This window comes from Cryptomeria japonica, chromosome 2, assembly GCF_030272615.1.
Source record: "Cryptomeria japonica chromosome 2, Sugi_1.0, whole genome shotgun sequence".
Classification (NCBI taxonomy): Eukaryota; Viridiplantae; Streptophyta; class Pinopsida; order Cupressales; family Cupressaceae; genus Cryptomeria; species Cryptomeria japonica.
In genome coordinates this window covers 543745059-544033416 of record NC_081406.1, presented here as the reverse complement: position 1 = coordinate 544033416, position 288358 = coordinate 543745059, and the positions used below count along the sequence as shown (strand labels likewise).

The following is a 288358-nucleotide window of genomic DNA, read 5'->3' as shown; positions in this document are numbered from 1 at the left end:
GATAATTATCTCATATGACTCTTTCCTAAGAGTCTTAGTGGTCCATCTCTAGAGTAGTTTTCCAAGTTACCAATTGGTGTCATCACCACATTTGCAGACTTATCAGAGAGATTTGTGGAACATTATCATTACAATGCAGAAAAAGGATATTTCCATGCTTGATCTTTGTCAAGCCAAAAAAAAAGGAGGTGAGAGTCTTTTAGACTATATTCAAAGATGGAGGGCCCTCACTGGTCGTCTCCATTGTACAATACCTAACACTCAATTGGTGCCAGTATTAATTTGTAACTTACAACCAAATCTTTCATATCACATTCGCTTAAATTGTGCAGCCACATTCATAGATATCATGTCCAAGGGACCATTAGTAGAATAGGCCTTGATTGATGAAGGAATTATCAAGATTTACAAAGAATTTTCTGACAAACCAAGCAGTGATAGACAAAGATATTGGAACAAAAACAAGAATGTTGTAGAAGATGGTGTTACTGATTCTAAGACAGTTCAAATGGTCTAGTGGCTTCCAAACCACCACATGTACAATCATTTTCTAATTAACAATCATATGTCAATCCATCATCAACAATACATGTCAATCAACTACCTCAGACTTATCATAATCCTCAAATGCTGACATCAAATATGCAAGCTAACCATACCAATGCCATCACCGTTTCTCAAGCTCCCCCTCATCAAACAAATTATAACAATCCAAGACGTCAGTTTACACCTATGGGAGAACCCTTGGATATCACCTTCAAGCATATGGAGCAACGTAATATGGTCGTGTATCCACAAACAATACCATTTGATGAGTCTAAACCCAAGCCTAATTGGTATAAATAGAATAAATATTGTGCTTATCATCATGTCAAGGGACATGCGATACATGAAGCTTAAGCATCTATTCCAAGATCTTATTAACCTAGGAAAAATTGATGTTGACCCTACTACAAGAAATTCACCTAATGCAAACCTACGTATGTATAAGGATGCACTTCCTAAACATCAAGTAGAGTCTAGTATGTCAAATACAAGTCAATCTCGTACAACAAATAACATTAATTATAAAAAGGTCTCGTTTAACTATGGTCATACGATAGGTTGTATTACCCAAGTAGAAGAGCAGGTCAATATGATTCATGTCAAAGGAGTCAATACTCAATGTGCAGCAACTGCTAGAAGAGCCTGCATGATATTTATTGGATCTCTACCTCCTACCCCACCTCAAGTGCCCGTGTCAACACAATACAACATTCTTGAGCATTTAGGGAAGACCCCTGCACAGATCTCAATTTTAGATTTGTTAAAAGATTCACCTACTCACTAGGAAATTATTAATCGTGCATTGCAACAAACTCATGTACCTAGCAACATAGATCCAATGCAATTTCAAGCTTTAGTAGTGCATTTATCTACTACATAGCGTCTTAGTTTCACCCAATCTAATGTCATGGTTCCTGATCCCAATCATATCCGTCCACTGAACATTGAAGCTATTATCAAGAATTATAAAGTAAAGCAAGTTCTAATCGATAATGGTTATGCCCTAAATATTTGTACTTTGAAATTTGTTACACAAGTAGGGTATACTATCATGGATTTGCATAATCAGTGCATCACTATTAAAGCATATGATAATACAGAGAGAATATCAGTGGGGATGATCAATCTTCCAATTTAAGTGGGACCAGTAACATAGGATACTCTTTACCACGTAGTTGACCTTGATCTTTCATTCAACATCCTTCTTGGTCACCTATGGATTCATGTCCTGCAAGCTGTGTCATCCACTTACCACCAATGTTTAAAACTTCCATATTAAGGTTGTGAAATTACTATTCGTGATGACACTCAACTATTTGAGTATTGTTGTGCTCTTGAAGCATCTTCCCCATATTCCCATCATTTCCTAGGCATTAATGTTGGAATCTTGCAAACTACTCCATCATCCTCGTATGTTGGCCCTAAATCCATACTCACCGGTGCAAAAGAAAAAGCTTCCATTTCATCTGCATTTTCCCAGGTCAAGATCAATGACACTGGCTATGGTGAATATGCTTTACAAGGAGCCCTTGCAGTAGGTACATTACCTCTAGATCCTCATACTCATGGGAAACCTACCAAAGAGTACAAGAAGAAAGAACCGATGGTCAAACTATGTGGTACTACTATATTCCAATCTCATGGAGAACTTAATCATGCAGTCATAGAAGGAGATATCAATCACTAGCTTTTAAAAGATGTTGTTGTAGACAATAATACCCACCTTAATCATTTCAAAGAAAATACCCCGTACCACACAAATTGGCTACCAAGAAATGGGATTAACAAGGTGGAGGATTGGGACAAGAAGAGCATGGAATCAGGAGACCTGTTGATCCAGTTCCAAATATTTTTCATCAAGGGATTGGTTTTGGAAATTCTACTCATGAAGCCTCAACTTTAGCAAGCACTTCTAGAAATAATTAAAAAAAATTGGTTGATGTCGAAGATATACTAATGCAAGAGCACCGGAGTAGTTCATTCAACTGATGCAGAAGCACCGAAGTGGTTCAATTGGTTGGAACATTTAATAGTGGAGTTGCTTGGAGATCGTTGCATTTCTTCATGTTTTTGGATTCTAAGCCATGGATTTGAATTTATCACCTTGAGATTATTATCTTAAATATATTCGATATTCATGGCATTTGGATTTTATTCCGGTGAGATATCAATTCCAGTATTGGTGTGTTCTTACCAGTTGGTCTTGTAGTGAGTAAAGTGAAGCTGAATTGGGTTGCAGATGGTTTCTGTAACTTGCGGATCATTGGGAGATTTTGTTTTGGGCTTGACCGATGTTCTTGCAAATTTCTAAGCATTATTGGAGGTGTTCTTGATGATTTGGCCCGACATACTATTGTTTGCACGTTTTATCATGAACCGGTTGATCTTTGGCCGACTTGATTTAGTTGTTGTTCCTTGCGGATAGTATAAAGAGGAAGTTTGGAGATACATTTTGTAGGACAGAGGTCGAACGAAGAATAGATTCAGAATAGATGTAATTTATGGAGAGATCCTAGTCCAAGAGGATTGAAGTCCAGAGAAATTGAGGTCTGAATCACTGCAGATTGTTATTGAAAGTTGAATTATTGAGTAAATGATCTACAGATCATAGATTTGAGTTGTAAGAATTCATTTGTAATCCTGGGTTGCGGTCCAACATGTGTAAAGCATGCGGGTATATGTAATTCATTAACATTTAGAAGGATTTCTCTTTCTATTTTTCTAGTTATATCTTGTGTTGTGTGAACCAATTACCAGTATCTTTCATGCTAATTGTGTTATAGGTTGCAAGGTGGGGTTGTCCTTCATTGGATCTCCCTACCTTGTCTGCATCAAGTGGTATCAGAGCTGGTTATGAACCTGTTGATGGAGGAAGAGTTGGTTATGAACCATTTGGTTGAAAATAATTTGAGGCAATTTGAAGACATGTTTAGATCGTCGAGCATTAAGGAAGCACAAGGCTTGCAAGCAGATCACCAAACCTAGGAGCTTAATCTTGAGGCAGTTGGTAGGTAGAAACTTGAACAGATCGTTGAACTGAGGTAGGCTACACAATGGTCTAATAGATTCATCGAGGAGAGGCAATCAGAACCTTTAGTCAAACCACCGAACCCCTGAGGTAGTTGCAAGTACCTACTGACAGAACCAAATCAAGTGATCGGACTCACTTTTCAATTAACCCTAAGAGTCTGATGCAGGAGCACCGGAGTAGTTCATTCGATGGATGCAGGAGCACTAGAGAGGTTCAACCAGTTGGAGCAGTTAACAGTGGAGTTACTTGGAGATCGTTGCATTTCTTCATGTTTTTGGATTCTGAGTCATGGATTTGGATTTATCACCTTGAGATAATTGTCTTAAACATATTAGAGATTCATGGCATTTGGATTTCATTCCGGTGAGATATCGATTTTGGTATTGTTTTGGTATTGGTGTGTTCTTACCGATTGGTCTTGTAGTGAGTAAAGCAAAGCTGAACTGGGTTGCAAATGGTTTCCATAACTTGCGGATCGTTGGGAGATGTTGTTTTGGGCTTGACCAATGTTCTTGTGAAGTTCTAAGAATTATTGGAGGTGTTCTTGGTGATTTGGGCCGGCATATAGTTTTCTTATTTCATCATGAACCGGTTGATCTTTGGCCGACTTGATTTAGTTGTTGTTTCTTGTGGATGGTATAAAGAAGTTTGGATATTCATTTTGTAGGACAAAGGTCTGAGGAAGAATAAATTTTTACAGATGTAGTTTCCAGAGAGAACCTAGTCTGTGAGGACTAAAGTCCAAAGGGACTGAGGTCCGGATCAGTGCAGAATAGTGCAGATTGTTACTAGAAGCCGAATTGTTGAGAAGATGATCTGTGGATCATAGATTTGAGTTGTAAGAATTGATTTTTAATCTTGGGCTACAGTCTAGCGTGTGTAAATCTTGTCGGCATATGTAATTCATTAACTGTTATAAGAATTTCTCTTTTTGTTTTTCTACTTTTATCTTGTTTTGTGTGAATAGGTTACCAGTATCTTTCATGTTGATTGTGTTATAGGCTGCAAGGCATGGTTGTCCTTCATTGGATCTCCCTACGTTGTCTGCATCAAGTGGTATCAGAGATGGTTATGAACCTATTGATGGAGGAAGATCTGGTTATGAACCAGTTGGTTGAAAAGAACTTGAGGCAGCTTGAAGACTTATTCAGAACGTCAAGCATTGAGGTAGCACAAGTCTTGCAAGAATATCATAGAACCTAGGACCTTGAGCTTGAGGCAGTTGGTAAGTAGAGACTTGAATAGATCGCCGAACTGAGGCAGGCTATAGGGTGGTCCGGTAGATTCGCCAAGGAGAGGCAGTTGGAACCTGTAATCAGACCGCCAAACCCCTGAGGAAGTTGAAAGTACCTACTGATAGATCGTCGAACCAGCTCAAGTGACGAGACTCACTTTTCAATTAACCTCAAGAGTCTGATGCAGGAGCACTGAAGTAGTTCATCTGGTTGATGCAGGAGCACCAGAGAGGTTCAACCGATTGGAGTAGTTAACAGTGGATTTGCTTGGAGATCATTGCATTTCTTCACGTTTTTGGATTCTAAGTCATGGATTTGGATTTATCACCTTGAGATCATTATCTTAAACATATTCAAGATTAATGGCATTTGGATTTGATTATGATGAGACATTGATTCTGGTATTGTTTTGGTATTGGTGTGTTCTTACCGGTTGGTTTTGCAGTGAGTAAAGTGAAGTTGAATTGGGTTATGGATGGTTTTTGTAACTTGCAGATCATTGGGAGATGTTGTTTTGGGCCAACATACTATTGTTTACACATTTTATCATGAACCGGTTGACCTTTGGACGACTTGATTTAGTTGTTGTTGCTTGCAAATGGTATAAAGAGGAAGTTTGGAGATTCATTTTGTAGGACAAAGGTCAAAGGAAGAAGAGATTTAGAATAGATGTAGTTTCCGAAGAGATCCTGGTTCGGGAGGAGTGAAGTTCGGAAGCACTGAGGTCTAGATCAGTGCAAAACAGTGCAAACTATTACCGAAAGCTGAATTGTTGAGCAGATGATCTGTGGATCATAGATTTGAGTTGTGAGAATTGATTTGTAATCTTGGGTTGCGGTCTAGCGTGTGTAAATCTTGCGGGCATATGTAATTCATTAACTGTTATAAGGATTTCTCTTTTTGTTTTACCGGCTATATATCTTGTGTTGTGTGAACTGGTTACAAGTATCTTTCATGTTGATTGGGTTATAGGATGCAAGGTAGGGATGTCCTTCATTGGATCTCCCTACCTTGTCTACATCAAGTGGTATCAAAGTTGATTATGAACCTGTTGATGGAGGAAGAACTGGTTATGAACCGGTTGGTTGAAAAGAACTTGAGGAAGCTTGAAGACTTGTTCAATCACTGAGCATTGAGGCAGAACAAGGCTTGCAATAAGATCGCCGAACCTAAGATCTTGAGCTTGAGGAAGTTGGTAGGTAGAGACTTGAACAGATCACCAAATCGAGGCAAGTTGTAGGGTGGTCCGGTAGATTCTCCGAGGAGAGGCAATCGGAACCTGTGGTCAGACTGTCAAACCCCTGAGGCAGTTGCAAGTACCTACTGACAGATCACCAAACCAGATCAAGTGATGGGACTCTCTTTTCAATTAACCCCGAGAGTCTGATGCAGGAGCACTGAAGTAGTTCATCTAGTTGATGCAAGAGCACCGGAGTGGTTCAACTGGTTGGAGCAGTTAACAGTAGAGTTGCTTGGAGATCATTGCATTTCTTCATGTTTTTGGATTATGAGTTATGGATTTGGATTTATCACCTTGAGATTGTTTTTCTAAAAATATTCAAGATTCATGGCATTTGGATTTGATTCCGGTGAGATATCAATTTCGGTATTGGTGTGCTCTTACCAGTTGGTCCTGTTGTGAGTAAAGTGGAGTTGAATTGGGTTGTGAATGGTTTCCATAACTTGAGAATCATTGGGAGATGTTGTTTTCGGCTTGACTGATGTTCTTGCAAAGTTCTAAACATTATTAGAGGTGTTCTTGGTGATTTGAGCCGACATACTATTGTTTGCATGTTTCATCATGAACCGGTTGATCTTTGGCCGACTTGATTTAGTTGTTGTTTCTTATGGATGGTATAAAGAGTAAGTTTGGAGATTCATTTTGTAGGATAGAGGTTAGAGGAAGAAGAGATTCAAAATAGATGTAGTTTCCAAAGAGATCCTAGTTTGGGAGGACTGAATTTCGGAGGGACTAAGGTCTGGATCAGTGCAGAACAGTGCAGACTATTATCGGAAGCCAAATTGTTGAGCAGATGATCTGCGGATCATAGATTTGAGTTGTAAGAATTGATTTATAATCCTCGGATGTGGTCAGTGTGTGTAAAGCCTATGGGCATATGTAATTTATTAATTTTAATAAGGATTTCTCTTTTTGTTCTTCCGATTATATCTTGTGTTGTGTGAACCGGTTACCGATATCTTTCATGTTGATTGTGTTATAGGCTGCAAGGTGGGGTTTTCCTTCATTGGATCTCCCTACCTTGTATGCATCACATGCCTAAGGAGGTTGTCAAACAAGTTTACAACAATATAGATAGCTCTTCATCCTTTGGCACATCTACCCTCTATGTTACATCCATTCTTTTAATTAGCCTTTCCCTTTGTCATCTTGAACTTATTGATTGGGGTCAAACTATTGCACACCTTGATACATTCCAGAGTGATGATATGGTCTTAGAATTATTGGGATCAATTAAGTGTGCACCATGTTATCATCTAGCTTTGAATACAGTGTACAAGTTGGATCCTCAAGGCTACTTTGGGGAAGAGGAGATCCTTAACCGTAAAAGTGAAAAATAATTGAAAAATCAATTGTCTATAGGTGCGAACCTTGCTGAGGCACCTATATATTATTTAAAAAGTAAAAAACAAAGGGTGTATCTTCTAGTGAAAACCTTTCTAAGGCACTAGAAGATGAGCATTTCCCTTTTCCTTTCATTGACATACAAGTTCCTAATAAATCCCCAATCCTCATTAATGAGACAAGAGAAGTTAATATGGGAACTAAAGAGAATGGGAACTAAAGAGAATCCCAAAGTTACTTATGTCGCAACATCTTTATCTGATGAAGAGTTTAAATTTTTCCTTCAAATCCTCCACAAATGGCCTATTAGTTTCACATGGTCTTATGAAGACATTCTTGGACTTGATCCTAAAATTGTTTTACATCACCTAGTTGTTGATCCAAATATTAAACCTATTAAGAAAAAGATTTGCAAGATGCATCCACAGATTGCATTACTAGTCAAAGCAGAATTGAAAAAAATGTTAGAGGTCAAATTCATCCAACCAATTGATTATTCGGAATGAATTTCCAACATGGTACCTATTTCTAAACCTAATGGAGTTATCCAAGTTTGTAAAGATTTCAGAGACCTCAACTAAGCATGTCCTAAAGATGATTTTCCACTTCCTAACATTAATATCCTAGTTGATTTAACAATGAGATATGAAATGCTTTCTCTCTTGGATGGCTTTTCAAAATACAAATAGATAAAAATTGCAGAGGATGATCAACATAAAACAACATTTACTACTTCTTAGGGTACTTTTTGTTATCAAGTCATGTCTTTTGGTCTCAAAAATGTAGGTACCACATAATAGCTTGATATGACAATAATATTCCATGATCCCATGCACAAAATACTAGAGGATTATGTAGATGACATCCTAGGGAAATAAAAAACTAGAGAAAACATCTAGTTATCCTTGAATATATTTTTGAACAACTAGCTAAGTAAGAGTTGCACCTCAATCCTAAAAAGAGTGTATTTGAATTTACATCAAGTAAACTTCTAGGCTTCATAGTTTTCAAGCATTGTATAGAAGTTGATCCTAAGAAAGTCAATGCGATACTAGAAATGTATCCTCCTAAAACATTGAAGAATTTGTGTAGTCTCCAAGGAAAGCTACAATCTATTAGACACTGTATTGCTCAACTTATGGATAAAGGTCAACCATTCACGGATCTTCTTAAAAAGGGTACAAAATTTAAGTGGGATGCTCAATGTCAGCAAGCATTTGATAGAATAAAAGAGTATCTAGCTCATTCTCCAGTGTTGATGCCACCAATTCAAGGAAGAATTTTCCTTTTGTATATCTCGGTTACTCTAGTTGTAGTAGGGGCACTCCTTTCCCAACATGATGATCACATAAAAGAATGTGCCATTTACTACATTAGCTAAAACCTGGTAGGGTATGAGATTAATTACTCACCTATGGAAAAATCATGTTTACTTGTTGTCTTTTGTTCACAAAAACTTTGACATTACATGCTAAGTCATATTGTTAAGCTCATCTATAAGATTGATACTTTAAAGTACCTATTATCGAAGACAACCCTTACTGGTCATATGGATAAATGGGTCATGTTGCTCAGTGAATTTGATATGCAATATGTAGATAGAAAGGCCATTAAAGAACAGGTAATTACAAATCAATTAGCAAAAAACCCCTGATAGATACTCATCCTTTAATTGCAGAACTTCCAGATGAGTATGTTTGCACAATTATAACACAGATTCCCTAGAAACTTTATTTTGATGGTTCGCATACACATAATGGATTAGGGGCAGGGTTCTTATTTGTGATGCCACAGGGGGATCTCATTCCTAAATCATTCAAACTATCTTTCCCATGCACTAATAACATTGTTGAGTATGAAGGTATTATCTCTAGTCTCAAAATGTCTATACAATGGAATATTGCAGATATCCTTGCTTATGGGGATTCAAAATTGGTTGTCAAACAGGTAAATGATGAATACCAAAATAAGGATGATAAGTTGTTACCATATAAAAGAATGGTTAATGACCTCAAGAAGATCTTTCAAAACATTACTTTTTTTCAAATCCCAAGAGCACAAAACAAGGAAGCTAATGCAATGGCCACTATTGGTTCATCAATTGCAATAGAGTCAGATAATCCAAGATACAAGTTTCTAAACGAATAGCTTCTACAACCAGTTTTTGAGACATCACATACATATATGGTGTGTAAAAATAACACCCTTCCATTCAACATATCTTGAAATGATCATCATAATCTCATTCCATGGTGTGCCCAGTTTACAATTATAGGAGATAAATCTATATTGTTGGGTCTATCATGACATCTTTTCTAGATGTTTAGATTCAAACGAAGCTAATCTTGTGATGAAAGAAGTGCATGCCATAACTTGTAGCGCTCATATGAGTGGGTATGTTCTTGCTAAACAACTTTTGAGAGTGGGATATTATTAGCCCATAATGGAGCATTTTTATAATTTTGTCAAGAAATGTTTACCCTGTCAGCAGCATAGTAACTTCAATCATGTTCTAGCACAGGATCTGCAACCTATCACAACACCATGGCCTTTTTCTACATGGGGCCTTGATTTGGTTGGTAAAATTCACCTCCTTCAGATAGACATAAGTTTATCATTGTATCTATTAAGTATTTTACCAAGTGGTTTGAAGCCATCCCCCTCACACTTATTGTTGGTGTTCAAGTGTCCAAATTTATACTATATCATATCCTTTGCCACTATGGAGTTCCCTCTACCATCATTATCGATAATGGAGCCCCATTTAAAAACCAACACATGTGTGATCTTTGTTCCACATTTCATATCCAGCACCATTGGTCTACCCCATATTACCCACAAGGTAATGGTCAGGCTAAGGCAACCAATAAAACCTTGTTATGTATCCATAAAAAGGTTCTCAATGAAACTAGTCGAAATTGGCATCTTCATTTAAATCCTACCCTTTGGCCATATCTCATGAATACCAAAATCCCACTAGAGCCACTCCATACTCCCTTGTATATGGTGCAAAAGTAATTTTTCCAATTGAAGTTGAGTTCCCATCCTTACACATATCCCTAAAAAAATTTGTGTTTAATGATGATTATAGGGTGGCAAGACTAGCTCAATTGGATCTCCTTGATGAATATACTTAGAAAGCATATGATCATTTACAAGTATATCAAACTAGACTCAATAAACAATATCAGAAGAAAGTTCATCCTCATGAATTTGAGGTTTGTGATCTAGTGCTTAGAGAAAAACCATGAAATCAACAAGACAAAGAAAAGAAAGGAAAATTTGCAGTCAATTGGTTAGGCTCGTATATAATTACAACAAAATATCATTCAAGAGCCTATCAGCTATCCACTCCAAAAGGGGACTCTCTCAATGACCCCCTAAATATCCTACATTTGAATAAATTTTATGCATAATCCATGACAGTGTACCATTGAAAAAGAAAAAAATCCAAAAAAATTGAAATAGCAAAAAATCCAAAAAAATTGTAAAAACAAAAAAACCAAAAAAGAAAAGAAAAAATCATCCTATTGTGAAAAATACCTTGGGAATGTATATATGGTAAAAACCTGGAAGCAAGCGATGTATGTAAGGGCAGTTTCATTATCCTTTTGTTGCTCCTTTTGGTCCTATCCTAGTACGATATCCTTCATTACTTACGTCGATAAATTGCATCTATACATATCTCCTCACCTATCTCTTTCCAAGCTTCTATGTTGTGGAACCCTTATTATAGTTGCTTGCACATAGGAGTTGTGTATATTTTTGTACATAGTGTTAGTTTTATCTTCTATAGGTTTCTAGTCTATCATGTATAAGTGTGCCTTGTATATAGGCTTGTTTTGTTGTTCATATGTGTGTGTCAGTTGCATTTCCAAGATCATGCCTCATTCGCTAGTTCTTCAACAAATATCAATGAGCATATTTATTATCATGATCATGTTAGGTTCCCTTTTGTCAAATCTATTTCACCAGTCCTTTATCCAATCACCAATCTGCGCAAGATGTATCCTTCCTCTAGTCAGACATTATCAAATCTTTATCCATTAGTCATTTCCTATCAAAAGATATCTGAGACACTTGTGTTAGCTTTGATTCTTTTTTAACTTTATTTTATCTTTTAAGAACCTATGTTTTGTGTCTTCTTAGTCACCATGATCTTTCAGATGATGGTGTGCTAGGAATAACAAATCTAGGCTGTTTTTCATTTTTTTGGCATGTTTTTGATGTGTCTCGTGTTGTTCCCTCATGACATCTTGGTTGTCTCATGTTACACTCAAGCATATCTCTTTGTTTGTGGCTTTTCTAGTATTGTTTCCCGCAAAAATTCTTCGTAATTCTGTGTGGTGCTAGGTTAACCTCTTGTGTCTTTTTATTTGAGTCAATCCATGCATCATTTGTGAAATACATCTTGGTTCTTTATACCTTCATGTGTCACATATGGTGCTAAAGCAAAATAAGTTCTTGCTAAAATGGCAATTTGTGTCAAAGGTGCTCGTGCTCCATGATTCATTCACAATTGCATTTTCATTGCATTCACGTGGTTCTTTTTTTTGTGATTTCACTTGGGAATGTTTGTACATCTGTAGTGCCTCTCCTTAAGCCATCCAGCTCTTTTGAATAACAATAGATCTCTCTGATATAACGTAGTCTACTTAGTGATAATTTGATGATATTTTATGATGTACTGCCCTATTTCATGATGTGAGATTAATTATTATTTTGATTGGTTGTTTGTGAGTGTCTTCTACTATCTTTGTGATGGGGGCAATGTCACATCACTCATTGCGAGTGGGATGTGTCATTGTGATTCTCTATCGCTTTCCTGTGTTATATATTGTATATGTTGTATCGTGGCTTTGTGGATGTAGGATTTGCAGGTACCAGACATCGACTCCACCTGGCTTCACAAGTCTGAGCATGTCTTATCCCAATAGCAAGTTGATCATATATGACATAGAATCTCATTCTACACTCTAGGTTTAAGATTGATTACCCTTGTCAGTCTTTGTGTGACTTGTTGTTCAGTGTCAAGTGATCTCTTGAGTTGTCCTTTGTTATCCTGTGTTGTGTATTATATTTCTTATTTGGTTTAATTATTATTAATTAATTAATTGAGTTATATAGTTTAACAATTTTAAATTAAATTAATAGACTTAGAAAGTTTATATAATAAAATAAATGTATATGGTTGGTAATAATATTTAATATTATTGAGAGAGTAATATTGGATTATATTGGATAAATGATTTTATATCATTAGATAATTATTATCCATTATTTAATTAATTGGTTTGAAATTATTATCATTAATTTGTAATTTTTATTTTTTTTGGTCGGTAAAAATAATGGATTTTATTAATATAAAATAAAATAAGAATTTACATTGAGTAGAAATATGGGCTTCATACACCTCTCCAATCTCCAAAACAATCCAATAGAAGTAACAAAAACAAACAACCACCTTCAAAGAGAAACCTCTAATACCCTAGCAGACCAAAATCTTTGTTATGCATTCTAGAGAAAACCACCCTGACATATAGAGAAACTACATACAACCATCCATCTACAAATAAACCGTCTGAATACTAAATCTATAAACCATCCAAAAAATCAGACCTAAGTTCATATCCTAATAACTTTGAACATATTAAAAAACAGAGTCTATTACATATGACAAAAAAGTAGACCATTGCTAGACAAAACATTTCACCCTGCATCGTCTTCAATTTGTTATAAATGAATCCGCTTCTTGGCTTCCTTCACCTCATGGACTCTACAAACATTTTTATTACATCCCCATCATCTGCCCCTACTTTTTCGTTTGACCTCTTCTATGAATCTGTCACGGTCATGCTTGGGTCAAGTTGTTCTCCTCTCTCTCATGACGCCTTATTACTTCCTTAAGCCTCTCCTAGGCCTGTGCAATTTCCAGCTCATATGCTTCTTTATCTACCTTGCCTAACCACCTAACAAAGGAAATGATTACAAACTCACTGCATCCTTAACCTCTTCAAACCTCTCAAAAAAGTCCATCCCTACCCCTGAAAAAGACCACTCCAAAATGGACTCCAAACCTTCCAACATCTCTTCTTCAAAGAATGATGCAGAAACCCACTTGACAACCTCAGTGTCTTCCCCCAATTCTAAGCCCCAAGCAATAATCATGGATATAACATCCAGATTGACTCTCCAACGCATCCTATTCTCCATGAATAAATTCCCCACGACCCCTAACGTTGTATTTACCACCTCCTCTTCCTTGAAGTGAAGAAGTCCCTCCATTCTCTCTTTACTAACAATCCCCTTGAAACCTTTCTATTGTTTCTTAGTGCTGACTATAAAGTTCGCTTTCATGGTTTCCAAACCACTCTATTCTATCTGCTCTTCTTCGCTAAAACTAGAGAAAGCAGCTATGTTCATTGCCAATGAAAACTTCAGCTTACATTTAAATGAAAGTAGGGGCTCAATTGACATCAAAGAAATGATTATGAATCTGTCCATCTAACCTTGTCTATCTATCAACTTAATTAAGATTGTCCTTGTTGACTTAAGACATGCATTGCTAAAACCCCTCACATGTTCAAAAATCACTGCATTACTATATTATGAGATTGAAGTGATGTGACCCAAAACTCCCCGTACACCCAACAAAGAAGTAAATGCAATTATGTCACCATCTCAAGATCAACTACACATTTGCAATAGATTGTCCTTTCCAAATAAATTACAATACGCCATTCAAACTTCATGCTCTCACATTTTAAACACGGCAAGCCACTTCGGGGGAGAAACACATTAAGAGCACAAAAAAGTCCATTCATTCAAACATATAAGTTAACTCTTGAATATAACATCTCCTCTAAATAAAGAGCGCCCTGGAAATCTTCCAGCCTTGAATCACCTTCTGGGTCAAAAGATAAAGCCCATTTAGATAATTTGTCTGCAATGTGGTTACCTTCTCTTCTAATGTAGCTCACCTTAAAACTGTTAAAAGACTTCAAATATTCAATAATCAATGAAATATAACCCTGCATATGTCACACTTTGATTTCCCCATTCATAATAGCCTAAATTATAATTAGAGAATCACATTCCATATGCAGATTCCCAATCCCTAAACTCTGAGCCAATCTGATAACTAAAAGTCCAGCATGAGCTTCAGCCTCATTATTAGTGCTCCTCCTTAACCTCTGAGCTCCACACTTGACTAAATCACCTTTCTCATCCCTTATTAAAAAACCTTCCCCTGACAAGCCTCGACTGGCTTGAGCTGTCCCATCAAAATTTACCTTGAACCAACCTTTCATTTGGGGGCTTCTAAGGTATACATGAATTCACCTTTTTACTAGCATTATTTCTAGACCATGCCCCATCTCTTATTTTAATGCCAAGCCACGAACTTTGAATTCTTCTATCCTCTAGAGTAAAGGAGGTGGTCATTGAAAAAGATTGAGATGTTGTTGATCCTACAACCTCTTCAATCACATGATCAATTATACCATGCAATCTTCTTTCCTCTCCCCCTTTATCCAAAAAAATTCTACGATTGCGCTCTTTCCAAATTTCCTATATGACTAAAGATGGGCTTATAAACCAAATACTCGAAAGAGCGTATTTCTTAGGTTGTCTTGGCCAGCTTTCAAAAACCTCTTTGAGTGTATGTTGCAAAGGTCCATGCCAATTTAACTTCTCTAACAAATTCAACTAGCACCTTGAAGCCATATCGCATTGAAGTAGTAAATGATCCACAATTTATTCATATTTTCCACACATAACACATTTAGAAGGGCCCATAAACCCAAGCCATTACCTTCTCTCCCCAATAAGAATTATGCCTTTCATTGCTAGCCATGCAAAAGCACCAGCTTTTGGTAGACAATATTTTCTCCAGAACAAATCATACACCCTTGAGGGATCATCCTCCCTGCCCTCTAAAAGCTTATATCCCAATATGACTGAGTAATTCTCATCCCAAGAACCACACCAAACTACTCTATCCTCTCTCCCTATAAAGATAATTTCCCTTCAATCTAACACCTCCTTGAGCTGAAGTTGTAGCTACTCTGAGAGGCCATTTGTAGATAGATCTTTCCAAACCCATTTTGTCCTAAAAGCACCATCAATGGCCACCATATAGTCTCTAACTCGATCACCCCAAAGGGGCACCGTATGATCTTTAATAGCTGAAAAATATGCAATATCATTGATGGCTGGCAACCCTACCCAAGAGTCTTCCCAAAACTTATCTTTAGAGCCATTACCAACCTGCCATGTTAGGTGATCAGTAATAAAACTTATGCATCTTACTATAAAGTTCCATATAGCCAATCCTTTGGGTGGATTTCTAATTGTAAAAATTATATGATTTTCCAAGGAGTCCAAATACTTAGCTCTCATAACCTTAACCCATAGTTGATTCGAATTAACTTTTGTTAATCCCTCAAGCTTACTCCACCCTTGAACTTAGATTGACAAACTTTATCCCAGGCCAAAAGAGGTATTTTATCTTGTTCATTTTCCCCATTTCAAAAAAAAATCGTCATCCTTTATTTAATCACACTAATCACCTCACTCAGGATCTTAAGACACATCATAGAGAATATGGGAATAGCTGAAATAACAGACCTTAACATCAAAATCCTTTCGGTCGAGGTTAACAACTTACTTTTCCATCTATCCAATTTTCTTAGACAGCTATCAACCAAGTTCCATAAAATAGATTTATTTGCTCCACCAAAAAATGGAATGTCTAAATATTTACTTGGAAGGTTCCCAAACCTCATACCCAGAATTATATAAAGCTCCCTTTGTTTAGTTGGCTCTGTGTTAAAAAAGAAAATTTCTGATTTAAACCAGTTTACTCGGTAAATTAGATTACTCGCTACCCAGAAGCTTGTTCATAATCATCTAAAGTCCTCTTTATAACCTGAGCTTCTCTAGAAAGTGCATCTCCCACAAGGAAAGTGTCATCATTAAATTGTAAGTGAGAAAGTGGATTCACACCAACAGCAATTTCAATGCCCTTCCATAAACCCTCACTACACTTTTTAGAAATCAACCTACCGAGCACCTCTACCACCTCTACCATGATAATGAAAAGGAAGGGGGATAGAGGATCCCCTTCTCTGATCCCTTTCTTAGATTCAAAAAAACCTTGGGGGCTACCATTAACAATGACAGAAAAATGTGCAGAGCTAATGCAACTATTGACCCATGCAATCCACTCAGCATTGAAACCAAATTTTGACAAAACTTGCACAAGATATTTCCTATTAACCTCATCATAAGCTTTCCTTATGTCCACCTTGACCATCATTTTTTTAGTTTTTTCCAAATCGATAGAGTGGACAACCTCATGAGCAAGGATAATGCCCTCATAAATATATCTACCTAGAGAAAAACCACTCTGTTCAGTCGAAATTACAAACTCCAAAACCAATTTTAGTCTATTAGCAATGACCTTTGAAATCACCTTGTATATGGTATTACATAAGGAAATCGAACATAAATCATCAAAGGATGAGAAAGCCACCTTTTTCGAAATCAATGCAATGAAAGTATTATTGAAATCCTTTAGCACAAAGCCCCCTTTCCTCGATTCTTAAACCAAATCCAGAATATCTGCTGCAAGAATCTCCCAAAACTTTTGGTAAAAAAGAGAAGGAAACCCAGCCGGCCTTGGAGATTTGTCTGATCCTAAATCAAACATAGCTTTCCTAACCTTCTCCATGATAATATGATGAAACTATAAGGATCCGGTCAACTACTGAGAGGGGGGGTGAATCAGTAGTTATAAAATAAACTAAACTTTCACCAAACTTAATTCCAACTCAGAAACAACTTGATAAAGTAACCGGTTTAGACACTATATCAAAAATTGCAACTGTAGTGTCAAACTTTACCGGTTGACCAAAACATCAATGATACAATGCAACAGATTTGAAAATCAAATACCATTTAACCAAAACATTAAACCACTTCACTAATATCAGTAATAGCTCATTTCAGATCATTTCCAATCATATAAACATATCTAAGAGGATTTACTAGTCATTCATATCAACCATATCAAAACACATCCATAAAATCATTCACCACTTGACATAATGATTTTTCACGTGGAAACCCAAATGGGAAAAACCATGTGGGGATGAATACCCACAAGTATTTTTGAACTCTTCTGAAGTTCGCCCTATTAGGGGCCAAGCCTTGTTAGAAGCTTATACAATAATGTCATGTTAAGAACAGATCTGGTTTGGGACCACCTGGTTAAGGGATTGACTACAATACCCTGTTAAAGGTAATACCCTATTAGAGGTAACCTTGGTGGAGGATTTCAAATCCAAGCTAATAGATCACCTTTTTAGAGGATTTCAAAAATACCAAGCCTGTTAAAGCTTACCTAGTTAGGGGATTTAACTGTTGTAATGGTCAGAGAACAACAAGTTCTTTGTTGATCTGGTAATAGCACTTCCTTGCTTAATTAGATCCTTTTCTGCTCCTATCTGCCTTCACAACATTCTGTAGACACATCTTCTAGTTCGGCAACAATCACTACCACACTTAACCAAATTTGCCAACACAATATTGAAAACAAATCATCGACCTTATAAGCAAATACAATAGGTTGGTAACACAACACAAAACTTGCAAATCTCATAGAGATTACAAACACATCAGTTCAATTATAATCATTGCATTACATATAAATCAACTACACATTGTTCTAGACAATCTTCAAACGTTCCTGGATCACCGCACATTAGATCCTATAGCTCATCACGTGTTTTTCACTTCATGCTATGCATTTGATCATTCCCAAGATAAACGGTTATCTTCATATGCCAAATCTACTTTGAACCTCATCACGTGCATCATTCTTACATCGCATCTTCATCTTCGATCACCATTTGGTCATAGATCATCACAACCGATTCTCCAAGCTCCATCGGTTCAGGTTTTTCTTATCAACTAGCTAGGGTTATCGGTTATTCTCTCTGCTTCAATAATAATAACAATACCAGTTGCCTTCATTGCTTTACTACCGATTGCTTTACTGCATCATTACCAGTTACAATACAACTTCATTACCAGTTACTATTGACATCAATGACAATACTATACTTCATCAATGCTTCATGCAATGCCAACAATCTCCCCCTTTGGCATTGATGGCAATACAAATATCAATACCCTTTGATTGTGATGATTGAGAGTAAAGCATATACACAGGTATAGGAATCCTAGTTTAAATTTTTCCCATATACTCTCCTTCAACTGTATCTTCATGTCTTCAGTTGGTAACTGGCTATCAATCATATACAGTTCTTCTCCCCCTTTGACAACAATGCCAAAGTGAACCATTCCATGCTTCACCGATCTGCAACTAGTTGCTCCCCCTGTGGAGTAGGTCGCCTCTTCACCAATCCTGCTTCAATATTTTCAATAGGCTCTAGGATTGATGGCTTCCCCACCTTCTTAATTAACTTCATGTAGGGGTACAACCCCTAACTCACCTCTAAGATACTCAAATGTAGCCTTAGGTAGAGGTTTAGTAAATATATCTTCTAGTTGTCCTTTAGTAGATACATTCTCCAGTGACACATCTTTACTTTGCACTTTCTCTCTCAGGAATGATACTTCAGCTCTATATAATTTGTCCTAGCATGCAACACCATGTTCTTATAAATGTTTATATCACTTGTGTTATCACAGAAAATCCTTACCGGTTATGATATCTTCAGCTTGAAACCTTCCAAAATGTGTTTCAGCCAAATTACCAAGGTACAATTCATATAAGCTGCAACATATTCAACTTATGCAGTTGATTGAGAGATAAAAACTATGTTTCTTGTTGCTCCAAGACACTAGTCTACCTCCAAGAAAAAATGCTCCTCCAGTTGTACTCTTCCTGTCATCAATATTGCCTACCCAGTTTGCATATGTATAGACTGTTAAATCAAAGTCTCTTGCATATGGATACCATAAATCATAATCAATTGTGCCTTTCAGATACCTAAAAATTCTTTTGGTTGCAACCATATGTGTCTCCTTCAGACTTTTTTTTAATCTGGCAACCAATCCTACTGTATGAGAAAATGTTCGGTCTGTTGTGGACAAAATAATGTAGTTTATCTATCATGGACCTGTACTCATTTTCATCAATTGATACAGAATCATCTTTCTTAGACAATTTACAACCTGTAACCATTGGTGTTCCAACTAGTTTACAGTCTCCCATTCCAAAAGTCTTCAAAACTTCTTTCACATATTTGGATTGTGATGAAAATACCTTCCTTCATCTATTGGATTTGCCAACCTATGAAATTTTTTATCTCATCTACAGTGACATCTCAAACTCATACTTCATCTCATTAGAAAAATCATTACACATATCATCATTTCCTCCAAAAATGATATCATCCACAAATACCTCACTTACCAGTATCTTATCTCCTTATGTCTTGAGATATATGTTATTGTCTTCACTGGTTGTTTGAAATGTTGAACACATAGTACCACAGAGAGGGGGGTGAATCAGTGGTTCCTAAAATTTTTTACCTTTCAAAGAAGCTTTAGAATACTTGTTAATAATTTAAGCACTAAACAATCAAACTAGTAAAGTAGGAAGGAAAGCCAAAGGGATCAATCATACAAATACAACTCACAACACCAGATGTACAAGGAAAACCCAATATGGGAAAAACCTTGGTGAGAAAATTTGTTGGAGACTACTGCTCCAATCCAACCTCACAGGTAAAACACTGGATTAAAAAGATTTAGGGTACCAACCCAAGGAGCACCAACCCCTACACCAAGCTCCAACTTGGTGATGTATATTGAAATAAAATTTAGATACAGTTAAGGCTTCTTATTGCAAATAAATTTTGCAACTCTTGATCAAATATATTACTGTCAATTGTCAGGCTTTTCTCCTCCACTAAATCTCACACTATCAGTTGTGAGATTACTCTTTGATCCTTAGCCTCTATTGTCTCTATTTCTCATAGTCTCACACCACACTATGTCACACTTGGATGTTGCCTTTCTCTACTACACCTTGTCAGTTTTTCTCAACTATTGAACTACAGTTATACAGGTACCCAATCACTGCCGGTTAAACCCTCTCACCGATTTGCTTGCTCACTTACTCTGCAACTTTCTTAGAATAAATTCTAAGGCCAAAGTTTGTCTCTGCACTTAATCTCTCTTTTCTCTTTTTCTTCTCTACAGCTTCAACTTTCTTTGTCTCAAGCCCATATATTTATCGCAATGGTTTCCCGCCAAGAAGCAATTCAAATTCAGAGTGGTTAGGGTTTCCTTTTCCCAACACAATATGCATGAGCTCTGATCCAGTCTGTCTTGGTTCGACCACCTGTACTCCAATGATGCATCTATACACGTTCTCTAGTACCCAATGTATACTTGCTAAAGATAGTAATCACGTACAAGATTTCCTACCTTGAAATCTATCAACTCATAAAACGCTCAGCTGTTTCATTTTTGAGGTCTTCTTGCAATCAGATTTCCTTTACATTGATCCAAGCACCAACTTCTCCTTGATCTTCCTCTGTTATCCTTTCTTACTCAAGCGGCATCAGTCAGTTACAATCCCGTGATTTGTGGTTGTTTCATTTAATGTTGACTACTTGTTTCAACAACCACGTCGATGGAGGCTTCACCGACCTCTACATGTTTTCCACCTCAGCACCACATGGCATCACAACAATCAATCACTTAGCTCATTGACACATAGTCATTTCATACTTGATCATTCAACAAAATCATACTGGTATATCCCTTTACTGGTGAGACCTTCTTCTTCTGATAACCGACAGTGCACACTTCACCGGTAACACATCTAACTTTAACATTCTGCCTCTTCATCAAAAACAGGTAGCCAACCTCCAGACCAGTGTATTGCTCTACCGGTTGTTACTCACCATGTTAGTATACACACAGTCTATATCCCAGTTTATGCCTTACCGGTAAGCCTTCATTTTGTCTGCTCACTCTCATGTGAATTGTCATCATACCGGTCACTCGTTTCTTCTCGGTTCACATCAATGACAACTTAATGCCAAAATGCCAACAATCTCCCCCTTTGGCATTGATGTCAACTTATAGCAAGACACTATATACTGGTACATTTCTCCCCCTTTGACACAATGAAAAAGGGTATTGTACAGTCCCCCTTTGATCCATACCAAGCTCCCCCTTTGACCACTATAAACTCCCTTTAAGCCACATAAATCATTCATAGGAAGATGACACAACTCCCAACTTGTGTTGGAGGTACTCAAAGGTTCTTACTGGTAATGGTTTGGTGAAAATGTCTGCTACTTGTTTGCCAACAGGGACATAATCCATCCTCACCTCTTGTTCTTCAACCTTCTCTCTAAGAAAATGATACTTGATAGCAATGTGCTTTGTTCTGGAATGCATCACCGGATTCTTTGCTATGTTGATTGCACTTGAATTATCAAACCAGATGAGAATAGGATCAGTGATGTCCACCTATATGTCCTTGAGGGTTTGCTTCATCCAAAGCACCTAAGAGCAGCATGTAGCAGAAACAATGTATTAAACTTTAGTAGTAGATAGAGAGACTGAGTCTTGCTTCTTGCTATGCCATGAGACCAACTGGTCACCTAGAAATAATGTACCACCACTAGTGCTCTTTTGATCATCAATGCAACCTTCCCAATCAGCATCAGTATATGCTTCCAAGATAAAGTCTCCTCATTTAGGATACCATAATCCATAACTGAGTGTCCCTTGTAGGCACCTAGAGATTCTTCTTATAACATTCATATATGACTGCTTAGGTGCAACTTGGAATTTGGCCACCATGCATACTGCCTAAACTATATCCGGTCTTGAAGTAGTTAGATACAATAGACTGCCTATCATGCATCTATACAAAGTTTGATCCACTAGCAGTGATTCATCATTCTTGCTCAATTTACTGCCGATCACCATGGGAGTACTTACCGATTTACAATCTTCTAGTTGGAATTTCTTCAACATCTCCTTTCCATACTTGATTTGTGAGATAAACATTTGATTTATCTTGTTGTAATATTTGCAAACCAAGGAAGTATGTCAATTCACCAAGCATTGAAATCTCAAATTTTGACTGCATCTGATCAGCAAATTCTTTGCAGAGGGTGTCCTTGTTGCCTCCAAAGATAATATCATCTACATACACAACCAAAATGATCATGTGGTTCCCATCTTTCTTTATATACAAATTTCTATCAACACCTCCCTTTTTGAATCCCTGCTCCTTCAGGTACTGATCTAATCTTGAATACCATGCTCTAGGAGCTTTCTTTAGACCATACAAGGCCTTCTTCAACCGGCACACAAATGTCTCATCATCATGCAGTAGAAACCCTTCTGATTGCTCCATGTACACTTCTTCTTCCAAATTTTCATTTAGGAAGGGAGATTTTACATCCATTTGGTATACTTTATAACCCTTGTAGGCAGAGAAGGCTAGAAACATTCTAGTTGCTTCTAATCTAGCTACCGGTGAAAATGTTTCTTCAAAGTCAATCCCCTCTACCTGAGAATATCCTTTGCACACAAGTATAGCTTTATGCCTAGAACAATCTTAACTTCTTCATTCATCTTATTCTGGTAGACCCATTTTGTGCCAATGATGTTCTTGTCTTCCGGTCTAGGGACTAATTCCCAAGTCTTTTTCTTCTCAATCTGTTGTAGTTATTCTTCCATGGCATCCATCCACTCTTGTCTTTTGTTGGCCTCATTGAATGTTTTGGGTTCATCTTTAGTCATGAAGCAGAGGTTGACTTGTTCATCAATCTAGGAAAGTCTTCTTCTAGTCTGCACACCATCACTCTTATTTCCTAGAATTTTCTCTTCCGGGTGATTCAATTGTACATACTGGTTGAGAGATTTCTTGGATGCTTCCTCTAGTTCAATGTATGACTGAGATTCATCATCTTCATCACCTGAATTATCATACCAGTTAACCTGTGTTTGACATCCTTTGTGCATATCCTCATCAACTTTTACATGGACACTCTCAATGACTCTTCTTAGTCTTTTGTTGTAGCATTTGTAGGCCTTGTTGTTAGATGAGTAACCAAGGAAGATTCCTTCATCACTCCTAGAGTCAAAACTTCATAGTCCATCCATACCTTTCTTGATGAAGCACTTGCTTCCAAATACTTTGGAGTATTTGACTGATGGCTTCTAGTCATACCACAACTCATAAGGTGTCATTATGGTGTTTGTTCTTAATTGAACCCGGTTCAAAGTATATGTAGCAGTATGAACAACTTCCTTCTGATATGTGTCCAGCAGACTGACCTCATTTAACATGGTTCTATCCATCTCCTTGATTGTCCAGTTCTTCCTTTCTACCACACCATTTTGTTGTGGTGTCCTAGGAGCTAAGTATTGCCTTCTAATTCCATGTTTTTCACATTAATCTTCAAACTCATTTGATGTAAACTCTCCACCCCGGTCTAATCTTAGGCATTTTAACTTGCACCCACTTTATTTCTCCACCATCTTCATAAAGATCTTGAATCTTTCAAATGCTTGTGAATTATCTTGCAAGAAGGTGACCCATTTCATTCTTAAGTAGTCATCAATAAAGAGCATAAAGTATCTTTCTCCTACAAGTGCTCTTGTCCTAGTTGGACCACACATATCTGTATGCATAATTTCAAGTGGTCTTGAGGTGTTGTGCTCTTTTTTCGTGAAGCTCACCTTAGTTTTCTTATCTTTCACACATTCATCACAAAATGTGCTTACCGGTTTGATGATGGGTGGAATATTCCTCACACACCCCTTTCTGCTTACTGCAACTAGGTTATGTGGCCTAATCTTCGGTGTAACGGCCAACTTTTGTCTACTTGTCCTAACATACATTGGGACTCATAGCATTCCTTCAGATTATAAACATTGCCATCTTTTCTCTTTCCTTCTGCCACAACTTGACCGGTATTGTCTTTCTTTATCTGGCAATCGGTTGAGTCAAAGGTGAAATTGTAACCTTTGTCACACATCTGACTCACACTCAACAGATTGTGCTTAAGGCATTCCATATAATATACATCATGTGCCTTCAATTTTCCATCAATACTTAGGGTGTCTTTTCCCTTTATTTTGATGAATGAGTTGTCTCCAAACCTTACTGAACCACCTTTCTAGTCTTCAAGTTTGACGAATTTCCTTTTGTCACCAGTCATGTGGTTGGAGCAACCACTATCTACAACCCATGACTTTTTCCTTTCAGCATGTAAGGTAGTATGCACTATGAGACTTGATTCTACCTTTTCCTTTTCTTTCTCAACCCATGCCGGTTTGGTTTCCTTCTTATCAACTACTATATTGTGCTCAGGTTTAGTTACTGGTTCTTGATCAAGATTTGTCTTCTTCTACTTGATCTTCCGGTTTTAACACAAATTTTCTATGTACCCAAACTCTTGACAGTTGTAGAATTTTACATCTTCATATAAGGGAACATCCTTTAAATTATTGTGGGGTATCAATTTATTCTTCATATATTCAAAACTCTTATGACCATATCCATTGCACTGATAGCAGACAACATTCATATCACAGAGTGTATTAAATGGATTTCTACTTTCATAACTCATATAGGGCTTATTTATTAATCTACAGTTAGCCATTTTATGCCCAAATTTGTTACATTGGTAATAGTAACCATGAAAGTTTCAAACATACCGGTTAGGTTGCCTTGGCCTTGAATGGGACTGCCTCATCGAGGGTCTTCCCTTCATGTTGTTGAATTTGGTGAAACCTTCATGATCAACCCTTGCATTTCTCCTTGTATTTGCATTTTGATACAAGAAGTGTGGCCTTCGGTTCATTATTATATACCGATTTGAGTGGTGATTTCCAACAGCATCTGCGTATGTCTTTTTGTCAGTATCATTGCCTACAGTGAATGTCTTCTTTTCTTCCCCTTAAAAAGAAGAGGTGAACTTAATTTCTTTGTCGGATGTATCTTTGTGGGTTGAACTTTGACCTACTTCAAAGCCTAAACCACCAGTGTCTTTAGATTGCTTATGTTTGCTCAACATCTTGTCTAAGGCCTCGATGTTGCCTTCATATTTTCTCCCTATTTTTATTTCTTCCTTACTTTCTTCAAGCTCCTTTTAGAGCTTCACTATCTTTGCTTCCAACTCTTGATGCTCATTTTCCTTCTTTGTCAGATAAGAGGATCTAGCTACACATATCCTCTTAGTTTCTTCCAGCTGCAATTTCAAGTCAGAAATAACTTGACTAGACTCATCCAAGGATTGCTTCAAGAGATCTTGTTCATCTACTACAGCAAGCTTGACCTTTTTGAATTATCTTCTTGTTTTTCTCAATTCCTCAAGAGCACTAATAAGTTCACCTTCCAAGTCCACTTCAACTTCAATATCCTCCTCTTCCTCATCTTCATTAACTGTTTCACCATGTGCCATGAAGAGATTGACTTTTCTGTCATTCTCATGGTAATCATCTTCTGATGCATTTTCTTCATCTGTTGTACCATCCTCAATAGCATATAGACTGTTCTAATTCCAGTAGCCTCTCCTTCCTTGTCAGTAGTCATTTCTTTCTCTATCTTTGCTAGAAGATTTTCTGAACTCTCTTGACTCATCTCCACCGGTTTCTTTGTGAGGACAATTTAAAGAAAAGTGTCCGACCTTCCCACAGTTGAAACATTTAAGTGGTAGCTTTCCTTTAACCGGTCTGATCCTCTTTTGATCTTCCTAACAAAGTTTGTTATTTCTGCATTAGAATCTTCACTGGATTCTTTATGAGTAGTTGCTTCTTTCCCCTTTTTAGTGATGTTGAATGTTGCTTCTTTCTTTAAGGAAGTGCCACCGGTCGTTCTCATCTACGGGCTATCAGTGAGCCAAATAACTCATCCATTGTAAAAGTCTTTAGATCCTTGGCTTCTTCTATGGCAGATAGCTTAGTATCATACTTGGATGTGAGAGATCTAAGTACCTTCTTGACAAGAATCTCATTTGCAATCTCTTCTCCAAGTCCTCTGATGGTGTTCACAATCTCATCAAATCTGTGAAGATAGTCTGCAATATTTTCATCATCTTTCATCTTGATGGTTTCAAGTTGGCCCCTTAGTGCTTGCATCTTGGCCTCTTTGACTTTTGAATCTCCTTCAAACAACCTCTGCAATTTATCCCAAGTCTCCTTTGCTAAAACACAGTGCATGACTTTGACAAACTCATTATCAGACAACCCACTCAAGATAACATGTTTGGCCTTTGAATTGTTCTCATACTCCTTTTTGGCATTCGGATCAGTGGGAGGAACACTAGGAACAACATACACATTCTTCACATGCATCCACACATCAAAACCCAGGGAGGAAATATAGATCTCCATTCTTTTGCTCTAGACGGCATAGTTGGATCCATCAAACAAGGGGGCTTTTGAGGAAGTGGACTCATTTCTTGCCATTATGTTCAAAGTCCAGAATCTACCCAAGGTTTAAAGATAACCGGGAATCTACACTCTGATACCAATTGTTGAACACAAAGTACAACTAAGAGGAGGGTGAATTAGTGGTTCCTAAAATTTTTGACCTTTCAAAGCAGCTTTAGAATACTTGTAAATAATTTAAGCACTAAACAATCAAACCGGTACAGCAGGAAGGAAAGCCAAAGGATCAATCATACAAATGCAACTCACAACACTAGATGTACGAGGAAAACCCATTATGGGAAAAACCCCGGTGAGAAAAGTTACTGGAGACTACTGCTCCAATCTAGCCTCACAAGTAAAACACTAGATTACAAAGATTTAGGGCACCAACCCAAGGAGCACCAACCCCTCCACCAAGCTCCAACTTGGTGATGTATATTGAAACACAATTTAGATACAGTTAAGGCTTCTTGTTGCAAATGAATTCTACAACTCTTGATCAAATATCTTACTGTCGGTTGTCAGTCTTTTCTCCTCCACTGAATCTCACACTATCGGTTGTGAGATTATGTTGGCATTCTACACTCTTATGAGAATAGTTTATGTTTTCATTGATGGCAACCAACTGGCAATCATCTAGCAACCCAATGGTAGTTACCGACACCAACAATAGACTTCTACATACATCGGCAGGCACTTCACCGACAGTGGCAACAATGCATAACGGCACTCAAGCCGACATGGAATAAAGTTTTGTTTATTGTTTTATAATGTAATTATCTCTTGTGAAATCCGACATGGCATATTGTAAAAGACTCATATATGTATGAGATCTTATAGGTCATTTGATATAAAAGAGAGAGAGGAATATAGTTGACAGAAAAGGTTTTGGTTATAGACTAAGCTTAAACTGGTACTGAACCTAGCATAGTTGATGCTGATATGAAGCAGTACATTGTATTGGATTTTGATAATCCATTTTGTAAGTCAGTGAGACTTCTATTTTGTAGTTGAGCAATGAGGTCTAGGCTGCTAGCCTTCCTATATGTGCAGGCCCCTCATTGTAAGTAATATGTATTCATTGGCCAGTGAGTGAATATTGTGGGTCACAAATCCCACCAAGGTTTTTCCCACACTGGGTTTTCTCATTAAATGTCTTGTGTTATGGTGTGTTCTCTATGTTGTCTCTGTTATTCTTAATTGTTGCATTAATTCTTATTTACCTGTACACTATTTTGGGATACAAAATTCTTAATAAGTTTAAATATTCTGCTAACTGGTTAGACACTGATTCACCCCCCCCCCCCTCTCAGTGTCTTTGGGACTGTCATTGATTTTAACAATTGGTATTAGAGCACGGTCCTCTATTTTCAAAAGCCTAACAACATGATGAAGATTCTGACACTGGTACAGATGGAGAACTTAAGAAAACAATTGGAAGGATTTCTTGTAGATTATGATGCAGATAAATTGAAGAATATCAAACTTGAAGATGATCTAAGGACTGCACAGGAATTCATTAAAGGACTTAAGGAGAACTTTGCTATAGCACAAAATAAAATAAAAGAACTTCATGAGAAGATGCAGAAAGATGATGATGAAAAAGAAACTCTTAGAGAACTTGCAAATAAGTTAAGACAGGAAAACAATAATATGAAGAATGAAATGCAAGATATGACTATGAGGTTATGTAAAGACATTGAACACAGGAAGAAGAATGAAGAAGACTTGACTAGGAGACTTAATGATGCTGGAAATGAAAATCTAAAAAATGATATGCTCACATGCAACATGATAAAACTGAGCTTATGAGACAAATGGGAATTCTGGAAAATGAGTTGGCTACTGCAAACAAACACAAAGACAAATTCAAGAAAAGTTCAAAGGAGCTTGATGGCATGTTGAAAAGTCAGAAACCTAATGGAGATACTAATGGACATGGATTTGAAGTTGGAGAAAGTTTTGGTACTGCAAACAATCTAGATTAGAACAAACCGGTAAGACAACCTAATGCTTATAAGTTTAATGGCAAATGTTTCAATTGCAACAAATATGGTCATAGAGAAAATCAGTGTAAATTTAGAAATAATTAGAATATTAATGCACCCACCTGTCAATGTTCCAAATGCAACAAAGTTGGTCGTAATTCAGAAAATTGTAGAATGAATGTGAAATGCTATGTTTGTGGAAGATATGGACATTTATCTAATCAATGCAAAACACAAACTGACATAGGATATGGAAAGGCTATTTAGGAGAATAATGTGACTTGTTATGCTTATAACAAAATTGGACATATTGCAAAATTTTGTAGAAGCAAGACTTCACCGGCAAACAATAAAGGATCCAATTTGAAAGGCAAAGAAAAGGTAGATGAGGTAAAGCAAGAAATTTCAAAACAATGGATTAAGAAGAGAGATCAGAAAGCTGATGAAATTATCTCTATACCGGTAGAACAGAGTAATTCTCCACTGGTAGGAGTTTCTTCATCCAACTAAGAAGTAACCTTTTGGGGGTATTGCAGCAAGTTGAAAATCATGTAGATTACCCTTAGTTGATGGTGAGAAGATAGATTTCTTCTTTACTGGTAGATGTGTTAATTTTTCACTTAACCGACGAGAATTTAATGTGGTTGGTGGAATAAATATCATTATAAATCAGTTGATTTCCCTCATTTTTGACTCACTGAACATTCAAATTATCAGAGAGCACGAAAACCGAGCAAAGGCATTCAAGGCGAAGGTGTGAAGTGATTTCTTCAGACATTCATAATATTTTCAGGTAGTAAAAGGTATTTTTCAATGGCCTCTTCTTCTGCTTCCGAATTTATTTTGAACCCTGCCATAGAAGAAAATGTGAAACGCCCTAGGCCCGTGTTTAAGATAATTCCCGAAATTGCGAAGCAAGATGACCCTGTAGGGGTATTCTCAAAAATTCCTAGAGGTGTAGCATTTGTAGAAGACCCTAGGATTTATATACATTGCAATGTAGAAGAACTAGGTTATGAGGAATTGATGAAAATGTTTACTAAGGGTCATTTGTGATGAACATGGTGTTGTTAAACCCGAACATAAAATTGTGGAAACTCTAGGTTTTGTGGAGATACTGAATATCCCTCAATTTCCAGAGGAAGTAGCAAGGATTGTATTGAGTAGAGAACATGGAGAATTTTTATGGTTGGATTTTGTTTGTAAAATAACTCAACAAGCAATTAGGGCAGTGAGTGGTTTACCCTCAACCCGCAGCAGACCTGATAAGACAAGAAGATTCCCAACAACAAAGTGATAAGCCTAACCAGAGCAACATCTGACAATAGATCACTGAGAGTAAATGATATTAAGCACATCAATGTGAGATTTGTAAGTATGGTGCTAGGTTACAAGACCACAAATGCTAATAGGCTAAACTCTGTTTCTAGTCTCTGTACACATAGTGCTTATGATATGGTAAACATCAATCCAGTGATAGATGTGTGTGAATGGCTAAAAGATGAGCTTATTGACAGTTTGAAAAAGATTAAGGGTGACAAGAAAGGCACATTCTGCTTTGGAAACCTTTTGGTATGCTTGATGTTGTACTTTGCTAAATAGGTAGGAAAACAACTACAGGAAGCTTTTACCGGCATGGGAACTGCTAGAGACAACAACATAACAAACTACTTTAAAACTTTCCAAGATAAGGTGAGAGCTAGAGAAAGGTTACCACAGAGTGTAGTAGATAAATATGACAGAGATTTTTTTTGTTATCAAAAGAGATGAGACATGGATGGAGGCAGTACTCCCTAGGACTATTTGGGTGACCAAGATGGGATATGAAGTAGATCTTACTATTCTGGAGACATATGGCAAAGCTTTAATAGAAGCACTGAGAGAACCATCAGAAAAGGTCTTTGGTAGTGCTAAGACTATTGAGAGATGTAAATCTATTGAAGAAAAGAAAGAAAAGAGATAAATTCATTAGAGATGCTTCTAAGAAAGTAAAGGAAATCAAAGAAAATTTCATGAACATCAGTGGCATATTGGCTAGTGAGCTTGAAGGACTTCAATCGGAGGTACATATTTCACTGGTTGACACTTCTTCTGAAACTGACAATGAGAAGGCAACGGAATTCAAAAGAGTTGAAAGAAGGAAGAGAAAACCTTCATCAATACCCTCTCCTTTACCTAAGAGAATAATGACCTTGAGAAAGAAACAGCAGGCAGTAAGGGGACCGCCCAAGAAACTAACACCCAAGAAGAAACAACAACCGATTATCCCTTCCTTGAATGATTTGTTGGATGAGATAACTGATGACGGCAATTTGGCTAATGTACACAAACTATATAATACATTTAATGATTTTGATAGGGAAAGCATTGAGAATAGTATTATTTTACACTTAGAAATATATAAGAAGGTTCTAATTGAAGTTGTGGATGATTTACCTAATGATATTTATAGAAGATTGGAAGCAAAAAGGATAGCAGTGATGGAATTAGACAAGAAACTGAAAGTTGAAAAAAATTTAGTTGTACATCCTGTTAATTCAAAAGAAGAAATTGATGAATTGATTTCTGAGGCTGACTATTCTATTTTTGCTAGTGGGCATCAACAAGAAGCTTAATGGTAGGAAGAGTGAAAGAGATTGCAGATGAGACTACAAATAATTGGGATATATTTTTGTGGAGAAGGAAAAACAAAAGGAAATGAACCGACCTAAAAAGACATTTAAAGTGTATCAAAAGCACAAGGACAAGGGCAAAGGAAAAATTGGTGGAGCTCCAAACATCAAGATTACTAACAATCTACCACCACCACCTTTGTATAATGCACCGGTACAATCAGAAGATCCATCGGTTATTGACACTGAAGGTATTACACATGTGATGACACAAATCCTGAATCTGAGATACTCTTTACCATGAATGTGGATACTCGGGAAGTAAATATTGTTGTGGATAAGGATAGTTCAGAGGTTAAGGCAGATAATGTTAATAGTGGCAACATGGCAGAGAATCCGGTAGAAACTGTTGAAGTTGAGATCCCAACTCAACCAAAGAAATCGTCAAAAACTGAAAAACCTACTGAAGCTATAGATGCTGGCACAGGGCCACCAGAGACAGAGATACCGACAGTTGAACTTTCATAAAAACAAACAGAGGCAGAGGTACACACTAAGTCAAAGAAACCGATGATCACTGAGACACTAAAATAGTCTGAGAACCTTCACAGGTTGAGATGCAAACCCAAACTGATCCACCGGAGGAAAATGCAAGCAAAGTGGTTATAACTGATGGAAGTATAGAGGTAATAAAGGTAATTGGTCAGACATCCGACACATCTACAAGTGAATTCAGACCTACCAATGTTACAGAGGTACTTTTGGATTCAATCAAGAAGATAATAGATTGCAATGCATTGGCCTACAAGGCAATTGATAACACTATACATATTCTTAAATTGATTGCACCAAATTGTATCATAGATCATATTAAGGATTCTTTAGGTAAATTGGACACATTGTCCAAATTTATTGATGACAATGTAATAACCATTGACAAGGTGAATGAGGACACAATTAAGGAGAGAGTTGAAAAAGAGAAACAAATTCTTTGAAGACACCATAAAGAAGTGTACAGACCACTTGAATACATTATTATCGGTACTTAACTCTACAATTTTGGAGTACAAAGGGCTATATAAGGAAACATGCAAACCTCACCTTTTGACAACGGACATAGATAAGGAGATCAATTAAACACAGAAAGAAATAGATGACATAGCTGATAACATAATTCGTTCATCCCGACATATGTCAGTTTTTGAGAAGGAAATGGCAAGTTTTGAGGAGAAATTAGAAAAACTTGAAAAAGAAAAGGAAAAGATAAAGTCAAATGCCCGGGAACTTAAAAATAAACTTGGTCCTAAGTTGGACAGTCTTATCTCTCAGAGAATTGAAATATCTAAGGCATTACTTCAAGGAGAGCGATCACCGGAAGAACACATGCACTATCTCACCGGCACGATCCAACAGACTGAGGCAACCTTGAATGACAATAAAAGGTTTATGCAGAGTCTAAATCTAGTTTTGGCAGATATTTTTCAGATTGTAACCAACTGATTACAAACTTTGAGGTGAAATTTTTGCACTCATTTGACCTTTTTGACAACCTTTTTTATTGATTCCAAAGGGGGAGTAGTGGAGATAAAATGCTTATTCGAAGGAGATCATTTGCTCAGGGGGAGCACATCTTTTTGGAAACTTTTTTGGACTTCAATTTTTAAAAATAGTTTTTGGATTTTTCTCATGAGTGTTGCCATCAATGCCAAAGGGCGAGATTGTTGGAATTCTACACTCTTATGAGAATAGTTGATGTTTTCATTGATGGAAACCAATTGGAAATCATCTAAAAACCCACCGGCAATTACCAGCACCGGCAATAGACTTCTACATACATCGGCGGACACTTCACCAACAACGGCAACAATGCATATCGGCACTCAAGCCGACATGGAATAAACTTTTGTTTATTGTTTTATAATGTAATTATCTCTTGTGATAGCCAACATGGAATATTATAAAAGACTCATATATGTATGAGATCTTATAGGTCATTTTGATATAAGAGAGAGAGAGAGTAATATAGTTGACAGCGAAGGTTTTGGTTATAGACTGAGCTTAAACCTGTACTGAACCTGGCATAGTTGATGCTGATCTGAAGCAGTACATTATATTGGATTTTGATAATCCATTTTGTAAGTCAGTGAGACTTCTATTTTGTAGTTGAGCAGTGAGCTCTGGGCTACTAGCCCTCCTACATGTGTAGGCCCCTCATTGTAAGTAATATTTATTCATTGACCAGTGAGTGAATAATGTGGGTCACAAATCCCACCGAGGTTTTCCCACACCGGGTTTCCTCATTAAATATCTTGTGTTATGGTGTGTTCTCTATGTTGTCTCTGTTATTCTTAATTGCTTCATTAATTCTTATTTACCGGTACACTGTTTTGGGATACAAAGTTCTTAAAAAGTTTAAATATTATGCTAACCAGTTAGACATTGATTCACCCCCCTGCTCTCAGTGTCTTTGGGACTGTCATTGATTCTGACAAATTACTCTCTGATCCTTGGCCTCTATTGTCTCTCTTTCTCACAGTCTCATACCACACATGTGTCACACTTGGGTGTTGTCTTTATGTACTACACCTTGCCAGTTTTTCTCAGTTGTTGAACTACAATTATACATGTACCCAATCACTGTCGGTTAAACCCTCTCACCGGATTACTTACTCACTTACTTTTCAAATTTCTTAGAAAAAATTCTAAGGCCAAATTTCTTCTCTGCACTTAATCTCTCTTTTCTCTTTTTCTCCTCTACAACATTAACTTGCTCTATCTTGAGCCCATATATTTATCACAACGGTTTCCCACCAAGAAGCAGTTCAATTTTGGAGCAGTTAGGGTTTCCTTGTCCCAACACAATCTTCATGAGATTCGGTCCAATCTGTCTTGGAATGATTAATCCAAGGATGCATATGTACACATTCTCCATTACCCAATCCATACTTGCTAAAATAGAAATCACATACAAGAATTCCTACCTTGAAATCTGTTGTCATAAAACGCTCAGTTGCTTCCTTTTTGAGGTCTTCTTGCAATCGGATTTCCTTTGCATTGATCCAAGTGCCAACTGCTCCCTGATCTTCCTCTGTTATCCTTTCTTCCTTGAGCCACATCAGTCAATTACAATCCCATGATTTGTGGTTGTTTCATTTAATGTTGACAAGTTGTTTCAACAACCATGTCGATGGAGGCTTCACCGACCTCTGCATGTTTGCCAGCTCAGCACCACATGCAATCACAACAGTCAATCACTTAGCTCACCAACACACAATTGATTCATACTTGATCATTCAACAAACTCATACCGGTACATCCCTTTACTGGTGAGACCTTCTTCTTCTGCTAACCGGCAGTGCACACTTCACCATTAACACATCTAACTTTAGCATTCTGCCTCTTCATCAAAAACAGGTTGCCAACCTCCAGACCAGTGTATTTCTCTACCAGTTGTTACTTACCAAGCTAGTATACACACAATCTATATCATGGTTTATGCCTTACTGGTAAGCCTTCATTATGTCTACTCACTCTCATGTGAATTATCATCATACAGGTCCCTCCTTCTTTCTTTCCGGTTGACATCAATGACAACTTAATGCCAAAATGCCAACATGAAAACCTATCTTCACCAAGTGAGAGTGAAATCTTTCATACCATGCTCTTGGTGCTTGCTTCAATCCATATAATACCTTATGTAATTTGCACACCATGTCCTTTTCTACAGTTAAAGCATAACCATCTGGTTGTTCAATGTAGACTTCCTCTTCCAATATTCCATTTAGGAATGTTGACTTAACATCCATCTGATATACTTTGAATCCTCTGTATGTTGCGAATACAATTAGAGTCCTTACTCCTTCCAATCTTGCCACTGGTGAAAATGTCTCACTATAATCTTCACCTTGTTCTTGTGCATATCCTTTGCATACCAGTCTAGCTTTGTTTCTGACCACTATTCCATCTTCACTCAATTTATTTATGAATACCCATTTTGTACCTATTACATTCGTGTTCTCCGGTCTGGGTACCAATGACCATGTATTTTTTTTCTCTATCTGGTCAAGTTCTTCTTCCATTTCCTTGATCTAGTGTTCATCTCCAAAGACTTATTTTGTAGTTCTAGGCTCAATTGTGGAAATTATACAAGAGTTCTCTCTAAGCCTTGTTCTTGTTAGCACACCTGCATTCTTGTCTACAATAATCTGATTAGGGATATGATTGAGTCTAACATACCTTGGAATAACATGATCTTGTTTTTTCAGGTTCTTCTTCTTCAGTTTCTTTATCTTTTGATGGACCTCCCTGTTTTGATTGAACTAGGGCTTCTCTGTTCAGTTCATCAACTTCTGGCTTCACCAGTTCCGATTCCAAAAATAATGTGTCAGGTTCTTCTTCTTCCTTCTCCTTGTTGGTTTCACCTAAACTTTCAGGAAATTCATAAACTCGGACATTTATGCTTTCAATGATCTTCTTAATTCGGTTGTTGTAACACTTGTAAGCTTTTCTCTTAGTGGAGTAACCAAGAAATATGCCTTCATCACTCTTGGCATCAAACTTACGAATATAATCACTTCTCTTGATAAAACATCTGCTACAAAAAATTTTGAAGTAGCTGACATCAGGTGATCTACCATACCAGTAATCACAAGGAGTTTTGTCCTTACCTTTTTTAACCAGTATATGGTTCATTGTGTAAACAGTTGTGCTGACAACTTCTCTCCAGAATGTCTTAGCTACACCTCCTTGAATTATCATAGTCCTAGCAACTTCAATTACTGACTGGTTGTTCCTTTCTACAATACCATTATGTTGTGGTGTCGTAGGTGTAGAAAGTTGCCTCTTAATTCCATTGTCTTCACAGTATCTAGTGAGTTCCTCTAAAGTAAATTCACCGCCTTCATCAGTTCTTAAGCACTTTATCTTCTTTCCACTTTCATTTTCAACTAAGGCTCTGAATGCCTTAAACTTGCTAGATGCTTCTATCTTGTCTTTCAAGAATGTGACGCACATCATCCTTGAGCAATCATCGGTAAATATCATGAAGTACCGATCATCTTGAATACTCCTAGTCCTCAATGGTCCACAAAGGTCGGTATGAACCAAATCTAGCAAATGTTCAGCTGAGAATGATTTTCTCTTGAAGGTTGAGCATGTCATTTTCCCTAACTAACATTCCTTGCACAAAGCATTCACTGGTTTGTCCAATTGTGGAAAACCTCTTACTTATTTGGACTTACCAACTCTTATAATGTTATCAAAATTTACATGACAGAATCTCTGATGCCAAAGCCAACTATCTTCTACTTTTGGAATTAAACATCTATTGACTTTAGAGTTTAAATGAAACAAGTTACCTCTGGTCTCTTTGTTGGTTGCAATCAGTTCACCTTTGCTTCCATAAATCTCACAGACTCCATTCTTGAATTCCAATGGGTAACCTTTGTCATTGAGTTGAGTACACTCAAAAGATTGTGTTTCAGTCCTTCAACCCAATAGACATCATCTGCACTACTTTTACCATTTAGAGAAATGGATCCCTTTCCTTTCACCATGCAGGGTGAGTCATTCTCAAATCTCACAACACCTCCATCAAACTCCCTCAAAGTAAGAAAATTACTCCGGTCACCAGTCATGTGGTGTGAATAGCCACTATCTATTATCCAGTCATCTGAACTATCCATGTGAGAGACCAATGCCTTCTGATTTTATGTCTCTTCTTTAATAGCAACAAAGACAATGTCCTCATTTGCATCTTCCTTAGATTATTCATCTCTAATTCCTCCATCCACTTCAATGAGACAATATCTTTTACCTTTGCCTTTATACTTCCTATACTTCTCACATTTTTACTCATTATCTCCATTTGGATAGTTAGCAACAATATGTCCAATATGGTTACATACAAAACACTTCAATGGTAATTTACCTTTGTACTTACTTGTACCTCTGGGTAACGGCTTGGCCAACAATTCTTCAAGCTCAATCAAACTATCTTCATCATCTACCTCTCTTGTGGATCAAGACTTGTGATTGTAGCTCACTTCTCTTCTCTTCCTTACCGGTGGGGTTGAGACTGAGGCTCTAAATGCAGATTCCAATCTTTGAACACTTCCATCAAAGCCATTTATTTCAAATGTAGTTAAATTACCAATGATAGAGTCAAGAGTTACCTTTCTCTTATCAATAGATTTGAGTTCCTGAATGGCTGCAACTCGGATAGCATAGATCGGCAAAAGGGTTCTCAACACCTTGCTAACCACTAGGGTATCTTCCACTATACCTCCAGCACTTTTTATTTCTCCAACTATCTCCTTGATCCTCTAACCATACTGTTGAATGTTTTTTCCTTCAACCATCTGCATATCATCAAATTTACCTCTAAGACTCTCTTCCTTCGCAATCTTAACATGCTCATCACCGCTATAAATATCTTCCAGTTTCTTCCATACTTCATATGCAGTCTCCAATCCATGAAAATCAACATATTTTAAATCAAACAAGGATCTGATGATCGCCTCCAATGCTTGATTGTTCTCTTGTTACTCATTTTGATCATCTAACAGAATCCCACTAGGAAAGTTATATTTAGTAACAATATGTTCCCAATATTGACTTCCTAAGCTCTTGATATAGATCTTCATCCTATCACTCCAGATTCTATAGTCTTCCCTATTGAACTCCAGACCTTATTTCTCCATCATGTTCTCCTAGACCTTTTCCTCAAGCTATTAGGGTTAAACACAAGAGGACCTGAAATGCTATGATACCAATTGATAATATGATGAGACTATAAGGATCCAGTCAACTACTAAGAGGGGGGGTGAATTAGTAGTTAGAAAATAAACTAAACTTTCACCAAACTTAATTCCAACTTAGAAACAACTTGCTAAACTAACCGGTTTAGACACGGTATCAAAAATTGCAACTGCACTGTCAAACTTTACCGGTTGACCAAAACATCAATGATACATTGGAATAGATCTGAAACTCAAATACCATTTAACCAAAATATTAAACCACTTCACTAATATCAGTAATAGCTCATTTCAAATCATTTCCAGTCATCTAAACATATCTAAGTGGATTTACCAGTCATTCATATCAACCATATCAAAACACATCCATAAAATCATTCACCACTTGGCACAATGATTTTTCATGTGGAAACCCAAATGGGAAAGACCACAGTGGGGATGAATACCCACAAGTATTTTGAACTCTTCTGAATTTCACCTTGTTAGGAGCCAAGCCTTGTTATAAGCTTATACAATAATGTCTTGTTAAGAACAGATCCGGTTAAGGACCACCCGATTAAGGGATTGACTAGAATACCCTGTTAGAGGTAACCTCGATGGATTATTTCAAATCCAAGCTAATGGATCACCTTGTTAGAAGATTTCAACAACACCAAGCCTATTAAAGCTTACCCAATTAGGGGATTTAACTGTTGTAATGGTTAGAGAACAACAGATTCTTTGTTGATCTGGTAATAGCACTTCCTTTCTTAATCAGATCCTTTTCTGCTCCTATCTACCTTCACAACATTTTGTAGACACACCTTATGGTTCAACAACAATCACTACCACACTTAACCATTTTTTTCAACACAATATTGAAAACAAATCATCGACCTTATAAGAAAATACAATAGGTCGATAACACAACACAAAACCTACAAATCTCATAAAGATTACAAAAATATCGATTCAATCATATAACTTGTGGATTACATAGCAATCAACTACACATTGTTCTAGACGATCTTCAACTGCTCCTAGATCACTGCACATTAGATCCTATAGCTCATCACACATTTTTTACTTCATGTTATGCATTTGATCATTCCCAAGATAAACGGTTATCTTCACGCACCAAATCTACTTCGAAACTCATCATGTGCATCATGATTACGTGGCGTCTTCATCTTCGATCACCATTTGGTCATAGATCATCACAACCGATTCTCCAAGCTCCATCGGTTAGGGTTATGCTTATCAACTGGTTAGGGTTATCGGTTGCCTTCACTGCTTTACTACTGGTTTCTTTACTGCATCATTACCAGTTGCAATACAACTTCATTACCGGTTACTATTGACATCAATGACAACACTATACTTCATCAATGCAATCTTCATGCAATTCCAACACTTAGATTGTGTTGAGGTCTATCTAGAGGCTGAGTATGTTCGTGAGTGCTCTTGGAAGTCCAGAGTAATGTTTGGATGCATTATTTGATCATTTGTATTATTGCAAGATGAGTAATTCCTTGCAATGTTAATGGTTCTTTTCTCTATGATGTTGTGTGATCTATGTGACTTATGTGATATATGTTGTTGGCTCATTGTTCATTGATGAGACTTTATCTTGGTTATCTGGATTGTGTTTTGTGAGCTTTCTTATTTGTTTTCATGTGTTGGTGAGGCCTAGGTACATGATTAGGAGGAGCGAGCTTCCATGAGTCTATTGAGATCATGAGGAATAGACTGCTAGGATTCTTGAGTAATAGAGTCAGGGTCTAGACCATTTGGATAGCTCATTGGAATTTTTCCATTATAATTTATAACTGATAACATAATAATTAATATTAGGTGGGTTGGTAGAGTAAATCATCTAAGCAAGATAAGAATTAAGTTTTGTAATACGCATCTCATGGATCGGAGACTAGAGTGAGGTGGTAGATACGGTAACTGGGTAAACCGTACTACCGTGATTTCCTCAATGGTTGAGATGGTTATGCATGTGTATCTTATGTGGTAGTATATGATGACACTCTTTCCCTACATGTTGGTCCTAGTCCCTTATGTCTTGTTATTGAGTCACCTAAGGAAGTTTCTTGGTTGTTTGGTATGTTTTCCTTGGTTTGTGATAGAGTTGTTTCCTCTTTGGTTGTTAGGTGTCATCTTAGATCTAGAGTGTGTGTGCGATTTTGTGTCATCTCCTGGCACGGGAGGTGGTTCCTTTGTTTCCACATGGTCAGGTGGTTTGATGCCTTCTTCCATTGGGATGTTCTTCTTTGGATGCTCTTATGCGTGGATGTGGATTCTATTGTTGCAACTCGTGGATGGATGTTTGTAGCGGATTATTGTAATATGATTCATTTGGCATGACTATGTAGTTGTATTTGAGAACAGTGATCATTGTTGTAAAAGGCATTGCATTCATGTATATAGTAGATGATATTAGGGGAAACAAAGATGTATCATATGTACTTGAGAATGATTAATAATGAGAATAATGGATATTGAATCTATTGATGTGTACTTAGTGCTATGCTTGTAATGATGTAATTAGTTCATATTGCTATGGTTTAATAATGTGGTAATTGGTATTGAAATGGTTATTTGACGTTAAAAGAAATGAATGGTTGGGATTAGCAACATTTGGGATTGGTGCTTTAAAATGAACCTCATGGGACGGTTTGACTATTCATAGATGGATGTAATCATTCTAGGTTAAAGTAACGAACCATATGTGATTGTCTGAAAGGAATTAATGATAGTAAGTTAGACTGCATTTAGATTATGGAAGTAAATATGTTATCATGTTTAGGAATTTTTAAGTGTTTAGTTTAAGTAATGGCGTTGAGATACCCTAGGGAAAATAGATGTTAATGTAACTATGTTTATGTCCGCTTGCGTATAATGTTAATGATCATGTTTATGTTCCATTAGTTTATGTGATGTTTTAAAAAAAAAAATTGTTCTCTCTTTTTGCATGTTAGTTAAGTGTATTCCTCTAGGGTATTTTGGCGGGCATTACAACATCCCTTATTTTTCTGGCCTTCATTTCAATCCTTGTTGAATATCCCTTGATCATTTTGTAGCTTTTATCATGATAGAATTCTATTCATATATTTTACATTAAACATAGGTTAATATATAGTTCATACATAATGTGCATTCATCCATTATGTCATGCATAACATATAGTGTAAAAATCAAACATAAGTATCACATACATGCATTCCATCATGCATAAACATGGAAATATTGTTTCATACATTCCATATTCATATTTAATTATTAGGACATACATAGTCATATCATACATTTATATATACATGCCAAACATACATCATATAGTTTATCACATCATACTATCATCACATCCTGCATTATGAGTGGGTTAGTACATAATCCATCCATAACATCATCCTGCCCGCATAACATCCATGTCATAAAAGTAAACATATATCATATACATTTTCATATCAATGCATCATCCTGCATCACCAAGTTTGTCAGCACATGTCATATTATAATCATATCATATGGCATTATGCATATACATGACATCCTGCATCATAAACTTGTTAGGACATCATGCATCATTTCATAGTTAAACATCCATAAATTATCATAAATCACTCATACATGCATCAAAACATAAAAGTACCATGCATAGGAGGCCAAATCAATAAACATTATATATATCAGAATGTCAAAATGTATGTCAAAATAATATATATGTACAACTATATCAATATATACATCATATCGTACATCATGAATAAAGAATAAGTACATCTCTGAGTGGTAATAAATGAAAGAATGGTGATCACCTTGCATGCTCAAAAATCTGCATGGGGTGCAAAGAATTAAATATGAATATATCATGTGTATGTTACATAAAAATAAGCAGTTCCATCTGCATCAAGCTATGACAAAATGCTTCAGGGAGGCTAGAGTGGACCTTGTCCTATAAGTCCATGTCTCTAATCTTATTCCTGGGATCCTTGTGCGGATATTGATGCTGATCATGTTTTGTGCCCACTACCTTGAGTGTGAGTCCTCTTGCTTGATCTACCAATACTCCGACTAGATCTCCTTGATCCTCTACTAGAACCCCCACTATGTCAAGAGCTGGATCTCCTCGCCCTTGGTGGAGCTGTATAAACCTCTTACTAGTCTAGAGGGATCCCTCTCTCATACTAAGCTATGTACCATCCATCTTGATGGGAAAGAGCCTGAATCTCCGCTCCCTATCTCTCAACAATCACTGCCAAAACTACCTCTCCCCCTCCTCGTCTGTCGGTCCAACATCGTGCCTCATCTCTCTATCATCGCTATCTCTCTACCATCTCCTTTATCCACCATCTGGCATTCACAATGGTGTCCCTTGCAGTTATAGTTGTGTCCCTCTCCTATAATAATATATCCCTCTCAACCTGGAGCTGAAACCTGGCCTACTCAGTTGTGTCTCTCTCCTGGCATAGGCTATCCCTCTCCGTAGTAACTATCTATAATCATTGCTTTGCCTTGAAAACTGCCTCCTTGAGGGCACGGATCTATCCTTCTTGATCTGGTGGTGCTATCAAGCCCTCTCTCCCCTCATCTCTCTTGTGCTACCGAGGTTGTATTGATCACGGGGAGGTCCTACCCCATCTCTAACCATGTCCTTCTGTAGAAGTTGGTGTGGATGTTGGGGCATCAACGTCCATTTTCTGAGTCTTTATTGTCCCTATATCCTCTCCTCCTACATCCTCTCGCCTCCTCTCACTCTCCTCTATCTCCTAGTTGACATAGTTGGTGTCTCTAGTATCCCCCAAGCCTGTCTCAAAACTATAGTGGTTGTTGCCTCTACTTTTCCCCAGACTGGCTGATAGGCATCTAATCTGACACCTCTCACTCGTGCCTCTCTCCTCCATCTCCCTAGTGGAGCTAATCATGCTCTCCCAACCATAGTGGGCTTGTGTTGAGTCCACCATGTTGCGTAAGCATCAGTGACCCCTAGATCTACAACCACTACCCTAGGATCCCATGTTGTGGGAACTAATCGTGTCCACTCATCAATAAGAGCCTATCTGTCACCCAAAAGTGCCCCCCACTCTGCAGCCCGCTCCCTCGTGATTTGCCTGAACCTATGGGGTGCCTCATGAACATCATGTACAAAACCAAACTGACGACGGATCCGATCAAGTATATATCTCTCTATCACATGCTCTCCCCTACCAATAATGTACACATGAGTAATAACGTAAGAAATATGATGAGGATCCTCTGTCCAATTGAATAATGCCATATATGGTCTCCATGTAAAGTGAGAAGCATCTAATCTGTCAAAAATGAATCTCTAGTAATCAACATCCTCGGTCTCCTCATAGTGTAATCCATCTCTATAACTATATACAAAAACAAAATTTGTTGCCCTATTTGCACGTCCTAGTCGAGTCACTGCAAAATGCTCCCATACCCATACCTAGAGCAAAGTCATGTAGCCAGAACTAAGACCTCTACGATAACATATTTGATGGAGCTCTTTGTATAACAGTTAAAATGAGAGTCCCCCAAGCCATCGGTCAACAACCATCTATAGCATCAATGCACACATGTATCATGCCAAGTACAACTCATCATCTGCTTCTATCCAACAAAATGAAGTTGCTAACTAATGAAGTTACAAAAAAGTAAATATGTCAATCAAGTGGTGCATGTTGTGAAGTTTGATCCAATGATAGATTCTCATGATGTAGTTGCACCCCTATCCCAACCAATCTCTGTATAGAATCATCTGGGGGTGCCTGATTTACAATCACTCAAACTCCCCTAATCGGCAATCTCAAAATGCAATACACATCCTCACCAGTAACAGTAATCTCCCCAATTGGTAGGTGAAAAGTGGTAGTGTCGTTGCTTCACTTCTTTGCTAATGTGGTTAGCATAGCCATATGAGATCGAATATGAGGAATACATGCAACATAATCCAATCCAATCACATCAATGTGAGCCCACTCTATAGGTCTGAACCCATCAAATACTCTCAAAATTGTTGAGCACCTCTCTCAACTCACTAAGATATCTACGCTCCACTATATCCAAACAAATCAGCATGTCAGAATCATTTCTTCTATCTATCCTATCTTTTTTTGGCCTTTCTAGTATTTCTTTTGTCCTCTTTTTCCCTTCAATCTCGCCATTTGTGGTAGTTTTTTGCTTTTAGGTAGCAACAGTGCAATCCTGCCAGTCCTTGAGTAGCGATATCACAATCCCACTATTTCTTCCCTTGATCTCGCCATAGCGAGAATGTAATTTTCCACTGAAATCTAGATCTAATTTCTTCTTGCACCCTTCCCTACTAGTGGGATTGCAATCCCGCTAGCCTAAAAGTAGCGGAATTGCATTCTTTCTATAATCATTAGCAAACCTGCCTTTGCGGGATCATGATCCTGATTCTACCAATTCCTAGCCCTAATCTACCCAATCTCGCTCTTGTTTGTGAGCAATAGAAACGTAATCCTACCGCTTTAGCAAGTGATCCTGCAGTTCATGAACCAATAGGATCGTTGTTTTGGTGGCATTAAATGCTAAAAAATGCATAAAAAGTTAATCAAAGCTCAAGTTTTTTGAGACATACCTCACAATCGGGTTGCTTGCTCCATCTGACACTCACCACCACATCCGCACGATGCCTCAAGATCTCCCTAGTAGCCATCTCGTCTAATGCTTCAAAGCTCTCAACTGTGCAAGGAAAATCTAAAAGGGCTATAATTTTCTCTAAATCCTCTCTCGTGCGCAGTAAAAATGAATAGTAAATTTGCTAATATAAGGCTTCCCAAAGCTGTATTTTTATCGTCCCGGTCCCTTTTGGATCATTCCTTCTTTCCTTTTCTTCCTACAATCCTCTTTTTGAGTGTCATTCTCGCTAACTCAACCTATTTATTGTCCTTCGTTCATCTACCTAGGACATTTTTCGTGCTCCTCATTCTTCTAGCCATTGGTGTCTTTTAGTGTTCACACTAATGCTATTTTAATGCCACCGAGAAGAGGGGTAAAATGTAGACACCTAAAATTCATTAATTTAATTAATTGAATTTAGTTATCCCGAGTGCCTTTAAATAAATAATTGCAAATTATTTAATTAATTGGTAATCATTCCTTCTAACTAATTAATTTTAATAATTATGCTATAGTCCTCTTTTGATTAATTAATTGGTAATTATAATCAATTAACTAATTAAATTTGACTCTTCTTCTATTAAATATGTCAAATTTTGTAATTTGATTATTTAATTCATATTGACCTTTTCATCTTAAATTTTCTCATTAGATTAATTAATTAATTCAATTCCCCTACATCTCCTAACTTTGACCCACCAACCCTTCCTCTAGCTTAACCCACCTAGCTAACCATAGGTTTTAGTCAACCTTATCCTTTGGCCTTCACCATATGTGTGCACATTCCCAAAATATCTCAAATTTCCTAAAATTTGGGAAAATATCCCAAATATCCTACAACATAGGAATATCATTATTTTGTAATCTCTTTTGGAATATAACCTTCCAACTTGGGTGTCTTACTCCCAAATGGACATGTGTCCTCAAAGACACGTGTCATTCCTTCCAATGACACGTGTCCTTCTTAAGGACACATGTCATTCTCATCCATGACACTTGCCCTTCTCAAGGACATGTGTCTCATTCTCATGCCCTTCCATCTCTCATTCAACCCTATTTAAAACCCTGATTTTCCTTCCCGAATCATCCACTTTCATTTTCATACCCTCATAATGTAGAATTGTTTATTCACCTTTCGCATAATCACATCCATTTAGCATAGTATTATGTATTCCATCTTAACTTAGTTTTCACCTTGCATTCACTATCATGCAGCATAATCGAGTATCTATCATGTAGCAAGCACACATCAAATCAAAGGACAATAAAATCAAAGGAGGAAGATAGAATTTGCACTTTAATTAGCTTTATTTTGTTTATCTAATTTTATTTCTTCTTAGCGTCCTAATCTTGAGTGTGGTTGAAATATGTGTTTGTTGATTGCTTAGTTTATTCTTTCAGTCTCTAGTTTACATTCACAATTTTCTGCATACAATTAGATCATGGACAACTCCAAGAATAATAGAGGAGATTCTAAGGACACTAATGAACCCATGGCCATGATGGGGCAACTTTTGGAGACCTTGAATAAAACCCAGTGCAGATTAGATGACCTTGTAAGGAAGTTCGAGAGTCATAGAGAATCTAAGGATGATGAATCTGAAACCCAATCTAAGGTTAATGCTAATAGACAAGAGCAATCTAGGACAACTCGACAACATGAGGAAGGTTAGTCAGAGACCTTAGATTTCAACACCAAAAAGAATCAATTAGCGGTTGATCTTTTCAATGACATGAAGAAGATCAAACCCCCAAAGTTTGAAGGATTTGCATCAAGGGACGCCATTGAGGCTTTGCTTACAAAGATGGAAAATTATTTCGAGATTTGAAATTGAAGGAACACAAATAGACCACTGAGAGGGGGGGTAAATTAATGGATGTTTAAACTAGATTTTTTAAACCATAAAAGCAATAAAGTCAATAAGTAGGAATATCAATGAATGAAATGTTAAACACACATTCACGTCATAAGAATACACATAAAAACCTCAGTGAGAACATATGCTAGAATGTATTCTTCTAATCTAGCCTCACAATAAAAATATCTTATTACATATTTATGGGCACCAACCCAAAAGATGACCAACCCCTAAATTGAGCACCCACTCAAATGATTTACAGTAAAGATAAGTTTCGATTATAATTAAGCTCCTTGTTACAAATGAGGTTTTGTAACACTGTTTTTTATGCACTGTTAGTATCTGCTTCTATCTCACCTTAAGCTATGCTCTTTGTCTATGACTCTTTCTTCTTCTTCTTCAACAAGAATGTATCTTTGATATTCCTTTTAGTCATTTGTTCTCGATTTCTTTGCTTAGACTCTCAGTTATCTCTTTTCTGCACCCACTCTCTTTGCACTGAGTCTTCACATTCTTTGTGTACCTTTTCCTCTATCTTATCAGTGTTGTCAATCAATCTCTTTTAGATGATAGTCTTCTTCTTCCTCAATAAATCTTCTTACATCCACCTGAAATATATCCTCAAGCTGCAAAAAGATTCAATCTTCCATCTGCCTTGTAGACTGCTTGTTGTCAGCATTAAATGCACCCCTACCATCTTTAGGTTCAAATATCTACAATCAAATTACTACTTTTAGTAGCTTCACCTGCTCATTTAAGAATTTCCCACCGATTCAAGATTTCAAATCTTCTCGAGCCACTAACACAGTTGATCTTGTGTCTGTTCTCCAGTTTGGTAGTCGTTGACATTAAATGCACACGTTTGATCCTTGTGTTCCTGCTCTCTAAGATTAGATTTAATCTAGTATCCAACCACCATCTTTTTAATTTTTTGCAATGGATCTCTATTCCATAGATGGCCGAATAGACAAAAAGAATTTCTCTTTAATAACCAATGTCTCTTCGACAAGTATACACTTCATCTGCCACGTCGTCACTCAGGCACTCGGTGAGAAGCATTTTATTGTCTTGGCGAGTGGCGAGTTCTTTTCTAGCATTCTCTCTTTTACCGCAATACCGTAAATGTCTTGGCTGAGGGATGTTTCCAACTCGCTGGGTGGCAGTAACCATTTTCCTGAAGTCCTCCATGATTCTCAACGGTGTCGGTTTCCCAGCTTGTGGGGTTGCAGTAATTACATAAGGCAAGCGATGCACATGTGGAGCCCATCATCTAATCATGTCGCTTGATTAGTCCACGTGTACAGTAGCATCCTCAGTGGGGCCCTCGAGCGGGGTTGCGGAGTTAGCCCGAACGAGTTGTTCGACCTAATTGTGCAACTGTGTGAGAATCTCAATTGTTGATCACACCAGTTAGATAAAGACTTGAATCCATGGGTGACAGACTAGCTAATGCGCGGGGCCGGTCAATTCAATGAACAAATAGGCTCAATTCATAACTAAAGTGATCGAAAATGAGCTGCAGTAGGTTAACACCAAAATATAACAAAAAGGGACATGCCAACACAAGGGTTTAGGGTTTTGAACCCAATGCCACCATACAGCCAATGCGATAACATAAGGTGTTCAACCATACTACTAACATGATGGAGACTAACACGACGTGTTTAGCTCTACCTAACTACACCTCTTTTTTGTTCGAACCTGCTTGTCCAATGCCATCTCAACTCTGCGACACTCAATTTCTTCAACATTGACATCAGTGACAATCCAATGCCAACAGAAATTACTCTAGCAATTCCAAAGTGGCCTAGGGTACTTATCAACTGTAAGGAGATGCCACCACCTGGTGGGAAAGTAAGAAAGCGAAGATGGGCCTTAAGATAACGAAAATTTCATGGGAGCAATTTGTGGGAGTTTTCAGACAAAGACAGATTCCACAAATGTTCTATGATCAAAAGCTGCAATATTTTCAAGACCTCAAGCAAGAGGATATGTTAGTCAACTAATACTACGAAAATTTTACTAGGTTAATCAAGTATATGCCTCTTGTGCATCAAGAGGAGAACTATCGTGTTAGGAAGTTTGTGATAGGGCTCAGCCACAAGATAGGAAGAGGAATAGATGTGCTAACACCCAGAACAATGGACGAGGCATATGAAAAGGCGGTTAGGCAGAAGCAAAAGGTAAAAAGGGATGACACCTATTGAGATAAGATCTATAAAAAGTTCCACTGGAATCAACCCTCAACGAACTTTAAGAAGAAGAGTTTTAAAGGGAACATGACTAATACCTATATCGTAAAGTAGCCAACCAAACAAGAGCTCGAGTAGAACAATTTCTATTCGAAGCTAGGGTTGAACTACCAGGGTTCGAAATCGAAGTAAAACTTTATGTGGCTCCCTCAGGGTCTTATGGCGTAATTTTAGGAATGAATTGCTTGAGGGAACATAATGTAATAGTTCACTACTTTGCCAAGAAAGTAGAATGCAATGATGATCTGGGAAACTGGGTATGCTACCAAGGAATCCAGCATAGCAATAGAGTAGGACAAATTTTCGCCATGCAAATGAAACAATGTAGAAGGAAAGGTTTTCAGATGTTTGATGTTAACACGGAGGAGGTTTAGGAGCTTGGGGAGAATTTTTGTCTTAGGGTTTTGATCCACAGGGTCCAAAATCCACAAGCGGGAAAATAAAACCAAGCATATGTAAATGAGCTTCCAAATCCACTTTTATATTTTCCCAAAGAACATTCCTAACAGCCTTTCCAAATTCCCACTTAAAATATTTCATTAAAGATCAATAAATAATAAAATAAATTTTTAATATTTATTTTAATTTCTTCCTAAGCCACATTGTTAAATTAATTAAAGCACTTTGTAAAGTATTATTTTATTAGATAACTTTAAATATTTAATTGAATTTAATTTAATCCCTTAAATTTTGACATTAACATATGAGAATAAAATACGCTAAATGGGTCATCTCTAGCTACTCCTCAGAAGGGGACATTATGAGAACTACCCTCATTATAATTTGCAATTCGTACCCTCAATGCCTATTGTCTTGTCATGTTTGAAACTTTTACTTGTACCTATTGACTCATTCTCTAGTTTAGCCCTTTGTGTCATATAATATCTTTGACTTATTATCATACAACTAACATGCAACTCAACCTTCTTGAAGGCCTTACTTTTCAACAAACTCCAACTTTAAACATTTGTTTTCTCTATGATTTTTCATCAAACCTTAGCATGTCAAAAATTTCATTTTTTATTTTCAATTAATGTGCCATTATCTTTTAGTTTTATCTTTTTTTCCTTCTTTTTCTTCTTTTTTTTCTTCTTGTTTTTCTTCTTTTCTATCTTCTATATCCACTAATTTTCTTGTTACTCTTAAGAATTTTTATTCCTTTATTTTCAAGTCAAAGTGAGTATTGAATTTATAGGTGTCAATTTGTCAATGATTATCTAAAACTACCTAAGATGGAGACATTGTTTGCATTTATTACTCAAAAAAAAAACGTGTTGCTTGAGAGTAAATTGCCCTTAAAAACATGCGACAATTTGTTTGATGAAATGCTAGAATATCTTCTCTTTGTCAATAGCAAATATTAGAGTAACAATTATTAGGTTCATTTGTCTTTCACAACATTGTTCCATCACAGTTGCTTCATCTTTTAACTGCATTGTCCCTTTTACAACTTTGACAAATTGCAATAATTGTTCCTCTAAATATTTTTCATGGATCCATATAATCCTACTCATTTGCATTATTTTTCACTCTCTGGCGCATTTTCATCTAATTCGAACTTTATTTCAATTAATAAAATGTGTAACATTCTTATAAGCATTTTGTAACAACCAAAAATTCTAGAACAGGAAAATATATTAACTTTTACTAATTCTAAGAAAAGAAATACATTTTACTCATGTTCAGCTAGATTTGAAACTATTAATAACTAACTTAATTTTAACTAACCATTTCAACAGAAAGGAAACATTAACTAACATCTAACAACTCCATAACTTAAAGTAAAGAGAGAGAAGAGTTTAAGCATTTACAGGTTTTTGAACTTTCCGATGAACACTTGCTTTTCACATTACAATAGGGAGAGGGAGAGTTGTCAAGGGCTTTTTTGCCCAACCACAGAAATAAGTTCCTCGTGACACTTCCTACTTGAAGGGCCCAACGCTTCACAAGGCAAGTTGATAGAAGATAGAATAAATGTCAATGAACCTCTAAGCCTAGTGTTTAGAATCTACACTGATTAACTGGCCATACACTATAGGTACCCCCTAACTTTGCATGACACTCTGGTTAGTAGTATATCTAACTCTTATGAACTAACAGGCACGTGCTAACTGTTGTGCCACCTTGGCCAAGGTTTCATAAATAACACATAGAGTGTAGTCCATGTTCACCACCCTTACTTACCTTATTAAAAGAAGAGTAAAGTTGCACTTGTAGGGAGAGTAAAGTTTTTAACAACATATTTATGGATTGATGTGTTGAGAGATATATTCATATCAACACACGTACACTGATAACATACATGTATGGATATGAATATATCCATTTATGTTGTGTTTGTAAGTAAGTATGTGATGTATCGCATTATTGTTTAGCACCTTATTTTGAAGACCACTGACAATAAGTAGAGGTGGCCACCATCTTGGTGGCGGAGGCCTTCTTGTATAACTATTGGAACATTATGTCCTGGCATCGATGCCTAATCACCAAGCTCGTTGGATATTAGCATGGCATTGCTATTTATATTGCAATTTAACCAAAGTTTGGGGTTGTCTTGGTGGTATGAGACATCTTTGTTGAGGCTCTGCAAATTTTTTAACTTTTTTGTTTTCATGCATGTTGGAAAAAAGAGGTTTGGGGAGACCATTTTGAGTCACTGTTGTCTGTGGGTGATAGTTTGAAAGCTCTGTTGCATTGAAAGATAACCAAGTCGATTGATACGAGCACGACAAAAGTCTTGGGATTCTCTATCGAAATCTCAAGCAAGAGAAATGTTTTTCTAATCTCCGTTTTTCTCTCGATTATCTAAAGCTAGCTCTTAAGTTATTATGTGAATGCATCATGGTTGTATGATAATGAATGCATGATTGGGTGGAGTTGTAAATGAGCTTGAGTTTGCTAGTTGTAATTGAATTGCATGTTATTGATATGAAGCGCCAATTGGCTAAATTATAATCACAAGGATTACAAACAACATACCAAATAATGCTATTGTTTTTTATTAAGGAAAAACAAGTTTTTAAGGGACCAGAAACCCTTTACAAGACAGGTTTTAGAAGGACCTGTAACCCCAACGGAAAGATAATCTTGAAAGTTCTCTCAAAGAAACAGTACACAATAAAGACTCGTCATAACCAAACAAAAGAAGGGGAACAACAATACCCCCACCAAAACCCAACAGGCTGCAAAAAATCAGCAGCCCTCACCTAACCAGGAAGGATCAAGAATTTGTCCTACCCTTGTGGGATCTAAGGGTCATATCAAAAGAAGACTGGGTTGTCAAGAGATCTACATGCTCATTATCTGAGTCACAAAGTATATGAAGATGTTATTTTTCTTGTTGAAATTAGATTGAGGCCATATTCCTTGTTAATACTATTATGTTACATCATGACTGTTGTTAGACTAAGGAGGTCATATTTCTTGTTGATACAATTTTGTTACATCATGACTATTATTAGATTAAGGAAGTCATTTCCGTGTCAGTATTGTTCCATTATGTCATTGTAGATGTAGATTAAGGCAAATCTTGTCCTCTGGCTAGCTCTATTCTACTATTTTGTGTTGTTTGTGATTGGATGACAAACTCAATTTTGGAACAAGTAATCATGAGCAGCATGAAATATTATGTCAAAACCAGATCATAGTATGACAATTTTGCACCATAAGCTAATTAAGAACCTTATGTGCGTCTCTCTAAGGTTTGGTTAAACCTTTACCTTTTTAAATTGTTACCAATTATCAATTGGACCCTTGAGTAAGTTGCAAGCACACAACTCTTCTTTTAACAAGTCAAGTAATGGTGGTGAACATTGACTGCACTACGCACTATTTATGAAACCTTGGCCAAGGTGGCACAGAAATCAACATGTGTCTGTCAATTCATAAAAGTCAAATACACTACTAGCCAAAGTGTCATACAAAGTTAGGGAGTACCTATAATGTATGATCACTTAGTCAATGTAGAATCTAAACACCAGGGTCAGAGGCTCATTAACATTTATTCTATCTTCTATTTGCATCCCTTGTGAAAGGTCAGGCCCTTCTAGTAGGATGTGGCATAGGGGACTCATGTTTGTGGTTCGGTGAAAAATCCATTGATGATGCTCTCCCTCTCCCTATCATAATGTGAAAACCATATGTTCGTTGGAAAATTCAAAACTCTAAAAACTCTTATACTCTTCTCTCTTTACTTTAAGTTATGAAGTTGTTAGATGTTAGTTAATGTTTCCTTTCTGCTGAAATAGTTAGTCAGTTGAAGTTAAGTTAGTTATTAATGGTTTCAAATTCAGCTGAACATGAATAAAATAAATTTATTTTCTTAGAATTAGTAAAAGTTAATATTATTTTCTATTCTAGAATTTTTTGTTGTAAAACTTTCCCGTTCCATTTAACTTGAATTCAATGACCATTTGGTTTCTTTCGGTCATCTAGCTTGTTGATTCTTTACTTTTGGGCATGATCTTTTACACCCTTGAATTCATCTATGTGATACTTTGGTGCCTTAAGCTGTATTTGGTGTGTATAAAAAAAATTTGTTTCCCAACTCAATTAAGCTATGTTTGTCATTTCAGTGCCTCTTTTTCAGTCAATTTTAACTTGTTTAGTTAATTGTTTGGGTTGCCGCCGTATAGGGTCTCTTTGCTTTCATTAGCTCTACAAATTATATTTTATCAGGGTTGCAAGGAAACATACCCTACACCCTTGGAGACCTGCACCGGATACTGGTTCGCGTATCCTGTGTGGGAGTCGCCAATGGATGCATTTCCACTTTCAGGAGACATGGGCAGGAGTCGGCAAGGCGTCTCTCGACGTATCCAAACCAAAAAAAAAAAAAAAATTAAAAAACGCGTGAAAAAAGTAAAAAAAACCTAAAAAACACAACGTCACAACTACATACGGTGGCCAAACAGTCAACGAAACCCTAAAACGAACCCATTTGCATCGCGCGAACACTAGTTGCAGTCGCGCGAACACGTTGCAGCCGCGCGAAGTCCAGAATAGCGCCGAAATACTGGTTTTAGGATTCAGATTTGCAGGCGAGTTAAACACGATTTGCAGCCAACAACAGGTTTTATTTATTTTGCATTCAACTTCGACCATTAAATTTTAGTTTTGTCTATGTTTTTGCTGGGTTCCAATACATCGATTTTTCATTTTTCACAGTAAAAGAACTGTGAATGTTCGATGGTTAACCATCGAACATTCACAGTTCATATACTATGAAATGTGAATGTTTCAGTGTGAATGCAATTTTAATTTTTTTAATGTAATAATAATATTTTTTTATTTTCAAGTATATGAGAACTTCATAGTTCATATACTTAAAAATTAAAAAATATTATTATTACATTTAAAAAATTAAAATTGCATTTTAATAATTTTTTTAATATTTTTATTTATTAATAATTTCAATTTTTAATATTTCTATTAATGATTTTACCAGAATATTAGCCATGTGTAATATTTTTAATTTTTTATTAATGATTTTATTGAAATTATTTAATATTTTTATTTATTATTAATGATTTCAGATTTTACCAAAATATTAGCCATGTTTAATATTACCAGATTGAGCAGTAAGAATAAAAATTATAATCATTTTATTCTTTTGTTTTAATTTTAAACTTTAATTTTTTATTCAAATTGAGCATTCAAAATGTCGAGCGGAGGAAGACAAGGGTTGTACCCACTATGGAAGTATGTTGATCATGGTCCGAGGCCGAAAAGATCAAGTGGAATAGCCACTATCAAATGCAAACTTTGTAATTTGGGATGGAAAGGTACCTACACGAGGGTGAAGGCTCATTTCCTCCACTTGCCATGTAATGGTGTTGAAGGTTGTCCAAATGAGTGTGAAAGATATGATGCTATGAGAGAACAGGAAAGGGCTGATGGGAAAGTTGTTATGCAAAGCTCTTATGCTTCAACAACAAGGGCAGCTACTACAACTTACAGTCATGATAGAGAGTCAAAGGTGGATGTGACTTTTAGAGGTTTAGCAACTGAACCGGCTCCCAAAAGACCACACATTGGCAGCGCAAACCCCATTGGAAGATTGTTTGATGTGCAAGGACGAAAAGCAGTTGATGCAGCCATTGGACGATTCTTTTATGCAAATGGAATATCATTCAATGTTGCTCGCTCTTCATTCTATGAAGAGATGGTTCGTGCTATCAACAATGCACCAACGGGCTATAAGCCACCTGGGTATGAGAAGCTTCGCACTACTCTTGTTGATAAAGAAAAAAGTCGATTAGAGGAACTAACTGCACCATTGAAAAGAGTGTGGGCTCAAGAAGGATGTAGTATTGTGATGGATGGGTGGACAGATGCTAGGAATCGTCCACTACTTAATATCATGGTAACATGTAGCAAAGGGCCTTATTTTTTGAAGGCAATAGATTGTTCAAGGCAAGAAAAAAATGCAGAATTTCTTCATAGCCAGCTATGTGATAGCATTGAGGAGGTGGGGGCATCACATGTAGTCCAAGTTGTTACTGATGCTGCCCCTGTTTGTAAAGCAGCAGGCATGTTGGTGCAAAAGAGGTACAGGCAGATATTTTGGACACTATGTTGTGTGCATTCATTAAATAATGCTCTCAAGGATATTGGCAAGTTCCAATGGATTTCAGATCTCATAGAGAAGGGAAGAAAGATACAAATGTTCATATGTAACCATCACCATACACAAGCCATTTATCATAAGTTTGCCAAGGTGGAACTTCTCAAACCTGCTGACACCCGTTTTGCTTCTTACTTCATTCTTCTTGACCGCCTTTGTGAAGTCAAAGGAGCTTTGTGTTCCACGGTTGTTAGTGATGCATGGGCAGCTTGGAAACAATCTACATCAGATATTGCAATTGAAGTGAGAGCTATGGTCCTTGATGAACATTTTTGGGCTGATGTTAAGTTTGTTGTGGACTTTATTAAACCCATATGTGAAGTGATCAAATTTGCAGATTCAGATAAGGCATGTTTGGGAGAGGTTTATGAAGCAATAGATTCCATGTGTGAAAGAGTAAAGAAGATAACTGATACAAAAGATATTTCTCTATATCCTTTGATAGAAGAAAAGTTACATGGAAGGTGGAACAAACTTAACACACCTCTTCATTGTGCTACCTATGCCCTTAATCCTAAATGGTATGATATAGAAGTGACCAAAAAGAGAGCTCCACATCAAGATAGAGAGGTAATGAAAGGCTTTTGGGCTGTGGTTAAAAAGATTTATGGTCGAGGTGAGGAAGCTTCGGTTATGAGGACTCAATGGAATAAGTTTACACATGGGCAAGGTGATTTTGCTTCCGTGGAAGCTATATATGATATGAAAGTAAAGAAAGACCCTATAGAGTGGTGGTGGAATCATGGAAGTGAAACCCCTGAATTGCAATCATTTGCAATACAATTACTCTCACAAGTGGCTAGCTCTTCATCTTGTGAGAGAAATTGGAGCACTTATGGGTTCATTCATTCACTGAAGAAGAACCGATTAGGATCAAAGAAAGCAGAGAACCTGGTGTACATTCATAGCTCACTTCGTCTTCTCTCTCATGTAGATCCTGGATACAATGAGGGTCCTTTGGCAAAATGGGATCAAATTTCACCTGATGGAGATTTTGCAGCCATTGTAGATGAAGTGGTTGAAGCAGATGGAGTAGCTGATTTACCCCCTGTTATTCTACCATCAGAGGAACCCGAATTTGATAGTGATGACTATTTGGAGAGCCTCATAGCTGATGACCTTGATATGGATGATAATGGGGAAGAAGAGTAGATTATAAATATAAAATTTCTAATCACTAATCAGTTTGAAACTATGACACAATGATTGTATGGCATTTTGATCCTAAACTTCATAGTTAATAGTTAATACTTAATGTTATTTCTTGTTTTGAAAGTCCAATGTCATCAGATTTTCAGATTTTCTATAAATTATTAAATTATATTAAAAAAAAAAATTTGGCATCTCCAAGTACCCACGTCTCCTATTTTGAAAAAATAGCCGTACCAGTACCAATACCAGTACCCGACGTCTCCAAGAACCCCCGTACCCATGCAACCTTGTATTTTATCAAAGATTGAACTTTGGTTATTGAGATTTTTTTGAAAGCTTTTAAGTATTTTAGATTAGCTCGATATACTTTAAGTTCATCTTACAAAAAATGAACAAAAACATAGTCCTTACATTATCCCAGCAGAAATCATCCATCTTCTCCTGCAACTAGGCCTTGCAGCCTCAAATAAAAATGGTGTTGACCAACTATTCAATCAACTTGTTCTTCAATCTATTTTGTTTGCTCCCACCGTTAAATTCAATTCCAAATCCTCGATGTTCATTACAAGTTTACTGAGACCTTTTGGAAACAAACAGCCTGTTATCAAAGACAGTTGCTCCAACAAAAGCCTCAACAACATTCCAAATGGACTAATCATCCCTGTACACAAACCCTTGAGCCCTATTTTATTGGCTTTTGTTTGCCTCATTCTATCATTGGAAAGTCAAGCATGAGGACGTGCATGTAATTTTTCTCACGTGGGATCTTGCAATCCATTCTTTTAGTCACAATGTGTTTGAATCTTGGGTTACAATGGTATAACCACGAAAAACAACTTCAATTTGATATAGATATATTAATATTTTATTGAACATTGCAACGATAATGCAACTGTTGTTCAGTGCAGTACCAGTGAAAAATTGGATGTATCACAAAAGAGAATGCACTAACAACTCATAAACTAAGCAAAGGCTTTGGCATAGATAACTGTGGAACGTATGGAATCAAAAATCAAAAGCATTATATGGTCTTACGGATTACTTAAATGTGTTATCTTGCAGAAAGCATCCTAAATTAGAACCAATAGAACTAATGTACATGATAGTTAATCACTTACAACCAAATTAGTTTCAACGTCTCCTTGGTTTATTCCATTGAGTTATACAGGCTTTATAGACTGAAAAGAACACATTGCCTTGAATTTCTGTCTAGTGAAGGAAAAAATCAACATTACATATTCTCGTAACTGAAAGATGCCTAAAAACATCAAAAATAAAACAAGCAAAATTTATTTTATCATATTATGAAAGTAGAGAAAAGAATTGCACATATTAAGGGAACATAAACATCAAGAGTGATTTTATTGCTCGATTCAACATATGGATTATGGGAGGCTCGCTACAAAAATGAGCATGGTACAACGCACCATCCATAGATTAATTTACAATTTCTCTACATGGCTTGTTATCAAAGTTGGGCATGAATTCGATTGCAAAAGCTCTATGCGATTTGCTGATGGCACAAACTGAAGAACATAATCTTGATCTGAAACAAAACCAAATGCAACATATTAGAGATAAATATCTACCCAAACTAATATTGAAAATTAAAATGATCAACAAACCGGGCAAACAAAACAAACTACAAATTTATCACTTAAACTCGATAGACTCAAGAATACCAATGGGACATCTAAAACAATGGTGACATAAAATAAACTCATCTTACAAATAAGGGGTCAACCAAACAGCAAAAGAAAAGATTGGTAGAATGCAACAATATGCTACTAAGTACAGATAAACTTACCATAGGATACATATTAGTAAATGCACACCGCAAGCTTTTAAACATTTTGATAGAGATGTATGAGATTTGCTCAAATGCAACAAGAGTGGTGCATCAATTTTCAATCCAGTGGGCAATGTCATATAAAACCAAGTCAGGGAAGTTGCAGTTCTATTAAATAGAACCAAAATAAATGTTTAATTGCTGAGAAATTATAACCCCAAAAAAGAATGAACTCTAGTGATATCAGAAGTTACCGCCACTAAGTTGAAGTTCAAAATCTGCCTTTTTGTTTTATGAAGAGTAATTGTGGAGAAAATCAGGTATAATAGGTATTAAGAAGAACAAATGCTGAGGAAAGGAGGAAACATAGCAAACCCCTTAACTGCTAAGGGAGAGGATTGAGCATAATGAACCCATCACTATTATTCCTCTCAATTCAAGAATGGATAATACCCATCTCCTGAGTCACAATCGTGTACCAAGGACATGAGACAATTACTAGTATCAAAGAGTGTAAAAGGGGATGTCGTGCAGGGGACAAGCATGGCATTCTGCCATCGATCTTCTGTTGAGTACTACTCTTCATATTTCCAATCACAGTTTGACATCCACGAGCTCAAATTTGCAAGCATTAGAGCAAGCTAATGCAGATAGATGTATAATATGGATGATATGGTTGCTTGTGCAGTGTCTTTCATATATGAATCATCATTAAATGAGTTCAAGGAAACTTGCCATATAATGTGTTGGGATATTGCTGAATCTCAAGCATACCAAATGAGAATGATTATGAAGCTAATGATTCAGTTTTCAATCAATTGAATTCATACAAATGTCAGTTAAATTTAAGTATTCATTATAGTGTGATGAATGTCAAGACTCGAACCATAAATACCAAGTTCCAAAGAAACAAATTGTCATTCCTTCTTGTGTAAAATAGCTAATTAGTCTGAAGCATTTGTATTGTAAAGTATTTACTCAATCTAATAGTTGATAATGGAAATGGAGAAGACAGCCACCACTCGCAAGAAAGACGATTGTGTTTTTTTATTTATTTATTTTATTAAAATAAAAACAGATTTCAAAGTTTGATTGGACACCTGAGATATCCTGGAATCAAATGAAGATGCTATATTTTAATCCAGACCCATAAAAATGAACAGGTGAAAATGTAAAGACAAATGGGGATAAAATTGCTAAATAATAAAGAGAACAAGGCAAGTACATATCTAAAAATGTATTTAGATTCAGAGTATGACAACGAAGAGGATTAATAGGAAACAAATTGTTAGCAAAACATACAGCTAACCAATAGACATGAGTGAAACAGACTTAAAACAGTGTCTCAATGGCACAGCATACATCTATGACAAACATAGATGAAAAAAGAAAAATTCAAATCATCCAAGATAAGGAAGCCATAACAAAAATACTTTTTAAATGAATTTTATGATAACAAATGAACTAATAATAAAATACAAATAAAAATTCAACGATTGTGTACGAAAATTAACCACTTTATGAGAAATGCTTAAATTCAATTGCATTTTACATTAGATGTAAGACAAATCTATGGTGCAATTGTTAAATAAAGGCATAAAAACTTGGAATACACTATGGGACTGAAGGAATATTAATCACTGCACAAACAAGGATTTATTGCAAGTATTCTTTACAATCTTCATCCTTGTGCAAATTCAAGAAAATTCCAAGGAAACACATAAAAACTAAAAAGATGCATTTTTTTTGCAGCATTCCTCTTCAAGCCTTTTGTTACTACCACCGCCTTGGCATTTACAAATCCAGAACTTATAATAAGTAAATACATAAATAATTGTAGTTTGCAGGATTCATCAACCTTTAAACATGGACAGCTTCCTTGAAAGTATTTAAGTTACCACAAGGTTTAGCCAAAATTAAGTGGTGCGGAAAGAAATTGACACCATACCCTACAAAAATTTGTTACTTATCATCAGTGTTCTTCTGATCTTCAGGGACAGGGACAGCGACACGGTTTTCAGGGAAAGCAAAAAAAATTTCTAGATTTTGGGAATGGCAGGAACAAGATAATAAAATAATATTCAAAATTAATATTTAAAATTTAAAATTTAAAATAGCTTAAAGTAATGAATTAACTGATCCAAAAATCATATTCCTCCTCCCTCTTCTCAGTTTTCCTTCCTCTTCTTGCTTGCAAAATAAGCAAATAATGAAAACATAAAATGAATGTGGGCTTGGGTTTTTGAGTGTTAAACAGAAGAGGATGTCCCCCATAAAGGCTCTAGGGTTTTTGTTTGTTGTTTTAAGTTTCCTTACTAATTTATGGTTTGTGGCAGGTGGGGGATGTCATGTTAGGGGCATCCAAGACAGAAGATTGTTCCCAATTAACAATCACTAAAGGACATCCTCAGAAATACCACCAAAGATGGGAAGAGTCGAGAAATCTGTTACACTATATGTTATGTTAGTATCATATTATTATAATGGTCATTTAGTAGTTTATCGTGGATACTTCTTATAATAAAGCCTCTTTGGTAATGTAATAATATAACGTAAGGTTTTCTAAGTTATTTTGGGTTCACTTTTAGGTTTACGAGTTTGTATTACTATAAAGAGATGTTTGCTCTCTTTTTTTGATTATCAATCAAGTATTTCTCTTTCTAAGTTTTCTCTTCCGCATTCTTGGTTTCCTTGTGTGTTCAGTTTCTCTAATTAGATCCCAGGGACATCCACAAAAAACAAAAACTGGAAGGGGATGTTCTGTCCCCAACCCCAAGAGATCCCCAAATGAGGAGGATGTCATAATAGCCTCAAATATGCATCCACAGGGTACAGCGGTTATTATTAACTTTAAAAAATAAATGTAAAGAATGTCTCAAGGGTTTGAAGAGACTAAGATGTGCATGTGCAATTTGAATTTGAAAACTCACCAGAATTTCACTCTGGAGACCATTATTTTTTCCTTGATTCAAATTACAAATTGTGCCCCTCTTTTGTTCAGATCTTTTTGTTGTCTCAATTTTTGAATTTTTAAAAAATAGACAACCCCTACAAATTTTTACTCAAAATTCGTAGTTTTCTTCTCTAAGGCACGTTTTACGAGGATCAAAACTTGTTTTTTGTTAATGTCAAATCGTTAGAGGGTGTGTTTGTCATCTTTGTCCAAATTTTTTCGGCCTTAGTTTACGATTTCTTAGCTTTTTGTTCAAAATTGGGTTTTGAGTTCCTCTCTGCAAGTAGGGAGTTTTTATTCAAATTACAAGTCATTTGTCTTTACTTGCAATCAGGTCTTAGAAACCCAATTACAAGTTGTCTTTACTTGCAATCGGGTCTTCGAAACCAGATTTCAAGTTGTCTTTACTTGCTCGGGTCTTAGAAACCCAATTACAAATTGTCTATGAAGCAGAGAACAGTGACCAAGTCAAGTCCTATCTAGAATCAGGGATGAGAGTCCTAGTCTCACCATTGGGAATATTTTCTTTCCTTTACTAAATGTGGAGATCAATGCCACAATAAGAGAGGACTTAACAAGTGAAGGAGTAATGCAATAGAGGAATGCATTATTAGAATGCATTATGGCAGTGATAAATGTCGAAGTGAAAGACACTGACAAAAGCAATGCTATGCAATAAAAAGCAATGACTTTCACTATCACAGTGGCCAATAAAGAATGTTTATTATCTTCAAGTTCAGTGGTTGATCTTTATAAGGTCACTGCCATTACCATTCATGGTCAAATGATGCAAGTTGATGTTCTTGGACAAATACCTTCACCAATCTTGAACACTTCAAATGTCAGCAGCATGAAGACCTCTTAGACAAAGGATGATGTAAATAAAGTCGTGTCTCACACTTAGATTAGTTTCAATTATACATTTGTAATTTGTCAAAAATATCGAAACTTGTAATTGCAAGTAGTCACATTACTTGTATTCTTGTAACTTGTAATTACATGTAAACAAATTACAAGTTGAAAGACAGTAAGACTATAATTTGGAATAAGTCATAGTTAGTTGTGGAATAAGTCTTTCTTAGTTGGATTTCTCCCACTTTTTGCTCTTATCTCCTCTCCTATATATTGGAGGGTGCTCTATGTAATATGAATCTTTTTGGGCAAGCAAGAAAACCTCTACAGAAATTTACAGTGATAAAAAACTTTGTGTTTCATACTTGTAAATTTGACTCTCAAGCAATATAAGGAGAACATTTGAGTTTACAAACTTTGTGTTGATACTTTGTTCATATTTTCATTGTATTCCTATGTTACAGTGATATATTTTTTCTGCATATACTTGAGATTCTAGTAAGGTTGTTGAAAAGAGCTTTAATATGATTTCTTACAGACTTTGTGCTGCAAATATTGAAGGTTAAATTAGCATAGTTAAGTTGTAATGTCCCCATTTTGCGAGCATCAGAGTTTGTAAGAATTAGCCTATCATTTGACCCTCGTAGGCTAAGAATTATTGATAGAGGGCCTCGTGTGGCAATTACTTGGTGATTAGAGACATTACTCTTCAGCTGGATTCAGGTTTTGGCCTTTGCACAGGTTTTTTGACTCAGATTGGCACACTTACTATTTATAGTAAGTTACTATTTTGGGAGAGTCAGGGTTCCTATTAATAGAAAGACACCTGAGCAGAGCTTATTGGCAGTGTCAACCTTGATTGGGCCTTTGCAGCTATTTCTAGACTCAGTTCCACATACTTACTATTTATAGTAAGTCACTATTCAAGGTTTCTATTTTTAGACAGGCATCCAATCACATGGAGAACAGGGAGAGTCGACTCCTGGCTCAGACGGTTTAGCAATCAGACAAGTACATCAAGAGATATTAAAGTTTAAGTGACTTAAGTGATTTATTTAATATTTTAATATTATTATAAAGTTCTAAAGTAACTTTATAATAATAAAGTCACTTTAATATAATAAAGTGCGTTAAGTGAATAATTTAATGTGGGAATAAATCTTTTATCCCACATTGGCCAGGAAGGTGTTTGAGCTCTCTTAAGGAAAGAATAAAAGGAAAGGCAAGAGTTCATTCTCAGCATCCAGTTGATGAATAGTATTTTGATTGATTTTTATTGTGGAGCCTAGGGCTTTCGCAATTTTCTTCTTTGATCATAGGAAACGAAAACTTCCTATTGATAGCAATTTTGAAGGTGTGAAATAACACCTGAATTATTGCAGTTGTGGGAAAGAAACTTCAGTTCTTTCATTTGTGCAAATTCGTGAAGTTTTCTACAAGGGTTTGAGTTTATTGTTGGAGAACATTTATAATTGGTTGTGAATCATCCTTCTTTGGCACATGGAGTTATATCATTCTTGTTGGGAGAGATTATCAACAAATTATTCAAGGTTTTAAGAGCAGATTGCAAGTTTGTTCTTGCTGCTACAGTGCGCATGAACAGTGCGCATGAACAGTGCCGTGAACAGTGCGCTACAGTAGTTGGAGTTCTATAGAAGGGGATTTAGAAAGGTTGAATAGCTATATATATTTGACAAGGGATTTGCATATGAGGAGAATCAAACCAATATATTAAGGCAGCCATTGAAATACTAGGTTTTCTATCTATGATCATTGTATTAGAAAATCATTACTTCATTGCATCATTTTCTATTATGATTATATCATGAAATATTTGGAGGTTGCATATGTTTAATGGAAATATAATTTGCATATTCCACATTCATGGTAACATTCTACGTTGATCAGCCATTTAGCTTTCATGCCAATTGTTTGCTTAAATGCCTAATGGCTGTAGGTGTACTTTCGGATGCATGACAAGTGTTTGTCTTAATGTCAACTAGCTGTACTAGTTAATTTCAGTCATTACATATGTGTGGAAAGGTCTAAAACAGCTAGTATATCATTTCTATAACAACTTTGCATTGTTAGAAGCTTTCCATAACTTCATTTGCAGCCTACAAACCCAAAGAAGACAAATAAAGAATTCACTATAGCGGCTTCAAACATTGTATGCCAAATGTTTGACAATATTCCTTGGTGTTCATATAAGCAAAACAGGGTCAGATTAGCCAAGGGATATTACATAAGTGTTCATGATAAGAAGAAGCTACAAGACTTAGTGCTTTTAATTGTTCTTGTTCGTAGCACTTTAGGAGTGCATTATATTGACAGCCTTGAGCTGTTGTATGTTGTACGTTGTTACCATAATAATCATTTTAGAAGGTTGATAGGACAATAGAAGTGTTGAAGACTTTGGGCTTCTGTTTCTATTTTCCCAAGGCAGAAGTTGGGTCGGATGACCGAGTTGATGGCCTGGCTTGCGCAGGAAGGTGGAAGTTGGGTCAAATGAACGAGTTGATGGCCTGGCTTGCGCAGGAAGGCGGAAGTTGGGTCGGATGACCGAGTTGATGGCCTGGCTTGTGCAGGAAGGCAGAAGTTGGGTCGGATGACCGAATTGATGACCTGCGGTGCGCAGGAAGGCAGAAGTTGGGTCGGATGACCGAGTTGATGGCCTGGCTTGTGCAGGAAGGCGAAAGTTGGGTCAGATGACCGAATTGATGACCTGCAATGCGCAAGAAGGCGGAAGTTGGGTCGGATGACCTTACATACGCATGGAGTCCGACTCAGGGGCCGATGTTCGATTCGATGACTTGCATTGTGGGCAAAGTCGGAAGTTGTGGTCTTTGTCCCGATTAGATGACTAGACTTTGGCTGTTTGAGAATCGGACAAATAACTTATATAGGGGAGGTGTTGTTCTCAAGCATCCTCCCCCCGTGCCCCTTTATGTTGATTGATGCTGGTGCTCGACTGGTTGGAGCGCTCGAATGCAAAAATCTTGCACCAGCATTTATCGATTGTGATGGACACGACAAGTCTCCTAATTGCTATGCAGGAGCTCTTCGAGAATCTCTATGTGGCCTCGGTATGGACTCAACCTGCAGAATGGTTCGGCAATGGTAGTCGCTCCAACACGTCCTTGCAGTGGCCACCGAGGTAATTCAACTAGAGCTCCAGTCTAGCTTTTGGGTTGCTTGGTGGATTGGTATAGCCGCAATCGAGTTCCGGCCATGAACGTTTTAGATAGCTCTTGGGCTCTCTAGGACGAAAGTCAGAAGTTTGGGTTGTCCGATTTGATGACCAATCTTCAGATGTGTGAGAATCGGACAAATAACTTATATAGGGGACTGTGTTGTCTCACGCAACTCCCCCCGTGCCCCTCTATCTCGACCAATGTTGGTGCTCGAAAGGGTTGGATCACTCGGATTTATAAACGTGCACCACCATTTGTCAAGTGTGAGGGACGCGGCAGGTCTCCTGAATGCTATGCAGGTGCTCTCTAAGAATCTCTATCCGGCCTCGACACAGATTCATCTTGCTGAATGGTTTGGCACCGGTAGTCGATCCAACACGTCCTTGTTGTGGCCGCCTAGGCGATTCGATTCGAGCCCCCGTATACCTTTTGGGTTGCTTGGCGGATTTTGCCCTATCCGCAAGTGAGCTCGGTCCTTGAACGTTCGAGAAACCCGATTGCTATGCGCCAGCTCCCTCTCTTGCGAGCCTCCATCTAGCTTTTGGGTCTCTACGGAATGGAAGTCGAAATCTGGGACCGTTGTTCGATTTGATGAGGCAAACTACGGTTGCTTGAGCTGCTGTATGTTGTATGTTGTACGTTGTTACCATAATAATCATTTTAGAAGGTTGATAGGACAATAGAAGTGTTGAAGACTTTGGGCTTCTGTTTCTATTTTCCCATCTCGGGGAAGTGATGGAGACTTTGGGCTTCTGTTTCTATTTTCCCATCTTGAGGAAGTGATCGAAGACTTCGTGCTTTTATGAAAACTTCACTTCCTATTGTAAAAGTATTTTTGTAATTGTTGAAATTTCCTAGAAGTTTCTAAATTTGTTACTCTAAGTTGTAGTTTCTTTTTTGAAAAAAAAGAGAAGAGAATATCATCTTTCTAAAAAAAGAGAAAAGGATGTTGTCCCACCCAAGTTAAATTAGTATTTATAGGTTATAGTTAATTTGTAATAGTTAGAAGAAGTAGGAAAGGGGGAGCCTTCCCTTAGAATTAGGAGAGTTTTTAACTCACACGTAGTTGAAACCATAATTTTGCACGCCTTCCCAGGTGTCCAAAATTTTCAACCAACACTTTTGACTTCACATTTCAGTTTTTTTTATTTTCATGTTTTCCATATCTTGTGAAAAACTCCTTTTTAGTCCTTTCGTTAAAGTGCATATTTTTTTGCATACTTTGCCCTAGTGCACTATATTTGTTCTTGTTGTATGTGAACTATATTTCCAACATCTTGCCCACTTTTGGTCCCTCTTAAACTCTAGAAATCTGATTTTTTGCATTGTAACATGCACTAATCATAAAGTGTCAAACATTGTAATTGTCAAGGAGGGTTATTTAAGCAACTAATAACAAGGGGTTTTTGTGTACCTTTTGAGTTCTGTATTATCACATTTCTTTTTCTGCACTATGAACTAATTGTCAATTTACACCATTAGATCATTACAAAGTTGCATGGACACGGATACGGATACGGATACGGATATGGATAAAGTCGAAGTCACAAGGTTCGAATTCAACAACCATGAAATTCAGATGAAATTCGACAAGGGAAAAATTCGAAAAAAAAATTCGGATAAAATTCGCCTTCTATAATTTTGTTTATTTTTAAATATATGTATACTTCTAATAAATTATCAGAATAGCGACCCTTGTTGGAGAAAATCCGAGGGTGACCCAATAGTTGCAGACACCCATGACCCAATAGATACAAAGCATATACAAAGAATACCCACAACCAGCTGAGTTGTGTTTAGAGGCACGTAGCAGTGCTTTATAGAGGAAATTCGATTAAATTCGATTTTTTTTATAGAAGTTTGAAATTCGATTAAATTCGAACCTCATCCATGAAAATCGTCGTATCCTATGACTTAGGATAAAGTATCAGATATGAATACGGCCATTTTTTAAGACCCCTAATGAGGATACGACTGGATACGAAATTCATAAAAAAACATACACATTTAACGTGATTTTCTAGGTTATTAGAGGAGATTTCCATTACTTCAAAAGCAATATAGACACATAATAGCTACATAAATGATTATAAGTTGATTTAACAATTTATAATATGCAAAAATAGTAGAGTTGCTTTGGAGCATAACCCAAAAAAATGGGTTGCTGAAATAGAAAAACATTTCATTTGTCTTTCTCATTTGGTGTAAATTTTGTTTATACCAATTTTTTTTTTTTTCTAAAATGCATGGAAGAAGTTTCTTTCAATTAAATTTAAGAAGATTTACATCAAATTTTAGAAAAATTCTAAGTAGTTGGTTCAGGTTCGAGAACCCAGTTTGCCGGTTCAACAAAAATTTGAAAAGGGGTTTGGGTTAGTTAGTACAAAAACAATGTAAAAATATATATTATTTTACTACCCTACAAAAGACTTGAAGGTCATTTGGCCATGAATGCCTAGAAGGTTGCCCCCTTCTCCTCTGAATGCTCTACGACATGAGTCTGTTGGTGAGACCCTCCCTAGTTGGATTTTTTATCAGCCAACCGCTTTCTGTAGAACTTCATATGACGAAGTTTACCACAATTTGTTTACCATTTAGTGCTTTCCAACATGATATTGGGTAATGAAGCCATCCCTCTGCACAACACAGATTTACTACTGAGAGGTTGGGGGGCCGCAGAGCGGAGTGGGTGAATCAGTAAGTAGTAAATAAAACTAAATCCTTATCCAATTAAATTTAACCTTAATTCTGAAATGAAATCACCAAACTGAAATATGAAACAATGCCACACAATGAAACCAATGCACGAGAAAATACGTAGAAACCCAAGATGGGAAAACCACGGTGAGAAATGCTGCTAGGATCTACTGTCCTAATCCAGCCTCATAGTAAAATTGATTTACAAACTTTTAGGGCACCAACCCAAGGAATCACCAAATCCCTTTTGAGAGCACCAACTCCCTATAACATCTCAACATACTAAACTGAGCACCAACTCAATATACTCAAAATATCAACTCTAGAAACATTACAATCAACTGTAACAACTTGTTTATGAATTCTGCAATTTCTTTTCACAACACGAATAGATAAGTATGTATCTTGAACGGAGATCTAATGTATGAACTGCAACAATCTCTATGCAAACTGTAAGTCTGATTCATATAAATCTGAACAACATTTCTCTGTGATATCAGCAAATTCTGAAACAAGCCTTGTCAGCGTTGCACATTGTACTGTTTCAATGTCAGTTGAGTATTCACAGGACTTTTATTTCAAATAGAACTTTCTGTTTTAACAACACAAATATTATATACTTTCATAGAACTTTTACATTCCTTTAAACCTGAACAAAAATGTTCTATATATATCATACCTCTGCTCAACGACACCCCTCACACGTAATAAAATCTTTCAAAATACTCGATGCAGACTAAGATGTGTTTCTTGCTGTTCAACATCACTCCACTCATAACTCACATGATACACACAGCATGATAGGTCTTCATCGTACTCCGCAACAGTAAACATTCACATCCTTCTAAACATATCTTTTACTTGTCAACAAAGCCTCCTTCACTCTGAATCGAAATTCTTCTATCAATGATACTCTTTCATTGCATACCAATCTTTTTTCATCGAACTTAAGAAGCGAATATAATATTTTCTCTCTCTATCAGCAACATGATGAGGAAGTTTTTAACCAGCTAAGCAGTTACAATTGGTTTGGGAAGTTTCAACTGCTCCATACAACTTCCAACCATATATTTGAACCAAAAGCACTATCTTCTTTTACATGCCAGGACTTGCATCTTTTCGATATTGACTTCTTTTATTTAAACACCATCTATACAAAGCCCAACGCTAAGAAACTTCATATCTTTCGATATAGATGATAGTTAAACATACTCAGAACTTCCCGTCTGATAATCAGATTGTAGAATCATGGCACGATTGGTAACAAATAGTTACAAGAAGAACTAGATCATGAGAACAGTTTAATCAACCAGAATACGTGGCAATATCATCTTCAGAAATCGAACTGAAATTCTTTCAACATTATCACTACTGCAGATTTCATACTTTATGCAGAGAACAATAAATACTGTTAAGAATAAATTAACCTTATTTCCTTGTTTTAATGCTGTCTTCTTGTTTGCTTATAATGACCCTTAACTGAATCATAATGACCCAAAAGGACATTATTTTTGTTGCCTGATCTGATCTTGTCTTAATGTGCAGATGTATGCGTGAAGCCATTGACATCAATGACAAATATGCCAACACCCTCCCGCTATCCAGAGACACAAAAACCGAAATCAGTTTCTCAAAAAACTTCACAATTCTGAAAAACCATGATCTTGCCAAAAATCGTCGAAAGCAACAACACCCACAATTTATAAAAAAATCGTCAAAAAACTTTTGCAGAGGAACACTGTTCACCCTAAAAAACCTAGGTGCAACCCAAAACAAGCTGCAAGAAACCACGATTTTGTGGAAAAATCGTCAAACCCTAGATGCAATGCTGAAATCACACAATTTAGCGAAAAAATTGGTAAAACCATTCATTTTGTGGAAATGGGTAAAAACCCACCAATCATAGGAAAAGAGAAACATGAGAAAGTAGAAACCACGATTTCCACCATGATTGTTTTTGGAAAAAATCAGAAAACCCACCATGACTTTTTTTGAAAATATTCAGAAAACCTAGAAACAGAAAAACAGATCCATGATTTTTAAGGAAAATCACGCAAAATCTCAGAAACCCTGTCGTTCCAAAACCGTAGCTGCGGCAAAAATTGCAGACCCGCCACCATCAGGCAAAAAAATGCCCCAATCACACGAAGAAACCATGATCGTGCAAAACCAGATGCACAAGAAAAATAAGGGCCCTAGACACATTTAGATATCTTTGCAGACCCGCCACGGAAAATGCAAAAAACGCCAAGATTTTCTACTAAAAATTTGTGCAAAAGCATAGAAAATAGGCTATGAAATCATCCAAAAACACCCGTGGGAAATTAAAAAACCAGGTCGCGCAGAAAACACAGTTAAAAAACCATCCAAATCGCACTGGAAAACCCAAACGTGGCGCAAAATAAAACCAACATGTGATTTGCAGCTCGTGAAAACCTTTGCTCGCAATCTGTAGAAACCCACGATTTCTAACGACACTAATCGCAAGGAAACATCCAGCAAAAGAAACAGAAAAAAACTTGTGATTTTGAAACACAACCCCGTGATCTTCAGTAAAAAAAAACCCTTTTCACACACCTCCACGATTTCAAAGAAACCTTTCGATTTTTTTATTTAAAAAAAAAAAGAAAAAACTTCTGAAAATAATTCAGGCAACGACACCATAATTTTTCATAAGAAATCATACAAAAACTTCTAGAAATAAATTCCAAGTAATGAAGCTATTAATTTTATTTAAAAAATTCGACAAAAAATCTTTCCCTGCTCTGATACCATGAAATAATAATTGAATGTTCTTACTAAACAAAGGAGAGGAATACTCTTTATATAGAAAATTACAAGAGGATCTTTCCATAATGGAAACGATCGAAAACAGAAACAAGAAAGGAAACATTCTAAAAATAAACTAAATGACTAAGATGACGATTATAGCAAATATTACAATATTACTTTAATAGATCCCTAACCTCTTGCTCCCTTGCTATTTGCGGAACTGTGGGCTTTCACTTCCCCATGCACTCGATATCACCAACCCATAATCCCCACTCTATCCAACCATTGCATCCTTCTAGTGAGAGTTTCCTCAAACCCTTGCCTTCTAGCATGCTCTTTCACAAAACCCCACCATTCAAACAACAGAATTTTTCAATCATCAAACCCAACCAAGGATGCTATTACTAATCCCAAATTTGAATGTAAAATGACAAGGCTTTCATATGATTCTCAACATGAGTGGGCTCATGCTACGCCTCCAACCTCTATATAAGGCAGCCAATTTCACCGAATTTAATCATCTTAAAATATCATATCAACAAACCCTGAATTGCAAAGACAAGCACTTATTTTTGCCCGTTGGATCTAAGGACGAAAACCCCTAGGTTCTAAAGATCAAAGGACAAAACCCCATTGGTTTTTTGGACATCAAAATGTGGAACCCCTTGAGGGCAATACCACTCAATTGTTGTATCTGCACTTCAAGTTTAGTCGATTTCTATGTTTGGGAATTCAACATTGAATACTTTTTAATATATTTGTGATCATTGTAATCTTTGTTATCAACAAACAATTGAAGCAACAAATCTTTATAATCAATGAATGAAATTCTCTATATTAATGTGCAATCTATATGATTCTATAATGTGGGTCTTTTAGAATTAGTAATTTTGTTTTGAAATTCAATACAATATTTCAAATCTAAGTGCTTTTACATAAATATTTATCTAAGGGTCATTATAGTTTCTACCTTCTATGCCATAGAGGGTGTCCTAGGAGCTCAATTCATTATGCCATCTCTAAGTGATTTTTCCACAACTACCACCAAGGAGCAAGATAAGCCCGTCCAAATAGGTACTCTAAAATACTCTAAGTCACATGCCTTAGTTGCCAACCAAGACACCCCAAAAACAAGCAACAGATCAAGCAATAAGGATAAGAAATATAAAAAACATGGATTAAAAAGAGACAAAAATCAAAAACCTATTGCTTCCAAAGCGGTTTCAACAACCTCATCTTCTAAAGACAACAAACCTAAGAAAGAGAAGGGCAAATGCCCCAATTACAAAAGGTCTGGTCATCATGATCATAACTGATTGATCACTTGACACATATTTTAGAAAAGAATAACAATAATATTCTCAAGTCGATAAAATAGAGTTCTTCAAATGAGTAATCTTCTAAGACAAAAGATAATAGCAAGGGGAAAGCAAAGGGAAAGAACCTTGTACGAACTACATATCCACCATCCACTTGGATACTTGATTTAGGGGCTTTGCACCACATGGCTTCATTCCAAGATGACTCCACATCTTTGGAGCCTTGCAATATACTGATTATTTTCACGGGTGATGACACTCCTATCTTAATGTGTAGGAAAAGGCCTCTTGACATAGGTGATGGGACATTTCAGGGTGTTCTTTGTGTTCCTTCATTGTCACCTTCTCTCCTACTAGTTTATCAGATCACTGACACTAGTTCAAGCAAGCAAATTGATTTCAATACTGATTCAATGATTATTATTTATTAGTAAGGTGCATAATGGTTCTATTGTTGCAGTGGGAAAGCAAATCATAGATCACAATTACATCTCTTTTCTCACTTTTATTTCAATCCTCCTTTGACTGTTCTACTCATTCTATCTGATAAAGTTACTTGTGGCATGAGTGGTGTGATCATCTTCATTACCACTACTTGCAATAGCTCAACCAATAGGGTATGGTTACAAGGTTGCCTTATCTTTGCTTTTTTAACTATATCTTGTCAGTGTTGCATTCTTGTTAAGCATCAGACGACAAATTTGACAAAGGCAAGACATGGAGAGCTTCCCAAATTCTAAAGTTAGCTCACAATAATTTGTTTAGTCCATTTCCACATCTATCCTTCTGCAAGGAGTGGAATAGATATGTTTTGACTACTTGGCTGTACTTTCTCCCATAGAAGTCCAAAGTCTTTAAGTTTCTCAAGACTTCAAAACTTTTGTAGAGAAACAATAAGAGAAAGCCATCAAGGTTTTGTGCACAAACAACAATAGTGAGTATGTTAGCCACTGTTTTGAGCAAATTTGCATCCTAGAAGCCTAGAAGGAATTGATTTACAACATGTAGATCCTTATAGTGCTTAGCAGAACAATGTGGCAGAATACAAAAATATGTCTTTGAAGGGAATGGCTATCTATATGATACACTCCACATCTCCTACACCTCAGTATTGGGCAAAGGCCATTGACTATGCTCGTTATCTTCAAAACCATGTTCCTTGTCAATCTTTTATGGTAACCACTTCTGTCAAGGCTTGGAGTGATCGAAAACCCATAGCTAAGCACTTTAGAGTTTTCGGTTCTCCTCCTTGGGCCCACATTCTTATAAAGAAACGTAAGGCCATGGATCCACAAAGAAAACCTTGTATTTTTGTAACGTATCTACATGGTGTTAAGGGTTATTGACTCCTCCACCCTACCACACATGTTGGAAATGTTGTCATTGATGTCAAAGGTGCAAAGAGAAAGTTGTCATTGATGTCAATGGTCTATAGATGATTGGAAGTTAACATTCATGTCAAAGGTGAGAGGACATCATTACGGATGACAAACGAGATCTATGTCAAGAAAATCGTAAAAGGCCATAGGCCACGAATCAATAGACGGATTGGTAGCATACAAGACCAAGCAAAAAAAGATTACAAGTATAAATTGATGAAGTTAATGATATAAGTGTAATATGCATGATCATTAGAGTAGGAATAAAGATGATGAGTTAGCACCAAAGATGGTGAGATGTTTTGTCATTAGGAATGAAGACAACTTCATGGTATATTATGGTAGACCTTACTTAAGGTATGGCAGCATTGAAATTGGAATAACTTCATAGTGGCTGACCCTCATAAAGCTGGTCAACTCATATGCTGTCTGACCCCTATGTTTGGTGCCAAAACAAAGAGGAAGGGATTATATCTATAGGCAGTGATTTATATACATGAAGCAGCGATTAAATAAGGTTGATAATGAGCATTGAGCAGTAATGATCACTTAAATGACAGCGATTAATGTTAAGGAGTAGCAATATATCATAAGCAGCAATTCTATTATTTAAGAAGGCCACTAATATCAACAGCAGCGATAATTAGTATAAAGACAAAAGACAAAAAGGGAATAAATCATTTTAGAAAGGCTTCAACCATATAAGACAAAATGGGAACAAGACAAAAATGAATAAGACATAAATAAAAGTGTTTAAAGGTAGAGATCGTTAAAAAGGACAACCGAATGCTTTTTGAAGATAGCATATAAGAAGAAAGGAGCACATAAAAAGGCACAAAAGGCAAAAGGCAAGAAAGAAGGCAGTGCTTCTTAAAGAAGGTATTACAAATAGTTATGGGCAGCGCTTCCTAAAGAGGCTGTGATCCATATTAAAGGCAAGAACTAATATGATAGGTATATATTGTTAAGACAGCGATCAAGGTTAAAGGATTTTGTGTTAGCAAAAGAAATCATTATGAGAGATTGTATTCCCTCCATAGGAAGTGATATTAAGAAGTTTGTGAAGTGCATATGATGAGTGCGTAAATAAAAATCAAATATCATACAAATCAAGAGAATATTTATAAGCAAACTTAAGGCATTTTATGAAGTAGAATTTATGAAGAATAACCTCCCTTGATGAAGAGGCATATGAGATGATATTTGAAAAAGGTGAGATGGGAGTTGGATGGTAAAATTTCTCAATGTAATATCAGATGGATAAAAGCAGAATTTTTACAGACATTGGGCAGAAATATATGAAGAAAATGTGAGTGAGTGAAAGATATATCAAATATAAACTAGCAGATTTATGCATGAAGAAGATATAGATTATATGAAAGAGAAGATTATGCATGGAACAATGAAATGAATAGAACATATTTATAGAGAACAATCAGAGAGTTCAAGAGTGCAGATATATGACGTTAGAACAGAACTTAAGGCAGAAATTATGTGAAGATATTACCATATTTGTGATCAGTTTTGTGAAAGAATATTGTAAATGAATTAAAATCGGATTTATAAGCAGAGATATGTAGAAAACTATAAGAATACATGCAGAAATGAAGCAGAAAATAATTGAATAAAATTTATAAGCAGACTCTTGGAGAACATATGAGCAGTTTTAGTAAAGAAGTTTATGCACAAACTAAAGACAGATTTATGACAGATCTATACAGAAGAGTACAGGTAGATTTGAAGAGATGATAAAATCATTGAGAGGCAGCTTTGCATGTAAAGAATTGAGAGGAAGATTGAATTGTCCATCGTCCATTGTTGAAGCAACATTCAAAGTGGAAACTTGAGTTGGGGATTGGTGCCTTCTAGAGACAGAGATTGTAATCTCTTACTGAGTTGGTACTCAAGTGCAGGGATTAGTGTCTCCAATAGGTTGGTGCCTACAAACTCTTAGATTGGGGATTAGCATCTCCAATAGGTTGGTGCCTACAAAGAGTGACAGGGATTGGTGTCACCTGTGTGTTGGCACCTACAAACTTATTGTAAGAGATAATTATATATAAGCAACTAATTTTCTGTGGTTTTCTGACATAAGGGTTTCCAGACAAATATCATGTGTTATTGTGTTCTTCTCATGTGCATATAAAGTTTAAAATTGGTAAAAGTTGCATTAAACTAATTCACCCCCCGCAAAGTATAATCCTATGCTCATCAATGTGAGCTTTTCATCAAGAAAAGTGTTCACTTTGAGAAGGGCTCTTTGAATTCCACTATTGAGAAATCTCATCCTTCTACATTCACATTGGAATCGCATGGCCCTGATTAGAATACTTCTAAGGATTCACATCTACGAAGGAAAATTCCTGATGATCAATACTCTTCTTCCTCCCCTTCCAATGACAAGTGATGATGAAGCTTTAGCTCCTTCCTCTCCTAGTCAATATTCAAAGGTTGAGGAATCTCCCTTCAAATTATTCAATTGAAGGTCCACTTTGGGCTCGACAAACCCTACAAGCTGCAGATGATTGGATTGGGTATCCACCAAACACCAAACAAACACATTCACTATTCCAAGGACTTCCACATATTTTATTGATTCTACTTCCAATCCAGTCTTTTTGGGAGGCATCTAGCATTCTTGAGTGGGATGCAAGCATGCAAGAGAAATATAGTTCCTTGGTTAGGAACCATACTTGGAACCTTATCCACCCTCCTACGGGAAAGAAATTTGTTCGATATAAGTCAATCTAATGGACAAAGTTTGTAGCAATGGATCGATGGATAATTTTAAAGCATACTTGGTAGCAAAGGAGTTTTCCCAAGTTCTTGGCATTGATTACTATAATACCTTTGCATCAATTGCAAAGTTAAACTATGTCTAACTCACATTTGCTAAAGTTGTAGGACATCACTAGCAAGTTCAACAAATGGACGTGAAAAGTGTTTTTATTCACGAAAACCTTCAACAAGAGATATACATAGAGCAGCCATAAGGTTTTCTACAAAACTCTTCCTTGCTATGCAAATAAGAAATCTATGGTCTAAAACAAGCCCATCGACCATGGTGTACCAACATGGATTCCTTCTTTCTCATTGTTGGGTTTTCTCATTGCCATTCCAATCCAAACATATGCATTCTATAACAAGGTAATTCTCTCCTCATTGTAGTTTAATATGTTGATGACCTATTTGATCACAAGGAATTCTTCATCCATTGCAATAGAGAATACTATCCTTCATGATAGGTTTTTGATGACCACCTTCGGCTCATTGGATTAGTTTCTAGGTATTGAGATAACTCAAACAACTTTCACAAATCCAAGCATACTTTGATTTGATCTCGCAATTTTACATGGCTAACAGCAAACCTACACTAGCTCCTCTCTCTTTCTATAGTCAAACTTGAAAATCAGTGCTCTTCACCTTTGGTTGATGGTATCTTGTATTTTGATAGCTAGTTGGGAGCTTCATTTATCAAACACAAGGATCAATATTTCATATGTTATGTGTGTGGTCTCTCAGTTTATGTAGGAGCCTCATAAGCTGCATTGTAATGCAGACAAGCAAATTCTCCATTACATTCAAATTACTCATTGTTACGGGATTCACTATGCAACAGGTATTGGCATCGACTTGGTAAGGAATACAAATTCAGATTGGGCAAGCCATTCTCATGATCACAAATCCACTTCAACTTATAGCTTCTCAATTGGTTTAGCTCATCTTTCTTGATTGAGCAAGAAGCAGTCTATTATTGCTCTGTCTTCCACTAAGGCAAAGTATTAAGGGCTATTAATCTCACCACCAAGGCATTGTAGTCAGCATAGAATGCCTTTACTATGTTTTATAAATATAGTTATATTTGACTATGTAATAGTTTTTTAACTATGTATTAATTGTTTGTCAACTTTCAAGTAGTTGTAGTTATAAGAGTCAATTGATAGACAGTTGTGTTTTGCAAAGCAACCATCAAGTTCCTTAAATAGACTTTACATGGTCATGGAAAGGAGTCCAATCCTTGGTTCATGATCTTTGGTCTACTTCTATAATAACTTCTTGTGTGAATAAAGATATATTTTGCTACTCTATATGCTCATTATTAAGTATTAGTGTTATCAAAAGGAGAAGTAAACATTTAGCATCGTTGCCTTAAAAGAAATCAGGTCCAATATAATACATTCATACCCTTGGACCCTAATAAAGGCTGAAAGAGAAAACAAATTGGTCAAGGCCAAGACATCAAGCAATCTTTAAGATTGATAAATCAAAGAGAACAAAGAAAAAGTAGCCAAAGAGGCTTGAATAGCGCAAAGTAGCCAAAGAGGCTTGAATAGCGCAAATCCAAAGTCAAATCCTGTCCCAAAGTATAAGTCAAACTTGGAGTGTGAGCTGAAGTCATAGTCAAGAAAATAAATATAAATGTATTCCCACTAGATAGAGGCATGTGAAGGCAAAGTCGGAGCAGATATCAAGACAGCCACCACTACCAAGCGGACCATGAGTTGATCTGTCAAACCAAGTTGAAAGTCAAGACAGCTCTATTTAGATGAGGGAAGTTCAGAGATTGAGTCTAAATACTCCATAGACAAAAAAAGAAAAATGTATGAGAACAACATTTTGACGCATCAAAAGGTTGTCAATCAAAGGAGAAGAAACTAAGCCAAAAAATATAGGGCTAAAGATTGGAGTACGCAGAAGAGTACCTTTAGGTGACACAAGGGTGCAGAGTGCTCAAATCATAGGAAGAGTAGAACATTCCCACTTAGTCGAGAGTGCCAAAGGAGCCAAAGAACATTGGAGTCAAAACTCCCTAACAAGCAAGTTTCAAGCACTAGCTTTGCATAGAATAAAACCATGGTGACTTCACCATCAAGCCCCAGTGTAGAAAGGCAAAAGCTGCCTACATTTACAAGTAATGGACCAAAGGATCCAATTAGGCAGTGCAAGACTTGTGAAACGATTTGAGTAGAAAATGACCAAGATGATAAAGCATAATGGTTATATTCTCTTCTAACCACTTTAAGAAATATGGCCATTGACTGTTATACGAAAATTGAACCAACCTCCTAAATTATTAGGGCAAATTAAAGAAATCCTTTGAAGAAGAGTTCAAGTTGTTGCAAAATGACAAGAAATCATATCAAAAATCTATAACATAAAACAAGATAAAAACAAGAAGAGCTTACAGTCGTAGGTTCAAAGAATTATTGGTAAAAGTAGAAAAGGAACCTATTGGGGGTTTGAAGAAAAGATGGTTCCTTGAAGGCCTTATTCTTTCATTAAGAAAAAATAAATACAAGTTGTACCACCATCATCATATGTTGAAGCATATAATTGAGCAATGGATACACAAAGTGAGGACAAAACGGCATCATGATCTACTATACAAATACATGAAGATGATGGCTTTGACAGAAACAATGATAGTTAAGGACAGACATATATTTGAATGATGAAAGAATCGAAGGAAAAGAAAGAAATTGACAAAGAGCCGAAAGAACAATACTGTATCGATTGTAATCAAAAGGGTCGCATCATAACTAATTGTCCCAAGAAAGCATTTTGTGATATTCGTAAGGTTATGAGTCATTCAATAAAAAAGTGTATGCACAATCTAAAAAGAAGAAGCACACAACTGTTTTTGACACAAGGAGAGCAGTTTACTGCACCAAGCACTCCACAAAAGCCACATAATAATATGAGTAGATCTCCAAGCAGCTATCGAAATCAAAGAGGAAGTAGAATACACTATGACTTCAAAGGTCATCCCATTATACAATGTCAGAAATGTGATGAATGTGAACATTTCACAAAATACTACCATAGAAACCAAAACAAAACAAGATTATTGTGCAAATGACATGGACCTAGAGAACATGAAGACCTCGTATGTCTGAAACAAAAGGCCAACATCAACATAAACAATGTATAAAGGCATAACAAAGTATTGGTTGTTCCTCAAGCCCAAACAAAAAAAGTTGTGTATCTAGGCCCATGTATAAAAAAAGAAAAACTTTGTTAAGCAAAAGTCAAGGTGGAGTATGCTATGGATAATGCATGCTACAATGCAGATACAGCTACAATAACAGATTAATTGCAATATGAAAAATTATTGCAAGGCAAGTGCTCCAAGCTACTATAACAATTGAAGTAGTGGATTTATTACAAAGTATTCTTGAACCCTAAAATGTTACGACTAATATTGCATCTTGAAAGAACGAGACAGTGTATACTATAGCCCATTTAGAGTCCAAAGATAAGAAATACCCCATAACCAAATTGTCATTGTCAAGGGACCAAGTCATTGATCCAATGTAACTAACACTTAACATATCAAAGAAACCAGTGGTGGTGGACACTGAGATCCTACTTTCAGAAGATACTTAGAGAAATTTAGACACACCAACCTCCTAACCCTTGAATTTCCAACTAGTGGGTGCAAACCAACAAGGAATCAAGGTGCTAGGAGTTTAATGGCAAAAAAAACTACTCATTACAACTTAAACATTTTTATTAAATTTTGTAGTCATCTCACTATGAAAGAAAATGTATGATGCACTATTGGGTAAAGGTTGTTTAACAGCAACCAAAGCTGACCACAATTAGAAAACTCTCCATTAAAAACAAGGGCAAGAAGTACATAATCAATTTGAAGAAGCAAGCAATAAGTAAGGAAGCGGTTTCCTCAAGTTTTTCATATTTCTTTGATTAAAACTCTAAAGAAGAATGGATAGAGAAGCATGATAAGGGTCCCATGAAGCCCAAAGCCATAGGAATCTTAGAATTCTAATTGTCATGAATGCTATCTTCTTTTTGGATTTTCAATTTTGGGATTTCAAAAGAAACTGAAAAAGGGGAAAGGTTTAGAAGTTCTATGCTACTCCTAAGAAATCCAAGAGACAATGTTGACTAAGGCAAAATAAACCATACTTTAGGTCGCCAAATTAAACAACTCAACAAAGTAGGTGCAATCTTCAAAGGTTTGTGCTTGTAATTTTCATATCCAAGGTAAATACCATCAATTTGAACAATATCTACTCAGATTGAAGTTAAGCATCCACAGAAACAAGCTCAAACTAACTTTGCACGATAAATAGAAATCATCTACTTAGATTGAAGTTAAGCATCCACAAAAACAAGCTCAAACAGAAATCATCTATTTATCAAAAAAATGATCAAATAAGTTTTACCTTTAACCAACACTTACCAAATCTTGTATCTCGTGATCATCTTACAACATTAATCAAATTCTACTCTACTTGTTGAAGAAAATGTAAACCATGCAAACCACTTAGACAATATATGTTCCAAACACCATAAGCACATAAGAAACTCTATTATCAAAGCAATTTATTGCAACAATTTAACAAAAACCTCACTCTCCAAATGAGAGGGGGAAGTCTTATATAGGCACCAGAAAAGAAATGAACCATGATCAAACAGTGACCAAGGGTCCAGTTAAAGTATCAAAACCCTAATTAGGGTTTCCAAAACCTAACAAGCTCGAGCAAATAGAAACAAGACAACTGTCACTCGATGCTACTTTCAAGGAGGATGCGCCCACTTTCCTTTTCAAAGGCGGCATATTCAATGAACTTGGACACAAGAGGACAGACCTCTTCCATGGTGACATGTGGCAAGTTGTTAATTTTGCAGTCAACCATATCCAGCTCATCAGTACATCTGGCCAAAGTGCCTTCCCAATCAGCAGCTTGCGCTAGAAAATTTTCATCAATGAACAAGAAGTTTGAAACCTTAGCCGAACTTTGCCTGAGAATCGGTCCTATGGAATCGAAGAAATTCTCCTGATTTTGACCTTCAAATTCTCTGCACGCATATCATTCTCTCGTACCACATCCTGCTTAAGAACCTCAGATGCCACGAGGAATATTTTATCTTGAATACCTCGGATGACCTTTTCTACTTCAGCACACTTGGCCTCCATCTTCTTCAGGGATTCAACTCTGGTGGTCAGGGCGAAATACCAAGTATTGAAATCATAAACATCACCAGCCTAAATTACTCCTCCATAAATCAAATCCTATTTGGGAAGCCCTCTCATCGCCCTCAAGCATGGAATTATTCTATTTTGGATGCTCTAAAGATCCTCCCAAGCCTCGGACATGTCCTGGATTCTACATAGAAAAGAAGATGTGGATTCGTACGCTGACATCAGGTTCTCAACAAGTATGGCAGCCTACTATGTTTTGTCTGAGGTCCATCCCTTAACCTCTCCGAAAGTATTTTTCATATCTTCAATCTTTTACAGACTCCTATGGAAGAGCTAAGGGTGCGGCAATTGCTACCTCCTCCTGAGCAATGGGATTCATCAGGTGCTGTACGTATCTCCTCCACTATTCATTTTCAGCTTTCAAGTTTTTCTTCTCAATCTCCTTATTCAATCCCTCCTTGATAGTTTTGACAGAATCGTCAAATTCATGAACTTCTTGTACTTTAGAAGTTCGGCCCAACTCAATGGTAATCACTTCATATTCTTCAGGAGTAATATCCTCCTGTGCCTTGTCAACTTTTGGAACCGCCACTTGAATGGATCTGAATCCTACATTATTTCTCTGAATCAAAGAAAACTCCTTAGCTGGTTTCTTTTCTATTGTCTTGTTCAATCCAGCCAAAAGTCTTGTTGAATCATCTTCTTGTTGTATTTCCATAGGTACCTTGGCCTTTATTCCATCCCTCAACCAATCAGGAATAGTTGATTGCTCCATACCATCATCATTAGGATCATCCTCAATTCCCTTGAGCACTGAAATCATGTCATCCAAAAACTCTCCTTCAAGCTCAATGTTCTCCAGTTCTACAACTACAGGACAAATGGGTTCCAAACTCTACTCTTCAAAGATAGGAGAAGGAATTCCTATCTCGTTCTCTAGTTCATGTTCATCCATCGAAGGCCTGTTTGGAGTTGTGGATGAGGCACTAATGGTAGACTGAGCCTAATTTGGCTTATGTCGTTTGTTTGCAATCTCCTCATCAGCAACCTTCTTCCCTCTTGCCTTGGCTAAACTCCCAACTATTTCTTTCCTTTTCCTTGAACCCACACTTTCAGGACCCTTAGAATTATTGGACATCTCACCGTGATTTGAAGAAAAAGATTCGTCAGCTCCCATCAAATCATACGTGAGGGACACATTCCTTGCTTTGAGTTCATTGGTTTTTTGGGCAGCCCACCATTTTGAATATTCAATCGCTGGCCTCATCAAATCGCCTAAGTTAGCCCTTTCAAATCTAACCAATCAACTAGAGGAAGAGGCTCATCCCTTAAATTTGCATAATGTAGCTGCTCGTCTTCATCATTCTCCTCAATTCAATCAGCCACCCGGAAAACCTCAGATGACCGAATCAAACTAAGAGGAATTTTGGACCATATCCTTTTTCTTACTTCAAAAGTGTCCGCAACATTGGCCCAATAGTCCTCAAGATCAGGCCTATGTTCATATTTTATTCCGTTTACTAATCCCATACGATGGAAGGGATCAAAGGAGGCCCTTGACTGAAATTGGATAAATGGGTACCACTGAATTTCTTTATCTGCATGTGTTGCAGCCTAAGCAGACGGGCAAGAATCTAACACTTTCCTGACACTAAGAGGAAAGGAACTCCTGTCTTCTGTTTAATGCTCTGAACACTCATAAAAGTCTCAAGTTGCCTTAGGACTTCTAGCAAAACCATCCTATTTGTAGGATACATAGGGAGTCTATAGGGACAACCAGCGAATCCCTGGATTCGTAAATATGTGAATCTAGGATATTGGATATACCAATATCCAAATCGACTAATCAGCTCCTTGGGTTCCTGAGATAATCTTTGGTGTGTGCCTCCTTATAGAGTCCTTGTGATGTACATGAGGAAGGCGTCATTAACCCTTTTGAAATGATACTTCTCTAAGTGTGTAATGTCCCCACTTCAAGATAGAATTTAATAATAAATGATAATAAAATTAAAACATTAAAAATTAAATTAAAATATAAAATAATATAATTAAATATGACTAATTAAAAATTAATTAAGTTAATGAAAAGTCAAAAGACATGAAAGGAAAAGTTGTGACTCCCTCAACAATGAGATATAAAAAAGATAAGAGAACCTCATTTGAGAGGGAGGATAAATTGGAAATGAGAAGTGCAGATCTGATTTAAATAATAAGTGCAGATCTGATTACGAAAGGTTGTGTCCCTTTCAAAGGGTAGAAATAATGAAGAGTTGCACTCTTTCAAAGGGTGCTAATGGTGAAAGGGTATGTCTCTTGCCAAAGGGCATACATGATGAAGAGGTGTGACCTCTCCCTCATATTGTGAGATATAAAGGTAAGGAATCAAAAACATCTAGTGAGATCACCATCGATTAGAAAGGATAGCTGCGTAGGCAGAGGCAAGAGAGGAGGGGGCACGGGAGGGCATTCGGGAGCAGACTTTCGTGACCAGCAGGTAAGAGGTAAGGTATAATATATTATAAACAACTAATATATTAATGTTGATTAAACTTATAGTGTTTATTGAACATAGATAAGGAATGTGTTAAGGCAGTAGTAATATGCATTAAAATTAACATTTACTAAGTATGATAATTAATATATTAATATTAATTAATGTATATTTCATTGAGCGTTGGTAAGAGTATATTAAGGCTAAAAATGTGTGCATTAATGAATACAATTAATTAATATACTAATCTACACATAGGGAATGATTAAGGAATATAGATGTTATCAAGGAAGGTGTAATGCATATGTTAACAATGATAGGGTACATTTGATATGTATATATGTTAAAGAATACATTAGGAATACATGTTAACATAAAATGTGGATTAGGAAATAAAATAGTACTAAATCATCAAAGTGTATTATAAATGCAAATGTAAACACATGTTGGAGGCTATAGAGAGGAAACTCCCTTAGTCTAAGGGAGGGATTATGAAAATCCCTAGGGCGGGATATATACTGATTATTGAGATGCATATGTAGGGCTTGGTTGATTAAGTTCAACCAAGAGGAGATGGATCTGGCCGGTCCACTCCGAGGACTTGGGTGATGGGATGCATCACCCAAGGCAAGGAATGACACATGGTCTTCCTTGGAGGGCTTGGGCGTAAGGGGTTACACCCAAGACAGGAATCGAAATAACCTTCGATTTCCTGGAGGGCTTGGATGTAAGAAATTACATTCAAGACAGGAGTCGAATTCACCTTCGACTTCTTGGAGGGCTTGGAACCAAGATGGGTTCCAAGAAGGCGAGCTTCACGGCCGCCTAAGGACATACTTTGTATGGCATTCGTATCCTTTTTTATTAGATTAAAATTATGATCATGTTGATTAAGTATTAGATAAGAATTGTGATTAGTGATAATAAAGTATTTTAAGGTTAAATTGCAAGTTAAATTAGTTATATATGTATATTTGTTGTATTTCTAACAATCTATTTTGCAAGACAGTGATCCCTAACTAGTAGGGACATTACAAAGTGTAATTGCAGGTAGCAATCATACACACTAAATTGGTTCTCTTTGTTTCCCACCATTCCTCTACAAACCAAGCCCTTGTATTTGTAGGTTCTTGCTAGTGAATAAATAAGGTAAGAGCTCATGTACAATGTCCTTGTCTTCTCCAAATTCCTAAGCTGATCATCAAGACAATCATTTATTATCTTGGCTCAATTTATCATTTTGACACCAGCGGTAATCTCATGGATGAAATAATACATCTAGGGCTCAAAAGGTGCACCTTGCTGACTGCCCATGACTCTATTCAATAACACAATGAGGTCTCCATAATCCTCTTTGAAATATGGCCTGAGGAGCCTCTTAGGCATCTTGCCAAAATGCTGCCTTGGTTTTTCCAGCCACAAGTGGTTGATATTTGCGTCATACTCCTCGGTATTGTCTTCATACATTTTAGTTGTCTCCTCTTTGGTTTTATAAACAGCTCCATGATATTCAGGGATACCAAAAGCCTCTCTTATGGCAACTTCTCCCAAGTTTGCGAGTACTCTCCCATCTGGAGCCACAATTTCTCTTAACAAGGAATTATAATGTTTGGAGCATTCGACGACTAGCTCATTGCACTAAACTGCTGGAAGAAATCCAGCTGCTTGCACTATTACATTCCTCATCATCCTACGAGCAATTGAGGTAGGTAGTTGTCCATTTTGTTCGTGCATCCTCTTTTTGAATTCTCTGAGGTTGATATGCCCAAGGTTGGTATCACCAACCTTCTTCCATTTTAAGTTCATTTTCAACTCAGGTGGAGAACCCTTGTCTACTTGGAATTTCATTTGCGTCATTTTTTACGATCTAACCTCCGTCGTCATCCACACCCTGCAAACTTTAAGAAAATAAGTTAGAATTCTTATTTTTGAGCGTGAAATTCGAAGTTTTGACGGCTAAGTGGACTCGGATTTTTCCAATTTCTCAACACTTTAAGCTTTAAACAAGCTGCAAACATTTAGAAATTTGGAGGAATTAGAAAAGCCCTGAGAAACTCAATCTCATTTGAAGATTTTGGGACTGAATTTTGTTCTTAGTTAATCTGAGAATGAGTAACTTAGTCCTAGAATTCATGAAATGAATGTCAAAATCAGACTTGGATATTGGAAAATGACTGAAAAATATGACTAAGTTGTGAAAACCAAATTCATTTTCCTTGAAAACTTCATCAAAAACTTGAAAACCAGATTGGAAAACTCAACAAAACTGCCTTCAATACCCCGGTCACCTTCAGAATTCAGACAAGAAATGGGTGGAAAGAATGCTTGATCTGAAAATCTTCACTTTGTTCACTTACAAATGCCTTATAAAATTCTTTGAACTGCCCTTGAAGCCTTGAAAAAAGCTTTAGAAAACCTGAAATATTCCTCTTCAAATATTTTGCTCTTCAAACTCGAACTGGAAAACCTGAAATATTTCTCTCTTCAAATATTTCGCTCTCCAAACTAAAACTGTTGAAATGAATGAATGATTCATTATTAGTATGAACTCCTAAAAGAGTTTGAATTCTGCAATTAGAAACTCAATCCATCCTTCCCAAATCGAACTTGGTTTGTTTCCATTCCTACCTTCATTCATCGAATTTATTCATTCAGTTATGATCTAATTTCCTTATCGATTTCAGTCCCTTAGTAAGTTTCCATTTTCAATTTCAAATGAGTTTTGTCCTTTGAGAAATTTCTAATTTCAATCTCAGTTCCAAATTTCCTTCAAACTCAAAACTTTCCTTTTCCAAATTTGAAAACTTTCTAGAATTGGTTTAATGGGATCCTTTGTTCAAACTTCAACAATTTCCATCTTTGTCCAAAATCGGACTTTGCAAAATCTTTTCCTCATTAACTAGCGGACTTGAGTAAACTTTTTCCGAAGTGTGGCGAACTTTATCAAAATTGTTCCTCACTGCCGGCAAACTTTAACCAAAACATTCCAAGTTTGGAGTGGACTTTGTCATTTCTTTTCCCAACGTGCAGATCAAATTTTTCCTACCTTAGCCAAGGCGGACTTGGAAGTTTTTATTCCTCATGATGGGCAGACTTGGCAGAAACCTTTCCTTACTAGCTAGCGGAGTTCATCATTTTCTTTCCCTTTGCTGGTGGACTTTAGAAGAGTCTTTCCTCTTCATGGGCGGACTTGGTGAAAAGTATTCCCAGCATAGGGCAGACTCTGAGAAATATTTTCCTCTTCCAAAATCAGAATTTATGAAAACCATTCTCCATTGATCAAAACTTCACCAGAATTTTGCTTCCCATGATTTTAAATTTGAAAATCATTTTCTCATATTGTGCTTTCGAATCCATTGAATCTCCAAAAAAATTAGGAAATTGATGCCCTTTTCAAATCACACTTGAATTTCGAATCAGATTTTCAACATTTTTTACAAAAATCTTGAGCCAACTAAACAAACCCTAGACCCCCTTTCCAAAAATAGAAAAAGAAAGATTCCCTAAAAAATAGGAAAAACTTTCTAAAAATAGCCACTCCAAGGATCGTGCTCAAAGTGCCAAAAATAAAACTTCCTAAAAATAGGAAAAGCAAAAAAAGCAAACTTTCCAAAAATAGAAAGTTATCCAAATTGGCTCAAATCAATTACACTTTTTGTCCTTCGAGCTCCTTAAGCACATTGATGGCGTCAAGACACTTGTTCTGACCATGATTTCCTTAATTGCCTTATGACCCCTCAAACTTAAACCGCTCAAGAATGACAAACTTGGTGCCATGAAATTGCAACGCTCTGACAAAACCCTAAAAGCAAAAGCAAGGAGGGTCCCCATTTGCAATGGGATGAAGTGTGAAAAGGTCACAACAAGCCTGCAAATACAATTGTGCTAACAAATGTTATATAGGACCCTACCCACATTCATCCTTTCACCACAACTTTGACGACATTGATGTTAGATTAGAGAAAGCATCACTGGAAAAGATCATCCAACTAGTCATACTAATAAATAATGAAGGGAAATTTGTCATACAGTGGTTCGATCAGACAAAAATATTGAAGCCAAAGAGAAAAATGTCATACAGTTGCCAAGGTCAAAAGAAATAATAAAAAAAAACTATTTCCATCATATGGCAGGATAAAGAAGGCTCCAACTCAAATCCTACTATCATATGACCAGCTGCAGACAATGTTGTATGACTATTTATTTCTATCATACATCTTGGGCATTCCATACAAACATTGGTTGTCTTTGTCGTATGACTTCCCTATCATGTTGTCGTCATATGACCTCCTTATCCTACTATTTCATATGATGCACTTCTCCTACTCCTATTGCTGTAATATTTTAAATTGTTTTCTTTCCACTATACAACCTAATTTGAATTCTATAGCCATAAGCTTTCCAATTGTAATTTCTATTGTCACCATAGAGTTTGTCAAACACAATTTCAATTATTCAAATTCTACCATACAAGATGAAAAAGATTCAAATATATGCCCCTGGTTGGGTGATCTTGCTAAGGTAATCAATGGATCTTCCACAATATTTGACCAACCTTTTATAATTGGCTCTTCCTCAAAGTTCAAACTATATAATAGGCATAAACAATGGATCAATTCGTGGATTGGTGAACTACGTGTAGTACTATTTAGGTTCAGTGATTGATTTGGTGTAACAATCTAAGATCAAAGTTCTCTCCATCAGTTCTCTTTTCTCCTTGCAACTCAATCTATCCCTACAAATCATTGTCTAATATCTTTCATTAGAAAATGTTCAATAGTTGTGAAACACTCCACTTATGATTAGACTGTTTTGGTTACTAGTAGGAAGCACTTTGTCACAAGTTTGGAAAACCTTACCTAATGTTACTTAATTACTCCTTTTCTTTTTCATCTAGAAGACAACTTTTCTTTGGGGGAGATGATTTAGTCAGCATACAATGCATTTACTATGTTTTATTAATATCATTGTATCCAGCTATATAATAGTTGTTTGATTGTATATTAATTGTGCTCTTTGTCGCCTAAAAGACAACTTTTCTTTGGGGGATTGATGTAGTCAAAATACTGTTGTGACCATTTCACACATCGCCCCATTAGAATGGGGACCCCCTCTTTTCCGCTTTTGTTTTGCCTGTTCTTCTCTCTGCTTTTAGGGTTTTGAATGAGTGAGTGGTCTGTCTGGGCTAAGACTAAGCCTTAGGGATTCCTTCTGACATTATTCAAGCTGAGTCCAATCAAATTTTGAAAGTTGTTAAGTGTCCTCCCTAGGATTGAGATTGTTCGAGTAAGGTGTGCCTGTCAGGAGAGTCAGATAGGTCTCAAGTTAGGTCTAATCAGGGTTTTTTCGGAAAAAATCCAAATTTTTGGCTAAGTGTTAGCATTTTGAATGTGTTCTTGCCTAGGTAAGTTTTGATCAAATTTTGGAGGTAAGATGGTGTCTGAAACACAAAATTCGCTCCTGACCCTCTCTGAAGGTCCAGGGCGAAATTCTTTCTAAGTGCAATTTCTTGTTTTGAGAAGGCTTACTAACTGGTTCCTGGCCTTGAAGATGACCTAACTCTGCCTTGTGAAATGATTGGAGACTTAAATTTTGGATGGATTAGCCAGAAAGGGTGAAATCGCTCCTGACCCTCTCTCAGGGTCCAAGGCGAAAATGTTATTTAAAGCATATTTGTCACTGACTTTTCTATTTTGCTTTATGCAGGGTCTCCAGGAGAGATGATCGGACGTGACTTGATACTTTTGAAGATTTTGAAGGCATGAAAATGGTGAATTTTGATGACAATAAGAAAAATCGCTCTTGTCCCTCTCCAAGGGCCCAGGGCGAAATCTTGATTTCCCTCATCTGGCAGTGAAAAGGGACCAAGTGTTGGATATGATTGGAAAACAAGTGACTTTCTCCACCCGCCTGAAGGAGTTTTAGCTCGAGATGATGAAGGATTTTGTTTGAATCATCAAAATCGCTCCTGTCCCTCACCAAGGATCCAAGGCGAAAAGACTTAGTGGAGTCATTCCTGACCTTGTTTGGTCAAATTGAGATATCAAAGGCATGGTGGAGGACGAAATGAATGTGATAGAGCATCCAGACTTGATTAAAGACAATGAAATGATGGAGTTTTGCCTAGAAGGGTAATTTCGCTCCTGTCCCTCTCCAAGGGTCCAGGGCGAAATTCTTTATATACACACTTTTAGACCTTCTTTGGACTGGAACTCTTATTCATGGCGTGTAACAAGGTGAAATCTTCCCTAGCAAAGACATTTTGTGATGAGAAATGAAGCATTTTGGCCTAGAAGGCAAAGTTCGCTCCTGTCCCTCACTGAAGGTCCAAAGCTTGATTTTCAAATTTGCACTGTTCTTGTAGGATCAAAGCGATTTTATGATTGGAAGAGATCAAGGAAAGCATGTTTTGTCCATTGAATATAATTTTAGTAGTCAGCAAAGGAGGAAATCAACCCAAATGACAAAAGGCGCTCCTGTCCCTTGCTGAAGGTCCAAAGCGATTTTCTAAAAAGTGCAATTTTCTTGCAAGGACAAGGCAAGTTTTGTGATTGAAATGAATGGAAGAAGGCATGTATTGCCCATTGAAGATAATTTGGAGGGCTAGCAAAGGACGGATAAACTTAAAAGTGCAAAATCGCTCTTGTCCCTCTCTGAGGGACCAGGGCGAAAAACCTAATATCTAGCTCTTCTCTCCAAGTTTGGACAAATCTAAGCCAAGGCACAAGTTTGAAATGATGTTTAAAATGCCTTGAGGTGGAATTGAGAGGCAAGGATTACAAGTTTTGATGACAATAGGGAAAATAGCTCCTATCCCTCACCAAGGGTCCAGGCCGAAATTTCCAAATGTGCCCATTTACCTTGCATTTCGAGATAACCTTTTGTTTCCAACACTCAAAGGGGAGTGGAGGATGATGTTCTACGCCTTGAGGGTAATTTGGAGTTGAAGTGATCAAGAATTTGTACCAAGGACTCAAAAGCGCTCCTATCCCTCACTGAAGGACCATGGCGATTTTTGCAAAATCAACAACTTCCCTCCAAGATTTCGCTAAGGCAAGGTTGTGCAAAGATGGGAAAGGTCTTCTAAAGCATGGTGAACAAAGACTTGACTTCTAAACTTGATGATCCTAGGTTAAAATACAAAAATCGCCCCTGTCCTTCACTGGAGGCCCAGGGCGAAAATCTTTGAAACGCCTATTTTGCCTTGATAAAAGCAAATTGAGCATGCATGGAACGAATGAAAGAGATCATTACTTACCCCACAACGAGAATCGACAAATAAAGGTGAAGGATTAGGAGCAAAAGTGAAAAGACGCTCTTGTCCCTCTCCAAGGGTCCAAGGCGAAAAAGGTCCTAATGCACTTCCCTCCTAGAGATCAAGTGAAATTGAACTCAAGACTCCAATTAAAAATGCCGTTTTAATGCCTAGATAGGGGTTTTGAGCGAGGAAAAATGAGGAATGCAAGGCCTAAATTGAAGGTTCGCTCCTATCCCTCTCCAAGGGTCTAGGGTGAAGTTGGTAGCATCTTCATTTTTTTTACCATATTTGAGAGTTAACATCCTCCAAATTGCATTAAATGCCAAAATTGCTAACTTCGAAATATTTGAAAAAATTGAATTAAATTGGCATTTAATAAAGGCGCATTGGTATTTAATAAATTAATTTTGAGCCTTAGAAAATCGATTTTTTATTATAAAGGCATTTAAAATTAATTTTTGTGAAATTAAAATTAAAAACGGAGCGCTTGAGGGCTTATTTTTATTTATTTTATCAAGTCGCCCTCTCCTTTTTGCAAATTTATTTTTTTTTAGGCCTATTTTGACAAGTCGGCCTAGGGGGAGCAAAATGGTGAGCGCCCTATATAATAGGGGTGTTTTGATCAAGTTTAATCAATCATTCACTCATTACTTCAAGTGCGAATTTGGAGAACAAGAAGGAAGTATGAAATCTGGTCTATTTGGAGCGAATTTATCTCAAGTGTTGGAGGCTAGAAGGTGGTGGAGTTGATTCTTGTGAAGACTAAGGGAGGCGCATTTTGCTCAAGGGAAGAACTTTGATCTACATTTTGCCTAGCGAATTCTCCTATTTTTGCATCATTTCTTAGAATTAGTACTCAAGTGGAGGTATGGCGAGATCATCCTAGTCCCAATGTTGAAGATTTGAATTTTGTGCTTCGTTTTGAAAATTCTAAGTTTGATGTAGTTAATTAGGAAATGATAACTCAAGATTTATCATGAAGTTTCCTAATTAATATCTTTTATCTTCCTTGCTACTCTTCAAGATATATTACTCATTATGAAATGTTGTGTAGGTGTCAAGATGGCGACTCCAAAGGCAGGAGCATCTACTAGTCGTCCAGCTCTCATGAAGGAAGATCAGAGGAACGAAGAATTGGAGACCAGGATCGTGTCCAAGTGGAGCAATATTGGAGATACCAACTTGGGAAACTTCAGTGTGAAGAAGTTTCGAGAGGTCCCCTACATTGGCAAGCCATCACCTGTCGTGAAGAGAATAATTGAAAGTGGCATCATCAAGGCGGCCGGTTTCCCTCCAGCAGTCCAGTGTCATGAGCTGATGATCGAGTGTGCCCGCCATTATGACTCACAATCAAGATCAATCGTATCCAAGGAAGGGAACACTTTGGCTTACCTTTCGGAGGAGGCTATAAGTGAAGCTCTCCATCTTCCAGAGCATAAAGATATGATTTACAAAAGCCTAGAAGGAGCCAGGTCAATGTATTAAGATGATCTCGACACTTGCTTGAGTATCATCAATAAGAATTGGTTACTCAAAAGTTGTCCTCACCTGAGCAAGATTCCCAACACACCACATAGGATCGACTTCCAGGAGGAGTACAGAGATTTGATAACTTTGCTCAATCGAGTTATAGGGGCTCCTCAAGCCTTCTACTTTGAGAAGTGGATGTTCTACTTCATACAAGTGATAGTTCAAGGGAAAGGAACGATTCATTGGGTTAGAATTATTAGCCATTGCCTGGATGTGCAGTTAAGAAGACTAAAGCCTACCAAGTCGTTCCACATGAGCTCATACGTCATATATGCCTTGATCAGAAGTTTCGAATATGCAGGGCTACCTCATAGAGGAGTGATCAGAAGAGGACCCGGAGAAGTGAGAGTTTGTGATTCCTATGTTCATTTGCATCATCCTCCTAGAGGCGACTACAAGTTAGTCAATGACACCTTCACGATGAACATCACTAGGATATTGCAAGGTGGGATTCACAATCGACTATCTCTGGATGCAAAAGAGCTTGTAAAGAGGTATGGTGCTTGGTTCATCCAGTTTCAAAAGTTTACATATATCAGAATTCATGGGTGTCCTTCACCCCCCTACATGTTGCCAAGGTATCCGACAGACAGGATAGTACTACTTGAGGTAACCAGACAGTTGGCAGCTTATGCCAAGACTTTCAGACACAGGCATGGAAATGGAATTCCCATGCCCATCATATTGGGGAATTCAATTGAGGTATGTCCTAATACTCAAGCCTTGGATGATGCAGAGAGGGAATTGGCCTTATATTCATTCACGTTCTTTGCCTCGAGGGAGAATTTCGATCCTCATGGTTATATGGAAGAGACAGTTGGTAGGAAGTACAAGCACGAATTTCAGGTAGAGGACTTTTGGATGAATCTCTCAAGTGATTTAGAAGTGAAAAGAAATATGCATTCCATATTACCTTTAGATTTCATCAAGAAATGCAAAGTTTACAGAGTGGCCGATCAAGCTCAGGACAGTGGCAGACATCTCCAATCATCCTATGACAAAGAAGACAAAGCAATGAAGATAGATTGGAACGAGCCTGAGATTTTGGACTTGAGAGCTTTGATGGCTCCAGTTTTGTCATGTACTCGCAAATGGGTGGATGTACAACATCAAAAGTTAAGAGAACAGAACATACCAATGACTTTTACTTTGGAGGAAAGACCAGAAGAAGAAGGAGCAAGCGCAAGTGAAGGCAATTCTCATCCTAGAGGCGCGAAGAGGAAAGAAAGACCTGAGAAAAGGTAACCCTCCAAGAAGAAGCAAGAGGCCAATCGAGATCGCTCATCAGGCACATCTTCTCGACATGAAAAAAGAACAAGTCAAGTTGAAGGACAAGAGAAGACGGTGCCTGAGGTTGATGAATCTATGGAGTTGATGGTACAGAATGATAAACCTGAAAAGGGGCAGGCAACTCAGCATTCATCAAGTCAATCTTCCCAAGTCGATGAGCTACATGGAGAAAAGAATGATGATGAAGTGACATCTCCTCTCCGAGAAGACGAACCATTGCCTAAGGAAATACAAGTTAGAGAGACGAGATCCGCCATTCTAGATTGGTTGAAGGAGAGACTGACAAGGGTGATTGTGATTGAAGATGAAGATGATGTAATTGACTTAGAGAGCCTTATAGGAAATTCTCAAGAGGCAACGGAGAAGAAGAAGGCCACCAAGATGTCCAAGATGATCACAGATGAGGCAGGATCTAGGAAGTTGCAGATAGCTACACCAGTAGTGGACAAGTATGAAGGTGAAATTCTTGCAGAAGAATATGATGTAGAAACATTTGATCTTGGTCCACTCACTGCTGAGCAGGCACTGGATAAGGCAACCGATTCATTTGGAGCACTTAAAGACAAGCTTAAGGAAGAAATGGAAAAGAATAGAAAGCTTGAGAGAGAGAGAGGTGCTTGGAGAGGCTACTTTAGTCATCTCAATCAGCCCTTGAGACGTCAGGATCCAGCAGTATCTCCTGTGCAAGCACTTCCCCTTGTATCAGTTGGCGAGGCAGAAAGAGTCAAGAGCTTGGTTCAGCTTATGAGCTCTTGGATAGACAAATCCCACACAATAGCCGTTGAATTTACAACAAGAATGATGCAGACAATCCACCGAGCTATCCAGGTCCTTGAGATCGTCCACAACCTAATGATAACAGTAGCTGCTTTCGCTCACACTAGAGATGTTATCATTCCTGTTTTGCAAGTAATCAGGCAAACACCAAGGAAGATCCTAGCACAAGAAAAGATAATGGATGGAGGAGCTCATAATTTACTTCAGTGGTCAACTCTACTCCAGATGAAAGAGGTTCTTTTCGAGGACATTAGCACCAAATGCAATCAAGTTGAGGGCGTCATCCATCCAATTCAGGATAAGGTGTTCGAAGTGTTATGTACCATTCTCGGCAGGAGGATCGAAGTTGAGACAGATGTGGACCTTCAAGAGTTGGAAGAAAGAGTCAAGATAATCTTTTGCAAGGATGAGAATGTCATCACAGATGGGCAACGGGATCTAATGTTCACTACTATGCTCCTGATTGAGAAGATCAAAGAACTCGAACCGGGATGGGAAGCTGCTTTTCTCAAGGCCTTTGATCAGGTTATCCACTTGGAGGAGCGAATGAGGAATCTTCCCGAGATTCCTATTGCTAAGATTGAAGGAATTGTGTCCAGATTCGTTGCATATGCTAAGAAAGAACATTGGAAGGGGAATAAGGTTCTAGAAGAGAGGTTGTTATAAAATGATGTGGCATCTTAATTATCATTGGTCTATGTTCCCTCGATTTTTGTGCCAATTAAATATTTGGCTATGCATTTAATAATGTTCAACTAAAAAGGGAACTTTTTGTAACAAACCCTAATTAGGGTTTAGGTGTCGAAATCTCAGCCGTTGATCTTCTTTTGATCTGGGCCGTTCATTGTAATTGAGGATGCTATATATACCCTCACTCATTTTCATTTTGTCATTAGAAATTAGAAATAGCAAATTAGAGATTAGATATTAAGGAGAGAGTTAGAGCTTTTGGAGAGAAGAAAGTTATTTTGTAGCAAAATTGAGTATTGAAGGAATTTCAAACAATTGTTGTCTATTTTGGCTTTGAGATCAATAAAATATTGAAGTAATGGTGTTTTATTGCAATTCTTGTGGCTATCTTCATGGTTGTTTACTTTCTTGAATCATTCTCAGTCGAAATAGTATTTAAGTTTAAAGGACTAAGTGTTGGGCTTGATCTTTGGTGAGATTCACGTTCCAAACCACTAGCTTCTTACTGATTGTAAGGACGCCTTGTGTGGTCAACTGGAGATATTTGGATTGCTTGAACCTTCAATCATTATTGAACTATTGATATGTATCTTTATGGTAGTATCTATAATTCTTGATGATTTGAAAAATCACTAATCACCTTAGAAGATCGCATCAATTCCAGTAGAGTTGTAATTCCTTGGCAATACTGAAATTGGTAGAATCTTACCAAGTCTAGCCTACATTGAGTCATTCTTAGGATTAGATTAGAATTCATCTCTTGCAAACCCTATCTTTTGATCTTTTTTTGAGAACCTGTTAGCTTTAGGAAAATTTTGTTCCTGCAGCTCGAAAACGTAAGGCCCCTTGAAGAAACAGCATTTACAACGAAAACTGGTGCTTATCCACACGTAGAGATCCTACAACAAAGAACCTTGAAGTCACCCTGATTGATCCTTTCTCGCGATATCTTTAGCATTCAGAGGCTTTACTCAAGAGAGGATAAGGTACCCTTGGGTATTTTATTCTGTGTTTGATAGTGTACAAAATACACGTCAACACATACATATGCCTTTATTATGTTTCATTAGGTTGTATCCAACTATGTAATAGTTGACCGATTGTGTATTAAATTATTAATTGTTTGTCGACTTTCAGTTAGTTTTAGTTATAGGAGTCGATTGATAAATGGTTGTGCACTACTTGGTAACCATCGAGCTCTTTAAGTGATCTTTGCATAGTGAAGGAAAGGAATGTTATTGTCACTTATCCTCGATTGACAATTTTTTGCCTATTTCTATAATAACTATATGTGTCAATAAAGATATATGTTATTGGTCTATCTATTCATCGTTTCAAGTATTAGTGTGTTATCAAAAGGAAAAGGAAACAAGCTATTTGGCTTTAGCATAATTTCACTCAATGTCGTCAATCATATTTGTGACAACCAGAGTGCCACACAAATTTAACAACACCCTATCAACCATCAAACGACTAACCACATAGAGGTTCACACGTACTATATATGGGAGCTTATGCATGGACAAGTCATTGATCTCCAATGCTCCCTGGTTTCCAAGTAGATTGATAACATTATCACCAAACCCTTTACAAAAAGCAAGTTGCCTTATTTACGAGCTTTGTTGGGCTTAAGGATGGCTACTGCTACAAAGGGACTGTTCAGTCATTTCTCTCTCTACTTTGAAAGGACATCCTTTCTCTCTCTATTTGCAAGAGTTGAGGTGGCTTCTATCTTTTTCTTTCTGGGGGGATCTATTTGTGCATGGGATCTCATTATTTTTCTTTTCCAAAAATGCATATTTTCACCCACCCAAGTTGTCTTAAAGGGCATGTTACTGTAGTTTTTTTAATTTGCCTTAGTTGAATATTATATATGTTCCTATACATTTAGTTTGGCTTGCTTAATTCTAGTGAATGTGTCATTATAAGGGTAGATGGCATCTTCCATGAGTATAACCCCCACCAATCTTTTGGTAGTTGGAGTTACTTATCTCATTGGCAGGTCATAACGTCACCAATTGGGCAACCTTATGAAACAAATGAAATCTCAAACAATGTGCAAGCTGAAATGATAAACAAATACCAATACCCAATTGCAGATGCCAAAATGTGACAAATTAATGTTGATCAGCAAAATATGATTAATTCAAACCCTTATAAACAAAACATACAATTACCAAACGATGAAACATTATCCTACAATCTTCATTTATATTTTTTGAGACCATCAAAACAGATGAAATCTCAAACAAGGTGCAAGCTGAAATGATAAACAAATACCAATGCCCAATTGTAGATGCCAAAATGTCACAAATTAATGTTGATCAGCAAAATATGATTAATCTGAACCCTTATAAACAAAACGTGCAATTCCCAAACGATGAAACATTATCCCACAATGTTCATTTATATTTTTCAAGACGATCGAGTGCAAATTAAACAAGTACACAACAAATTTAATCTATTATTAGTTGATACAAATATGCAAATCTTGTATGCAACCTCACAATTAATTATGAATAATATTGCATCAAGAAAAACTTTCAATGATTGACAAGGTACAGCGAAAATCAAAGGGTATAACAGCAGCAAGGGCTGTTTACAACCAACAACAACCTCCAGCTACTAAAACAACTTATGATCAGCTCAAATACCAACACTAAATGATGTAATTCCACTTACAAATGAGGTGATCCAACTCCATTCGACTATATGGCAACCAAATCGATGAATTTCAGCAAGGGTATTGTGTATAGTGGCCTGAATAATGTGAAATCAAACTGCAGTAAATCAAGATCTGAGAAAATAACTATTGTATGGTTAATGTTAGGATTGAACAATGGCTCCCAAATGGTGCAGCAGCTGTTAGAACAATGTTGGATGCTTGGGAACTCCTCCAGCAATGCTGAAAACTCTGAAACTCTCCAAAATACAACAAATCATATGACTGATTTGACTTACAACAGCAAGACTCCACTCTAAACCCTAGGCACAGCACCAAGGGTGGCTGACAACATTGACAATATGCTGGTGCAGCCACGTAGAGGGATTTAAATAATAACAATTGCTGAAAATCTCAAAGAGCAGCTGGTCCAAGGGCTAGAATATCCACAAACAACAAATATAAATAATTGTGACCCTCCAAAACCTAAAATCTTCAATATATCATATAGACATACTGTAGCAGCAACATGTAAACTTGAAAACTTGGCCAAAAATGCCAATTTTCTTGCAAATGTGAATCAAACAACCACAATAAATAAGCTCAAATGTGATCCTTGAGTAGAATTGCCTCAGTTTATATCAAGGCTTTCGTCCTCAAATCCCATGATGGAAAACCAAGAAGGTTTTCATCCTCGAACTCCAACACCAAGGTTTTTAACCCTTGAATGCTTCAATCTCCAAAATGGAAGAAAGAACGAACAAAATCAAATATGATAGAATAGGATGATTTGATGTGAACCTTGGCTTCCTTTTTATAGATGCCTATTTTGGGCCCTCTATTTTATTTTATTTTGATTTATTATGCTTTTACCGCCAAGTATTTGGAAATACTTTTAAATTACATCCAAAGGACCCTTTTGAATTGCTTTTTAAATAAAGTGTTAACAGCACTATTTTTTCAATATTATGTAGGACCTACAATAATATTTGAGTTGCCCTTTTGAACATAAAATGATTGAAGCCACTTAGAAAATCATTATTTTTATTTCCTTTGCTCTATCCTTTGAGACCACATAAACATTCCTTCATGGCACATATCATTTTTTATAATTTTATCACTTTTAACCTTGAATACTCTGTTCGTGCAGGGAAGGGCGGAATCACGTACGAGTGCGAGTCAAATTCCAGTTCAAGGCTGGTTCATCCCATGGTTTGTCCCAAGTCCAGACTAGGCACTCGAATCCGCTACGGGTCTAAGCAAAGATGCATTTGTTGGGCTACAAGCACTCTGAGACTCTTATTGGGTGTTTTGGGCTCCCATTAGACTGAAACCCCACTAGGAATGTCCACGAATGTTCACGAATGAGCTCACATCAGGCAGAGGAATCTAACCACATCTAGCTCTCATTCACAAATGTCCACAAATAAACAAAAATTAGAATTGAATTTAATATTTGCTTTTGTTTGTTATTCGATGTGTTAAAATCAAAGGAACGATACTCGAACTTGACTCGGTCATGGCAAGGTAGACTCGGACTCAAGACTCGGAGTCAGACTCGGCTTCAGACTCGGCTTCAGACTCGAATGGACTCGGGAAAGTGAAAAACTCAAGAAATTTAGAGATTTTTAAAGATTTTGGACCCCAGTCTATGTCTGGTCGAGTTTGGCTGAGTCTGACCGAGTCTGGCAAGTCTGGCCAAGTCCAGGCGAGTTTGGACCCCAGACTCGGTCGAGTCCGAGTCCGAATTTGCTGGACTCGTGGAGGGTGACTCATACTCGGACTCACCGAGCTTGGGCGATTTCTAGCGATTTTCGTTAAAATTTAATATTTATATGTATTTTATTATTTATATGTATTTTATTATTTATTATTTATATATATTTTATTATCACTATTAAGTACATTTTTTATTATTGTTATATATTCCTTTTATTATTTTAACATATTAATTTTATTTTATTACTAATTTTAAATGAATATATGTAAGTATGGACGTACCCGTACCCAAGGAAAACAATTGTTGTATTTGTGTACCCAAATCCATATCCGTACCCATACCCGTTCCCGTATCGGCAACGTAGCTTCTAACCAACCTTCAAGAATCATCCAAACACTTTAAAAAAGACTTGATTTTCAATGTTTCATTTGAATAGTTTAAATTTTTTCTTCTTTTATTTTCTTATTTTCACCAACTTGGCCTAGTCTTCGAAGGACTTGTTGGTCTAACGATCCCTAGGTCTTGTTTGGGTTTGTATACTTTAGAACTCACTAAGTCTAGGCAAGCCTTTTATCACTAGTATCCACTTCCCTAGCTTCTTATTTGTTCATGCTATGTGAGCTTTCCTGATGATATATTGCTTCTTGAGCATTTGCATACCTCTATGGGAACTAACTCTATCATGCTATTTTGGATTCAATATCAATTTCTAGAACAATTTCATTGCTTCTATTTCTTGCGCTAGGTTTTGGGTAGCTTCAATTTATTTCTAAATCTAACACATGGTGCTCAACTATTTACTAAATGCAGACACCTACCCTTTAGGCTGTTTGCATAACTTGCTCTCCTGTTTGCTACACTTGTAGTGATTGTGCCGGACTTAATTGTGATAAATAACGCATCAATAATTTGACCAATACTGTAAGCCATAGTCCCATGGACTAATGGCACAACTTGCCCCATGGAGTTATTTTCATGTTCACCAGAAACACAAACTACATTATGCAGCATACAATGGGTAGTTGTTTGCATCTAGTAAATAATTGAGCACCAAGTACCTTTGATGATAGCCTTACATTCATAGATAAATATATAATAGTATGTTATATTAATTTTAACATTTTTTTTGTTTATAGCTGTTTACAAATAATATGTCCATACAAGCATCACATGAGACCAATACAAGCTCTTGTCAGCACAACCATGAGACTAATATCAGCTCCTTTCGAGCAACCACACTAGAAGCCACCTATGGAATACTAATACTCACAACTTAGAAATACAATTATTTAGAAACCACCTCCACAATACAAGCTAACCATGGAAGACCAAGAGCTACATCTTAGAATTTCATATTAGACGTCCCATTGAGATTTGAACTTGGGTGTCCACATTGATAACTCAATGCGTTAACCAATGAAGCTCAATCCCTTGGACATTGATTTTAACTTTTATAACCAACATTACAATTATATATAACTGGAATTCATTACTGTCCTTGTAGTCTTTACAAATATACTTCTCACGTCTTTGACTAGTTTATTCAACTTCTTGGATTTCCCCCTTCTCTTTCACTTCGGTTTCTGTCTGCCTCAGCATCTCTTGGCACTATATTTCTAAATATTTTTATAATTCCTCTTATCATTTTCTTTCATCCTGATGGTGGATATGAAGTGTCATCCAAAATATCGATGTAAACAAAACTCACACAGTTTTTCAAGAAGCTCTGCATATTAATGGACTGAAAAAGCCATGTACATCACAGATAGAATATGTTAAGCAACTTAATCAACTTACTTGATTCTCACCCATATGTTATATCCACACTACCATCCTTGAAGCTTGCGACAAGGTTTCTAGGAATTCCTTTCTCTTGCATGAATTAACAGGTTTCCATTCAATTAGCAGAAGAATAGGAAAGCAAGAATGATAGCATAGATCCAAATAAATAAGTATTTCTCCCATTATACTGATCAGAATAAGACAATCAAAATAATCTTAGTCAACTCTCATTACAGCTTTCATGGATCCATTATTTCTTTACAAAATGCACTGATTCTTTGTCAAAGAAATTTTCCCATTCATATTGATCAACATAAGACTCTTAATATAAAACTTGGTTTCTCCTCATTCCAACTTGCATGCATCTTATATTTTCTTTTAAATGTGATAATTCTTTGTCAAATGAGCTCCCCTCAATTTGTCTATCCTCATTCCAACCTTTATGCATCGTCTATTTTCTTTACTAAATGCAAAAATACTGTCAAATGAAATCCCTTTAATTGTGTAACTTGCATTATGACAAATGTCTATTTCCCCATGAATCAGAAACTGGTAATCAGAAACCATGCAGTAAAGTATCAAAAGCCATAAAAACAAAATAAATATTAAAAACTAAGAATGTAAAAACAAAAATATATAAATAAACATTTTCGTGTTATCTTCTATTCATTTAGGCGTCTAGATAATTTAAATGTACATGTATTTTTATAGTTTCTGTATCCAATTGTATCTGTCTTGGGTTTTGAAAATTTTCCATATCAGTATCTTAATCTCCCATCCATCTCTGATAGCAAATCCATTTCCATGCAACTCTGGTCTACAAAGTTCAGATGCTGATGCTAAGTTGTCAAAGTATAGTGATTCATTTTGGTAAATAAAATCTTAGGCAGAGACCAAAAGCTGCCTAGCGGGAAGATGACTTTTCTGCTAAAATCAGATCCATGTTCCACCAGTTATCAAAGTCGTATACAGGCATGATGAACATTTCTTAAATGGTTGGCCTAAGAAAGGAGTGATTACCTGGAGGTTTGAATTTTTAGCAGTTGTTTTGCTGTTGCATAAGCTATGTTTCTAGAAGATGGCAAATTACCAAGTAGTACAATGTAGAAGACTACGATATCAAAAGCCATTAGCTTACTTTGAAACCTTTAGTCATGTCAGATTATCAAAGAAACAACTGTATTAGACTGCAGAGAACAACAATTCAAAAAATAGGATGCCGTTCACATTATGGGCAAAGAAAAAAAGTTAAGGTCCAAGTACCTACAGTACATGGGCATGACAATTAACTTTATATTATGACTTAAAGTTAACAAAACTCACTGAAAATTTTAATATGAAAACCACTAAGTGTGTATGTAAAAGTATAGAAATTATGGGAGGAATGAATCTTACTCTCCTTAACTGTACCATATAGCCAACACAAAACTTCATCGGCAAAAGACAGGCAAACACCACCCTGCACAACCCATGGCAATTGAGAAAGAAAATCAACAGCTATGCAACAGAACCATGTTAATAAAATCTAGGATTTGTAAAAGCATTCAAATGAAATGGCTCAATTTATTAGCAGATAAAATACTTACCACTGAAAAGTAAAACCATAAATCACTAAATTCCATTTTTGCATTCCACTAAATATGAGGGCAAGAAAGAAAACAGGTACAGAATATCTCTATATATTGTAGAATTTGTGAGCCCTCTACTTTACGTACACAACAAGAAATCATATGTAGCTGTTTAAACTTACTACAAAGACATTGCCACCATTTCCTAACTTTAATTCCCTTTCCAATCGAGATAAATTGTATCACACTAAAGCTGGCTGGCCTAAATTGTGAACATATATCAAATTTAAGAATTCTATTTCTTAACAAGATCTATTTAGCTCACAGTTCAGATTTATCAACATGGGTTATACAGCATTGTACTAGAGATTCTTCTTCTTGTGGTTGTTATAAGTTGATTGTTCCAATTGCTTAAGCTGCAGTAGATTTTATTTTGTTGTGGCTGGCTAAATTGATTAGTTGATGTCTGTATTTTTACTAATTTTAATTTACCAAAGAATTATATGATATATTTACATTTGCATTATAAATTTCAGATAAGTCATTGATGCACAAGCAGATTATTTCAACCCACAAATAAATTTCAGATAACACATTACACAGCTATAGGAAAATCAGCAGTGTGTGCTAACCCACTCTCAATAAACCTTTGAGCAATTGGTGTAATTTTATTGTTTTGTATCTTACCCCAGATATTATTGAAGTTTATGTTTATATGCCTTAGCACTGAATTGCCAACCTCTAGTCTGATTCAAGGATAGACATCTACTCATACCCTTGGTATTTGTATCTCATCCTCACTAGTTTGATAATTAGGAACGTTGCATGGGCTAATGATACCAGCTGTAATGTCCCCATTTTGAAATCGGATTTAATAATAAATACCAATAAAAACCTTAAAATATAACAGAATAAATATAAAAGAATAAAATTAAATTAATTAAAATTTAGTTAAGTTTAATGAATGGTCAAAAGGCATGAAATGAAAAATTATGACTCCCTCAAACATGAGATATAAGAGGGAGAAGAGAACTTCATTTGAATGGTGGGATATGGAGAAAGGAAGAAAGAAGGGAGCATATGAATCAAGGAAGGATTAAGGGAAGAAGAAAAGAAAGTAAATAAGGAAGTGACTTTTTCAAAAGGGCATTAATTATGAAGGGTTGTACTCTTTCAAAGGGTGCTAATTGTGAAAGGTTGTGACTCTTGCCAAAAGGCAGATATGATGAAGAGGTGTGACCTTTCCCTCACATTGGACAATGTAAAGGGGAAGAGGGATCAAATGGAATGGGGAGGAAAAAATTTTAGAAGGATCAAGGGATCAAGAAAGAGTTCTGATCAAAATCATAAGAAAGTTATAATCTGCAAATGGAGGAAGATTGATCAAGTAGAAAGAGGCTGAATGGCAGGTGTCATTCCATGCTCCCGGGCTTGGTGGACAGCCTTGAGGCGCCTTTAGGATCTCCCAAGGTGCCTCATAATGTGGATAGGTTATTGGGGGAAAGCTTAAAGGAATCCACATGCACATCATGCAAACTACAATGATGATCAAGATAATGTTCCTAACCCTAGTACGAAAGGTCAACTTTATATCTAATATGATTGAGGGGTCTCAATCAGGATCTAATTAGTAAATGATATCTCTATTTCATTTCTTAGTTTACTTAGGATTAAGATCTAGGGCAAAAACTAGGGCATTTACAAAAGCGGACATTACACCAGCTGGCTTTCGTGAATTGGGTTAGGGAAAAGATTGACCTTGAATTGCTAGTAATGGCTTTGCATATATTTCATTCAAAAGACTCAGCTTAGTTATGAGATTTATCAGTGAAAACAATATAGGACGAGAATTTCTGGAGATGCCCTCTAAAGTTTATAAGTAACCACCCAAAACATATATGAGGCAACATAGTTGGTTGTGGTCATGTGCAATTATCAGTTACCATTTATATATTATGTTCAATGAAAATGAATATTTATGAACAAAATTGATGCTAGGTAAGAAAACAAAGATGAGTTGTATATCTTGCTGCTAAATGTAGACCAAGCAAATGCGAGATGAAGTGGCTATAGTGGATGTAGGACACAGTCTTAGGCATAATTGAACTACTCGCCAAGGCCCAAAAAAAAAAACTCGGTGAAAACTCGGCAACTTAAAAATTTATTTAAATTTAATTAGAAATGCATTTATTTTTTGGAAAATTCAATGAGGAGATGCATCCAATGAGTCAATAAATGAGTATAGAAAAGAAACAAGCTGAGTCTAGATATATATGATTGATTTAAATGCAAATTGGGTACAAAATGGCATCCTCATGTGGAATGCTGATGGCTGATAGTCTGAAGCAAAATGAAATAGCAAATTGTTTTTGCAAAACTAAATGTAAATACTACAACAAAACATTTACATATTCCTCTTCCCAACTCTAGTGAAAACTAGGGGAGAGGTAGAACTAGAGGGTCTAGTCCTAGGAGTTCGATGTGGCTCCTCTACCTTGCCAAAATGAGGTTGAGGGTAGCACTCCTTGCGGGGGTCTGAAGCTGAGAGAGAGTGGGGTAGACAGATAGGTCTAGATCTTGGGGGAGAGAGGAGAGAGTGAGATAGAGAGTGGTAGAGAGAGTGGATAAAGGAAGAGTGATAGGGAGATAGATAGGTCTAGAATTTGGGGCAGATAAAGTGAGTGAGATAGAGAGAGCAAGAGAATGCTGATAGGAGCCTACTGATTACTGAAATTTGACAAAGTCTGAAAATTTAAAGATCTTCTACAACCTAGAATTTGCATTATAACTCCTAGAGATCTAAAGCCACTCTCATCAAACATGTTACCAATATATGCTGTTAGCGGCAATATTGTACACAGAAATAAAACTAGCTAATTAAGTTGTAATTGTGTTGGTTAGTTGGCAACCAAGGGGTGGCAGTGGCGGTGCGACGGTTGGCGCTCGCACCCCCTCGGTATCTTTATATACTTCTGAATGTAACTTGTGAGGGGAACAACAACTAGGAATGGAATAACATCTCTTATATTGCATCTGATATCTATGGCATTATTATTCTGCATTCCGTGTTTTATCTGTGTACTTTAAGTTATTCACCCGAGACGGTAAACATTTGGCGTCGTTGCCTAGATGTACTCGGGAATGGAAAACACGGATGGCGCACAGACACGATGGGCCTACCCGTTGGTGAGATTAACCCAGAGGCCAACGACGCGCAAACAGAACAATCGTCGTGAGAGGCAGAGCGTGATGGCAAGAGGCAAAGGGGAAATTGAACCCTGTAATAATCCCGGCACAATGTTGAGATAAATTGTGGCCGAAAGGAAAAATAATAAAAGTTTTTTTTGTGTACATGGCGTGTGCTTGCTATGTACGGAAGTGATTTATGATCAATATATTAAATAAAGATAGAAATAAAAAAGCACAAACGGACGAGTGGGAGGCCGTGCAGAGGGCCTTGATTTTGGAGCAACAAGTAGAACGTAGACGGAGGCTGAGGCAACTTGCCGAAGGACGACCTATCGAAGGGTGGCTCGAGGGGAACCAAGGAGGTGTCACAGAGGGTGCAAAAGCCAACGGAAATTTCTACGCGACGCCAGAACACCGTAGGGTGCTGAGCCACGAAGAGTTTCTGGAGGAAACAAGGTTAAGGAGAGATCTAGTCGAAGAGACCCGGGATCGGTTCAGAAACTTATCCCTTACACCACAAAGTGAGGATCACCAAAGGGAGCTAGGAGTGGGCGAGGGTGACAACGAAGGGGAGGATAACCGTACGGTGGGTGCCACACTCAACAGGCAAAACACCGTACCTCCAGTGACCCACGCAGGACACACCACCGGCACCGGAGGGACCGGCGCAGGGGCACAAACACAGCCACAGCCACCTCCAGGAAGACGACCCCCATCAATGGGGAGTAAACAGAAACTGCCGAAGTTCAATGGCGACGGGAAGGAAGATCCCATCCGCCATTGTCGAACGTGCGAAACCATATGGTCAACGAACGGTGTTACCGACCAAAACGAATGGGTAACACAGTTCCTAGCAACTTTAAGGGGAGTGGCCATAGACTGGTACTCAGACATGGATAAGGCCAAAGTCGACACATGGCCCGACCTGAAGGAGTTTGGGATAGAGTTCCGCCTCCTAAGAGATGACAACAAAATAGTCGCCGAGATCTATGGAACGAAGCAGAACAAGAACGAGACTGTCCGAGTCCATAGTCGGTGGCTGAAGGAACTATTGGGAAAAATGGAGAGTCAACCAGCAGATGGGTTGAAAAAGCGATGGTTCGTGGAGGGACTAAAGCATTCCCTCCGAAAGAAGATGAAAATCGTTCCACCTACATCGTACGAAGACGCATAAAATAGAGCGATGGATCTCGAGAGCGAGACCAAGACATCGAAGAAAAAGAAGAAGAAGGATAGCTCGTCCGAGGAGGATGACTCGTCACAAGAAAGCAACAGCGACAGCGAGGCTGGCAAACGGGTGCAAGCGCTCCAGAAAGACATGGAGTGAATGAGGACGGAATTCAAAACAATGAGAAGCACCGGTTAGACCAAAGGGGACATATGGTGCACTGAGTGCAAAGAGGAGGGGCACACAAAGGGTACTTGCCCGAAGAAGGCATTCTGCGAGATTTGCCAAGTGATGGGACACTCCACCAAGTAGTGCCCATACAACATGAAAAACTGGAATACGCAAATGAACCAGGTGTTGTTCACGAAGCGGGCCACAACGTTCGCACCAGCGGGTACGGGCCAACAAGCGAACAACAATGCAACCTCGAGAGGCTACCGAGATAACCGGTGCGGAGGACGAAACAACAATAACAACACAAGGAGCTGGATCCAATACGACTCCAAAGGTCGACCGATGGTACAATGCAAAGCGTGCAGCCAGTGGGGCCACTTTGCCCGAGACTGCCCTAAGGGAGAGGCCACACAATATTTGTGCAAATGGTGCAGACCGAGAGACCACGAAGATGCCACCTGCCCAAAGTCCGGCGTCAACTTGCTCAATGTCGAGGAAACCAAAGAAGAGGAAGTGTTGGCCGTAACCCGCGCCCAAGCCAGACACGCAATGTGCCTAGACCCGGAGATGGAGAAGCGAAGGGCACAGGAAGCACGGGAAGAAATTGAGAAAGAGATACGAGAAAGGGCGAAGGCGAAGGGTACGACGAGTACTTCCAGGCGACCGGAGGCAGAGGATGCTATACTAAATCAAATTTTAAAATTAAAACTAGAGGTGCCTGTGAAGGTACACGACCTCCTCCAGACGATGCCTCAATTATGAACGGCGTTGCTGAATAATCTCTCCCAACCACGCACCAATACCAACCACCGCACAGATGTTCCTGGGGGCTCTGCAATAGACCCCATGCTGCTAGCAGTTAACATTGGAAGGAACCCGGCCATTGTGGAGATGGGTATCCTTGGCACCATTGTAACCTATACCATCGTCGATGGTGGATCAGGAGTGAATGTTCTTCCAAAAGAAACCTGGCGGAAGCTAGGGAAGCCGATGATGTGGCCATCTACATTCAATCTTCTCGAAGCAGATCAGCATGGAATCAAACCCATCGGGACACTGATGGGCCAACAAGTTACCATCGGGACGCAACCCTTCATACTGGACTTCGTGGTAATCCCACTAAAGAAAAAAGGGTATGATGCGATCTTAGGGAGAGGGTGGCTAGTGGCAGCCAAGGCCACCCACAACTGGAAGGAGAACACTGTGTCTACGAAGAAGGGAGGAAGGAAGTTTATCATAGACTTCGGGACACAGTTAGTTAGTGAGGAACTAGCACCATCTTTGGAATCGGAGGGTGAAGGAGAAGGCAACCTGAGGAACGAAGGACGAGGCTGCAGGGAGCCCAACGACGAAGGGATTCTCAAACTAGGAGAGTGCTCTGAGGATGAGACAGGGTCATTGAACGGGCTCTTCCATTGGCAGATGGAGGATTATGAAATGTTCCAGAGCTACAAGCTCGATGTAGAGGAACCAAAGCAAGTAACAGAGGAGGTGTACCTACCAGAATACATAGAATATTGGAAGGGAGACGCCCCAAACCTCGGTGATGTAGATAATCCGAAGATCAATTGTGTCGGCGACGATTGGAACCCTGTGTGGAAGGCCGCAGCTTTCAAAATCTTTATTATTCTTCTTCTTATGTACGGGAAGGACACCGTGGTCCCTGTAGAATTTGTGGTTCCAGGTCTTCGGATGGCCATTGAAAATAGACTTGCCACCAACGGATCCAAATTGAAACCCTACCTCGCGAACTGTGCAGGGGACCTTAGAGGCCGAAAGGACACCTGAGAGGATGGAAGGGGACCCGAGAGGATGGAAGGGGACTCGAGAGGCTAGGCAGGCGACTTGAGAGGCACGGGACCAACGCGGGAGACTCTTGGGCTAGGAAAACCGAGAAGGATGAAGGACGGTCCCAAAGACAGGGGACCCAAGCCGACGACTCTCTAGACAACTAAATTGGGAAATTGGAAGAAAAAAATGTACGATTGTACGGGTCCGTACGGCTGGGGAAAAAATAGATATAAAAAACAAAAAAAAGGTACGTTCGTACGGGGCCGTACGGCAGTTGACCGTACGGCTGGGAAAAATATATATATATATAAAAAAAAAAACCTATGCGGTCCGTACGACAACCGTACGAGAAAAAAAAAAAAAGGAGGCGGCGCACGATGGTGCAGGCCACTGTACGGTGTACCACCGGTGGTGGAACCACCGAACAGTGGGAAGCTGCGCAAACTAAAAGGAAGAAATAAAAATCCCACACCACGCATGAAGAAAGACACGCAGCCCATGCCAAACAAAAAAACAGACGAAGAAAAAAAAAGGAGAGACGTGCACAGCAACGCAGCCATAAACGCAGCACCGCACAAACAAACACAGCCGTACAGTGGAGGGGTGTTGACCGCACGGGAAGGTGGTCGTACGATTGGAGGTGTCAGTGTTGTTGTTGACCGTACGAGGTTGTATGGCCGAGGTGCCATCGAGGACATTACAGAGGAAACTTATAATAAAAAAAAAACGACGACCAAATTTAAAATCATTCGATGGAGTCTAGAGCTAGGACACTAGAAATTTAGAGTGTAGAAGGGTTTTGACATCATAAAATATCACAAAAATGATGCGCGTCGTGGACTTTCGTGTGGTTCTGAGGGTTGTAAATTGGTGTTGGCTACAGTACACTTGTACACTTGTTGGAGTTGGGCTACAGTACACTTGTTGGAGTTGGGCAAAGGGCAGTAGAGATGTCACGGTAAGTGTTGTGGTTGTCCGTACTGTGAGAAAGAAGCCTGCAGCTAAGCATTGGCGGGGAAGCCATAAGCCATAGAGGGAGACAGATTTGGAGGTTGGGAACAAACCGAGTTTGAGGGAAGGCATTGCAGGTCTGCGGCAGTTGTATGACACCAGGGAGTTATTCAGTTCAGTTATTAGCCTTTGGGGAGTGTGACGGAGGATTTTAGGTGTTTGCTAGACTTTGTGCCAGCGAGTTGTGGCCACCTCCAGGCAGGAATGGTACGCTTTGAGGAACTTGGAGTATGTCTCGGCTGGACGTGAGGTTGCCTTGGTGGATGCAGAGAGGGCTCGAGAGGAGCTGACCACCATGTTGGAGGCAGTACTAGCGTGAGACATAGCTCAGCGCACCCAAGAGTTGGATGCCAAGAGGGCAGCGCGGGTGGCTATCGAGGACAAATTGGCTAGGGAAGACAGTATCATTTGAGTAGCAATTGGTGGAGGCTGAGACTGAAAAGCGTGTTTTGCAAACTAGTTTGGTTTCGGCACAGGAGGACTTTGATGTCAAAAGAAGCAATAATGGTGAAATCCGCACTTGAGCATCGGATGGTAGCAGAAAAGGGTTTTCAGGCGAGGACGCAGCAGGTGTATAAGTTTCGGGCTCGACTGGCATCAACAGTTCTATTTAATGTCATCTCTATTTTGTATTAAGTCATCCGGAGACGACTTCTTTTCTTTTGGGGGGGATGATGTTAGCGGCAATATTGTACACAGAAATAAAACTAGTTAATTAAGTTGTAATTGTGTTGGTTAGTTGGCAACCGAGGGGTGGCGGTTGCGGTGCGACAGTTGGCGCTCGCACCCCCTCGGTATCTTTATATACTTCCGAATGTAACTTGTGAGGGGAACAACGACTAGGAATGTGTTGACGTGTATTTTGTACACAATCATACACAGAATAAAATACCGACAGGCATCTTATCCTCTCTTGAGAAAATAGTCTCTAACTGCTGAAGATCTGCAAAAAGGATCAGTTAGATGGACTCCAAGGTTCTTTTAGTGGGGTCTCCACGTGTGGACAAGCTTTTTAGTGGTATGATGTGATTTGCTGTTTCCTCCAAGGCGTCTTACGGATTCAAAAGCTCGAAGATTTTACTAAACTAAAAGGAACTTTCAAAAAAAATAGAAAAAGGACAGGGTTTAAGTAAGTCTAATCTAGCCTAACCCTATGAACGACTTAGCATGAATGAGATTTGGCAAGACTCAACCAACTTTAATTTTGCCATAAGATAACAACTCAATTGAAATTAATGCGATCTTCTAAGGTAATAATGGTATTCAATGCATCAAAGACCAAGGACACTACTACGAAGGTACATATCCTAGATGCGAAAATGCTTGAAGGTTAAGGACTCAAAATGTTTTCCAGTCGACCACGCAAGGCGTTCCTACAATCAGCAAGAAGCTAGTGGTTTGGATAGCGAATCCTACCAAATATCAAATCTCACACTTAGTCTTTCAAATTAACAACTACTTCGATTGAGCGTGATTCAAGTACATCCAACAACCATGAAGATAACTTATGAAATTTGCAACAAAACACCATAACTTCAATATTTTATTGATTTCCAAGTCATCATATACAACAATTGCTTGAATTTCTCTCTTCAAGACTCAATCTTGCTACAAAATAAAATTGCTTCTAACTCTAATCTCTCTATTACATCAACTATTATCTCTCACACTTATTCACTATTTTCCTATTATCAAATGAAATGAAAAATGGGGGTATAAATAGCATCCCCAGTTACAATGAAAGGTCCAGATTGAAAGCAAATCAATGGACAAGATCATGACACCTAAACCCTAATTAGGGTTTGTTACAAATGACCTCCTTTTTACTGAACAATATTAAATACATAGCCAAATATTAAATTTGGCACAAAAATCTAGGAGGTATCAACCAATGAGAAATAAGATGTCATGTCATCTGTAACAACCTTTCATCTAGAATCTTATTCCCTTTCCAATTCTCTTTCTTAGCATATGCAATGAATTTTGTCACGATTCCTTCGATTTCTGTGCTTGGAATCTCGGGAAGATTCTTGATACTCTCTTCTAAGTGGATAACCTGATCAAATGCATCTAGAAGAGTTGTGTCCCAAGTAGGTTCAAGTTCCTTTGTTTTATCAATCAGGAGCATGGTGGCGTACATCTAATCATACTGCTCATCTGTAACATCTGCGTCCTTGCGAAAGATGATCTTGATTCTATCCACAAATTCTTGTAAATCCACATCTGTCTCGACCTCGATCCTTCTGCCAAGAATGGTACGAAGTACCTCAAATACTCTGTCCTGGATCGGATTGATCACCTCCTCAACTTGACCACATCTAACACTGATGTCCTCGAAGAGAACACTCTTTATATGGAGCAAGGTTGACCACTGAAACAAACTGTGAGAATCACCTTCTAAGATCCTCTCTTGTGCTAAAATTCTTCTGGATGTGTGTCTTATAACTTTCAAGACAGGGATGACAACGTCCTTGGTATGGGCAAATGCAGCTACTGTTGCCATCAATCTGTGAATAATCTCAAGAACTTGGATAGCCTGGTGGGTGATCTTCGACATCCTTGTAACAAACTCAATGGCCACCGTGTGAGATCTATCCATCCAACCACATGTACGCTGGACCAGGTTCCTGAATCTTTCTGCTTCATTGATTGATTGAAGGGGTAATGCCTGCAATGGTGATCTAACTGGATCCTGACGTCCCAAAGGTTCATTGATGTGACTGAAATATGTCCTCCATGCACCAACCTCTCTCTCAAGCTTTCTATTCTTTTCCACTTCTTCTCTAAGCTTGTCTTTCAATGCCTCAAATGTGTCGGTGGCATCATCTAAAGTCTGCTCTGCTGTGGAAGGTCCTAACTCAATAGTCTGTATATGATAGTCCTCTGCTAGGATCTCACCCTCATATTTGTCTGCTGCCGGTGTAGCTATCTGCAGTTTTCTAGATCCAGTCTCATCTCGAATGATCTTGGACATCTTTGTAGCCTTCTTCTTCTCTGTTGTCATATGTGAACGTCCCACGAGGCTCTCTAAATCAATTGCACTGTCCTCGTCCTCTATTACGATCACCTTAGTCAATCTTTCCTTCAACCAATCTGGGATATTCGATCTTGTCTCTTGAACTTGAATTTCTTTATGTACCATTTCTTCTTGTCTGGGAGGAGATGTCACTTCATTATCATTATCTAAATCATAGTCTTGGAGAGATCCATCGGATGAAACATGCTGTACCTGTCCTTCCTCCTGCCTATCATTCTGTACCATCGATTCCATGGACTCTTCCACTCGAACTGTTCTATCCTCTGGCCTGGAAGAAGTACCAGGTGCTTGATCTTTGTTGGCACCTTGCTTTTTCTTGGAAGACTCTTTCTTTTCTGATCTTTCCTTTCTCTTTGAACCTCTCGAATGGAGATTGCCCTCACTGGCACATCGAAGGTTACCTTCACCTGAATTCCTAGGATTAGGATTGCCTTCACTAACACTGGCTCCACCTTCGGCTGGCTTTTCTTCCAAAGTAAAAGACATGGCTATGCCTTGTTCTCTCAACTTCTGATGCTGAACGTCTACCCATCTGCGAGTACAAGACAAGACTGGTGCCATCAAATCATCTAAATCCACGGCCTCGGGCTCATTCCAATTCAAACTTATTGTCTTGCTTTCTCTATCATATGAAGATTGGATGTGCCTGCCGTTGTCCTGAGCTTGGTCGGCTACTCTGTAAATCTTACATTTCCTGATGAAATCCAAAGGCAATCTAGAATGTATTTTTCGTTTCACTTCGAGATCATCTAGGAGATTCATCATAAAATCCTCAATTTGGTATTCATGTCTAAATCTTCTACCGACCGTCTCCTCTAAATGTCCAAGTGGATCAAAACTATTCCTCCAAGCAAAAGATGAAAAAGGATACAAGGCTAACTCCTTCTCTGCATCATCCATGGCTAAGACATTAGGACATACCTCAACTGAATTGCCCAAAATAATAGGTACTTGAACTCCATTCTGATGTCTGTGTCTGAATGCCTTCACATATGCTGCCAACTGCCTTGTTACTTCAAGTAACACAATTCTATCTGTCGGGTATCTCGGCAACATGTATGGAGGTAAAGGACATCCATACACTCTGATGTAAGTGAACTTGGGAAACTGAATGAACCAAGCACCGTACCTCTTGATGAATTCCTGGGCATCCTGAGATAATCTGTTGTGAATCCCTCCTTGCAACGTCCTTGTGATGTTCATCGTGAAAGTATCATTGATTAACTTGTAATTCTTCCCTGGTGGATGATGCAAGTAGGTATAGGATTCACAAACTCTGACCTCGCCGGGTCCTCTTCCAATCACTCCTCTGTGAGGTAGTCCTGCGTACTCAACGCTCCTGATTAAGGCATAGATGACATATGAACTCATGTGGAAGGACTTAGTAGCCCTGAGTCTTCTCAATTGTACGTCCAAGCAATGGCTAATTATCCTAGCCCAATGTATTGTACCCTTTCCTTGAACAATCACCTGGATGAAGTAAAACATCCATTTCTCAAAATAGAAGGCATGAGGGGCTCCTGTGACTCTGTTGAGCATGGTGATCAAATCTCTGTACTCCTCTTGGAAATCAATCCTGTGTGGTGTGTTCGGTACTTTGCTCAGACGGGGACGACTCTTAAGTAGCCAGTTCTTGTTGATTATGCTTAGGCAAGCATCTGGATCATCATCATACACTGATCTGGCTCCTTCAATGCTCTTGTATATCATGTCCCTGTGCTCTGGAAGATGGAAGGCTTCACTTATGGCTTCCTCTGAAAGGTATGCCAAAGTGTTTCCCTCATTGGACACAATCGTCCTGGACTGTGGATTGTAATGACGGGCACACTCGATCATCAACTCGTGGCACTGAATGGCTGGAGGAAAACCGGCCGCCTTGATGATGCCACTCTCTATTATTCTCCGGGCGACAGGTGATGGCTTGCCGATGTAAGGGACCTCTCGGAACTTCTTCGTGCTAAAGTTCCCCAAGTTGGTATCTCCAATGTTGCTCCACTTAGACACGATCTTGGTCTCCACTTCTTCGGTCTTCTGATCTTCTTTCATGAGAGCTGAGCGACTGGTGGATGCTCCCGCCTTTGGGATCGCCATACCTAGACAACATTCCATTATAAGAAATAGATTTTGCAATAAATAACGTAAATAAGAGAGATAAATTTTAGGAAACCTCATGATAAGTCTCTAGAGTCATCATTTCCTAAAATACAACGATTAAGCCAAGAGAAATTCAAGAAAATCAAATTTTCAAAATTTGAAATATGACGATGAATGAATAAAGCAATAACAATTAAATCGCCATACCTTGATAGAGAGCTAACTCTAGAATGCAAAAACAAAATTCGCCTAGGCAAAATTTGAGGTATAAAGTAATCTTCAATATGATCTCCTCAAAATTGACTTCGCCACCTCCGGAGAGAATGTGATCTTCAATTATTGCCTTGGACATGGTCTCAAATGGATCTTCAAATTCGCACTTTGGCGTGGTCTCCAAGTCCTTAGCAAATTCGCCTTAATGTATCCTCAAGCTCGCACTTGGTGTGGTCTTCAAATTAGCACCACCTTTTGATTGCTTACGCCACCTTGGATGGAATTCGCACCTCTTCAAACACACTTCGCACTCCACACAAGATGATACTAGCGCCACCTTTGGTTTGAAATCGCACCACCTTTTGATAACTTAGCGCGCCACCCTTGGATGAATGAAACTTGCACTATATTCGCCTCTTCTCAATTCGCATGAAGGAAGGTAAAATAATGATGTAGAAAATGAAATCTTTCACCCCTTATATATAGCGCGTTCACCCTTCACCCCTTAGGCCGACTTGATAAAATATAACAATTTCAAACGATTTTTAAATGATTTTTAAATTAAATAACAAGGCCGACCTCCATATATGAGCGCTCCAATTCGATTTTTTATTAATTAATTAACTATTAATGCCTTGCGTTTTTTTTTTTAATTTGCAAATTTCGATTTTAATAAAGGCAAAATAATTAATAAATGTTTAACGCCATATTAAATGCCAATTTAAATAGGATTTTCAATTTTTAAATCGATTTAGCATTTAAGGATATTTGAATTGTTTAATTTGGCGCCAAAAATATGAAAATAAAGGGACGTACCTCATCGCTCTGGTCCCTTGGAGAGGGACAGGAGCGATCCATGATCTTGGTCTTGATTCTTGCGTTTTCAACGTTCAACTCCTTCATTTCCACGTTCCAAATCGATCATCTGGTGGTCCTTCGAATTTGAATTTCTTTCTTGTGCGAGCAAGTGCATCTTATGACCATTATCGCCCTGGTCCCTTGGAGAGGGACAGGAGCGATCCTAAGGTTTTTGCTCGAAATTCTCCATCTTGGTACGATCCTTTCCTTGTATCATCTTCCAAATGTCATTTAAAACTTTGTGCGTCCTTGTCTTAACGTGATTTTCAAAGAATATCGTGTGTTTTGCCTAACATCGCCCTTGTCCCTTGGAGAGGGACAGGAGCGATCTCCATGATCTTCACGTTCATCTTGTATCTTTGACCTTCGAATTTCCATTGTAGGGGGAACAACACCTATGCTCATTCCTTTCGCGCTTATTCCATTTGTCTTCATTATGTGCTTGGACGTATTAAAGGGACCATCGCCCTTGTCCCTTGGAGAGGGACAGGAGCGATCCACGTTTTTTCCTTGATCTTGGCGACTTTAAACTTCGATCTCCTTTGCAATGTCTTTCAAACGTCGTCCTTCGCACTTCCTAACCTCGCTTCGCCTTGATCTTTGAAGGAACGTGAGTGTTTTGATAGTATCGCCTTGGTCCTTGTCCAAAGGACAGGAGCGATATGGGGCTTTTACATTATTTGGCGATGTTTGGACGTTCAAGACTCTTGCAAATTATCTTCAAACGATGCCTTGGACCATATGCTATCTTAAGACGTCTTGACTTAGCTTGATCTTGAAGCAAAACAAGGAATCCAAAGCCAATCGCCCTGGTCCCTTGGAGAGGGACAGGAGCGATATGGTTCCTAGATCCATTTTGGTGATTATTTAATGTTTGAAATCTTCATGCATCACCTTTCTTCCTTTCCGTGGACCCTCTAAGACTTTGCGAAATCTTGTCCTTACGTAAATCTTGCTCAAAATGATCAATACATCTAACATCGCCCTGGTCCCTTCCTGAGGGACAGGAGCGAAGTTCATCATTGCGAGCTTGTTCTTGTTTTTACCAACTTGCAATTATCTTCATTGCGTGAGATGACGTCCTTTAAGTCCTCTTGGTAACTTAATATTTGCTTGTCCTTTGAAATCGATGCCTTAATGGAAATATCGCTCTGGTCCCTTGGAGAGGGACAGGAGCGATCTGGGTCTTAGAGTGCACATTCCTTCCATGTGATGACCTTTACAACCTTGCGCTTGATGGAAATGCCCTAAAATGTCTTCGCCACCCTTCGTCTTGACTTGGATCGGTTTAAACATGAACAAGAAGCAATACAACCATTGTATCGCCCTGGTCCCTTGGAGAGGGACAGGAGCGATCCTCCCCCTGTGGCCTTCATCTCACTTTGCCAGGTTCCAAGTTTATATTCAACGGACTCGTCCTTCTTCACTCTATTCATCCATGCCTTGACATCATTTGTAACTTTGCAAGAAAAGCAATTATATCAAAAATCGCTCTGGTCCCTTCCTGAGGGACAGGAGCGAACTAGGCATTTAACACTGGTATGGACGTCCCAAAAATCTTCAATTTATATTCAATGCGTTCATCTCATATTCTCCTTTGTTTTTGAACGTAAACTTGCCTTGACCCTTGTCTGGATTTTGCATAATGAAGGAAATCGCTCTGGTCCCTGGGAGAGGGACGAGAGCTACAAGGTACCTCGCCCTGGTCCCTTGGAGAGGGACAGGAGCGATTTGGTCAATATAGGTCATTCTCCTTCGTTTTTGCATATCAAATTATATTCATTTGGCAAAGTATCTTCCTTCGGACGTCCTCAAATCATTAAGTCGTCGAAATCTTGCAAGGACAAGGCGAAATTTGAATTGTAGCTCCGGTCCTTCACTGAGGGACAGGAGCGATTTTCCTCCTGGAGGCATTTCTGTGCTCATGAAAATCTTCAATTTATATTCAATGGAAAGATCTCGCCGTTCTCCATCACTTCAAACGTAAAATTTGTCTGGACTCTGCAAGGATGATGAGATATTTGAAATTGAGCTCCCGTCCTTCACTGAGGGACAGGAGCGATTTTGCTCCTACAGGCCAAAATAACAAGATTTTTCACATTTTAACACTTCACGAGGCGAAAACAAATCGATTCCAATGCCCAGGATCAAAATTCAAAAAAAGTCAAAATTTGGTCAAAATATTCAATCAGACAAAAATTCACATTGACGGTCAACACTTAGACAAATTTAAGCTCTGCATGAACATTCCAATTGAAAATTAGACCATTTTGGCGAAATCATTGCATTCAAAATTTGCATTCTAGAAAAGAAGCTCAAAAGCTCTCAAAAACGACTGGATTTTGGCTTGAAAAGGCAAAATTTAAAACCCTAAGGCTTGGCCCTAAATCCAGACAACCAACTGACTAACAAAATCCTAAAAACGAAAGCGAAAACGAGCGAAAAACAAGCAAAAAGAGGGGGTCCCCATTTGCGATGGGGCGATGTGTGAAATGGTCACAACAGAATGGAATAACATCTCTTATATTGCATCTGATATCTATGGCATTATTATTCTGCATTCTGTGTTTTATCTGTGTACTTTAAGTTATTCACCCGAGAGGGTAAACATATGCATGAAATATAACTTAAAAGTTTAAGAAAAGAAAAAGACATATTGAAATGTGACTTATACTTGCATGTATATATTCTGATGAAGAGAATGAGACGGACTTGAAAAAAAAATTAGATCATTTTTTGACATGTTTAAGCCTCTCTTTTTTATGCAGCTGAGTTTTTGCTAGAGACTCTCCAAGTTTTTGTGAAACTTGCCAAAACTCTGCAAGTTTTTGTGCAAGTTAATGGCGTAAATACTCGTCGAGCAGAAAAACTCACAAGTTTTTCAACACTCGCCAAGCAGTCTACGAGTTTTCCATCTATGGTCTTAGGTATGCTAGCACAAAATGTTCAAGTCACAAGGCTTGCATAAGAATACCAATCTACAATTATGAATATGATTGGGGCATAAATCTTTGCTTAAATCCTTTCCCAACCTCAGATATGCTTTAATGTTTACCCCAAGTTTCCAGGGCAGGGGGATGCATTTCCAAGTCCCCAACTTTTTGAGCCATTTTTGGGGATGGCTATATAAAATATAGGGAAATTTGTAGAATTGTTAAATATTAAAATATACATGTACATAATAGACTGATGTTGAAGTATGCTTCATGAGAGGCTGGGAAATGCAATATACATCTATATGCGTGTATATTTGTGGCTTTTCCCAGCCTTTCACGAAGCATACTTTAACATGTCTATTATGTATTTAGCTTACTTTAACATGTCTATTATGTTCATAAATACATAATAAATACAGACATCATAACAACTTCATTTCTTATATTCTTCTTGCTAGTAGCATTTTAAGCTTTGATATTAAAAAATCCTGCTTGTAAATCTGTGGGTGGTGGTGTCAGTGGACAAAAGCAGCTTACTTGTTGATACATCGGTACTCGTTTATTGTCAACCAAATTGATACTGGAGAGAATAAAGCAATCAGTTAGATTAGGTCTGCATTTCCAGAATTCAAAGGAGCACAAATATAATGTAGTTCTATTGAAGAACAGATGAAGTGCATTGCATTTGTGATTTCATCCAAATTTAAGGATTCCTGTGTTTCATGTTAATTCTGAATGACAGTGATACACATACACATAGATACACATGGATTTTATAAACACACACATACAGGTAGAAGAGTATCATACACATAGATTTTATACACTGACACATACAGGTAGAAGAGTATCCTGTCAAAAGCCTCACTGGCCCTAGTTTTCTTCTAAACTTATTTTTTTGTTACGTTTTGCATTTCTCTTTTCTGTCTATATAACTGTAAATGTCATCAGGCACACTTTTCTTTGTAGAGTATTGTGATGCAATTTTTAGGAATTTTTGTGTAGGTTCATTTTCCATTGCATGTAAATTTAGTAAACTTTATTAAATTTGCTTCTGGTAGCACATTCTGTCAGTTAACTATGTTAATAAAATTTGGAGTAAATTTGTCTTGGAATTACACATTTTCCTTTTTTCTAATGTAGCTTGCAATTATTTCAACTCTAAATGAAAATATTATTGTGGTTTACTATGGCACATCTGCAAACCAGATTTGTTGTTGTTACATATTTAAATCTCAAACTGAATGTATATGTTAAAAAATTGGTAAATGTATGGGAATGTTGGTTATTTTATTTTTTTTAAATTGGGCTTCGCACCAAGCACGGCAGGGGATGTCACAGATGTCCCCTAACCATCCTGGGGGCGACCAAACATCCTCAACGTGAAGCCTAGGCGTCCCGTGTGACTAGGGACATTTGTTGCAAATTTCCGCTGAAAGGGGATGGCTCGAGGACGTCCCCGAGGCCTCCCCACGTCCCTAGGACACCCCAAAAACAAGGACAAGTCAAATAGGCACAAGGCTGCATCCCTAGGTAACATAGATGATAAGTCAAAAATCTAACACTATGAACAACGGCTCCAAAAAAAACCACTTCCTTTCACAATTCCAATGGCGCCTCCATGATGAGTGACGTAATGTTCGGGAAGGGTAGTGCCACATAAGCTAAGTGGAGCAACAAACAGCCTTGAGAAAAGCAACACAACAACTATAAGTTTGCAATAGGACACTTAGCGTAGTACAGTGAGCTGTAATGTGAGTTAGACTTTGTATTTTGACTTGGAAGTGTATTGGACCCTACTAAACCCATGGTAGGAACCATAGAATGTTTGGTGCATGTATGATTACCTAGGATGAGATTGATCAGTACAAAATGCTTTGTGCCAATGCTTAAGTATCTGCAGCAATTGTTGGAGATGGACGGTTGGCCTTTTTATTACCATAGGTGTCTAGGAGGCGCTCCAATGTACCACAAACCATTGAGGTTTTATCATCCATGATAATGGTCCATGCATACCACTATTAGTGAATTGTCCTGGATCAAAAGGTGTGCACCACCTATTGGAAAAACAAAAACGTCTTGTAGAGACATCACTACAACCAATTAAGGATTCATGGGCTGAAACAGAAGTGTCCATCATTTCTAATGGGTTAAAAGATTGTAAAAATCCAACCTTTAATTAACATCATTGCGGTGTACCTTAGTCAAGCAATGTTTTCTAAGGCAATTGATTGTGAGACTAAGGGGCAAGTGCTGAATGCATACTTCACTGCCAAAATCATCATAGAGGTGATATAGATGGGTGTTGAGAACATTGTCCAAGTCACTACAAGCATTGCCAAAAACAAGGTGACAAGTTTATTAGTCGAGGCAACGTATGAGCACAATTTTTGCACACCATTTGTCATCCACTCCCTCAACTTGGTAATGCAACAAAATGGGCACAAAGATAGGGTGGGTAATACAAAAATATGCGAAAGGTGAAGAGATTCAAGACAAACCATCATATGCCACAAGCCATCTTTAGGTCATTCTCCGATTTGGCAATGTTGAAATAAGTTATGAAATTTTAATATGTTTTAAGTTACCCTAAATTTTGCAATAAAATTTTAATTATGAATTTATAACATATCTTACTTTATTTTAATTTTGATTTGTTATCTTTTAGACTATAGTAGGTTGTTGAGACTAGATCACATCACAGACAATCATCTCGAGACATCTTGTAAAGGTGCAAGGGGCATTGAACATCCTAGTGATTAGCAACTTTCGAAGTCTATGGAAACAAACAAATTCATCACAAAGGACCCAAAAGGTTAAATCATTGATCCTCAATGATAATTGGTGGGCTTGCATGTATTACATTTTCAATTTCACTAAGCCCATCATGAATATGATCAAGTTTGATACTATAGACCAGCCATAAGTTTGGGAGACATATGATGGCATAGAGTCTATGATTTAAAAAATAAAGCACATGATAGCAACCAAAGAGAATGATCCCATAAAAGCATTTTTACAGAAGAGTGGAAAGAATCATGGTTTATCATTGGAACAAGACCATACCTTTGCATCTCCTTGCATTTGCATTGCCTCCAAATATTACAGCACAAAAATATTTTCTTTGCCCAAGAGAGTGGTACCAAAAGCAGACGCACAAGTTGTTTATAGGTACAAGACTGCAAACCAAAGAGCCTTCCTAGATCCAAATGTGGAGGATACTATCATGTGTGAGTTTCGCAAATTCATATCCTCAAAGAAGCATAATCTTAGACCTCTTTGAGATAGGTATAAAAAGGATACTCATACATGGTAGTACCTCCACGGCCAAGGTTCTATGTACCTACAACCTCTTGCAATTAGAGTTCTATCACAAGTAAGCAATTTTTATTTTATAACATTCTTTCTATTCTTTCAATATTAATTGTCTTCAAATTCAACGAGTTGTGAGTTCTTGGGGTGAGTGTAACTAGAGTACATACTCATTTATCCACTTAGTTAAGCACAACCAATTGGCTACAAAAAAAGTATGAGTTGGTCTATGTGCATTCCAACTTGTGCCTCCTATCACATAATCAAGTTGACTGTGTGCATTCCAACTAAAGTGGTAATACAGTACATACTCCTTTATCCACTTACTTAAGCACAACCAATTGGCTGCAAAATATGTATGAGTTGGTCTATGTACATTCCAACTTGTGCCTACTGTCACATAATCAAGTTGACTACAAGCAAGGGGTAATGAAGAATTTGGATACTACCCTTGAGTGTGTCAACTTGCTGCATGGATTTCCATAGTCCCTTTAAATGATGGCGTCACTCCTATACAAGATGTAGCTAGTGTGAGTGGCACTATGGTTGCTATGATTCAAATTAACCAAGAGAAGGCTTTGATGCTCTCAATGAAAAGAATGATGAAGATAAATGATTGTATTTTGTATTGATTTGATATTTGACATTGAATTATCAATTATCTTTATCACTATCACTTGTATTTTCAATTTTGAATATGCTTTTGCAAATATGCACACATATATGTATCTATATATATGTGTGTATACTGTATACACACATACAAATATATATGCATGCATGCATATGTGTGTATACATACATATATGTAAGTGTACATGTATGTGTGTGTGTGTGTGTGTATCTACCTATATATATATATATATATATATATATATTACAGCCATACCTAGCCATACCAAAGCCATAGGAGAAATATGTCATACTAGCAAACCCAAACCGCAACCTTGTTCCCAAACTGACAACTAGGATATATCTTGAAGATATTTTTTTAGCAAGATAAAAGATTAATGCTAATTAAAAATTTTAACATCTCAATGATTCAGGCAATTGCATATCTAAAATTGAAATAAGAACAACACTGAATAGCAACCAAACAACTTCCATTAAATCAGGTGACAAGCACTAGATGAGGTTTGACTTAATAAATAAATCTTCAGGATATTTGATACAATCCAAAAATCACACAATTGCATGTTTCATATCAGAGTAATGACAGCCCTACCTGCCAATAATTTTTTCCCTTCACACTGTGTCTTATCTCTTCTGTTCCTAAAGCTTGAGTGCGCAGAAGCCTACCTTCATCATCCCTGCTTCACAAAATAAATTAGTTTCTAAAACCACACATACTTTTAAACAATAGTCCAATATCAAATAACTACAAATTGCATGTTCACACACAAATGCTCATAAATATCTGTTAAAGTACAAACTGAAAAGATGTGCTTCATATTTGACTTATGATATTTAACAAGCAAAGTTGACCTTATTTTGTCTCATGGAAAAAAGAGTCAATAAAATGACAATATAAATTTGAAGCCAGATAAGTTTTAGTTCAACAAAAGCTGCCTAAATCGCTCATAGTTATAGATTTTGTTTTAAAGACTTTGAAATTATTACTGTCCCTGCATAGGCTAGACATTACTGACACATGTATCATCTCCTAAGTTACAACAGTTCCCTTACAACCTAAGTTACCGGTTTGGGTACAGATTTGCGGATTCGGCAACAAAAAAAAAAAAAAAAACAACTTGGGTACGGGTACATCCGTACATATATATATATATATATGTTCAAACATCAAAATTATAAAATATAATTATATAATTTATAAACTATCACTACCATTATTGATTATTACAATGATACAATCCATACAAAAATGAAATATACAATGTGACTTTTCATACGTAAATGATAAATCCATAATTGCCAATGCCAATAAATATTCATATATCGCAAATGTAATCAGTAATAACTAAAGTCTAATATCATGTCAAAAAAATATTTAAAAAATGTTTTTTATTGTTTTTTGTGTTTTTATGACCCGTGGGCCCCGTTTTTGGGAACCCGCGGGCCTAGGATCTCCTGGGTCCGCCCGGGTTCTACCTGGGCAGGGCCCGGGTGTAACCCAGGGAGAACCAGAACCAGGCAAGAACCAGGACCCGGACCCAGCCTAAAATGCCCAGAACCGGCATCTTAGCTTACAACCTATATAGATAAGTTCCGACTTGAAGTATTATGACTTGCATTAAAACTCAATGCATATAAGCCTATTTCGTATCTGTTCATATGAATCTGTCAAGGACTCGAGATGCATTCAAAACAGCTCCTCACAAAATTTTAAGTTTGTATATTATTCTTTGGTATAGTGAGTCAAATAGTTTACGCACAGCAAGATGAAAAATACAAACATAGAGCATATATTTCCATTTCACTCATGTAACCCTTAGAAAACAATACTTTTAAGCCATAGCTAGTTGTGATTTTCTAGTGTTGTAATCTGCATACTGACATCATTACCAAATTTATTAACAATAAGGTTATGCTACAAGTAACCACATACAAACCCCTGCCTAACAGCCGCCAAGTAATTTACAATTGTATCCCACATCCGTACTCTTTTACCTATCATTTCCGTAATAGCACAATGGTTACATAGCAATGCCAAAATGTAAGGTATGTTTCACTCACTCAGATTTAAAATGGGAAGTTTTGTTAAAATAATATTTTTTTTCTAAGTTAACAGTTCAGGTTCGGGTATGCCAATATGGGGAAAATATTGAGATGGGTATGCTTTGGGTTTGTCTATACAAGAAACATTTAAAAATTATATTATATTATATGTATAGGGCCTAAAACTAAGAATTAAGTTCAGATTACACATAAAAAACATATAGTAGGCAAAAATAGTTAAAACTGAAAAAATAGTTACCTCGATATTAAAAGCTGTAACCTCCTTTCTGTGGAACCCACCAAGACTATTAAATCCCCTACTGGTTTTTGCCCAAAAAATTCACTTTTTCTCATCAGGGTAATTATGTCAAACAGCTTGCATGCTCTGATTTATGCGGGGTTTCATTTTGAAAATGGTGTTGATAGTGTTTATTGCAGATTACTTGTTCAGAAATGAGCTCAAACATATTTTGATTTAACAATAAAGATTTGTAATTGAAATTATCAATATAGAGACATCAATTTCTGACCTTTCATTTCATATTCCAATCTGAGAAAGTTATTGCAGTGAACAGGAATACATAGCAATCATCGTACATTATATATAAATCAGAAAGTGACATAACAGCATTCAGAAGTTACTCCCACGTCCAAGGATGATGCACATGCCACACACAGTCCACAACTTCCATTCAACCCTCAGGTCCTAGTGGTATTAACATGTCCAGCAAAGAGCAGCGCCAAAACTGTGATATTGTTCCAAAAATCCTTGCATCCAGCAAAGTAATGGCTCAACAATAAACTGAAAATGCTCCAAAGTGTATTAATCAACTGTAATATTGTACAGAACTGCAGCCACATCCATGAATATAGCATAGTAAATCATACGCCAAAGTACCTCAGGCTCGCACCATACAATGGAAGCTCATGTCAAATGAAAAGGAAACCTCATGCCAGGATAGTCAATGCTCATGCCAACATAATGAAGGCTGATGCCAAGAAAGAGAATGGGCGTGCCAACAACAGAAGAAGAGAAATGACTCACAATAATGAGATGACTATGATACCCAAGTTCTTATGCCAAAAATCTAAAATAATATTTGCTTCAAACTCCAAATGTGTCGCCTAGCAATGAGAACCAAACATGGCATCCCTAACCTCATTCCATAAGTGTTTACAAAATATCCAAAACCCTACAAATTTTTCTCTAAAAGAGACTTCACAAATTTGACAAACTTCATTGTAAATGCATTGTGAAATACTTGAATAATATCTCCAGCACTGGCTAGGGTATCTCAAATGAGACTCAGTGCTCTCTTATAACATTCTGGAGAAGCTTCTAGAACGAACTTCAATTTTCCCACACTTTTAATATTTAACTTTAGCTGAGGGAAACAAAGTGACTTTATTAAATTCTTTCATTAATAACCACTAAAGTCACTTTACACAACTTATTAAATTAATTAAATAATATTACCCTTCAAATTAGCTTTGATGGATAATATTAAATAATTAAATTAATGAATTCACTTTTTTCTGACTATAGCCTTTGGAAATTAAATAGGCTAATAAGTCCCACTAGATCACTTTGTGGAAAGGGAGATTTCATTTTCAAACATAACTCATTTGAGGTCAATTCTCCTCCTCTATCTGATCTAAGACATTTGATCTTCAAACCTAATTCATTCTCCACTAAGGCTTTGAATGCCTTAAACTTGTCAAGAGCTTCAGATTTTTCTTTCAAAAATGTGACCCGTCATTCTAGAGAGGTCATCAATTAATAACATAAAACACCTTTCTACTTACATCCTTCTTGCTTTGGTTGGACAACAAATATATGTATGCAGAAGCTCCAACAGTTTTGATATAGAGTGTTCCTTTGATATAAATAATAAAACTAACTCTAATCTGCTTCCCAAGTTGACATTTCTTACAAGTGATGTTTGCAAGCTTCGAAATCCTTGGCATGTATCTCACAGCTTCCTTACAGTTGATCTTGACAAGATTGTCAAAGTTTATGTGCCCCATTCTCCTGTGCCATTACCAGCACTCATTTTCTTGCCCCATAAAACGTTTTTGGCTTTTAAATGCATTGAGGATGTAGAGATTATTGATCTTTCTATATGCGTCTGCCATCAATTTCCCATCCTTCTTGATTTCACATCCTCCAAGATGAAACGTGAGAGTGTGCCATTGGTCATACAATTGACTCACACTTAGGAGATTCTACTTCAACTCCTTAACATATAGGACATTCTCAGTTTTTGTTTTTCCATTATCCAAACTAAGAGTCCCTTTTCCCTTTATATTTTCCTTAGTGTTGTCTCCCAATATCACTATCCCTTCATTCACTTGTTTGAGAGTAAGAAATTTACTCTTGTCACCTATCAAGTGTCTTGAACAGCTGCTATCAACATAACTTTATCTCCTTTGTTTCGTGCATGTAGAGCTATTTCAACAAACATGGATTCTTCCTTCTTTTCTTGCTCCTGCTTTTTTTCCTTCCAAATCTTAGTTGATTCATTAATTGTTTTGTCAAGAACATCCTCCTTGTTTTGTCTCAAAGGATGAACAAAAATAGTTCTGTGAAAACGTGTTATGTGCCCAAAGTTGTTGCATTTGTAGCGTATAATGTCATAATTCCTTAGGGGAGCAAATGAATTATAGTTTCTTTTGGTGAAATTAACATTATCCCTTGTTTGAATTCTACAATCTACTGATTTGTGACCAAAATAATTGCATGAAAAACAATAGCCATGAAAGGAATGATGGAGCCTAATTATACATGGTTGTCTTTGATGAAAGAGCTTCTTGAAGTTGTCCTTGTTTTCCTTTGGAGGTGGATTGTTCTTTTGTGGAACTTTAGTCTCCTCCTTTTTCTCCTCTTTCTTGTTGCCTTCCCTTTTGTTGGAACTGTTGATAATCTCAATGTAGCATTTTCGCTTTTCTTCACTTGCCATTTGTGGCATATCCATAGTATTGAAACTTGTGGCCTTGTTTGTCGTCTTTTGGTCTTCATCAAAACCAAAACCAGTTTTAATAAACGTTAAAATTTGTGAATTGATGATATAATCCAATATTTCAGTCCTTTTGTCAAACTTCAAGCTTTAATTTACTTGATCAATAGAATTTTCCAATTCCTTTTTTTAAAGAAACGATTTCAAGCTCCAGTTTTTACAATTGGATTCCTTTGCCTTAAGCTAATCTCTTATAACATCCTCAATCCATTTTGCCTCTTCTAATTGTACTTTCAGATCTACAATCATCTTATCTGATTTTTCAAAATTCTGTTTTAAGTTTTTCATGAGGTTTACCATCCTCTTCAATTCATACCTTTAGTTTTGAAATTATTTTCTTAAGCTTCTCTTTTTCTCTATAAGAATAACGTTCTTCCTCAAGATTTACTTCATCTTCATTGCAAACCTCTTTTTCTTCTTCCCTTCATCTTTATCATCCTTGACTTCCATCGCCATGAAGAGGATTTCTTCTCCATCATTGTTTGGACCTTCTATGCTTCTTACCTCCAATGAGCTACTATCTTTTCTTGCATAAAGATTCTTTTTGAATTTCCAAGATTCCTCCTCCTCCTTTTCATATTGACCTCACTTGTGACTCTTTTCTTGATGATGCTTTCTTCCTTTCTTTATATAGTGAGATCCTCTTCATCCTTGCTGCTTTGATTCTTATCCTGCGGACACTTTAAAAATGTCATATTCTAGCACAATCAAAGAATTTAATGGTAACTTACCTTCATATTTCCTAGATCTTTTCTTTAGCTTTCTCATGAAGTGAGCTTCTTCTTCATCTATATCTTTGCACAAACCATCACTTGCTTCACATACTTTATTCTTTCCCTTCGGCCTCCGTTTTTTATGGTTGTCTTCAATCCTCATTTCATAAGCGGTAAGAATTCCATATAACTTGTTCTTTGTCAATTTGTATAGATCTTTCATTTCTTCAATTGTCGAAAGAAAAACTTTGGAATCAAATCTTAAAGGCAAGGACCTTAGTACCTTAAGCACAATTATAGCTTCATCTTCCTCACTAAGACCTCTTATTGAATTTACATTCTCACCAACACAAAGCAAATAGGAGGCTATATTCTCTTTTCCGTTCATCTTGAAGCTTTCGAATTGTCTTTGATGGTTTGAAGCTTTGCCTTTTTTACTTTATCATCTCCATAGATATTCTTTGACTTATCCAACATGTCCTTAGCATAATTGCAATGCATAACCTTCATGAACTCAAATTCGGATAAACCACACGAAATCGCATGCTTGGATTTCACATTGTTCTCACTTTCTTTCTTCCCGACCTAATCAATTCAAGGAGTTGACAGGGTTATCTAGCCGTTTACAACCGATTGCCAAATATCATATCCTACGACATTCAAATAGGTTTCCATCCTTATACTCTAAAAGTCATAATTTATCCCATCAATGAATGGTGCCTCATTTGATGAGAATCTATATCCTTCTTGCCTGGCCATAAGTACTCTTATAGATCTACCTTCAAGCAATTAGGCTATATCTAAAGGAACCCACTCTAATACCAATTGAAGAGCACTTGTTTATACTTGGAGGGGTGGGGGCGAGGGTGGGCAACAAGGTGGGGGGGAGGGGGAACGAATCAGTATAACAATCTTTTACTTTTCAAAACTTAATGAATCACAATTGCAGTGCTTCAAAAATTAATCATCCACAACAATAACATAAATGTAAGATGCAATTAAGAACACAAGAAGAACACACAATTTATGTGGAAACCGTTGCAAGAGAAAACCATGGCAAACTATTGCTTTTGTATTAGAAACTCCTTACAATCTTAAAGGAGACACCAATCCCCTTTAGATGATTTGTAGGCACCAACTCATAGGAGACACCAATCCCTACAACTATGCATGAACTCAACAAGAGACACCAATCTCCTTGTATACGAGACACCAACCTTCAAAAAAATGATATGATAAGTGCTTCTTCTTCTTCTTAAATCAGACCTAACCCACCTTCACAAATTTGCTCAAAACGCTTTTTCAAATCTACTTAGTCTTCGATAATATCTACTCAAAGGTCTGCAATAATCTTCAATAATATCTGCTCATAAGTCTGCAACAATCTTCAATAATATCTGCTCATATGTCTACAATAATCTTTAATAATATCTTCTCACGTATGCTCCTTAGATCTGCTCTAAGGTCTGCTCAAAATCTACTTTAAATGGGAATAATATTAAATGAATTTCTTGTCTTTAAAATTCCAAAGGTCTTCTATTTATACCTTTCAGAAATGCACCCTTTCATCAAAAGTTACACCTCTGCAACAAGGTTGGCCAAGGCAGCAAGCATAGCATAATTTTTTATTGTTTTTATTGCCTTGCCCATGTGCACGCTAGCTCCAACTGGGTCGTCCCTCAAATAAATTAAATAAAAATCAATTTAATTCCCCTTAATAACAGGTGGCTCCTATGAGGGGATCATCCCAAAATAAAATATTATATTTCCATTTTTTAACTCTCCTTCAAGCATAGATGCCAATAATTAAAATGCCTCTCTCATTGTTCAATAATATCTTGACCATGGTGCCATAAATTTGGGACAGCTCAATCCTCAGACATCTTCGGACTTACCGTTTGACATCAATGGCAATAATCCAACAATATTGTCAAAAAAATGTAGGGGTTGTAACATATACCCTTTATTTATTTTTGTGTGTTTTCTGAATGTTGCGTATGAAGTTTGAAAGGTAACCCACAATATACACATGGCTAATGCAATAAACAATATATACAATAATGATATAAAGAGAATGTCATTCAAATTCACAATATTCAAATACCCATAACTTGAATGTCTCTCAGATTTGTCACAATTTTGAGGACAGCAATATAGGATGGTCAAATGGCTTCAGAAAAACAATACAAGCATACCCATAGGATCTGAATAGTTGCAAGTCTGATTTGTACTCAGCAACAGCAAACTGGAGCTTCCAAACTTGGATGCTACACGTCCAAATAGCTTCCTATTCCCACGAACTGGGTGTCATATTGATGGTAAACCCTAGGCATCCCAAAATGCAGCAAAAACCCTCCAATACTAGACATCTGGATATCTACAAAACCCCACACCTCACTCTAGCTTGTACGGTCAGCCAAGGCAAGGGGCAGCTAGCAGATAGGATAAGTATGAACTGATTATGACCTCCAAATCTGCCTCCCTAATCTCCACAAATCTGTTCTCTGATTTCCTCTATCGAAACAGCAGATCCAAACTGAAACCTTGATCAATGAAGCCCAAATGTAGTTTTGGATGAAACCATCCATCAAATCTACCAGGAAGGATTATCACCATCAAAGTAGATACACTCTGTGAAGGTTTTCGTCCTCACAAAGCCTTTGGTTGAACAAATTCAAACCAGCAGAGTCCTGTTACCAAATCTCCAAACATGAAAGCTGAAAAATGCACTCAAGAGGGCTATTTATTCACCTCCCAATCCAAGGTCCCCGTTAAGGATTATAAAATATTTTATTTAATTTAAAATCCCCCTTATGTCTCCCATTTAAGCGCCCACTCCTAGGAAGTCACTTTAAATAATATTTCAAAACAACACATTATAACCCCTACGTACCAATAAAAATTCACTTTATTAAATTAGATAATGTTAAGTTAAATGCAATGTTCCACATAAACGCTTCCCCCCCTCCCCTCAAGCCCGCGTTTCCAAGACAGGGACGTTTCCCAGACGAGGAAATGGGGAATTGGCATCTCCCGCCACCGCCACCGATACTTCATCAGAGACGCGGAAACGTCTCAGCGTCTTCAAGTTTCCTTGGGAGACGTCTTGACGTCTCCAAGTCTCCTTGGGAGACCCCCAGGCATCTCCAAGTCTCCTTGGGAAACTCCCAGGCATCTCCAAGTCTCCTTGGGAGACTCCCAAGCATCTCCAAGTCTCCTTGAGAAACTCCTAGGCATTTCCAAGTCTCCTTAGGAAACTCCCAAGCATCTCCAAGTCTCCTTGAGAAACTCCTAGACGTCTCCAAGTCTCCTTGGGAGACTCCCAGGTGTCTCTTGAGGGGCAAGGAAACTTGCAGGAATCTCCAATCCAACGTCTCCAAGACTCCTTGGGAGACTCCCAGGCGTCTCATGAGGTAAAAGGAGACTTGCAGGAGTCTCCTGTTCAAACACGTCAAACTCAAAAAGCAATTGAAATTTTTACTTTTAAAATTTTGAGCGATTTGAGCATTTTGCCATTTTGTCTTTTGTAATGCTATTGCTATTTGCTACTCATTGTAATGATGTATCATGTAATCATCATTATAAACTTTGTGATACCAGATATTCATATAATATTTTAATAATAGAAATCTCCAATTTGACAATTTCATTTGTCAAATTTCTTTAGCAATTAGCATTCAACAAATCTTTGTATTTAGATTTAATATTTCAAATTTTGCTATTTTGTAATTTTAATAATTTCCTATAGTTCATTTGTAATGTAATTCTTATACTGTTATACATCTTTTCACATTTAGTTTTTCAAGTACTATAAGTATATTGTTGACGTGGCTAAAGTTGGATTACAAACTCTCTCCAGTCAACGGAGAATAGAATGTTCTTGCTGAGTATCCTATCCTCTCTTGCGTAAGGAATCCCTAATGTTGTTTTAGTTGATCAAAGGGGGCAACCTCAAGGTTCCAAATGTCAGGTCATGATTGCGGGATAATTCAGCAATTTGATGTGTTTTGCTAGAAACAAAAGGGGGCCTTACGTTTACAACAAGTTGGTCTGCACTTGACGATGCTGCAATTCTCAAGCTGTGAAATAAAATCAAAAGGGACGGGGTTAGGAATCCTAAGTGCAATGATAGAAATGACTAGTGTTGTGGGTAGAAAGATTTCCATAACCAATTCTTGTTTCGCTAGAGACACCCTCACAACTCAACAAGAACAGTGCAATCTCCAAGGGGATGAAGGATTTTCAGACCGGAGATACTCATCTAGGCACCCAACTCTGGCACAACCTAAAACAAATACATACGATTGAACTAAGCACAGGTAGAATTCAACTTCAGACTAACCATGCACGGTGACCTACAATTAGCAAGTCCACAATGGTATGAACTTGAAATGCATCAAATACCCTCACACTTCACTATTAAAATCATTGAACTCTAACTAACCAACTGAAGGGAAACCATGCAAACAGAAGAAAACAAAGACAACAAACACCATATTTCAATGTTCATATATTTGCTTCAGCTGCCATTACAACAATTTATTCAACAGCTCTACTCTATTTCTAATCTGAAAACTGCATCTAACTTCTAACTCCTATAAATCTAACTAACTTAACCTCTAAGAGTCTAAAAATCTAACCTGTTCTAACCCTTTAGAATGAGAGGCATCTTGCCTTTTATAGATTTTACAAATTGAATCAAAGGCCAAGATTGACTGCATCCAAGGGCCCTGATCTGCCTTCTAGAACTTGGCAGCTTTAACCCATGCCTAGTTCTTCTTCAGTTATCCTCACAACCATATTCTCAACTACCTACAACTGTTTGGCATCAATTCAGGTCAATCCGGTAGTTGGAAATAACTGACCTGTGTCCCCCTTTACTTTAAATTCATTAGACGAGGCCCACATGTAGTCATGTACATTAAACAATTTCAGTTTTTACAAACTGTCTTTCTGGAATTAATTCCAGCTGTGTATTTCTGAGAATGCATGTTTGTAGCATTCTATGTGCTCTTTTGTCTTTAATCTTGCTGGTTCAGGTGGTGGCGCACTTCCCCATGCTTTGTTTTATGCTCTGTGATGAGCTCTGCATTAGCAGTGCTCTGGGATCGTCTTTTTGATCTTGCGCTTTGCATTTTCGCTTCTTGATGTCGATCGCGATCCTATCTTCTCGACGTCGTCGACCTACAAACAATCAATTTCGATATAAATCAATCACGTCGAAAAGATATAAATGATTTCACAAATATTAAATTTTTTCAAGGCCCCGAGGAAAAAAAAAATATTCACCTTTTAAATTAATCTTGAATACCCTCTCTTCTCTCTTGGCCGATTCAATGAAAGGGCAAAACTCGGCCTCTTAGGAAGAAATGCAAGCATTTCATAAACGTTTTAATGCCAAACTCAAGGCCTTTAGGCAAAATGACAATGCATCGAGCCCTTCCCCTCTTCTTCATTCCATCCTTTCACTTGGAATAAACTCGGCATTTTTAGATCTCAGCGATTTTACTTTCTTGCAAAGTTAAGAAAATGGCTGATTTCCCTTAGACGCCTTTGCTTAAAAGGACATTCAATCTTTTGGAGAATGGTGAGACTTTCCTTGTTCACCCCCTTGGTTAAGTGAATTCAGTGTTTTGAGTGAAACTGCGAGAAATTTTTTTTTTTTTTTTCAAATGCCTAAGTTACATATCAAATTCGCGTCTCTAAGGGACAATGCAAGATTTTAATTTCATGACTCTATTCTCTTTTGGCCAAAAGAAGAAAAAAATACTTCAGCAATTTTAGGATTATTTGCAAACTTTCAAACTCCCCCGCACTCTTCTTATTGCTCAATAATGAGGAAATTCGGTAAATTTCTCATAAAACCAAAGAAAGTGCCGAACTAGGTTTATACGCCCATTTCTTTTGAATGAAACTCGGCCATTTTATTAAAAATGCTTGACATTCATTGTTTCATTTTAGACGCCCTCTACTTGTCACAAAACTCGGCCATTTGACTAAAAAAACGCAACTCTATGCAAGACGCCCTTTTTGCTTTATGAAATTCGAGATGATTGGACAAAACGCGCGAGCTAGGGTTCGATTCAAACCTAGCAAACTCGGTTTTTGAGAAATTCGACCATTTTATCCAGAATGCACAACCTTTCGTTTATGCCAAACTAGACCTTAGAGGCAAAGAAACGAGTTTATACCTCACGTTTTGCCCTCTGAGGGTGCATCGATATTAGACTTGGGGTTTCACGAGATTATGCAGAGGCTATTGGCACAAAATACTTCATTTTGTTGAGCTTTCGAACACCTAAAACCTACCTCGAGATACTTTCGGCTATTTGCACCAAAATGTGTGAACTTTTGCCCTAGACAAAATGTGCAATTTTCATTGTTTCACTTTAGAAAAAAAAGAGAACTTTATCCATTCATAAAAAAGTGAGCGGTTTTTATTTGACTCTTTTGTTGCTTGCAAATTCAGGTTTTTTTAGTAAAAATGCGTTGTTTTGGATTCAAGGCGATGTATCTCCTAGTTTGCAAATTTCGGGATTTCTAGATAGAATGCTAACATTTCACTTCTTTCAAGCCAAACTGCTAGATATGCATTTTGCCAAGCTTTGGTGCCAAGCTTTGGTGCCAAGGAGATTTTTCGATTTCCAATTGGGACTTAACTGGCATGATCTTAACCACAGTTTCTTCTCTCTTCTTACCACGTAGATTGCAAAAAAAAGGGCAACAGCAAGGGTCCCATGTCCGGGACAGGGGTGTGTGTGCATAACGGACAACATATATGTATAACTATATCAGCACCACCACCCCGCCACCCCGTTGTCGCCGTCCCCCTGTCGTCCCCAAACTTAGGCCCTTTGGCCCCCCGTCCCCAAAACCCGTCCCTTCGTCCCCAACGATCATGGAACACTGGTTAAATATTTAATTCAACTTTAATACATTAACATTATTTAAAAGAATACCTCTGGACATTATTAATCACCAAATTAACACCAACAAATGCAATCATTGACTAACCCAAAATAGTACCACTACCAACTGACCAAGATGGTGTCCAAACCATCACTTACTAAAAATAGTAAAAACAGAAAAATTGTTTGAAACCCATCCACAAAGTGTCATAATGTGAAACTTAACAAACTGAGCTCAAACCAACAGCTGTTAATGCAAGATTAGCAAGACAAAATGTTCATCAAAACTCCAAGAGTTCCCTAATCCTAACTCATTAGCCTATGGGAACCCACTAATAGGCTAGCAATCAACAAGCTATCAATGCTTAGGAAGGGGACATTACAGGAGTGGCCATTTAATTGTTAGAATCAAGATTTGGTTAGAAATATTGAGGATTGTGTGTTAGAGATAAGTTGAAAATATAATGATGAATTTATATAAGATGGTTTTTGGCATGGTCTCTATGGTCTCGAATGTCTTAACTAGTCTTGGTGGCGGGGGCTCTACTCCTCAACCACACCCTATACTGCTACAAGGAACATGCCAAGATCACTTCCCCAAATCCCTACAAGGAGCACTACCCCTAGACCCTCATCTATCACTATTCCCATGTCCCCAAATCAAGGCCCTTGATACCATTGTTTCAAGACTCCACAAAGATATGTCTTTAATTGATTTTAAAATCATATGACATGTAATATTAGAATTATGACAAACTGGTGATCAAAATAGACTTATGTATTCTCTAAGTGAATTCGTTTTGTTTTTGTGTATAATTATGTCTTTTTACATGTTTTTGCCAAGACCCAAGTCCAAGTTGAAATTGTGAGTTGCCAAGTCTTGAGTTTTCAAACTATGCTTTCATATAACACTTCATCGAGGAGTGCTAAACTCTACACAACTCTCCATGAATCTAGACTCGAGAAAATCTCCTCCACATAGAAGAGTCCTAGAACATGTTAGTATTCTATAGCTGCAATCATTAGACCATTAAAACATTTTAGGTGTAGGATATGCCACTAGCATCAACATTTGCAAAAGAATATCCACCTATGGCTAGAGGAACGAAATCGGGTACTACTAGGATTTAATATCTCTTTGCATCGTCCAAGATTGTCATGGTTGTAACCCTATCAAAATCACTACATTCACCACCATCATTAATGTTTTTGAAAACCATTTCACTCGTTTTGAGTGTCGTTCATATTGGTTTTGTGCCTAGGCATGTCTAGGAATGCTTAACTATTGCAAAATATTGTCAATAATGTCAAAATACAAGAACTTCAACAAGCCAAAAATGAAAAAAGCAAGAACCAACTAGTGAAGTTTGGGGGCTCCAAGTTGCAAATGTGTGAAGGGTAAAGAGAGGCATGTTGGTATCTGTGAGTGGCACTTTGTACCAAATGTACAAAAGTGTAAAAAAACTATAACAACATGCCAAGCGACAAATTTTTAACTTTGTCCAATTTTGACAAAAAAGTATGGAGATATGTTGTTTTCATGGCTGAACATATTAGTGCAATCATATTTCAGAGAAAGTGATCAAATACTATAGATGTATAGAATTTTCTCTCCCGATGTGCTTGACATGGAAGGAAAGGTGTAAAGAGAAGATAAGAGAAGCATTTTGGCTTAAAAGCACATTTCTGTACAAAGTGGCATTATAAATATAAACAAAGCGGCATGAGTATGCATTTATGCACCAATCTCACTTAAATAAGACCAAATCAAAAAAATGAACAATAAAAAAAGATACTCAAAAGGCCTAGTGAATGCTGCCACACTATTGGTATAGTTTGACAAAAATGCATACCATAGTGTCAAGGCATGCACCAGCATACCTTTGACACTCAAACACTTCAAAACAAGAATTAATAAATAAAGAAATCTCTGTCACAACAATACGCTGACATGCTGCTTTGTAAAAGTATTTTCTAACATCTATCTCTCCACCGAGTGTCGAATATATCAAAGCCTCTAAGAAATTTCATCTCCATTCATCTAGCAAAGAATAATCATGTTTGCATGCGTGGAAGAAAAAATTTCTTGCAGTTTTCGCTGGAGGACACACAGAGTAGCACACATGCCACTAAGAGTGTAAATATAACTATTTTGGCTAACTTTACACCTCTTCCAATTTCCATTCTATATTCATCAACACTTGTACATGGCTGCACATACACATGAGTTCTAGATAATCTCATATGTGGTCCACAATTTGGTGAATATTAAGACATTCTCAAGGTCAAACAAGGTAGAAGAATAGAGGCCCGCAAATCTTATTTATGAGAAACTAGCTCAGCTACAATATGAGAACTCTCTAATTCATTATAGGACATATATCATGCATTTATAGAGAATTTTATCATGAGCACAGACACACCAAATGAAGAATGACTATCATATGAGGTTAGAACAGTTACCTATGAATATGGGGATCGTTTAATTCAGTTTCTAGCATTCATGTATACAAGTGTTCCAGGTTATAGTGAAAGGCCTTCGATGATGCCCAAATAGCAAGATTGGTTTGTCAGGATTAAATAGCCAGTTGGCATTGTGTATTCCATTTTCAAATCTAGGTAGTTCAATGGCCTACCACAATAGGTCATTGCTTCTCTAAATCAAACAAAGATGCAAGAAATATCAACAAAGAAATTTCTATTTACAATTTCAAGGCATTTGAAGCTAGGTCCTCATTTGACCGAAGAGGCTTTATTCGCATGTAACTCACTTAAAAACTATTGGGCAAATCTTGCCAGCGAATCATGAATTAGAGAAAGGGACTATTGTCACTCAACTCTGAACCAAATAAAAGCATATCAGCTGCTTAAGTGCCTTAAGAAGCTAGTAAAAGATTGATTTTGTGTGGTGGATTGAGGATTGGTTGGAGTTTTTGCTTGCTGCAAGTTGTTTATTTGCTGGTTTGAATTTTCTGCTGTTCGTGGGAGTGCTATTGTGCAAACTTCTCCTTCTTTCTCCTTGTTTTCGTAGGATTTGAGGTAGGGTTCATTACACTCTTTGTTTGATTATTAGTTATTTGCATTTGAAATGGAAAATGTTGTGAACCAGTACCTTTCATTGCATTCTAGAAATGGTTTTAAATTCTGGTTGTAAACATTAAGATTTACATTGAAATACTATCTTTTTCCTTGTGCTTTTTGGGGCCGTTTTTAGGGTTTCAAATCTTATTTTCAATTTCTGAGTCTTGGGATCAAATTGAAGAGTTTTCTAGAAGGGAAACAGGCACCCCTGAAATATTTCTTTGCCTGATTTTTCTTTCGGGGCCCAATCGATGCCTGCTTGTGAGTCCTTAGTCCCCCTTCTACAACTGCACAGGTTCAAGGACAAATGCGCAGGTACAATGTTCAATTGCACAGTCGGGGCTCCCAACTGTGCAACTTGGGCCCACAACTATGCAGCCTGAGCCTTCAACTGTGCAAGACTCGGGTCAAATGCGCAGGGGCTGAGATTTGCCTTTGTTTGGCCCAATTTGCTCCGTTAGGGTTCCCCGAAGTGATCCAGAGGCCTAGGTTGGTCATGTACCCTATTGATTCTGTATTTTGGGGTCTGTATGACATGAATTGGATTGGTTCATGTTTACATGTTCTTCCCTATGCTTGGATGTGAAAGAATTTTGTTGTTGCATAGAGAATGGTTTCCTTGACGAAGCCCTAATAGCTAATGTCTAGAGAAGCCTTGGTGTATGATTATGATTCAGTTTTTAAATTATGGATTCATGTATGCTTCATTTGAAATATCTATGCTATTGATGCATATCTTTCATTGGATTGAACCCTAGGGTAGAGGTGTCTAAGTGCAATTTAGGGAGAGTGGCTCTCAATAGGGGTCGGGGCCCTAAAGAGGCTGCCAGGATAACCCATTGTGAGTTTCTTAATCAAGTGATAACCTAATAAATGAACTGAGGGAGGAAACAAATTAAACAAGATAATATGGTGCCCCACCCATGCCCTTGAGTGCTCATACAGACTAAGGATGGGATTGGGAAGGCCTGGCCGTCCTAAGAGCATTTATCCAGCATGATCAAAGCTCCTTGTCTTCATGAAAGGATTGTTCGGTTCCGCATGAGCTGTCAAATGGGGGTCGGGGCATAGAGTGGCTACTAGGATAACCCATGTTGAGGCTATGTGATGACACTCTTTCCTACTTGTACCCTAGAACCCTAACCTATGTGGTTGTATATAGAAGTCTATGGTGGAACCTTGTTATGCATCTTGCTTATCCTTGTGTATATCATGTATTCCCTTGGATGTTGGTGTTGTGCTTGTGAGTAGACCTTGTTTGCTTGTGTGTTTGCAGGCTTGTGTCTATCTCCTGAGCACGGTGGGGTGGACCTAAGGGTTCCACATGGTTTAGTGGTTGTTGCCAACCTCCATTGGGGGCCAGTGGGCTTGTTCATGTGCGTTGGATGGATCTTCTCATCTTCTTTCTAGTACCTCTTTATTTATGATGCATATTATCCAGTTATTGAATCAGTATATGATATGTATTATTGGAAAGCAATGTAAATGTATATTGTTATTGTATTTTGGACATGCCATAAGGAGGAAGCTGTGAATTGTATTAATGTAATTAGTATTTATGTAATCCTAAAGTAGAGTTTAAGTGGTTCAATGTTCGTACCGACTACTCTCATGTGAATGCATGACTTAAAGCACAAACAATTCACTAGGAATTTGTTGGGTCTAAATGATGAGGGCTTTGCAGTTAAAGCAAATAATATCATCATTCTTAAATTTATTTTTTAATTTTCTTTTCTGTTTTTTATTTTTTTGGAAACTCCTTACAATAGTTAGCAGAAACTCACAAACATTAATAAAAACTTGATAACATCCACCGTTACCGCACCCTTGTTGCTTCATCCACTATATACTTATATCAAGGTGTTGATAACATTTGAATTAACAAATATTTGGACACCACCTAATTAAAGTAAAGATAAGAGCGTATGCATTTAAGTAAACAAAAACTGTATCACCTATTTTTATAGTCTATTTTACCTCCAATACCATATAAATATTCCTTCTTTCTTCCAAGATCAACCTTTTTTGCATGTGATGATGTTGTTTGTTTGTTCAAAGCTTTGACACAAATCAAAATTTGTGATGCCCCACTAAGGAACCCCAGAGGACTAACAACTAACTAACTGAAATAACATAGCAATTTGTTTTTTTTTAAAACATAATGCATCATATCTATAAACTCATCACATAACTAACCATTATGAATGCACAAGTGGAAGATAAACATACAGACACTGTGCCCTCTTACGAGTTCCCTAACGTTCGCTACTATGCAACGCTTCTAAACAAGATCCAAGATAAATAAAACTAAATGAAATAAAAATAACATTACATAAAATATGAACAACTACAACTATGTTCATTTTAAATAGCAAACCAAATGTTCCTATGATAACCTTTTTGCATAAGATATGATAAATCATAGTGTTCCACGGCCGTTGGAGATGGGGAGACGAGGGGACGGGCTTCGGGGACGGGGGGACTTGGGCCTGGGAGAAGAAAACGTGTTTTCGTGGAACACTGGTATAGAATAAAACATAGTGATTAAATTATGCAAAATGCCATACACCAAAAAAAATTGTTTCGTCTCAAAGGCCTTAATTTGGGCTTGGTAGGAAGGCTCTACCCCTCAACCCCATTGTAAACACTGCACTCAAACCCCCATGAGGGGCACTACCCCCTGATGCTACAAGGGGATCTAGCCCCAAAGCTTCATTCTAGTTTTAAACGGTAAAAAGTAAACTTTGTTTTGGGCCCATGTTTTCTAAATATATGTTGGTATAGTATTTTATTGCACCTTATATTAATTTTACTTAGGTAATTTATGTTATATACTTACATAAATTAGGAAATAAGGGCAAGTCATCTCCTTGATTTATGTGAGTATAGACCACCCTTTCCTCATCCATCCCTTTGATTGATAGTAGTTAGGTGCCGCATTTCCCTCATTAAGATGAGGTTGCATGACACTAGTGCAACATTCCTAGAGTCTATATATTATAGTATATTTCCTTGATTCACATACCATAGAATACAAATATTCAAATGTTGCAAATCTATCATTTAATTGCATTTGATTTTATCAGTGTTCCATGGCCGTTGGGGACGGGGGGATGCGGGGACAAAGGGCCTAAGTTTTGGGATGGCGTGGGTATGGCAGCAAGTGGGTGCTGCTGATATACACATATAGTACTTGAAAAACTAGTTATAAAAACATGTATAAGAATTATATTTCAAATAAAACTTTGGCAAATTAGTAAAATAGCAAAATTGCAAATACTATATGGTAAGATTTCTTGAAAACTTAATAAAATTTGACAAATGAAATTGTCAAATTATAGGATCAAAAATATGATTTACGATCATGATTCATCATTGGCTTATTACTTGCTTAGAATTATAGTTTGATGATAGTTTGATGAGGGTTTCATTGAAACACCAAAATGAGGTTGAGGGTAGCACCCTTGGTAGAGGCCTAGTTAAGAGAGACAAAGAGATGTAGAGATTGGTCTAGATCTTGGGGGAGAGAGCAAAGAGTGAGATAGAGAGAGCGAGAGAATGTTGATAGGAGGTTGTTGATTACTAAAATTTGACTATCTGAAAATTTTTAAGTCTTCTAAATCCTAGAATCTGCATAACTTCTAGAGATCTAAAACCACTCTCAAACATCTTGCTAATATATACATGAAATATAACTTAAAGTATAAGACTTATACTTGAACGTTATATTTCTTGTATATATCTAATGAAGAGAATGAGACTGGCTTGAAGACAAGGATGCCATTTTCACAAACTTTCCACCACTTTTGCTTAGGGTTCGAATTTCTAAGTGGGAACTATGGGAGACTCCTAGGCGTTCCCAAGATGGCCAAGAGACTCCTAGAAGTGCCCAAGACCTCCCGAAGACATCTAGATGTCCCTGGTGGAGGTGGTGGGACAGCGGGGGACACCCCATCCCTGTCCCTGTGTCCCGAAGACGTCCTCATCCCAGAAACACAAGGGTTTTGGGGGGGGGCGAATGTGTGCCCATGCTTCATTGGATTTTATGTCAACAAAATATTGTTTTGTTCTTAGGGAGATTTATTTTAAATGTCTTTATAAAATCTAACATGGTATCAAAGCAAGGTAGATTAGATAGCATTTGATTTCAAATTTGGGATAATAATTCAAATTTTTTCCTAGTTTTATATTGGTGCAAATTAGATGTTATTTAAATCACCTATGGTATGAGGCCTCCAAGGAAGAAACAAGTTGTTCCATGCAACCAAAAGTGTCAAATCAGTTAGGATAGACTTTCATTTTGTCCAAATCGGACACTGTTAGTCCAGTAACCAAATTTTTGCTTGTAGCGTTTGATTGAGTTCATTTGCAAACAACATGCATTTTCACGCAAATTTTGGCAAAAGCCAAAATGGTGAAGAAAAAATATCCTTCAATATTTGTATGTTATCTTGATGCGGTCAAAGGGTATACGCTTCTAGAACCTAATACTCATGGTGTTATTATTTCTCCAAGTGTTCAGTTTGAAGAAACTATTCCCTCTCTTATTGACACTTCATATTCATCATCCACACAAGGTTATCATCTAGACATTGAACCTAATTTTGAGATAGAGGAACCTCATCCTCTATCTGCACCCTCTAGCCTGGACTCTCCAACACGTAGGCATGCTACCTCTCTAGCTACTCTTCCACTTTGGGCCTGTAGTGTCCCCTTTTCAAAATTAAAATATTTGGTAGACAGCCTATTTTTTATTTCCCGTTCGCTAAGAAATAAGATTAGGGGCAAAATTTAATTATAATATTTTAAGTTGTCACAGTAAGTTTACTTTATAACATCGTAAAAAGGACAGCTTGCATATTATTAATATTTTATTAATGTTGGCCTGATGAAATGTTTTATTAGTGTCTTTTTTAACACTTTTGAAGGGAATATTAGGTGGGAAAAGAAAACTCAAGTTAAAAAGGTGAACATGAAGAAAAGAGTTTAGCAGTTGTTATTATTATCAACCCCTTTTATAGAGTTTGAGCATCTTTGTTCATATCTACACATCTGAGGATGAGAATCCTCTTGTCTATTTCAGGTGGTTCCACTTAGGGATCATAGTTGTGCTGAAAGATTGCAGTTGACTCCAATTTCAGTTTTGTTATTGGGATTTCCAATTAGTTGAAATTTTTTTAATAATTACTCGAAATAATATATTCTATTTGATATTAAGTAGCATATCTTATTTTCAATATCATTACTAGTGTTAGCTTCTGCGGATTTATACCAATCTACATTTTTGTAGCTGTACCAGTTTTTTCTGATTATAATAACTGGATGTGGGTCCATACATCTATAAGTGTTACGTATTGATTTATTTTGGGCATCGTACTAAGTCAAACAGAGGCACAACTTTATTACAATGAATAGGAGTTTTTTAGGTGTCACTTATATTCTATTGGATATCTCTATCTTCTGTCCATTGTACCTAGTTTGATGGAGCCATAACATCTTCAATAAGTATTGAGACCTCCATTCAAGTTGTTGCCATACTCTCTTCTATGAGTGGCTGTATGGCAATACTTTGTATCAAATATCATTTGCTGAACTTGTAAGTGCTCTTGCAGCCTACCATCATGAATGATATTACAAAGTTTATGGTTCTGCTGTTAATTTTGTGCAACAGTATTTTATTTGGATTTTCTGAATAATATTTGTTAAGAGAGTTTCCAGCTGCTCTTGATATCTATATTTTTTATTTTCATTTGGCTTCAATACAAAAATATCATATGAAGTGTTAAAGTTCAGTGGTTTAATATGGGTCTATTTGTGGTTGTAAACATTCCATAAGCATTCAAATATTGCATATTATCAGAAAATACAAAAAATTACAAATTTTACAAAGATACCAGAAAGAGGCATTACAGAACACATCGAACTTTACAGTCAACATGTGCATTAGTCGGGGATCCATCGGATTCTAGGAGAACCCAATCACAGTATCAAGATATGCCTCATGCATACCTAGCCCAAGCTTCCAATCCACAATTATTTCAAAAAGTAGCAAGTATTGTTGAATTGGATTCAGCAATGGACGAAAAAATACACTTCCTTGATCAAGAACAAGAAGTGGGATTTAGTCATGTTGATGTGCGTTTTATTACCCACCGAACACAAAATAAAATGTCCAAAGACACTATATCCTCTCTTGAACAAAATCACCACATATGCTAAGATTGCAAGAAGACCATATGGCGATTCCAAGGTTTCCTTTGTCAGATCTTGACATGTGGATAAGCTCAATGGGCATTGTGATATGTTGGTAATACACAAAGGGACTTATGCTTGGCTCGTTCAATTCACAATGAAGGTCTAGACAATGAAGCTCTGTCGTTTGGATCTTGGATCATGGACTTCAAGAAAACTGAAAAGGAGATAAGGGTTTAGAAGTTCTAATCTATTCCTAAAAATTCAAGAGACGGTATTGACTAGGTGAAACCAATAACCAGGCTTTGCTTCGCCATGCTAGGACAACTACACAAAGTGGGTGCAATCTTCAAGGGATGTGCTTATGATTTTCACGTCATGAATAACTACAATCAAATTGAACAATATTCATCCAAACAAAAGTTAAGCATCCAGAAAGTATCCCCCGGAGCCCATAAAGGCGCAGGGGAAGAAAGCCCGAACTACAGAGGCAAGATAGTCAGGAAAAACAATGAACGTAGAGGGGCTTTCTTGAAGTACTGAGTGAGGAAAGTATCCCCCTCAGGGGATACTTGAGGGGGATACTTAACTAACGAAGACAAAGGAAAGCGGGAGGCAAGTGGCCCTCGTCCCTTCCTTCTAGCAAAGAACAAGAACTTGTCCCTCGTCCCTTCCTTCTTGCTCAGACTAACTTTACACAATGAACAAAAATCATTTGTTCATCAAAAGTATGAGCGGAAGATTCACCATAAACCAATACTTATCAGATCCTGCATTCGTCTAACATACATGAAATAAAATTTAAACTATGATGAGGGATAAAAACCATGCAAACTCCAAAATAAGAGAAGTAATCACCATCCATTTGAACAATGCATTACTTATTACTTTGACAATCATAAACAACAATTTGCTTATCTCAACATGTTTTGCAACATGCTCCCATGTTTTACAAATGAGGGGCAAGCTCAATTTATAGGCTCTTCAATTACAATTCAAGGGCCAAGATTGAATTCAAATCAACAGTCGAGATTACAAAATGAAAAACCTTAATTAGAGTTTTCTGCAATTAACTATCTCTTGACCAATGAGAAAATTACATTTGGGGACACTTGTCCTTCTGCTAAATATAAACCAATAATATAATAGAAAGTTGTTGCATTGTGACGTGTGCCATCTAGAAGCTTTCGTGGATAAGTCAAGTTCATTGAACTTGGACATGTTGACTTGGAACAATTTGATTGGTTTGAAGATGACGAAGCGCCACCTCAGCGTGTTGGATGTCCTCCTTGGTCACTTTGTTTTTTTTCCATGTACTTGGCTTAGAATATCTTTCCTTGCCGACAACTATGTCCTTTGCGCTTGCTTCTTCCTAGCTTTGATCTCAAATTCCTTTCAAGATTTTGATCTCTTTTTCTCACTTGCATTTGAATCTTTGAGGTCTGGAAGTCTCCCCTAGGAGCAAATGTCTGTACTTGAAGTTAGTTACATTTTCTTTCATGATTGCTTTGAAATTCCTCCTGCTTGAACTAGACTGATGCTATTCCTCTGAATTCCCCAATTTGTGTCAAGAAATTGTTTAAGTATGGAAACTTGTTTGGAATACTTCTCGTCTCCATCTGATTCTGGTTGGGAGCTTGTCTTCAATTCCTCACGAGATAAAATCCTTCAAGAAGTTGCCCTGATTGGTTCAATAGGTTTGGCATTGTAGATGAAATCCCCCAAGAAGTCCCAAAAAAAATTTCCTATATTTTCACCAAGTCTGGGGACTTTTCTTTCTTAATGCCTTGAAATTCTTTCAAGTGCCTTGAATTTGGAGATGAATTCCTTTGTGCTTTTGCCACAATTGAGGAAATTGGAATTTTCTTTGTGAAGTATTTCCCATACAACCAAATTTTGGCTATTCAATTTCATTTTGTAACACCTTCATGCGGACCTTTCAACTTTAGCCAAGATTTTGGCCATCTCTATGCTCGGACGAACTTTGCCTGTGGATTTGCCTTCAATTTTGAATTTTGCTTGTGTGAAGTAGGACAGACTCCATCCTTGGACAAGGATTTTTTCATTTCTTCTTTACTTTTCCTCTTTATTCTTCTTCATTCTTCCTATTTCCTTTCCAACACTTAGTCAAAATTTGACTCTTTTGTTGTGGAAAACTCCACACTTCGCCATCTTTTTGTTTCCTCCTCGCAAATCCAAACACTTGGGTCGGACTTTGGAAATTCCTTTCCTTCAATGCTTAAAAAAAAAATCCACTTGTTGTCTTTGAAAATCTTCCTTCCTTGAACTTGGGAGACAGAGAGCTCTTTCACTTTCGAACTTGAGAAAGAATGGGAATGAAGATAACAAGTTCAAATTCATATAAATTTGAGAAGTTCGGCCCTTTTTAGCATCTTTACATTCTTGGTAGATTCATCGAACCTAGTCCTATTCTCATCTTCCTCAAAATGGCAACTCAATCCCTTCAAAAGAAATTTTCTATTCTTGTTTCTTGGCACCACTTCACACCTTGTCCTCATCTTGTCCATGTATTTGCAAGGAATGTTTTTTTGAAATTCATTTGTTCAAGAAAAAAATTTAAGTGTTGGGCAAAATTTTTTTGAAAAGTATCATGTGTTGGACAACTTTTCTAACTTCCAAACTTGGTTAGACCATGTTCTTGGCGGAGTTCATGTATTTGATGCCATGTTTGGTGAACTTGTTCCCTTTTCCAGCCATAACTTTCTTCAAAAAGTCAAGGCGAACTTGGAGTGTCTTGTGCCATTTGTAATTTGACCTTGGCGGACTTCATAGTTTCCATGCCATTTTGACCAAGTGCTAGATGGAGTTCATGTGGCTTTGGACATTCCCTTTCCTTGCTAGGCGAACTTGATCATATGTTAACGCAAATTGTTCTAAGTGTCAAAAGCGGACTTCTTGTTGGTTGTGCCATTTCCTCTTGAAGATGAGAGGACTTTAGCATAGTTTGGACAATCTTGAGTTTAGCCTTGGCAGACTTTGCTTGGCTTAAGCCATTTCTTGGCGGACTTCTGTCGTTGTTGGACATTTCTTGATTTTGGCCTTGGCAAAGTTCATCATTAGCAAGCCACTCTCTTTTATGCCTAGGCGGACTTCATCTTCCTTAAGCCATTCTCACCAAGTGCTAGGCGGAATTGCTGGTTGTTTGGACATTCTTGGGCGAAGTTCATTGTGCCTTGGACATTGTCTTTTCCTCATGGCAGACATGGAACTATCTTGGACATTTTCTTTTATGCCTAGGCGGAGTTCATGATGTCTTGGACATGGCCAACTCCATTTATGGCAAACATTGAACCGGCCTAAGACATGTCTATCTCCATTTAGAAACTTTTCTGCCATTGAACACTTGGATGAATTTTTGATGATTTTCAACCTTAGGAGTCATTTTTCGATTCTGAAGACAAGAAACCCACTCCCTTGACTTGACTTTTCCAAAAATAGAAAAAAGAAAGTGTCCCTAAAAAATAGGAAACAAAAAATTCCTAAAAATAGGAAAAAGCAAAAAAGCAAACTTTCCAAAAATAGAAAGTTGTCCTAATTGACTCAAATCAAATGCATTCTTCGTCCTTCGGGCCTTCTAAGTGCTTTGATGGCATCTAAACACTGTTCTGATGATGACTTTCTTAACTAGCTTGGATGACCACTCCAAAAGAATCTAACTCCTCATTGTAGAAAGACTGACGATTAGCAGTTGTGACAGCAAGGCAAAAACCTAAAAAGCAAAAACAGGGGGTCCCTATTTGCAATGGGGTGATGTGTGAAAAGGTCACAACAAGTCCCTCTCCCTCAATGAATATAAATGGTTTGATGCTAGTGGATTTTCCAAACCAAATATGCAGTAAATGGAATACTTGACAAATATGAGGCATAACTTGTTGCACAAGGATTCTCGCAAGTACATGGCACTACACTAAGAGCTTTACATCTATCACCAAAATGAATTCCATCCACCTAACTCTAGCCATTGTCACTACTTATCGCTAGCTGATATAATAGATGCAGATGAAGAGTGGTATGCCAAGATGGACTGATTCCTTCTTTCTGTTGGTTTCACCCGATGTCACTCCAAACCTACTATCTACATTTGCGAAAGGATAATAAGCTTTTGTTTTTGTTGTCATGCATCAACTTGATTATCACTAGGAGTTATTCATCCCATCATTGACTCCATAAAGTGTACTCTACATGACACGTTCTCTATAGCTCACTTGGGATTGCTCAATTACTTTCTTGGGGTTGAATCAAACAGACTTATCATGGATAAGTCTTGCTCAACTCAAATATGTTGTAGATCTTCGCTCAAGGTTTTAGATGACTGCTTATAAACCCGCTCTGACTCCTTGTTTGTCAAAATTCAAGTTGGAGACTACTCGTTCGACTACTCTTGTTGATGCTACTTTATATCAACAACTTGTGGGGAGACATATATACCTCACACATACATGTCCCAACATGTCCTCCTTATCAGCATTGTCGCTCGCTTTATGCAAGAAACTAATAAGCTTCATTGGAGAGCCACCAAGCATATATTTAGCTAAGTACAAGGAACATATGGAGCAGGCTGAGACACAAACTTGGTAGGATATACAAATGATAGTCAATCTAGTGATTCCGAGAAACATAGGTCCACATCTGGCTACAATTTTCAACTTAGATTCAGAAATATTTGTTAGTCAAGCAAGCAGCAACATGCCATTGCTCTTTCGTCTATAAAAGGCAAAGCACGGAGCAGAGGCTATTTGACTTCACCACATCCTAACTGATTTTGACATCAACTATTGCTACCATCCATCATCTACTGTGATAACTAGAGTGCTATTGCAATCTCTAACAATCTTTTTCATCACCAACAAACTAAGCATATTGAGATCCATATGCACTACATCAAGATCTTATACAAGAGAAAATCATAGCTCTTCAATATTGTCCCACATCAGAGAAGGTTGCTGATATATTTACCAAACATTTTACAAAGAGCACATATGTTCATCTTCAAGCTCTTCTTGGGGTGTGTTGACGTGTCTAAAATCGCTGAACTTGTGACTTCATCCGGCCAACGCAGAATAGAATGTACTCGCTGAGTATCCTATCCTCCCTTGAGATAAGGAAATCCCTAATGCTGTTTTTTGTTTGATCAAAGGGGACGACCTCAAGGTTTTGATTGTCAGGTCTTGACTATGAGATTACTCAGTGGTCGATGTGATTTGTTGGGAGCACAAGGGGACTTACGATTTGCAACAAGCTGGTCTGTTGTGATTCTCGAATTACGTAATAAAGAGCAAAAGGAAAGGGTTAGGAGATCTAAAACTAACAAAACGGGTATGCGGGTAGACGGATTCAACATAACCAATTCCTGCTTGGCCAGAATAGCTCACAACCTTGCAAGAACGGTGCAATATTCAAAGGGACTTGGAAGATTTTCAGACTGAAGATGCACGGCTAAGCACCCAATTCTGGCGCAGCTCAGACGAACACCTGCAATTGAACTAAGCACAATTAAAGGCTCAGGTTAACCATACAAAAGGATACACAATTAGTATATCCTCAATGGTATGAGCCTAAATCTATCAAATACCTGCACACCCAAAATAGAAAGATCTATCTAAAATGCTGAGAGAAACCATGCAAACAGGATGAAAACAAGACAATAAACACCAAATCAATGTCTATATATTGATTTCAGCTGCCTATTACAACAATTTCTGCAGCATCTCTATGCTACTGCTTAAAATCTAACCTATTCTAACTCTCTAACCAAAGTCTAACTATTTAACAAAAATCTCTAACTATCTAACCCTTTACAAAATAAAGGCCTCTGCCTTTTATAGATTTTACAATACGAACCAAAGGCTAGGATTAACTGCATCCAAGGGTCCTGATCTGCCTTCTAGAAACTAGCAGCCCTAACCCATGCCCATTAAATTCTCACTCATCCATTCAACCACAATTTCAACTACCTACCACTATTTGGCTTCAATTTGAGTCTATCCGGTAGTTGGACATAACTGTCCACAACTGACTTGTTTCCCCTTTCTTTCAAAATATCTGAGTGGGACCTACAAGCAGTTTTACAATAAAACAATTTCAGCTTTTTAGAAATTGAATTCCTGGAATTAAATCCAGCTGTGTACTTTTCCTAAGAATGCATGATTGTTGCATTCAGAGTGTTCTTCGGTCTTTGGTGGTGAATTTTAACTTGTTTCCCGGGTGGCGCGCTTCCCAATGCTTCATCGCTTTGATCCTGCATTGCATCTTTCTCCTCCAGCTTCCAGCGTTTGGCCTTGGTTGCGATCCCTCTTCGATTTGCATTTTTTAGGCCTTCGCCTGGTTCTCTGCGATGGCGTCCTGCGTCCTGCGACCTGCAAACCATTAATCCCATTTTAATAAATTAATTTGAAAAATTAAAATTAATTTAACAAACATTAAATTTAACGCCTAGAGGGTCATTTGAAAATTTCCCAAGTTTTAACGCTTTTACTCCTTCCACGAATTTAGTTGTTCCTGGCAATTTCGAGCAAGAGGGGCGTTCGAAAAGTTTTAAAAACTTTGACATTTTCACTCCGTTATGGTGAATTTCGGGATTTTGGGCACTTGTGCAAACTTTAAAAACTTTGACATTTTCACTTAAAGGTCCGAATTTCGGCCCTTTGGGGCATTTTGCCAACTTTACTTTTTCTCACATTTTCACTTAAAGGTCCAAATTTCGGCCCTTTGAGGCATTTTGCCAACTTTCACTTTTTCACATTTTCACTTAAAGGTTCGAATTTTGGCCCTTTGGGGCATTTTGCCAACTTTCACTTTTTCACATTTTCACTTAAAGGTCCAAATTTCAGCCCTTTGGGGCATTTTGCCAACTTTCACTTTTTTCACATTTTCACTTAAAGGTCCGAATTTCGGACCTTTGGGGCATTTTGCCAACTTTCACTTTTTCACATTTTCACTTAAAGGTCCAAATTTCGGCCCTTTTAGGCCTTTTGCCAATTTCGGACCTTTTAGCCAGTTTGCAAACCTTTAAAAAAAACTTTGCAAATTACCCATTACTGGCGAATTTCACAAGACTTGGTCTTATTTCTCCCACACAAGCAGACAAAATTTAGGGGGGGGTCCCCTGTCAATTGACGGGGTGTGTGTGCAATACGCACAACAAGGTGCAATACACTACCACTTATAGTGGTTCTATGCAATCCTCCTCTCTTCCTCTTCCATTTCTTTTGTAGGGTACACTCTCTATATACATTGGGTTTTTTTCAAATTGTACATGGGTACCTAATATGGCTTGTCTTGTCAAGACTCATTTCCTTATTATCTCATTTGCACTGGAACAGGGGTGTTTGGTGTAATTTATTGGACCTTACATTAAGTTTACGTAGGTAATTAATTAATATCATAATGCTTTTTGCTTCCTAAGGAGATCTATTTTGTGTGCCTTTACCAAATCTAACAATATATATATCAATTTGCATTGATAGCCGCTGTCCCCCTACCATCCCAAAATTTGAGCCCATGTTCCTCTTGGCCCTCCTATTCTCAAAACTCTATGGAACACTAGCATTTACATGTAGTATATACCAAACAAGTTGTGACATATTAACTTCACAACAAATTGCAAAGGAATTGTTAAAGAAATCAAGATAGAAAACTAAAAAATATAAGCAACAACAATTGCAACAAATTTTAAATTATGTTAGGGCATGGATGGGAGGAAATGCAACGCAGCAGTATACAGGCAGCTTATTGATAGTCTGGATCACTTATACACATCTAATGATTGCTTTTTACTAAATCCGAAAATCTTCTATTCACGTTTATGCCTGGTCCCCGTATTTACATTTGCTAGCAACCAAGGGGGTTACATGTACATTTAACTGTATAACCGAGTATACTAAGGGCAACCAATTTTGACTTGCTGGTTATAAAGATTTTGACTGGAGAGGCTCTATTGATTATCACAAGTCAACATTGGCATATGTGCCCAACTTTGGTTAGGGAGAAGTATTTTGGAACAGCAGGAGCCAAGCTGCAGTGGCATTGTCATCCACAAAAGTAGAGTAAACTGCAGCATCAGACGCAACATGTAAATTCAGATAGATAACACATTTACATCAAGACATCAGCATGTGACAAATTCAAAATTATGCTGACATCTCTCAAGTGCGACAACTAGAGTGTTACAAATCTTGGATGTCAAGCATCAGAACAACTAAGATAACGTCCAAGCTGAAGGTATCAAGCTGATCCATAGTCCAACTATTGAGCAAACTACAGAAATCAAGGTGTTTATTGAGGGGGAGCAGTCAAGGCAATAAACATCTACAACACACATTGAAAGATAAACAGACACGTTATGAAATGAACAGACAAATTAGGAAGTGAATAGGAAAGTGATTTGACATGCTAAAAGACAAAGCAATACATGTATACAAGCACTCTCTTGGGTTATCAGAGTAATGCAATCTACCATTTTTGTTTCTGTTTATTCTTGACTTTACATCACATTGATTTTGGCAGCTACTAAATAAATGCTACAAAAATTTAACATTGTAACTAAGGCACAAGCACCCCATATGTCCTTGAGCATTTGTGATAGAAAAAGCAAGCATATTCTATGACTAGAAGGCATCAAAGAAGTTCATACAAATCAGGGCTATGACTTATCATGAGTTTGCAGGACATGCAACTAGCAATGTTGCTAAGGTTTTGGAACTTCTTCAGGGATTTTGTATCAAAGGCAAATGGCCCATCCCGACATTACACAAGGGCTCAACAAACCTGCAATAAATTTTTGACAGAAATCAGAGCGACCTCCCACAATCAACTACCACTATGGTTTCAGTCTTTCTGAAATACCAGTAGATCTATAATGGCTCCAAAGTTATTCAACGGTGAGAAAACCTATATCATAAGTGTGTGCCCAAATATGCCATTGATACTGGTGGAAGTTGTGCTACAAATCTTGAGAAAATAATCATTTTTGTACAGAGGATGAATGGAAAAAGTGGTAAATGAGAAAGAAAGAAGACATTTACTAGCATTCAAGCCCTAAGGCAAGCTCCAGCTCACATAAGAGTTGCACCCAAAACCCCAACCCAACAAAAAATGTTTGTAGAAAGCATTCGCACTATGCACACTATTTGATTGGAAATTCATTAGGACCTACTAAAATAAATTTTTAGACCAAGAGCAAAAAATGGCTGCCAAAGTCATTAGTGAGGATGGGCTGAAGGTAACATCTTCATTTTTAAAATATTCAACAGGTATCCAATAAAACCCCATGAATCCAACTTGTGGGAAGGATGCAGGGAAATGTGCATCAGATGGGCTATTCCATGCCTTCTATCTTAGTGTTGGCTCCCCAATCTTTAGTACCATATCCTCCAGTTTCCACATGGTTCCAGCACCACAAAAAGCAGAAAACAATTTCCAAGAAACAGCACTCCTCTAATGACCACAGCATGATCCACGCGGAAGAATTGCATGAGAATGGATAACATTATGAGGCCCTGTCATTAGCGATTTCACAAGACACCAGTAAACACAGCAAGACATGATTTGATGCGAGAAATTATAAAATTTCCCATCTGGCCCATTTGGATCTGCCAAGTGACAGTAGGAGGGAACATGATATAAGTTGACAGATCTTAAAAAGAAAAAAGACAAGCTCATAAAGTGTCTAGGGCCATTGTCTCTCAAAAGAGCATGTGTTGGAAAAGATAATAATAACACACCAGGACAAAGTTCTTTAGCAAGGCTCCCACTGTAAATATATTTGTATCCCCTCCTCCATGAATGGCACAAGCACAGCAATGATCTGGCTAAGAAATTTCTGTTAAACCTAAACATGCAACCACAAGACAAGCAGAAATAAATATGTCCTTAAACAATCAGCTAAACTGTGCTTATTCCTAGTCTGTGCACAAACATCAATGCCTACTCAGAATAGAATGTTTCATCTATCTTACGGCTCTTCTACCTGCAGCTACATTTTCTAGAAAAATATGACAGAATTTTGCAGATGTATCTTCTCTGGCATTTTAAGCCCAGACATATCCTACTGTAAAGAATGCACAATGTTAAAGTACCATATGTTTTTGACAATAGTTGGCATTCTTTTGTTTGATCCTCAAACTTACTTAACAGCTGATCTCTTGAAGATCTCCCTTCCCCTTAATCTTTTTTTTTGTAAATAAATGGAAAATAACATTTACTTCCAGTGTCTAAAAAGGATAGATAATCCTCTTACTTTTCATTTGTCTGATAGATAAATTAAGGGATAACATATGCAAGTAACAAGAAAAGCTCAAAACTCCATACCTGTCATATGCCAGGCATATTAGAGATATGAAATGCAAAATATAAGAATTGTAATTTACAAATAATGGAAGAAGGAAACTGAGATGAAACTGGTAAAATTTTAATCCTATCTACAGCCATATTACTCCAAAACAAGTCTTGTACAAAATAATTTTAAAATCCAACAACTCTATTTGCAAAGAGAAATTTTAAACCAGCACAGAAAACTCAACTACACATATTCAAGCATCTCTAAGTGCTAGAATGAAAATTCTATACATACACCTTACAATGGAAACTAACTGCAAAGCATTTATGAATCTTTTTCCTGATCAAAACCCAAAGACAAACCAATAAAGCCATACAACTTTCATAGGAAACAACACTTGAAAACAGCAATACCTGAAACCAATTATTATGCGAGGAACTCCAGCTAAAAATGATTGGATCTGAAAAAGAACAAAAAACCAATTTATTAAGCACAACTGCATTTCCTTTTGAACCTTCATCTACAATCACCAATTTAGCAGAATAATCAATGTGTTAAAATTCAAAAAACAGAAACTCTTAAAGTAGCGTAAAACCATGTGCAATGACATATCACTAAATAATAAATATTAGAATTTGAGTCCCTTGTTACAATGTACATAGTACAGCTTTATTGGTTTGCAGCACATAACTGAATAACATGGATTATTCACTACGAGATTTGCCTTGTAATAATGCCAGTAGATATAAGTATAACACAATTACTAGATGGAAGAGCACAGGTCAAACAAGGATAGCAGATAACAAACAATGTATGCCAGATGCCACTGAATACATATGTACAGAAAGAATACCATTAACACAGAAATTTTATTGTATGTTTATCAATTTGGAAGTGTAGCAGAAAGAAAGAAGAAAGAGATCATATTTATGTCCATAACAAACAGGTCACCTGTTAGCATCCCAAGTAGGAGTTATAAAACAAATCTAAGCACTGAAAAGTTTTGCAAACATAAAATATAGGCGTAGACAGGATGAAGAGATATAGGCATGTAATCTAAAATACAATTAAACATGTGAAAGGAAAATCAATCAAAGAAAAATGCAGCCAACAGAGACCTGACCTGTACATAACGACTTGAGTTCAGACCAGAAACTAGTCTGCATTAACATTCTGGGCCTAAGAAGAAACAACTGCATCCTCATTCATCACTATAAAAGGGCCAAGGTAGGATCTAACAATCTCAGTAGAAGAATAGCTAGACCTAAGAGAACATGAGTGGACAACCCTAATGAATGAACAAGTCACCTAGAACTTCTCCTAACATCCATGGTCAAGAGACCTCCAATGCTAGAGAGAAAACTGATAAAATATGTCTATCCGAAAGACTGATCTTTAGGAAAGGAGTGGCTTGTCCCTCACAATGGTGTTAAGTGAACTCAACGTGCCTAATATATGCCCATGACTCATGCATCCTAGTGGCAATGCACAAAAAGAATCATCAAGGTTGACGTATCTTATTCTGTCTCTGAGACTAAACTGTCCAAAGGGAACTTGATACCAGCTACAGTAGGACTAAGCTGAAATTAGAATGTGATCATACTACTGCCATTATAAGTCCCCAACAAGAATGTTAGATAATGGATAAAGGATCTACACTTGAGCCTCTATACAAACAGCAATATTATCTCCAAGAAGAGAATGTTCCTAAGCATCCATTCATGGAGAGAACATAAATGACAGATCTTATGGCCTAGAGGAGTTTCAGCATCAGTCCTAACCCATAATTGGTGGAAACAAATCTGCACTTGGCTAAGGGGACTCAGGCAATGCGACCAGACTGTTGCTAGAGATAGTCAGCAGAGATGACAGTACCATCAACAACCTGTAAAAAAAATTCAACATAGAAAGAGAGAAAGTGTCTAATATAATGATTAGGAAGAAAAGATAATCAGCATACATGCATTATTGAAAAGGAAGATTTTCAAAAAACATAGTTGTCTCTAGAGTCATTCAAGCTCACTAAAGAGGAGTTATGAAGTGGGTAATTTCTTGAGACTGCAACCTTATAAGCAAATGCCCATAAAGTAGAAAACAAAGAATAACAAGTTGTCACCAAAATATTATGGTCCATATCAAATTTAGTAGACAATTGGCAATGTAACCTACAAGATTGAATTACCGCCAGCAACAAATAGACATCCAATTTTTCATATTTCATGTCTAAAGAAGGTGATTGCTCAGTATATCCCTACAGAAACAATATTACCAGAGCTAGATGAATAGGAAGAATCATCTTGGATCCAGAGTTAACTCTCCCAAATGCACAAAGAAGTTAAGGATTAAGGCCAAAAGGAATTTTTTTGTCTAGGTTTAAAGATTAGAACTTTGTTGATAAATATAAATTTTTGAAATTATAAATTTGAAAATTTAACTTCAAATTTAAACCCGAGTGGTTATGGTTCAGGTTTAACTAGAATGTTAAACTCCATCATGGTCAAACCTTAGCCATTAGGTTACAAATTAAATTGTCAAATAGGACATGAGATCCTATCAGCCCATTTTTTAATCAGACCTAAGTCCTAAGCTAAAGTAAATTTTTATTTTAGGGTTAACACTAGGGGTTTATTTAATTTTGACTTCAAAATTTAAAATTTACTAAGTTACAACTTTCACCCTGAAGTATTTTATGTTTGTAATACTGAAAATTGCATAACTTGCACTTTCCCCTTTATTTTGAACTCATTTTGACACAGTTATTGCTTACGCAATGACAATGGTACAAGTAGTGTGTTTTTAACTAAAGCCTAATGCATAATCCAATTCTCATCTAATTCCATTTGCACTTACTCAATAAGATTGATCATGATACTCAGTTTCAATTTTTTTTACCTTAGATCATATCCACAATCTGTGTGATGACCTAGATAGTTCTTGCAATTTACAAAAATGATAACTATATTTTCAGCTTTAAAAAGTGCATTTAGGGCTGAAACAATCCTTCCAACTAGTCATTGTGTGCCAACTTAAAGCACAAAAACATTGTGCTTACCACCCTTGGAGTTGTAATTAAGGCCTAACTGTAGTGCAATTTCCATAAGAGGTCACACCTAGAGATCATCAAAGAAAACTTGCATCAAAAAAGCACTTATCACTACACTTATATTCTCAATCATTTTCAAAATCCATTGACTTGTCATCCTAAGGGTTTAATCACGAGGAGACAAATAACAACCATTGACAAACTGTCTACTACACAACAAACGTTTTTTGCAAATAACAAGTATAGACATAAAGATAGACTAAGAGCAAACATTTTAAGAATTTTGGAAGTTCAGTTTAGGGTTTTAGGTTGGGCCTTTTTTTTCTAAACCTAAAAGCTTCTACATATTATTTTATGATTTTTGTTGATAATGCTATGGGAGAAATGCAATGCATGGCCTTCTGAAACCCTTGCCTATCTCACATTGCTTAAAATGCAATCTTTGTGAGAATGAAAATGGTGGGGGCATTAACTATTAAATAACATTTAACAAAGTTGCCAAAGCATTAAAAAATTTATAGCATTTAACAAAGTTGTCAAAGCATGACATGAACGGTTGTAGAAATTTTCCTAATTATGTATCCCACCAAGCCCTATTTCCTCATGAGTTCTTTGAAGAAATTAAAGTTGAAAAGGCAAAGACTGTTATTGGATCATCAACAATGTCCTCTACGGACACCAATGGTGGAGAGAGATCTTCAAATGAGGAAGAGATTCAATAACAAACGCATGTTGATACTTCTACACCATCTTGCTCTTCCAAAATACCTATTATTGTTGGGGTCAACATGAATGCTTTTTGCACCCTGTATTATCCATTCGTAGAACTAATCATCTTTTAAGAGCCCAATAGACGATTTTTGGTACCATTCAAGCATCTCATTCAACATTGCACAATCTACCAATTGGTTATCAACAACTTATGTTGTTTGTTGTCAGTCCTAGCTTCAAAGTTCCATCATACAAGGGCCTCAGAGTTGATATGTCAAAAGACATGATGCAATATGTTAGTGAAGTACTAACAAAGCATTTCGAGGAATGCAGAGACAAGTTGAACTCTTGTCAAATGGGTGCACTAACAAAAGGAACCATAAATAAATCAACTTGTCTCTACATTATTGTTAAGATGTATGTAATGGATTGTTAGGATTTGGCAATGCAATTTGTATATAGATCAACTCTTCTTGTTTGAATGATGCACTATAAGACTTTGAATACATGGATGATGAAATTTCAACCTATTCATGTGGTTGTTATGTACTTTTCTCAATGGCTGACTGACTAGTTCCTTCCTAGATACTCTCTAGATGCTCTACCTCGTAAGCAAGATCCAGTACATTTCATCATGGGGCTTAATGAAGAAATGAGCAATGTGCCTATAAGAACCCCAAGTAGGTTTAGTGATTCTTAAATATGATTAGCCTCATCATTTGTTGCAAAAACTACTTTGGTAGGTTTAAAAGGGTCCATGGCTACTCCACGTCCTCAACTTCTTCCTCCTCTTAATAACTTTCCTATTCATCTATAGTTGTCTCTTCTTCAAATGATGATCACTTAGGTATTGTGTGTTTTCATTTTCTTGAAATGGTGCACACAGGCCTTGTTGTTACCTCTTGACCTCACACTTTGGCCAACTAGATGCCCATAGATTTCCATCTAAAAATAAACGGAAAAGTGGAGTTGTAAGTGGTGTTGGTTATAGTTTGCCCTCTGATGATGTTTGTATGTGTGAACACCACATCCAAAAATAGCCCTATTACATGTTGGGTTATGTGAACTCCTTTATGTGTCATTGATAGAAATTAATGGATTTTTAGAGATAGCTCTACCTAATTTTATATATTTCACCTCAATTAAGTCTTATCATGTAGTCTTTCATCCATATTGTGTTGTCAAATGCATTTGTGGCTCTTAGCAGCTCTTGATGAGGTCCAAAATGTAATGCCATTCCTCATTTGCAAAAAAAAAAGTCTTTAGTCCACAGTTGCCTTTATTCCAAGCACTATTGACTTCCTTGCTCAACAAGTTCTCTTTGCATACTATTTGAATTGCACAATCTTTTACACCTAGCTAATATTAGCATTCAATTTTTGAGCCAATGATCATGTGCATGGTACCACAAATGCCCTCATAAAGTTATAGGAATGTATGTTATTTTTCCCTCGTGGTCCATGTACAACACAATTTTTCTCTATTATAACTAAAGACCATTCAAACAAAATAAAATATGGCATATGCAACATTTTATTTACTTGAGTCAAGGTTGGGTAGCTTCAAATGCATGATCATCTGGTTTATTCATCCACCATAACTTGCATTTGTTCACGATTAGGCTCTCCTAAGTAAATTTTTGTAAAGTATTTGCCCCTTTACTTGGTACGAACCTTTGCTTTTGCTTCCCATTAGTGTCAATGGATCTCTACAAAGTTATTTGTATCATTTTTGGTGAAGTCAACATCATAGTTAGACCTATCCAAGCTTTCTAATTTGTACCATACTTCTCAAATGCCTTGTCAATGGTTATTTTCCAAAACCTTTACCTTTGTGCAAATGATGAAGCGCCAACTTGTAGACTCTTGCATTTATCTCCCATAGTTGCACTAGAAAATCCAAATTTTTCCACTACGAAATAATTATTGAAACCTTCCTTTAGAAAGGTGCCTCGTCCTCCCTACAATCCTTGAATCTTCGATGGCTCACCAAAACTAGCTAATTTCTCCTATAGAAATAGGAGTGAAACCTTCAAAGGTTTTTGCTTGTTCAAAAATGCAACCAATGCAGGGCAAATGAATCCACCAATGTACATAAGACTTTATTAATTCCTCTAGATCATACAAATAATAAGCACTTCCATGGGTAAAATTTGAATTCCAACCCACTAAATTGATAAAATCGAATATAGAAGGTCATCCGCTTTCCTTCAGTTTTGGTCACTCAGCTAAACTTGTAATGCAATGAACTTGGGCAGTAAGCAAGCGGCCATATGGTGATAAATTGACTAGCAACTCTTATTATCAATGAAAATATTTTGGCAAATGTCTATATGGCAACAGTTGAGTAAAAGAATGTCATGCAGTAGAAGCTACATGTGTCTAAGAAAGGCATACACCCCAATCTAGAGTCTTCTTCACTTTTATAAGGACCATATGGTACAATCAAGCCAAATAAGACTTTTTTTTCATTCCATATGATGGAATAAAAAATAAATGAGCATACAATGGAATGATTAATAAATGGTCATAAAATGGAGATTTTTTCAACCTTTTTTCGACCCATTCCAAAGCAATTCCTTTCCCTTTATTATTTCTTTTTTTTTTCATGTGGGACACAACATTGTTGGCTTATGTTTTCAACTTGTTTAATTTGTTGATTTACATAATGTAGGTAGGGCCCTTTACAACATTCACGAGCACAACACAAAACAACAAACTTTAATTAAAAGTTTTAGTAGTTTATCTGTATTCAATTGTACCTTCACATTAACTGAGTCTAGTTTGGTGAAGCCCATGAGATTAATCATATTTACAACTTCTTGTCATAGTTGATATATTTTTAACTTAGAAACATTTACCATGCCCTTTATCATTGGTCAATCTAAGTTATGCAATCAAAAAGCTCTATTCTAAAAATAATTCATGAATCTTATAGGATCTAAGCAACAACACCTTGAACTTGTCCAATTTAATTTCCCTATTTCTATTGTACTTTGGTACATATGGCCTTTCTTTAAAATTCATCCTCCAAAGATTCTTATAATGCCAATATTCCATTCTATGTTTCACCACTTCCATCACCAATTAAGCTATCAAGCTTCGTTCATCAAGTTTGTTTAGTAGCGAGAACCATTCCTTTGAACTATTGTTATCACCCATTCTATCTTCTATGGCTATTCTTAAACTCAACACTATGTGCTCCATAGGTACTATTACTTTTTGTCCATAGGTACTATTACTTTTTGTCCATACATTAATTGAAAAGAGGTATGGTCAATTGTAACTGTAATGTCCCCAAACTCCGCAATCTAAAGAAACATATAAACAGTGGATTTCAACAATTTATTTGAGTATGAATAATTTATTTATAGTGTAATTAACCAAATTCATTTAAAGCTACTTATTATCAATAAGTCAATTCCCATATTTAGTTCCTAAGGAGATTGAGAGGATTAGCTACCATAGGATGCCCGTAGCGCTTATCAGGCCCAAGGGCGGTACACTCCCCCTTGGCCCAACTGTCAGAAGTCCTTTGTCAATTGCAGTGGGTGGCCTACCTGGCAGAGGCCTAGTTCCTGTTATCCTTGTTGCCTAATTCCTCATCTATCTCACGGGGTTTGGATATGCAATTGCTTTATTCATAATCTTGGTAGTGACTCATATCATACCTACTAGTCCTTAATTGCACAATGTTGTTTATTCCTTAAATAGAAGTTGTAGTTTATTTGCTAGTTGATTGTATATAGAGGTTCATTCATATACTTGAATATCCTTATGGTTCATATATATATATATATATATATATATATATATATAGTAATTCCATTTGTATTATCCTCAATTTATATATGATTGTAATCAACTACATCTATATATACAAAATGTTGAGTTAATGTCTATATGTATTCATATATTCATTTAGTATCTAATTTCCTACCTTTTTATGCATAAGTTTCCTTTTATTTATTTTAAATTCTACCGCAGAATAAATATTTAGCAGGTAAGAATCCTTACCTGGTCCTTTGTTGTTGTCCCGCGCTAACCCGTCGTATTCTATCTATTCGCTATCTCCTGTGTGTCTGCTTCCGCGTGCCCCCTTCCTTCCCTCCTCTTGCCCACGAGTTTACGCTTTAATACCCGCGGGGGGTTGAGGCGGACCTGTCAAGGGTTGCGACTGCTGAGGGAGGAGTAAGCATGGTGACTGTTGGAGTCACCGTTTCCACCCGAAACTCTCTTGCGGCGCCTCCAAGCTTAGACGCACCGTAACACATACGTAGTGTGTTTGCTGGGTGTAAAACTCCCGAAAATCCCTAAGTTTAAGCGCTTTATTAATTGTGTATTGGTTATTATAAATTAATAAGGGGTCCCTTTTTATTGTAGCGTGTGGTTAAAAAAATCTCTTTTTCTTAATAATGTTTATAATGCATTAAGTTCTTTTTATATTGTATATTTATATTTTTGATTTATTACATGCATCAATAAATAATAATAATAATGATTATATATTAAATTAATAATGCATTAAATTATAGTTTATATTTATTTAGTATACATCACTAATTATATATTCAATTAACATCATTTTATGGTAAAGTTAAATCAAGAGTTAATATGATTATTACATTAATATAAAACAAGGAGTCATTTCCGATTAAATAATGGAAGGTATAAATGTTATCTTTAATAATTACAAAAATGTGGGGTTATGACAGTAACATTGTACGTCATTCAATAAGCCCATACAACTATCGGAAGTCTTTCTTCCCAATCTACTACTTCTATGCCACACAACATTTGAATGACACCTTTCAATATCTTATCAATTACTTCCACTTGTCTATTGGCCCTTGGATGCTATGGCCTCGATTTTGAAAGGGAAATGCCAAACTCTACCATCATTGATCTAATTACATGGTTATAAAAGTATCCCCCTCAATCACTTGTCATTTGCATTGGAATCTAGAATCTCGTAACAATTTGTTCATATATAAACTTTGTCGTACTTTGGGTAATATTATCAAGAAGTATCCTTGTTTTTGTCCATTTGTTTAGATATTCAGTTTCAACCACAATATACCTACACCATCATACTTTACATGTTTTCAACGATCTTATGAAATCCTGGCCCAAAAGTTCAAAAATCTCCTTCGGATGAGAAGGCCAAAAGGATATAACGTCCCTTTTCGGTAGCTTGTTGATTCTCTAACACAACTTTTCACCCACTCTTTGGCATCCCTATATAGTGATGGCCACCAAAGTCCCACTAGTAGTACTTTCCTTGTTCCATTAGGTCCCATATGGCCACCAATTAACCCTTCATATGCTTACTCAAGTAAAATTTAAATTTCTTCTTTCGCAACACACATGCTTAGCACTTCATCAAGCCCCATCTTGTACAAAAGACCATTGATCATTTGGAAAGGTCGTTCCTTAAGTGCTAGCTTCCCCAATTCAATCACTTGTATGTCCAATGTAAAGCATGTTGTCTATAGATATTCTTTGATCTTCTATCACCAAGATGATAAGATAGTTGTCTGTAATAGTTGTGCATCTAGAAAAATCTCATTCAACCCCTTAGTGGCTTCTCCTAACTTAATTCAATAAATTTGGTCAGCTATCACATGGCATTTTCATGGCCTGACAACAATCTTGAAAGTAAACTCTTGTAATAATAAACACCTACATATGTCACCTTGAATAATGGGTGTGTTCATGCAATACAACAACACCTGGTGGTCCAAAAAAATGTGAACAATGTTGCTAGCAAATAGTGTCAAAATTTCAAAGTGGAATAGATCATACCAAGAACCTCTCTTTCAATCATACTATAAATCTTGTTTGGCTTGGAGAGAAGTCAACTTGTAAAAATTATAGGGTGATCCAATCCATGGGCTCCTACTTACCCAAGGTAGCTCTAATTGCAAAATTATAAGTGTCAATATGCACATAAAACTCTTTACCCCAATCAAGTAATACAAAGATAGATGAATTGATTAAACATACCTTTAATTCCTTGAGGATGTGCATTTGTTTGTCTAAACAAACAAATCAAGTCCCTTTCCATGCTAGAGCATCCGAGGGATAAAATACTTGTGTGAAGTGCCTAATAAATGACCTATAAGACCTAACAAAAAATTTACTTCAGTCACATTAACTAGTGCTTACATCTCCATGATGACCCCAATTTTGTCTGAGATTCTCCTCAATCCAACTATACATACAATATGGCTAATTTACCATGCACTTGCCCTTATTCAAAACAAAGGCTAATTTTGTTGGTTTGTGACATCACATGCATTTTGTAAGAGATAATAAATGTCTATCTTTCATTTTGTGAATAGACCAATTATCTAAGAAAGCTTTGAAATTCTCAATCACCATCTTGTTAAAAATATGCAATATGATCCATTGAAAGGTGGCAATACTAACCTGGTTATAGCCCAAAGATCCATCCATAAAGGAGATTTCATCTCATTAACTCCTAACATAGAGTCTCTAAGAGGGATGGAGAATATATCATTGATGATGACTGCATTCAAAGTTCTAAAATTGACAAAAAATTTAGTTATCCAAATTCTCTCCTCAAACTTATGACTTATGACTATCGGAAACACTCATTCACTAGTTTATACCTTCAAATTATACCTATGTCTAGCATTTTGTTGATTTCTACTTTCACAACATAAATTTGGTTCACCTACTATGCTTTCCTTTAAATTGGCATTGCTTTGAGTATTAAGGAAATTTTAAGGACACATATCTCCAATGGTACAATTTTTAAATCTTTATATGTCTGAGAAACACATCTTTATAATCCATAAAAAATTTGAACATTGCCATTTTCAACACTGGATCTTTGTCATTTCCCACCAAAATTACTTTGTTATCAACTTCTAATCCCAAGTTTACATTAACTAACAAGGAATCTTTATAATTCATGTCCCTCCTTACTTCAAAATTGATGTGTTGTTTTCGAATCTACCTCAACATCACTCACTTTATATTCAATAAACTCTAAAGGATAAATTTAATATTTAGAACCTTTGCAGTCATCTCATTCGTTGCTGTTTCCTTCTTCAATTTCCAAAATTCTACAAAGTTATAAACATCCTAAAAAAATTCATGATCATCCATTTGCAATTGGAAGAGACCATAGAGAAAGGTTGTTTTGCCTTCCGAACAAGATTGCAACTCTAGAATCCCTTCATCGTTCCTCTCTATGATGCCTCAATCTATACATACCGGGCATTCTTCATCAAAGTCTAAGCCTAAGAATCCAACTAACGAAATTGTTTTTTCAAATATGTGAGATACATTTCCAACCTTTATTTTCAATAAACAATGTGTTCTTCCAAATATGATCGGTCTTGGCAACTATCAACTAACCTTGGCAAAAATAATACATCATTGGCCTTTTCTAGAGAGATAACTACAAAATCTAGAATGAATGGTCGGGTGATGATGATTTCTTTTTGGGCAATAAGTACTCCAAGTACAATTATGCTATATTGATTTTGTTTATTCACTCTCTCCATTTAAATGAATGTCAAGAAAGTAAATAGAATAATAGATACATACGCTAGCAATAATTCATAAGAATGATTTCATAAATATTTGTCTTTCCATTCATTTATTTATAAGCTTTGCAATAGATATAAGAATTCACATATGCACCCCCAACCATGTATACAATAGGAAGTATATAGAATAGCCAATAGCTATTGAAAACTCCAACTCTCAACAACTATCAACTGTCGAACAATTGTTGGGAACTAACTTTCTAATTACAATAAAACTAATATGATCATCTATGTACTACATCAGCTCCCCAAAAACAAAAAGTTGTCTTCCAAAAAGCTAACAAAATGGAGAGCTAAAACAACACAACAATACCACTATTGAAATCACTAAGAAGATGGATGAAGAGACATCCCTAGAGTTGGGTACACCGAAGATGAGGGAGTGGATGTTTGAGTGTTGATCAGGCATAGCCGATAAACCTCCTTCATGCATAGCTTGAGATAATGAGCCGCTAGCAATTCTCGTTCTCTCATAACCTTCACCATCTCTACAACCTCCACCAATTGGCTTTTAATCTAGGCAATCTCCTTGTCTTTCTCTTATAGTTGGCTATCTTTCTCTGCTATCTTTGCCTCCTTACTCACCACTTTTGCCTTTTCACCTTTTGTAAGATGGGATTGATATGTGAATTGCTCTTGGAATTTTTGCTTAAGCTCATCTATCTTAGCTCGTACCTTTTGCGCAATCTTTAGAGCTTCATCTCTTTGATTTGTAAGTTGGGCATTGAAAACTATTTGGCACTTGAACTTGCAAAACATATCTCTAAATGTGGCTTCTATCTCAAAACTTAAGTTGCAATCATCTTACCATTCCTCCCTCTGACAATAGGCCTAGCAAGGTGTCATGATGACATCATCTCAGGGGTCTAAGCCTCAATCCATACCCTGAACTTGAAGATGTTGTTGAATTCTCTCCCACATCCTTCGTGAATGCCAAGATGAGTTTGGCCGATCGCCATACTAGAAGAGAATGAGCTCGGTACAGCCGTTGAGAAATATTTGATACTTCCTAAATGACACTACTAGCTCCAAATCTTGTATATACATTTGGATTGTACTCAAAGAATTTGTCTCATCCGGTTTAGAGATTTTAATGAGAATTCCCTCTAAATCAATAGACTCCTTGTGAACAAGTGAATTGGCAAGGACATTTGTGGGTAACACCTAGATGGCAACGGGTAGCTCTTCAGAGATTGGAGGTATCTCCTAGAAGGTTGAAGTAGTTGTTGTGATAAGAAAAAATCACCCTCCTATCTCGGCTCCACAATTGCCTGTGTGTAGCACAATTGAGCACTTAAACTAGTTGACTAAACAAACACAAGCTGCTCCATTAATTTGGCTATGTGTCAAGGAGGGTTGAGTGGGGTAAACTCCTAAACATCAATCAAAACCAGAGAAATGGGAATTGCCCAAAATCGCCAAGTTTGGCGAGTCCCCACTCCCAAACTCGGTCGGCGGCATATAACTTTAAGTTAAAAAAAAACACAACTTCTAATATGTTTTGAATTGATTATTTTTGGTTTATATTGTGCTTTGAGCCTAAAAGTGAACTTCATTTCATTCATTTGGCAAAATAGGAGGAGAAAGGTGAGTTGTGAGGAGAAACAATAGAAAAATAGCACCCGACGCCTGTATAAAATAATAAAAGTCTTTTGGCCTCGCGGGGCGCTGCCCCTGGACACCACAAGGGGCGTTGCCCCTTGACCCCAACTTGGGCGCACTGCCCCAAAACCCCCGTCGTAAAATTAGGGGGGAAATTGCACCGATAAAAGTAGGGAAATTTTAACCTCCGAGTCTAATTAGCCTCCTATTCCATATAACAACATATACTTTCATTTGGTGCATCAAGAGTTGGAAAGGAAGAGTTTGCATCTCATTTGATCATATGATGACATGGATTTTTTATTCCACGAGTTTTGTAATATTGTATACATTTGACAATATTTATATATCTATGTTTGTTATTTCCTTCAGCTACAATTTGCATTTATGCTCATGTGATTGATGTATACTTGTGTATGTAATCAAATTAGCTTCTACTTGATGATGTTATTGTGTCTTTAAGGTGTATTTAATAAAGGGTGCATGAAACAAGTTTTAAATCTTTAAAAATCTCTAAATTTCTTGAGTTTTTCACTCTGTCGAGCCCTACCGAGTTTCGACTCCCAAGTCTGAGTCCTGAGTCGAGTCGAGTCCTGAGTCTCGTTTCTTTAATCAAAACCCCTAACATCTTCAACCAATTATCTATCTGTTTAAAGCACTCAAGCTCAGCAGGCAAGTCTAGCAAGGCGACAAGAATAGAGAAAGTGCAAATTGTATTGTCAGCAGGAATGCCCTCTACTACAACGATAATCTAGTGGAACAAGGGACTGAGAATTGGCAACTAGAGACACGGTTTTGTTGCAGAAGGGTCTCTAGGTATAGTGGCAGTTGTAGATGAGGACAACTAGATGGGCTCATAATCCTCTTCATTGCTATCTTCATCTTCCCCTAACACATCTTTACACTTCCTTTTCTTTCTAGCAAGTTGTACCAATTCTCTTGCGTTGAAGTCTAGATAATCAAAATGGTTAAGCGGAATGTTGTAGACCAAGAAGAATTATACTGAGTTGGTTGAAGCTTACCTCATTTATCAATTTGGGAGAAAATAGCATCCAAAAAAAGGGCGATGGCATGTTGTGTCATGTAAAAATCCTTATGCTTTAGTGATAGAAATTCTCTTATCCAATCAGAAAAAAGCCACCCCCAATTATAAATCTTCCCTAAACTAAGGCTAATCATGTAATTGACCATCCAAATGGCTATGTCAGACACACGGCTAGCCCCTATCAAGCAGCATTTGATTATGTTCATTACACACTTCCACTCTTCATTTGCTAATAAAAAAATTTGACTCCCTCTATTGTCGACACTCCATATATTGTCTTTTTCTTGTTGGGTTAAATCATGTCAGCATAATCTACGTAGGGATGCTTCTTTCTGCTTTGGTGTAATCAATCTGGCATGTTTGTACACAGTCATCCCTATAGATGGTATACCAAACACTCTGGTCAAATCAACTAGCTAGAAGGAAACTGTGACCAAGCATCACATATAACGAATTACAAAATTGTGTCTATCTATTATAATTTGCCAAAAATAGATTTAATTGTGGCTCAAACTCCCAATAGTTGAAGAATGGAAGTTGAGCGATTTTTATCCACCTATACGTGTTGGAGTGCCAATTGTAGTGCATGATTATATGGGTTATTTTGCCACCATATCCAACATTCACTGCCTGTGAGGCTCTCCCATTAATGGAATCCACTATGTTGTCTCCATCCTTCCCTTTGCTATTTTTTCCAATAAAATTCTCTAAATGTAGTGATCCATCACCTATTTTCCCAGACTATTGTTGTTAATACCTTCTACAAAATGTGTTTGCAAAAATGCACAATTGACTTTTTTAAATAATTTATACCTTTTCAAAAAATGGTTGAAATAACTAATTGGCCATGAGACAATTCATGCAATGCTAGAAAGGATTGTTGGCCAATGGTGTATTATACAACTGAAGGAAACTCTCAAATTTTGTGTAACCCCAATCGTGTGCAAATTGGATTTCTATATGGTGTAGGGTATGGTGAAGTGATGGAGACATGCAAGCCATATTGCGTAGAAGATCAACCAATCAAGTTGATCATTAAAGCACATGGTGAAAGCAAAAAATGCCAAAGGAAGGTCGTATGATAGCAAACTGTCATATGTGATCATCATCAAATAGTCGTACGATGTGATGGAACAATCATCATATAGCATTATTTACCCAACAACATCCTTGTTGTCGCTAGGCCACAGCTGAAATTGTCCTACAATAGGAAGAGCTACGAGAGCCACGCAAGATGGTTATTGGATGGACGTTGAGGAAGGTGTCATACAATGTGGATTATAGTTGCCCAAACAATGGCCTATTTGAGGCAATTCTTGTTGCCGACAAAGATGTTGTCATACAATGAGCAGGGCAAAATGAAAGTAAGCAAGCCATACAATATGAATGGGCTGCCATATAAATACGAGAATAAGTCACCGTCTAGGTATAGGTCATATGATATAATCGAGATGCCATCCTTGTACAAAATCTAATCCCATGTGTCCTCTTGCAAGCCCTTCATGTGCTTCTTTAAGTGTGCCTGGTATTTTTTCCTACATAATACCGCCTGAGTCAATGGTCAATTCCCATTTTATACAATAAGTGAATGAGCTGATATGTTTTGCTCTTGAGAGCTAACTTTCTTCTCTCTCCTAGTCACATCTCCTTTAGATAGGTTGAAGTAGGCAAGTATTCTCCAATATTCTCATACCAAGGACGTAATGTTGCAATCTAACCAAGATGAGCATGGGGAAAATCACAATTACGCCCTAAGGTGGTTCACCCGACTTGATTTTTGACAGTTGATTGGTTATAACATGGTTTTTTCCTAATCAAACAATGATGGTAAATGTAAACTGTTGTAATAATAACAGCCACCTACTTAACCAACCTTCAATGATTCGTTTGTTGACCAATTACATGAGTGATGGGCATAGAAGGTAAAAGGTGTTACAAAATAGACCATTCCCAACACTTCCCTCTTCGTCGTGCTATAGTTCCTTTCTACTAGTGACAACATTCAACTAGCGAAGAAATCTAGATAATTCAATCCTTGGGGTCTGACTTGTTCTAATGTTGCTCCAATTGAAAAGTTGGATGCATCGACATGTCAACGTGTACATGGAACTCCTTACTCCAATCTGAGTATCCTTGGATTGGAGAACTAATTAGGCGCACCCTCAATTAATTTAAGGCATTCAATTGATCCTCGATCCATGTGAATGCTTGGCCCTTGTATGTGGTGCAAATAGGATACCTAAGTGAAATTCTTAATAAACCCTCTATATTAGCCGACATGACCCAAGAATGATTTGACTTTTGTGAAGTTTAGTGGGGCTTCCATCTATACGATCACCCTTATCTTGTCTGGGTTGGTCTTAAAATTACCTTTACAGATTATATGCTCAAGTAGTTTACCATGCAATACCATGAATCGACACTTCTTCACATCCAAAACCAATCATGTTGATCTACATCATTCCATGCATTCCTTGAGAGCTTTCGGGTATTTTTTCTACTGACTATAGATCAACCAATTATCCAAGAATGCTTTAAAATTCTAGACCGACATTTTAACGAAAATATAAAGGATAATTTTTTGAAAGGTGGTCGAAGCATTACACAATCCTAACAGCATCTAGTTGTATGCATACAACCCTATCTTCAACCACAAATGTAATCTTGTGCTTAACCTCCACTATGCTTATTTGATTGTATCAGGAGAGCCTGTCCAAAAATGAATAGATCTCATGACTTGTGACCTCTTCCAAGATCGAGTCAGTGAAGGGGATTGGAAATGGATATTTAATCATAACTACATTTAGACTTCTAAAATCCACACATATTCAAATTTGTTCAAATAATTTTTTTACAGATATCACCATTGGGGAGACCCAGACACTAGTCTCCACTTGGAAAATTATGTTGGCCTCCAACATTTGTTCTATCACTTCCTGGACTTCCGCAACATAGTTCTTGTTCATACTATAGGGTCACTTCCATACGACTTTTACTCCCGATGTTAGAGGAATTCTATGTACGCATAGCTCTAGAGGTATTCCTTTTAGATCCTTGTACATCCATGCAAAGCTATCCTTGTATTCTATAAAAAATTTGAATGTCGTCACTTTCAATACTGGGTCCCTATCGTCTCCTACCATGATCGTTCATGTGTTACCTTCTTCCCCCAAATTTCAATTTCTCCATTCTCGGTTCCTCATAATTGATCATTTTATCCTATTCAAATTTATGGGTTGGCATTACATCTAATCTAACTACTTCCTCCTTGTACTCTTCATATTCTGAGGGGAACATCTGACTTGTTGTCACTTGATCATCTTCTTCTTCAATTTCCCCAATCTGTAGCATATTACAATCGAGTAGGAATGTCTCTTAGTCTTCCAATTGCCAATGAAACAATCCATTCAAGAAACTTGTTGCATCCTTCCAACAATGTTGGAGGTCAAGAACTCCCTCATCATTTGGCTCCATGCACCCTCTTTCTTCTTCTATCCTTGATTCTCCTCCATCCGACTCCGAACCAAAGGAAACAAAGCAATCTATTCACTCATTGCCTAGTTCCTCAAGTTGATATCATAATTCCTCCGCTTGTTTTCAATTGAGAGGGTGTTCTTTTTCCAATTGTGATATGTCTTGGCTGCAATCAACCATCCTCTCGACAATACATCGTGTGCTTTCATTTGTAAAGAAATGACCACAAAATCAGCAAGAATTGTTAGATTCTAATCGTTACCTTATGTGTCATTAGTGTCCCCAATGGTTTGAATCCATATTGATCAACACCTACTAGTTGGCAGGTCGATCGCCATAAGGTTGGCTTCCTAAGACATTTCCATGTATCCTATAGTAGTACGTTTAATCATGATCCTCCATTGACAATTGTATTTGTCAATTTATTTCCCATAATGTGCATTTCTACAACAGCCAATTTCTTCCCTATGTTCACTATCAGCAACATCGAATCCATGACCTCCCTGTGGTGGCAGTTCTATTATCATCTCCACAATTGTACCTTCTTGTCTCTGATTTTAATCCTCACCAATTGTGTAGTGATTTCCACTCTCAATTGTGGCATACTTTGAAGAAGGTATGTTATCTTTATCAATATAGTTGTCTGTAGCACTTATCGTACAATATTCTTTTCCAACACCAATCACAAGGAGGTACTTGCAGTTTCATTAGATGTCCTTCATTCCTTCACCATTGCTTGTTCACTTCTACTTTCGCTTCTCAAAGTCCTCCTTTCTCTATACAAGGGTCTAGGTATATGGCCTTCCTTTGTGCTCAAGTGATCGCAACTACTGCCTCATATTGTTCTTCTACATCCAAAATATTAATACCTTTTTGTTTCAAGCAATCAGTGTCTTCATGATCAATTGGTTCACACCACTTCCACAACATCCCTGCTTTATTCCAGTTACTTTAGCATTCCCTAGCGAAATGTCCCCATTTGTTGCATTTATGGCACAACTTTCATTTTCTTTCATAGTGAAGGGATCAATACTTCAATGAACCATCTTTTCTTTACTTCATTTGCCAACTGGTTTTCAAATTTCACAAACATTTCCTTGAGCCTACAATTATAGGCTAATACATTCTCACGTTTTCCTTGTTTAGTGATATAAATTTCTATTATGATCTTGTTGTCATCCCAAAGCAATTTGAATTCTACCTCTAACACATTCTTCAATGCATCGCATGAGGATATGGACTGTGCAACACGTTTTGTAAACCATTTTATTGCTATTCCACATAGCATTGTTGGCAACACTCTCAACCAATAATCTTTATCCTCTTGACTACTTGCTATCCATATTGTTTGACATGTTTTGCAATGTCAAACGCAGTCCTCAAACCCACTCCCCATAAACATTAGGAGTTCTTCTCTTTCTACACTTGGACTCATTGGAGGAGTCACCATCCTTGCTGCCTAAAGTGTTCCTTCTGCCTTGAACCTAATTGGATAGTTTTGACTTGTACGTTCCAATGCCTCACTTGCACTCTTGGCCTATGAATCCTCTACTTGTCCTCCTTCAACGTTCCTTGCACTCTAATTATCTTCAATATTGTTTTCATACTCCCTTCGTCTAGGGGTCTTCAACTTAGTTCCTCCAATTCTCGAGTCCTTTGAAATGAATAGCTCTTTGATACGACGTATGTTATTTTCAAAGTTTTTAGTTAGTTTGTTTCTAGGATATCCTTCTTCCTCCTCTTCAACTAACATTGATGATACAAATTGATTTCTCACTTGGTCGGCAAGGTCTTCATATGCTTTGTTGGGGAGCATACATGCCTTGCTATCTCCTCCCACTTTCCCTTCATATGTTCTTCAGTAGTGAAGGTTTTCCACTCCTTCCTACTATGGCTTCGGCTGATGCTTCAGCTTTTGCTCCTTGGTGGGCTCAGATTTTCCATCAAAAATCCTTAAGTTTCTTCGACAATTCTCTTCAATCTCCTTTATCATTCTCTCTGCTCCCTTTTCTGTAGGGATCTTCTCACCCTTTCTTCTATCAATTTGTGACCACTTGGAATATGTTTCCTCTCTTTATTAGGTTGAACAGGCATTAATTCTCAGGTGTGAGTTTTATGGTGTTACGTTCCTCTTCCTCTATATGATTCCTCTCTTCATACCAATGTATTTGTTGCCTATGTTGTTCTTGGTCCCTCTTGACCCAAAGGTCTTGTAGGTTGATGATATGGCATGCAATGAGCATTGGTAGTTTGTGCAAATCAACTTCTTGGTTAATGGTTAGGTTGGCCCAGATGGCATTTTGAGGGACCTCTCTCCTGAGAGCTTCCCTCCAAACATGTTCTCTTTACAAAATATCCCACAATTTCAATAGATCTTGCATAAGCTGGTCTCCCCTTTCTTTATTGGCTTGCACAGGTTTGTCCATAGGCTGTCCCATTACATCGCCATGATTCTCGTCCATACTTCATAATTTGCAAGGGTTCGAAGAGCAACAACTCCAAATGTTTACTCGCTAACTCTATTGGAATGACTATCGGGGAAGTAAACATAATAACAGATACAAATGCTAATAATAATAGATACAAATGCTAGTAATAATTCACAACAATAATTTCATAAAGATCTATCTTTCCATTCATTCATTCATGAGATTTGCAATAGATTAAGGAATACACATATGTGGTCCTGACCATGTAGACAATGAGAAATATATAGAATAGCCAACAATTGTTGAGAGATATCAACTGTCGAACAATTGTCAAGAACTAACTTTCCAACTACAATGAAATTAATATGATTATCTATGTATTACAAATTCACCTCCACCAATTGTAAGGTTGTTTGCCAAATCATGGATTTCCCAAAAAGATTCCAAGTTTCTTTTGGATGCATATCCACATCAACAATGGATTTACTGAGTGTACTACCTAATTGTAATATCCCTCATTAGAATGCTACCTGTTTCCCAATAGTTACATACATCATTTAACATCATTATGTCTTAAATTAGGTTATTGAGATTAGAAGTATATATAATGCGATAAATAACTAATTAAATTTAGGGTTTGCCCCCACTTCTTCCCTAACCCTACGGAAGATGGTGGAATTACTGTGCTAGGGCGCTTGGAAACAGTCTACGAGCAGGCTCCCTCAAGGTTTCTTACAAACATATGTTAATGCACATTGTTTTTTTGTCCAAAGGGTACAGGGTCAATGCGATGGGCAAGGGAAATGTCTTGACAGAGTGATTTCTGTTGTTACTGATCAAAACTTAGCTAGCTTTGTCCTTGTTCATTCTGTTTCCATGGCTGCAAATGTTTTAGTACCATGATGAAAGCTATCCTGCCTTGGTCTAGATTGACTCTTTTCACGTGGATGTCTTGACAGAGTGATTTCTGTTATTACTGATCAAAACTTAGATAGCCTTGTCTCTGTTCATTTTGTTTCCATGGCTACTTACCAGCATGGGTGCCTCTACTCTACCTTTAGTTCCTACAATTGAAGCTAACAGATGCTGCATAATCATAAATCCATATGACCTAGTTTTCTCTTCTTTCAATTATGAGCACTTCACTTATGGAAGGCAATTATTTTCCTTCCCTACCAGCCATGGAGGCTAGCACATATTCCTAGTTTTTTCTCTGCCAATAGAGACTCCTTGTCCTTGGGTATTGCATGGAATCAGGGACTATACAGGAAATACCCAACTTTTCTCTAGGATTATCCAATTTGGCCATTTTAACCTTCAAAATTCTCTTGTCAGACCCTACTTTAGCCCTTTCATGGTCATAGTAATAATGTCATTGAATCTTCTAACTTAGGCCTTGCTAGATATGTGTTACAGCACTGATCTCCAATCAAAATCTCCAGCTTTGATCTTCTTCACTTCCATGCATCATCAAGGAATGTAACCCCCATAAGTTTATTTGTACTTGCGCATAGTTCTTATGCTTTGGGGTTAACTGCTTTAGGTTTACCCCCCTTGTAGTTTAAATTCTTCAATACTTGGTGTTTATTTACTTTTCATAGCCTGATTTCTTTTTACCTCATAATAGAATTCACTTTTGAGATTCATTGACCCAATCCAGTCATTTGTGAACATTAATAAGCCTTAGCATCTTGTTATTTCAATTCAACAAATGTTAGTGTACTAGCATTTTTTGATAAACTAAGGCTGGTACTCGGTAGTAACAAACACCTAATAACCTCATTTCATTGTTTAAATAACCTACAACAAGATCATTCTAATCAATTTTTTCATACTAGTGCATCGAACCTTACTCTACCATTTTTGAACTGTACATTGGATTGCTCACTAAAAATAGGTTTAATACATAACGAGTCTACTGCAGATTCCTTAGAACATCTTGTCCTTGCTTTAACGATTTGGCAATGCTTCTTCTAGTTTCTGAAATAGAGGATGTGTTTCCAGTTCAGAAAAAAATAAAGAAAGCCAGCCACATGGAATGGAATGCCATTGGCAAAGAAGAATCTTCCAATAAAATCATATGCCTAATCCCTCAATTGCACATTGAATAAATCTGCAAGCAGGTTTGGAGTAGCACTAGTCACCCTACATTTCCCATTAGACTTTACTACCCTTAAACTAGAAGAAATTGGAATACATGCGTGTTACTTTAGCAAGTTAGTAGAAGCAAAACTCTAATGAACTCTCCCCATTAGCAGCAAAGAAGCAGATGTAGATGCATTTTCTTCACTACCAGCCCACAATTTGGTTATCTCAGCCCTATATTTGAGTTCTTGTGTCAAATTGTCACATACTTGTACACCTTTGCATCAGACTTAATAGAGATGGGCATTAACTCTGGTAATGTTGCCTTGAAATTCATGCTTACAAAAGTGACACTTCCACAACCTAGTGGCCCCAATGCCTTAGGCTTTGTTTGTAACTTAGTCGCAAATTCTTTTAAAGGAGACTTAAGATCAAAGGGACCCTTACCATATTTTTCTAGATGTTAACATTTTTTAAACCTCAAGTCCAAAGTCTAGGTTGAAGAGTCTAAATTCGGCTAAGTCTAAGTATTATCAGGGTTTCGAGGTTTTCTCTACCGTCATGCTTCCCTTTTCGGCCCCAATCCCCACTTTGGTCTCCTTTGTAGTTGGCCTCGGGTGTTATGGTTGTCGCCCATTGGCATTTCAAGCTTTCCTTTGTGTCACTACCATCTTTGTCATGGGTCGCTCCAACAAACCAATTCTCAATTCCACACTAACTTCTTACGTCATCACTCTATCAGCTTTTCATTGGTCTCCCCCACATACCATCTTGAAGCATGATTTGATCCATCTCACCAATCAACAATTCCCGATAGCTTCTTATGTAAGTGGTGGCACTGCCAACGAATGAAAAAAATAGACAAGTTTTGAAGAATCAAAGTTTCCAGGTGTTATAGGAACCTTGAGAACCTCCAATAGTTCTTATCTGAGGTGAAAGTCGCAATGAAGTACTCAAGTGAATTGGCTAAGGCAAAGTTGGAGCCCAAAGTGGTTACTGGAACCCCCATTGTCAGCCCCAAAAAGTGAATAAAGAACAAAGAAAGCAATAAGCAATAAAAGAGTCAAAAGCCAAGAGGTTCCAAGACCTTAAGCAAGCCCCAATGCCTAGTTGAGTGAAGGTGAAAAGTTAAAGGAAAGAGCAAGTAAAGGAAAAAGGTTGGAGTCAGGATTGGTTCCAAGAACTCCCGAAAGAACAAACAACAAAAAGACAAGTTGGACGTTTCAGGTGTTCTTGGGAGTGGCCATTCAAGTTCCTGACATGTGCCTAAGTTTTGATGCCAACAAAAGAAGGGGAAAAAGTGAAAAAAGGTGAAAAATAAAACAAACAAAAAAAATCAGGGGTTCTAGGTGTTCGTACAACACACCCAAAACCTCCAATGTAGTTCTTGTTCGACAATAAACTGCCAACAAAGCACTGTTTGCCACATACGGGTAAACGATTAAATGCAAAAAGTAAATGCACAGAACATAATGAGAATATATTTAAGAACCAATCCCTATATTAATTCAACAGTCCATGTAGATCAAGTGCTTATAACATTACACCCAGATACGACTATGACGATCCTACTTCGAAGGAAAGGTATGCAATATATAATACCCGAAGGGGTGCGACCAACCGTCGCGTCCAACTGCCCTTTGAGAAGACTAACTGACTGTCATAACCCATAATTACTGACAACAACATAACATAACGATTATTCCCAACAACATCATCCGCCCCCCCAAGAAAAGAAGTCGTCTCCGGACGACTTAATACAAAATAGAGATGATGTTCATACATTAAACAGAATCAAGGTATAGAACTGCTGACGCCAGTCAAGCCCGGAACTCATACACCTGCTGCGTCCTCGCCTGAAAACCCTTTTCTGCTACCGTCCGATGCTCAAGTGCGGATTTCATCATTATTGCTTCCACAAGGAGTTCTTTTTTTTTTCCTTGACATCACAATCCTCCTGTGCCTAAACCAAACTTGTCTGCAAAACACACTTTTCAGTCTCAGCCTCCACCAACTGCCACTCAAATGATATTGTCTTCCTAGCCAATTTGTCCTCAATAACCACCCGCGCTGCCCTCTCGACATCCAACTGCTGGGTACGTTGAGCTAAGTCTCACGCTACAATTGCCTCCAACTTGGTGGTCAGCTCCTCCCGAGCCCTCTGTGCATCCACCAAGGCAACCTTACGTCCAACCAAGACATACTCTGAGTTCCTCAAAGCGTACCGTCCATGCCTAGAAGTGGCCACAACCCTCTGGCACAAAGGCTAGGAGACGCCTCAAATCCTCCATCACATTCCCCAAAGACTGATAATTGAACTGAATAACTCCCTGGTGCCGTATGACTTCGCGTTCTTGCAATGCCTTCCCTCAAACTTTGTTTGCTCGCAACCTCCAAATCCGTCTCCCTCTACGGCTTATGGCTTCCCCGCCAATGCTTAGCTTCAGGCTTCTTTCTCACAGTATGAAACAACCCCAACACTTACTGTGACTTCTCTGATGCCCTTCGCCCAACTCAAAAAGTGTATGGCAGCTCAAAAATAAATTGGGAGTCTGGGGGCAGTGCCCCCAGCAAGGACTGGGGGCAGCGCCCCTCGCGGTGTCCGAGGGCAGCACCCTCCTTACCATACGGACACCCCTCCACCGTACAGACCACCCCATATGGACAACACGACCAACCATCCACCATACACACCGTACGGTCCTCCTTCCGTACGCCCAACGCAAGTGACAATTCGGTGTTGCACAGAGAAAGGGGAAATAATTATACTTTGCCCAACACAAGTGACAGAAGGAGATTTTACTTGCCGAAGAAATAACCTATGGATTCGCACTTGTAAAAAGCAATTATGTTAATAATGAACACACAACAAATTACACCGACTTCAACAAAAGCTGAATAGGGTGAGGAGTTGTCGGCGCATTTTTTTCTTTCCACATGCCATCACCACCGTTTATCCCTATCATGTCGTGGTATTTTTCCTTTCACACTTTTTTTTTTTAAACCGCCGTCGTCGTCGCCGTGCTCCTTCAAGCCTACGGTGGTATTCCACCGCCAGTGACCTCCTTTGACGATGGTGCACCGTACGGTGGTTCCACCGCACAGTGGTCTCACCGTACGGTGGCCCCCACGGTGGTCGCCGACAGTGGCCCCCCGACGATGGTTCCACCGTACGGGGACCCCCGACGGTGGTCCCACCGCATGGAGGTTCCACCGTGGCCACCGAATTTATTTTCTTATTTTTTTTAATTTTAATTTCCTAATCAAATTGTCCAAGGAGTCTTCGGCTCGGGTCCCATGCCTCTGGGATCGCCCTTCATCCTTCTCAGTTTGCCTCACCCGAGAGTCTCACGCTTTGGTCCCCTGCCTCTCGAGTCGCCTGCCCGGCCTCTCGAGTTCACTTCCATCCTCTCAAGTCCCCCTCCGGACTCTCGGGTGTCCTTTCGGCCTCTCGGGTCCCCTGCGCGCTTTTCGTGGTAGGGTTTCAATTTGGACCCGTTAATGGCAAGTCTATTTTCAATGGCCATCCGAAGACCTGGAACCATGAATTCTACAGGGACCACAGTCTCCTTCTCGTACATAAGAAGAAGAAGAATAAAGATTTTGAAGGCTGCGGCCTTCCACACAGGGTTCCAGTCATCTCCAGCAAGGATGACCTTGGGATCACTTGCCTTTCCCAGATTTGTCTCCTTCAAATTGGCTTCTTGGTATTTAATAGGTGCGCCCTTCGACAACTGGTGTGCGGGAGTTTCATTCACACAGGCCTCCCCTTCCTTGTACTCTCCATATTCTGGAGGAAATATATCTGGTTCTTCCTCGATACTCAATACATTGCACGAGGGTGTAAACAATTCATAATCCTCCATTTGCCAGTGGAAGAGGCCATTCAAGGAGTCCCCGTCATCCCCCGAGCATGCTTCCAATTCTAACACCCCTCCGTCACTGGACTCCATACGACGTCCGTCTCCATCCTCACCCAACTGGTCTCTCTCAGATTCCGAGTCGGAGGAGGATGCCAACTCCTCGCTTACCATCTGCGTACAGAGATCGATCACGTACTTCCTCCCCACGCTTTCCAAGGAAAGAGTATTCTGCTTCCAGTTATGATTCGCCTTTGCTGCAATGAGCCACCCACGTCCGAGAATGGCGTTGTACCCTTTCTACTTCAATGGAATCACTACAAAATCTAGCACTAATGGTTGCGTGCCAATCATCACCTGCTGGCCCATGAGGGTACCGAGGGGTTTAATCCCGTGTTGCTCTGCCCCTAGGAGGTTGAATGTGGGGGGCCACGACGTAGGCTTTCCCAATTTTTTCCATGTCTCTTCTGGAAGCATATTTACTCTTGACCCTCCATCCACAATGGTGTCCGTCAAGGTAGTCCCCAGGATGCCCATTTCTACCACCGTCGGGTGGCGTCCGTTGTTGACTACTAACAACATAGGGTCGACTGTGGGGCTTACAACCTCCCTCGTTTTGGCTTGTGTGGGTACAGAATTTAAGATAGCCGTTTTCAACTGCGGCATGGTTTCAAGGAGGTCTTGAATCTTCACGAGTACCTCTATTTACAATATTTGTCGTAGGATTCTCTCTTCTCCCCTCGTCTGTGACGGGCTTGTGACCTCGTGGTTGTTTTGTCCTTGTGCCGCCATTTCCTTTGTGATCTCAACCCTTGCTTCCCACACTCTCTCAGTCTCCGTGCGAGGATCTGGGTATGTAGCCTTTTTGGCCTGTGCCCTTGTGATTGCCAACACTTCTGCCTTCGTGGGTTCGATGTTCAAAAGGTTTACTCCTGGCTTCGAGCAATTTGCATCCTCATGGTCGCCTGGCCCACACCATCGACAGAGGTGCTGAGGGGTGGCTTCGTTCATGCAATCCCGGGCGAAGTGCCCCCACTGATTGAAGGCCCTACATTGGATCATTGGTCAGCCCTTGGCGTCATACTGGACACAGGGGTGGCTTCCTTCATGCAATCCCGGGCGAAGTGCCCCCACTGATTGCAGGCCCTACATTGGATCATTGGTCGGCCCTTAGCGTCATACTGGACACGGCTTCGGTTATTGTTATTGTTGGTATTCCTTCCACCGCCGCATTTGTTGTCCTGGTAACCTCCAGATGAAGCCGTTCTGTTGGTTTGTTGGGTCGTACCCGTTGGTGCGGATGTTGTGGCCTGCTCAGTGAACAGCACTTGCGTATTTCAGATCTTCATATTGTATGGGCACTCCTTGATGGAGTGTCCCATTACTTGGCAAATTTCGCAAAAGGCCTTCTTCGGGCATGTACCCTTCGCATGTCCTTTCTCCTTGCAGTCTGTGCACCACACGTCTCCTTCAATCCGGCTAGTAGAGCCTTTCATTGCTTTAAATACCTTCATCATACACACCATGTCCCTCTGCAGGGCCGTCACTTTCTTTTTCGACTCCTCGTTACCACTCTCATCAGAGGAAGAGTCATTTTCCTTGAAGGAGGACTTCCCCTTTTTCTTGGACGTTTTGTATTCACTTTCTAAGTCCATAGCCCTATTGTATGCATCTTCGTATGACGAAGGAGGGACTATCTTCATTTTCTTCTTCAAGCTGGGTTTTAGGCCTTCTACGAACCACCTCTTCTTGAGTCCGTCAGCCGGCTAACTCTCCATTTTCCCAATTAGCTCCTTTAGGTGCCTTCCGTAGGCACGAACTGATTCCTTTTGTCCTTGTTTCGTACTGTATATCTCTGTCGCTATTTCATTATCATCCCGGAGTAGGCAGAACTCCTTCTTGAAGGCTTTCCGCAGTGTGTCCCATGTGGCCACTGTAGTTTTATCAATATCCGAGTACCAGTCGATGGCAACTCCCCGTAATGTCACTGGGAATTACGTCATCCATTCGTCCTGGTTCGTGACACCATTGTCACCCATATGGTTTCGCAATTTCTGCAATGCCTTACGAGATCCTCCTTCCCGTCGCCGATGAATTTCGGCAGCTTCTGCCTGTTGGCCATTGATGGGGGTCGTGTCCCCAGAGGTGGTTGTGTTTGTCGTGCACCCGTGCCACTCCCTCCTGCGCCGGTGGTGTTTCCTATTTGAGTGAATGGGGGTACAGTGTTTTGTACCCGCGTGCTTGGTGTGATGGGACCCAAGAGGGGGTCCTATCTGTCGTGTGCCTGTGCCTCCTCCGCACCTACGGTCGTACGGTTGCCCTCTCCCTCGTTCTCACCCTCATCCTCTGTTCGCTCCCTTCGATGGTCCTCCGTGCGCGGCGTAAGGGATAAGTTCTTGAACTGATCCCAGGTATCTTCGACCAGATTTCTTCGTAGCCTAGTTTCCTCCAAAAAATCTTCATGGCTTCTCACCCTACGATGTTCTGGCGACGCATAAAACTCTCCTTCGGCAACTGCACCCCCCATGACACATCCTTGGTTCGCTTCGAGCAACCCTTCGGCAAGTTGTCCTTCAGCAAGTTGCCTCAGCCTCTATCTACGTTCTACTTGTTGTTCCAAAATCAAGGCCCTCTGAGCGGCCTCCCACTCCTCACTTTGTGCCTTCTTATTTATGTCCTTATTTAATAAGTTGGGCATTAATTCCTATACATCATAAATAGCAACAACACATAAAAATAGAACACTTCTTTATTAATTCATCCCATGGATACAATTTGTGTCAATAGTATGACACCATTATTATAATATAGAATGTTCTTTATTCCTCCTAGAGGTTCAAGGTTCAATTTCCCCTTGGCCTCTTACCATCACGCTCTGCTTCCCAACGACGACTGTTTTCTTCGTACTGTTGGAGGACCTGTTGGCACCGCTCCTCACAGGCAATCTCCTCCAGGCGAGTTTGTTGTGCCAGTGATGCCTGTGCAAGCAACCGGGCTAGGTGGTTCATCAATCGATTCGTTGCGGGGCTAACTTCCAGTGCGGTCCACACAACATTGTTGGGACATCAGCCTCTGTGGCCTCTCTTCGGACGTAGGTCTCGATGGCCACCTGAAGCAAGATTGAGAATTCCCTCGTTGCAGTGTCTCCTCCGTCGTAGGCCCATCGTGTCTGTACGCCATCCGCTCCTTTCCCGAGTATGTCTAGGCAACGGCGCCAGATGTTTGCCACATATGGGTAAACGATTAAATGCAGAAAGTAAATGCACAAAACATAATGAGAATATATTTAAGAACCAATCCCTGTATTAATTCAACAATCCATGTACATCAAGTGCTTATAACATTACACCCAGATACGACTATGATGATCCTACTTCGAAGGAAAGGTATGCAATATATAATACCCAAAGGGGTGCGACCAACCGCCGCGTCCAACTGCCCTTCAGGAAGACTAACTGACTGTCGTAACCCATAATTACCGACGACAACATAACATAACGATTATTCCCAACAACAAGCACCAAATCGCCAATGGAAGCCCAAAATGGCATCATTTTCGCGGCAATTGGAGTAATATTCAATTCCATATGGGTGACAAAGTACTGAACACATGGCCGGACGATGTTTGAGCATGCAATGCACCATTTCATGCATTTTTCATGCTGATTTCACACTAACAAGGAAGTATCAATTGCATGAGATGGATCAAAAAAAAAATCAGTTTGACCACAATGTTGAGCCCAAAACATGATTTTGTGATAACTTCTAGTTGTGACGTGTGGTTGCTTTCACTCCACCATTTGTCAAACTCCAAGCGCACCTCTCCTTCCCAGACATGCAATCTCATCCTTGCTCTTTAAAAGAGGAATTGTTTTCATTGTAAAGGGGTTCTGAAACACTTTTGATTATCACATTGAGCAGAGTCTCTCTAAGAGCCAATTTTATTGTACAGACTTTTATTTTGCTATGTAATGCCTTCTTGATCAATAAAGAGCCATTTCTACCTTCCCATAAGTTGTATTTTGTGCAGTTCTCTGCAATGATTGATCTTTTCTTCTGATAAATTTGTTCTTCCTTGAATTGTTGTTGCATTCTCTCTGCCTTATATGGTAGTGCATATTCTATGCAGGTCATAGTCTGTATTATTAAGCTTATGCAAGTTCTAATAGTGAAAGATTTAATTCTGAATGTTCTCATGAATGTTAAACCTTTCCACGCAAAACTTACGCAGAAATATGTTAAGTTTGAGTTGTGTAAGGCATATTGGTTCTTCAATCACATTGTTCAGTAAATGCAAGTCACTGAATTTCTAGTTTATCACCTCCTTTTTTTAGTTTCAGACTAAATTCTATCCTTTTTCTTCGCAGCAGCAGTTAGTTTTAGGTGATTACTAGGGAAACCGGCACTCTCTAGAGATTCACTCCAATTTACAGGTAACCCAAAGCCTTGAATTGTTTCCATTGTTGCAGTTGCAAGGAGAGTTGCCATGCTAATCCTCCAAAGGGTGCATTCCAACAGTAGCATTTTGGAAGCACAACCAACATTTCCACTCCCAATGGAACTAGTGGCTTCATCCCTATCTTCTTTTCTAATTTCGTTAGGTGCATAGTCAGATTCAATTTCCACTCTTTCAACCTCTTAAGGCCTAACCACATCCTCACTCTATAAAGTTTATAAGTTTATAATTTAAAAATTCAAATGCAAATCATGCACAATGCAAGGAATTAAGACACAAGGATTTTCTGTTTGTTTTTCTTACTTCAAGCCACACAAAGTGTAGAAGCAGAGGATACACAAATAGGAATCCTTGTTCTTAACCTATCTCAAACAAGGATTTCACTTTTCTTTTTTTTTACTTCAGATTGGACGAAGTGTAGAAGGAGAGGATACACAAAAGTTAAAATCCTAATTAAACAAAAATTGAACATCTAACAAATAAAGTATTGCTCTCATAAAATTAAAAAATTAAAAAAAAAATTCAGTATTGATTTGTAAACTAAAATAATGAATTTAAATTTAAATTTGCAACAATGTAACATATAAACCTCTATAAGTTAATCACTAATTTTAAAATTTGTCAGCTTAAATTTGTTATGACTAATTAGTTACTAAATTGAACCATGGAAATAAAAAAATTAAAATCCTTAAGGAAGCCTACCTTGAGCTTGAATGCTGCTTTGAATCCTTTGATTCTAAGATACCGGTTCTTGGCATTTTAGGCTGGGTCCGGATCCTAGTTCTTGCCCGGTCCTAGTTCTCCCCGAGTTCTCCCTGGGTTCCACCCAGTCCTGCCACGGAGAACCCATCCACCTGGGCAGGACCCGGGTGGAACCCTGGGAGAACCTGGGTGGATCCAGGAAAACCCAGGCCCATGAGTTCCCAAAAACGGGGACCACGGGTCATTAAAACACGAAAAACAATAAAAAGCACTTTTTTTAATATTTTTTTAACATGATATTAGACTTTTGTTATCACTGATTACATTTGAGATATATGAATATCATTGGTAATGGCAATTATAAATTTATCATTTATGTATGGAAAGTCACATTGTATATTTCATTTTTGTATGGATTGTATCATTGTAATAATCAATAATGGTAGTGATAGTTTATAAACTATCATAGATGGCACACTCGCCGAAAACTCGGCGAGTGACAAAAACTCGCCGAGTTTTTGGACCTGGCGAGTAGTAATGACTTCTACTCGCCAGGAAAACTCGCCGAGTTTTTGGCGAGTTTTTGTCAAAAACTCGGCGAGTTTTAAAGAAAAACTCGCCTAGGTTAGCATAACAGCAGAAAACGGCCAAAAATACATGCATTATTTGTTTTTCTATATGGTTTTGGGCTGAGAAGGGGGAAACTCACTTGGAAGGGCCACGCTGAGAGCCCACTATGCCCTCAAGTAATCGCCGAGTTTTTTGGTCTATCCGTCAGGATTCATATATGGAATATAACATTTAAGTATAAGTACTTATACTTTAAGTTATATTCCATATATACTGTCAGGATGTTTGAGAGTGGTTTCGAACCTCCAGGAGTTATAATGCAAAATCTAGTTTTTGGAGGATTCTTCAATTTTCCAGACTTAGTCAAATTTCAGGATCCTTCGCCGATGCCCCTTGACCCCAACTTGGGGCCCTGCCCCCAAACCCCCGTCAAAAAATATAGGGGGAAATTGCGTTGATGGAAGTAGGGAAAATTTAACCTCCGAGTTTGATTAGGCTCCATATAACAACATAATTAGCATTGAAGAAATCCTGGTATTATACATTTTAGAGTTGAAAGTTTGAAACTATGAGTATGAATGATGAAAGTTTGAAACTATGAGTATGAATGATGAAATTTCAAATATGATGAAAGTTTGAAAGTAGTTTTAGCTAGAGCTGGGAAGAGGAAGTTGTATTTACTTTTGGTTTTACAAAAACTATTTACTATTTTGCTTCCAGCCATCAGCATTTCTCATGAGGATGCGATTTTGTAGACACTTTGCATTTAAATATATCTAGAATCAGCTTGTTTCTTTTGCGTTATCATTTATTGACTCATTGGATGCATCTTCTCATTAAATTTTGCAAAAAAAATGCATTTTTTATTAAAATTAAGCGTGTTTTTACGTTGCCGAGTTTTTCGCCGAGTTTTTCCGAAGTTTTCCCGAGTTTTCGCCGAGTTTTTTTTTCAGGGGCTTGGCGAGTCGAGCCGAGTCGCGAGTAGTTCAACCATGAACTATATAATTATATTTTATAATTTTGATGTTTGAACATATATATAATATATGTATGTATATATATGTGTGTGTGTGTGTGTGTGTGAGGACGTACCCGTTCCTGTACCCAAGAAAAAAAAAATGTTGCGAAATCCGCGAATCCGTACCCAAACCGATAACTTAGCTTTGATTCAATAGTGGATTGGTGTCAATCTTCCTCTCACTATTCCTCAATCCTAGTACCTTGCATTTTTTTCACTCTCAAAGCTTGCCATTGCAACTTTCAATTTTGTTGTGAGTTGGACTTTGGCTTAGATGCCTACTTGCAAGTTTTTTGCATGTGTTTAGGGTTTGGGTGTGAAGGCTTGAGGCACACATTTCAAAAAAAACATTTTAATTTTTAAATAAAAAAATTATGTTTTGCAACTTTTCATCTTGGGGATGCCTAGGCAGAGGGGGTGGACATACTCTCCAAATCCCACAATGTCCCAGCAATGTCCGTGTCCGAAGGACCTCCCCATGACAAAAATGTAATGATTTTGGGGGGAGATGTGTCTCTGTCGAACAATAATTAAAACCCTTTACCCAAGATTCTTAGGAAAGAAAACTTCATAATTATATTCAAAATCTGGCTCAACATTTTAAGAGGCAACCTTTGTTGGTTTCTTGGAAATATTTGGAAAAAGAAACTCCCATAAACAAAGCATAGAACTACTGTTCCTTTTTCCAATCATATGTAGTGTATTAGCACAAACAAATTCCAAGGGAAAATATGTACCCATTATCTGTCTCTTGTAAAGCTATAAGCATATTAACTTGATCTTTTTGCCATGATTGTATAAAAGGATTGCCTCAAACTAAGCATAGAAACCACATTTTTGTTTAAAATTACCTAACCAAATAATCAAAACCATTTGCAAAAGTTCACATGTCAAATCCCATGTATCAGTCTTACCCAGTATTTCAACAGTTTCTGCTTCTCAAAGCGTTCTACAGTTCGGTTTTCCAACTGTAAAAGATAAAAAATGCTTCAGTGAATGTCAATAAACATACATCTGCTGTAATTACAATCATGAGGCAAAATTAGCAAACTGGAGCAGTTAAATATGAGCTTAACAAAACAACATACAAAGAATATTCGTAAGGCCAAGTAATTGAATGAGAGCATGGAACTAAAAAGCAACTAAGTGCATGTATATAACTGCTTCTATCAGTGCACCTTGAAGAAAATTTAGAAGTCTATAACAAATATCATTCAAATGTAATTCATTTGTCAAAGACTTACACGCACGAAGTTTTCACAATAAATCATGAAGTTCAGACCTTACACACACCTCACGGCTAGTTTTCAGTTCAATGTAGTACTTTCTGCCATCCTTGCTACTCTTATCATAGCAGTCCATTTCAGCACCCATAATAATGCGATGAGCACCCAGTTTTGTTCGTAATACAGCACAGTACTCAACATTTGCATCTACTATGTGTGAATCTTTACTTTCACCTTCATTAGGATCTTGTGTGGCAAGCTGCTCAAAAGAATAGCCCCAGTATGTTCTGCATAAACCAGAGGAGATACTATAAACCTGGCATTCTGAAATGCTTTAGATAACAGAAGAGAGAAAATAGTATCTTGAAAACCATACCAAACAGTCTGCATTTTGGTAGTCAAAATTAAAACTTCACAATAGATCAACAGATACAAGTGATCAAACAAATCACGCACCGCACAAACTAAGTTAATGCCACATACTACTCACTCTCACAGATTATTTCTGACAGATGAAATTCGTAAATCCCTTGATTTAGAAGCTGGCTATGTTCTCAGTTCTCATCTCTTTGTCAGATATTTTTAGTTTTTTTAGTCAGGTGCTTAAGTAGAGGAGGATCGATTCCTATTGTTCCATATCCTTTTCCATATATCCATTTACTCCGAGGAAAACATTGACTTGTCCTATCATAAACACATTTGTTGGAGTGCAGATAATAAAACCTCTAGTGCGGAACATAACTCGGGTATTTCTACAAGGATCATTGACCATCACTATCTGGATGTTTTTCCCAAGGTAAACAAATTAGCTTAATATAAATGTGACTTTTTTAGTTTAACACATAACATATCCTGCAATCAAAGCTACTCCTTTTATTGGGTTAATGAATCTCTAAGGGCTAGACTTTGTTCAACAAATCCTTAGGACCAATTCATATGCATCAGTTATTGGAGACAAGCATACCCAATATGTTCAAGAAAATAACTGTATTTCCAATTGGTATTCAAGAAAAGCTACGTCCAGCTTCAATCAGTAACTTCAACCATTTTGACAGGCACACCAGAATTCCACCCTCATTGATTGGATCTTAAATTATTTTGAATTAACTACAAATCGAGTGGCCTTTGCTAATAGCTCAAAGAAAAACATTCGGCATTCAACAAATACTTCTTTACTTTAGAATCACATAGATAAATTGACATGTTTTCTACACCATAGCTCTTGCAGCTGATGAAAAGCTTCGAGCTCGGAAAAATAGCATATCACATGAGATTGCTTTTATAAAAGAAAAATGACATGTCAATAATTTTATAAAAGAAATTATCTTATCAAAAGAATGGCCATAGTAACAGGAAACTGACATGAAGATTCAGATCAGTCCTAAGAAAGGTTAATGGTAAAGACTCGAGAGCATTAAAGGGTGCCTATTGTCATGTCCCCTTTTCAGAGCTAAAGAATTGATAATATTACTTTGAGTTAGGCCTGGTAATTTTATATTCAAGGGGCAGCTTAATAATATTATTATAATTAATTTTCAAAAGCATTTTAAAAAACTTAATTATAGAAAGTATTTTTATATACTTTGGAGGGAAATTTTAATCCAAGCGCCCATTTATGGAGAGGTTTAAAATGGTGGCACTTGGTTTCATTTGCAATTTTTCCCTTTGAAGCATTCATGTTCAAATTCACAAGAGAGGGTGAGAACCCTTGACTCTTCAGAGGTCATGGAATACAAAAACCCTCTTGGACTTCACTTTTGAACTGGAGACAAAAACCCTCATTTCCGTCTAGAGCATCCTTACAAAGGGGTTCCATTGGGGCTGAATTTTGGAGAGTTTGTGTCAAATTTCCAGATTGGAGAATTTGATTTGCAAGCAAATTTGTTGTTCGGAATTTAAAAGGGTTTCACTGCTGACTTTAGAGTTGCTGAGCGCTCTTTATCATCATTTTCATTTGTAATCCTAAGCCCCACATTGAATAGATGTCCCCATCCATACCATCGGTTGATTTAATGTGGCATACATTTTGGTTGCTAGTTGCCATTATTTCTGCATATATTTTAACTGAGAGCACCATTATCATAGGAGACCGTATCAAACTTTGAAGGTGATCATATATTGATTATTTGTGGCAAATCTGCATATCCAAAACCACAATTGGTGCACCAACATCATTATCTTCTAATGCCAGTCACTTCAGCAGCCCAGGATAGCTATGTGCACTAGCTGTAGACAGCAAATAAGGAGATCACAGCAGTTATGAAGAGGTTCATGTTAAACTTAGTACTTTCAGATTGTATAAACTCAGAAAAAATCAGAATTAGATTAAACTAGGTTAATTAACTTATAGTTTTCCAGACTTAAGCATGAAATGAAATGAAATGCACAAGGACAAAACACAGTTACCCTGGGAAAACCTCCTAGGAGGAAAAACCCAGCCAAAGGATCCTCAGATCTGATTATGATTATAAACTGAATATTACACACTTATCTGGAGCATAGAGGTTGCAGTCACAAATAAGAGATAGAAGATTTCACAATTAGGTTGCTGATGAGGTTATGATTTGCAGTCCTTCTCATTGGAATTTCTGAGTGTAACAAGGGTAACAGCACCTTGAGTAGATTACAGTCCTTCAATGAAGTCCTTCAAGGGTTCACTCACTTCAATTGGAAATCTGCTGCTAAATAGGTTTGCTGTCTTCTATTACAGATCTGCTGCCATCTGGTGAAGTTCGCTGCCTCCTATTTCAAGATCTGCTACCTTCTATTGGAGTTCGCTGTTAACAGTTTTCCCTTCTAATAATTTCGCCTTCACCAAATATGTTTTGCATGTGCATAAAAACTGAATGAATATATTGAGAAGTATACGCCATCTTTATATGAGTCATATTCCTTTTTATTTATGTCGGCCTTCTTTGCATTTAGATCTTTTATTTATTTTAATTTCTTTTTAGGTGAAGTGAGATAGGGTCGGCCCTATCAAGGAGGCGAGTGGGTTTGAGTGAAGCATGGAACCTTTTGAGTGCACCGAAAGGTATTGGGCCAGGCCCTATATTAAGGAGGCGGATTCCAATGTTGCCCAAGGCAATTGGAATCCGCCAGCCCTAATTACAACCAACAGTTCATACCCTGGTCATGAGATTCCAGGAGTACATCACGGCACTACATTAAGATGTTATTAGCTACACAAAGTAGCATAAGGTCGCAGCCTGGATCATATACCACTGTTGTGTGGGGGAAAAAGTGAAACTAAGCAAACATGCCCTAATCTCACTTTCAATCACACATTTGTGGAATACGAAAGAGCCTAGAGGTATCACACAATTGGCTACTTCTTTTTGTGGAAGAGAGAGCCACGGGCTACCTATTAGGATTTCTATTCCTTTGTTGTAATTGAAAGATGAAATGATGCAAGCTCAATCCCTAACCCAAAGTGCAAGTATGAACTAATAACAAGATTGCAGAATTGAACTTAAACAATGGAAAGCTGTAAACACAAGGACAAGACAAGAATGCAAATGCGTACCCGGAGTTAAAATCTGACTGAAAATGTTCAGGACGGGGGCGCGGGCGCCACTGTCCTGATTCTGCCCCTGAAACTGCTCCGGAAACTGCTGTTTTTGCACTCTGGAAAAGCTGTCAAAAATGCTGAAAATGCTGTCTGTCAGGAGGACCAGGGCGCCCAGCGCCCCTGTCCTGGCAGGACCAGGGCGCTCCACGCCCCTGTCCTGGTCTTCTGGGCTGAAACTTGGTGTGTTATTCTGTCTCTGTCTGCTTCTCCCGGATCTGCAACTTGCGGCGTCGTCCGAGTCCCGAAACCTGCACTTATATCTGAAAAGGTGTTTGGGCGGCTATATAGGGTTTTGCCTTAGTCAAACCCCCGCTTCGGTGATTTCCACCTCCACGAATAGCCAAGTTGTATTGTAAAATGTATTGTGTGTGCAGACCTAGTGTGTGTGCAAGGTCCTAAAATGCAAGAAAGCAAACTAGAGCAACCTAGAAAGTAAACCCTAATTGCTTGTAAATGATAATGTAAATGCTCTAAATCAAGATGCAAAGTGATCTAAAGCATGAATAAATGATATATTGAAGCTTATGCAAAGACATGAAAACAACATGAAATCATACCCAACCCTCAAGGGAGGGGTACAAGCCAATCTTCAATCAGTAATCTCCTATTGCTCTTCAATGTCTTCAAAGCCCTACATGAATGAATGAAATTGATGAATGCTTGATGAATGGATGTTTGAATGTTGTTGAAGTCTTCAAAGATCTGCTCTTTCACTGCATATGAAGTTCCTCAAAACCAAAAATCCGATCCTTTCAAATGAAGAAAGAGAGTTCTTATGTAGGAAACCCTAGATCGTAAATTCGTATTTTGGCCGACCTAGAGATTGAATATCCCGCCAATTTCTTGGGGTTAAGCTTTATTTTATGATTGGATCGCGCTCCTAAAATTTCGGGAAAAATGTCCGGGACCATGTTGCACTCCGGGCGCCATGGTCCCGACAACTTTTCACCAAATTTTCAGGACTGTCGGATATGATGATTTTAGAGAGAATCCCGAAGTTACAGGTGATTTCGAGATGTTTTGACCCCCGAAATTAAGCCCCCAAGTTCAAAATAGGACCTAATCAGGGTTTTTGATTAAATGATGTATTGGAGGAATAAAATGAAAAGGGCACACTTTAATAAAAGGGCCCAACTTTATGATGTAGGAAATGATAAAATAGGACCTTAGACCTAATTAATTTAATTAATTAAATGCTAAAGGGGAAATGCAATGCAAAATACAAAATGCGCCAAGGCGGGTGCTAAACTAGGTGTGAAATTGTACCACCCTAGCAAGTGCGTACAATTTACGACACTACAACTGCAAAAACATCTGGTTATACAATGAGATAGCAGTCATATAAGAGAAATATCATTGCTGCAAAAGATGACTCAGTATTTCCACTCATTTCCAGCCATCCATGGTGATCACAGCAGATAACTGAGCTTGGGGCTGTCTGAAAGATCCCCAATCCAATCTTTACCAGATCTGATCCAAACTCTGATGTTTTTGCAATTGTTTGTTTTCTGAAAAAGTCTTTGGCCAGCATATGGTAAAAGGGGTTTGACTGATTTTCTTGTTTTTGTTTGGTTTTTGAGTGTTTTTTGAATGATTTTTGAATGCTAAATGAAAGAAACTGCTGATACAAAATAGAATAATGCATACCACACAAAGAAGAACAAATAAAATTATTTTCTTTCACTTAAATGGCCGATGTACATACCATTAGATGTGCATATAGGTCTGATACAAATTTCCAGCTAATTGAATATGAAGATCAGCTCCAATATTATCTAAAAAACCCAAATACAACCTAGTGTTTGATGCCCTTATTTCCAAGATGGAATGGCTGGCTCAGATAATGCTGGAAATAAGTTGTAGTGACCTCTAGAAGGTCTGATCTGCAATTAGTTGAAGAGGATCTGCCCTCAAGCTGATAACTCTGCAATTAGAATCCCAAATAATGCTGCCAACTACACACTGAAGTTGGATAATGCTGAAACTTGTCACCAAGAGAGATGGGTCTTCGTCCGAATCTCCAAATTCTTCTAGAAGTTTGCGTTCTTGGAAACTCCAAGCTGTTCAAACCCACAAGTTTGCTGCTGCTCTCCAAAATGAAGTCATAAGAATGAATCCAAATAATAGACAAAATGCCTTTTTATCCTCTCCAAGAAAGTTTGATCCATTTTGAAATTACTATTTGGCCTAAAAATCATAAAATAACATTGAGGGTCTAACTCCTCATTGTGAACTTGGCCCCTTTTTAAAAACAACTTAAGTTACTAGGATGGGGGGAAACTTTTCACTATTCCTCTTATGTTTCTCTATTACTATTCACTTTTTACGATTCCCTTAAGGCCAACTTTAATATTTCAATTTTAATCATGGATTCAACCCCAAAACTCCGATCTGAAAGGGATGTAAAGCTCCCTGCTGAGCTCCACAACCTCCGGTTGGGTCCTGTCCCAAACCACAAGGCTAACCTACCAGACCCTAATAGTAGGCCAACCTCCGCTAAAGTCTGAGATGCCTAAGGGAGGGACATTACACTGTCACTCTGTTTACATACTTTATTTCAGTTCATGTGCATTCAGAAAGTCACGGACATTAGATGCCTATCACACTTCTAGCCGCCACATTGTCATTGTGATATACCTTTTGGCACAGCACTGGCGAAGGCTACCATCACAACTTGCAGTTTGTCCTTGGGACTGTCATAATTGCCAATTCATTGTATGAAAATTGACTATATAGGGTTTATAAATTAGCTCTTGTTTTGCTGTAATTTAATTCCAATAATAGACAATAAAAAAGATCCAATTATAAAGGTCGCTTGAGAAATTGTTGAGAATTTGGAGCACTATTTTGAATTTTCCAATTGCTAATCTATTTCATTTGGTTTCAAAAAAATATTAGCAAAATAGTAAATACAAAAAAATCATATATTTAATATTTCCAGAAATTCTAGACTGGGACATTACAGCTGCCTGGGCCTTTAACAAAACATATATTATGCTCATTGCCATAAATGAAGGAAATTGAAACAGGTACTCAATTTGTAGGGTCCATTTTATTTCAAAAGATTACTACATGTGGGTATCATAATCAAACCCATTTTTTAAAACATTAAATATAGCACAGTTTTAAAATAATTAACACAGGTGGAGGTGAAGGTGGTGCTCTGGAGCTTTGGTGTTTGGGGAGGACAAAAAGTAATCATCCTCCATTATTGCTATTGGAGCTTCGCTTTCTACTATGTTGAATCCAATTAGTTCTCTTTGCCAACCTGCAATTCACATTTACAAATCTCCTTTGCGCTTTTTGTGTTACATTGTTACGATTTTTGGATGGTTTTTTGTTTTGGTAGTATTTCATGTTAATTTCATTTCAGCTTTGTTCTAATGTAGCAAGATGGTCATAGTCTTTTTTTCAATTTTTGAATTGGTAGTTAGACGTTGGCAGGTTATTGCCTTCCCATGCCGGCCTGTTGAGTGCATTAAATTGTTTTAACTTAAAGATTTGAGTGGCTACATTGGTGGTACCATCCCCCTTTCCATCCATTCCCCCTGCTTGAGCCAAATTAAAAGCAATTTAATTAGCATATCAAAATTTTGTGGGTGTGAGATATGATGTGAAGTACCAGATGGAAAAATTCTGAAGAGCTAACACATCAATAAAGATACCAAGTTGCACAGCCATATCAATATTAATGGTGATAGCAAGAAAGAGAATAGTCATAATCTGGAAGCTAGAAAAAAAAACTTACAGGAATGCTATGCAGTCAGACAAAATGACCCTACTGCCTGAGATAGCCAAATTTGTAGTGAACTATTGCTTATTGCTATAATGGAGAGATCAGCGACAACATCAAGAAAAGTAGTCCCAAGTCCCAACAATGGAAGAATTGAAATTGGTAACAAATCTCCTTGCCCCAAAATGCTTGTCATTAAACCTAATCCTACCATGGAAGACTAGTAGTTAAAAAGGAAGAACAATGTCTCAGGAACATTGCTATCTTCTTTATGTGCTTAGATAAAACTATCCTACCATCTAGAAGGTTTTCTAAAGATTGGATGGCTAACGTCTAGGGTGAGACAATGGCTTCATACAATTTCCTTTTGCAAAATAGTGAAACAGGAGTTGTGTATTGTTTTCTTCAAATATTCCAACATGCAAAAAGTGTTGAACAAAGCCTTTTGGAATACAGGGAAGTCAGTCTTCAAAGCAATTCCATTGAACCCTGAACTCACTCCTTGTGAAATTCTTGTCAATTCAGTCCCTACGGGGCTGCAAATAAAATATATCTCACATCAACTATAGCTCTCATAACTAATGCTTCCAACTTGAAAACACTAGGTCAACTTTACCACAGAGAAATGTTAGGAGTCCTGCTTAAACCATGAGAATTCCATCTCTGAGATAATGTGTTCTCAACTTGAAAACATGGTTATATGATGTGAAATCTGCCAATGGGGAGGACTTAATGTGTGTTTTCTATGCAAATGTGACAAACATCAAAGGAAAGGCTGCCCAAAAATTATGAAAAAACCAAATGTTCCTATTGAAGTCAGATCTATCTCTCTAAGGAAAATGGTGTGAAGGTCCAAAAGTCAAGAGCAAAAATAAATGACACAAAGAATATTGTGGAATAGACAGAGAGTCCACATAAAATACATTATTCTTCCTCGTTTACAAAATATTAGGTTATTCTTGCTGACCCTCTCTAGTTAACAACGGCTGTGAAAATTGTAAAAACTGAAAGCTTCGTTAAATGGGAATTAATCCCCTGAGTGAATCAATCAAGGTAGGGAACAAGGTGAATGAGATAAAAACACCCAGCAATCCCAATTCACCCAAATAATGCAGTAACCTGATTCTGTCATGCAAGGTGAGCAAGGCCAAACTATTTTTGAGGAAGAAGCAAAGAGGAAAAAGGCCTTTGTTGGAAATATGCTGGATGATTTGGAAAGTAAATTAACTAGTATAAATAAGGACCTAGGTGATAACCCATGTTCAAGGGATAATAGGCAACATTCTTTGTAAGTGTAATACCAGAAAGAATAAGGAGAAGCAAAAAGAAAGCAATAAGTGCCCTCCATATGAGGGTTTTGTCAGATTAAATTATGATGGTGCCTCAAATGCTAACCCAGGTCTAGCTAGAGGCAGCTTCATTTATGGGGGATGACTATTTTTCAGTTATAGGTCAAAGAATGAAGTTGAATAGGAAGCTTTCCTTGCAGGAGTTGTTGTGTAACTAGGGATATGATATTATAAGGTATTTAGGTGGATGGGGATGTCGACATGTGGCACACATCCCTTAGTTAGTTATATTAGGTTACGCGAATAATTAATGTAATTAATTTAATGTAATTAATTATATCAGGAGTTGAATAGGCCTTCATTAGGATTTGCTCTTCCATGGTATTATTAGGAAGTGATCTATATAAAGGAAGGTGATTATCATTGTAAGGGACATGTGTAAAGTATGATATTGTATTTGGGATCTCTTGGAGATATAGCATGGAGTGGCTTCTTCTTTAAGGAGTATCGTATGATGTTACCGTACCTTAAGGGTTTACTACATTCAGCATATATTGGAGATTAGGGCATATGGGCCCACATACATCTCTTGTGTCATGTGAGTTATATCTTCTGCAATTTATTATTTCTATTATTATATGTTAAGTTCTTATCAGAAGTGTTAGATGCTATTTCTAAAATTCTAAGGTAGTCATGGAAGGAGATTTCTGTAATGTTCCCCTGCCAATGTACGGCAATATGGAGAGCGTGCGGGTGTGACTGTACAGTGAAGGTGAGGGCATATGGGAGGAATGACGTACGGTGGGAGGTAAGGCGTACGGTGGGGTGTACGGTGAAGGAATGGCGTGTGGTGGGAGGTAAGGCGTACGGTGGAGGAATGGTGTACGATGGAGGTATGGCGTACGGTGGGTGTGTACGGTGGAGGTATGGCGTAAGGCGGGGTTGATGAGATGTACGGTGGAGGTGTGAGGTGTACAGTAGTATAACCGTACGGTGTGCTCCAGTGAATGTGCAGTGAAGGGTTGATCTTCCGTAAGCAATAAATTCTGCATATTAGGGATTCCTTGTGCATGTATCGGATTAACATATATGCAACTGGAGTGATAAACAATGATGAGATTCAAGACTTGCCAAATCCGGAATGAGTACAAATAAACAGAATAGGGTGAGCGGTGAATCTCACCGAAACTGCAAATACCAAATAGGGAGGGTCTTTCACCTCCAAAATGGTGGATACCAGAACTCCAACAGGAATTCACACAAGAGAACAAAATATCAAAATTTGCATACCTACAACAATGACTAACACGGCCATATATATGGGCTCCGGAAAACTTCCCGAAGGGTTACAAACAGGTCGACGCAACCAACCAAAACTTGCCTAAACTAATTAAATAAAAGGCCCCAAAAGATTTGTTTATTAAATTTGGGGCCTTACAATAAAGTAATTAGATTTATTATTTAATTCTATCGAAGACATCACAATTTCCTAGTTGTAATAGATGCTCTTAAGAAAGAGCTTGACACCTCTAATTTAAAGCTAAATAGTTATGTTAAAGACATCCTAGAGCTAAATGAGAAATTAGTTGATTGTAGCTTTCAACACTATAGGTGCATGTTGAAAGCAGCATCGTACTTTCTTGCCAATATGGGAGTTGAGCAAGAGCCTATTACAACAGTGTGTAGTCATATTTCCAATACATGGAAAGAATTTGATCGTTTTCTCAAGTTCCAACATCCATCAATTATAGCATGAAATTTGGATTCATCAAGTCGTCACCTACATTCAAAAAGAAGGGTCAGAATCAAGACTCTAAAAAACCAAATGGGAAAAGAGCCCAAAAATAATAAAAATTATTCTTAGAATGGAAAGAAAAATAAGATTTCAAGAAAAGAGAAAATTTTAACAATGATCGACCCACAAAGAAGAAAGGAACACCTAGTGGATGTTTCAACTGTGGTGGAGATCATTACGAGAACCTGTACCCAAACAAGAGTCAAGGAAACCCTTATCAAAATCAATCTCTACCTTCCCACCAGACAATGGTTCAACAAAGGGTTCAAAAAGTTCTTGATAACTGCGAAGCAAAATATCAAATTGCTCCTATCGAAAATACAAGTACATTTTTTGCTATACCTATTTCAATCTTAGTAGATACTGGTGCAACCAAAAAAATTTAATGCACCTAGTGTGTTAAAAAAACTTCCTATACAAACTAGTTTTATGGCTAAACCTTGCTCATTTGAATATGCAAACCAATCAAAAGCTTAGGTAGAGCAATGTCTATTTGAAGCCAAAGTAAATTTGCCTACTTAACAAAACTTAATTTGTATGTAGCACCTTTAGGTTCTGTTGTGGCGTTTTCACACATAGCCCCATTGCAAATTGGGAGCCCCTTTTTTTTGCTTTTTAGGTAAGTGTTTTGGCATCTTAGGGTTTTATCTTTGATTTCTCGCCTCTGCAAATGAGTCAAGGTTTCAAAATTTGAAAGAGTCACCAAAGTCGGTAAAGTGAAGGAATGATCGAAAGGGTGTTTTGATGCTACAGATGTGCCCTAACAGGTCGAAGGAGTAAAATTGCAATTTCATGCGGTCAATTCAAACAACTTCCTATTTTTAGGAAATTTTATTTTTTTCTAAATTTAGAAAGTTTTGTTTTTGGCATTTTGGGGCCAATCCGATAACCTGCTTTTTTGGTCTGCTTTTTTTCTAAAAATAGAAAGTTGTTTTTTGCTTTTTCCAGCAACACAGGTGGTCATTGTTAGTTTTAATTAGGGTGAAGAGCGGATTCCAATTTCCTAAGGCAACATTGGAATCCACCCTTTAGGGTTGGGCCCCTTTTCCCTCACACGCCACTCTTTAGGGCTGGGCCCTTTTCCCTCACACGCCACCCTCTACAGTTGGGCCCTCTCTCACATGCCAACCTCAAATAGGGCAGACCCTATCCTCACGCCACTTGATGTGGCTTTATGAAACGTGCTAAGGAAATAAGTAATAAATAAATTTTATTTATGCTAAGCCGACTTTAGAGGTTTTACATCTAGAGGAAGATATATATGCGGGTGCATCAAAATGAAGTAAAGCAATTCATATCTCATACAATGCGATATGCTCTGCTCCTAAATGTGATCTGCCCTCCTACACTTAGCGAATCTGCTCCTTGGTGAACTGCAAGAACATTTAGTTATTTGTTGCTTCAGCCTGTTGAAGTTATCTTCTGCTGATGGATGTCTTGGTCATCTATAGCTAGGGCATCACTCTACATCACCTTGGCAACTTGTTGTTTGGACAACAATCAAAGATAAGTATTGTAATCAGAACATTGTGTTAAAGCATAATCAGATCTGAGGATCTTTCTTGCTGGGTTTTTTTACTCCTAGGAGGTTTTACCAAGGTACTTGTGTGTTGTGTGTTGTGTGTTCATTTTGTTCATTTCTCTACTTTTGCTTAATTCTGGAAATTCCTAAACACTAACAGCAATTAATATTAATCTAGAAATTAAGATAAATTTCTATTTTTTGAGTATTGTATTAATCTAAAAGACTAAAATCAACATGGTATCAGAGCTATAGGCTAGATCAACTTTCAAATTTCAGAATTTGGTACTCTTTTATTTCCAAATTGTTGTCTCATTCACAGGTCAGGTCAATGGGGCTGAAAGTTGAAGATAGGCTTGATGGAAATCTCAACTTTGCTGCATGAAAGGTTCGAATCATGGTTGCTCTAGAGGAAGAAGATCTTCTTCACTTCATAGAAGCGAAAGAGCTAACTGAACCTACAAATGCAGCTGAGCCAAAGCAATTTAAAAGGGATGTTGTCAAGGCCACAAAGCTCCTTATTGATTCAGTTAAAGACCACCTAGTCACCTCCATTGCCTCATACACTACTGCAAGAGAAATATTCAGTCATCTACAAGGTAACTATGAAATTAACAACCTCAGTAGCGCAATTACTTTAAGGTAGCAATTAGTTAATATCACAATGTCAAAAGAAGATTTTGTTGTCTTATTTTATGAGGATTTCACAACTAAAGAATTAGCTAGGTACAATTGGACATAACATGGAAGACAAAGATCTTGTTATGATTGCCCTAAATGGTCTACCACACTCATGGGAGTCCTTTATTCAAACCATAAGTGGTAGAACTGAGTTACCTACCCTTAATCGCCTTAAGAATGATTGCATTCAAGAAGAGTTGCGTCTTATCACAAGGGGGTAACTCAAAAGTCCTCAAGTAGATGATCAACACATGCTTGCGGCCCAATGCAAGAAAGGTGGAAATTGGAAGAAGTATTATCCTAAAAGGAATAGAAATTTCAGACCACCTAGTTCTCAACATTCTTGTAAGAAGCCAAAAGATATCTCTCGTGTTCGATGTTTCAGATGTGACAAATTTGATCACTATGCTAAAGAATGTCAGAATGATCCTACACAAAGAGAAGCCAACCTAAATGAAGTCTCAGAACAAAATGATGACTTCTTATTCATCTTTGCCCTGTCAAGCAGCTATCTTATCCTTGCTTATAAGAGTATTGCCTCTTTAACATGAATTTATGAACATTTTTGCCTAAAGGATATCTCCTTGGTGTTGAAGGTGGGTATCCTTGATTCTAGCTTCCTTAAGACATCAACTTAGAGCTATGTTGACATATTAAGGGGGGTCATACATATCGACCTCTTTGTACTATATTTTACTATATTTTTGCACCCACAAACAGTAACACATGGCTGATTGACGGTGGTGCTTCCAGACACATCACAGGCTACCGTGATCACCTTTCAGACTTAGTAGAAAAGGATACCAGTCTACATGTGGTAATTGGTGACGATGCTCGATATTCGGTAAGAGGTTTTGGAACTACTTTAAATTTAAACTCTGGTATTTCATTTCACCTTAATGATATCTTATTTGTTCCTGGAATTAAAAGAAACTTAATTTCCATTTCTGTTCTAGAAGATAAAGGTTATCAAATTGCATTTTCTGAGGGAAAAGTACTTGCTTGGCCTAAGAAATCTAGTTTTAAATCTGCTCATGTAATTGGTAATAGATATGATAGTTTATATAAGCTCTCTACTAACCGTGTTCAAGCCCTCATTAATGAGGCTCCCAAATCCTGTGAGCTATGGCATAAAAGACTTGGACACTTACACTATCAAGCACTTCCCTCCCTTGGAAAGTTAGTCAAAGGTATGTCTAAACTCAATCAAATTCATGATGATACATGCAAAGGTTGTGCTATAGGTAAAACTGTTAAAAGCCCTTTTCATAAAAGTGAAAGTAGAGCTAAAGATAAACTAGAACTTGTTCACTCTGATTTGTGTGGCCCTATGTCTATAGCATCTCCTAGTGGATTTATTTATTATGTAATCTTCATAGATGATTCATGATGATACATGCAAAGGTTGTGCTATAGGTAAAACTGTTAAAAGCCCTTTTCATAAAAGTGAAAGTAGAGCTAAAGATAAACTAGAACTTGTTCACTCTGATTTGTGTGGCCCTATGTCTATAGCATCTCCTAGTGGATTTATTTATTATGTAATCTTCATAGATGATTTCTCTAGGAAAACTTGGATCTATTTCTTGAAATCTAAAGAATCTGATGAAGTCTTAAGTAGATTTAAAGAGTTTAAGGCATTAGCTGAAAACACCTCTAGTAAAAGAATTAAATGTTTAAGATCTGACAATGGAGGTGAGTATACCTCTGGTAACTTTCATGATTTTTGTGTTGAGACAGAAATTAAGAGGGAGTTTTGTGTTCCATACAATCCTCAACAAAATGGAGTTGCTGAAAGGAAGAATAGAACAATTGTTGAGGCTGCAAAGGCTATGATTCATGATCAAGATTTGCAGACCTTTCTATGGGTTGAGGCTTCTAGAACAGCGGTATATATTCAGAATAGATGTCCTCACCATGTTCTAAAGAATATCACTCCTGAAGAAGCCTTCACAAGATCCAAACCTGACATTAGTCACTTAAGAATTTTTGGAAGTCCTGTTTATGTTCATGTGCCCAAGGAAAAGCGAACCAAGTTGGAGCCCTCCGGGAAGAAAGGCATGCTATTTGGATACAGTGAATCCTCCAAGGCCTTTAGGATCTATATTCCAAGTCAAAGGTATGTTGAGGTAAGTAGGGATGTTACTTTTGAAGAAGATATTGCCTTTAAGAAATCAAAAGGTTTTCTTGTTATTGATCAAGTTAATGACAATCAAGATATGAATGTTGATACTGTTGTGAACTTTTTCCACACATCGCCCCATTGCTATTGGGGACCCTCTGATTTTCCTGCTTTCTAGGGTTTTGTTAGCGTCCTGTGACTTTTTGCTATAGTTTCACCAAGCCTTGTCCAGTTCAGAGCATTTCATGCCCTAACGATTGAAAGTTAGTTTTTTGCAAGTTATGTGATTCCGAAGTATGAACACCACCAGAGTGCTTAGAGAGACCAAAGGACGAAGATCGCAATTGATTTGGACAAATTTGGACAACTTTCTATTTTTAGAAAGTCTGCTTTTTTTGCTTTTTCCTATTTTTTAGTAAGTTTCGTTTTTGGCCCTTTTAGCCCAATCCCCGATATGGCTATCTTTAGAAAGTTTTCCCTATTTTTAGGGATGTCTGCTTTTTGCTTTTTCGGGATGCAAACCTAGGGTTTACACTTGTGCCACTAACCTGCTTTGACCGGAACTCGAAAATTCCAAGTTTTGACCTAAAAAGATAAATCCCTAGATTTTAGGCTTTTTGCTTTTTCCGGGATGCAAACCTAGGGTTTACACTTGTACCACTGACCAGCTTCGACCGGAACTTGAAAATCCCAAGTTTTGACCTGAAAAAGCTGAATCCCTAGATTTTAGGCGTTTGCTTTTTCCGAGATGCAAACCTAGGGTTTACACTTGTGCTACTAACCAGCTTCGACCAGAACTCGAAAATTCCAAGTTTTGACCTAAAAAAGCTGAATCCCTAGATTTTAGGCTTTTTGCTTTTTCCAGGATGCAAACCTAGGGTTTACACTTGTACTACTGACCAGCTTCAACCGAAACTTGAAAATTCCAAGTTTCGATCTAAAAAGCTAAATCCCTAGATTTTAGGCTTTTTGCTGCTTCAAATGATCCACCTAAGCATGGATTTCAAATTTCAAGTTAATCCGGTTAAATTAGATTAAACTGTAAAATTTTGAAGTTTCTCTGAAAATTATGCTAAGTCTGGCTAACAAAGGTTTTTGAAGTATTTTTGCAGGTTCAAACCCCACCACAATGCAAGAGAGGCCATGAAGGAGCCTTGCCTGAAGTCCGCCATGTCTTAGGAGGCTATGTGGGTGCTCACCCTGAAGTCCCCCATGTTTAGGGAGGTCACATGGGAGCACGCTCTAAAGTCCGCCAAGGTCTAAAAGGTCAATGTGGAGAGCCCTCCAAAGTCCGCCCAAGCAAGAGGAGGGAAGGTTAAAGTCCGCCACACCTCAGGGGGGCCATGAGGAGCTCTCACCAAAGTCCGCCATGAGTTTGAAGGAGGTCATGTGGGAGCAAAGGCTAAAGTCCGCCCCAATGCCTTAGCCAAATAACATCAATGATGGAGGCCATGAAGGTGCCTTAGCCAAAGTCCGCCATGCATTTGGAGGCTAGTGGGAGCACTCTCCAAAGTCCGCCCAAGGTTGGGAGGCTAAGGAGGAGGAGTAATCAAAGTCCGCCCAATGAGGAGAAGCACTAGAAGTCCGCCCAAGATGGCAAGTCAAGCGAGAGGAGCCTTGCCTAAAGTTTGCGCAAGGAGGAGCACTCTCCCAAGTCCACCAAAGTTTGGGGGGTCCCATGGGTGTGTTGACGTGTATTTTGTACACAATCATACACAGAATAAAATACCAACAGGCATCTTATCCTCTCTTGAGAAAATAGTCTCTAACTGCTGAAGATCTGCAAAAAGGATCAGTTAGATGGACTCCAAGGTTCTTTTAGTGGGGTCTCCACGTGTGGACAAGCTTTTTAGTGGTATGATGTGATTTGCTGTTTCCTTCAAGGCGTCTTACGGATTCAAAAGCTCGAAGATTTTACTAATCTAAAAGGAACTTTCAAAAAAAAAATGGAAAAAGGACAGGGTTTAAGGAAGTCTAATCTAGCCTAACCCTATGAACGACTTAGCATGAATGAGATTTGGCAGGACTCAACCAACTTCAATTTTGCCATAAGGTAACAACTCAATTGAAATTAGTGCGATCTTCTAAGGTAATATAATGGTTCAATGCATCAAAGACCAAGGACACTACTACGAAGGTACATATCCTAGATGCGAAAATGCTTGAAGGTTAAGGACTCAAAATGTTTTCCAGTCGACCACGCAAGGCGTTCCTACAATCAGCAAGAAGCTAGTGGTTTGGATAGCGAATCCTACCAAATATCAAATCTCACACTTAGCCTTTCAAATTAACAAACTACTTTGATTGAGCGTGATTCAAGTACATCCAACAACCATGAAGATAACTTAAGAGATTTGCAACAAAACACCATAACTTCAATATTTTATTGATTTCCAAGTCATCATATACAACAATTGCTTGAATTTCTCTCTTCAAGACTCAATCTTGCTACAAAATAAAAATTGCTTCTAACTCTAATCCCTCTATTTCACTCTTATCTGACTATTCGACTATTAACTCTCTCTAAATGAAATGAAAAATGGGGGTATAAATAGCATCCCCAGTTACAATGAAAGGTCCAGATTGAAAGTAAATCAATGGATAAGATCATGACACCTAAACCCTAATTAGGGTTTGTTACAAATGACCTCCTTTTTACTGAACAATATTAAATACATAGCCAAATATTAAATTTGGCACAAAAATCTAGGAGGTGTCAACCAATGAGAAATAAGATGTCATGTCATCTGTAACAACCTTTCATCTAGAATCTTATTCCCTTTCCAATTCTCTTTCTTAGCATATGCAATGAATTTTGTCACGATTCCTTCGATTTCTGTGCTTGGAATCTCGGGAAGATTCTTGATACTCTCTTCTAAGTGGATAACCTGATCAAATGCATCTAGAAGAGCTGTGTCCCAAGTAGGTTCAAGTTCCTTTGTCCTATCAATCAGGAGCATGGTGGCATACATCTGATCATACTGCTCATCTGTAACATCTGCGTCCTTGCGAAAGATGATCTTGATTCTATCTTCAAATTCTTGTAAATCCACATCTGTCTCGACCTCGATCCTTCTGCCAAGAATGGTACGAAGTACCTCAAATACTCTGTCCTAGATCGGATTGATCACCTCCTCAACTTGACCACATCTAACACTGATGTCCTCAAAGAGAACACTCTTTATATGGAGTAAGGTTGACCACTGAAACAAACTGTGAGAATCACCTTCTAAGATCCTCTCTTGTGCTAAAATTCTTCTGGATGTGTGTCTTATAACTTTCAAGACAGGGATGACAACGTCCTTGGTATGGGCAAATGCAGCTACTGTTGCCATCAATCTGTGGATAATCTCAAGAACTTGGATAGCCTGATGGGTGATCTTCGACATCCTTGTAACAAACTCAATGGCCACTGTGTGAGATCTATCCATCCAACTACATGTACGCTGGACCATATTCCTGAATCTTTCTGCTTCATTGATTGATTGAAGGGGCAATGCCTGCAATGGTGATCTAACTGGATCCTGACGTCCCAAAGGTTCATTGATGTGACTGAAATATGTCCTCCATGCACCGACCTCTTTCTCAAGCTTCCTATTCTTTTCTACTTCTTCTCTAAACTTGTCCTTCAATGCCTCAAATGTGTCGGTGGCATCATCTAAAGTCTGCTCTGCTGTAGACGGTCCTAACTCAATAGTCTGTATATGATAGTCTTCTGCTAGGATCTCACCCTCATATTTGTCTGCTGCCGGTGTAGCTATCTGCAGTTTTCTAGATCCAGTCTCATCTCGAATCATCTTGGACATCTTTGTAGCCTTCTTCTTCTCTGTTGTCATATGTGAACGTCCAACAAGGCTCTCTAAATCGATTGCACTGTCCTCGTCCTCAATTACGATCACCTTAGTCAATCTTTCCTTCAACCAATCTGGGATATTTGATCTTGTCTCTTGAACTTGAATCTCTTTATGTACCATTTCTTCTTGTCTGGGAGGAGATGTTACTTCATTATCATTATCTAAATCATAGTCTTGGAGAGATCCATCGGATGAAACATGTTGTGCCTGTTCTTCTTCCTGTCTGTCATTTTGTACCATCGATTCCATGGATTCTTCCACTCGAACTGTTCTATCCTCTGGCCTGGAAGAAGTACCTGGTGTTTGATCTTTGTTAGCACCTTGCTTTTTCTTGGAAGGCTCTTTCTTTTCTGATCTTTCCTTTCTCTTCGAACCTCTCGAATGGAGATTGCCCTCACTGGCACATCAAAGGTTACCTTCACCTGAATTCCTAGGATTAGGATTGCCTTCACTAACACTGGCTCCACCTTCGGCTGGCTTTTCTTCCAAAGTAAAAGACATGGCTATGCCTTGTTCTCTCAACTTCTGATGCTGAACGTCTACCCATCTGCGAGTACAAGACAAGACTGGTGCCATCAAATCATCTAAATCCACGGCCTCGGGCTCATTCCAATTCAAACTTATTGTTTTGCTTTCTCTATCATATGAAGATTGGATGTGCCTGTCGTTGTCCTGAGCTTGGTCGGCTACTCTGTAAATCTTACATTTCCTGATGAAATCCAAAGGCAATCTAGAATGTATCTTTCGTTTCACTTCGAGATCATCTAGGAGATTCATCATAAAATCTTCAATCTGGTACTCATGTCTAAATCTTCTACCGACCGTCTCCTCTAAATGTCCATGTGGATCAAAACTATTCCTCCAAGCAAAAGATGAAAAAGGATACAAGGCTAACTCCTTCTCTGCGTCATCCATGGCTAAGACATTAGGACATACCTCAACTGAATTACCCAAAATAATAGGTACCTGAACTCCATTCTGATGTCTGTGTCTGAATGCCTTCACATATGCTGCCAACTGCCTCGTTACTTCAAGTAACACAATTCTGTCTGTCGGGTACCTCGGCAACATGTATGGAGGTAAAGGACATCCATACACTCTAATGTAAGTGAACTTGGGAAACTGAATGAACCAAGCACCGTACCTCTTGATGAACTCCTGGGCATCCTGAGATAATCTGTTGTGAATCCCTCCTTGCAACGTCCTTGTGATGTTCATCGTGAAAGTATCATTGATTAACTTGTAGTTCTTCCCTGGTGGATGATGCAAGTAGGTATAGGATTCACAAACTCTGACCTCGCCGGGTCCTCTTCCAATCACTCCTCTGTGAGGTAGTCCTGCGTACTCAACGCTCCTGATTAAGGCATAGATGACGTATGAACTCATGTGGAAGGACTTAGTAGCCCTGAGTCTTCTCAACTGTACGTCTAAGCAATGGCTAATTATCCTAGCCCAATGTATGGTACCCTTTCCTTGAACAATCACCTGGATGAAGTAAAACATCCATTTCTCAAAATAGAAGGCATGAGGTGCTCCTGTAACTCTGTTGAGCATGGTAATCAAATCTCTGTACTCCTCCTGGAAATCAATCCTGTGTGGTGTGTTCGGTACTTTGCTCAGACGGGGACGACTCTTAAGTAGCCAGTTCTTGTTGATTATGCTTAGGCAAGCATCTGGATCATCATCGTACACTGATCTGGCTCCTTCAATGCTCTTGTATATCATGTCCCTGTGCTCTGGAAGATGGAAGGCTTCACTTATGGCTTCCTCTGAAAGGTATGCCAAAGTGTTTCCTTCATTGGACACAATTGTCCTGGACTGTGGATTGTAGTGACGGGCACACTCGATCATTAACTCGTGGCACTGAATAGCTGGAGGAAAGCCGGCCGCCTTAATGATGCCACTCTCTATTATTCTCCGGGCGACAGGTGATGGCTTGCCGATGTAAGGGACCTCTCGGAACTTCTTCGTGCTAAAGTTCCCCAAGTTGGTATCTCCAATGTTGCTCCACTTGGACACGATCTTGGTCTCCACTTCTTCGGTCTTCTGATCTTCTTTCATGAGAGCCGAGCGACTGGTGGATGCTCCCGCCTTTGGGGTCGCCATACCTACACAACATTTCATTGTAAGAAATAGATTTTGCAATAAATAACGCAAATAAGAGAGATAAATTTTAGGAAACCTCATGATGAGTCTCTAGAGTTATCATTTCCTAAAATACAACGATTGAGCCAAGAGAAAATCAACTCAAAATTTCAAAATTTGAAATATGACGATGAATGAATAAAACAATAACAATTAAATCGCCATACCTCGATAGAGAGCTAACTCTAGAATGCAAAAACAAAATTTGCCTAGGCAAAATTTGAGGTATGAAGTAATCTTCAATATGATCCCCTCAAAATTGACTTCGCCACCTCTGGATAGAACGTGATCTTCAATTATCGCCTTTGACGTGGTCTCAAATGGATCTTCAAGTTCGCACAAATAAATCTCCAAGTCTTTAGCAAATTCGCCTTAAGCGTGGTCTTCAAATTCGCACCACCCTTTGATTGCTTACGCCACCTTGGATGGAATTCGCACCTCTTCAAACACACTTCGCACTCCACACAAGATGATACTAGCGCCACCTTTGGATGAATGAAACTCGCGCCACCTTGGATAATATTCGCACTATCTTTGAACACACTTAACACTTTCCTTCGTCCTCCTTAATTCGCATGTAGAGAGGTAAAACAATGATGTGAAAATAATAGTTTTCACCCCCCTATATATAGCGCTCTCATCGATTTATCCCTTAGGCCGACTTGATAAAATATAACAATTTCAAACGATTTTTAAATGATTTGCAATGACATAACAAGGCCGACTTCCATATATGAGCGCTTGAAATCGATTTTTTATTAATTAAATAAGTAATTATTAATGCCTTGCGTTTTTTAATTTGCAAATTTCGATTTTAATAAAGGCAAAATAATTAATAAATGTTTAACGCCACATTAAATGCTAGTTTAAATGGATTTTCAATTTTATCGAACTTAGCATTTTAAGGAAAATTTGAAATGTTTATTTGGCGCCAAAAATTATGAAAATGAAAGGGACGTACCTCATCGCTCTGGTCCCTTGGAGAGGGACAGGAGCGATTCACCATCTTTGGCATGATTCTTGCGTTTTCAACGTTCAACTCCTTCATCTCCATGTTGATTTTGGGATATTTGTTGGGTCCTTCAAATTTGAATTTCATTCTTGTGCGAGCAAGTGCATCTCATGACCATTATCGCCCTGGTCCCTTGGAGAGGGACAGGAGCGATCCTAAGGTTTTTGCTTGAAATTCTCCATTTTGGTACGATCCTTTCCTTGTGTCATCTTCCAGATGCCATTTAAAACCTTGTGCGTCCTTGTCTTAACGTGACTTTCAAAGAATGTCATGTGTTTTGTCTAACATCGCCCTTGTCCCTTGGAGAGGGACAGGAGCGATCTTCATGTCTTCATGTTCATCTTGTATCTTTGACCTTCGTACCTCCATTGTAAGGCGAATAATATCATCGCTTGTGTCCTTTGCGCACGTCCCACTCGCTTTTGCAAGGTACCTTCGATGTTATAAGGATCATCGCCCTTGTCCCTTGGAGAGGGATAGGAGCGATCCATTATTTCTCCTTGATCTTGGCGACTTTTAAACTTCGATCTCCTTTGCAATGTCCTTCAAAACGTTGTCCCTTGCCTTGCTTGTCCTCGCCTTGCCTCGTTTTGAAGGAACATGAGTGCCTTTGATGAGATCGCCTTGGTCCTTGTCCAAAGGACAGGAGCGATGTGAGCTCTATGTTCATTTTGGTGATTATTTTACGTTTGCAATCTTCGTGTATCATCTTCCTATCATACCATGGATCCTCCAAGACGTTGTGAAACCTTGACCTTACGTAAATCTCGCATGAATTGGCCAATATATCCAATATCGCTCTGGTCCCTTGGAGAGGGACAGGAGCGAAGTTTATCATTGCGAGCTTGTTCTTGTTTATTTCAACTTACAATTATCTTCAATGCGTGTAATAACGTCCTTTCGATCCTCTTGGTAGCTTAACACTTGCTTGTCTTTTGAAATCGATGCTTTAATAGAAATATCGCTCTGGTCGCTTGGAGAGGGACAGGAGCGATATGGGTCTTAGAGCGCACATTCCTTCCATGTGATGACCTTTACAACCTTGCGCTTGATGGAAATGCTCTAAAATGTCTTCGCCACCCTTCGTCTTGACTTGGATCGGTCTTGAACCTTGGAGGAACGACCTTGAACTTGTGTAGAGAGTATTATCATCATCATCGCCCTGGTCCCTTGGAGAGGGACAGGAGCGATCCTTCCCTTGTGGCCACTACCTCACTTTGCCAGGTTCCAAGTTTATATTCAACGGACTCGTCCTTCTTCTCTCTATTCGTTCATGCCTTGACATCATTTGTAACTTTGCAAGAAAAGCAATTATATCAAAAATCGCTCTGGTCCCTTCCTGAGGGACAGGAGCGAACTAGGCATTTAATACTGTTATGGACGTCCCAAAAATCTTCAATTTATATTCAATGCGTTCATCTCATGTTCTCCTTCGTTTTTGAACGTAAACTTGCCTTGACCCTTGTCTGGATTTTGCAAAATGAAGGAAATCGCTCTGGTCCCTGGGAGAGGGACGAGAGCTACAAGGTACCTCGCCCTGGTCCCTTGGAGAGGGACAGGAGCGATTTAGTCAATATAGGTCATTTTCCTTTGTTTTTGCATCTCAAATTATATTCATTTGGCAAAGCATCTTCCCTTGGACGTCCTCAAATTGTTAAGTTATCAAAATCTTGCAAGGACAAAACGAAATTTGAATCGTAGCTCCGGTCCTTCACTGAGGGACAGGAGCGATTTTCCTCCTGGAGGCCTTTCTGTGCTCATGAAAATCTTCAATTTATATTCAATGGAAAGATCTCGTCGTTCTCCATCACTTCAAACGTAAAATTTGTCTGGACTCTGCAGGGACGATGAGATATTTGAAAATGAGCTCCCGTCCTTCACTGAGGGACAGGAGCGATTTTGCTCCTACAGGCCAAAATAACAAGATTTTTCACATTTTAACACTTCACGAGGCGAAAACAAATCAATTCCCATGCCCAGGATCAAAATTCAAAAAAGTCAAAATTTGGTCAAAATATTCAATCAGACAAAAATTCATATTGACGGTCAACACTTAGACAAGTTTAAGCTCTGCATGAACATTCCAATTGAAAATTAGACCATTTTGGCGAAATCATTGCATTCAAAATTTGCATTCTAGAAAAGAAGCTCAAAAGCTCTCAAAATTGACTGGATTTTGGCTTGAAAAGGCAAAATTTAAAACCCTAAGGCTTGGCCCTAAATCCAGACGACCAACTAACTGACAAAACCCTAAAAACAAAAGCGAAAACGAGCGAAAAACAAGCAAAACGAGGGGGTCCCCATTTGCTATGGGGCGATGTGTGAAATGGTCACAACAGGGTGCTAAGCCCAAAGTCCGCCATGAGTTTGGAGGCCATGGGTGTCATAGCCAAAGTCCGCCAGGATGATGGAGGCCTTGAAGGTGCCTACTCCAAAGTCTGCCCCACCTAGAGAGGCCATGGAGGAGTCAACACAAAAGTCTGCCAAGGTAAAGGATGCCTCGGGAGAATCATGAGGGGACCTTAAAAGTCCGCCCCATGCCTTAGCCAAAATTTTGCCTTGAAGAGAGCTATGAGGGGAGCCTTCCAAGGTCCGCCCAATCATGTAGGAGGCACCACCAAAGTCCGCCATGCCTTGGGAGCAACCTCCAAAGTCCGCCATAGGCTAGGAGAGATGCCTAAAGTCCGCCGAGGTGGGAGAGAGGTCACCAAAGTCCGCCATACCTTGGAGAGGAATCCAAAGTCCACCAAAATTTGAAGAAGATGGAGATAAAATTCGAAAAATCAACCTACACATGGAAGGTCAAACAAAGTCAACATGATGTCACAAAATCCACAGAAATTTCAAAATTAAATCCAAAATGAAGAAATATCTAAATAAAATATTAAAAAAAAAAATCCTCAAAATAAATCCAAAATGGAAAGTTTTTTTTGAGAATATTGAGGGAATATTAAAAAATTATTGAGATATTAATTCAAAATGGAAAGTTTTTTTTGAAAGGGAATATTGGACGATTGATGAATATCTTCAAACTTAAATCAAAATGGAAAGTTTTTTTTAAAATTAGAAGTATGAGTTGGATGATTTTAGGGGTTTTGCTTAAGCCTTGTCTACAAATACCTCATTATCAAATTCATTATTACACCAAGAAGTTCAAAATTACTAAGGAGAGCTTAGTAAAGTATGTAAGTTTGAAGATCATCTCGTGAAAATTCTAGATATTGCTGGAAGTGGGATAATATTTTTGGCAGAAGGCTTACAGATTTCTGGAGAAAGGCATCTTTTCTGAATTTTCTCAATATTTTGGAGAAAAGTCTAGCCTTACTCCTATCCAAGTCAGAAGTGAAATTAAAATTGTGAATTTTCTAAATATTTTCGAGAATTTAATAAATGATTTTTTCAAAAATTTTGGAGAAAGAAAATCATTTTTTTGGCTAAGTATGAAATTTTTTTGAAGTTTTAACACTTGATGGTGACTTCAACCAACCTCAGGGCTGAGGGTCTGGAGGTGAAAATTCAATTTTTGTGGCTAAGTATGAGAGTGAAAAATGGAAAATTTTCCAACACTTAGTCATTTCGCGGCCCCGTTATTTTTTTTCAAAATTTTGCAGAAATTTTCTAACTTAAAGTTTTCATCATTCATCTGCAGGTCTTAAGCACCATGAAGTTCCAGGTAGATAAAGATGCTCCTCCAGAGTCGAGGATGACTTCCAAGTGGAAGAACATCAGCGACACCAACCTCGAACACATCAACCTGAGGGAGTTTAAGAAGCGAATGTTTGGTCTGAACAACCTTGTACCTACCACCATTGCGCGAAAAATGATGAGTGGTATCATGCACACTGTCGGCTTCCTCCCCACCATGCAGTGCAATGAACTAGTAGTTGAATGTGCCAAACACTACAACCCCATCAGTAAGGATATTGTTGCACCTGATGGAAGAGTGTTGGCGAATGTCAGCGATGAGGACATCAGAGAAGCCTTCAGGATCCCTGAGTACCACAACGTAGTATATATGACCAAGGACAAAGCTGGCAGTCTATACCACGATCACCTGGAAGAATATGATGCCATAGTTAATCATTCCTAGTTAGACAGGCCGAGGAAGGGCGCCTCCAAACTCCAAAGAAAGAGCCTAGTGCGACCATACTTCAAGGAGGACATTGGGGACATGATTGTCTTGCTCAATAGAATAATAGGAAATCCTCAGGGAGCTCCATTCGAACCCTGGATGTATTATTTCATTAACGAAATAATCAATGGAGTAAAAATGATAGACTGGGCCCGTATGATCAGCGACAACCTAGACAGCCAGCTAAGGAATTTGGAGGCGAATAGGACTTTCTTCATGAGTTCTTACTTGTTCTATTCTTTAGCCAAGACCTACAAGTACAGAGGTCTCACTTGTAGAGGAGAAGTTGGGAACAAGGAGAACCAATTTCCGATATATGATTGCTATCCCCAGCTCCATATGGAGGAGAAGTTCCATTTCAAAAGGGTGAATGATGCCTTCCAGATGCACATTACCTGGACCTTTCAAGGTGGCCTGCACCAGAGGCTCTCTCAAGAGTCTATGGACTTCATCGATCCGTTCGGGTGTTGGTACATCCAATATCCAAAGTTCACTTACCTCCGAATTCAGGGATTCTCTGGGCCCCCATACAAGCTTCCAGCTTACCCTACCAACCGAGTGGTGTTGCTCGAGGTTGTGAGACAATTGGAGGAGTATATAGTGATTCAAAGGGATAAGCAGAAGAAGGCAGGGACATCCTCACTTACAATTGGTAATGGGCTGGAAACATGTCCATCATCACAGGCTGCAGCTACCGCTGAGAAAGAACTAGCCTGGTATCCCTTCTACCAATACAAGGCAAGAAAAGATTTCGATCCATTCCATAGGATAAAGAAGATCGAAGGGACAACGTTTGAGCACAGACTGGATCTGGAAGACTACTGGGCTAATGCAATCGATAGTTTCGAGATCCGGAAGAGGTTCTGGTCAAGAATTCCTTTAAGTATGGTGAGAGCAACAGAAGTATTCAAAGTTGCCAATCAGGTAGAAGAAAGACTAGAACTTCAGCAGCCGGGTTTTGAGAAGATGAAGAATGAACCTTTAGTCTTGATAGATTGGACAGAGGGAGAAAAATCAGATCTAGCAGACCTCATGAGGTCGGTGGTTGAGTACTCAAGGTGGTGGGCGTCCGAAAAGACAAAACAGTTGAAGGTCAAAGGTGTGGTTCTAACTTATGAATTAATGGGAGTAGATGATACTATGTCCATCCATCCTTGTACCTCCACCGGTGATGCTCGGAATCCAAAAAGTGTTGGATCTCAAAAGAGAAAAGAGTTGGGTGGAAGCTCCACAAAGGTCACAGGGAAAAGGGTTGTAGGTGAGAGAAGAGAATCCAGCGAAAGTCACTCCATCCTAAGTGTTGCTTCCATTGCGCCTGATCAAAGTACAATTGGGGAGCAAGAGATGAACATCTATGTGATTGATGATGAAGTAAGAGTGCTTTCCCAGCCAGTTGAGGAAGTGGTGGAGAAGGTCTTCCGAACTCCAAACAGGGGCCAGATTGAAGCCCCTACAATCTTCTTGGATGGCATACCAACGAACCCAGGAGAAGCAGACGATGAGTTTGATCGGAACACTGTAGAAAAATCAACAATTCCTGATTGGCTGAGAGCAAGGATAAAGGCCAAGGTTCCCAAGGATGCCCACTCAACCAAGGAGGTTCCCGCAGCATTCCTGGAGAAGGTGAATGAACCCGCTATAACTAAACCGCCCAAACCAGCCAAGAAGTTTTCCCTAATTCAGAGAGACAGTGCCGGATTCAGGACAGTCCAGATAGCAGTGCCCAAAAAAGGGAAGACTAGGGACAATGTCACCGCAGATGACTACAAGATTACCACCTTAGAGATGGGTAAGCCTACCCAGGACTAGGAGATCCAATATTTTGATGACTCCTGCAACGTTCTAAAGATGAGGCTGGCTCATGAAAAAGAAAAGAGGAAGAAAGTGGAAGAAGAGAACCAGCAGTGGAAGAAGTATGTTCTCCATCTTACCAGCCCGCTCAACCATGAAGTCCCGGCTACTCCACCACAGCCTCTTCAGCAAGGATCAATGAAGGACTATGATGATATGAAGGAATCATACACTCAAGAAAAGGAGTGCATTTCAAACACTGTGATACGCCTTGACACCCTGGTAGAAAACTTAGAATCAGCACATGAGGCAACTTCTTTGTTGATTGATCGTATCCAGGATCTAGCATCCAATTGGGAAGAAGTGGATGAAATTCAGAATGAAATACTCCCTCACCTGAAGGTTATCCGAGGCATGTCAAAGAAGAGCTTAGTGGATGCAGGCATCATACAGACAGGAGACAGGTACGACTTCGGCACGTGGTACTATGCTCTGGTCACTTGGATTGAGGTTCTGAAGAAATCCGAGACCAAGTGTTTTGAGACGGAGGCAAGGGTTAGAGAGATCCTGGGCAAGGTATTTCGTGTGGTGTCAGAGATCTGGCAGAAGGAAAGCCTAAGGGACAAGCATTTACAAGCAGAGAACCTGAGAGCCAGGATTCAGGCAAGCTTCTTCTGAGATTTAGGGATGATTAACAAAGGCGATCTTTCGAAGATTGCAAACTTCCTCTCCATCGATGACAACTTCCTCACCCAAGAAGTGGAGTGGGAAGGCATCCTTGCCACATGCGCCGACAATGTGGATCTCATCGACTTCCAGATTGACGGTTTGCCAAGTGTCACCATGGAGGAGGTCAAGCTCGTGGTGTCCAGATATGTTGAATCTCTGAAAGAGGAAAGTGGCCACTCACCTCAGTAAAATTCAGTGTTCCACGAGGACGCCCCCCCCCCCCTTTTTGGGCGCGTCCCCCCGTCAGAAACGTCTCGGGGACGGGGGGACGGGGACACGACGTCCCCCGCCGTCCCGCCACCGCCACCCAAGCTCCGCCGGGACGCGGAGACGTCCCCGCGTCCCTGCGTCTCCCAAGGAGACGTGGAGACATCTCCTTGGGAGATGTCTGGGCATCTCCCAGAGAGACATGGAGACGACTCCACGTCTCCTTGGGAGACGTTTGGGCGTCTCCCCTTCCTTCAAGAGACGTGCAGACGTCTCTCCAAAGACGGGGAGACGCCCAGACGTCTCTTGTCGCCCCCACTTATATGCAATGTTTAAAATTAAAATTTAAAAAAAAAGTGAGTTTATAAGTTTTTTGAGGGTTAAGGGGTAACTCTAATTGGACGTGGGCCAATAGAAAAATAACACCCGACGCCTTTAGAAAATAATAAAAGTATTTTTGGCCTCGCGGGGCGCTGCCCCTCGACCCCGCCCTGTATCGCAACAGGGAACGTGCAAGGGGCGCTGCCCCCAAACCCCCGTTGAAAAATATAGGGAGAAACTGCGCCGATAGAAGTAGGAAAAATCTAACCTCCAAGTTTGATTAGGCTCCATATAACAACACAACTTAGAAATCTTGGAATTTAGATTTAGTATTTCAAATTTCCTATAGTCTCATTTGAAATGTAATTCTTACACTGTAATACTGTCATACATCTTTTCAAAACTAGTTTTTCAAGTGCTATATGTATATGTTTAAGTATGTGAGCACCACCACCCTGCCACCCCCCCTGCCGCCGTCCCCAAATTTAGGCCCTTGGTCCCCTCGTCCCAGAAACGCGTCCCCCCCGTCCCCAACGCCCGTGGAACACTGGTAAAATTAGCAGTTGCGCCACTTGTCACTCTTTCATTTGCTTGAACTGATAGTATTTCGGGAAACCCTAATTACGGTTTAGGACTTTCAATCTTGGCCCTTGATCACTGTTTGATCTCGGCCATTCATTTATTTTTGAGAAACTATATAAGGTTGCCTCCTCTCATTTGAAAAGGGTGAGGTTTTCGATGTATTGTTGCTTAAGGTCATTTCCAGATAATATATTGCATGTGCGCTGCTTTGTAATCTCTAATATTTGAATGATTTGCATGGTTTCAATTGCCTCAACACTTTGTTAGAAATAATTTAGATTTGCTTTCATTGTTGTTAATTTGAATGAAAGATTTGATAAGTATCAATTGATGGTGTATCTCCGCTCATACTTTTGGTGTATGGATGATTTCCATCTCACTATGCAAAGTTAGTCTGAGCCCATCTATAATGTCCCCTTTTAGGATTTGCCGTAATTTAGTCCTGAGACAAAAATTCCAACTCAATATGAGAATTGTAATATAAAATTTATCTAAACTGATGACATTTAATTATGATATTTAGCTTAAAATTTTAAGAATAGTTTGGAGGGTAGAACTTATCTTTGATAAGATTCTCTATTTTGACAATGGGAGAAATGCTAAGACTGATAGGATCCATGATGTCTGCAGATCTGAAAATGTTGCTCCTGATTAATGCTTCTAAAATCCTGCGATATAATTAAATATATGCACACTACTTTTAAGAAGCCATATCTGATATGGTATCAACTTCCCTTATGCTTCTAAGAATAACTCCTTGCTGCTCCGTGAGTACTCCATAGTGGGAATATCATCAATATATATTCCATTCCTCCCCCCTTTCCCCTTCTCCATTTTATACTTCCCACAAGGGTTGATTCTCTTAGGGACATCTCTTTTGATAAATGCACGTAACTCTCCATCTGATCGTACCCTTTCTTTGGACAATGTATCTCATAGACAAAACATTTTTACTTATTAATTCCTGGTTATGGATCGAGCCCTTCCATTGGTGGTTATCATCCTTAACCAAACATCGCACCATTTTAATGTTTGCGTTATTTGATTACTCATTATAATTGCTGTTTTATGCTGATAATAAACTGCCAGCAAATGGTGTTAATACTCTACTATAGTCGCTGTAGATATCTTAGCAAATCTGATACAGCCAGGTCGCTACTTTCATATGGATTGCTGAGTATATTATCCCGCCACTTTAATTTATACATCTCTGCCATTGATAATGATAAGTGCACTACTCTTCAATGTCATGACTATGCATGCTTATTCGGTAATTCGTATCATTGAAAAGTCCGATAACTTCTTAATGAAGTCGGCTGCCCATTAAGAAAATCTCCAACCAAAGAAGTTGCTACTCTCTATCACCTTACCAATCATGGGTTACATTCTGCGGTTCCTTTGATTATTGGGGTGAGGATTTGTATTGAGGGGAGCTTCTAATTCCTTATCGCCAAGTATATTGATTATTATGTATGGTGTCTTCTTCCTCGTAAAGATCACTGCATATTCCCCGTCTATTCTGCCACCTCCCGTGCCGCAAATGAACTCCCCTTTTTATATATCCCGTGGAGGGGAAAGGTTGCATCCCTCCACGGGTCCCTTTCCACGCGAAGGGATGCAAGGATAGTCTTTAGCATCACTTCGTGCGGGGTAGGGGGGGTAGTCTTTAGTATTAAATATATTTCTTTGTTTTTTTATATTCTTTATGGTATTTTAATCGTTTACTTTATAATACCATTCACTTATAATATCATTTACTTTATTAGACCCATTAACATTTTAACCATTTACTTTATAATACTTTCCATTATTATTTAATATATCAAATGTATTACCAATTTAATCATTTGTTTGCTAATACTTTTCCTTTATTATTTTATATGTATTAAATCTATTAATATTTTAATTATTTATTAATGTTAACCCTATTTAATTAATCCATATTTAATGATTTATTTCCTCTTAGTAAATTATTATTTAATAAATTTACATTGGTGATACTGTTAACTCCTTCCTTATGATAATCGATATTATTCCTTAATCGCTACTAACCATAACTGATGACTATTATCAAACTACCCATCATCTCCACTCAAACCGATATTGCGTAAGTCCCTACTCGTCGTCTTTCAACCTTAGAGGAAAATCGTGAAGTCTCATAAATAAGACGATTTTTCTAATATTATTAGATGTTATTTAATAAATGTTTTAATTATCGTATTTATTTAATCACAATAATCCAATGTCTAAAGAGGGGTTATGACACCATCCCCTATGCATCCCAACATCTCGATCATAAGCACAAACCATTGAAGATTGCACCGGCCTTGTGTAGTTGTCCCTAGTGTGGCGAAGCAAGGTTTGGTTTCTCGAGAGCACCCAGTTGATACCGTCTCCTGAATTCGTAGGATTAGATTAGCCTTCCTGAACCCTAGATCTCTTTTTCCCTTTCTTTTGAAAGTCTAAATCCCAAAAAATTTCCAAAAAAAAAAAGAGCCTAAATTGCTAAATCCATCTAAGTCCAGCAGTTCAAGATCCTTGTCAAACGTAAGTCCCCCTTGAAATTTCAACATACACTACCCAAGAAGCTATTCCACTAAAGTCGCTTGTTCGCACATATAGACCTTGGAATCAGTAGTGATTTCTCAGGAGAGGATAGAATACCTTCGGGTAACCTATCCTAATGTTTGGTAGATGATAAAACAGACACCAACAGATACTAACCCTGAGATTCAGAGGGAGACTTTTGAACCTCCACCTCAAGAAGAGCATAATGATCCACCGGAGCCTATGAATCCCACTGATATACCTAGTGACATTGTTGTTAGCAAAAAGAGGCCACTTTGGTAAGAAACACCATTCAAGAAGCTAAAAGATTTGCAGCTCCCAATGGCACTTTCCGAGAAATCAAGAGACCTCAAGTATTCTCCAACTACGTTACATTGATGTGCAATCTCATTGAGTCTGAGCCATGCAATGTTGAAGAAGCCTTGAACCATCATGCATAGAAGCTTGCTATGGATGAAGAGTATCAGTCAATCATCAAGAATGATGTTTGGGACATTGTGCCTAGACCCAAAAGTAAATCTGTTGTTTCCTCTAAATGGTTATTCAAAATTAAACATAATGTTGATGGTAGTATTGAAAAATATAAGGCTAGATTTGTAGCTCGTGGTTTTTCTCAAAAGGAAGGCATACACTATGAAGAAACATTTGCTCCTGTTGCTAGATATACCTCTATTAGAACTATAATAGCTATTGTTGCAGCTAGAGGTTGGAAGCTACCTCAAATGGATGTTAAGACTGCCTTCCTTAATGGTGTCATTGAGGAAGAAGTCTATATTGAACAAACTGAGGGTTATGAGATTCAGGATAGAGAAACTCATGTGTGCAGATTGAAGAAAGCTCTATATGGCCTCAAACAGGCTCCTCGTGCTTGGTATGAAAGAATTGATAAGTACTTCTTAAGTTTAGGATTTTGTAAAAATGATGCTGACTCTAACATCTACTTTGAGATATCTAATAATGAAATGCTAATTCTAGTTCTATATGTGGATGATTTATTTCTTACTGGTAAAGATGAACTTATCATTAGATGTAAGAAAGAATTAGCTTCAGAATTTGAAATGAAGGACTTAGGTCTAATGCAATATTTTCTAGGTCTAGAAGTATGGCAAAGATCTAACGAAATTTTTCTAAGTCGAGGAAAGTATACTATTGATATTTTGAAAAGGTTTAGAATGATGGATTGTAAACCTGTGTCTACTCCTATGGAATCTAACTTAAAGAAGCTAAGTGTTTCTACAGCTAACTCTGATTTTGCAGATACATCGAAGTACAGGTAGTTGATTGGATCATTGATGTATCTAGTTAACACTAGACCAGACATATGCTATGCAGTGAATGCTCTCAGCCAGTTCATGAGCACGCCCAAACATGTTCATCTTGTTACAGCCAAGCACATCCTAAGATACTTGCGAGGCACAGTTGGTTATGGATTGAAGTATCCACTTAACACTTCAATAACCTTGGAAAGTTATTCAGATGCAGATTGGGTTGGAAATGTCAAAGATAGGAAAAGCACTCCTAGCATTTGTTTCAGCTTAGGATATGCAGTGATCTCTTGGGCTTGCAGAAAACAATCCTCTGTTGCACTAAGTACTACTGAAGCCGAGTATATTGCAGTAAGTGTTGCTTCTAGAGAAGCGGTGTGGCTTCATAAGCTTCTTGTTGGGTTGTTTGGCCAACCTTGGGTACCTACAGTTATACATTGTGATAATCAGAGTTGTATCAAGATGTTTGTCAATCCAATGTTTCATGACAGGTCAAAACATGTGGAAACTCATTATCACTTTATTCGAGATATGGTGCAAAGAGGTGCTATTCAGCTGAAGTATGTCAGCACTGATGATCAGATTGCAGATATCCTCACCAAGCCTCTATCCAAGGTGAAGTTTGTGTACTTCAGAAACAAGCTTGGGATTTTAGAAAATGAGACCTTGGTTGAGAGGGAGTCTCATTCCCAGTGATGCATTGTGTTGCATCAACCACCTTCTGCGGGCAATGTAAGTTGGTAGTCTTCTCAAGGAGAAGAATAATTGTTACCATACTCTGCAGGCAATGTAATATAGTAGAAAAGATCCTCACCACCCTCTGCGGGCAATGTAAGTTGACTTCAGTCTTTGCTTGTGTGCAAGATGAAAGGATCTTTTGTTATGTAATTCCAATCTTTGCTTGTGTGCAAGATGGAAGACCTCTGATTATGTAATTCCATTCTATGCTTGTGTGCAAGATGGAAGTCTAATATGTTCTGATTATGTAATCCATTCTTTGCTTGTGTGCAAGATGGAAGATAGCAATATTCGGATTATATTCTCTTCTCCCTATTTAAGAGGGAGTGTTAGTTTTAATTAGGGTGAAAAGCGGATTCCAATTGCCTAAGGCAACATTGGAATCCGCCCTTTAGGGCTGGGCCCCTTTTCCCTCACACGCCACTCTTTAGGGCTGGGCCCTTTTCCCTCACACGCCACCCTCTACGGCTGGGCCCTCTCTCACACGCCAACCTCAAATAGGGCAAACCCTATCCTCACGCCACTTGATGTGGCTTTATGAAACGTGCTAAGGAAATAAATAATAAATAAATTTTATTTATGCTAAGCCGACTTTAGAGGTTTTACATCTAGAGGAAGATATATATGTGGGTGCATCAAAATGAAGTAAAGCATTTCATATCTCATACAATGCGATCTGCTCTGCTCCTAAATGTGATCTGCCCTCCTACACTTGGTGAATCTGCTCCTTGGTGAACTGCAAGAACATTTAATTATTTGCTGTTTCAGCCTGTTGAAGTTATCTTCTACTGATGGATGTCTTGGTCATCTACAGCTAGGGCATCACTCTACATCACCTTGGCAACTTGCTGTTTGGACAGCAATCAGAGATAAGTATTGTAATCAGAACATTGTGTTAAAGTATAATCAGATCTGAGGATCTTTCTTGCTGGGTTTTTTCCTCCTAGGAGGTTTTCTCAGGGTACTTGTGTGTTGTGTGTTCATTCTGTTCATTTCTCTACTTTTGCTTAATTCTAGAAATTCCTAAACACTAATAGCAATTAATATTACTCTGGAAATTAAGATAAATTTCTATTTTCTGAGTATTGTATTAATCTAAAATACTAAAATCAACAGTCATCAGGTCAAGAGAAATGTCAAATCAGGGGAGTGCACCCAAAACAAATCAAGTATGAAACAAACTTTCGAATCCAACGGAAAATTTTCAGAATGCTAATTGAAGGTCATGAAAATTAACTAAGTCCGGAACTTGAATTGAGGATTTCCCTGTTCAAATCACTATAATTGTCCGGAACTTGAATTGAGGATTTCCCTGTTCAAATCACTATAATTGAATACCCATGAAAGAAATTCCTTGCTCCAAGACCAAATCCACCCATGGCATGGTGAAAATTTCCAATCCATCAGGAAGTTCGCCTTGGGAGGTAGAAATCTTCCTTGTCTCATGCCCAAGTCCGCCTTGGAATGTAAAAAATATTCCTTGTCCCACACCCAAGTCCGCCTTGACACATATAAATCTTCCTTGGCAACAAGCAAAGTCGGCACAAGGTGAGAAAAAAAGTTCCTTGGGCAAGAGCAAAGTCCGCCCAAGATGAGGAAAATGTTCCTCGAGTGCAACCAAAGTTCACCCCTCCCTAGGTAAGAAATTTCCTAAGACACCATGAACTCCGCCCTCTAGGTAAGCAAATTTCCTTATCCTCATGCAAAGTCCACCCATGGCATGGTAATAATTCCCTATCAGCATATCAAGTCCGCCATAGGGATTAGAAAAAATTCCCAAGTTATGATGAAGTCCGTCAAGGAAAGTTTTGGCAATGAATAAAGCAAAGAAGAAAAATTGCCTAAGTGAGAAAAAGGAGTTAGAAAATTTGTGACAATGTAAAAATAGAGATAAAGCAAAAAGACTAAAATAGGATGAAGTTCGCTCAAGAGAGGAGGCTCTGTTCAAATCACTATAATTGAATACCCATGAAAGAAATTCCTTGCTCCAAGACCAAATCCACCCATGGCATGGTGAAAATTTCCAATCCATCAGGAAGTTCGCCTTGGGAGGTAGAAATCTTCCTTGTCTCATGCCCAAGTCCGCCTTGGAATGTAAAAAATATTCCTTGTCCCACACCCAAGTCCGCCTTGACACATATAAATCTTCCTTGGCAACAAGCAAAGTCGGCACAAGGTGAGAAAAAAAGTTCCTTGGGCAAGAGCAAAGTCCGCCCAAGATGAGGAAAATGTTCCTCGAGTGCAACCAAAGTTCACCCCTCCCTAGGTAAGAAATTTCCTAAGACACCATGAACTCCGCCCTCTAGGTAAGCAAATTTCCTTATCCTCATGCAAAGTCCACCCATGGCATGGTAATAATTCCCTATCAGCATATCAAGTCCGCCATAGGGATTAGAAAAAATTCCCAAGTTATGATGAAGTCCGTCAAGGAAAGTTTTGGCAATGAATAAAGCAAAGAAGAAAAATTGCCTAAGTGAGAAAAAGGAGTTAGAAAATTTGTGACAATGTAAAAATAGAGATAAAGCAAAAAGACTAAAATAGGATGAAGTTCGCTCAAGAGAGGAGGCTCATTAAAACAAGAAAAGCAAAGTCAAAGGCAAGAAGGAAATCGCCTAAGTATTGAAGACATAAGGAATTAAAACAATAAAGCAACCGTGGAAAACAGCAAGAGGAATTCGCCTAAGTGTTGAAGGCATAAATGATTAGAGCAAAAAAAAATAGAAATAAAGCACAAGAAGAATTCGCCCAGCTGAAAGAGAGAAGAGTTTGAAATTCTTGGCAAAGTGTTGAAGGAAAGGAAAAAGGAATTAAAGCAAAAAGTTTGCCCACATTGCAAAGAAGAAATTTTTGCTAACTAAAAGAGAAAAAAAACACAAAAACGAAGCAAAAAGGAAAAAAGTGAAATAAAACAAAGGTTAAGCTCTTTATAAGCACAAGCATTGGCATTCATTCATTCACAAGTTGCTTCTCAGAATTCAAAATTAGAGCTCAAGAAAGAATTTCTTTCAAGTTCCAAGGTAGATTCTCAAAATGAATTTCAGGTGCAAGACGATCCAAGGAAGAAATCAGGCCAAGTTGGAAGCAATTATTTTTAGGAATTTCTTCAATATTTTCAGGTTTATAAAAATTCCTAACGCAAATTTTCAGAGTTTCAAGTTCAAATTACACTTCAAGACTTCCTTCTTTCAGTCTAAAAATTCTGATTCTCAGACTTGCACATGATTTCCCATCTCAAATTCTTTAAGGAATACTGTTGCTTTTGAGCTTCTTCAATTTTGAGAGCAGAAATTTCATAAATCAGACTTAGTTTCACGATTTCCAGAATTTTTCAAGTCTGATTTTAGTTTTCAGAATTTCTCTTACTCTGATTTTCATTTTTCCAGACTGAATTAAGTCTGATTTCAAGAATTTAATGAGCAAAACCAAAGTTATCCTTCAAAATTCCTTAAGTGAATATCAAACCCCCTTATTTTTTTTTAATTAGAAAGTTTTCATGATTTTCAGGAGATAGAAGTCAGCTAAGGAAGGGATTTCCAGAAAGGTGCAGATGAAGTTCAATAACAAAGGAACAGGTTGGAAAGATGATTCCACAACGCATGGAAGGACAACATTCATGCTTCAAGGTGGAATCCAAAGATGAATGAAACAAAGAAGAAAGACTAACACTCCATCAAAACATTCAAGAAGATCAAGTCATCCAAGGATGAAAGGCTCTACATCGACCTTGGATCTCTGAGTCAAAAGAAAAAAACTTGTCAATATGGAGGATTGTTCAAGAAGCGCAAGATCAAAGTGAAGATGAGGATTAGTTTGAACATAAAGAAAACTTTAAAATGATGGTGAACACAAAAGATTCCGCACCAAGGAGTGATAAGTTCAATGAAGAAAATGTTCTAATCATCTTGAATTTCCTTTGGAGATCCAAGAGTAAGGTATCAACACTTATTCATGGCGGGGAATCAAATCTGCAAGGCAAGCTGAGGTGGCATCCCAATCATCAATCAACCAATCCAAGGGTTCCAAGTCAGACATATCCAAGTGCAATGAACCAGACTCAACAAGTGGAAGATATTAAATGGCTCCTATTTTCTCATTGGATATCCAAGATATTGTAATTTTCTGATTGGCCAAAAGGAGTTTTTTTGCAATTAACCCTAATTAGGGTTGTATCCGTTAATCTTGGTCATTGATCTTGGATTAATCTGGGCCATTCCTTTGTAATGGGGTGCCTATATAAACCCCCCTCCTCTCATTTGTAAAGGGAGAGATTTCGGAGAAATTGTTGTAGTGATACTTCTTAAGTGCTAAGACATAATTCATTGTTCAATTGTTGGTGAATCTTGTCTACTTTTGCAAGTTAACATGGTTTCTTGGCTCTCAATAGAATAGATTTTATTTCCAAGATGGTAGATTGAATGAAGGATTTGATGGAATTGCTCTATGTGGAATGATGAGTTCATAATTTTGATAATTGGATGATTTTCAGTTATTGTGCAAAGTTAGCTTGAACCAGTAAAAGAAATTTAACTTCTATTGCTTTATTCATTGTTCAAAATGTTGGTGAATATGAGTGATATGAAAATCTTTTGAATTCCTTAGAAGATTGCACCATCCTTATGTAGTTGTTGAATTTGGCGAAGCAAGGATTGGTTTTGATTCCACGTTTGCAAATTTTGTCTCCCGAGTTCATAGGATTAGCTTAGGGTTTGAATTATCTTCTTGAACCCTCATCTTTTGCCCTTTTTTTACAAGTTATAGAAGTAGGATCAAAGTTGAACTTCTTGAAAATCGTTCCAAAAAAAAAGTAAGTCAAGAATTAGCAAAATCCTTTGATTGATTCACTTCTCGAACAATTATGTAAGTCCCCCTTGAGATTACCAGCATATCACAACGAGCCAACAAAGACTATCTGCATGAATCTGGAACCTTGGAGTTGCCTTTGTAATCACAAAATCCATCTATTTAGCACATAGAAGATTTTGATCAAGAGAGAATAGGATATATCTAGGTATTTTATTCTGAGTTGCGTGTGCACAAAAAACACACCAACAGGTTCCTACGATGTCATTCTAGGAATGAATTGGTTGTGGCAACATAGAGCCAAAGTAGACTGTTTTGACAAAACCATTGAGTGTCTTCATGATTTTGGGAATGCACCCTTGATCCAGGGGATTCAACATAAAGTCAAGATCAAGCAAATCTCTGCTATACGACTGGAAAGAGCTGAAAGAAAAGGTTGTCAAATGTTTGCAGTAAAAGTGGAACAAGTTCAAGAGTCTAATGAAACAGCTAATTTAGCCGACCTGTTTTTTGCAATTTGCAGAAAATGTGTGAAGTTAGCAAGGAATTGACAGGGAAAACCAAGCAACCATCTGTTAAAGATTACCCGTTCCTTTATGAGTCTCGAGATGTTTTTCCTAAAGAATTACTTGGGTTACCTGGCTCAGAGCATGTGTCCAAAGCACTCTACCAAATGATGGAATTGACAGAGTTAAATCCCAATTGCAAGAGCTTTTAGCCAAAGGATTGATTAGACCCAGGGTATCACCTTGGGGAGTGCCAGCAATTTTCGTCAAGAACAACGAAACATGCGCTTGTGCATAGAGAATCGTATGCTTAACAGTAACATGCACCCCTCAATTTTTTTTGTTCTTTTGAATAGTTTTTGCCACTCAAGGTAACTTGACCAATTCACTGAAAGTACTTGCTGATATGTTCTGATTCTGATGTTTTTTTATTATTTCAGAACCCATACATTGCATTGGAAGATGCAAATAAACAATCCAAATGTGCTATCTTCAAAGTAAATGACATTACAAATCAATGACAAACATATTACACACTGAAATACCTCTGATGTGCAGTTTGAAAGTTAAATCACAGATCTGCTACAGGTCATAAAATGTTGGTCATTCATCAACAGCAAAACATGGTGACTTCCCTTGACTGAAAACAGACTTCTAAGGGCAGACTTCTAAGGGCAGCGATAGGTCAAGAAGCCTTCCTTAACATGCAAAGACTCCTCCAAATCTGCTCAAAACTATGTAACAGCAAGAGAATCTCTTATTAAGACCGGATAATGCTCAAAAAAAACCAAGATAAGACTGTTGTAGCTGTGTTTGCTGCTATCTAGTACTAGGACAGCTAGCTAATCTCCTCTGAACCCTTTTTCTACTCCAAACTGCCTTAACAACAAATGTTATCTTATTGATCAATCTAAACGCTTCAAAAGGGCAGAGTTTACTATCATCAAAACTTACCAGAAACCCATGGCACGAATTCCCAAGCAACCCACACCTATATGGCTTGCCTAGAGCAATTCCTTCTAGAAAATTCAAATTCACTCAAAAACCCTCAAATGACATATGAATCTTAGTCACCCAGCTGGGGAAAATGCAATGAATCGATATCCAAAAGAGAATGTTCAATATCCAAGCAAATGTGAACCAAAAAATAGGTAAATCAGCAGATGGAAGTGCACAGCCAGATCTAGAAATCCACCCCAAACATGCAAATGCTCCAAAATCACAAAATCTTACCAATCATATCAAAAACCCTGAAGGCTAAATCAAAATATTATACAAATCTTCATCCTTGCAAAACCCAAATCACCAAACTCAAGGCAAATCAAGCATATTCTCTTAATAAAAACCAAGAACCGGCTAGGGTGGGTCTTTCACCACCGAAACCAGACAAATTGAAGAGGGTTTACATCCTCAACAAATCCACAAAGAACTCTAAAGCTTATTCTGAAAACATCTCTGTATGTGTGTAAACTCTCTATGCAGAAAGAGAGCCCAAACGCAAATATATAGAGCTTGAAAGGAAAAATTAGGGCATTTCAAATATTTGAATAATTTATTCCCTTGAAAAGGCCCCCAAAACACATTTTAAAAACTACTTTTGTCACCTACAACCTAGGCGTCCAACTTGGGGACATAACTAGAAGAAATATTTAACACTTGAGATAAATATTTGAAGTCACTTTTATAACACTTTTGCAAATATTAAAATAATCTCCATCACCTTATAGAAAAATCGCCAAGGTATAGAAAAATCGCCCAATTCAGACTAAAGCAAAACTAAAGTTGAAGTAGATGCCAAGTACCCAAAATAGCATATACTATAAAAAGCACAATTGTTGAAACCCACTGAAACTGAAAACCCAAGCTCTCCCCATACCCACGAGTCCCCTAACCAATGCTGAATACCCTACAAGAACCCGAAATAGGCTAACACAAAGCAAAGCTGATTAGGTGCAAGAAGGGGATATTACCTTAACAAAGCAACCATAAAGAATGCATACCCCTTACCCCACATTGATGATCTTTTTGATCAAATGAATGTCATTGTTGTCTTTGCGAAGATTGATCTAAGATTAAGGTACCATTAATTGAAACTGAAGAATGAAGACATCCACAAAACTGCCTTCAGAACAAGGTATGGACATTATGAATTCACAGTTCTACTTTTGGACTAACAAATACCCCAACAACTTTCATGAATTTAGTGAACAGTGTCTTCAAAGACTGTCTTGACGAGTTTGTATTACTGTCCATGGATGATATTTTAATATATTCCAAGAATGAAGAAGAGCATAGGTAACTGTTGTCATTTTATGACACCCTTGATCCATCAATGAGAACCCATCAGAGATATGTTCCATGGACCAGCACTGCCCCAGTTGATCAAGGAGAAAAGCAATGGAATTATGAAGTGTAAACTGTTGTCTTGTCAGAAGGAAGTTCCGAAGTCTTCAACCCTAGACCTCCGGAACCCCCAGGTTCCCAAATTCCTATTTCTTCTACCCCAGAACTCCGGAACCCCCAGGTTCCCAAGTTCCTAAGTCTTCAACCTCGGAACTCCGGAACCCCCAGGTTCCCTAGTTCCTAAGTCTTCAACCCCAGAACTCCAGAACCCCCAGGTTCCTAAGTTCCTAGTTCTTCTACCCCAGAACTCCAAAACCCTCAGGTTCTCAAGTTCCTAGTTCTTCTACCCCGGAATCCCCAGGTTCTCAAGTTCCTAGTTCTTCAACCCCGAAACTTCGGAACCCCCAGGTTCCCAAGTTCCTAAGTTCTTCTACCCCGGAACCCCGAAGTTCCCAAGTTGCTAAGTCTTCCCAACTTCGGTGACCCAAATCTCCGAAGTTCCCCCAACTTTAATGACCCAGGTCTCTGAAGTCTTCCGAACTACTTCTGGCTTGCAACACTTCAAGATGGCGTGATCGACACTTAAAGCTTTAAATGCTCTGACAGCTTTGGTAACATGCACCTTCTTTTATGGAGCCACAGGGCTGCATTTAATGTTTTTGGCAGGATTTGCATCAAGGGAGGTACGAGGCCATGCTTGTTGTGGTGACTTATGTCATGTCTGCATACTCTCACTTTGGAAGGTCAGCCAATCCACCCTTCTCAGAATTGCCTTTTGTGGGTATGGCTAGTTTGCTTGCATGTACAAGTCAAGTGCATGCACTTCCCTGCACTCCCAAACTGACATACAGGGGTCATAATCACTCTTGTAACCAGTTTTCTATATAAGAGTTGTTAAGCCTCATTGTAAAGGGTTCTCTCCCTACTGGGTTGAGCTATTCCATGCTCTCCCACTTCTCTTGTATATATTTTGCATTTGTGCAACTGTAAGTTTGGCCATTGCCTTATAATTAATTGAAATTACCATTCTTGCCTACTTTCAACTTACGTATGATGTGTATGGTTGCTTACCTTCATCATAGGTGTATGTTTTGTGGTTCTTCTCTCATATATGTTGTGTTAAATTTATTTTTGAGTGTGCCTTGTGGGAAACCTTCTCCCCTCTTGGCATTCAGTGAATTCTAACCTTCATACATGCATTGGGGTCACTCATACAACTGAAGTTTGTGCATCTCTTGGGTGTTTCAGTTGATTTTTTGTGTCATTTTGGGTAGGGAGAGGAACAATCTCTTCTTGGTGCATCACCTCCTTTTATTTCAAACATTTCTCTCTTCCCTTTACCTCTACAATTTGTTAGGATAGGCCTAGGAGTTAATTTTGAAGTGTTAAGTTGGTTCAACACCTGCACCTGGATTGAGAAGGAAGCCAGCCTTCTCTGGAAATTCAACCCCCTTGCGCAAGGTTCCACACTTCGAGGTTGTTTCCATGTTTCACAAGGTTGCTGAGTTGATAGCTCAGCAAGGGTGCAAGCTTTTGTGATAACAGTAACATTTAAGAATTGTCTTGCAACGGCTAAGGGAGCATAAGTTGTATGGCAAGTTGTCTAAGTGTACCTTCTTTCAAAAAGCGAGATAATATTTGGGTCATATGATCTCCGCAAAAGGCAATTGCAATAGATCCTTCGAAGATTAAGGCTATATTGGAATGGCCTGCACCTAAAATTGTACATTAAGTACACAAGTTTATAGTTTTTCTTGGGTACTACATGAAGTTCATAAACAACTTTACAAAAATTGCCAACCCCATCACATCTCTCCGAAAAAAAAGGCAAATGGTTTAAATGGTCCGAAAAATGTGAAGACGCTTTCCATACTCTTAAAGAGAAGCTAAATACTATACCTATTCTTAGACCTTATGAACGAATAAGTCACTTTGTAGTCGTCACAGATGCTTTGGGTGATGTACTATGGCCAAGTAGTGGCCTATGAGTCCTTAAGATTGCAACCTTATGAGCAAAACTATGCTTCACATGATTTGGAGTTAGCAAAAGTGTGCACGCTCTCCAAGTGTGAAGACATTATTTGTTAAGAAAGCAATTCAAGCTCAAATCTAATAATCAAGGTCTCAAGTATATTTTCCCACAACCAAATCTCAATGCTTGTCAAAGATAATGATTAGAATTGATATCAAATTGCGACTTTGAGATAAGTTACATTAATGGGAAAGAAAACGAACTTGTCAATGTGTTGCGTCGCAGGAGGCACATTGCAGCGATAGTTTTGATTCACTCTAATTTTCAAGAGCAGGTGTTAAGGAATTATGCAAGAGATAATTTCTGAGCAAGTTAAGAAAGCCTTGTCTGAAAACCCCCAGGACAATAGATATGACAGATATCAATTTGAGTTCAATGGACTTCTGAAATTTAATGGCAAAATGTATGTTCCAGATCAAAACGATTTGAGGACTTTTGTGTTGAAAGAAACACACTATGATCTGTTGACGTGTTTTTTATGACTACGTCGAACACAAAATAAAGTTGCCTAATGGTCACTTCACTCTCTCTTGATCAAAGTATGATTGCATACTAAGATTGCAGAAAGTTCAAACAATAGACTCCAAGGTTCCTTTATGCTACGAAGGTAACTCAGTTGGCTCATGTGTTTGTTGGTAATCCAAGGTGCCTTACGTTTGCATCATTCTTTCACTTCATTGTTGTGGCTGGAACTCCATCATCAGATATGGCAATTTTGTAATGCTTTTGCTTCGAACGGACTAAAATGAGTTGAAAGTAAAAGGGAAAGGGTTTAGAAGGATCTAAATCTACTCCTAAGGGCAGTGATAACAATGAATAGTGCTTTGGTGGACAAATTCCAAATAAACCAAGCTCTGCTTCGCCAAGATCAACTACAACTCCGCAAGAACCGGTGCAATCTTCTGGGGATGCTAGAGGATTTTCAAATCGAGAAAGTACATTTGAATACCCAAAAAAGACGCAATCCAAACGACCATCTACAATCAAACTTAGCACAAATTTAGGGGGTTCAGGCAAACTTTACACTGCAACTTACAATCAGCAAGATGCAATATGTATGAACCATGGAAATTCATCAAACACCATTACATTCTCCATTGAAATCAAAGCACTATACTACTTCTACTCTAAGTGAGGAAGGTGAAACCATGCAAGTTTTGAAAAAATAACTTAAGTGGACACCATCAGAGATCAATGTTTCACTATTATTTTCTCAAAAACTTATCACAACAATTTCATGCAAAGCTCCCTCCTTTTACAAATGAGGGGGGTCACCCCTTTATATAGCCCTCAAGCCATGATAACATGCAAACCCTAATTAGGGCTTTCCCTAAAAGATTCTCCACTCAAGATGCAACAAGGTGGGAATCAACAATAAATGCCCATTATGCCCATATATAATTAATTACCTTCCTACCAAAAATGGCGTCCATTGTGCATTGAATGCACCATCATCCATCAAGCTCGCCCAATAAATCATAAATGCAATTTCTGAGTGTTAAATTTATTTCTGCTTTTCATTCTTCCTTGACCCTTGGATTTTCATGCCTAAGACATTCTTTCTTCATTCTTTGACTTGAACGTGGAATCCAGCTTGGTGAAGGAATTTCATTATTTCCATGCCTCGAAAAATTTCTCTTCAACTTCCTGACTGGGCATGGAATTTTGACCTTGATGGAGGAAATCTCATCTTGAAGCATTCAACCTTGATCCCTGGACTTAGGCACCTGCCTTTGGACTTGGGCAACGATTCCGCACTGGTAAGGAATTTTGTGATTTTGAAGCTTTCCATGACCATCAAGTTTTGGCGCCCTGGTACATTCCTTAGGCGCAATTCTCCCTAAGGCAAGGAATTCTAAACTTTCTCCATTCTCCTTGAGCACTCCACTTTGGCAGCCTCCCTTGGAGTAGGGCGGAATTTTCACTAAGTGGTGGAATTCACAATTTGCCATGCTTTCCATGTCAACTTCACTTTGGCGCCCTTGGCCAAACTTGGGCGCTGAATCGACTTGGGGAAGGACTTTCATTATTTTTCCTCATTCTCTTCATCAGGATATATATGAAATATAACATTTAAGTATAAGAAAGGCACTTATACTTTAAGTTATATTTCATATATACTGTCAGGATGTTTAAGAGTGGTTTCAGGTCCCTAGGAATCATAATGCAAATTCTGGATTTTGGAAGATCTTTCAAGTTTTCAGACTTAGTCAAATTTTAGGCCATTTTCAGATCAGGATGACATTGGTGGATTGATGTGAATTTCTGGTGGACTTAGATGATTTTGCATGCTTTCCTCTTCTAGAATAGGAGTTCCAAACTTAACCATTTTTTGATCCAACTTGTCTGCCTTCTGACTCTTCTGGATTTAGAAATGGTCTTCAGGAACGTTCAATCTTCAGCGTCTTCAGAGATATTCAGCTTTCAGCGTTTTCTTGTGGAGATCCTGCCAAAAATAGATTTTCTCAAATAGTAAGTGTTTCAAAATGTCAAAGTTTGGGCAAAATAGGTCAGAAAAGCACTTACTAAAAATAGAAACTTACTAAAAATAGAACTTAATAAAAATAGTAAGTTTGATTTTTGGCAAAATTAGAACAATCCGGGTGGCAATGAAACTTACTAAAAATAGTAAGTGCTTAGAAATCGCTCAAATTTTACTGGGAGGTTCCTTGGAGAGTCCCGATTCTAGTTCTAAATTCAATTTTTCCAAAACCCTAAAAGAAACCCTCTAAAATCTAGCACTGAAGGCAGAGACCCTAAAATTGATGAAACAAGCCCTAGACTTTACCAAATTCACTCAAACCAAAAAGCAAATTTAATCAATATGACCCCCGAACACTTGCAAAGCAAAGAGACTGACAAGATTGTTGCGAAAGGACCCAAAAAACAAAGCCAAAAGATCGGAAGGGCCTAAAAAGTAGGGGGTCCCCGTTTGCAATGGGGCGATGTGTGAAAATGTCACAACATCTAGCCCCCACCCGAATAAATGTTCCTGAACATTTAAAGATAAAACAAAATCTGCAAGGGAAGTGTTGAAAAACACTTCAGGGCGAGAACCTCGGATTAAAGCATGTTCATCTGAGATCACATAAGTGTGTGCATTTGCATTAATCCTATCTCACAAGATCATCCAGACTCCTAGAATTAGTCATGGCAAGCTAAAAGGTATCTATACTTCAAAAGCATTCGGGACATTGCCTCGCTACCAGTCAAGCGTCCATAGCTCCGACGAGGTTGTCTCTAGAATTCCACGAATATTGCTCCACTGCCAACCAGGCATCCATAGCCCCGATGGAGTTATCCGCACATTCCCAAAGCCAATATTTTGATAATTCTTTCACCTTTCTTTTTCTTCTTTTTTTTTTTGATATTTTGTTTTTGTTCCGTCAATTCCTTTGGCTCGTAAGCGATGAAGCTTACTAAGGGTTTGGAAAATTCAGTGGCGCTGAAGCAAGATTTGGGATTTTCACCAACCATAACTTCTCCCAAGAGATCTAAATAGTTTAGAGCAATTGATAACATAAGTGTAATATAACATCATCACCCCACCCACAAATAGGAACTCCAAACAATTTAGGCCACTCCAAAACCCCAGACCCAAAGCAAAACCACTTGAGCGGACAAGCTCAAGAGAAACCAGCACCAAAGGCTGAAAACCAAAACCCAAAGAAAAACAAAAGGAAAACAAACCAAAGGAAAGCCAAAACCCACAGGGGGGACAAAAAAAAGGAAACCTATTCTAACAAAAATTTTGGACGAACAATACTCACAAGACCTAGATATATACAACTCCTAACATGATTTCTCAGGATGTGCAGGAGCAACAAGGCATCAGTCATGGTTTGAAGCCTTGCCGGTTTATCTTTAAACTCAGAAAAGTAATCTTTCATAATGCAACTCTCAAACTTAAACAAAACTCCAGGAAAGATTAACAATTGTGGCAACTCATCAGGACCATGATCAATCCATAAGCAAGTTTTTCTTCCTAAATCTCCATAATCAAATTCATAGCTTTCAAATTCAGGAGCAAGGAAAGAGACAACTTGGTGGTTTTTGTGCATGGGCGAGAATTCTGGCGTGTCATCCAATGCTTCATCAGAAGGTCGAAGCTGGTGATGTATCATTTCACTTGCATCTGAAATATGCAAATTGGGATCACATTCAATGGCGAGCAAACTGTGGTGTGAGCTGGATTTGAATGGGAACTTGGAAATAGAGGACAATTCTCCAGCTAACTCCTTTTGAATATTTGATAACGAGTTGAGCCCCAACCCGAATTGCTCTTCATTCTTCACTTCTATCATGGTAACTTGTTCCTCAATTGGCATCTCACGTATCTCACTTTCTTTTAACAATTCTTCTTGGATATTGAGTAGAGGTTCAAGCACCAACCCGACCTGCATTTCATACTCTACTTCCATCTCAGCGGCCCACTAACTATCACATATTCCTTCCCGCCTCGAGCTGCTCATCATTTCTTCCATCTGGAGCATGCACGAACACACCTCTTCATCAAGGACATTCTCTTCTTGCTTGATTGTGAAATCATTGCCTACATTTGGTTGAATGTCTTCTACCACTTTCTCAACCTCCACTTCAACGGGTGTTTCTTTCCTCGGCATAAGGTATACAAATTTTTGCTTGACTGAATTGTGTTGATTGTCCCACTCAATCGTTCTTTCTTTAGTACAAGATGTTGTGGCAATACCTTCTTCATTTGATGCTAAGTCAATTGGTTGAAGGTGAGCATTCCGCCACTTTTCTTTAGTGTACATCTTTGTCGATTCTTCCAATTCTGCCTGCATCTTAGCTTGGTGAATAGCTTCCCTGCATGATGGACAAGTGACTTCGGAATGAGTAGTATTGTGGATCCTACACCAACACGGGAACAAGATGCCCTCTACGCACAAGTTTTTTTCAATACTTAGGCCTTCCTTAACCATCTTCTTGAACCTCATGAAAAATTCAATTTCAGCAATTGAAGCTTCGAGTTCCACTTTCACCGGTACAACGGGCTCATGTACTTTTGAAAAGGAGACTTTCCCTTGCAAGGCTAATTCCATCCTTGACAGAAATGTTAAACAATGCATCTCATTGTGTCCACCAGTGTTATGAATTCTACAACTATTCCTTGATGTGAATTCAAACAAACTCCATGGATGTAACTGTGCATTCAATTTCCACCATAGTTGAAGAATGTCAACTTCTTGCTCCATTGAGAAATCTTTTTTTTATTTTCAATTTTCTGATTTTTTGGATTTTTTAATTTTTTCACTTTTTTTTTAAATTTTCTGACATATAAGAGATCTAACATATCTCTGATTCTGCACTTGAAAGCTCATGCTAGTTCCAGTCGAATTTCGCGATCAGCCCTCCTCCTAGCGCCAATTCTATTGACTGCGGAGGAGAGTAAAAAAAATGGCTTGAGATAACCTCCACAAATTTGAAATGAGAGAATTTGGAGTCCGCGTATTCAGCCCTCCCTCTAGCGCCAATTCTGTTGGTTGCAGGAGGAGGGTGAAAAAAGTCCTTAAGATTACTCCTCGCCAATATGAATTGATATCATTTTGAGTTCAGCTGTTCAAGAATTCATCGCGATCAGGCCCTCCTTCTAGTGCCAATTTTGTTGACGTGTTTTTTATGACTACGTCAAACACAGAATAAAGTTGCCTAATGGGAAAGAACGAAGTTGTCAATGTGTTGAGTCGCAGGAGGCACATTGCAGCGAAACTTTCAATTCACTCTAATTTTCAAGAGCAGGTGTTAAGGACTTCTGATATTTAATGGCAAACTGTATGTTCCAGATCAAAACGATTTGAGGACTTTTGTGTTGAAAGAAACACACTATGCTCCATATTCCAATCACCCAAGAGTGAAAAATTTGTTGGTGGATGTGAAGCCGCTTTATTTTTGGAAAGGAATGAAACAAAATGCAGCAAGATTCATGGTGGGATGTCCAAAATGTTAGCGATTCACGGTTGAACATCAACATCCAATAGGAATATTATACCCCCATCAACATCCAATAGGAATATTATACCCCCATGAAATCCCTGAGAGGAAATGGCAAGTGATTAACCTAGATTTTGTGCAAGGCTTGCCTATGTCAACAAATAGACATGATGCAACTCTTATGGTAGTAGATAAACTTACTAAGGTGGCTCACTTTATACCAGGATATCTTACAAATGAAGCACCCAACAAAGCAAGAAAATTTATGCAAGAAATCTTTAGATTAAACGGAATTTCAGGGAAGATTATCTCAGATATAGATGTGCTGAAGACCTCAAGGTTCTGGCAAAACTTTATCTAAGCGCTAGGAACTCAGCTTAACTTGTCACCAAGTGTTTTAACAAGAGCTTAGTTATTGGATTTGGTTCTGCCAATACCACAACAGCAGGTGATAGACTTCATCTATAGTACATATTTGTATCAATGTACTGTGTGCAAGTTAAATGACGTATTATCATAAGTATGTCTTGGCCCTATCACTTTGAATGATTGTGTTAGCAAACACCAATGGTATATTATTATTGTTCTTGTGCAATATAAATTGTAGATTATATCATCATAACTCAGTTAATTCAATGGTTTTGACCATGTTAGGAAACAGAGAATGATAAGCCTCTGAGTTTTAAACAATAAAGGAAAAGTAAATAATTTATTTAATGAAGCTAAATTTCAACATTCTATAAGACAACCTAGACAATATGTGGTGTATGTCAAAGTTGTATTTGCAGATCAGCTTAATGTGTAATGAATTCAAAATTCTAATTTTTGTAAGATATGTGTAGTACCCCTCCTCGATTGAACTTATTAACACTCATATTTTACTATTGTTTACTTTCAGTGGATACATTACCATTATATGTTATTCAGACTTATATGACATCAATTCATGCTTTATCTAGATATGGGATGCCTACTTTATTTACAGTATTTCAGTACTTGTGATTTATGGTATTTATGGATTATTGCTATGTACTGACACTTTACTTTATCTATGCAATGTGTAATTATATGTTGCGTGTCTGCGAGTGTATTGGATGCGAGGGGATGATTTTCCTTCACTCACTCCAGTGAAACAAGGAACGTCACGATTCTCCCTCATCGATGTGTGTGCCGTGTATTCCATATTTGTATATATGCATGTGTGGTTCGATAATGCAGGTCATTGCAAGTACAAGTACCGGGTAGGTACAGGGTATCGTCTCCACCTGGCTTCACAGGTCTGAGAGTGCCTTATTTGTCCGATGGGAGTGGAGGAGATAGTGGTTGACCCTAATTGTACCTCAGTTACACTCTTGTGAGTGTCGCCAGTCGATCGTCCCTTTTGGTTTTGTTCGGTCGTCGAGTCGGTTTGTTTGACTTTCAAAATCCTTGTTTGGGTCTTCTCGGTTTGTGTGCCCTAGTAGATTGGATTCATTAATTGAGTTTATGGCGTCACTTTATAGTTAGCATATTTAATTTATGAATTATAATGCTTTAGTGATTATGAAAACAATTAATTAAGTGAAGTGATTAAATTTAGTTGCAAATTGCATTATATTAGAAATATAATTTTATTTAAATTTAGTAGAAAATAAGTTAATTGCATTTATTGTTCTCTAGATTTTAAAAATAAAATTTCTCTCCTTAATTAGTTTGCAAATTGCATGATTTTAGAAATATAATTTTATTTAAACTTTAATGGGAAAATAAATAAAATTAAAATGCATTTATTATTCTCTAGTTTTTTTAAAATAAATTAGAAATAAATAAAATAAAGTAAATTTACTTTCCTTAAATGTTTTTTTAGAAAGTTAATTAAATGGGAATGAGAAAAGAAAAGAAAGAAGGAAAGTAATGATTTTTGGGGGAAATTGCATTTTCATTTGTTTTTGTGGAAATTACGAAATAAAATAAAATCCTTTTTGTTTTAAAAATGGAATATTATATTTTGGAGAGGAAAATATTTTCAACCTAAAAAGGTTTAGGTTAAATATATTTTTCAAAAAAATTATTTTTGGGGAGTTCACAGGAAGGAGGCAGCAATCTGTAGGAGGAAGTTTTTAAAATTTCTTGGATGCATGTTGGAGAAGGAAGGATTTGGAAGAAAGGATTGGCGTGGATATCTGCTTGCATGAGCTCTTCCTCAAGATCTTCCAGGAAAGCTTCCAAGGTTGGATAGCTTCTGCCTAGTTATTTATTTTTAATATTAGCTCAAATATCTTTCCTTTCTCTGTAGTTTTCTGGTGTGTATTTGCAAAAGAAAAATTTACTAGAATATGGTTGTGTCTTCCATTTCTGGTTGAGTCTTGATTTTGTATATGGTTAAGTGTTTTATTTATTTCCTTTCTGTGTAATTATCTAGCTTTGATTTTGTGAAAATGTAGGCGGTTATGCTGGCAAAATTTTGCCAGATTTACCCTCCGTTGCTTCAAATAAATTCTTCCTGTGCATTTGATTGTGTTCTTCCTGTTGGAAAAGAGATTTAGAAATATGGGTTAAAATTTATTTCTTATGGTTCGTGTAAGAAGTTTTTCCCTTTTAAAGAAATTTGGGTTTTCATCAATCTCAGTTCTGTCTTAGAGTTTTGAATCTTTTGGCAAGATTTATTTGCCAGTAAATGTTATGGAAGAAATCTTAGCGAATTTTAGAAAACAAAAAAAAAATATAAAATTATATTCTTCTTGTGTATTATTAGACTATGTTGTCTCAGAGTGGAGTGAGAGATTTTATTAATCTCTGTTTTTGTATATAAATTTAAATTGAATTTAAAAAAAAAAAATTAATGGGGGGAGGCGGCAGCCTGCTACCCCACGGTAGCAATGCTACCCTAAGGTAGCAGGTGCTACCATGAGGTAGCAGTGCTACCCCAAGGTAGCGCCTGCTACCATATGGTAGCAAACTACCCTGCGGTTAGCTAGGGGCTACCGTAAACTTAAAAACAAACTGCCTTCCTTGCAAATGTTTATTTCGTTTTTAATTTTTTTTATATGTTTAAAAAATATATATATAGTTTTTCTCTTTACCTTAATATGTTATTTTGGAGTATTAATATTTATTTTATTGGAAAATTAAATCTTCATTTTATTATATATATTTTAAATACGATATAATTATATGGTTTATATTCGAAGAATATATACTCATGTAATTATATTACATTATTATATATATTTTTAATTTGGAATTTAATTTATGTTATGGAAATCATTTAATTGGGGGTATTTGTAAATTATTCTTGAACATAAGATTAGGGGGTTAATTTTAATGTGATTTAATATAGCCTTTTTGGACAAATGACAACATTGAATTTCTTTTATTAATATAGTTGTATTTTCTTTTTCTCTGGAATATCTTTAATTGCAAGTATTTTATGCTTTTGACTGTTTAAAGAAAAGATTGTCTGTATTAGGATCTTAGTGTAAATGGTATTTGTAGTCAAAGCTTAATTTCGTTGCAATTCTGGTTGAGTTGTCGTTATGTCGTATGATGGTTATACCCCTTGGTCAGGTGTTGTTGTGTAGACCTGTTGATGTGAGCCATTGTGTGTTTTATTCCAATGGTCAATCCTGGGTTTATGATTTGTGCATCCTTCACCTGTAGTTTGTCAGGATTAGATATGGCTATCAATTTACACCATAGAGTTCTCGTAGAGAGACCATTCCAGTTAATGTCCTATGAGAGAGAGTGGCTTTCGAACAGGGACCGCACCCAAAGAGGATGGCAGGATAACCCCTCGAAAGTCAGTTAAGAAGTGATAACCTAATAATTGATTAGGGGGTGGGTAGCTAAAATATTTAATTAAGATAATGTGCCTCGCACATGGTTGAGTGCTTGTATAGGCTCGGGATGTGGTGAGAAGGCCTGGAATGGCAAACCTACCACCTTGTCGTCACGAAGGGATTGGTAGGGTCCGCATGATACTTAGATGGAGCCGGGGGTTCGGGAGAGGTTACCAGAGTAACCCAGGATGGGGGCCAGGACCTATGGAGACCTATCTAGGGTAACCACCTTAAACCATGCGATGACACTCTCTCCTTAGGGTCACCAATGTTTGTGAGTTGAGTCACATGGGTTTTGCGGAGTCATGTTATACTGTTGTACTTGTCTTGTTTTGCTTGCTTGAGGGTCTTCTGCTATCTCCCAGCACGGTGGGGCGGTTCCACTTTGGGATCACATGGTCGAGTGGTAGTGCCACTTCCCATCGGATATCTTTGTTCATACCTTCATGCGAGGATCGGCTTCGCTGGTGTTTCTTGGTTCGTGACTCTTGTATCAGCTCATGTTTAAGATTATTGTATATTTGAGACCATGTGGTCATTGTATCAGTAAACTATGTAATCCTTGGCATTGTAACCTATGTATTCATTTGTATTATTGGAAGCCATGTAATTATTGAATATTGTAATCTTAATTCAATGGAATGTATGTTAGTTCAGTTTTCTTTCTTCTTATGTGTAAATGAATCATTGAAATAAATATATTGTAACACTTCAAATCTTTCAATATGGAATTCAGTTTTATAAGAATGGTTTTATTAAATGCAATTGAATTTCCTAATTAAATGGATAATTGGATTAACCTTTTTGTAGTTGTTTAGTTTCGAAGTAATCTTCATTGGTAACCCTTTAGGATGTCATTGTTGGACTTCCGCTTGTGTAATTAAACGTGCAATGTTATAATTAATGCACTTAATCTTTTTTTTTTTAAATTATTTCACATTTTAGTTGCCTAGATGTGTTGTTTCCCTATAGGGTTCCTAGCGGGGCATTACAATATGAGTATGATTATTTTCACTGATGCAAATCATACTTTGGGATTGATCATGCATTTACATTTGTACAAATGAATGCCACAAGCATATGGATGCACAGATGTACATACATTATCATTAGATGTTGTTTAATAATCTGAAGTAATCCTAAGATATAAGGCTGTTTGAGTATGAACATATATATATATATAAAGATATACCTGTGCATATGTTATATTGTTCGCTATGCATGAGGACACATGTAAAGAATTAAACGAGTCTTAGGAAAAGAGTTGATTTCTGTAAAAATTAAGTATAGAAATGTAATGACATTGGCTTATGATATGCACGTTGGAAACATCAGTTGTAAAAGATTTTGTGTGAAACTTTATTGTCAATAACCAATTTGAGAAAGAGGTACGCATATATTTATTATTGAAATGTTTGGCCAAAGTGATGCAAAATAACTGTTTGCATTGTCAATTCAGAGTGTCTAAAGCACCAAATCAATCAGATGAATCATACTTAATTAGACAGTATCTACTGTTGTTTGATAGAATGTTTGTATTAGCACACAACACTAGTTCTCAGATGAAATGGTGACCTCAGAGTTATCTCAATCTTCTACTCTCATTAAGGATAGGGCCACTTCCACATGAAGGTGTGTCAGGGACCACCGACCTGTGGTTGGAGGAAAAGCACTCGGATGATGCTCTCCCTCTTGCAACTCAAATGCCGAAGACTTGGTTTATCAGAGATAATATTAAAGACTACACTTGACATTGTACTACTATTTAAACATTTTATTATTATTGAAACATTGTACCATTATTTAGATATCATGCAACACGTCAATACTAATGATGTTTGTATTATGTAAAAGTGTTATTTTATTTCTCTTCTTATCTATCTATTATTAATGAATGTTCAAGTGGTTTTTATTTGATTATAACGAATTTAAAAATTCTAGGGCCTTCTTGTTTAAGATAGCAACGATGTGATTCAGGTCAAAAAAATGTCCAAGTGGTTTTTATTTGATTAGAACGAGTTTAAAAATTCTAACCTCTTGTTGTTTAAAATAGCAACCATGTGATTCATGTCAAAAAATAATAATGTTCTCATTTAATGGACCAGTTGGGTTCACTTCTTGTTTTAGATAGCAACGATGTGATTCATGTCAAAAAAATGTCCAAGTGGTTTTTATTTGATTAGAATGAGTTTAAAAATTCTACCCTCTTGTTGTTTAAAATAGCAGCCATGTGATTCATGTCAAAAGAAAAACAAATGTTCTCATTTAATGGACCAGTTGGGTTCATTACAGAAATAGCCATTGTATGTTTTGTTTCATGTAGTATTCAGTCTTGCTTGTTTTGTTGTAATATTGGGAGCATTATGGATATAATTGTGCACTGTTTAAAAAAGGTGGGGCCCAAATATAACCCCAACTATTAAATCTAAAATAAGTCCTAGTTGATAAAAGAAAAGGAGACCCCAATTTCAATGAAATAGTGGATGGCATCAAGAAAAGAAAGGTTGTTGAACCATCCCCTAGTAACACTAAAGCAAGAGGAAAAGGGAACAAAAGATCTTGTTGTTTTGAGAGGCTATACAAAAAACCAAGGCATTAACTGTCCCCACCCTTTAAATGAAGATAAATTATATAGGTCGGAAAGTTAGGGGCCTTAAAATCTTTAAGAGGAAGTATGTTCTAAGATCATTTTGCAACTCTAAAAGTGGTTTATATTGTCTACTACTCCAAGAAGTTAAAGCCATGTCATATCCACAACCTAGCTAGGTCAGCTCAGCAATCCTAAAAGGCACTTTTAAATACCCCTATTAAATAATTTATATTTGAATAAAAATAAATATATAAATAATAATAAATAAAATAAAATTTAAATTTAAATTTTGGGCGCCCAATTCTAGGTCCTAGGTGCCAACATAAGCAAGTATAAGGGTGTGTTTGCAGGTTAGGTGCAATCATCTAAAAAGTTGATGAGAAAATTGGGAGAAATCTTGACTGTGAGTGCTCAGACGAAAAACCTCAATTACTCAATAAGGTTAGGATGCCAAACCCTGGCCTTCTTTCTTGACAATCATCCTATCTATAGTACAATCTTTTACCATATCTTCAAAACTGCTCTGAACAGAATCTTCCTACAGCTTTTCACTGGTGTGAAGGTTCTATGCTAGGGTTTAGTAGACCACCATCCACCATTTTGGTCACCTGCGCACTTCCAGTTGTAGGCACTAAGAATTTACTGTTGTTTCAAGGAAGCTGGATGGAACACAAAGAGTAGTTGTGCATATATCACTCGAAACCCTGGCGTTGTGGCTTGCCAGTAACATGCATAATCATTCATCAATAAGGACTATCAAGCAGCAATCACAGAGCAGCACCATCATTCCAGATCAGAGGACTTGCACCCAACAACAGTATGGAGTTGAAATATATATATATAAGTTTTGATTACCTACCACAGCAAATAGGAAAAGCAATTTCAGACCTAAACCCTTACAGGAATCTAGTGTCGGAAGGCACAATTTCATTAGGCCATTTCGTTGCACAGAAGTCCAAAGGTTTAGGGCAATTAGAGTGTCATTTCCTGAGGGTTTCACGCCTCAGGATACCTGGTCAGCTCAAAGGAAAACTCTTGCCAGTTGGAAGGAGCTACATCAGACCCAAGCCACCATTAACTCGCCCTAGATCAGATTGAATTCACCATTGGGGAAATAAATTTTGGTGGGGAGGTTGAAGATAGTTCACTGCTGTTTGTTTTGCATCAGACCAGGTTCACTAAAAGCCCTTTGATTTTCACTAGCCGTGCATCTATTTTGTAACGGATTTTGATTTTGAAATTAAATCGTCTTTTGAAAGCTAGATAACTGAGCATTACTGTTTTTTGAGTCATTATTGTTGTGTTGAAGAATTGGTTTGTAGTCACAGATCTGAAACTGGTTAATCAATTGTAAACCTAAGTTACCGGTTCGGGTTCGGGAGTGGGTTCAGAGACACAAACCCGGTTCGTGGGTTCAGGAAAAAAAAAATTGCCTTTTGGGTTCATGGGTTGGGTTCGTGGGTTGGGTTCATCTGTACATGTGTATATATATATTATATGCAAAAATTTAAAGAAACATACAAAATTGCAAATCTAAATACATTTAATAGTATGCTACTTCATCATTGATCAATGCCAAATGCCAATTGATAGTTCAGAATTTCAAACAAAAATTAGTTTTTTAATATTATAAAGCCAGGTGACTTTGACCAGCCCAGCCCGTGGGTTTGCCTGGGTTCGCCCGGGTTTGGCCAGGGTTCACCATTTTGGCTGTGGGTTCATCTTGGGTTCGCCTTGACGAACCCAGGATGAACCCACAGGCAAAATGACGAACCCTGGGCGGACCCAAGGCGAACCCAACGCAGACCCGGACCCGCACAGACCCGGTTCGCGTTTGGGGCCCAAAATATGCAAACCCGGTAACTTAGTTGTAAACCCTCGAGGTATTTACATGGGTATCAAAGCCACTGTTTCTTGCCAATGCGTTGGGTTGGTGTAGATTTATGCAGAAGACTGATCATCGAATCAGGTAGCAGCAAAGGGAAAATAAAAAAGAAGCAGCTATGGTTGAAAAAAAATGAGGAAACCAACATCCAAGAGGTCATTAGGACCAAAAACAGAGAGCTGGCCAGAGAATTTCAGTCCATGAGAGAGTCCATGGAAAAGATTGTTAAAACATTGAGGGAAATGAACCAACAATGGAACGCTAGGAGATCCAATCCCAATGGTGCTGAAGGAAATCATTCAGCCAATGGTGGAGTTTCAATCAATCCACCAGCTAAAACATTCAAAGCCAATTTTTTGCAAAGAGAGGAAGAGGACCCAGTTGATGAAGAGCAGCAAGTACCACCTAGCTCTAATGATGAGATGGCAAGGTATCATGCTAAATATAGTGCTCTAAGCCTAGCCATCCACCATGTCATGACATTAATGGAGTATTATGACATGAAAACAATAACTAATCATCGTAGAGGAAGGAGATATCAAGATCAGCCAAGGAGAGATATACAACAACAGTTGGAAAAGATCACTATGCTCACCTATGGTGGTTCCAATGGGGTTACAGCTAGAGCTTGGTTGCAGAAATTGGATAACTATTTCTCTGTATACCCCATGCATGTGGATAAAGCAATCAAGTTTGCAGAATTTCACTTAGATGGTGTGGATCATTAGTGGTGTTACCATGGCATGGTGACCCAAGGACATGGTTCGATCACTACCTTAGAGGAGTTCAGCCAAAGATTGATGAAAAGGTTTGATAAAAAGGATCTAGAGATTCACTTCAGAGAGCTAGCACAATTGAGGCAAGAGAACATAGTTGAGCAACATGTGGCAGAATTTCAAAGGCTATCAATGATGGTCCCCGATGTGATAGAGAGGAGACTTATAGTTCTTTTTGTAGAGTGGCTATTTGAACCACTCAAGGATTTGATAAGGGCATTTGATCCGAATTTTTTGCAAGAGGCCATCAGGAGGGCTCTAAATTTGGACACAATAACCAAAAACAAATCCTACTTGAAGAATGCACAACCAGTTCAACAAAAGAAGTCTCCTCATAAGAGTTTCCATCAACCCAACCCGCTACCCCCAAAACCAAACAAAGTTGAGAAATCCAAGAATGAACTCCGCAGGAAAAAATTGTGCTCCACTTGTAGAGAGCCATGGCAACCAGGTCACAGATGTTTGGGGAAAGGACAAATTAACTACATATAGGTGGTCTCCAATGAGGATTATGAGGTAAAGAGTCTGAACTTGAGATTTTTGTGGATGAGGTTGAGCGTGAGTATTAAGGAAGAGAGCATTCAGTTAGCACACTTGCAGTACTTTCAGGAGCACCTAGATATCACTCTCTCTGTGTGAGAGGAGTTGAAGAATTGGTGGCTAAGATGGGTTTGAGGACAGAGGGTTTTGAAGGGTTTAATGTTATCATGGCTGATGGATTTACTATTCCATACAACAGAAGGATTCAGCAATTGGAGTTAACTCTAGGAGGGCACAAGGATGGGAATCCCTATCATGTTGATATCCAATCCATCTTGGATAAAAGAGCAAGGTGTTCAACAAAATTCCTCTAGGTTTACCACCAAATCAGGGTTTTCAACATGTAATTGAGCTAGAGGAAGGACCAAAACCCATCATATTATCTTGCCTCTCAATCCTCAGCTGAGGAAGATCTGTCAGTGTTTCACTACTATACTCCTAGCCTCTCTTTCTCATACACATGCATTTTTTTTTCTATAAAATTATTTGCCTAGAATAGACAGACCAATAATAGAACCGCCTAGCATCTGAAACAGCTGCCAGGGCCCAGTATTAAGAAATAGGCACAGGGATGAAATGATGCCAGCAGAAAACTGTGCACCAGTCAAAGATAATAAGCTATTAATGATCTTAATTTCAAGTAGCTAACATCTCTTTCTTCTGGACTACAGTTTATAGTTCATTATTACAGTGAATGATAAGATTACAAACTGGAGCTGCTTATATAGATTAACTCCAAAATATGCAACGAGAGTGATAGACATTGCAAGCACAACAGACAATATATTTATTGCACAGGAAAATAATCAATGCTACAAAGGAAATTAATTAATAATGTTTCCATAAACTTTAACAACACCCCTATTGACATGAATTATTTCCATTAAGGCTTGAGCTTGTAGATGACTAGTTTCATGAGTTACTCTTAAACAAAAATGTACTCCTCGAATGCCTTTTTTGTACAAAGACGCCAATCTGAAGATAATGACTGAATCATCGATTGCAAAGTATTTTTTTAGGAAAGAACTATACCTTCGGCGGTCTATTTCAGTCTGTGGTCTTTCAGGAAGCTTATGCACATCAAGATAAACAGTTCCATTTCTCTTGTGCACCCCCATCTCCCACGGATCAAACCGGTTGTATGCAGTTTCTAAGATCTGCACAACCACAACTCTCGCATGAACTACTGACAGAAAAAGGAAACTTACTATTAGTCCTTAATCATAATTGAAATTACAGAAAGGATAAGGATATCCAATATTATTTATGCAGTCAAGGAGTTCCTATAATCTACAGAACTGGCAAGCACTCTCAAGATCAAAACCTTGTTATCCCCATTGCACAAAAACAATGAGACCAAAGAAACCTAATAACAAACCGCAGTACACAAATGAATGAAATGCCTGAAAAGTTTTTAAAATTTACTAAAAAAGAGCTTTACCTTGTTAAGGTTGTTACGAAAAGTCTGTTACAATGGAAAACAACAGATCTATTAGAAACATCTATACCAATTCAAAAAGAACTAGACAAGTGTGTCTCTTTACGAACAGCCCACACATTTACTAGAAAACACTTCTAAAAACATGTAAAAAACATGCACACGAGGTCAGACATAAATCTTGAAACCTTCTCTAACCTATTAAAGAACTTGTGGCTACATCCAACCATTCCTTAAGTTTTTATGAAAAAAAAGTAAATAGAAGCTATGAAGCATACATAGCTCCTACAAAAAGTAAAGTACATAAAGATTTACCACAAAATGAATATTCGTAAGTGGAATATTTGCATTCCTTATGCAAGCAAGCAGGTCACCGAATCCATGACACTCCAAGTCTGTAATCACATGTACAAGCAACTGATCAATTAATGATTTGCGCATATGCAGGTCATAATCTAGATCGGGAAAAGCTTTTACAGTTAAATACAATACAACACTCAATATAATCATGGTCACAAAAACAGGAAACAATCTTGCAGAAGAATCTTCAAATTCAGAGCCAATTCTAAACATTCAGAACTGGGAATAGGAACTATTAGAGAATCTTAATCCTGAAACCAAATGTTTATTTCACCATTTCAAACTGCATCTAAACGTGACAAAAATTGCAATTTTAGCAGACAACACATGTTTGAGCATCCATAATATTTCTAAAAAATAATAATTATAAATCTATAGAGGAGATTATCATGTCCGATTCAAGGAAATTGAGCAAAACATCAAAATTAGACAAAATCAACACCAAATATGATATAAACTGTCAGGCCCAAAAAATGAAATTTTGTATGACCCTTTGCACATAGGAGATTCACTACACGCCACACAGAGTTCCACTGAGGACGCTTAGCACCATCAAACATAGGCAGAGCAGTCAACGTAGCACTCAGGTGACAAATTGTGGCACAGGCCCATACAAATCACTATTCAAAAGCCACCACTATGCAGTAATTGCACCAGAGATCACATACCTTATTGATGCTGCCGTTGACCATGATCAGGGAAAACCCTATTTTATAACAGTTCTCAAACTTCTTCTTGTATAAATAAAAGCTTGTATGGCATACCTCATTGTTAACAGGTAAATAGTAAAAAGAAATGAATAAGCAAGTAATAAATGACCATAAGAGTAATAAATGATCATAAGAGTAGAAAAGAGGCAAGGAGCATGTGCTATTGATTAGCCTAGCATGTGCTAGTCGATAAGCAAGGCGGCATGAAAGCCATTAGTATGAAGAGGGTAATGACTGACAAGCATATGAGCCTTTATGGAGAAATGTAGATGGTTATTTTTGAAATGCTTCCCAGTTTCTGTGTGTATGTTATAAATGTAATGTTTACTTAGATTAGTAAAATAACATTGCTATTATCTCTGGTTATTTTCTGCTGTCATAACCCCTCTTTGGACATTGGATTATTGTGATTAAATAAATACGATAATTAAAACATTTATTAATTAACATCTAATAATATTAGAAAATCGTCTCATTTATGAGACTTCACAATTTTCCTCTAAAGTGAGAGGGTTGTCATAACCCCACATCCGGGTGATGTAATTAATAATAGATTTTGTGATTCTTCATCATAATAATAAATTATCATTTATTATGTAATTAATTGAAAAATAATTTACTAATAAAATTAAGATACAAAAGAATACAAATAAAAATTAAATATAATTAATACACTTATTTGGTACTGATTCATCATCCATTTATTTAATAATTAAAGATTCATTGAATTAGTTAAACTAATAATTAAAGAATGTGTTAATAATTAAAGAAAGTGTTAATAATTAAATATTCATTTGGGCTGAGTGTGTATTAAACCAAACGAAAAGATTAATTAAAGTGAATCCCTTATATATTAAGATGGGAGGACGTGACTCAAGAATAAATCACGACTCTCCCATTGCTCGTGCCTTTCACTCACCATAAAAGGTAAGCTTGCGTGGGAGTCAAATGGGATATAGGGGGGATAAAGGAAAAGGAAGAGAAGATACCGAGCACACCACGCAAGTTGCCTCAGTCCATGTCCGCACTCTATTGAACACAATAGGGGTGTAAAGCAATCAAAGGGAATTCAGAAAGGACTCCGCCAGGTATGTCTCGTCAACTCTAAAGAATAGAGTTATAGTGACATAACAATAGAACACCGTATCCAATATAAGTGATAATAAACAGTCAAGTAATATTCTGATTATATACAAATTTCATCAGACTATTAAATCTGTTAATAACCTTCTGAAATACATAGTGCAAATCGGATGGTATTTATTTAATAATAAGGAAATAAAACACATCATAATTTTGTATATAACTATAATGAATTCGCATTCTGTATAACTGGTACAGCAAGCATAAAATACGTATAACTGCAATGTAATCCAGAACTGTCAATAATTCAATAAGATGACAATACCATGGGTATACAGTATATACTTAATACAATCTGTTAAATGAGCAATGGTGTCAAATAACATAATGAACATCAAAATAAATAATCAATGAATGGTAATACAAATAATGGTACCATTTAATTAATATCTGGTCAAACATGATAAACTGTTAAACCATGGAGGGAAGGTTGGCTTAGATGGGTAATAGGGTTAATGTTTTCTTTCTAAGTAGCCCACCTATTGATGACAAAGTCTGCAATATGCCAGGAGGACTAAGATATGCTCCTGGGCTTAGATTGATTAAACTGAGAACTCCACTATGCTACCCATACGATTCCTATATTAATAATGTACCAGGGTAAAGAGTGTGATCTGGAGAATAAGACCCACACCATGTTAATAAGACCAGGAAGGCTTAGCATGGGTTGGCTGGGCAACCCAGTCATGACTCCATCCCCAAATCAGAGTATGATCAGGAAAAATAAGACCCACACCATGTTAATAAGACCAGGGAGGCTTAGCATGGGTTGGCTGGGCAACCCAATCATGACTCAATTCCCAAAACAAAAATCTGCAACAAATTCTTACAATTTAATCAAACCATAAATAACCAAACTTAATATGTAAATAAATTCTGTGCTCTTATTTATGGTATGGGAGAGGAGGCTCTAACGTACATACACCAGCCAATGTGTATATAAATTATAAAGAGAATAAATAATTCAAAGACAGATTTACAAAGGGGATACATATGATGGGGAACCACCGATCAGAACACATCAGAATAGTATTGACCTTGATGGTATGCGTGGGGATATACTTTTACTGTATGAAATAATGTTTCCATGCAGAGGTTAATATTAATGAAAATATTAACATAGAGTGCCATATATTTAATAAGGATATCAAGTCAGTGGCAGACCAGATCTGACATGCGTCAGATCTGTCTGCCAATATCAGCCCCTAAACACATTACTAATTAGGATTGTTTATGTGGTAATAGTACAATAATAATATAAAAGGATACTAGTAAAACCATAAATAATTGGTAATACTATTTAGTTGTATAGTAATAATATAAAAGGATTACTAGTAATCCATAAATAATTGATAATACTATTTAGTTCATATATATACTCAAATCAGAATGAGATTAATATAATGATGTGTAAATATAGATATTGATAATAATAGATATTAATAAAATAGTTAAGGTTACATGATACTTTAGAAATTACTTTATATCATGCAATAATTTATACAAATAATAATTAATAGATGCGTAAAGGATTTATATGAATCAGAATAAGATTGGTTATTTAATATGGTAAGTTAGCCAGTACTTGATAGACTAAAGAAAGATCAAATATCACAGATTTGACTCGTGTAAGATAGACTTGATTCTTAATCAAGTTAGTTTAAGTCATTAGTATTTTGAAAATAGATTGATTATGGTTAAAATAGACCAAATCCGATTAGGGGACATTACATCTGCTATTTCTGCCACTGTTATTATGTTCTCCCATGCACACCCATATCTGTTTTGTGTGCACACTTCCTTATGCCTAAGCTTTTCCCTGCATATCTTATCTTGCACAACCAATAGGAGGCTGACACTCTGTTCTACACCTTAAGTGGGCACTCCTCCCCTCCAAGAGGAATATTCCACTGCAGTGCAACAACTTACATACTTTCTCTTATGTTGATATATATATCTTCTGTTATTTAAATTCTTTTGTATTTAAATTTTTATATAATTAGAATCTAAATTTCTTTAGTTCACCCTTTTGCTTCGATATTCTGGTCTTTTCATTCTTATTTACCCATTTTTACTCTTATTCATTCTGATGTGCATAAATATACACTTATGTATATATAGTTATACACTAATATTTTATGTATACATGCGCTCAAATATGATTACTCTGAACCTATTTCACAATTATATTTTTAGATATCCTTTTGGTCTTCTACTCCTTTTGCCCTTACTATGATGTTATTTATCCATATCCATTTATCTAAGTTTAGTTTGATTGTCTTGTTTATTTTGGATTCCCACTCTCTCCCTTTGATTGCTTACATTTATTTTATTTTACTCTAATGTTGCTCTTCCTTACATTGTACTCCTGTTATTACTTTCTGTTGCATATTATTTACCTCACTCATTTGGTTTCATTCTTCTCTCATCTCCACTCACTTTTTACATATGTTTAGTTCAATCCTTGCATTAGAGTCAAACATTCTTCTTCTTCTCATTCCATGATTCATTTGGTTGGATGTTCGCAATTCTATCTACCCTCATTGAGTTATATATTGTCTTATACATTTATTCCTAGTGTAGCATTCATTTTATATAAATTCGCTTATATTCAGTGGCATTTTGTTATTTCTCCTTGGTGTGCTTTCTTGCTTATCAATTGTTTTGGTTGTCTCTCCTCTGCTTTATTTTGTTTGACTTTACCTTCTCACTTTTTCTGTTAGGTGTGTTTATCTTTCAGCTTTCTACTTTTTTGTATTTTTTAGCCTTTGCTTGTTGGACATTCAGAAAAATGTATATGTATATATTTATTGTTTATATTCATATATGTAAATGTATAGAATCTATAGATATTGATATATTGATATAAGTATGTGTGTGTTACCCCCTATTTTTGCATTCATTGATTTTTCTCTGTATTGGAATATTTATACCGAGACAAAGTGTGTCAACTTTAGCATAGTCAGTTTGTCTCGCTCGATGTGTCTCTATGTCTAAAGTGTTCGTGTCTTTGAACCTTTTGTTTGAACCCAAGGTTTAGTTCAATAGTTCATCGGTTCATTGATTCATCGAGTCTTTGTATACTATGTCTTCGTTGCGGCAAGTCTAACTTGTGCAGAAGGCTCGTCCGGGGAATGAACTTGAACAGTTGAACATCCACTAGTTCAAGAGTTCACAAGTTCAATGGTTCAGCGGCACCACATTCAAAATGGAAGCTTTGTTAGAGCGGAGGTTGATGGAAGAAAGTGATTGGCCTAAAGGGCAATATTCCGGGCTTCTCGGTGATTTATTTGAAAAGATTTTTAACTTAAGATGACAATCATTTTTCTGATAAGAGATTGCACAAAGTGTTGTGCAATAAAAGCGGGTGTCAGAAGTGTCATCTCCGTCGTCACTCAACACGAGTGAATGAGATGTGGTAATCATGAAACCGTATTTTTAGCCATTTATATCGTTTTTGTACAAAAAAAGGTTTGTATCTTCATGAAAAAGCTAAATTAAGAAAGGCGGAGCTTCGGCATTGGAGATAATTTTCTCAGAATTAGCAGACACTCAGTTGCATGAAAGGTGAGTTGAAAATCTTCACCATCTCTGTCATTATCGCACTTCAAGGAAGAAATTGTTAATTTTTGTTGTAGTAGCTGTAGTGGGTGTTATTGCAGCCTATTTTGGTTTTGAAAATGAGACTCGTTCCACCAAAACCGGTGCCAGAATCAGATCTTAGTTGCTCCCTTCCAGAATTTGGGGATACATCCCTAGCTCATGCTGATTTCGATGAATTTTTAGAAAGAGCTAAGAATTCCTCTGGTTCACCCATGATTGGAAGGATTGTAGATAGTGGGTTAATAGAAGCTTCAGTTTTCCCTTCTGCTATACAGTGCCCTGAGTTAGTACTCGGATGCGTGAACAAGTATGACCCCGAACATAGATGTATCAGAAATGCAAATGGGGGTGTCTTGTTGAATGTGAATAGGGAAACTATTATGGTTGTCTTTAAAATTCCCGCTAAAGAGCCGTATGAAGATTGGACAATAACCACCTCATATGGGTTTTTCTCAGAAAAGAAAACCCAGTACAGAAGTGTTATAGCCAGAAATTGGCTCCTGAAATTTCAAAAGGGTGGTTCCAGACTGCCCAAGCCCTTAACTAGAGAGCATTTGATTAAAGAAGTGAGGGACATTGTCATTTTGCTGCATAAGGTAAAAGGAAGCCAGTAGGCGTTTTATTGGGAAGACTGGATGTACTTTTTCATCCAGGTCATATTGGATGAGAAGAGATATATAGATTGGGCAAAATTAATTGTTGAGAGATTGCATGAAGGGCTAAGTAATTGCCTTGGAAATAAGAATTTATATACGTCCTCATACTTGTTTTATTGTTTGGCGTGTGTCAGACCTTGGCCAGGTTTGCATCATGCAGAATGGGTTGATGGGATGAAAATTTATGATTACCATCCGCACCTTCAGCTACAGAAATGTCATGAGGATTTCAGAAGAGTTCATGATGTATTTGCAGGGAGACTGGTTTATGAACTGCAAGGAAATGTGAACAAGCGATTATCTGATGAGGCTATGCAGCTAGTGAGTACATATGGAAGTTATTTCATTCAGTATCCTCGGTTCACCTATATCAGGGTTGGAGGGTTCGGAGGAGAACCATTTAAATTATGGAGGTTTGCCTTTGATCGCTTTGTGCTAATTGAACTATGCAGGCAGCTTGCTCATATTGACAAGACTCTAGCCAAACAAGATTCAAGCGTTTCTTTCCCAGTTGAGCTGGGTTATTACATTTGTCACTCTGTTTCTGATGCTTTGAACCTGGAGGTTGGTTTTAAGAAGCTTGACCTTCAACACTGTGCAGCTCGACCAAATTTTGACAGCAAAGGTTATACTCGGGTGCATTTAGCCCTTAAAGAGGACTTCTCTCATGTTTCACAACTTTAAAATTTCTGGGAGGATTGCGGAGATGAATTTGAAGTGAGGAGGAGAACATTCTCCAGGCTTACAGTGGACCAGATTATTTCCTTTCAACTCATAATGAATATAACGGGAATTGTGGATAATGGTGAAGATTTGATTGACCCACAATATGCAGAAAAAGTACAGGGTTCCCTAATCCCTGAGATAGAATGGGATAAGAAGGAGAAAGATCAGATTCAAATGTGAACATTCCCTGTTATCCGTAGAACTGAGCAGTGGCTACGAAAACAGAGACTAGGAAAACTAGTAATCGAAGATTCTCCTGTTCAAAAAGTTGTCTAATAAATCTGTTAAAACTTGTGTTGCAGGTGGTGCCAACTCGTGTTACCAGGTCAAGAACCAAGAACAAGGGCAAAAAGTTGCCAGAAAGTACAGTGATGGTTGATTTGGAAGGGTCTCCTGAAGCTGAGAGTAGAATGGCAAAACAAAACATCGAGATGTCCACCTTGGAAGTTGGAAATATTGAAGACCCTGAAAAAGAAGAAGGCACTAAAGGTTCATTGATCTTGGCCAATGTAAGTGTTGAGCAATCCCAAGCAAAGAAAGATGTAGGTTCCAGTATATTACAATAATATCTTTCTCTTTCTGTTATTAATGGTCATTTAAGTTGTTTCTAATTTCGCCTCTAGTTAACGATTGCTTCTTTTAGAAACATCGTCTTTGTAACTCTATTTAAAGGAGTTTTGTCTCTTTGATTAATTGAACAACATCGATTCTTTGAAATCCATATGCTTTTGCATCTGTATTATGGTATCAGAGCCTTGGTTATTTTCGAAATAATTTTTCAATTAAAAATTCATCACGAATTTTTTATAGTTTTTTTTTTAAAACTTCTTTGTTTATTCGAAATTGCTACTTTGGCAGTTCGTTTTGGCTGCACTAATAAGGTTTTCAGCTATTTTCTGGCTATTTTCTGCCATCTCCCGCGACCCATCTCTCCTGCATTTCACGCGACCATGCGACGCGATTTTTTTCCCTCCTACAAATTTTTTCAGCCATTTTTTGGACGGAAATCTGCATTTTCGACTAGGGTTTTTTCCCTTCAGCTCAAGTCGAATTTTTTTTTCCGATTGCAAATTCTTGGTGGGTTTTTCGACATCTCAACTGGGTCATCGTCAGAATTTTTTGGGTGCCTCGATTTTCGAGCCAGCGGATCCAAATTCCGATAGCAGATTCATTCTAGGTTTTTCGCAAGGATTTCTGGGTTGTCTTCGGATTTTTCTGGATCAGCCGGAATTTTTTTCTTGAAATTTGTGCCCGCCGCACTTCATTTTTTGAAGTCTATACTTGCATCTGCCTCTGTTTCTGCATTGGGATTCAAATTTTTTGAATTCTGTGCCAATGCCTCTTCTCACTTTTTCATTTTCCGTGCATTGGGAAACCTGCAAGATAGCGTCATTGACCAACTTGATGTTGGAAGGCAGTCAAGTTTTGTGCACTTAGCATCTTCTCAGTACCTCGTTTTTTCGTGCCTCAAAAAGCGTGAAGATGGCTTATTGGCATTGATGTTTGTTTCGGTTTTTAATATTTTTTTACCGGAAAAAAAATTCTGATGGGTTTTAATATTTTTTTCCCTTAAGAAAAGTCTCTAGGTTTTTAAATATTTTTTGTCCCTGTCAAAAAAAAATCATGGGAGGGTTTATGATTATTTCCTCAAAAATTGTACTTTGTTGCAGTCTGTTTTTAGTCGCACCTTGAGTTGTTGTGCGAACATCTGTACTAGTCTCTTGTTTGCAGTCTATTTTCGAGCATCTTGCTCATTTGCAATAGTTTGGAGGGTTTGCCGATTTTTTCCTCAAAATCGTGACAACTGTTCTTGGTGTCTCTAGTTACAGGGAGGAACAGTTCTCCAACATCAAGTTGGACGGTTGGTGTTGTTTTGGGTATCTCCAAAAGTTCTGCAGTTTCTGGGAGGGTTGGTGGCAGACTCATCTCAAGTGGCAGAGTTAGTGGCAGGCTCTTGTCTTTTGTTGCAGCGTGTTCTGAGAAGAAGGGGGCAACCTTCTCTATTATTTCTCTTGGTAGTTAGAACGATGACCATTAAGGGAGGGTATTAGAATAATATCTTTCTCTTTGTGTTATTAATGGTCATTTAAGTTGTTTCTAATTCACCTCTAGTTAACAATTGTTTCTTTTAGAAACATCGTCTTTGTAACTCTATTTAAAGAAGCTTTGTCTCTTTGATTAATTGAACAACATCGATTCTTTGAAATCCATATGCTTTTGCATCTATATTACAGTACTCCTCATTGGTTAGACACTGCTCTTAGTAGCAAAAAGAGAAATGTGGTTCCTGTCTCGGTTCCTATTGAAGATATGCTTAGTAAATGCCTAGGTAAAACTCCAAAATCTAAAAGGTTGAAGACGGTTTCGAAAATAGATTTTGTTCAGGATACAAGTAATTGGACTACTGAGATAGCTCGCCCTGTTTTGGATAAAGAAGTAGAAAATCCGTCGGCAAAAAATTTCAGTGTTGAAAGAGTTAATTTGGGTGTTGGATCGCGTGTGGCAGACGTACACCATTTGGATGCCTCCACCAAAAGAATAATAAACAGTCAATGGAAGAATGAGAAGGATAAATAGGATCTCAAGGAAACGCTGAGGCATATGGCAGAGTACATAGACGCTATTCATAATCCTAATGCTCAGTCGATTTATGAGTTGCCAATGTCATTTGATCCTAAGTCGCTTGTTAATCAAAAACTTCTAGGCCAAATTCACAAGAGTAAGATGGTGACTAAGATTTTCCTAGAAAGGTTGTTGGGGATCACTCAATCCGGCACGGAATACTTCAAAAATATGAGCAAGGTGTACAAAAATGCCATAACTATGATGAAAGAGCTAGAGACAGAAATTGCCAATTGGAAGAAGGAAAAAACCAAATGGAGAGTTGTGGTAGCTCAAATGGTTGATGTACAAAAGTATGGCATCATGAAGTTTCTGTCAAAAAAATCAGTACAAAGCTTAGATGATAATATCCTCTGTGTGTGCAAGAAAAACATTGAGTGGCGAAATTCTGTAGTAGAACAAGGATGTGAAGAATCTGCTAAACTACGAGACGAGTTAGCTCAACTCGTTCTATCTATGCAGAATGATTTGAAGTGCATAGGGATTAAATGCTTGAAAGAGGATGGGAAAACTATAGAAAGTCTGGAAGTCATTACTCAGTCTTTTGAAGGGAAAATTAATTATGTCAAGGAATCAAAGGCTCTAACAACAAATGACTTCTCAACCATGGCGAAGATCGAATCCCTCCTTTTCCTGTGCATAGAACACTTGGGAAGTCATGCGGACATTGTGGCCTAGGTCAGGCAAGACAAAGAGATGTGGTGTCAAAGGATTGCTCACACTAAACTTCCACACTTTGTCGTTATACAGAACTTCTCAGCCGCCCATTTAGATTGGAAACGTATCGCCAACACATTGCTGAACCAGCCCGAGGATCCCGTTCCGTAGCTGCTATCTGGGTCGTGCATAGACTTTTAAAAACATATTAAAAACCCAAAGTTAGTTTTTCTAGTTATGCTTTTAGAACTGAATCTTGAATCAAGGGCAGAGTTATGTAACTCTGTGTTTCCCTAAACTTCAGTTAGCCGATATGTGGCTATTTATATGTTTTTAAAAGACTATGTGAAGGTCCGAGTTTTTGTTAGCTTTCAAACTTGATACATTTTATTTTGCAGTTACATAATGTTTCAAAAAGAAATACCAATTTATCTATGAATGAATGAAAAGGATTATTTTGAAGCCTCAAATCTGTGTGTTTGGTGTAGGAAATTGAATTTCTGTGGGAGTTCATTTCTGTCAAAGTATTCTTTGTTTCTTTATGGAATGTTATGCACTTAAGGAGTAATTTAGTCTAAAAGTTTCTTTGAATGAGAAGTGCGAAACATAACAAAGTCAGTGAGCTTTGTCATTTCAGAATTATATTTCAAAAACTGCATTTACAGCATAATTATTTGTAAATGTGAAAAATGTCTTTCGTACTTTTTGGTTAAAAATATATGCATAGTTTATTTTCTTGTTTTCATTCATTAAAAATACAAGGAGGGAGCTGTACCTCAGAAAAATTCAGAGGGAAACTTTCACAAGTTTACCCAGCTGTTTGGTTAATGTTTTGTTCTTTAAGGGGCAATAGAGTGGTGTTATGTTAGTTTTATCAAAGGACAAATCTGTTAACCAACAGTGTGTGTACGTGAATGTAAATACATATGCATATTTGCACACTTAAATACATATCTATTTTATATTCTTTCACCTATAACTAGGTTTATACTCTTATGTGTTATTTCATTATCTGGCTTGCTCTTTAGATATAGGTTTCTTAAACTTTATTTCCATGCTTTGCCTTGTTACATTTACATAAATTTGCACTCATACTCTTGCTCCGATCTTGCTGTCTTATTTCCCTATTATGCTGTCACGATGTTGCTTTTTTATTAAATTATTCCACTCCCCTTTCATCTTCTTTCTGTAAATTTTTAGAGTAGTAGAAATTGATTGACCTTTCCTTTTTCCTTTCCCTTCCTATTTTTCTTGGTTCTTGAGTCACCGTATTCCCTCCGTCTATTTAGCTAACTGGTTTGCTATTCATCTCTCATTTCTCTTCTCTGGTTATCTCATCCTGATGATGGATCATGAAGTGTCATACAAAACATTGATGAAGAAAAAAGCTTACATAGTCTAATCCAAAAATAATTTCATGCTGTCATTATGAACTGTCAAAATTTTGTCTTAATTAAATATTTCTTTCTTGTTCCATATAATTTAAAACTGTTATATCCCCACCACGACACCTATACCGAACCATAGTTAATAAAAGAAGATTGTCTTGGAACAAGACTTCACAATCTTCTTCAACCCAACTCGAACTAGTGGAAAGGATGACCGATCAGACTCAGGCTAATAATATTTATGAGAAACCAAATTACTAAGGAGTGTCCCATATGATAACATCCATGTCAGCGATCCCACATCATCTTCAACAATTATACATCGATTTAATATCTAGTTTGATAAATTATTAACATCCAAAGGGTGCGATTATCCACAAAACTCTAGTGGGTGTGAACAGGCAAGACGTGAAGAGATGCCACCCACAAAGGAAGGCTGTGGCTTTGCAAAGGGACATGACCCCTCACCTATGATGAGGTATATATATATATATATATATATAGGCTGGAAATCGGGACTCCAATGGGGGGATAAGCATGGATTAAGCAGATCCGTTCTGAGTTCCTAATATTCAGGCCATACAGCCAATTGGGCATTAATGTAGTTAAATTGGTATGAGTTATAATATAGTCTACATTAATTATTATATCGAAGGAGAACAGAAGTGATTACATACCCTCTGTGCTCATTGAAGGAAAAAGTATCCATAATTAATTCCTTAAAGAGAAATCAGAAATAGAGATAAGCAAGCAGACTCAAAATATCCATCGAAGGTAGTAAGAGAGGAATAAGAAATACACTTCTGGCAGCAATAGCAGAGATGGGACAGACCGATCCAGTTAAAAGAGAGCAAAGAAGAACGAACTACTGGTAATACCTATGCTATTCTTAAAGTAATCAGCATCACAACATTACTGTTATTGAGAATTTGTTTCAGCATTCTAAGTAACATGAATAGTCTGAGTTTACTCCCCATCATTATGTACTCAGCATTAAGGACTAATCTGTTTAGAGTTGTCAATAGATCAGCAGGGGTTACAGTAACAATAATTGGAGTTAATCATGTCTTATTATGAATCGGTTATCTTAGGCACTTATAGCTATGTTAGTTAGAGATGCTAAAATGTATTTAATATATTTTTGGTGTACATCATTTGTTGTAAATGTATAACATACATCTTTAGTGAATGACTATGTATGCTTGCATATGAGAAATACATACTTGTGGAGGATGAGATGTAATGGAGGGGTGATAAAGGACTCGTAAGTAGGCTGTTCTAGAATGACCCAAGTGGCGTCTAGGTCCTTGAGAGCCCTTACCTTGAGGAGTCAAGTAACCCGGTTGCATTCTCTACCTAACCTCACAAGACATTGTTAGCCTAGGAGAAAGGGGACTTGAAGGGTCAGAAAGTATGAGCCGCCAAGTGGAGCAAGAAGGTTGTAGAGGGCAACCTATCTTGAACTTGGTGTAGAAATGGCTCCAAGCAAACACTTCATGTCTCTTTCCCCAACTCTTATGTGTTGTACTATTAGTAATTGAATAATAATGAAATGTTGTCTAATCCTAACAATAAGTTAAATATGTATCTATGTATATGCTCTTATGTTTTGTGTGCAGGATTTACATACAAGATTTCATTATATTAAGCAAGAAATTATTTGGTAAGAGTCAAAACCCTAACCCTAATCCATATTATTTCTGATTCTTAGGTCAAAACTAGGGCAGATTGGGAAGGGGACATTACAAAAACCTACAATGATCCATAGTTTATCAACTTCATGGTTGTAGAAGAAATCGACAAAAAAAAATTGTGCTGCACAACTTAACTTAAATGCCAGTCAAAACACAAAGAAAATATAGAGAAAACGAAAGGGAACAACCTGTTTTACCATAGAAACTCTCAGAAGAGAGAAAAAAACAGATTTGGTAGTGGTAATTGCACTACTACCATAATGTATTATCAAATTCGCAAGAACAAGGAATTATACTAAAGGATAGGGATGCAATATGCTGCTTGCTTCATTCCATAAACACAATGGCTAGTGATACAATCTGTGAGGCCAGTTTTGCCAGTTATGGGCACCCTATCTAAATCAAACGGGCTTGGGGCTGGCTTCCGGCCTGACTCTAGCCTCAGTTTGCCCAAGGCATAGCCCAGGCAGCCCAAGGTCCACCTCAAACATACTCAAATAGCTTGCATTAAGGAGATTTATCAATCAAAGGTAAGTTTATATTGAGTTTTTTTAAACTTTTTTCAGATTTTTTCCAAGATTTCTAGTTTTTTAATAACATTTTGAATGCTCCTTTTTTTTAATTTTTATTCTTTTAAACATGTTTTAAAGTTGTATACTTGTTTTTCTTTTTCTTTTTCTTTTTTTATAATTTTCTAAGTTTAATTTCTTTTAATCTTTTTATTATTTTTTAAAATATTATAAAGTTGTATGGTTGTTTTTTTAATTTTCCACGTTAACATTGTTCGAATTTTTTCTAATTTCCTTGTAATAAGAAAGCATATAAATAAAATGGTTGCAAGTCCTGTTTCGATGAGCCCAAGGATAGATAGGCCATTCAAATTTGCTAAAGCATTGCCTCTATGGCAATATGTTACAATAACTAAGAAACTACCTAGAGGTGGGGGTTTTCTTTGGCATTGTTGTTCAAAAAAATATTGATGATTTTTATTACTTTCTAAAATATTGTAAATTCATACTGTTGTCTTTTTTTTGTTCCTTTAATTTTCTATGTTGATGTAGCTAGGGTTACATTTCAAAAAAAATTATTTTCCTTGTAACAGAAATGTACATAAAATGGTTGATATAATCCTATTTAAATGGGCCCAAGGATAGATAGGTAGTTCAAATTTGATCAAGCATCAACTCTATGGCAACATGTTAGGATGATTGAGTATCTACCACGAGGTGGGTGTTTTCTTTGGTATTGTAGTTAGTCCCAAAATGAGGATAAGAGCTTGTATACTTGAGTGAAACCTCGCCAATGTGCTTTGACTAACCAAGAATTTAGATTTTGTCAAGGGCTGAACAAAAAAATTAAAAATGATTGCCAAAAAGATTATCTCATGTATTAGAGAAGGAGAAGAGGCTAATATTGTTTATAATAGAGCAAAATTAAAATCTTGTCCTTTAGAGAAGAAAGGTTCACACAAGCCACCTATAAGGGCATCTTTGACAGTGGTTGCCACACATCCTTTCTTCGAGAAACCATATTCCCAAGACAATAATCACTCTCTTTCTCACAAAAGGGGTTAATTGCGTAAGGCAGTTCAAAATTAGGTAGGGGGCATTGCAAATGACCACAATGCACATTTCATTTAAGCCAATTGGCTTTCTTTCAACCTAGTGAGATCACTATATTGGCAAGAAACAGTGACAGCAATTGTCCAACACCTTGAGGTTATAGAGGTCTTGGGTATAAGAACATGTGCACCGCCTTATTGGCAAAAAGAATGTTTGTAGAAACATCACTACAACCAAACAAGGATTCATGGGCTGAAACAAGAGTCCATTATTTCCAATGGATGAAAATTTTGTAAAACTTGTCCTTTAATTAATGTCAATGCAATGTCCTCTAAATAGGAAATGTTTTCTAAGGTAGTTCATAGTGAGAGGCAACTAAAGGATGCAAACTTCATTTCTGAAACCCTCATAAAGTCAATAGAAATGGTGGATATTGAAAACATTTTCCAAGTCATAAGGAGCAATGCAAAAAATTGCAAGAGTATGTTTGTTGGTTAAGGAAAGATATGAGCACCGAACCATGTACCACCTACTCCCTCAACTTGGTGATAAAGACCATTCACATAAAAAATTAAGTGGGTAAAAGAAATACACACCGAGGATGAGAATATTCAAATGTTCATGACAAACCATCATATATCACCAAGCATCTTTAGAATTTGGAATCATTGAAGGTAAGTTTATGAAGTTTTAGTATTTATTTTAAATGGTAAGTTTATGAAGTTTTGGTATTTATTTTAAATGGTAAGTTTATGAAATTTTGGCATTTATTTTAAATTAATTTACACTTGCAATAAATTTTTATTTATAAATTTATGACATATCTACGTATCTAAATTCTAAATTGTTATATTTTTACACTATATTAAATTGTTCAATCATAATTTGCATCGCATGCAATATTTTTGAAACAACTCATGAAAGTGAGATAGGCATCGAGCACATTGGTCATTAGCAACCATCAGAGTGTGCAAAAGCAACCAAATTCACATAGGACTCAAAAGGAAAAATCATTGATCCTAAGTGATGATTTATCGGCTACTGTAGATTACATCATGAGTTTCATTGATCCCGTGATGAGTATGATTAGCTTTGTTAATACAGATCAGTCATTTTTTGGGAGTAAAATATGATGCCATGGACTCCATGATACAAAAAATAAAGTTCATAATCGTGGCAAAGGAGAATGGCCCCATAGAAGCATTTTTCGAAAAGGGTGAAACAAATCATTATGGAGCATTGGAACAAGATGACCACACCCTTGTATTTCCTTGCACTTGCATTGTCTCCCAACATTACAATGCGAAGATACTTTCTTTTTCTAGGAGAGTGACACTATATATAAACATTTAAATTTTCAATGGGTACAAAACTACTTTCTACAGAATCTTCTCGAATCCAAATGTGGAGAATAGTGTTATGAGTGAGATTGGTAGCTTCATATCATCAAAGAATCACAGTCTTAGCACTCACAAGACAAGTACAAGGAGGATGCTCATAAAAGGTGTTTTTGTTTTGCATGATATTCAAGAAAGCCTTTCAGATCTGCATTGCAGAGATTGGATTGTTCAGAAGTTAGTGCATTTCCGAAGATTTATTTATGAGTTGTGGTGTATCCTATGGAGGATGCTATGGCCTCCTCTAAGTTGATTTTGAAAAAAGGAACAGCAGATCTGAGATTATGGCACAGCTGAGTTGTATGGAACTGGTTTTGATCAAATTTGAGAGAACCAGACTGTGCAACACTGCTTGCCTTCTTCAGAAGAACGTAGTTCATTTCCTGATTACTCTCTTCCAATGCCATTGACTTCACCACAAGAAAAATTAACAGAAAAGTTTGCATCCTTGTCAATTTTCTTATTCAAAAATCTACCAACTTGAAAATACTTAAAGAAAATAAATCCCCAAAAAGAATTGTGTCCCCCAACACTCTTTTTTAGCATAAGATGAAATTTTAAAACGTTTCTTATTTTTCCATTAAATTTTTAATGCTTTCCAAATCACCTTGACCATGAAATTTCTTATCCAATTTTCTAAAGATGGATTAAAAATCTATGTTTACTCGCATACTTTATACCAACACCAACCCCTCTGCAAATCAAACAATGGTTTGGCCCTTATTATTTCTAATGAAAAATCATGAACCAATTGTTTGGCACTATCAATCTCCCTTTGTTTCATGATCCACATTCCAGGATCTTCATTTTTTCATGGATTCTTGACTGAGACCATTTTAAGATCTTAGAAACATGATATTTTAAAAGACAAACTACAACAATATAAGAGTTAAGAAACAGATTGCACGTGTGAAGATCAGTAAGCCAACAAAATGTACCAAACAGTTAAAAACTCATTTCATGCAAGTGCACATGCAGAGATTCAGAAAGCTGTTAGGTCTATCAAAGCAAACAAGAACAAATTGTAGCATAATGTTCTCTGTCTTCAGGCATAGAAACAAAATTCTTCCATCAAGATCAATTGCTTCAGAAATGACAAAACAATTCTCATAATAAGAGACATACCTTCTCTTTTCTCTACAAATGTCTCGAAGCCTTCATTCAGGTCTGCTCCTAACTCTTCAAGCAAACCACGCCGGAAAAGTCTCTGATGGCGACATGTTAAATATATAAATAAATGAATAGAATGTAGAACATATCTTCAAAACATTAGCATTCAGTAATTAATCAAACTAACTCCAGATGTTCACTCCTCAGCTGTACTAATGTGTGTGCCAAGTTGCCATTAAAGTCAAACCAATTTAATTTAGCGCTAACATTATTGCAAGTGCAGCCCCAGCATCCCACTAATAAAGGAACTGCTACCTCTTTACTAAACTACCATGTATACAACAAATTTCAAATCAAACTTACAGATACACATACAATTTCCAGAATACATATCAGGACTTTGTAAAGCATATATAAAATTATAAATATTCTAGGGAATGAAGACCTGGAGGTCAACCCAATATGAAAAAGCACAATACATGATAAAGTTCAATCAGAAATTTTCATACAAGACATCAATCATCGAAATTATAAATAGTCTAGGGAATGAAGACCTGGAGGTCAACCCAATATGAAAAAGAACAATGCATGATAAAGTTTATTCAGAAATTTTCATACCAGACATTGATTATCGAAATAGACACTTCCATCCATAGCTCTACTGTAACATGCAATCTCGGAAGGCTTCAGACAATAAACAACCCCAATCAGAAATATTCAACTTCAGTAAGCTACAAACAGATCTGAATAAAACAACTATAATCGAAGATAGTAAGATAGTGTCCAAAAAATAATTGTAATGATATTTGTGCCACGTTAAACATAAGATCCATGACAGGCAATGTATGACTCACTTGTTGAAATTGGGGACATTTCATTGATAGAGTTTCTTCATTCTTGAAAAGCTTTAAATCAGCAACAAGCCCTTCTGGGCGTCGAGCTCCTTGTTGAAACTTAGAATTCCCAGAACTGGAACCATGAAATTTCCTTTGTTGGTAAGTTCCCGGCAATGGAAGCAATGGAGGACCCCTATCATTAGCATTTCCAGATTGCCACCGACCACGCCCAGCATTAGAACGGTTGGAGTTGTTGAGATGACGTGCAATTGCAGGATAGCCTAGCAAGTGAACAATTATCATGGTAATCATCAAAAAAGAAATGATCAAAATACAAAAACCTTGTACACCTGAAAAAATATGCCCTGGCACCAAAACGTAAAACCAATAAAAAGCACATGCATCAAAGTTGAACCATATCTATACCGCATTGTAGATCAAAAGAAATTCAGCATTTCATATTTGCAACTAAAGCACTCAAGAATTATCAGTGAAACCAACAAAAAAGTGGAAAACATTTATATTACTAGATAAAATACTAGTTTCCAGCGTTGCAACAAACTTTGGCATGCAGACACCAATTTATATAATGCAAAATACTCATTTCATTTTTGATAAGTAGACGTTTGCAACACATTGATGAACCAGTACAGTTTTAAATGCAGCTAAATGAATGGGCAACTCAAAGTCAGTACTTCTACACAAAAAGAAGAGATTCTACCTTGATGTAAATGCTATAGAAACATATGTTGGTTGTGAATAAGGTATTTTACCTACTAGGTCATATTCACATGTTAAGCTTACTTAGGTCCTAGGGAATCTTTCTAGAAGTCTTAGTTGTCATATGATCTTATATTGGCATTTACTTCTTGTCCTAGGTCTTTTAATATTTGTAAGTTAGTTGTCTCATGTCATAAGATTAAGACACATACTCGGACTGCTTGGACATGCTTAGTGCTATAAGACTGGGACTCGGCCCAAACTCAGCAAGCTGAATTTTGACTCAGACTTGGACTTGGTGCCCAGACTCCGCAAATTAAAAAACCCAAGAAATTCAATGTTTTTTAAGGATTTAAAACTTGTTTCATGTACTCTTTAATAAATAAACCTTAAAGACACAATAATCTCATCAAATAGAAGCTACTTTGATCACATACACAAGTATACATCAATCACATAAGTATAAACACAAATTTTAGCTGAAGGAAATAACACATTAAATAAAAAATAGTCTTAAATGTATACAAAACTCAAGGAATATGAAATCCATGTCATCAAAAGTTCCAAACAAATATCAAAACAAAAGCTAAAACTAGAAGTCAATGGCTCAGAGGAGCCTATATCACTTTGCCTCCTCAGCCATCCTACGTATGCATCTAAGATCGTTCACTGGATGATGATGCAGCCATGCTATCTGCCTATGCCTCAGGCTCAGTGACATCCACACCAACATCCAAGGGGTCTCCTCATGCTCTTTCCTCCTCCTCTACCATGGCTACTGCCTTTGCCTCTCAATCCACCTGATCAACCCATGCCAAGTCATCATCACTGAAGACTTTTGAGTTTTAAGTTTTTTTTATTGCTTTTTGCTTCTAGCTACATGGTAGAGTCTTGGCCATGGGACTTGCTGAGTCTGGCGAGTTTTGTAGACTCGGCCAAACCTGAGTCTTGGATCCCTGGGCCTCTTTTGACCTGGCTCACCTCTGGACTTGCCAAGTCTAGGAGAGTCCAAGAGAGACTTGTAGCTATGAACATGGTAGGTCTAGTGGAAACAAATAAAAATTCTGGTTGTGCACTGGAAGGTACTTGTAAGAGAAAATTGGGTTGAAAATAAATGTCCCTAATAAACAAGATGCATCTTGGAACCCACCTCCTCAAGGTTTTTTAAATTGAATTTTGATTCCAATGCTATAGATAACTTCAACACAATAGAAAAGGCATATGCTCTCCTTCGGACCTTTTCTATGGGATGGACTCCCCCTCACCATTGATTGTTCAATTGTTTTTCAAGCTTCTATGATTTCAAAGGCACCATACGATTTTTGACCAGAACATACTCAAATGTTCATATAATTGCCCTACATGATTTGTATCATGTAGGGCTATCCTGCTTGGATGCATAGAAATTGCATCCACTTAAAGCAACACCACTAAACCCAACCACTTGGTGTTTGGAAAATGTTATCTTGCAGGCTATTCTTTGAGCAACAGACTCTTGTGCATTTCCAATGTGTTACTTCGATAATCCTCTAAAGATTTGCCCTACAACAAGGCAATCTTGAACACCATTTCACAAAATTTGTATCATCCTCAATGTTGTCATGTTTAGATATGCCAAGGAGATCTTGGGAGCCAAAAAGCTAAGTAATACATAGTTCTTCAAACAAGACACTCCATCTTGGAGGATTTTATCTAAAAATTGAGCACTAGGACCCCACATTCAAAGACTATGGAATGGATCCTCAATAGCATTTTACCAGGTGAGAACAATGTTTGTGACATCTCAAAGAGGGAGATATTCAAGGCAAGGTGTAATGTCCCCTACTCGGTATAGGCTTGTTTTAACCAAAAATTAAGCTAATTCAATATACTTATGACTTAAACTAAGTTGATTAGGAGACAAATCTATCTTAACATGAATCAAACCGGTGATAACATAATCTTTTTCCCGATACTTAAGTGATAGTTCAATTTGATTTATAGTCTCAGATTTATTTGTTTATTCAAATTAATATTGCTATATATATATATATATATATATATATATTCAGATAGTATTATACTATATGTTTTACTGCAGAGTAGTCCTAACAGATATTATATTAATTATAATCATTGTAGTAATATCTATTATCATAACAATATCTATATTTATTACCCTTACATTATTCCTTATTCTGATTGGAATATATATATAAATATACATAAATAAATAAATGAATTAAATAACATTACCAATAATTTATGTACTTGCTAATTACCTATTCTATTAATTATTAATACTGTCACTGGTTAAAAATATTGGTTTTTAATATATTTAGTAACTAGTAATGGCAGACAGAACTGACGCATGTCAGATCTGGTCTGCCACTGTCATGAAATTATGTATTACCATAATACATATTTCAGTCTATGTTAGTATTATTATTCAAATTCTGCATAAAGATAGTATGGGGCTTCATATATTAAACATACTTATCCCAAAATGCATTAATCTTCAAAAATGAATTCCCGTGGCTTTTTCCTTATTATTAATACATGCCCTCAGATTTATATCATTAATTTTCTGTACTTTATTGACAGATTAATGATCTGATGATACTTGTATATGTTCAGAAAATACTAGTCTGTCTATTATCTTTATTGCTGATACTATATTTTAATCTCCTCATACTTTGTTGCCATTATTATTCTATTGGTATAGAGTTTTTCGTGACTTACCTCCTCCGAGTCTTTGTTTTTTAAATCCCCCTAGATATCTTGCATGTAACCTTTCAAAGAAAGAGTGTATCGTTTCAATACACAACTATTCGGTTATGACTATTCAATACCTATATAAATCGTACCTTTTCATACTTAATAATCTTTCTTTATATTTGTTTCGGCATAATTTCATGTTGACCGTTCCCTTAATCCATAGTATGGAGACTTTAATTCTAGTTAATACTTTTAACTATATATCGGATGACTATGTAATCGCTGATTAGTAATTTGCTGACTCTTCAGAAATAAACTTTGTTAATAATTTATGTAATATATATTATTAATTTAAATATTTCAAGAATATTATTAATAATTAATATCAATTAAATAATAATATTTAATAAATAAATAGTTATTTGTTGGTAATTAATATATTAATTAATAATAATAATTGGTTCATTTCGGATATATATAACGATCAAAGAGGGGACATGACACAAGGAAGGCCCTTTTATAAATAGAATTGCAAAGACTAATATTATTAATTTAAATATTTCAAGAATATTATTAATAATTAATATTAATTAAATAATAATATTTAATAAATAAATAGTTATTTGTTGGTAATTAATATATTAATTAATAATAATAATTGGTTCATTTCGGATATATATAACAATCAAGGAGGGGACATGACACAAGGAAGGCCCTTGACCACATGGAAGAAAAGCTACAAAGCTACACAACACAACTCCATGACTTTCAAGAAAATATGCTAAATGGGTTTCATACTGCTAGTATTTGGCATTGTACATGGTTGGCTTGCATGTCACTTCATGTAATGGTTTCCTAGAGATTTTGAGCTTGTTTACCTTGCATGTAATTTCTAGGGGTGGCATTTCTCAAGCTAGGAGATGTTCCTTCCTTGAACCAAGCATCCAAGTGGCTCCCAAGGAGGATAAAGCAATCGATCCAAGCCCCTCAAATGGTTAGTATGGTTCTTTTCCAATCTTCTATAGTTGGTGATGAAAGTGTTTTGATTGTGCCTGATTTTGGGTTTGTACGTTGGGTTGTACCTTGTGCCTAACTTGTTGGTTGGGTGGTTTAGTTTTTTTGCCCCTTTTTTATAGCATTCTTGAACTTTATTTTCTCTACATTTTCTAGCTCCTATTGTACTGGTGCTTTTAACTTTAATAGGCAAGGGCTTTCTAGCTCCTATTGTGTTGGTGCTTTTAGCTTTAATAGGCAAGGGCCCCAATAGAACCCTCAATTTACTTTTCAAAACAAATAGAATTAAATTTATATCATAAATTATTTGTATTAAATAAATTTTAGGTAGGAATGGCTCCCATTCCTCTCCACAATACAATTGCATATCTTCAGCTCTCCTTTCCTCCCAGACATCTATTAGCATTCTTCCACTCTCAACAAAAGCCTATGGCAAGTTTACTTCTCAAAAAAACTTCTATGCAATTGTTGCATCTACAACTCCTTTAGCTCTATTTGGTAATCTAGCTAACTGCTCTAAGAATTGAGGGTTTGTTTCTTTCTTCAACAACATCATAGGGGTGCAAGATTTCTCATCAAATTCCGAAATCCTTGTTTCTACCTAATCCAGCTATTGTTGCGCGCACAATGGAGGGATGTGCCACAACCATCATGACAAAGGAGTTTCAAACATGTTCCTCCAAGTAATAATCAATTGTGTTGGGGAGCTAGCTAGAGATTACAAGCAACTTAATAGGGTAGTCGCTACCCTACTTGATGGACAAGTAGCTTTTGGCATCAAAAATTCCATTAAGCCTTCAAGATTTCACAAGTTCTCAATGGCAACTGGATCTTTAAACATTTCTAGAAAGTAATGGTTATCTAAGAGCAGAGATGCTGGTAAAGTTAATCTTTCTTAATTTTCACATATTGTTCGAACGTCAAACGCTATTAATCCCTTGTTGGAAAATCATAATTTGCTGAGGCATGGATCACTTTTGATTTTCAAGCCCAATCCAAACAAATTAAAATTTTCAAATTTGGTGCATACATATGAAATAACTTCTTTAATCCTCTCTTTGAGACCTTTTGAATTACTCCAGTTTGGGTTGAACTGCCTAGTCTTCCTCTGCAATTTTGGGGAATTTCCAACCTCTCCTTCATCGGCGATTCCTTAGACAAACTCATTGCAATCCAAGGTGAAATGCACTCACTTTGCCATTTTACCATTGCTTGGATACTTGTGAAAATAGATTTTTCCAAGAAATTATAAAAGGAGATATGGCTCAATTTTGGTAACAAAATATTGAAGCAATAGTTAGATTACGAAGAAATTTCTTTGACATGCAAATCGTGCTTCACTCTTGCTCATTTGGCAAACACTTTCCAAAATCATCCTCTACCAAAAGAGCCAATTTTATCATTCAATCAAGTTGGTGGAATGGGGCAAAACAACAAAATCAATTTATAGTTCCTAACACGATTTCTGCAATTCTTGGATCCCATATCTCCTTGGAGACTAAGGTTTACCCTAAGACACCTCTTCCTCCAAGTAGCAGCTATCTCCAAAGGAGGTTGAGTAAGCAACGCCCAAGAACTTGATTGGGATTGATCAACCTCAATTCTCTCTAATTGGGGGATTTGCAAACTAAAGTTTTCCCCGTGGACTGTCTTCCTCTAAATAGAAGCTCTTCCTCAGGGTAGGTTTGCCGGAATTCAATTTTTTTGATGAAAACTGGTGAACTCTTTGACTTAGGAACTTAGAGCTTTTTGACTTGTCCTTTCCCTTTGTGCCCTACACACTCCACTCACAAGCCCACTCTCCTACCCACCAAATGTATCATGCCCTTACTTTGGGCCCTTCAAACCCATATCTTAGGGTCTCCTCCACAATATTGAAGCCCTCCCTCCCCACTATACTGGCTCTTTTGTGCCAGTTTCATTTAATTAGTGGTACCGCACCTGTCACATCTTCTTAACACCTCCCCTTCACCTGAATATAAATTCACTCTTCAGAAAAACTTGTAAATTTTTTTAAAATTAAGGACTACTCTTCTTCGAAAGGAGGTGAATTATAAAACAGTGAATTAGAGAAGTAGGAGAAGGGGGAAAAAAGGTCAGTTGGTAGAGCAGCGAGCAGTTGTTATTCTGAATCAGAGCAAAGACTGCTCCACAATGTTTTGGCACAATACATGAAGTTGCACCTTTTATACAATCCATGATAAACGGATCTGCTCTGCATATTTTGGCTGCATTAGATCTAAAGTTATGGAGATTAGAGAGGGTAATACATTTAACTGTATGGAGATTAGAGAGGGTAATACATTTAACTGTAAAGCATTGGACAATTTAATCGTGGAGAGACCTCCTTGCCTCTTTTGGATGCTTTTTGAAGTACTTAGATGGAACTTTTCTTGGAACATTTGTTACAATTGAAGTGTACAAAAGATTTTGTCGAAAAAGATTCATGTGTTCATACTCAATCATTTGCAAAGCAAAAAGTTATTTTGTGTGTGAAAACAAGATTTGCCACCAATATCATTACTTTGCAAGGGGAGTTAGAAGAAATGACGACTTTGACAAAACAGTGGTTTAGCAGTGACTGTAAATTTTAACCTTTCTAAAGAACATAACTCTTAATGTATTGGAACAGTGGTTTAGCAGTGACTGTAAATTTTAACCTTTCTAAAGAACATAACTCTTAATGTATTGGAAGCATTCGATTAAGAAATGAGTCTTAAAAGAGGATCAATATCGTCTTGTAAGCATGTGATTCACTTGTCCCCATTTCGAAAATGTTGATTGCAGTAGACCTTGTAAGAATTTTGTTTATGAAAGCATGGACAAAGCAAAGGAAGATATATAAAAAGTTCTTTAAGACAATAACGAGAAACTTGGGGATATTCGACCATTTGTGGACAATCAATAAAGCATTCTAAATCATACTTTGAACTGGACTCCACAAGTATCCTGTGGAAGGTGGTGGAATCAAGGGTGGGGGTTGGTGGTGGCATGAGAGTTAGGGTAAGGCAACGCACTGAATTTCAAGAATGTCATGAGCAAACCAGTGAAAGCAAATCTAATAACAATTAGAGAGCTGACCTGTAAATGAATGAACAGAATCTTGCACCTGAATAGAAAGCACATCATGCATAGTATTGTATTCACTCTATACATGAGAAGAGTACAAAATATCATAGATGGCTATGTGATCTTCACAAGATATTGCGGGAAACTGTGTTCTATTGTTTGAATGTACCTCACATGTTATGAGTGAATTTCCAAAACATGTGGCTAGGCTGGAGAAGGGTATACAATGTAGGAAAAATTAACCTTAGAGTCTTAGACAGACCCCTATGCTCTCCTCAGCCATAAGAGATATGTATGGATGCGTATAAGTTGCAGGGGATAAAGGAACTGTTGTCACAAAAGTTTGCACCCTTGCTGAGCTATCAACTGAACAACCTCGTGAAACATGGAAACAACTGTGAAGTGTGAGACCTTGCGCAATGGGGTTGAACCTCCGGAGAAGGTCAGCTTCCTTTTCAATCCAAGTGCAGGTGTTGAACCAACTCAGCACTCCAAATTCTACTTCTAAACCTATCCTAACAGCTTGCAAAGGAAAAGGGAAGAGGGAAATGCTAAAATGAAAGGAGGTGATGCACCATAAGAGGTGTTCCTCTCCCCACCCCGAAATGGCACAAAGAACCAATCGAAATACCCTAGAGATGCACAAACTTCAGTTGCATGAATGACCGCAAACGCATGTATGGAGGTTAGTATTTGCTAAATGTCAAAGAGGAGAAGGTTTCCCACAAGTCACACTCAGAAAGAAGTTAACACAGCATATACATGAGAGAAAGCAACAAAACATACACTTATAATGAAGGTAAGGAAACATACACAACATGCATAAGTTGAAGAGAGACAAAAATGATGATTTCAATTCATTCTCAGGCCAATGGCCAAACTTACAGTTGCAAAAATGCAAGAAAATATACAAATCTTCAAGATAAGTGAAAGAGCAAAGAGTAGCTCAAGCCAACAAGGAGAGAACCCCTTACAATGAAGCTTAATAGCCTATATTTAGCAAACTGGTTGCAGAGAAGAGACCAATGGTCAAAGAGGGGAAGCCTTGACCCTGGCGTACGTAGAGGAATGTCAGTTTGGGAAGGTAAGGAAGTGCACAGATCTAACATGGTTGTGCGTGCAAGAAACCCATCCATACCTGAAAAGGCAATCCCAAGAAGAAAAGACTTCTAAAAGGTAGATTGTCTGACATTCCAAGGTCAAAGCGTACAGACCTGACATTAAGGCCATCAAGTAACCATAAATAAGCATGGCCTTGGACTCCACTTGATGGCAATCATGCAAAAAACATTAAATGCACTCCTATAGCTCCATAAATGAAAGTAGACAAGTCGCAGGAGTTGGTGGAGCATTAAAAGCCTTAAGTGTTGATCATGCCATCTGGAAGTGTTGATGTCACCTAAGGTCGGATGTCAAGCCTTCAGGAAAACGCTGCAAGGTAGAGGAGGTAGGAACCTTGGAGTCCAAAGGGAGGAGAGGGAGGAGATAAGAGGACCTCGGATTTCGAGGTTCGGGGAGATAGTATACCTCTTCCCAAAAGGGAAGGGGTAGATTGGTTCCCCACATTCTGTAATCCAAAAGGAATAGGAAGTCCGAGTTACGAAGTCCAAGGAGACGGCATACCTCTTTCCAATGAGGGAAGGGGCAGACCAATTCCCCACATTTCATAATCCGGAAGGAAAGGGAAGTCCGGGTTACGAAGTCCAAGTAGATGGCATACCTCTTCCCAAAGAGGGAAGGGGTAGACCAGTTCCCCACATTTCGTAATCCAAAAGGAAAGGGAAGTCCGGGTTACGGAGTCTGGGGAGACAACATACCCCTTCCCAAAGAGGGAAGGGGTAGACCAGTTCCCCCGCATTCTGTAATCCGAAAGGAAAGGTAAGTCCGAGTTACAGAGTCCAGGGAGACGACATACCTCTTCCCAAAGAGGGAAGGGGTAGACCGGTTCCCCACATTCCGTAATCCATAAGGAAAGGGAAGTCTGGGGAGACAATATACCTCTTCCCAGAAGGGAAAGGGTAGACTGGTTCTCCGCATTCCATAATCCGGGAGGAAAGGGAAGTCCTGGTTATGGAGTCCAAGGAGGCGTCATACCTCTTCCCAAAGGGGCATCATACCTCTTCCCAAAGAGGGAAGGGGTGGACCAGTTCCTCGCATTTCGTGATCTGGAAGGAAAGGGAAGTCTAGGTTACAAAGACCAAGGAGATGGCATACCTCTTCCCAAAGAGAGAAGGGGTAGACTAGTTCCCCGCATTCCATAATCCAAAAGGAAAGGGAAGTCCGGGTTACGAAGTTTGGGGAGACGGCATACCTCTTCCCAAATAGGGAAGGGGTAGACCAATTCCCCATATTCCATAATACAGAAAGAAAGGGAAATCTGAAAAGACCAAAGGACTCCAAGGCACGAAGGCAAGATGCAGGGGGAAAGGGGAAGGCCCAAAGCCCGCCTCATGATGAAAGAACACTTGAGCATTTTCATGATTACCTAACTTGGTGCTTGATCAACTACAGCATAACTGGTCCATGGAACATATCTTTGATCGGTTCTCACTGATGGACCAAGAGTGTCATAAAATGACAACGGGAACCATATGCAAGATGAAATGGTTGCTCTTACACGTGGTTCTTCATCTCCCAACAGTTATAAATAGTGTAATCAAGAAATAACAGTCCGTCCTGGCCCTTGAGTTATAACTGGCTCCACCCCGCAAGCACAAGATCAAGGGGGGCATAGATGGTGGGAGGAATGTTGCCAACTAGGAGATTGTGGAAAAAACTTATGCCCAATATAGGAGACATTCTGCCACCTCAAACGTAAGTATTCTTTACATTCGGTAGGTTGTTAATTAGACCCTGCATCAGAAGAGTAGACCATAAGGGTGATAAGGAGATAAAGAAGGTTTACTTGACACAACGAACAAGTTGGTTTGTGAGGATAAAGACAATGATAAAATCAGATGGCATATTACCATTCTTAGGAACCAAGAGAGAATATTTGGCCGGAAGGAGGCAAAAAACTGATAGGACTCAAACACATCTAACTACATGATAGCAGAGTCGCACTCCTCCTCCTAAATCGTAAAGGCTCGCCTTATGAATCTTCAATCATTTTTTCTATACTTCAGCGTCTAAACCAAAACAAAAATTCTACCATCCATGAATCAAATCCATAATATGCAAAGCACCAACTATGGGCTCAAAAACATTTTTTGACCTTGCGTTCATATTCAAAGGAAAATATAAATTTAACCTAGAGGGGCATTAGCGTTGGAGCACTGGAATTTACGCCATTATTGATCATGAATTAAAACGTTTAGCATGTTTCAACATTTAAAACGTTTATATTTTTCATTATGCCCTTCCGAACATTATGTGATATTTTATCAAACCCACACTTACTAGGTATAGGCAACTGGCTGTCAGGCAAAGTCCGGTGGTAGTCCTCATTATCTGAGGCAAATAGATCTTCTGCTGCATCCTCTTCCATCTCATTTGCATTATCTTCTTCTTCATCCCTACCGCTGTCACCACCACTGCTACTCCCACTGCTGGCACTGGCACCACTGCCAGCCCCACTACCAGCAACACTTGCACCCTCATCTCTACTCCCGCTCCCACTGCTATCACCGCTTGCATCATCTGATTCATGCCCATCCGAAGAAGATGATGATGATTGCTCGCTATCTTCTACTTCACTCCCCGATTGCCCCTTCTTCTGTTCATCTTCTACTTCAGATATATCCACTTCATCCTCTGATCGATCCATGTTAATACTTCAAAAAATGCAATACTCCTACCAAAAGAATTAAATTATGAAACTATGTATGGGTGTTTCAGTATAGAAAAATCCAGGCTACAAAGATGACAATTGCCTTGAACCCAAACCTGTAACTCGATATTCTACAGAAGAAAAATGAATTAAAGCCACACCTAAAAACACCCCTGAACTCCTTTCCAGCAACCACACACATGGGACGAAAAAACTGATGAAAATATAATACCCACGTGAAAAAATCTATACAGGTTACTTTCCCTTTCCTGCCTTACGGTATTAGAAAGGGGGGTTTCTTCTTTCTCCACCTTTGGATTGTTTGTGAATTTGAATGATCAGACTTGTTACGTGTAAGGCAATGTATCTGATCGAAACAAATCAGAGCAGTAAGAAATAATTCGCGCCCGCAATAGTACCGAATAGTACTTTTAATGAATTAAATCACTGAAGAAACATTAATTTCACGCTAACCATGCGGTTATATTCCTTCTGATATTCTTCTAATTGTAGTTTCATCTCGAGTTTACCTCCGGACACCCTTTTCAAGTCGTAATCACAGTGGGTCAATTTCTATGAGCAATACTTACTCCCTTGGGAGTACTTTTTCTCCTCCTTGGTGCATATATGCCTATAGGCATATAGAACAGATTAATATAGAATATCTTTAAATGTTTAGGAGGTTAAAACAAATTGTATATTCTTAGTATTTTTGTTTTAATGTGTGAAACATTAGATCTTATTATTAGTAATATTACGATCTTCCAAATATTTCATCTTGTTTTTGGTGTATGTAGAAAGAAAAAGAAAGAAAGAATTTTAATGCCTACGAGGTCAAGAATAGTCTATGGGACACCCTCTCCAATCTGAACCAACTTCTGAAGAACAGATCTCTACCTATGCAAGTTGATGATGAGTGCGTCCAACTTCTCTATATGTTCCTTGGTGAATAAATTATACCATGTGTTATCGGCTAAGATATTGGCAAACTTATCCCTGTTGTCTTTAAGTGCTGAAAGAACAGATTAAAATCAAAGACTTTTCATTGTTTCTGAAGTTAAAACATAATATGTGGAAGAGTAGATCTTACTATTTTTGTTTTGTGAAGTGTTGGTCTTTGCTATCATTCAATTTGGTAATTGTTTATTTTCTTCAATTTTCTTTTCACTAAATAAATTTTGAAAAGTTGTTGCTAAATTATTTATGTACTTGACCGAGATGTCTTTATATTCTTTGTAATCCAAAATAAAGTGTTTTCGTATTTCCATTATCCTCAATATGCAAATAACACTTACTTTCTCTTCCCAATCCTCTTTTGGCATTTTTTATTTACCTATTTCACACCAAAAGCAATGCAAATTTGTCCTCAACTGAACAATGAGAATCTTTGACCTCAAAGGGATATTGACCTCTAAATAGACCTTTTGCTAATGTTAGATGCAGAGTTGAATTCTTCAAAGTAATATTTGTTTTTTCTCCATAACATATCATAGAGTCTCATAAAACTTGTTTACAACAAAAGCCTCTATTTTTTTACCATTATTAGGGCAAGTATTTGAGTGAATGTGTCATTTGTTCATCCACCTGCATTTCATTTATTTTAAAACATATATAGTGTAATGATATTGTAGGGGCTAATTTTGTAATTCATTAAAAACTCATTTATTTTGATTGAATTGTTTAACATGGAGATTAGTGAATAAGTGGCACATTTTGGTATAGAACTTAGTAATTTACCCAAGCCTAAAGTATTCATACTTTCACACATCTTCTTGAAATGGTCTTGATCTTTAGTTTATCTGTTAATTTACATGGAAAATCTACAAGTACGAAAATGACCCCAAAACTTTGAAACTTAAATTTTAAATCTAGGTCCATTTTGACATGTTTTTTACTAGTCATGACTTTTCAACTTGAGTGTGGATATTTGTGTACCATAAGATATATGAAAGGAAAATCTCTAATTCATTATCAAATTATCTATGAATCAATGGAGAAGCTTACACATGGCATTATCATATGCAAAACATAGAATCAACATGTTGATAACATACACATGTCCCAAACAAATTGGATGGTTGTTTAATGTGTCTTATACTTTTTATAATCATTGGTTTGAATTTAAATATTTGACATTAAGGGACAATCCCTGCTTTACAAGATCCCAAAAGTATTTGTTGACACCACCAAGCAGTTATTGCATGTCTAGATATCAAGACGGACAAAAATATGAAATGTGAAGAAAGTCATGTTGAATTCACAAATAGAGTTTAATTATGTGCTCATGGAGTTCATTTTGTAGTCACAAAAATGAATCAAAGCATTGTGCTATGAGTTTTTCAATGATAATTATCATTTAAAAAAGGTACCAAGTATTAAACTAAAGGACTCATCACAAAATTTCATCTGTCAAAAATATTCTACATCAAACCTAAAACTAAGTATATATATTTAAAATTGTCAAACAAAATTTAACAATGAATTTATTTTCTATTCCAATTTTACCTTAATTATATGGGGTTCTTTATTGATTTTTTTTTGGTCGGTAATAAGGTGTATTTTATTGTATTGAGTTTTTGACCTAGCTCGAACCAGGTGGGGCTACATTCAAGGAGCCACCTTCCCACAACCACACTACTCTAAAGAGCAAGGACCCATAAACAAGTCGAAGCATTACAAAACTATCTAGCCTATCTTTAGAGCGAGACCATAGAAGCATATGACATGATCCGTCTCGATTTCATCTTTTGTCACGCTTTCCTTTCACCATATGTCAGCCCTCTTCCAACTCCCCTATAGCATGTTGAACCAACCCTTCAACATGCTAACCCTCCTTCTCACTACCTCATGGAGACACGCTTCCTTTATTTTCCAAGTACTCTGAAACTAATGGTCTTTAAACAAGCTTCACCTTCAAAACATGACCAGCATTATGTTAGCCCTAATTTCAAACTTGTCAAAATTTAAAATTTTGTGTCAATGTTCCTTCCTGGTGAGATTTTTCATAATGTGGCCAAGTTTTCAAAGATGCCAAGGTATTCAATATTGAGGCATTTTCGATGAGTTGTTACATTTTAATAAATCACCGAAGATGAAGCTTTTATCAAGTGGCATATCAAAATGATATTTATTTTTTTTCTCATTTCACAAAGTTTTTGAAGTATTTAAGACCGATTCACTCACTTAGCTCTTCACTTGTCGATGAATTGTTTCAATTTTGAAAGACTCCAATGCATTCTCAAGATGAGTAAATAGATATTTTATTGATATCATCGACAAGTTTGTGTGCTTTCACAAGTTGGAAAACTTGTTAAAATTACCGAAGGCACAATACACAATGGTTTGGCAAAGACAAGATAAACACTTTTGTTTGTTCATCTTCCCAAAGTTACTGATAAAGTGAAGATGCGAGCGGTAGATGATGTAATATTGGCAAGTTCGCCAACTTTACAGAGTATAAAAAAAACACCGATGCACACTTACACTTGTTTTGAGAGTTCTTCATTACTAACTTTAGATATGTCCCGCATAAAGTCGACTACGCCATTATTTGTCATCTTCTCTGCTAGTGTTGGAATGGGTGATTCGGCAAAAGTTATGGATATCCATGAAAGCATCTCGTATAGTGGAAAGTTGTGAAAATTGAATAAGATTTCGATGGACTTGCGGGTGATCATTCATCCACCGAGTGAGGAGGAGTTGTTAGAAATCAGCATGTTTGTGATAGAAAATAAGCAGCCGATATGTAAGTTAGTTATTATAACTAACTTATTAAAAATGCATTTGAAGTTCTTGAATGGGAAAGGCAAGAAATACGGAGAAACTCTATGCTAACATCGTTTGTTAGTTGCAAAACCGAATCCCACCAAATCTCTATGATTATGGAAGACATGCATGCAAAATATAGAATCATCAGGAGTGCACCCGAATTGCATGATCCAGCGCCTCAAGAAGATGTCGTCTCCAAGAATGAAATAAAACAAGTATAGATATGCACAAAAAGGATTTGTTGAAAAGAGACTTAAAGCTAGCAAGCAAATGCTATTGGAGTGTATAGCGCTTAATTCCACACAGATTCCTCCAGCATTCAGCACGCCATTGCCAATATGGGATCAGTGATTGCAGGATATAGGAAAATTCGATTTGTTAAAAAGGCTTTAGAAACTTGGAAACAAATGCAAGTGACAGGTTGATGCCAGATACCACCACCTTTGGAATTGTTTTCCACAGTTACACTAAGTAAATGCAGAAAATAGATTCAGTGTGAAGGCATTATTCAGTTTCAAGAAAATGCACTTGGCGGGTGTAGAGGTATTCATTTTCAAGTGAATGGAATTGCACGAATAGTGCCAGGCTCTGTGATTCTTTTGTGTCTGCACCGAATATGGGAGCTTTGGAGTAGGTTGTAAACATCCACCAAACCATATCGATGGGAGGAAGATTTATGTCAAATATTATAGTTGGAAATGTGCTAGTTGACATGGATGAAAAATGTGGAAGCATAGCCGAGACATGTGAAATATTCAGCGTGATGTATTAAAAAAAATACGATCTCATCATAGCATATATAGATAATGGATTTGTTGAAAAGGCTTTAGAAACTTTCAAGCAAATATAATCATCTCATCGCTTGGTTAAATGTATTAGCATGTTGGTGAAATGAATAAACAAGCCGACACACGTAAGTTGTGAAGATAGCTCATGGTTGGAAAAGGCTACTCGGCATGCGCTCCATGATAGGAGTATTGTGACACAAAGTTAGTTTTTATAACTACCTCTTAAAGATCATTCAAAGTAATATGTTTTCTTTTTGAGAATGTCGATAGACCATGCATGCCATCAGCTTATGTGTTTTTACAACTCCAGTTGCAATGAATGGAAAAGATAAATTAATATGTATGGAGACATGTATGGCATCGATGAAGAATAAAGGGGTAGCCTTTCCCATTTGTCTCGGGCACTATAGATGTGAGTCAAGTTCAAGAGCAGATGAGACAAAAAAAGCTTTATCCAAGGTCAACTTGTATCCATATCAAATGAGGTTTCCTTTTGATAGTAAGGATTATGTCAAGAACAGCTTAAAGTTAGGTCTTGGCTATTTTCATTTTCCTAATCTCGAAGACTTTTGGGAGGATTGCGAAGATGAGTTCGAGGTTAGAAAAAGAGATTGGACAAGGTTGACTTTGAAGCAAATGAATGATTTCAAGATGGATTGGACCATAGAAGGCATTGAAGATGATGGATCTGATTTGATTGATCCTATCTATTTTGAGCAAGTCCAGTTCCAGCCACTTCCCAATTTGAATTGGGCAGATCCAGAAGTGAGAGATGTCAGAGAAAGAACGAGTTTTGTAATCAAGAATTCTGAAGCCTAGATTAAGAAGAAGATTACTCAAATGACTGCTACCAGACCAATAAAGGAAACTCCAAGAAGAAAAGGAAATCAGCTTGAGAGCTCTACTTCGCTACATTCTTCCCATACTCCAGCTGGGGATACTCCTCCTTACCAAAATACTCAAGGAAGTGATGGAGATGAAGACCCTCCAAGGAGGAACAATCTTCAGAACACATGTGGTGATGAACCTCGACAAAAGAGGAAGAAATCCAGAGCAAAAGACATAGAAGAAAATTCTATTGCAAGTCAAGTAAAGGATCAAGTTCCAGTGGAAATTATGGATGACACAAGATTTGATGATGGAATGCAGTCCATATCTCCCTCAGTTCCTATTGAATCCCTACGACAAGAAGCACAACAAAATACTTTAGTCATGGATTCATCATTTCCAAGTAATCCAAGTCATCAAGTTGAAGAAATCAGAGAGGTGACAACAACACTGGTAGCAAGACAAGAAATCACCCAAGAGTCCACAGAAAATTCTTCTTTCCCATGGTTAGAACAAAGTCTATTGAAGAAGAGGAAGGTAGAAAAGTTGGTGGTACCTGAATTTAGTAGCATATCTGATCTCTTTGGAAGAACTGAAAAATCGAAGAAACTCAAAGTATCCTCAAGAATAAAGACTGATCCAAATTCAAGGAATACGTGCTTAGAGATTGCTCAACCCATATCTGAGAAAGATACAAATGAGGCCACCTCTGCGGACTTTATTGTGACAAAGATTGATATGGGACCTTCTTCTCATGAGTCTGATATTCTGAACTTTAATGTGATGGCAGCCAGAATGGTGGAGAGAAGTGAAAAGAATAAGCAATCCAAGGATCAATTGAAACAACAAGTGCACACTTTGTCTTCTTACTTGAGATCTGTAGTTGATACCTCCACTATGCCACTAAGTGTAGATCGCCAACCAATTATATTGACACCAGAAGGAGTAATTGAAAGGAATGTTATGGATAATCTTCAAAAATACCAAGCCTATGGAAAGGTAATTGAAAGTTGGGTGGAAAAGGTTAAAACTCTTGCATGTGATTTCCTAGTCCAAGCAAAATCTATCCACGATGAGGCCGTAATAAAGAAAAATACTATTGAGAAAGACTTGAAGAATGTCAAGAAAGAGGAAACAGCTTGGAAGGGAATTGTGAATGATTTCAAACAAATGATAGAAATTGGAATGGACACCCTTGCAACTGAGAAAATCCTGCCTAATAATGAAAAAGATTATCTAGAAATATGGATAGAAAGCATTAACTGGAAACTAGTGATCATAGATCAAGTTTCATCAACGTTAGAAAAGCTCATGCTTTCATGTGATCAAGTGTGTACCAAACTCCAAGGACAACTCACTGCTCTTTTCCCAGATGTGACATTGATGGAAGATTTGCAGGTGTTACAGAATAGCTTCCAGAACATGGTAGATTAGCAGCTTTTTAATAGGACAAACTTCAATGAAAATACCATGGAAAAATTGATTGATATTTACTCTTCCTTGAGAATCTCTATGTCTCAGATACTCAACATGGTGACAGAACTAAGTGGCATTCATAGAAACTTGAAGACATAGAAAATGAGGATAGCCAACATCCTAATTCCCAAAGGAAAATCTGTCACTTCAACCATCTGACTTTTCAGAATCTTCAGAGACAAAGGACCTGGACAACATAATGTGCCTACAGAAGCAACAGCCTCATCGGCAGCACAAGGAGTTAGCTTAGAATAAGTGCAAGGATGTATTTTGTATAGTCTTCATTTTTGTTGTGTTACTCGCATCATGTTTTTGTCTTTCTTTGTAAATAACTCTCATGATCTAGTTTCTCTCTCTCATCTCTATTTTTGTATCGTAATATAAGATAATCTTGGCTCTTTTCATATGAGGTAGTTATCCTAAGTTCTCATTTTGGGTAGTTATTCTAAATAGTTATTTTTCCCAAAGTTGAGGAAGTTATTTCAAGTAGTTGAGGAAGTTATAAAGTAGTTATAAAGGTGGTTAGGGTAGTCACCTCAGGTGGTTACCACTTCACTTATATATATACCTCATTATTATTCAATGAGGGGGATTCCACTTTTTCACAAGCTTTGTATGAGAGACTTGGATAGTATTATTCAAGTAATTAAGCAATAGAGATCAATTTGGATGTGTGTTCAACTCATCCTCTTGGGTTATTATCAATGTTCTTATGTTTAATTGATGATTATCTAATGCTTTCCCTTTAACATTGAATGTGAAGAAGATTATTTCAAGTTGTGGTATCTCAAACTTGATTATATGGAGTTTATTTTAATCTAGATTCGTACCTTATATGGCTTTCAATCTTTCTTTATTGTTCGTTCTTTAAATTTTTGAAAAATCCAAATACCCCCATTATACAAGGGAGCTGCCCCTCTCAAACGCAGAGAAGAATTACCATTTCTTTGTGATTCTTCAACTGTTGTGAACGCTTTGTTGCTAATTACAGGGCAAAACAAAGTTTTTCAAGAAAGTTTCTTAAAGCAACAAATCCATTTACCAACACATTAACAATGTTCGTTTCTAGATTCAAAGCCCCATCTAAGGTTCCAGAAGACTAGGGGTATATGACCCAGTCACTAAGTCTTAAGTCCTTTCTACTTGAATCCTCAAAGCCC

General features: G+C 37.6%; 2 protein-coding genes across 3 annotated transcripts; one reads left to right on the top strand and one right to left on the bottom strand.

Annotated features, from left to right (window-relative positions):
- The first annotated feature begins 54609 nt into the window (after window positions 1–54609).
- Window positions 54610–56727, top strand: LOC131865473 (uncharacterized). The gene has a single exon (XM_059215325.1). It carries the CDS (start codon window positions 54610–54612, stop codon window positions 56725–56727), a length of 2118 nt encoding a protein of 705 aa, XP_059071308.1.
- Window positions 56728–58001: 1274 nt separating this feature from the next.
- On the bottom strand, window positions 58002–280788 carry LOC131052321 (NAD-capped RNA hydrolase DXO1). 2 transcript variants are annotated; one of them, XM_057986955.2, is made up of 13 exons: window positions 279969–280788; window positions 269088–269350; window positions 268852–268917; window positions 268249–268330; window positions 250921–251000; window positions 250609–250632; window positions 250200–250324; window positions 189939–190158; window positions 189560–189613; window positions 156482–156528; window positions 124410–124494; window positions 103239–103292; window positions 58002–58273 (listed from the first exon to the last, which is right to left on the bottom strand). In XM_057986955.2, the coding sequence occupies exons 1-13, from the start codon at window positions 280333–280335 to the stop codon at window positions 58229–58231; spliced, it is 1512 nt and encodes a 503-aa protein (XP_057842938.2). In that variant the 5' UTR covers window positions 280336–280788; the 3' UTR covers window positions 58002–58228. The 2 variants fall into 2 exon arrangements, with proteins under 2 accessions (XP_057842938.2, XP_057842937.2); XM_057986954.2 differs by having other exon boundaries at window positions 103229–103292; window positions 279969–280787.
- Between the last annotated feature and the right edge of the window lie 7570 nt (window positions 280789–288358).

Excerpts from the sequence above, each read along its gene's own strand:
- LOC131865473 (XM_059215325.1), top strand. The coding sequence starts at position 54,610 with ATGTCGAGCGGAGGAAGACAAGGGTTGTACCCACTATGGAAGTATGTT.
- LOC131052321 (XM_057986954.2), bottom strand. The coding sequence starts at position 280,335 with ATGGATCGATCAGAGGATGAAGTGGATATATCTGAAGTAGAAGATGAA. Across the intron at positions 250,633-250,920 it reads TTACGAATATTCATTTTGTG|ACTTTTCGTAACAACCTTAA; the intron begins GTAAATCTTTAT and ends CCATTGTAACAG. Across the intron at positions 156,529-189,559 it reads AGAAACTGTTGAAATACTGG|ATCCAATCATTTTTAGCTGG; the intron begins GTAAGACTGATA and ends GTTCTTTTTCAG.